The sequence below is a fragment of the Vanacampus margaritifer genome, chromosome 3 (assembly GCF_051991255.1).
Source record: "Vanacampus margaritifer isolate UIUO_Vmar chromosome 3, RoL_Vmar_1.0, whole genome shotgun sequence".
NCBI lineage: Eukaryota > Metazoa > Chordata > Actinopteri > Syngnathiformes > Syngnathidae > Vanacampus > Vanacampus margaritifer.
The window spans coordinates 6,696,430-6,978,590 of record NC_135434.1 but is presented as its reverse complement, the minus strand read 5'-3'; the positions used below and the strand labels follow the sequence as shown (position 1 = coordinate 6,978,590).

Genomic DNA, 282,161 nt, shown 5'->3' with positions numbered 1-282,161 from the left:
GCATGAATGAAAACAATCACCTGTTATCTGTGCTCGCTTTAATAATTTGGTTGAATTAATGTGGTTTTGTTATTATTAATGTTTGGGGATTTATTTAAAGAATATGAATTTTTGGCAATCGGTTTCCATTAATATTTTTATGAAGCTCTATAGTGAAAATGTATCATAGCAGTTTTATATAATGTTCCCAAAATGGCAGGGTTGGAAGTAAATTTGTCATCACATATTTTACTTCTATACTGTAGCGGTAAAAAAATAAAATAAAATATATAAAAAATTAATTTATACATATATATGTATATAATTTTTATTTTATTTTTTTGGGACACTTTCTTTCAAAAAATTTTTGTTGCAAATTTACTTGTGGGATTTGATGAATTTTCTTGATACCAAATTAATGGGAAATTGCCCCAAGGTGCAAACACATCAATTCATAAATCGCCTTGTTGTCTCACTACACATATTCATACACGTATGTAACGCCTTGAATAATCTGAGCTCAGTGTGTTGTCACCTGTATGACCCCATTAGAAACAATCGCACTTAAACATCTTATTTAGCACACACACACACTTAATTTCTGTATGTTTCGCTTTGCCATCCTTGATTATTGCTGCTCTTCAATAACTTTTCGATCATTCACTTTTTAAATTTACCATCCAAAAAAGAAATAGCGATGTATACAGTAGTACGTTTTAGGTAGCCATCTTTGTGGGTTCACGTGTGAAGCTCCCTCAGGGGGGCTCAGGTCACGGGCCATCGTTAAGCCACACCCTGCGCTGCCCTCGCGCACACCCTCTGGATGCTGATTGGTTGACAGAGTGAGGCCAGGCAAAGCCTTGGAAATTGCCTCCCTCCCCCTCTTTTTGTGTCCTTTTTGAAAGTATACAGAAACAAGGCCTCGGCATGATTAAAATGACAACCTCTTTGAATTGTATACATGCTTATAAGTGGCTAATTTAAAGTCAGTTATGAACCAATCCTTGAACTCATTGTTTAAAGGGGGGGGGGGGGATGATTAACTTTGATGAAGTAGTGTTTCGATTTAGTAAGACTTGTAATAATTCAGCATTATTCGAATGATTTTAAGTGTCTCATTTCTGACTTGTTATCACGCACCTACAAATGTAAAATCCCACTTCTTCACCCACAATGCATCAGCTCTCCCCCTATTCCATTTCCGCATGGAGAGCCACGGCGCCCCGTCCCCGTCATCTGGCTGTGACACCCACTCGGCGGGATGTGGCAGCTCCCTTTAGAAAGCCAATCATCGACATGCCATAACCTTATGACCGCCTTTTTGTCCGAGTCTTTGGCCCGGATCCGCCCGTGTTGCTGCAGCAGGTTTGACTGAAGGACAATTTTGTGGGAAATCTCGTATACTGAAAACACCTGATGTGACTTTACCAGCCTGTCATATACAATATGGTACTAAGTTAGTGTTTGTGGGCTGTAATTTGGTAGATAGAAAACACTTCTTTAGAAACAGTCAACCCGAACGTGCTTAATGCTGTTTATCGACGCTCCCTGTTGATTTTTACAAAAAAAATTTTTTTTTACTAAAAATGTACACAATATAGGGAGATTTGACGTTTCACGTTACAATTTTAGCAGGCTTATGTGAAAAACACTTATGTCCATTTTTTCCCCCATTTTTTAATTTTTAGGTTTTGGGGATGAAACTAAATGGAGACATCCACAAAATTTTAAAATAATAACAATAATAAAAAATTTACCAAAAAATCGACATAGCGGCGACGTTATGTTATTTTTACTACGCAATAATAATAATAATTAAAAAGAGATCACTACACCTTTGCCGTGATTAATTTGAGGGAGGCCTTATTTATTATCCTAAGGTGGTTGCAATTTTTTTAAAATAATAATAATAATAATAATAAATTAACCAAAAAAAATCGACATAGTGCCGACGTTATGTTATTTTTACTACTCAATAATAATAATGAAAAAAAAGACATCACTACACCTTTGCCGTGATTAATTTGAGGGAGGCCTTATTTATTATCGTAAGGTGGTTGCACAAGCTGAAGAAAAGTTGTTGTTGTGATCTCTTTGTGCTCTTTCCATAATATACGTGTCTGAGGAGTCATATGATAAGAATACAAAACCTTCAACAACTACTTTCACTTTACTTTTCCAATAGGAGTTACAACCAGACTTATAGGGCAACTACAAATATACAACATTGTAAAAAAAAAAAAAAAAAAAAAGCAAACTTTGCTTGGGCATTAAAGGACAGAAGGAGAGACAGGAAAGTCAAGACAGGCCGAGCGGTCAGAGCACACTTTATTTATTTTTCTTAGTATCAAGTAAGTGTGCTCGCAGCGTGACTTGGCCTTGGGCTTTTTGCCGTACATACCTCCATGCTGCTTTAAAATAACACGAACACCATAAATCAGAATAAAAAGATGCGCTTGTTTCAGGGTCCCTTAGCTCACTAAAAGTGGCTTTTATTATAGAGTTGGGGGTACAATAACCCAACCGGCACGCAAAAAAAAAAACATGTTCAAACAACGTGTCACAAATTATCTCCCATTTGCTCATTAAGTGAAAAGGAAGAGGCAACGCTGCTCGACTGTCAAATCTTGTCACATCTGCTGACCAGCAGGGGGCAGTGTTACTTGCCACGCCAATTGAAAAGTAGCGACTGAACAAATACTGTAGTATGCACATCTAATTAAAGACTAAACACTCTTGTTTTTTGTTGACTTTGTTCACAGACAATTTTTTTTATCCCATTTTATATTATGAGTGTGTTTGGACTTTGCCCAGCAGGTGTTGGCACGAGCACACAAATACACAACAGCCCTCAACTTCAAATAGCTGCTTTGCTCCACTTTCTTTTACAAGGTACTCCACTATATGGGTCATATGTTTTGGAAGGTGGAGAATGAGGGGACGTGGGAATTATTTGGCACAACTTATTTTATTTTTGTGTGTGTGAACATTTTGCCTAGTTTACATTCCTGGACTCACCTCCCAAACCCTCATTAAAACGGAAGAGCCATCAACTCAAATTTACAGCAGTCCCAATGGCCCAATTCTGGATGTCACGTTTCACAACAATGTATTCATTCAAAAGTGTTCTAGTATTTCAGTATGTGAGCGTGCGTGTAGCTGACAGGTCAAGCTACTATGACGCTACATGTACTCTGAGGGGTTTAGTCAATAATCATACGCAAAGTGAAGCGCGGGTCACTGTATTAGCTTCTTGTGTCCTCTACTAACGTACAATACTCCAAAAGTCGTTCTTTATAAAGCACTATAATGTTACTAAGTCATTTAAACTATATGTGCAACATTCATGACTTTTGCTAGTTCCGTCTTACATTGGAAATTTAAGGTTTTTAGCATCTTTAAAGTCTGCAGATGCAAACTGTTTGGAGTCATGCAAATTTATAGAAACCATAACGCAACCTAGCTTGACTTTATTAGCAAACAACAATTTGATGGGGGTAGCTGGTCAAAAGTATCGGGATACAGTTTGAGCCTTGAGGTTTTTTTTTTTAAGAGGTTTCTCTAAAAACGAATAATGAATCCGCTTTCTATATCGCTTTTCTGAACACTCAAACATTCTTTACAATGGATGCATTATTCATGCACTCACACATTCACACTTTGGTGGCGGTAAGAAGAAAGCGTGGCTGCCAGTGTGTGCGCCTACGGCCCCTCCGGCCGCCACCAAACATTCGCACCTTCCGGTTTCTGGACGACCGGCTGGCTCGACTTTTTATTACTAAAAGAACATGCATTGACAACATTTAACATATTTACAAACACAAATTTAAAGCCATTTAAAAGCAAAAAAAATTAAACAATAGTGGTCGCTAACGTTTAGTCAGTAAACAGCTAGTTGCTAATAACAGACAGCTATTGTACACTCCCCCAAGTGGACGTAGCCTACTAGCTAGTTCAAATTCAACAAACAATAGCGACTGTTGGCGCAGAGTGGCTAACGTTTAGCCGGTAAACAGCAAGTTGCTAATAACAGACAGCTATTGTACACTCCCCCAAGTGGACGTAGCCTACTAGCTAGTTGGAATTCAACAAACAATAGCGACCGCTGACGAAAAGTAGTTTTCTAAGATTACTAAAATACAGTGAAATTGATTTGATTTTTTTTTTTTAAAGATCTAAACATTCACTGCCATAAATTCATTAAAAAAAAAAGACTATTAAATATTAGGGGCGCAGGCAATTAACTTTTTTAATTGTAATTAATCGCATGACTTAACTAGATAACTCACGATTAATCACAAATTTGATATCAGTTCTAAATGTACAATGAAAAAAAATTCTAGGTTTTCATACTCTTGTTAACAAAAGTGGGGAAAAAATGTTAAACGAATAGAAATAGTTCAAATAAATTTTTGACGTTTATAGCCGTCAATGGCAGTGAATAAGTTAAAGACCATTACGTGTTTTATGACAACTAAATTCTCGCGAGAACTGGCTCTATTATGAAGGGCGGATATCAGGAGAAATCAAACCCTCCGCAGACTAATCATCCACAGGCACATTTCCTGTTAAATTGTCGTGTGCGTTCGCATGCGGCACCTTTTCACTCCCGGTGTTTGCGACCGTGCACCCGAGTGCCTTTGTATGCACGTGCGCACGTCTGGGGGTGACAAGCCAACGCTGGATGTCAGCCGAGGTGAGCGAGCGCGGAATGCGGAGAGCGGCAGAGTGGTGCTCTGTGTGACACCGGTCCTGGAGACGAGGGGTTAAGCAGGGAATAGGGAATAGTCCTGGGGTAATAGCGCGGGGGCGGAGGGTTGATGAAGGGTGAACTAAGGTGATGCTGTGTTTTACAAACACGACACCCTGATATGCTTTGTTGGCTCATTTGATAGGAGCCATGTGACTGAGGGAGTGCGCCCTCGGGGGAAATTTAATAGCAGTCAACATCAGCCTCCGGGCTTTTGAAAGTAAAAAATAGGGTAAACACATGGCTTTGAGAGGGGGAATAATTCAACGATGTGGTGGCATAAGTCAGGATATGGAAGTGGGGACATGTTTGCCACTAAATCCAATAGGACCTCACTATTCATTGGCAGCCGTTATTGCGGTTATTATTCATGCTGTGCCTCAAAATTCAACCCTCAGTGTATACCGGCACATTGTATGTTTGGCCAATCACTCACGGATCTTAGTTTCATTCATGATCTTTTTTTTTTTTCTCAGAGCAGCTTTCGGATTCATATATATATATATATATATATATTTTTTTTTTATTAATTTTTTTTTAAGTTTTTTAATTTTATTTATTTATTCTTTTTTTTTTTTTATTAAGAGCTCAGTATTGTTCATTCGGTAATTTTACCGATTTGACATGTCATCATCATTGCTCTCTTTTTATTTATTTATTAATATATTATTTTATTTATATATTTTAATTACGTGTGCGTGCGTGTGAGTGTGTGCTCATTAGTTCACCTAAAACCTATTAAAAAATCCCGTACCGTTCCCCTAAACCGGATACTTCAGAATCCAGCTAGAGTCGTGAGGTTGTCAGGAGACCCGAGGAAGGATCAAAGTAAGGAAAGTGAAATCCAGCACATTACCTACTACCCACCGGGTTACCAACCAGAGTCTTTTCAGATTTCGGATTCATATTTGTTATTTAGCCACATTATGGCTCTCCTTTTTTTTTTTTCGAGTCTAGGGGGGGGAAATGTGGATGCCCCTTCTTACTAAAGAGCACTGAGATGACTTTATTCCCAGGCGTGAAGCTCCATTCTCAAAAGCAGACGAGAGCCGACGGGCTCTGAACTTCACATTCAGCGTTTGCGACCTTACGGCGTCCCTAAAAGGGTAGCAGGCGAAACGCTTGACCTTCCATTAATTGTCTCCTATGCATAACCACTTGTTAATTACTGGAAGAGGCAAAATGGCTTCTAAAGCTACTTTATAAAAGGTCACTCGCCACTGGGTAATGAACAGTCTCCAAAGCTCTCAAGTTTGATAGCGTGCTGTTCTAGCGCTACGCCAATGGCTAAAGCTGCACGAGGAAGTTACGTGGAATGGATGCCGCCTTTTGAGCCAGATGAGAAAGAGGAGCTTGCTTTGGCTTTTAAGTTTCTTTGAGCATTGTTAACGCCGGCCGCCAGTTTAAGTCGGAGGCATCGGCCGGAATTGAAAATTCCCTCAGGGCAGCCTATTCAACATTCATGCCAAATAGTGTCACGTCAAATGCAAGCCTATGGAAGTGAGAGGTGCCAATTAATAACCCGGGTTTCAAAACTTAACTACACACATCATTAACCTCTGTACCCGTTCTCTTTATCTTTTCCACCTAGTCTGCACAAGGAGAATATATACATTCTTTGAAGTGACGGAATTATCAGGCGAGGGTCGGCTCTCCTGCCGCCTCACAACGTATGACAATAACCACGCATGCTATTTTAAAGAGCTTGTTAAAAGAGATGAAGCCATTAAACGTAAAGGGTTTTATATGACGCACATTAACTGTTTGTCCCAGTTCAAGTCTCAGAAATGATTACTTTTTAATTAAATAAGTCGCGAACTCTTTTATTGTGTCTTATGAAAACATCTGTATGACAGTGAATGGGAGGGAGACATCTTGTACTTGCTCTTGATTATTTTGACCCTTCGAACATCGGCTAAAATCATCAGCCAAGCAGCCATGTTTGTAAGTGGAGTGTGTTTAGGGTCGATTATGATCATTGTGAATTATTAAAAAAAACAATTTGTGTATGTTAATGCAAGTGCTATTGTTGTCCACTTGGGGGAGTGTACAATAGCTGTCTGTCATTAGCAACTTGCTGTTTACTGGCTAAACGTTAGCCACTCTGCGTCAGCGGTCGCTATTGTTTGTTGAAATCCAACTAGCTAGTAGGCTACGTCCACTTGGGGGAGTGTACAATAGCTGTCTGTTATTAGCAACTTGCTGTTTACTGGCTAAACGTTAGCAGCCGCTATTGTTTGTTGAATTCCAACTAGCTAGTAGGCTACGTACATTAGCTAACATCAGTACGTTGTGTTGGCGATGATAGGAGTGCTGCATTGTATTAGTTCTGCCTTAAAATAGGCACATTGACGTCTTTCTTTGGCCATTCGTTGAGTGAGTCTTCATTAACATCAGTCTGTTATGAAGAATGATCACTGCGAAGCTTTGAGACAGAGATTTTGTGCTTTGACTTTTTATTGTAATCGATTGACGCGACTTTACCATAGAAACATACAGACTGAAAATCGAAATCTGCTTTCCCCGCCGTATGAACGAGGCCTAATAGAGCAGAATAAATAATTTGCTTCAACATTAAACTTCCCACATCAAGTCACTGACCCGTTTTCTCTGCCATTAAGCAAAGACTTGTATGGCTACTATTTGCGGGAATACTTTTACGACCTCATTTGATCAAATTCCTCTCTGTCTTCCAGTTTGTGGGTTCTCACCGATATTAACATTTATATTAGAATTTGAGCCCCAGTCTGGTCGGTGCTGGATTTCACTTTCCTTTCTTTTCTTTGGTCCTTCCTCGGGTCTCCTGACGGCCTCACGACTCTGGCTGGAAGTGTTCGGTTTAGGTGAACGGTATGGGATTTTTTAAATAGGTTTTAGGTGAACTAATGAATACACACTCACACGCACACACTTTGCACATACACATTCTCACCCACAAAAAAAAAACAGGAAAGAAAAAAAAAGAGAGAGAGCAATGATGATGACATGTCAAATCGGTAAAATTACCGAACGAACAATACTGAACTCTCCAGAAAAAAAAAGAAGAAAAAAATAATAATTTGAGCCCCAGAACAATTGCCGATCTCATATTGGGAGTGCGAACCCTGGTTTGACCACTGATCTGATAATCGGTCAGGAAAATATGTTGGTTTCAACTTTCCAAAGTTCTGTAACCTCGCCAAAGGGCCCACATAAGAAGTATGCAAACCTCACTGATATTTTAGTGGTTCACCCTGCACATTCTCCACCTCCACCGCTTTTTTTTTTTTTTTTTTTTTAATAACTCCTGCTATTGTCTTGGTCCTTGCTGACAACAAAGGGGATAAATGAAATGCCTACTGTAAGTCCCTGTGGTTAGGCCTTGGACATGACATGTGTCAGCACATGATAAATTGGCCGTGTGTCTGTTCAATTTCAAATGCAAAGCTCGAGAGAGGATGGCGAGAGAGAGAGCGAGAGAAGGGAATGGAGAACGGCGCGAGGAAGAGAGATGCAAGCATATTTCTGGCACAGGGAGAGGAGGAAGCCTCAGTTGCTGGATGTTTGTGTGTGGGGTAAAGATAAGGTAGTGCGCAAGTTTCAGTGCAGGATGCCCACTTGCCGCCATTGAAGAGGTGAAATATTGGCAGCAGGACAGCTGCTAGATGCTAACAAATTAGCATTATTAACACCGCCGCTCCCCCTTTATCCTTGCGAGGCCAGTCGTCACATATATTGTTTGAGAATTGTGCTCAGTAATTGAAAGTGGGAAGCGGGGTGGGGGGGGAAATGGCTAAAATAAGAAGTATGCCACGTCTGGCTAATAATCTGTCTGAGCTAATCAGTGCAGCTGGGCTGGGAGAGTTGGCGCTCGCTCGCTCGCTCGCTCGCACGGCCCGGCAGCTATAGGGAGTGTTGGGGAAGAGGCAAGGATGGGAGCCAAATCCAACTCCTATCGCCAAAGTGGAGCTTCGCGGGAAGGGTGGGGTAGGGGGGCTTTGCGTGGTTAAATGAGGGGAAAAAGGGTCTCCATTACCATTACCATTAACCCCCCCCCCCCTCCTCCTTTTCAGGCATGTTGCCGCTCTCTGCTTTTTTTTTAAAAAATATATATATTCTGGAGAGCTCAGTATTGTTCATTCGGTAATTTTACCGATTTGACGTCATCATCATTGCTCTCTCTTTTAATTATTTTTTTTTTAACATTTTGTATGTGGGTGACTACGTGTATGTGCGAGTGTGTGTGTATTCATTAGTTCACCTAAAACCTATTAAAAAAATCCCATACCGTTCACCTAAACCGAACACTTCAGAACCCAGTCAGAGCTGTGAGGCCCGTCAGGAGACCCGAGGAAGGACCAAAGAAAAGAAAGGAAAGTGAAATCCAGCACCGACCAGACACCACCCACCAGGCCACCAACCCCAGAAACATCTAAATTCCAACAAATCAGGGAGACCTCAAGACCCTACTTTATCTACGGACAAATCTTTGTGACGTCAGATCTGTTGCGTTCATGGAAAAGATTCACAGAGACTCCTGGAGGGAATCTTTTGACACCTGGCACAAGTGTCCTCTTAGATCATAGGTGTCAAACTCCGGTCCTCGAGGTTTTGGAAGTTTCCCTTCTTCCAACACAAGCTGGTTCCAATCAGCAGGATCGTTATCAGGCTTATGCAGAGCTTGCTGATGAGCTGATCATGTATCAGCTGTGTTGGAGAATGGAAACATCCAAAACCTGCAGGACCGCGGCCCTCGAGGACCGGAGTTTGACACCTATGTCTTAGATCATACTGTAGTTCTCAATCGCCAGTCCTCAAGGTAGGGTGACCAACTATGTCCCGCGTAGCGCGGGACTCGCACAGAGTTTGAATTAATGGCACACATAATTGAGCTAGATGTTTTCCTCTTCCAACACACCTGATTCAAATGATCAGTATCGTTTTCAGGCTGATCATTGGAATAATCAATCAAACTGATCAGGATCATTTTCAGGCTGGTCATTTGAATCCGGTGTGTTGGTAGGTCTCAAACTTCAGTCCTCGAGTGCCAGAGTTGACAAGTTTTAGATGTTTCCCTCTCCTCCTCCAACGCACCTGATTCAAATGATCAGGATTGTTTTCAGGCTTATCATTTGAATCAGGTGTATTGGTAGGCTTCAAACTCTGGACCTCCATTTTTTAAGTGTTTCTCCTCCTCCAACACACCTGATTCAAAGGATCGGATCGTTTTGAGGCTGATCCTTTTCTGATTAAAAAAACAACAACCTCAAAAACGACCCTGATCCTTTGAATGCAGGCGAATTGGAGGAGGGAAACATCAAACACGTTTTAGATCTTTCCCTCCTCCAACACGCTTGAGTCAGAGGATCACTTTCAAAACGATCCTGATTCTTTGAACCAGGTGTGTTGGAGGAGGGGACACATCTAAAACATGAGGACCGGAGTTTGAAATGGTTTAAAGGGCTTCTCATCCCTGAGGTTCTGGAGGTCCTCAGTCTGACATGTTTTGGATGTTTCCCTCTATCAACACACCTGACTCAAATGATCAGAATCATTTCAGGCTGATCATTTGAATCAGGTGAGTTGGGAAGAGGGAACCCTCTCAAATCTGCAGGACTGCAGCCTTTGAGGACTGGAGTTTGAGCACTATGTCTTAGAAAATTACGATTTGGTGGTCAAGGTTAAAGGTCACTTGGACATCAATGCCTTATTCATAACTCAATGTTATGCTAGACGTAGACAACATTGAAACCGAGTTATTTACAACTCCATTCAAGAAGAAATCCTTCAATTTCTCTGAAGCTGCTGAACAACCCAAAAAATATTCTAAAATATCTGCTGACCAGTTGAAAGAAATGTGAAGAAAGCGTTCAAAACAGAAGGCGAAGCCAAAGAAAAGTCCTAATTGTGCTGACCCAGGCCCATTTTTTTTTTCCCCCAACGTGATCTATCCACGCCTGAACTCTTTGACACCTCATCCGGCGCGCTGACGAGACGATGCTGTGCCTTAATTGAAGTGGGTTTGTCTCATCCCTGCTCTCCTATCATCCTCTTCTCTATGGGTCAGTGAGAGGTGTGTGTGTGTGGGGGGGGGGACCCCCTTGAGGACGCCACATCGGCGGGATTGCTATTTGCCTCCAACCGCCCCGCAGAGAGGATGTTAGATTGAAGTTATTTTATGCTCGGCTTACTCCTCTCTTCCACTCTTCTGCATCGTATCTTCTTCGTCTTTCTTTTTTTTTTTTTTCCTTCTCGCCCGACTGCTCCAACCAAAAACCTCTCATCCTGCACCAAGGGGGGGGGGGGCATCTTTAACAGTTTTAAAGTGTGGCGATTTGATGGTGGACTTATAGTTGAATATTACCCATTGCATTGCGGTTCTGTCTGACATCATTCTTAAAAAAAAAAAAAAAAAAAATGCACTGGTGGTTTCAAAACAATGGCGCTTTTGTTGCATTTTTATTTTTTTAAGTAATTTTGAATCCACTATGGCCTTCTTTGCCAGGTTAATCAGTATTTTCCAGAAATGTCTCAAGAACATAAACTTTGTAGATGAAAGTTTGGGAATGAATAAACTGCTCATGATCCAATCCAAGGCCACAGTGTTGGATCATCAATGCTTATTGATGATGTGACTGCTGACACAAGTATTTAAATACATGTAACAGTATGGGTGTGCCAAAAAGTTGATTCTCATTTAATACGATTAAAAATCGATTTTAATATGTCCCCCAAATCGATTTTATTTAAATAATTTTACACTGTCTTGCCTTTGTCTGTGTGTGCCTTTATGTGGAGCGCTGTTCATGTTGTACCCAATTTGGCCACTGAGGGGCAGTGTGGTTCCACGCAGTTTGATACACTGTTAAGTTGTAGCCATATTAGAGAGTAGAAGGAAAAAGTCACGATCAAGTCATTCCAATAAAAGTTGTTTTTTTGCAGCGCGGAGCCGCTCTTTGGAGTGATAAAAGTGCCGCGAGTAGCGCGCTAATTAGCATTAGCGAGTCAGATTCCTTGCACATCTATGGATTGGAGCAAATATAATTGCCAATCAAATGATTTTGAATCAAAAATCGGTCTTAATCGAAAAATTTATTCCGAATCGAATCGCAGACCAAAACAATCGGAATCGAATTGAATCGTGAGACATTCAAAGGTTCCCACCCCTACTGAACAGTATAGGGCTATACTTGACTTGAATATAGCCAAACCATACAAAACTAATCGAATGTCTTTTCAAAGGGCAGAAATGAACGACACCGTCATTGCACAAATACTCGATAATGCGTCTCTCTGTACACACTCTTTTTTTTTTTTAATGATCTTTTTCAAGTGCGTCGCTGCTAGTGTTTTTAACTTGTAGCTGTCGGTAGCGCTAAGTGTTGAGCACATTAAGGGGGATGAGGGTAATGATGTGCGAGGCGTTTGTGTTTTGTGCCAGGGCGACCCCGCGGCTCACACCCCATTCCAAGCCCAATGTGTTTCTGATTCTCTTCATCCTTCATCACCAGTCGGCTTCTGTGAACTGCAGCCACCTACCACTCGACTTAACCGAGAATCCTGTTCGCGCGCTCGCTTTCACACACGTGCACTCACATAAAAGATCTCGGTACATATTTTGTTAAGCAGTTAACTCATTGACGGCTATAGATGTCCAAAATGTATTTGAACTATTTCTGTTAGTTAAATATTTTTTTTTACATTTTTGTTAACAAGAGTATGAAAACCTAGAAATTATTATTTTTTGTACATTTAGAACAGATAGAAAATTTGGGATTAATCGTGAGTTAACTAGTGAAGTCATGCAATTAATTACAATAAAAAAAATAATTGCCTGTCGCTCCTAAATTTTAATAATCTTTTCTAAACTAATTTATGGCAGTGAATGTTAAGATCTTTTAAACATTTTTCAAATCTTTTTTATTATTATTATTTCTTTCCTTTCCTTTTAAATGGCTTTAAATTTGTGTTTAATTAAGATTACAAATTTTAATCACCTGATGCCCCCCTAATTTTTTAAAAATCTTTTATTTTTTTAAATTAAATTTTTTTTTTTTAAATTTGTTATTATTTTTGGGGGAGAAAAGATTATTAAAAAATTAGGGGCATCAGGCGATTACAATTTTTTCGTAATTAATCGCATGACTTCACTAGTTAACTTATGATTAATCACAAATATTATATCTGTTATAATACAATAAAAAAATTTAAAAAAGCTTTTCATACTCTTGTTGACAAAAGTGGGAAAAAATGTTAAACTAACAGAAATAGTTAAAATTAATTTTTGACGTCTATAGCCGTCAATGGCAGTGAATGAGGTACAAATGTGCACATTTGATTTTTTTCCCTTTTTTTTTTTTTTAGCTATACAACAATTATTGACGGCTATAGATGTCCAAAATTAATTTGAACTATTTCTGTTAGTTTAACATTATTTTCCATTTTTGTTAACATGAGTATGAAAACCTAGAAATAATTATTTTTTGTACATTCAGAACAGATAGAAAATTTGTGATTAATCGTGAGTTAACTAGTGAAGTCATGCACTTAATTACAATAAAAAAAATAATTTCCTGTCGCTCCTAAATTTTAATAATATTTTCTAAACTAATTTATGGCAGTGAATGTTAAGATCTTTCAAACATTTTTCAAATCTTTTTTATTATTATTATTTCTTTCCTTTGCTTTTAAATGGCTTTAAATTTGTGTTTAATTAAGATTACAAATTTTAATCACCTGATGCCCCCCTCATTTTTTTTAAAATCTTTTATTTTTTTTTAATTAAATTTTTTTTTTTAATTTGTATTTTTTTTTTTTTTAAAGAAAACATTATTAAAAATTAGGGGCGTCAGGCGATTACAATTTTTAATCGGATGACTTCACTAGGTAACTTACGATTAATCACAAATATTATATCTGTTATAATACAATACAAATTTTAAAAAAGGTTTTCATACTCTTGTTGAGAAAAGTGGGAAAAAATGTTAAACTAATAGAAATAGTTAAAATGAATTTTTGACGTCTATAATCGTCAATGGCAGTGAATGAGGTACAAATGTGCACCTTTGATTTTTTTCCCTTTTTTTTTTTTTTTTTTAGCTACACAACAATCAGTGCAACGGACCACCCCATGCACAGAGCAATATTCCACCTTATCCCCAAGGTGATTTGATAAGGTCATCGTATAAGTAGAAGTCAGCCTTGATTTACCATTTCAAGATGCAAACGTGGGTAGGCTGACTTTCACCCGTATAAATGTTGTCCCAAAAACCTGTCAGAAACATGTGGCTGCATATTGAATACTTTATTGCCATTCTGACAAGAATGATATCTGGGATTCGGAGTATTTTCCCACCTACCATCGTGGGATCTGACTGTGACACACAGGCAAATATCGGTGATTAAAAAAAAAAAAAAAAAAAACTCTTACCAGGTGCTTACTTTTTTATGGTTCACTGCCGTAATTGGCCAAGGTTGAACATAACTGCTCCGCGCCGGCAATAATATATTTGAGGAGATATTGAAAACGCTGACGAGGGAGACGCGAGATGTGTCGTGGAATTCCAAAGTTAATAATGGGTGTGGATTTTGATGAATGGATCTCTAAATATGTTCTGATATCATTCTAAATTGCATTCTGGGATACCACTTTTGTGATTTAATTTATACCTTCCCTCAACGACTACATAAGGTGCCGTAAATGGGGGGGGGGGGGCCCACTTTATGTGGAAGATAATATATGCGGGAAGCAATGAGCATATCTTCTTGCTACGTAAAAAAAATTAAAAAAATAAAAATAATAATAATAAAAAAAATAATAATAATAATTTAAATAATAATAATAATAATTTAAAAAATAATAATAATAAAAAATAAAATAAATAAAAAGTCAGTTTAGGTAAAAATAATATAAAATAAATAATAATAATAATAATAATTTAAAAAATAATAATAAAAAATAAAAAATAAAATAAATAAAAAGTCAGTTTAGGCAAAAATAATATATATAAAAATAATAATAATAATAATTTAAAAAATAATAATAATAAAAAATAAAATAAATTAAAAGTCAATTTAGGTAAAAATAATATATAATAATAATAATAATAATAATAATAATAAATAATAATAATAATAATTTGAAAAATAATAATAATAAAAAATAAAATAAATAAAAAGTCAGTTTAGGTAAAAATAATATATATATAAAAATAAATAATAATAATTTAAAAACTAATAATAAAAAATAAAATAAATAAAAAGTCAGTTTAGGTAAAAATAATATATAAAAAATAATAATAATAATAATAAAAAAAATAAATAATAATAATAATAATTTAAAAAATAATAATAATAAAAAATAAAATAAATAAAAAGTCAGTTTAGGTTGTTCCGATACCACTGTAAAAACACCTTCCCCGTACCGTAACCACAAAAAACACTCCGACAATGAGTGCGCAGGAGTCGCGTACTCAACACACACATCCAACGTGCTTTTGAGTACACACATATCATTTTATCGCCACACATATCACCCTCGCGCTAAGTCATCTAAAGGAGAGCGTGATCTATACCCAAACATTAATCATCATTCATTGTATGTTAATAAATTCAGAATTTCTCCATTTACCATGCGGACGTCCACGCGTGCTTGGAAATGCAACCTTTCCCGAGCTCATAAATCACACACACATGAGTCATCTGACAAAGTACCCTAAACACAGGCTGAGTCGCTGCCATCCCTCGGGCGCAAACACGAGCCGTCTAATGTGACGGAATCGGAGCGGGAACCCAAGCTTTTTTGAGCTTCTCTTGTAAACCAACATGGAGGGGGGAGGGGGGAGGTGATGTATACAGAATAGAGAAGACATTCCAACCAAGGTAAGCTCGAGAAGAAAAATCACTTATCCCGATGTTTTTGAGTTGACCGTTAGAATAAATTGAGAAAATTGGATTTATATATATTTGTTATTTCAAGATAATAAACAATAGCACTTTTGGCAAAGGAGGCAAGTTCGAACTCGTTGAGGTGGCCTTTTTGGCCCGGGTTTGAAATATTTATTGTTTATATTTAAATCGGTTTAAAAATTGAAGGAGTGGATCCTGCATAAATGATCGTTAAAAGAGAACGTATGCTCTCAGTTCCAGATTATTTCATGAGAAAGTCAACGTAGGATTTATAAAGAGAAAGCTGAACATGGATCCAGCATGGCATCACTATTGTCTTGTTGATTGATTTTCTTTTTTTTTCTTCTGGAGAGCTCAGTATTGTTCATTCGGTAATTTTACCGATTTGACATGTCATCATCATTGCTCTCCTTTTCTTTTCTTTTTTTGTATGTGAGTGCGTGCGAGTGTGTGTATTCATTAGTTCACCTAATCATCATTGCTCTCCTTTTTTTTTTTTTTTTGTATGTCTTGTTGATTGATGATTTTACCGATTTTTAACCGATCTTTTCACCATATGCAGTACTTAAATGGTAACCACTCATCCAATTGTTCATTGTTTTCGATTGAATCTGCTGTTCAGTAAAATTGACCCAAATGAGTTGAGAATCTGGGCCATTACTTTCGCTTTTCTTGCCCCAGTACGGCAAATCTCTCCCTAACTTGAGAATCCCGGTAATATCGGGTGCTATTCAGGTGTCCTTCATGACAGATTAGATTATTTTTAGCCTTCGGGGAAGGGATCATCATTGTTGTCTGCCTTCGCGCAGAAATAAGCGTGTCTTTTTTACCTTTTTTTTTACAAAATGGTCACATGATCTCTGGGCTGTTTACACTTGCTTTATTCTTAAGATTAAGAGATTAAAGGCTTTGCGGTGAGGTGGGGGGGGGGGGGGGGCACGGTAGCCATTGCCAACGCTCGGCTGTTGAAAAGGCTGATACTGTCGAAAAAAAGGTTTGAGTCAGTGCAGCGGTTGTGTACATTATAAAGTAGACCCTCTGTAGTGTGATTAGGGAGATAATGTCAGCGCATGTTAATGACCGTTGTGTTTGCGGTGCGGAAATGAAACGGCCTCTGATATGCAAAACACTTCTGCTGAGTTTGTAGAATCGTCTGTGTGGAAAATCCGGTGGAAATAGAGATGCTTTCGAAGAGAAAGCATTATTTATCTCTCCCCTTTTCTCTCATTTTCTCCTTTTTACCCCCCTTTGGGGTCTCTGGATGCTTTCCCATCTCTCCTCTGTTACCGGGCGGGGCCTTTTTGCGGCCTCCCGAGAGACCGCAGGACGAGCGGTTATTTCTGACTCCGGAAGATGGTCGTGATTAATTGATTCGACATCTGACGGAACGTGTGTAATGTCTCTCTTTTCTTTTCTCTTTTTTCTTCTCCAGCCTCGGTAACCATTAATGTGTTGTGCATATATTTGACGGGAGAATTGTGTTTATGCCAGCAATGTCTATGTTCCTTTGTAAGGCCCACATCGAGTTTGCGTCCCTGGCAATCGAAATGATTATTGTTTGCCGTTACCCTTGGAGAAAACAAATTCCGTATGCCAATGTATTCCCATTGGCTTCATAATAACGGTACATGGCTAGCATTCAACATACTCTTATTTATGCATCTGTTAGATCACGTCGTATTGTCTTTACACGATTTTGCGATGTTGCGCCACATAAACAAAATTGATTCCTGAGGCGCTTTGGCGGGTGTGCCTCCGTTTCATCTATTGAAGTTTAGTTTTGTCCCTGTCTTTCCGTATCTACACTTCTGATGTCTTCTCATCGGTTCCATTGGCTAACTTTTTTTTTTAATTTATATATATATATTTTTTTTAAAGAAAAGTTACAAATTAGAGGCGTCAGGCGATTACAATTTTTAATCACATGACTTCACTAGTTAACTTATGAGTAATCACAAATATTATATCTGTTCTAATACAATTAAAAAATATATATAGGTTTTCATACTCTTGTTGGCCAAAGTGGGAAAAAATGTTAAATTAACAGAAATAGTTAAAATGAATTTTTGACGTCTATAGCCGTCAATGGCAGTGAATGAGGTACAAATGTGCACATTTGATTTTTTTCCCTTTTTTTTTAACAAGCGTATGAAAACCTAGAAATTATTATTTTTTGTACATTTAGAACAGATAGAAAATTTGTGATTAATCGTGAGTTAACTAGTGAAGTCATGTAATTAATTACAATAAAAAAATGAATTGCCTGCCGCTCCTAAATTTTAATAATCTTTTCTAAACTAATTTATGGCAGTGAATGTTTTTAAACATTTTTCAAATCTTTTTTATTATTATTATTTATTTCCTTTGCTTTTAAATGGCTTTAAATTTGTGTTTAATTAAGATTACAAATTTGAATCACCTGATGCCCCCCTAATTTTTAAAAATTATTTTATTTTTTTAAATTCAATTTTTTTTAAATTTGTAATTATTTTTTGGGGAGAAAAGATTATTAAAAAATTAGGGGCATCAGACGATTACAATTTTTTCGTAATTAATCGCATGACTTCACTAGTTAACTTACGATTAATCACAAATATTATATCTGTTTTAATACAATAAAAAAAATAAAAAAAGATTTTCATACTCTTGTTGACAAAAGTGGGAAAAAAATGTTAAACTAACAGAAATAGTTAAAATGAATTTTTGACGTCTATAGCCGTCAATGGCAGTGAATGAGGTACAAATGTGCACCTTTGATTTTTTCCCTTTTTTTTTTTTTTTAGCTACACAACAATCAGTGCAACGGACCACCCCATGCACAGAGCAATATTCCACCTTATCCCCAAGGTGATTTGATAAGGTCATCGTATAAGTAGAAGTCAGCCTTGATTTCCCATTTCAAGATGCAAACTTTTTTTTTTTTTTGCATTGGCAAAATCCAGAAACATAAGGCTGGAGGTGCACGGTGTCCAGGAACGAGTACCGACGGGAGTTTAGTAGTTGTGGCTCTCTATTACTGTCAGGTGTCAGCTCAAACCCCGGGGGTTCGGTGAGTCAGTCTCAGGGGTTCGACAGAGGTCAAGACTCAAATCTGACTCAAATGATTCGTGATGATATACCCCGCTTGGTCATCTTTGCCTCCAGGTGATCACGCTACAAAGCTTGGCCTATGCGGCAGAGATTTTGGTGCTCTCAGTACTAAGTAGTCGACTTGTGGCTGTTGTGATGGTACGTCCTGTGATTCCTTTATTATATTTATTCTATGTCGAGCAAAAAAATAAAATTGTCTGACGAATATGTTGCAATTTGAATTCACATGGATAACGGAATGCATGGCGTTCCACAGGGTTCAATTCTGGGGCCTCTATTGTTTTCATTGTCTCTGCTGTTCCTGGGTTCCATCTCAAAAAAACAGTGGTGGTTGTTTTAAAGTGCTCTATAAATATAGAGTTGAGTTGAGTGATTGGACTTGCTAAAATGTTTTGTTGTATTAAAATTAATTTAGTCGGGTTAGTTTCCTAACCTGGCAATAGCCAGATTGATATTGCGATTCACTCAAGGGAGTTCTCCACATTATCAATCTGGGACTTCTCCACGGTGACTTCTCACCAATCACGGACACGGATGAAAATGTCTTTGTTCTCGTCGAACGGTGGAAAAAAAGTTTACCGGCTAAAAATGCGTCCATTCGTACATGTTCGGTTTATTTGTTTGCCCCGGCGTCAACGCTGGCTTCCTGGTTTGGTCACAGCTTTGCGATTGGTCCGAACCAGTGGTTCGGATCGTGGGAAATTAATGGGCTAGGTTCAAGATGAGTTTGTGAACTCACAAATACCGCGAGAATTCATCTGGCAGAGCAAGGCTGTAGTTCTCCTTGCGTATCAAAACTTTTATTTTCTTAATAAACACTAGGTGACTTCTGCTACTCAAATAACAATTTTTTTTACAAATTTAACTTCAAAAGTCCAGAGTGCCACTTCTGACCCCTGCATGGGGCCATCTAGTGGATGAATATTGCACTTACATGAGCCAGAGTGGTGGTGACAAGATGGCTGGCAACATGCTCTTTTGTTGAGCTGGAAATCAATCCAAACAAAACCATCTTCTCAGCAAACCATCAGATGGTAAAATTGTGTTTTTTTTTTTTGTTAATCTATTTCATATCATGTTGCCTAGGAGTATGTTTTATATATATATTTTTGATAAATTAGCAACTCTGAGCTAGTTAAAAAAAAAAAGGTTAAAATTGAAAAACAAACAAACAAACATATATTTTGGTGTTCAGTGAATTTATAGCAGTCATTTAATGTATAATTCTTAATTTTCCAAAGAAGAAAAGGGTTCTTGGGTTCTCCAGGGTTAAGACATTAATATAGCACTTTTGAAGAGACCCAAAGACCCTTGTTTTTGCCAGCCCAATAACGAGCTGCTCGTGTCAGTCGGATTCAGTACCATTAAATTTGCCCTTGATTTTTCATTTGCTCCAAACACGACGTGCAATCATGATTTAATTTTTTTTATTGATATTGAAATCGTGATTAATAAATATGATTATTCAGCGATTTTCAAAAAGTTTAAATAAATATTTATTCAGTTACCAAAACTCAACTACTCAAACATCACAGCCTCGTTTTTTTTTGTTAATCTATATCATATCATGTTGCAGAATGCCTAGGAGTATGTTTTATATATATATATTTTGATAAATTAGCAACTCTGAGCTAGTTCAAAAAAAAAAGGTTAAAATTGAAAAAAAACCCATATATTTTGGTGTTCGGTGAACTTATAGCAGTCATTTAATGTGTAATTCATAATTTTCCAAAGAAGAAAAGGGTTCTTGGATTCTCTAGGGTTAAAATTGTGGGAAAGATGTAAAATAGAAAAAAGGGACCACCATTTGTATCTTTAACAGTTTGCAATGCAGGGTGCAAATCGACTTTATGTTATGAGTAAGACACGCTTGGTATACTGTATAGCCGACATGGAGAAAAAGCCACGAGGGAATGATCAAGTGTGCATCTCATCGACCCACATCCCCTTCCCCATTACCCTGACATTTCATCCCTACATTTAATTTCAGGCCTTTCTAAAGAGCAGGTAATAGTGCAGAGGGGTACAGGGACCCAGAATTAAGCAGTTTTGCACCGAAGGGTAATTTGCTGTGATAAATGTGCCTTCGTCGCTAACTAATAATACATATTTTAAGTAGCAGTGGCACGGCTCCGCGGCCCAGTAAAGGTAGCATCGTTATTAATGTGGGAGCCTCGCCGTGTTTTAGTCAGGGTTACGGCACCAAGGTCAGAGCTACGTTTCGCTGAATTAAAAGCCATATTGAGCTATGGCGCTGCTAATCAACTCGGACCGAAAGGTGCATAGCTCACTTATAATGAGGCACCAATGAATTTAAATAAACAGCGAGATCTAGTGATTTATAAAGGCAAGGTGCTATCCTTATAGCTCGTTAGCCAGTGACGGATACACTTTATTTTTGTGGCCTCTTTACCCACAGGAGCTTGAGCTTTTAACCAAGTAAAGTCTGCCGCCGTTGTCGGCGGATACACAAGAGCAGGACACTTATCGCTGTTATTATAAAAAGTGGGGACACAATACAAGACTAATGGTAATGTATGCTGCTACCCTGCCTCCCGTTTTTCACGGGTGTAAAAAATAAAAAAAATAAAATACTACCCCTGAGTTTTAGGCCCATGAATTCATCATCATATTTTCCACAAAAGGGGTTTTCATATATCCTGAAAGGAAGCCTAATCCTTGATAGTGGAAATGTTTTGCATTTAAAGGACTGCTTTTGGTCGAGGGGGAAATGATGCCGATGTTTGGAACGGGAGCGGGGGCGGCGCAAAAAAAGAGAAAGAAAAGTTCGTTTTAGAGTGATCACTTGTATATATTAGGATATTTTCACGACGCAAAAGTCACTAGCATATTTAAAGTACTTTCTTTTGAAATGCTCCAAACTTTGCAGCCAATATGCCAACATTAATATGCTGATTAGGGACTTTCCACCATAATAATGTTTGAGTCTCAGACTGTCCTATTCCATCATGTTTGGAATGAATTATTGTGGAGTTCCTTGTCTGTTAACCCCCCCCCCCCCCCCTTTCTAGCCTTGATCTGACCAGTTCCACTTATACTGTCTGCATCTGGTATTTCTTAATCTATTTATTTTTTTTTTTTTTTCCTGGAGAGCTCAGTATTGTTCATTCGGTAATTTTACCGATTTGACATGTCATCATCATTGCTCTCCTTTTATATATATATATATATATATATATATATATATATATTTTATATTTTTTTGTATTTTTATTTTTTTTTGTACGTGGGTGAATATGTGTGCGTGCGTGCGTGCAAATGTGTGTGTGTATTCATTAATTCACCTAAAACCTATAAAAAAAAATTAAAAAATCCCATACCGTTTCCCTAAACCGAACACTTCCAGCCAGAGTCGTGAGGCCGTCAGGAAACCCGAGAAAGGACCAAAGAAAAGAAAGGATTTCTTAATCTAACAACGCCAGACGGTTTGTTGAGTCTTTGTGAGGCCAGATGGGACAGTGGTGTCCCCCCTGCTGCTCTTGTTGGGGCATGTCTAGTATTCTACCCACTTTATCACTTACTTTTGTTGCCTGTTTTTGTGTTGCCCTTTTAAGGACATTGCATGCAAATTGTTGATATCTTTGTATACACTCTAAAAAATGAAAGTCTTTGGACATTTTTTTTTTCACATATTGTAAGAATGAAAGCTTTACTTGTACTGGATCTAAAAGTGCAGTGCAAATTTTACATGGAGAAAACTGTCGAATCCAAACGTCGACTACCAACGACGTGTATATCCGTCAAGCAGATTTTTTTAATGGGTAATGTAACGTAAACTCCTGTAATGACTAACAGTCATTAAATCCCTTTTGATTGGAGATTTGCACAGCTTTGGAGTAACATAAGGTTTGTGAGGTGATTCTTCTTGTCACGTTGATTATGAAGAAGAGAGAAAAGAAACATCAGCAAGGCTCAATTCACGGGCCTTAAATGTGTATATAAATAAATAAATTTAAAAAATGTGATCAAAAGCCTTTTCTTTGTTTTGTCTTATAGTTTGAAGTGTCACCAAACCAAAAAAAAAAATGTTAGCACCAAAGTGTCTGTTCTGTTTGACTGAAAGTAATTTTTCTCTGTTTTTGGGTCATAAAGCGATCATTTTGGTGAAAGCAGTCCATGTTCTCCTAAAGAACAGAAAAAAGATCGAAACTGTTTGATTTCCCATCTGTACATAGCGCATTATCGCACCCATCACTTTCACCATTCAGAGGCTCACTCACTTCACTTCTTAGCGTGCTCCTCATTTCAGAGTAATTTTCACTCCTGACACCACGGCTCAGCCTACCTGCCAATTTCCGTCTCGCCTCCTGAATGGGTGATTTGTAAAGCCATGTTCACCTCAACACTCAGAAGATTTACTCAGGAGCGAGCTTGCCAGGTGTTTGAGCTGTCAGTTCGCACCGTGTTCACAAACTTGCCGAAGGGAACGTAACGGCCGGGCTCAGCAAATTGACTCTGAGTTGTTTTTGTGCTTATAGTCAAATAGATGTGGTTGTAAGTATTGATTTTTTTGGCAACAGGCAATCTAGTATTATATCGTGAATAATTTACTCCTAGGTCTTTCCTCTTAACACGCACATACACATACTCACCCACATACAAAAAAAAAAAATAAAATAAAAAAAAATAAAAAAAAAATAAATAAATAAAATAAAAATAAAATAAAAATAAAAATAAAATAAAAAAAGAGAGAGCAATGATGATGACATGTCAAATCGGTAAAGTTACCGAATGAACAATACTGAGCTCTCCAGAGAAAAAAAAAAGAGAGAAAAAAAATTGATATTGTTGTAAGTACAGATTTTTTGGGCAACAGGCAATCCAGTATTATATCGTGAATAATTTACTCGTAGGTCTTTCCTCTTAACACGCACATACGCACATACACATACAAAAAAATAAAAAAATAAAAAATAAAAAATAAAAAATAAAAAATAAAAAATAAAAAATAAAAAAAATAAAAAAAGAGAGAGCAATGATGATGACATGTCAAATCAGTAAATTTACCGAATGAACAATGCTGAGCTCTCCAGAGAAAAAAAAAGAGAAAAAAAATAGATATGGTTGTAAGTATTGATTTTTTTGGCAACAGGCAATCTAGTATTATATCGTGAATAATTTACTCCTAGGTCTTTCCTCTTAACACGCACATACGCACATACACATACTCACCCACATACAAAAAAAATAATAATAAAAAATAAATAAAAATAAAAATAAAAAATAAAAAAAATAAAAAAATAAAATAAAAAATAAAATAAAAAATAAATTAAAAAAAGAGAGAGCAATGATGATGACATGTCAAATCGGTAAAGTTACCAAATGAACAATTCTGAGCTCTCCAGAGAAAAAAAAGAGAGAAAAAAAATTGATATTGTTGTAAGTATAGATTTTTTTGGCAACAGGCAATCAGTATTATGTCGTGAATAATTTACTCGTAGGTCTTTCCTCTTAAAATGAACCACTGCGACAACACGTTACTTATATTTTTTGCTACGTTTATAATAAGTTTGTTTAATATGCTGTTTGGTCACAGGAGGCTATTGGACTTCTAGCTTGTTCTGTGTACACATTCTTGTGCACCTTCCTCGTTGAACTGGCTGTAGATATTTTGAGGCTGGAGGTCATTGAGGTCACAGTGGCCCCCCCACAAGCATCAAGCTTTGAAAATGAGAAGCCCCGCTTGGCTTCCCCGCTTGCAACTGGGAGCGCCCCTTGCCCGCGCCTGCCCTGATGATTAATGCCCCCCCTGTCCAGCCACAAACCTTTTCTGCCTCAGATAATGCCAGGCAGCAAGCGTGGCTGACACTTTTAATGTATAATTAAGTAGAAAAAGTCGGCAGCGGCTATGCAAATTTTTTAAAATGATAAATGATGCCGTACAGCAGCAGGGATTGATTTGGTGTAAATGAAACTAATTAAGGAAATGTCAAACATAATTAATAAAACAGGTTTAAGCTGCAAAACATTGTCAATTGAATGAATGAGGCGGCATTGGCTCCCATTGTTCAGGCTTTATTTAGGTCTTGTGTTTAGCTTGTTCTCTGCTCCAGAATGCTCTCTCCCCTCCTCGCTCCCTCCACCAGCAATTCCCTGAGAGCAGGAAAATAAATTTGCTTGTCTCTCCACTGACTGTAGAAATTAATTGCTGAAATCTTGTCCCATCCAAGTGTTACATTCACATGCAGGACATTAACATAACTAATTTGAAAGAGCTCAAATGACTGCATAATAGCGCTCCGTCACCATGCATGACAGTCACTGGTCATACCAAATTAGCTTGGTTTTATAATTGAAATTGCCCCCCACCCCAACCACCCCCCACCCTATCTAATTTTTACACCATTTTTCTCCCTTTTCTTCATCTTTATTTCCCTTGCCCCTCTTGCATGTACTGCATCACTACTTTGCATTTAGTTTTCCTGATAAGAACAAAGGTTCCGTAATTTACAAAGTCAGAGTGCTTGACCTATAATTAGGGTGATGGAGTTCGGGGAGGGGGGCGCTTGCCAAGTTGTGGTGGCAGCGTCTGATCCTTAGTCCTGGTAATGATGCTGGAGACCTTGTGCCCCCCTAGGGAGGCAGAAGAATAATGGGATGGACTATTTTTATGGGGGTACAAAGCGATAGGCCACCAGCCGCCGGGATGCTTCTGCTTGGGTGTGTGGTGCGGGGCAGCGGGGGCAAGCAGAGAGCTGGTGGGGGTTGGCCAAGTAGGGTGAACACTCAACCTGTCGTACCGCCCTGCCCATCAGTTTTGTGTGTCAGCCTGACGCGCTGCTGGTGGCTTCGGTGCCCCCGTGCCAGCCGCTGCCCTTGCCACAGAAGGAGAGGAGTGAGTGGCTGGGTGAGGGGGGGGGGGGCAACATCTGCCACCAAACAGAAGTGATGCATCTAGATACTTTCATGACAGAAAAAAAGAAGAAGAATTTATTATAATAGTGCATGGACTTAGTCATAGTCCAAAAAATGATGAAACCAATTAGATCATAACTGTAAATCAGTTCACTTATACAGGGCTTTATTCCTATTATATTTATTTTTAGTTTCAAATAACTTACTTTAACCTCCAAGATCCCTCACCGTACACTTGACAACAGCAGAAACCAGGGTGTTTTTTTTTTTGTTTGTTTTTTTTGCTTGTGGTAAAGTTTTAAATCCATCCATTCATGTTGTGTCTGCCGTACTAGCTAGCAAGTGCTAAGCTAACCTAGAATGGTTGGTCTCTTCAGTCCAGCGTCCAAGTTTGTAAAGTTCCTTCGTGCTAGGATGGCATTTATACATTTGTAGATTTAGCTGTGTGTTTTGTGTATTCCTTATAACTAACTAACTAACCAACAAATAACCAGCAATCAAAATAATATATCTTAGCTTCACACTTAAGCAAATGGTGGAGGTAACGACATCTGCCACCAAACAGAAGTGATGCATCTAGATACTTTCATGACAGAAAAAAAGAAGAAGAATTTATTATAATAGTGCATGGACTTAGTCATAGTCCAAAAAATGATGAAACCAATTAGATCTAGATTAGTAAATCAGTTCACTTATACAGGGCTTTATTCCTATTATTTTTCTTTTTAGTTTAAAATAACTTACTTTAACCTCCAAGATCCCTCACGGTACACTTGACAACGGCAGAAACCAGGGTGGTTTTTTTTGTTTGTTTTTTTTGCTTATGATAAAGTTTTAAATCCATCCATTCATGTTGTGTCTGCCGTACTAGCTAGCAAGCGCTAAGCTAACCTAGAATGGTTGGTCTCTTCAGTCCAGCGTCCAAGTTTGTAAAGTTCCTTCGTGCTAGGATGGCATTTATACATTTCTAGATTCAGCTGTGTGTTTTTGTGTATTTCTTATAACTAACTAACTAACCAACAAATAAACAGCAATCAAAATAATATATTGTTAGCTTCACACTTAAACAAATGGTGGAGGTAACGATATGCCACTTTTTTATTTCAACTTGTCTTCACTTATTTGTTTTATCTGTTTTCTTCACTGTGTCCCAAATCTGGTACTAAGCTACAGCGGGCCTATGTTCAAGGTTTGAGTGAAGAACTTTGCAGCAAACTTACAGCATCCGTTATTTTTGTTTTGGTCTGTATACTTTCTAAGCATCGCCATTCATCTTAATCCCGCACCACAATTCTCTTGAGTGGCACAAAAGAATCCCAAAACAAAAGTGCACAATAACAACAGAAAACAAAACAAAAAACAAGAAAACAATACATTGGAACAGTCACTCGTTTTATTCCCTCCGGGTGTTCATCTTCATCTTTCCTTCAAAATTTCAGAAAGGACTCTCGTAAGAATTAATTTAAAGGCAGGACTCCTGCACCTTTTTTTGTGTTTGTTTGTGCCACAATTGCAGCCTCGCTGTCTGCCACCAAGCATCGTTGTCAGTCCTATTGCTGTATTTAATTATTGTTACTTTTTGAATTTTTATCTTGTATATCTAAAACAAAATATCCAAGAGTTTAGAGTAGACACAGTACACTAAATATACAGTATGTACCATTACGGTTAATAATTCACTTTATAAATATATACATGTACTGTAGATTTGTTTGGTTGCAAATTCTTCAAAAACCTGCAATGTTTCTTGACAACATTTCACCTTCGCCGTGTTCCAGCGTGCTCCAACTCTTCCACGCAACCTCTAAAATGCCAAAGGTCACGAGTCAAGCATATGCAGCCTGGATTACAATTTATTACCCCGCATTTGCCTGATAATTTTTCTCCTTTGACAAGCTTAGGTAAATCATAAAGGCTACTCTATAATGTATGAGAACTCTGCCGGCTGATGAGTACCCTCTGTTGCTATTGGCTGTTTCCCACGAGGCTTTTGGGTTCCCTTAAGACCAATAAGGCTCGTCTGTACTCCAACATGACTGCTATTACTGCCGGAACAGGTAGAGGTCCAGGTATTTATAGCAACCTTATGCAAATGGATCAGGGCCATGTTGGACTGTTAGAGCAGAGAGGTGACAGTTAAACACATGGACGTAGAAGTAGAAACATATTTCCCCCCTTCTCTCTGAGACAAGCCTAATCAGTTAGAAAGGTCTCGTCTCATTTCATTTGAATATATTCATCTCGGAGTCTTAAGTGTCTCTCTTCTCCCATGCATAGTATTCCTTCATGCTGAAGGCTCATTATTTTTCAGGCAGCGGCGGTGAGGGTTGGCCTCACTCTCTGGACTCTTGTGTCGAGGTTGTATTAATCAAACTTCACAGCTTCACCCACTACATGACACACCGGAGTTGTTTGCGACGAAACCCTGTAGTGTAGCCGTTGATTTGAAAACACTTTTTTTTTTTGTTGTTGTTGCTGTGACAACCAATAAAAAGCGGAAGTGAGATTAAGTTGGACATGTCTGGAAAGGAAATGGGGACAAAAAAATTGTTTCGGCACTGTTAATTCTTAAATGATGACCTTTTTGGCATGTCCAGTTCAATCTCCTTTAACCAGTTCCTAAGTGTAGTGAGTCTTCATTTTTTATTTTTTTTTTCTGGAGAGCTCAGTATTGTTCATTCGGTAATTTTACCGATTTGACATGTCATCATCATTGCTCTCCTTTTTTTTATTTTTAAATTGTTTTATTTTTATTTTATATTTTTTTATTTTATATATATTTTTTTTATATATATTTTTTTTATTTTTTATTTTGTATGTGGGTGATTATGTGTATGTGCGTGCGTGTGAGTGAATGTGTATTCATTAGTTCACCTAAAACCTATTGGAAAAAAAATCCCATACCGTTCACCTAAACCGAACACTTCCAGCCAGAGTGTAGTGAGTGTAGTGAGTCTTCTGTGTTTTTCGTCAAAGCTGAGGAATACAAAAAAAATAAAAATAAATAATAATAAATAAAAAAAAATAAAATAAAAAAAGCGAGAGCAATGATGATGACATGTCAAATCGGTAAAATTACCGAATGAACAATACTGAGCTCTCCAGAAGAAAAAAAATAAAAAATAAATAAAATAAAAATTAAAAAAATAAAAAAATAATAAAAAGCTGAGGAAGGAAAATCTCACCTCAGCTTCACAATTAGCTTCAATGCATTTAGGGGGATAGCCTTTCTTTCCTCAAATGTTTTATGGTCAAACTCAAATTGCACTAATCACAAATGGTAAAGGCTTTTTTTTTTCTCTCCTAATGACTTTGCAATCATTTTGAATACAATTCTTTTTGTTGGTTAAATATGTACTTAATTCTCATGTTCAAGTATTATTCATTGTTATGTTTTGCCTGACTTGTATTGTGCTTTCCAGTAGCTTTGTTACAGTACATCGTATTGTATAGGTGTAAGTTCTACACAAACTTTTGTTTTCTGTATGATAAACTTCCTTATTCAAACTTTTCTGGTTGTCTGACTATCTGCCTTTCATTAAATTTTCGGGCCTGGGGAGCATTGTTGAGTCGGTGGCCTTGCGAGTGGTCAAACAACAACACAGAAGAGCTCTGAGAAAAAACAAAAACAAACTATGGCACATTGTCACCTCCTCTCGTTATGTTGCGCTGGATCGCTCTCTCGTACCCCCAATCCAATGATGCTTTGACCTCTCTAAGCAGGTTGAGGTTCACCAGTGGGAGCTTATAGTTTGCGGAACCTATAGTTGGAGCTCCACAACACCCACTTAGGGAGCAAAAGGGCGAGCATTGCTGTTGTACAACCGGCACGCACATATCTGAAAAGTCTGGAGCTTTTTTCTGCGAGTCTCACTAGAGGCAATGGATGGGAGGAAGCTGTGTAAATTTAAACTGGCAAACTTTCTGATGGAAATAGCGCTGACCCCTGAGTGGTCTTGTCTCGAGTTGAAGCATTGTTGTAATCAATACGGGCTCTCGCGGGGACGGCAGGCGAGGACCTTTCGTTCCCCCGTTTGTGGAAATAATGGAGAAGACTGTTTGTTATTTTTCCCAGACATGTGGCAAACTAGCAGATCTGGCCGGGGCATTGCAGGTTATGAAGCTGGCTCAGGGAAACAAATACAAAAAGGAACGCTTTATCATGAAACAAACAGCAGCGCTCAGTTTGAAGCTGTAGGGAGCAGGCAGGTCACGGGGGCGCTGGGGCTGTGTTTGACCAGCTCATCTTAAAACGGGCTCTTGGATGTACTTTGTTCACTAACACTGGGGACTTTGAGACCAATAACTGAACTCACGGCTGAGAACCGTGTGAAGTAATTTATACGGTCACAAATGTATTTTAGCTCTGTATTTTATCTTTTTTTACGGGCATGATTGCCCTCACTAAAATATGACTGTTGGATATAGAAATACTGAACTCTTTGTCTTACTCACAACATTGCAAGCACATAAATGAGGGTATTCTCAACTCCATTGCTCAACAATACGGCACATAAACAATGATCTAAACCAGATGCATGTATAAACCAGCACTTCCTAACCAGATGTATGATAAAAAAAATACTATTTTTTAATTTTTTTGCTTGTGGTAAAGTTTTAAATCCATCTATTCATGTTGTGTCTGCCGTACTAGCTAGCAAGCGCTAAGCTAACCTAGAATGGTTGGTCTCTTCAGTCCAGCGTCCAAGTTTTTAAAGTTCCTTCGTGCTAGGATGGCATTTATACATTTGTAGATTCAGCTGTGTGTTTTTGTGTATTCCTTATAACTAACTAACTAACCAACAAATAAACAGCAATCAAAATAATATATTGTTAGCTTCACACTTAAGCAAATGGTGGAGGTAACGACATCTGCCACCAAACAGAAGTGATGCATCTAGATACTTTCATGACAGAAAAAAAGAAGAAGAATTTATTATAATAGTGCATGGACTTAGTCATAGTCCAAAAAATTATGAAACCAATTTAGATCATAACAGTAAATCAGTTCACTTATACAGGGCTTTATTCCTATTATATTTCTTTTTAGTTTAAAATAACTTACTTTAACCTCCAACATCCCTCACTGTACACTGGACAACGGCAGAAACCAGGGTGGGTTTTTTTTGTTTTGTTTTTTTGCTATTATTGTATGTTATTTTCGATATGGACAAAATGCATGCATATGTGCACAATATATGTACTTAATATATTTCATGTATTATTTGTTTAAAAAAAAAAAGTAAACAAAATAACCACATACTGTGATAATTTTTTTTCCAGTGCAAAGGGTTCACAAAACTTCTGAACAGAAAAGCAACATTAAGAACAAGGACTCATTTTGTGCACCCCCCACCCCCCCAAAAAAAATCAACTAGCACAAAATTTGCATGTTATTGAGGTACTTCATATCATTCCATGTCCGGCCTACTCCAATTCAAAATTAGGCGAGCTCACATTGTAGTAAGTATGGGACAGTGCAAGTGCAGCTAAACCATTCCTGCCATCTAGTGGTGAATGGTGATATTACAACTTAAAACTATACAGTTGCCTATCCCCCGGGAGTAGCGAAGATCCGTGTATAAATTACGCCCATTGGAATGCACACCCACAATATTCTAAAAACCCCGATGAACCTGCAATTTACATTTTCCATGAAAAAACTGATTTTGCTAAAAAAAAATAAAATAAATTGAATTAATACTGAAAAACAAAAACGTCTGCAAATCTTGCTGAACCACACATATTCGGGGGTCCACTGAAGTGGAAGAAACGTCGATTCTGTATTATACTGCCCAAGGCAACCACAACAGAAGGAGCAATATCGTGACCATTGAAATGAACTAAAAAGTTTGATAAAAATGGTTTAATTGCTTATATTCTATTTAGTTGTCATTATTTTTTGTTCTGCTTTTCGTATTAAAATACATATTGTAAAAAATAATTTGGGGGAATGCTGGAACGGATAAATGGGATGTCCATTCATTTCAATGGGGAAAGATGATTTGCAGTGTGAATGTTTTGAGTTGCAAACACGGTGACGGATTTAATTAAATTTGTATGTTACGGCAGCACTGCATATTCTTTCACAGTGATAACTTGTTCCGATTTTTTTTGCCCACGCCTGTGCTTTCTTTGTTCAAATGACATTTGCAAGCCAGACGGGTTCGACAGGGCTCCTGCTCAGTGGTTTGATGGCTTTATTTTAATGTCACGCAGAGGGAAGTTCTATGCCTGAGCAGGAATGAAATGCCGTCTATATCGCTACGTTCGTCTCAATCATCCATCGATGGAACCATTTTTGGTCCTGTTCTGTAAAGTATAACTCAAGCTCTTAACGCGTTGACGCCGGCTCGCTGCAAATGTACCGCCTATCGCGTGTGTTTGTAGAAAACCAATCAATGCGAGCTCAGAAATGAACTCCTTAGCGCGACACACGCGCGGCTCGAAGGCTGGAAGCTGGAAGCTTTGGCACGGCGTCCGCGTTCAGCCTGGCTGAGCACAACTTGTTTGAATGTCATATTTATTCCTGTGTTTTGTCAGGAAATTGACTTCCTGTGAGTTTGCAGCAGAGCCGAGCATATGGCCGCGGCTCTCTAGAGATGACAGCCTAGCGGAGCGGGAGCTCGCCGGCGCCGCTGCCCTGCTCTGGCGGCAGATGCTCCGGGCTTCTCCACGATTAAGTGGAGATCATCACTGTTTTCTTTGAGCACCGCTGTGCCTTGTACTCTGAAGTGTTCCGTTAATCACTGGCTGTCTTCTCTGCCTTCGCCGCGCAAGCTGTCAAAGCGTTCATTAAGTTCCAACCTCCCTCGCACCCCTTGCTCGCTCGCCAGGAAAATAAATTGCGGGACTGTTGCTTGGTAGACGGCCCGTTGCGGGAAAACATCACTTTGTTGCAACTACATAGCAACATCGGCAGTGTTACTTCAACGCCCATAGAGTTGAATTTAACACTTCAAAAGTGTCTATATTGGTTCACACTAAATATAGTTAAAACAACACTTGAACGTGTTAAATTTTTTACACTGTAATGGAGTTAAAACATCTCTAATGGTAGTTTAAATTTTACATTAGTCAACTCCGTTCAGTGTTGATATTACACTACACTAAGTTAAGTATGACTTTTTAACACTCAATATGAGTTGTTTTCATTAACACTAGAAATGTTAATATTAAATCAATGTTTAACTCTGGTAGAAAGTCAAAAAAGTACCATTGTCAATTCAAACTCCCAATTCTCTCCCACCCACTACAATATTACTACATTCCATAAAAAAAAAAACACACATTTGTAGTGTTAAGTATGACTTTTTAACACTCAATATGAGTTGTTTTCATTAACACTAGAAATGTTAATATTAAATCAATGTTTAACTCTGGTAGAAAGTCAAAAAAGTACCATTGTCAATTCAAACTCCCAATTCTCTCCCACCCACTACAATATTACTACATTCCATAAAAAAAAAAACATTTGTAGTTAAAGTGGAAAATGTATATATTTCCAAAACTTATAACAATGCAATGACTTCATATTAATTATGCATCATTGGCCAACCAATCCTCAAGCACAAGTTACACAATATGACAACGTGATAGGATATGTTTTTCATTGCCTTCAATGTTTCCTCAACAATAAGCAACCAGGAGGAAAATGGCGGCGACTCGTCTCAAACTTGAGGAGTGCAGGTGGAAAGATGGAGCTTAATTACATCTCTGCAGAGTTCATCTAACACTGTAAAAGAACCATTTAACTCTGGACATGTTAACTTTACACTTCAGGAGTTAAAATCAACTCCCAAAAATGTAACCCTGAAATTTTAACACTGCAATTTTTTGCTGTGTATTTTCTAGAGGGAGCGTGTTTTTTGTTTTTTCGACTATATTTGAGTTCCTCTGCGGGCCTTGTTTCCAGTACAGGCCTCAGAGGAACCAAGAGTTTCTGTCTTCTTTTCAAATGGCGCCCCCCCCCCCCCCTCCTCCTTCTTTTCTTTCTGAATATTATTAGGGAACAGTTGTCAGTACCGCATTAATCCCGTGCGTGTGCTATTTACGTGGAGTTTACCAAAAACCAAATAGTATGAAATATACAGTTGGGTAAGAAAAGGGATTGAGGGATTTTGTTCGCTCCTACATTCAGCCGACGAGCCGCACCTGATCCACCTCCAGTTTTGCCGCACCAACAATATAATCCTTTGTTGTTAAACATCATGACACGCTTGAACCCTGATTGATCTTCATCTCCCGCACAAATAATAATGTGATTACAGGCTTTTTTTTTCTATGCCACTCTGCTCACAGCAGTGAGAAAAATAACATTAGATATTTCCCTTTCACGTTAATCGCCTCGCTTGAAAGTATACCTCGGTTCAGCATAGACCCGCTAATGCCTCCTTTCTTCTAAAAAAAAAAAAACAAAAACAAAAAAAAAAAACATTCCCAAATAACCTATTTGCTGAACACCCCCACGCAGACGTTGCTTAGCCGTTCACGCCTTTATTGTGCCGCCATCAAAGCCCGGCTTGCGTGTCCCGCCCGGTGCAGCAGCTCTCAATCCGCCACAATAGCGGGACGGCTGGCAACGCAATCCATCGGAAGTCTGTCAATTGAAGGATCCTGTTGGATTTCCAGGATAAATCTCATCTTGTTTGGATCAGCGGAGATTGGTTCTCAAGAATTGTATGCCTATTTCTATATTTTGTCAGGCACACACAATATTATGTTTTCGTACCATCCGATTTCTAGATAGGCTGCCTATTCATTGACTAACACTTTTGTTCACAGCCCATAATGGACCAACTGATTTGTCTTCACAAATAACTAAGGCTCTTTAGATTACGGAACGAGAATGAGTTGATGGAGTAAGCACGAGTTGATGGAAAGCTAGTTAGAATCTCATTTTACTCATTAACATTAACAATAAACACACACACTCGCACGCACGCACATACACACACACATACAAAAAAATAAAAAATAAATAAAAAGAGAGCAATGATGATGACATGTCAAATCGGTAAAATTACCGAATGAACAATACTGAGCTTTCCAGGAAAAAAAAAAAAAAGAGCAATGATGATGACATGTCAAATCGGTAAAATTACCGAATGAACAATACTGAGCTCTCCAGGGAATAAAACAAAACAAAAAAACAATAAACAACTGTTTTTAATCATCAACTCTACAGTCTGAGTGCCGCGGTGCGATTGCGTCCCCCAGGCCCCTTCAAATTGCTACGCTAACGCGATAAACGTTGATCTCATCTACTTAGAAATCTATTCATAACCGTACAAATTGCCGCCGCACTCTTGGCTGGCGACGGCAAATTTTCCGACAAGGAAATTCCTTGTCAGGAGCAGCCGAGGGAGAAGGTGTCAGTTTGACGGCGCACGCACACCCAACGGCTGTTGCGGGGAGCATAAGCGTTCGCTGCGCTTCGGTGGCCGGTGCGTTTGATTTCCGCGCTGACCACCGGTGATGCCAACGCTGCAGTCCTCATTCGATCCGCCTCCTGAGACGTTTCCTCCCCCGCATCTCGCCGCGGAATAATGCTGCCGAGACACTCGGAGGGATAGGAGGGGAAGTGTGTGAGATTCTTGGCGAAGTAAGTACAGTGTGCACTTTTTAGAACTTCCCCATTGTTAACGAAGAAGTTCCAGGCGATGCAGGATACGAGTGTGGGAGGATTGCGACCTAAACTTCTATATCCATATCCCTCAGGGGGACTTCAAAAAAGACGCTTGTTCTGCTCCTCCTCTCGGGGCCCCGGAGCTCTGCTTACGAAGTGAGTGAGGAGAGGTGAAATCGGGAGGTAGTCTCAGCTGTGCGGGAATCCGAACTCGCCCCTTCGGAGACCTATTAACACCACCCAGACGAGTGCTGGCTAAATAACGCACCTCATCATGTGACATGTTCGGCATGACGACGTTGAAGTCGTTCCGCGGCGCTCGAGAACTCTCTGCGGACGTGTTTTATTGTTTGCAATTCACTCGCTTGCAAAAGTTTGCGCGTGAAAAATTATTTTTATCCTCAATGTAAATGAGAGAATATGTTTTTTGTGACCTTGTTTCAGTTTGAGCCGCGCGCCTAACTGTTCTCTAATATGTCCCCGGTGGATGTGAGGCTGAAAACGCATTTAAAATACATCAATAATTCTGTACATTTCCTTCTGGAAAACAAATTCTCGTAATAGGATTTTGTCAATGTGATTTGAATAATGATCTCAAAACATCCAATTTTAGGCTACTTAACTAAATAGAATATTACTGATTGCAACACTTATTCATGGTAGGGCTTTTGGTAACCTTCTTTTCAGTTTCTTGCCAACAGCCAATTTTCTCTCAATTAAAGCATGATATTAGCACTCACGAGGGCATAAACAGAAATAACTATGCTATGGAATATCATGCCTTGATTATGAGCTTAAAGTGTGGCTGCGCAGATGGATTCTCTTTCTATACACATATTAGTGTGCTAATGTTTTTTGGGAGTGACAAGATGAGAGGGACTCGCCACCTGCTTGTTCACAAGTGGATGGATGGAGGCTTCATGTAAGTATATAAAAAAAAAAGAAGCAAAATACAGAACTCCTTAGGTTGTAAAATTCACGTTCAACTAAGATTTTCATAAGAAAAAAAAGTCCATCAAAACTGTGATCGTGTTGATGTCAGGCCGGACTTAAGCAGATCTTGTGAAACTTCGGTTAACTGTGTATTTAAAGAATTTCTTCCAAAAGTGTGTTTGTTTCTTGTCTTTTTTATTTGTATTTTTTTACTAGTTTGAGATGCCACAGTTGATGGCAATGTATGAAAGCTGTTATATAAGAAACCATCCATCCATTCGTACAACATCAATCCATCCATCCATCAATCCATTCAACATCCACTCGTCCAACATCCATCCATCCGTCCATCCATCTATCCTCCATCCATCTGTCCATCCAGCCAACATCCATTTCTCCAATATCCATCCGTCCATCTATCCTCCATCCGTCCATCCATCTATCTTCCATCCGTCCATCCTTCCAACATCCATTCGTCCAACATCCATCCAACATCCATCCATCCGTCTATCCTCCATCCGTCCATCCATCCAATATCCATTCATTCAACATCCATTCATCTGTCCGTCCATCTATCCTCCATCCGTCCATCCTTCCAACATCCATTCGTCCAACATCCATCCATCCGTCCATCCGTCTATCCTCCATCCGTCCATCCATCCAATATCCATTCATCCAACATCCATTCATCTGTCCGTCCATCTATCCTCCATCCGTCCATCCTTCCAACATCCATTCGTCCAACATCCATCCAACATCCGTCCATCTGTCTATCCTCCATCCGTCCATCCATCCAATATCCATTCATCCAACATCCATTCATCTGTCCGTCCATCTATCCTCCATCCGTCCATCCTTCCAACATCCATTCGTCCAACATCCATCCAACATCCGTCCATCTGTCTATCCTCCATCCGTCCATCCATCCAATATCCATTCATCCAACATCCATTCATCTGTCCGTCCATCTATCCTCCATCCGTCCATCCTTCCAACATCCATTCGTCCAACATCCATCCAACATCCGTCCATCCGTCTATCCTCCATCCAACATCCATCCAATATCCATTCATCCAACATCCATTCATCTGTCCGTCCATCTATCCTCCATCCGTCCATCCTTCCAACATCCATTCGTCCAACATCCATCCAACATCCGTCCATCTGTCTATCCTCCATCCGTCCATGCATCCAATATCCATTCATCCAACATCCATTCATCTGTCCGTCCATCTATCCTCCATCTGTACATCCTTCCCGCATCCATTTGTCCAACATCCATCCATCCATCCATCCATCCATCCATCTATCCTCCATCTGTCCATCCATCCAACATCCATTCATCCAACATCCATCCATCTGTCCATCCATCTATCATCCATCCATCCATCCGTCCTCTGTAGCCTATCCAAGAGGACTTTGTGCAAGAGGCAGGGTACACCCTGACCTGATTGCCATCCAACTTAACCCTAACACTATGTGCTCACTAAAATTCAGTATGTTGGGAGATTTTTGTAACAGTATTTGAGAAAAATAGGACTTAGAAGAAAGTCTTGGACCTTTGAGTATAAAAATGGGAGCAAAAACAAAATAGTTGTGTTTTAATTTTTTGCAGTGCATGTGGTTAACTTTTCTTTCAACACATATGAGTATGAAAATGTTTTTCTAGTGCAGCAGTTTGAGACTGAAAATATGAAAAGAAAATCTATTGCTTTTACAGGTATTACACATATTAGCAGCTATGTCAAATGGAGCAAGGTCAGATTTCTGAATTTCATTGGGTCTTATTTGTTTGTGTGGGGTTTTTGTGCCATGGAATGCAAGCTGAAGTACATGCGGTATTTTAACCATACAGACCTCTGTACATTCAAAAAATAATAATTCTACAGGAAATGCAATTATGCCATTGCAAATGTTTGCCAATGCAATTAATTTGTCTCACCGTTGAACGGTTACTATAATGAAGACTTTTTGTTCATTTGTACAGTTTTTCAAATAACATTTTAACATTCTTACAGCGAACGTAACAATCTGAACACAATTACAATAATGTAATACGTCAGACAGATGTAATGGAAAAGTTGAAGAACTGTTAAAAACCAGAATAGAATAGAACATGTTATTTAGTCAGTCAAAGGATGACATTCCTTGTAAATATAGTTGTACCTTAAGATACGAGACAGGAGATACTTGCGAGACATGAGTCGTCGTTTGGCCGATTATTTGATTTTGAAAAATAGGAAATTTGAGAGATGAGCACTGTATTATGGTAGCAAACTCAACTCACTGAACAAGAAGCAGAAGTTTGGTGATTACCCTGGAGAACCCAAGAACCCTTTTCTTCTTTGGAAAATTATGAATTGTACATTAAATGACTGCTATAAGTTCACCGAACACCAAAATATATGTTTTTTCAATTTTAACCCTTTTTTTTTAACTAGCTCAGAGTTGCTAATTTATCAAAAATATATATATAAAACATACTCCTAGGCATTCTGCAACATGATATGAAATAGATTAACAACAAAAAAACACAATTTTACCATCTGATGGTTTGCTGAGAAGATGGTTTTGTTTGGATTGATTTCCAGCTCAACAAAACAGCATGTTGCCAGCCATCTTGTCACCACCACTCTGCACTCTGCAATATTCATCCACTAGATGGCCCCATGCAGGGGTCAGAAGTGGCACTCTGGACTTTTGAAGTTAAATTTGTAAAAAAAAAAAAGAAAAGAAAAAGGTCGTTGTTATTTGAGTAGCAGAATTTATAGGGGTCAAATTTGACCCCGTGGGTTCTCCAGGGTTTTAAACAAATCATCTGGAAAAGGACCAAGGAAAATAAACATACATGAAGATGAGAGTGGTACTCGACTGGAAGTCAGCGGCGAGTTGGCTGAAGTTAGCAGGATGCTGTCTTAGTAAATGGCAGCAGCTGCTCGCAGTTCGAGAGAGCATGTCCCAGTCAGAGGAGAAAAGCGATGGCATCTACATTAATACTACCTTAATAGCCCATCTGGTGCTCCATAGGGTCCCTGACTGCGCCACCGACTCAAAGGCGTTTGACAGGCAGTCTCCAACGCACCAGACGCGCATGGCATGCCAAATGGAGGAGCGACGCCTCCGCGGCGCGCAGATCTGTCAAAACTCTCGCCGACGACGTTCGACGCACAGGCGAGCGAAGTTGAGGCAAGTTTTCACACGCGATCGCTTCCTGACACCAACCGAGGAAGAGAGGACGAGGGGGCACGAGAGCCACTTGGCTCGTCTTCCCTACGCGTGCTCGCCTGAAATTCGCACACTCGATCGCGTACACAAGCACACACACGCGCTCTCATGGCGGATGCTAAGCAGCCGTGACCAGATTAAACGTGAGTGAGAAAGCCAGGTTAAGATAAGCCAGTGGTGGATTCTCTGAGCTCTGATGGCAAAGTAAGATAGCAAATATTATTTTCGCTGCGAGTCACAGCCTCGCTATGTAAACAAATACTGGAACAAATTACTTCATTGGAGGAAAAATGTGGACGGTCTTATCAAAACACCACAGGGGGGTTCTTCTTATAATTGGCATAATTGGTTGATGGAGCAGGGTGCGGTCCATGATGTGCCACGGTGATGTACTTTGGGAGAACTGGCTTTAGGTCTATAGATTGCGCTTTTAGATGTTAAAAAAAATACTTGAGATGCATAAAAACTAACTTTTGTGTTGCAAACTCTCTCTCTCATATATATATATATATATATATATATATATATATATATATATATATATATATATATATATTTGAATCGTTCCACTTTGGAATATATCAAGATAGTTATCAAATCATCTTGTATTGTGTGTATATATATATATATATACACACAATTCATATATATATATATATATATATATATATGCACAATACAAGATGATTATATATATATATATATATATATATATACACAATACATATATATATATATATATATATATATATATATATATATACACACACAATACAAGATGATTTGATAACTATCTTGATATATTCCAAAGTGGAACGATTCAAATCGATCCCACTTGAAAAATATAAAAAATATTTTCTGGTTCAAACCGTTTTTTGTTAGACCTCTAATGTGCGGCCAACCATCTTTCACTAAGCAAGGTTTTCTAGCCAGCCACTATTGAATTCTTTACAGTTTTTTTCTCTACCTGCCAGCACACATCAGAGTCCCACAAGTCGGTATCACAGTCCTGGGGCTGAGCCTCTTTTTCAAAATGACTAAACTACACACTAAGGTAAAACACAGGCATGTTTGCCACCACTCTGTACTGCATTTTACACTTTTTTCTTTAGGCCATTTTGGAGTGATAGCAGCAGTTCAAAGATGGAATGGAAGGCTCTTTTAGAAAATGCATTTCAAATGGCTTATCCTGTAAGGTATCCCCAGAGGACACCTCGGGGATAAACCTCAGCAGCAAAGGAAGATAGCTGGAGAAGAAAAATAAAATTGGAACCAAGACACAGCCGTGACTAAAACAGGAAAAAAAGATAGAAAAAATAAGTATCCTCTTAACCTGCTGACGCCTCTTCAGTGGAAGCACCGCTACTCAAGCGTTACTGTTGACTTGATGCATATATTCACTTTCTGTAAATTCAGTTGAAAAAAAAAAAAGACTGATTGTGTGATTTTTCTTCATTTTTTTTCTTCATTTTTCTTCGTCTGCTATTTCGACAGCCAGCCGAGTTGATTTCTCAGTGATTTGGCCTTGGAAAAACGAAATCTTATTTTGGCATAAACCAATATTTTATTTTGAGTAACTTCAAATTAATTTGCTTTTTTTTCCTTCTGATTCTTTAGCAAGTGAACTTTTTATGTTGCAAAGCTTCATGCTGAAATATTTTTATGACTGGTATGAAATTGTCATCAGATATAGACCATGGGATAGTGTTGGGATTAACATTAGTGCTAAGCGGAATGAACATTTGACTAGATTTTCTTTAAGTGACCAATCGGGAAAATAAAAGATCAATTATCGCAATCCGTTTTTACATACAATTGTCAAAATTCTGAACAATCAAATAATGGACTAGTTGATCACGCCTTTCCCAAGTGGCAACATTACTGTATTTAAAAAGCCAAGACAAAATGCGTTAAGGATGAAGAGTGCTAGAGAGGATGTCTGGAAAAAAAATGGGAACCAACTAAATTGATTCGGTTGGATTTGAAAGCAAAAAAAAAAAAAGCAGGAACTTTTCAACTTTTTCTCTCATTCCCAGATGTGTTGCAGGCAATGCGTTGCCTTTTGAAGAGCTCGTGGCAAAGGAAGCAATATGCGAATACAGAGAAACCGCTCTACTACTTCACTCCTTTTTCATATTCTTCCTCTCCATCTCTTCTCTCCCCACATCTTCCTCTCTTCATCGTTCTCTCTCTGGACCTCGCTGTTTCTTAGTGGCTTGGGGGGGGGGGGGGGGGCTGTTTTGCGGCACTGGGAGTGAACCTTCACTATCTCCTCGAGCATACACCGCAGCTGTCCCGTTACAAACAATCACTTGATCAATATATAGGTTCTCCAATAATAACAATAGTTTAAGAGCAAACTAAACTCATTTAAATACATTTACTACAAATTCTTTGTTTTGCTGTAAATAATCTGGATTTGTCTCCTAAATGTAACCAGCACTCATCTTGTAATGTACCTTAGAACCACTAGAGGGCGCTTACATTATTGTTTAGGTTCTGTGCGGTAATCTATATGACTCAAAATAAGGCCTGTGACAGAAAAATGAGTGACCTCAGCTTTATGCTATACTTTAATATATAGATCATATATATAAGTGTTCCTCGTGTGTCTGTGTGTGAAGACTGATGTCCCAGTGTGTGAATTTGGAGGTGATAATTTTGCAGAGGCGCAGAAGCTGGTGCTCGGGTGTTTATGATGACAATAACAGAGAGCGTGTCTGGGCGTGCTTTCAATCGGCTGCCCAAAAGTAATCTGACTAAGGCCGGTCATCCCAACTTCATCAAAAACAGTAGGAAATCTGCAAATGATGTATTACATCCTGTGGCGATTCATCAGTTGCACATGTCAGAATGATGCTGAGCTGAAAATTAAAAGGCATCTTTCATCAAAATTATTTACCTAATATAGATGGAAAGTGGAAGTCAAGACTGAGGGTGAACTTTGAGGATTTTCATGTTCAGTTAGAAACTTATCTATCTGAAGATTATAGTATGAAGTACATTGTTTTGCTCGAGCACAGAATCTGATATTCATTAAAAAGGAAAAAAAATCATAATAAAGGGATTACCATCATGACATCGTGATTATTTATTGTACAGGCAGTGTTTTAAGAAACATTTTAACATTGGATGATTTTTGCAGATTTTTTTTAAATTATTTTTTATTATTTTATTTTTATTATTATTTTTTTTTTTACACATTTATACATTACAGCATAATACAAAGGTAATGACTTTCAAACTCCCCACAATTTTTGGGGCCATTTTTTTCTCTGTTGTAAAGTTAAACAAATACTAAAGTAGAGTAAAATAGTTAAATGTTCTTTCTTCAATTCATGTCATTATTGTAAGTGCTAAGTTATTTTATTCATTGTATCTGTTTTTTCACTTAACCGGCCAATTAATCAGTTATCTGACTACAGATTACTTTTCAGTGTGAATACTGTATATTATTCTTTTATCATTATTATTGACATAGCCCAATGGACATTTGCCCAATATTTTTTTCTTTAATAGCAAAACACTAGATTGAAAATGAAGCCAGCCTTTTTAAGGAAGTGAAGGACGACTATATAGATGAGGAGGAAGGCGGGAGCATTGAAACACTAGCGTGATGGATGTACATTATAACACCTGCATCTGGCAACAGCTGCTGTATCATTTCTGACCGCCAGCTTGACATATAAATATTGCTTCGATCCGTCTTGTAGTAGCAAGTCTAAATAATAGGGGTGTGAATTGCCTGGTACCTGGCGATTCGATTCGTATCACGATTCATAGGTCACGATTTGATTCGATACCGATTAATCCCGATACGAATCTATAAATTGATTATTGCGATTTAAAAAAAAAAAATTTTTTTGAACTCACATTTGGAAAATACTTATCAGTAAACTTGTACATGTACACTGTAAAATTTGTATGAAAATGTATTTATTTATCTGAAAATTCAGGTTGCAGTCTGTTTCATGTTTGAACAGCAATGAAATCAAATATTAAGGCTTAATGTTCCATTAATATAACATTCTTCCATGCTTAATGTGTGAATCCTAACAAGTAAGACGTTTTGTTGAATATTCCCATGTAAAAATTATGTTTAAAAATCGGTTCGGCCGCATATCGAATCGATTCGAGAATTGCGCGCTGTAATATCGCGATATATTGCCGAATCGATTTTTTTCTAACACCCCTACTAAATAACTTTAACAAGTCAATAACCACTTTAAATTATGTTTTGCAACATATTGAGATTGTATTTGTTTAAATGGCATGTATATCATTTTGCCCATTCTGTGCTTTAGTCTTCTTCTCTTTTTTTTTAAAACCCATAAACCGACCCAAAAATGAGCAGTATACAAAAAAGGGCAGACCAAATCCATCCATTTTCTTCTACGTTTTTTTTCCCCCAACATTCCGATATTATATTTGTGTGTGTACATGATATTGTAAATGAAGAACACACGTGCTGGCCCATCAACTATCTCAGCAGCCTCATGTCTGTTTTCATTCATGTGTTCCTCTTGACGAGAACAGATGTTGGGAAAGCCACCAAATTGGAGTTGAAGCTGCACTATAATTACTGTGATTTTAATCAGGGTCTGGCATTTTGACCCATTTATTTTCTTACAGTGCTGATTGCACTGCAGCACAGTTGCGACAAAAGTGTAGCCAGTAATTAACCTTTACATCAGATGTATATCACAACCAACACACAACATGTCTAATTAAAAAAAAAAAAAAAAAACTTTGTTATTTTAATAATAAATAAAATATCTTTTAATTGCGGGGAAATGAAGTAACAGATCCCTATTATTTTTCTTTAGGTTTAAATTCATGAAATGCAAAATAAGTCAACCAGATGCACAAAGCAGTTAAAAGCTTCCACGAGCATGTAGAAACATCCCAATCTTCCCTTTTCCATTTTCACCAGTCGCAGTAATTTTCACATCAGTGATAATAAAGCAGATTGATTATTCATTTCCATGCGTCAACACCATTTAATTGTACCGCGAGAACACTCCAACCTGGGGTCAGAGGGGCTCTCCCTCATTTACAAAGAGACCCATCAACAACACAAAGACACCCCTCGCATCTCACACAATCCTTTCACTCTATCACGAGCACACGCGCATCTGGAACATGCCCAGACTGCATTTGCCTAAAAAAAAAAAAAAAAAAAAAAAGAGGGGGGAAAAAAAGCCTTCTTTTCATCAAGCACATACTGTGCCCGCTCTCGGTCCCATGCCGCCATTTTCTTCCACTTCTCAATTAATATCCTTTCGGTGACATAGCATAGTACTGTAAATTCTAACAATGAAAGCACAGTAGAGAAATTTAATAATTCTGTTTAGAGTTCCTATCACTTTGCTGCCGAAGAAGAAACTTGATTTGTTTTACCTGCATCAAATCCAACAACGTACGTTTATTAAAAATGTTCCCAGGAAATTTTGGAGACAGTACACCTTAAAATAGTCATTTAAAATATATTATCTTTGTAATGTAGGCATGTTCAATACCACTTTTTTTTTTACAGACTGATAACAGTACAAGTACTCCAACTCTTCAATAGACACTGATACCAGATACAGATACCACTTGTATTTTTGATACAAAAAATAATAATAATAAAAACAATGAGAGGTAATTTTAAAGAAAAACGTGCACGAAATTAATGGCAATTTTCCTTTCTTTTAATTTTTAATTTCTAGTTACTGATTGTAAAGCAGCCACAAGAGTTCACAAGTACCGATACCTTATAATAAGTAACTATCGTCTCAATACCGATACCCTAAAGCAGGTATGTTGAAACATTTTCCTCTGAGGGCCACTTACAGCAAAGGCCACTGATTTTCTTTATTTTTTTTTTCTATTTTTTTGTAAAACTAATCAATCAAGCAAGCAACTACACATTGTTTATTTTTGTTGTTTTGAAAAACTGCTACATCAAGGAAAATGGTTTAGGATTTATTTATTTATTTGTTAGGTTTGTCTGTTTCCCACTAGATCAGTCCCTCCACTGATTCGCAGTTGAGAACATTCAGAACCAAAACAGAGCAAACTGTAGTAAGCATACCACACTTGAGGACCAATATTGCGATACGTTCACAAATCGGACCTTATCTTGTTATGAAGAGAAATTCTGTCTCGTATTTTAACTGTAAATTCACGCGTCTCCTCGCATATCTAGAAATGTCGTGACAGTAGTCAACATCGCGCTTCCCGCTAGTTTTTCGACTGCTACACTTGTAACACGATGTAGTCGATAGAATCGTTTTCATGAAACAGAAACTGGCACCGTATTGTGTCTTGAACAGAGATTTGAGTGATGGTATCAACTTCTGCATTGTACACAGCCAAAGATTAGTGTGCCTATGAAATGTGAATCATCCAATGTCCTCCTTTCACCTTTTCTGTTCCTCTCCTTCCTTAGCTAAGGCATGGTTGTGGTTTCCAGGATCTGCTTTGGAAATGTTTTCCCGTGGAGCTCTTGGAAGAAGTGCCCTCATCTGGCCCTTTCGGAGCTGTCATTAGGCCGCTCCAAACTTTTCATCCCCGGGCCTCTGAGACCTCAAACTGCCAAATTGGTTGAATTATGGTCAGTTATGTGGAGTGGACCTTGTGTCACGACGGAGAGGCCTTAGTCAGTGGAACAAAACCACACTTCTCACTATTAAGAGGTGGCCTGATACTTGCGCAGGAAAAACTGTGGCTCTCAGTGGGAGGACGGCAAGTATCCTACCAATGGAAGCATCAATTTTGTCCATATTTGGGCTTCCACATTACTGTAAGTATTGCTGCATTTTGGGCGAGAGGCAGGTACAGACTGGCAGCCAGTTAATGGCACAACCATTATTGAATTCCAGGTCAAGAGCAAACATTTAAAAACTGTTTGAATCCTCTTGAGAAGAGAAGTATAAGCAAACAAAATGGCGGTGTTCACAATTAACCAATCACGTTCACACTCATGTTAAATGTTCAGAATAGGCAAAGACCTGCCAAAATTTAAAGTCATTTCATTTCCTGTTAAAGTGACTTTGTTTTTGCTTAGAAGCTTCAGGTTTACTTACTATCACTGGCTTGCGTCTCTCTCTCTCTCTCTCTCTCTCTCTCTCTCTCTCTCTCTCTCTCTCTCTCTCTCGAACGTTATTAGCCTACCGATTTTACTTTTATTTGGAAGACTTGCAAATAGTAGGAACGTCTTTCCCTTACTTGGTGCATTAGTAAAAATATGAATCTTTACATTTATAATTGAATCCAATGCAGTTGCGTTAATCATTGAGAGCATGACCTGATCAAAACAATAAATAATAATGGAAATCAATTACAACTACAGTGCTATGTAAATAAAGTGGCAAAAACACTAAAATCACGACATGCACATTCCTGTGACGGTTTTTATGCTACGGTTCCAGTAGTTAATAAATGATTAAAAAAATTTTTACATAAGAGACACAGTCATAGTGCATAATTATGCATCCACATTTTGTGTTTTTATGTCCAATTTCTTACCTTACTTCTTTTGGGGGGTATTTGTGTTTTGCTTTTTCTTTGATTTAATGCACAGTTTAATTACTGTTACATGCATGCACTCCGTTTAGGTAGGTGGCGGTAATGTACCAAACGCACCTGCCAACCGCGAAAGAAGAAGTCATGCATTACCGCCAGTGGCCTTCTTCATAGCCACAGGTATCTATGCTAAACAAGGGGGGCGCTAAAGAACCAAAAGTATTTGACAACCATCAAATGGAAGTAGAAGAAGAAATCCGTAATCTCGTGTACGTTATAGTGTGACTTATTTAGAGCAGCAAAACGCGCAGTAAACGATCAGGATTCTACTTTTGGCTCCAATGTGACGCAGGATTTCAGTTAAGGTAAGACATTTAAAACTACTACAAAAAGAAAAGCTTTCTCATAGTGCATCTGTCTAAAGGAAATGTGTTTGCATGTGTGTATTTTTCGAGAGGGAGACCCGCGATGGGATCCGCTTGCATTAAAACGCAGCCCATTTTTAAAGTTATATAGCAATCAGCAGCTCATGCTTGAGCTGTTTCATTTCTTTTGTAAACACTGGGCTCCTTTTGGGGTACTCTGATTAAGAGAAGGGCACATTTAAACAACGCTCACCCAAGGTTTTGTACGAGTACTAGGGCACATTAATTTACCGGGAAAAAAACGTTTTAAAAGTATACCTGGTTTTATGAATCGATATTGGGCTATGAAGAGCAGTTTCGATTCAATGTCGATATATTGATATTTTAAACCCAACCCTACTTACTATTACTGTCTGAACTAGCTCAGCAGAAGGAGGACAGGGGTCTAGCTCTCCAATCAAGCCAGCTGAGGAGAGGGTCAAAGGTAAACTAGTGACCCAGGCAATGAATAGTTGCTGAGCATGTGGGAATTAGAATGAGGTGCTGTGAGAACGACTTGGCTCCATGAATGTAAGTGTTTACCATCTACAAGGCTTTATTTGCAAACTGAAGGTCCCACGTTTCTGCTTTGGCAGCGGTGAATTGGGGTCAGGTTCACGCAATCTCCATTGCAAGAGCTCCTGGCATACATTTAAGCTTGCACATTTTTCACTTAAGTATGAAGTCCAGTCTTGTTGGTATTCAAGGTTGCTGACTTCAAATCAATTCTGGAATTCCCAGCTAGCTGTAGAATTTTAAATAGTAATGAAGACAAGCCTTTTGGAACTGTTTCTATCTATTAAATTTTTTATCCTGGTTTTATTGCATACACAGTAGTATCATTTGGAAAAAATGGAATTCATTTAGGCATTATTTGTATGTCCCACATTTCAGCATTTAGATTTTTATACCAGGTTCTCTGTTAAGTTATACGTATATTATACACAAGTAGTGCTGTCGCTATTTAATATTTTTAGAATCGATTAATTTATTGATTATTTAATCGACTACTTGGATTCATTTTAAGTTTGTATTAAAATGTGTTACAAATACATTTCCTCTCCCCTGATGACTGTGTAACCGGTGATTGCTGTTTATTTCGTACTTTGTCTTCGTATTGTGATTTTAAAAAAAAGAAAGAAGTAAAAACAGGTATCTTATTTTGATTAAACATAGAAGATAATCAGTTTTCTTTCATGAAGGACTACAGAAATTACTGAACAATTACTGTTGAGGATTTGGACAATTTTAAATTAAAAAATGACTCCAAACGATTACTCAAAATAGTTGTCGCTTTATTTGCTCATCGATTACTTAAAATGTAATTTTGACGGCTCTATTTACAAGTTTATCCTTACATGTTATTGCTGGCAGAGGAAGACTCTGGTGTTGTTTCGTCTTCTATGTAAACAGCTGTCAGCCTCCCATGCTTGCACAATTAACAGGCATCTAATTGGTAATAATGATTTTTGCTTTAGTAAATTGAGAAGACGCAGCTGTTGATAGACGCTTCTGGGAACAGAGTGCGACACTTGTCTGCAATCTGCAAGTGGTGGTCCACAAACAAACAGTGGCACAGTCTTATCAAACCAAAGTGGAGTGTTAAGTTCAATTTGTTGGCCCGCTTATTCTGTTATTTACGGCAGTTGTCGATTGTCGTGAAAATTCCGACTAGATGGACCTCAAAAGTGTGTGTTTCTGACTTTAGAGCTTCGAAGTGCTAAAGTCTGACCCCCCCCCACTGTTAGTTGTTGTTTATCAGTGCAAACGTGCTCACTCTCTATACATGAGCCAGACGTTACAAGAGCAAAAATGAGGGGAAAAACAAAACAGCATTGATAGGCTAAAGTTTCAAGTATTTAGTGTGGCCTCATTTTCCACTTGAACATTAGCGGAAACCTTCTTCTTTGAAACACCTGCATCTGTCCTGGTACTTTTGCATTTTGGAGGTTAGAAAACATGCCACAACCTTCTATTCAGATGGAATGGCCCTTGAGAGCAGTGAATTGAGTTTGTTGTTAGAAAGTTGCACACTAGCTGGCCTTCGCTTACCCATGAATGCATCTAAACTTTAGTTAAGGACATAGTCAATACAACTCTACTCGTAACGGTAACTTGTAAAGAATCAGACTTTTTACCGTATTGTTTTAGGGATGCTCGTCAAGTTGCCTTTTGGCTCCTTTTAACGTCACCCCTCCGCCATGTGTAGACTTATGATTTCATCAACTGAAAGCAGACGTGCCAAGGCCGCGATTCAACAATAAAATGCTATGAAATAGTGTAGTGCACACAAGGACGCAGCCTTGTGACCAGCAGAGAATCAGGCAGCAAGCGATGAATTAAATTGTGTCAGATGTCGTCAAACTTTTCCTGCTGGAAATGTTCGGAAAAGTACAATAAACATGTTTCCATCTGTATCATTGAAATGAATGTAAATTGTATAGCCAGCCCCTTTGCTTTCAGGCTTCCCCTTATCAGTCGGAGGAAAGACTTGAGTGCGTGGGTTGTAGAGAAGTAATGTCAAACGGCTTGATTGTGTAAAAGAGAGGATTAAACGCATTCTTTGCAACGAGAGAAGAGGTTCCCAGCTACAGTACTAGCTGACATCTTACAATATCTAGCAGCCCAACTGTGGCCTAATCTGTGGGTTTTACATGACTGCAAATAATTTCCATTCGTCAGACTGACAATAGAAGCGCCACCTTGTTCTGCTTCGTGGATTACTGTACAGAGCATCCTGTCCTGCTCCCACATAGACCCCTGACAAAGGATTTAATTGAATATCCACCCGTAGCTAATTTGTTGTGCACTGTGTGGGAACACGCAGAGACAGAAGGCTACAAGCCTCAACAAAAACACACACGGGCATTTGTTGTTGTGCTGCTTGCGGTTTCAATATTCAAGTCAATCTGGATGTACATACAAATATATGGATGTTCATACAGATACAGTATGTGGATGTGTCAATGAGATATTTGAGGATACAATGATACAATGCAACAATAAACAGACTCTTTTTTTTACTTTTTTATGTACACTCTAAAAAGAGAATTGTTAAACCAACTTAACAATTAGAAATTTAATTGTTGACAACTTAAAAAAAATGTTTCTATTGGGAACACACTATTGAATTGTTAGTCCAAAATAGTCAATGAGATATTTGAGGATACAATGGCAACAATAAACAGACTGTGTTATCTTAATTTTTGTATGTACACTCTAAAAAGAGAATTGTTAAACCAATTTAACAATTAGAAATTTAATTGTTGACAACTTAAAAAAATGTTTCTACTGGTAAGAGACTATTGAATTGTTAGTCCAAAATGAATATATTAAGTTTAATTAATTACGAGTTCATGAAAGGATCTTTGTGCAGATTGTCACTTTTTTTTTTTTTTTTACTCGCGACTGCCACTTCTGGCCCAAAGCGCGATCTTAAAGCGACAGCCACAGTTGAAAAACGAAGACAGGACTTCAAATGAGGTAAGAAAAACTCCGCCCCTCCCCAAAGAAACTGGAGTGTGCAGGTCCCGCACACCCTCCTAATAAAGGAAAGATAAAAGCTGATAGGTGCAGTCAGAGTAAAACAGTCAGGGCTCTTTGTACTCATCTGGGCATTGGTGGAGCATGCATGATGTAGAAAAAGCTTTAATGTTATCTTTTGAAACGGCACAATGCACCTTTAAACTTAATACTTTGGATTGGAGTCCCTTTGGATTAATTTAATTCCGGTGAATATATTAAGTTTAATGAGCTCATAGTTCATTCATCTTAATATATTCACTTTGGACTAACTTAATTCAATTGTGTGTTACTGTTAGAATAAATGTACATAAGTTATCCCATATTTACTCTTAAAGTATTGCAAAGCATGACTCATGCTTTTGCAGCTGCAGAACAGGAACTGTTTCCTCATCACAAGATAAGGACCGAAACATTTTGTTGTTGGAACGCCCTGCTTGGGAAAGTGTGCCTCAGAGCGAGTAAGAGATTGTAACTGTGCACATCTCTGTCCGTTCTCCTCACGAGCGAAAAAATATCTAGGTCTCTTGTCTCCATTCCTTGTCTGTTGTCTATTAAATGTTCTAGGTTGATTGAACCTGACAGTTACCAATTGAAGCATTTATTTTTTATTTTTTACAAGTTAATCAATAACTAAATTTGTAATCTAAAGTTTTTAGAGTGTAGATTTGCTGCAGCCTGCAGTGGTCCGCTTTCTTTCTCTGCCCATCAATAAAATTTGTCTCTTAACTGTGGCAGAAAATTACATTTTAAGAAGTAAATACAGGAGAACTTCATTGATTGAGTTCACTGTGGACTGTTTTTCACAGTTTTCCTCTGTATTAATTGGAAAACTGGATTGCTATAAGCCACAGTGAGTTGCGCTGAGTGGTCATGAGTTAACAGTTGTTCCTTAATTTTTTAGTATGGCCACATAAACAAAATATAGACTCGATTCAATTATTATTAACATAATTTAATTACATGGAAGTGTGGAGTGAGAGATAATAATTTTTTTTATACCCTTGACCATAAATAAACCCTTCTTATGCTGTTTGTTTATCAACTGGCAGATTTGATATACTTATTCTTAAATACATATAATCATCCACTTTAGCTTCACATTACACTTGCGCTTAAGCTAATTAATCCTCAGTGTTTGTCATTCACAAACAATGTGATTGACTTGATTTCCATTCCTGTGTATCTTCTGGGATGACGGTTTTTCCTAAAACATTATTTAGTGCCATTAGTGCTGTTTGTGTCCTTGTCTTTAGGTAAATACTCACTTAAGAGTGACTTTGACTTTGTACAATCTAGATGCTTCTGCTGGTTGGTGGTGATGAATCCTGTATTAGGGCCCCTGTGACATTTGGACTGTGCCTGTGTAGACTTTTGGAAGTGACAGCAGTGCTCCATCCCACATGATTGTGTTAAATAAAACACTGCCCACATGTTTGCCTTAAACTAAGTAGCCCTTAACTGTTTGGACAGACAGCTGGCAGTTGCACTTAATGTATTTGTTTATTTTCGAGATAAGCGGCCTCTTTTACGGATAAGCAGCTGATGCTTCCCTTCTGTCAAGCTGGGACAGGCAGTGGGAAGATAAAATAGTCTGTTAATCTGGTGCTGGTGAGCGGAGAGAGTGATGTTATTGACCTACGCTGGCAGCAATGTGTTTCAATTATACTCCGCTGTCCATTTGTCAGGCAAGCCAAGTGATGGGAGTGGGGGGGGGGGGGCATGGAGTTCAGGCCTGGGTTAGAGTCGTTCTCCATCACTTATGATGTGTTTTATAGGAAAGTGCTTTAATTGAATTACCCAATTTATTCTTCAAGCAACAACGCCCTGGCCCGGATCGGTGATGTGAGACAATTAGATACATGTTTAAAATAAGGGCCGTGCGCAGATGTCATCTCTCTATGGCCTAAATGGAGATAGACAAACACTGACTTTAACAATCCTGAATGTGTTGTTATAAAATGGACCATACCCTAACTAGTCTTATTTGGTAGTACAGTACATTTGCTTGAAAACATTCACAATCCACCAAATGGATCAATTAATTGATTAGGCGATTATGCTGCCTGTTTCTAACTTTTTGGGTTAAGCGTACTTATAGGGCTAAAATGTTACTTTGTAGTAATAGATGGGCCGGATTTAGTAGTTATCGATGAACTGATTACAATTAATTTTACTCAATCCGAATATGGAACAAGCTTTGTCCTTGAAAATGGCACACATGAGCTTGTAACACATTTTTTCTTGCCCAACAAGTGTGCTCTATCCACTTGGGCTGCTGTAGAAACACAAAGTTTCCGTGTCCAGTACCCTGGAATCTGAGGCTTTCATTTTCAGTTTTTCTTATTTTGTTCTACAACAGGCTCCATTTCCTTTGCTGAGATGCTAAGATGCCTTTTTTATTTAAGTTTGAACAAGGCATTTGCTTATTGTTGGATAATAGTGTCATGTTGGAGTAAATGGTCCCAACAGAAAAGTGTTTTTTAGTATTAAGTATTTTTAGTCATTCGACCCTATTGATAAAGTCGTTGTTTGAGAGGCTCTTATTACTTTATAAAGGAATCCTACACTGAAAACGGTGTTTTTAGCATTTAGCTTACATTTTACCAAGACATTTAAAAAAACTTTATCAAGATGTTCGAACGACTTCATCAAGACCAGGGGTGGCCAAGTTTGGTCTCTTTTCTTCAGCGCGGCTGAATCTAATGATCAGCTCGTCAGCAAGCTTTGCAGAACCCTGATAACGATCCTGATCATGAATCAGGTGTGTTAGTGGAGAGACACATGGAAAACAGGCTGGATAGTGGCTCGCGAGGACCAAAATTTGGCCACCCCTGATCAAGACGTTTGAAGGACTTTGCAGTACGTTGGAGTGACATAGCCCAGTCAAAACTGTAAATTCACATTGCCGGTTCCACTCTTCTGTAGTACAGACGCTCCCCTACTTATGAACATTCGAGTTACGAACAACGGTACATACGAACATGTATGCGCGCATGTCAAAAAATGTTCGGAAAGAGATGCTGTAAGTTCGATTTTTTTATTGCGCACCTTTTTCCGAGTACTGTAGTGCTTCTTTCCGCCGCTAATACCGACGCTTGGCGCTGTGAGAGCTCACCCAGCATTGGAGGCTCAGCAACGTGTCGAGGAGGAGGAAGAAGAAGAAACGCCTGTCGCTCATAGATAAAGCCATCGCACTCTTCGAGCAGCAAGACCCAAATATTGAACGTTGCACAAAGGTTGCAAATCAATTGAAGGATGCCATACAGTGCTACCGCATCATTTATGATGAAAAAAGAAGAAAACTGTGCAATCGTCGTTAGATCGCTTCTTTCGGCCAGTTTCTAGTAAATCCTCCAAGGAAGATACTCATCAACCCTCATCTTCTTCCTACATTGAAGTTACGGAGGAGGAAGTAACTTTTGAAGCCCATTCCAGCGACGACGAAGAACCTCTCATGACATAAAATCCTCCTCTTCCTCCTCCATCAAATCCTTAAGCATCGAGTACATCTTCCAAAAGTAAATTAAACTTCATTTTATTCATCTTATTACGTACATGTACATACTGTGTGTGTCTCTCTCTCTCTAACATACGTAGTACAGTACTGTACGTATTCTCTTTAAACATAAATTATAATGCAAAATATAGCACTGAAGCAACTTACGAACAAATTCACCTTACGAACGATCGCTCGGAACGTAACTCGTTCGTAAGTTGGGGAGCGTCTGTATAGGGCAATGATTGATAGGCTATCAATAATCTTTCAGGCCTAACTCCTTGTCCTTACTTCAATGTGCAGTTGTATGCGTAGTCCGTGGGATTAAGAACACTTTTTTGGGGGGGCCTTTCAAATTTGTCCATTTGTCTCATACGAAAACAAAATAATGTAAAACCATATCTAGTGAAAAGTTTCCACTCCGACCTCAGCAGATTCTCTTGCATATTTTTGGGTAGATTTGCAAGTTGCGAATGGTTGCGCGGGATTAATTCCGATCAAGTTGAATGTATTCATCTCGAGCAGCTGGAAGAGGTCAAAGTGTTGCTTGTCTGAGACGGGCCATGCCGTCAATCACCTCAGCCGCAGTTGCAGGTGCGGAATGTTGCGCGAGTTAGCGGCGCGCCGGCCTACTTGCACTCTGGCCCGCACACCTGCTCGTTCACTACCATCTAATTGTCAATTCATTTATTTCCCGCAAGTCTACAACTCCTGCTGCGAGCGCCCACTTTCTGCGTCTAATCAGCGGTGGATCGTCACAGCTCCTCTTGTTAAGAGTGAAGAATAGCGAGTGGAAATGCTCTCCATGAGCATGCGTAATGTACACCAATTATGGTAATGTGGCGTGTTGCAGATGGTCCAGTTGTGATTGCCGCGTTTTTTCGTCGCGAGAGGCCGTCTGAAAATGTCTCGTAGAAAGACACGTGCTGCTCATTACTACGTATCTTCAACCAAGTATTTTTTTTGTCATTTTCTTCTGTGCAGTCTGTCCATGACACAGAATATGATTTGTAAAGTTGCACACCAGGTAACAAAATTGTTTTCAACGTGCAAAAGTCTACAATTAGAGTGATTTACTTAAAAAAAAAAAAAAACTTGCAGCATATTTTGTACTTTTATTGAGTATTTCTGGAAAAAGAAACACTATTTTTACTTGGGCACATTAAGCTACATTGCACTCATTGTTATTTTTATCTACAGGTGTTCATTATTGCTTGGACGTTCTACTATTTTTAAAGTCTGTTGTGTGGTGAGAAAGTACATGCAGTTAACTGTACTTTTCTAATTGTTATTTCGCTAACATAAGTTCTGCGCCCGTCTTACATTGAATATACGTAAGATAATGACAATAAACCAAATACCGAGCCCGTCAGTAAAATCTGGAAGCAGACAATAGCCTTAACTACTGCAACCTTTGTAGCGAGGGCTTCCTGCCAGCCATGATTCTTCTTCTTCTTTAGTGTGGTAATTACTGAGGATGTGCTGCAAATGTCACCGACCGAACCAAACCCCCCCCCCCCCCCCCCAAAAAATATTTTATTCAATCTATGTAGTCTAAAGGAAGCAATTTGGAAGAAAAACAAATAGTAGGTGTGCAACATGCACAGATTTAATTGAGATTCATGCATTTGGTACTGAAATGTAAAATACATTTATTGCATTTGCAAATATCGTAACTGAAAGCTTGCAATCAATGTTTTAAATAAAATGTGAAAAAAGTATTGCAAATTTAGTACCACTAATGAAAAATACTGGTGTGAAATACCATCTGGCTATCATTGTTGGTGAGAACATAAAGCGTCTCAATTCTCATCCTCTGTATTTGTGGACTAATTGACACACATTGATTTCAACTAATGATGGCCTACTAACACTTGCCTGCAAGTTGGCCTCCGTGACGTTATGAGCTCGGGGTAATTCAGGAGATTCAGCCAGGCAGCGTCATTATATTACCTGCGGAAATTGATGCCAGAGTATCTCCGCCTTGATTAGCTTTGTCTCAAATAACAATGATAGCTTTAAGTGTGTCTAATTGAAGCCGTGCTCACCCTCCCTCTCCCTGCAAAGCGCTTACTCATTTTGTCTGTCCTTTTAATAATTACATTATCATTTTAAACCCCCCTGCCTGTTCCTTGGGAAGTGGGAACGGCGCTTGTGTTGAAGTGAAATCTCATTATTGGTACTGAATTATGTGCAGTTTATTGATCCCCGTGGTGGATTATTGCGCGCTAAGTTAGTCTAGACAGAATAGTTAGCCAGATGACCGAGGGGGGTGGGATTGTATGGCCCCCAAGGGGAGAATTCCTGGGCTCACTTGGCAATTAATGCCTGGCAGGTCATGGAATTTAAGTTCACACTAAATTCACCAACACCTTGACATGAGAAGTGCTGTACTCGTAAAAAAAACATTGAGACTACAAATTAACCAAATGAGATGTTAAAGAGAAGCCACCTCGGCCTCATTGTTCCCATTTAGAAACCCGCACCCGGGAAAACGGCGTCGTTGAATTGGGCCACGACAGAGGGCGATAGATAGGCTTCAGTCGGACCCTTTTCTAATATCCGACGTAGGTTAGGCGAGGTTGTTTGTGTGATAAAGGGCTCATTGAATGTGTAAAGGCCAAAGTGCTGAGTAAGAGACCGCGCGGTGCATTCATCTCTATAAAGCCAGGGTTCCGCTTTAAAGCGATCCATCATTATCTTGATGAACGTTTCCTCCTTGCCATCCATGGCTAGCGGCTGTTTGTCCTTCAGCAGACTACATTGTGACTGATTTATTTATTTATTTATGGTCTTCAATACCAGCATTTTTCAGACCAATACCAGTACGAGTACTCAACCCTTGAGTAGTCGCCGATATCAATACCACTATAGTACTTTTGATCCATAAACATTTTCAAACCAATGACAGATACATTTAAAGAAACACCTACATACTGTACTCTTAAAATTGCATTAAATTAATGATAATATTCTATTCTTTTGTTCCTGATCATAAAACATATGGGACACCGTTGCGAATATTAATACCTTGAAATAGGTCCGGTTATTGGCCTGGTATCGGTATTCGCCCATCCCCAGTATTTATTTATTTATTTAGAAAAAATGTTTCATTCAAACTGCCCAAAGGAAATCCTTTAATAAATCACCAACTGTAATATCGAGAACAATATAAAGCATCAGAGGTGGATAGGAATGAGTTGCATTTAATCAATGACTTTTTCTTAAGTGACTTTTGGCATAAGATAACTCCACAAACTGTAATCTGCCTGTTAAGCCTTTTTTTTTTTTAAATAAAGTTTTTAATTTATTATTCTTTCGGTTAATGTGATAATGTTGGACTTGCAGTCTCTGGTGTTTCCATATTCCTATTTGATATTTTTGTCTATTTGTTGTCAATGCTTGATTAAAAATATCGAGAACAATATAAAGCATCAGTGGTGGATGGGAATGAGTGGCATTTAATCAATGGCTTTTACTTAAGTAACTTTTGGGATAAAAAATTTCCCTTACTTTCATAACTAGTGACATTTGACTCCCATTAGAACTCCACAAACTAATCTGCCTGTTAAGCCTTTTTTATTTATTTTTTTAAATAAAGTTTTTAATTTATTATTGTTTCGGTTAATGTGATAATGTTGGACTTGCAGTCTCTGGTGTTCCATATTCCTATTTTTGTCTATTTGTTGTCAATGCTTGATTTTCAAAAAAAAAATCAGAAGCTACTCATCAGTTGTGTATTAAATCACCGACTGTATTATTAATTCTAATATGAAACAAAATATTCTCTGACTTCTGACATCAGGGAACATTTACTTGCCATTGCCAAGTAATACGTACACATATACAGTATAGCCGGTTGAGGTTGCAATGCGCAACTCCTTTCATACGGGTGGCTTTAATCAAAAATCCTGGCTTGTTAGGTGATGCGGGGCCTTGCACGCCCAAGACTGATAGCCAACAATTTGACCTCAAAATGAGACTTTCCGTGTCTTTCCTGCGATTTGCTCTGTCATCTTTAATTTAGGTAAATACAGTACATATGGTACATGGATAAACCTGGCTGCAGTTGGAAGAGAAAAAGGAATTGATTCAGGGTGGAGATGAGAAGGAAGCAGCTTATTATCCTGCTTTTTTACTGCTCCTCTGCTGACTTAGAAAAACACAGCAGCCTTGACCTTGCATAGCAGCGCCCGTATACAGTACCTCTAACGATCTCTGAGTAGCTTAATGATAGGATATGTTGGTCCCCGACTCTTTGACTTCATTTTGACTATTCGTTTATGTGGTTCTGTCGCGCACACACACACACACACACACACACACACACTCAGCCTTGAAAAACTCTGTCAGCAGTTTGAGCTAGGAGTGTAGCAAATGAGCTGTCCTATTGAAACGAAATAAAAAGCAGAGTGCACTGTTTTGCTGAAAGTGCTGCTTTGTCAAAGCTTAGGAGACCAAGAAACATCCGACTTTAACTCGATACACAGTTTTAAGGCACTGACATTGTTATTCACTTTATTTTAGTGGTGGCTTTGTTTTTAGAGGAAGGCATCCATTGCAAATTGCGCTTCAAACATTGGAAATAATTTGCGAGCCTATCCCAACTAACTTTCGGCGTTGTAGTTAAACAATTTGAACAAAGTTCAAAGTTTTAGTATCGTTTGAGGAAGCTGCTGGAGAAAACTCACACAAGCGTGGGGAGAACATGGTAACTCCACACTGGCAAGTTAAAGCCGTTTTCCGCAAATTATTGAAGATACTGAACTGTTTTTCTCTTAGGGGTGTGCTCACTTTGTTGCCGTGGTATTAAGTTACAATGAATTTACACCTTTTTATAAGATGCACGCTGACGACTTTACTTTGTGTCCGTATAATTTCTTCAATGTTGTCCCGTGAAAAAAAAACCTTTTGTGAGTTATATATATATATATATATATATATATATATATATATATATATATATATATATATATATATATATATATATATATATATATATATATATATATATATATATATATATAAATAAAGAAAGAAAGATAAGTTGAATTTATTTTTCTTAATTCTTTTACAATCAATGTTGAATCTTTTGTCCCTTTACTTCTGTACTAGTCACATAATATTACTAGTCGTACAGCTTTGCATCAAAAAAAGGCCAACCAACCATGGTGCCATCCTCCATTTTTAAGGCGGAACTCATTTGCTCCCAATAACTTTTAAAAACATTCTATTTTTAATATTGCCATGGCCCTAAAAACGTTTGAATGTTTTTTTATGCTAGAGTATACAAAAGGCTTTACTGCAGCCTCTGAACAGGAGAGAACGCATAAAGCAATGGTAGTTATTACAAAAACGGCCAGCAAGTGGCAGCAGAGTATAAGAGATTAACCGGGGCCATGTTGTTGTGAATAAGGATGAAACTTTGCTGTATTCTAATGCTTATTGCTGCTAAACGGTTACAAATACATATATTTTTTACTCTTCTAATACGATTAAGTTACTTTGAGAATTAAATTTGCTTCTATACGGAAGTAATACTTTTCAGTACCACCAACTTTAGCACTTAACTCATTTGCTCCCAAAAACGTTTATAAACGTTCTATTTTAAATATTGCCATGGTCCCCAAAAAGTTTTTTTGTTTTTATGCTAGAGCATACAGAAGGCTTTGATGCAGCCTCTGACCCAAAGAGGATGCTTAAAGCAATGTTAGTTATTTCAAAAAAATAATCTGCCAGCAGGTGGGAGGGGAGTATAAGAGATCAACCAGGACCATGTGGCAACAAGCATTTTCCCCCACTGTTTTAAACAGATTTGTGAATAATGATGAAACTTGGCTATATTCTAATGCTAATTGCTGCAAAACGAAAACAGATACAAATATACTTTGTTTCCTGGTGAAATAAGACTCTCATCTTACTTTTGGCGGGTTCCATGTTTTTATAGCCATAGAACACAATATTCTGTGGGCCTTGCAAAATCAGTCAAAATCCAGTAAAACAGCCAGGAGCGAAGGGGTTGCTTCAGTGAAAATGGCTGCCAGTGAATGAGTTAAAGGCGGGATGAATCTTAGATGATTGACTGAGCTCAGGTGTCTCTTACTTTCTAATCTTTCCATCTATTCTTACTTTACGTTACGGGACAACATTAATCACCATTTAGCCTTCATGTTCTTATTGCAAATATGTGAAACAAACAATTTGCACTGACTCAAGTCAACCAGTCTTGCAATTCCTTCTTCTGGTAACCTCCCTTCCTTCAACCCTGCACGCCCCAATTAAGATTTCATTACGCTGTGAATAGGAATGTTAAGATTGAGGGTTATCACCGGGCCCCTCTCGGCTCACCCAAATGAAACACCTATAGTGACCTCTCTGATTCACCCAATATAGGGGGTGGCCTACCCCCTCTACATCTCCCCCTCATCAACCGTCTTGTTGTGTGGTCTCATCTCTTCTGTTCTCTCATCCGTCTCTGCGTGAAGGCCTGTACGGTGGGTGGCAGGGGAGGAGTAGGGTGGCAGGCTGGCGGGGTGGGCCGGGGATCTTCTATCCCCGGGTGAGTGAGTGTGGATAAGAAGTTGTTTGAATTCATAATTGTGCTCTTGTGAAGGAGGAGATTTGTAAAGCAAGGCTGCCTTCATTGTGTGGCTGGGCCCAGTCCGGTGGAGGGTGCGAGCGGCTCAAAGCTAATGTAATCTATGCTATTAGAGAGGGTTAATTAGCTGCTGAACTGGCTCCTGAAGAGCAGGCACAGAAGTGGGGTTGGGGGTGGGGGTGGGTCGGGGTGTAGGAGATGGAGGGTGGGCAGTCGGGATAGAGAGGTCTTCAGGGAGTCATTAGAGGCTCCTTGTTGTAATACAGCCACACAGTCAATAAGGCTACTCCTCGGAGAAGTGGAAGAAAGGCAACGGATGAGTTGAATGGAGAGAGAATTTTACAATGTGGAAAAAAATGAAGATGTTGGAAGCTTAGACATGTTCGGAACTCAACATGATGTATAGTAGGTGCACCTGCACAATTAAATCGGAAATAATGCTGAGTTTACAGAGGGGAAATCAACTTCAAGGTTTTATTACTGAGGATGCAAGTTAGCATTGGTGATTTTTTTATTTTATTTTTTAAACAGGGCCATTTAGAGAAAATTGACATTTTAATTGCTAGCATTCAAACAGAAGGATCTATAAGTGTCTGTCCACTCATTAAGTGTTAATTTACTAGATTTTACATGATCATGATTTTGAAGCCAAACCTCTATTAGCGAGTTTAAAAATACAATAATCGAGCCGATCAGACGAATCCATCAATCTACGTAAACAAACACAAGGGATTGGAACCGCACGGGCCCACAAATCGCCAAAGTTCGCATTAATTTGAGGTCCATTGAAATGCATTGGGGAAAAAACCCAAAAACAATTCAACCTGAAAAATTCTCTCAAAAATGCTGAGAAACTTTAGATGATCGATGGCTGCATAGAACGTCACTAGAGTGAACGAGATTGTGTTTGCTGATTTGATCAATGACGCCATTAATCGATCTCCAAATTATAACCGACCACCGTTTTTTTTTTATCTAAAATGCTAAATATTCCCACTAAGCATACATACAGTAGAACCATATTAGCTTTATTGCGCAATTGCTGTTTACCTGACTAATAATTCCAGTAGCAAATTTTGACCATGTGGACGCCAGGTTAGTGTAGCTGTATTGTGTTGTAAGCTCACCAAGTTTATATGTAACATTTTTAACATGAACGTCATGAAAATCAACTTCCGATTGCGATTGGTTATTTAGGATCCAATCAAGTGTTGACATTATAGCGTACAAATGATGCGTTTTTATTGGTTTAGACACACAAATATGTTATGTCCACTGCAATCATCTATGTGTCCGAAAGGGGTTAAGTGATTGATTATATAATGATAAAATCTGTTTTGTGCAAGTGGAGAAGGAATTATATTTATCTATCAGTGCATCTGCTGTCCTTCTAAGCTCGGGTTGACTTAAAATAGGATATATGTCGCTTTGGACATTTTAATGCTGAATAATTACTTTCCCAGGCCAAAGCAATCTATTTTTGTTTGTATGTGGATATTGTGGCTTTGTCTTGACCTTGAGGTGAAGAAAGATGGAGGGGAAAACAGAGAGAGAGCCTTCCACAGTAGAGTTATAACCTCAATTTAATAGAGGAGTGAGGTGTTTCTCCAGCCTCATCAGATCAATGGAGAGTAAATAGCCCGCACTTCTTGTTTCACAGTGCAGTATTGATCTTATGCTCAGGCTCGGCTTCCTTTTCCCCGGCTTCTTATGTCTTTCAACCCCTGGGACTGTGTTGATTGCCATAGATTGGACAAGCTAACAAGCACATGATGAGGAACCAGCTTTTCTTTTCTTCTCATAGGCTGTTTCATTTTTTTTTTCTTCCTTTGTGGCACTGGCATGAAGACAGACAGACAGACAGACAGACGTACTCTCGGGGACTCGCAAAAAGCATCAGATCTACACAGCTCTGCTTCATGAAGGACTATGCCGGTTCTTTCTTGTTCCCTCTGTTGTCAACGTTGTTCCGTCTTCATCTTGGAGGATCTGCTGAAGATGCGCCTGGGCTGCAAGACTACTGGAGTACACCAACTTTGCTACACAGCATCCCCGACACACTCTACGCGCTTTTACCTCGATGGAAACTTTTGCTCATTTTTCATTTCCAGCTGGCACCGCGTCTGTTTCCGGAGTCTTCCATCATCTTTGAAAATATCTCAAGTGGCCCGTGGGGCGCGACACACACTGCTTGCGCTGCAGGACGGAACAGGGGCGGCTTGTGGGTGAGTTCAGTATCAGTTTGCAGGAGTCTAGATGGGATTGAGGTGGATAAACTCCTCCCCACTCACATAGTTACACCCCTGGTTTTACTGCATAGGCAAATTAAGGTGAGGAAGAAAACCACTTACACATTTTATTATACCCTGGACCTTTAATTGATTGAAGTTAATTGAAACAGTTGGGCACACAAATACTTCCATTTGTCTCCACTTTAGATGAGCACAGTAAATATTGTTGGACGCTTTTCTGCTGAGAGGCAAAGGATCAATGCAAAGTGTGTTTATTGACTCCAAAGGTTGTTTTGTGCAGCGAGCGAACAACGTAAATGAAATATGGGATCTGCTTTTAAGGAACATTTTGATCGCATAGATCAACTTGTAACAGCTTGGATTGCATAGGTTTGCACTTGCAAAAGGAAATGATCTGCAGGCTGCAATGCATTTTAACAAGCTCTAGGTGAGAGGTGTCCAAACTATGGCCTGGGGGCCATTTGCGAACCACCGCATATACTAAAAACGACCTTTGTACGGTTGATGGAGACTACCACGAAGACTAATTAATGCATTTTATATATTATATTATGTAGCGCTTTTCTAGATATAAAAAAGATTTTAATTGACAAATAATTTAACTGTTTACATGTACAACTGTAACATTTTTTTTTCAGAACACTGTTGTGAACAATTGATAATTATTTTTTAGAAACAAAAATGGTTTATTGCGCCTTCTGCTCTATCAATGTTCAAATTGTGACACATTTCACATTTATTCATTAAGGTCATCATCTTTATTTACAAATACAGTATCGCGCTTGCAAAACGGCTGCATCATTAATGAACTGCCTTTTTTGCTCTTGATTTGGTTCTGAAAATAAAGTTGGGATTCTGCTGCGGTTCAGTGCAGGTGTTTTCTATTTTAAAGGAATACTTGACTCATTGAGCCATTTTCTGGAGCAAAATATATAATATATATAATAATAATAATAATAATAATAATAATAATAAATATATACTGTAATAATATTTTGTCCAGAATTAATTTGGTAACTTCATTATTTTTCATTTACAATTAATACCTTAAAATACTCATTTTTTCACTTGCTGTCGACTAAAGATGACATCACCTGTGCGGAGGAAGTGGGTAACAACTAATCATGGCTCAGTTTTCTGACCAAACCCAGAAAACAGGTGAGCCATGATTGTTTGTGCAAGTGGAAAATTTATTTTTTTAAGTTATTGGAAAAATAATGAAGTTATAAAATCTGGACAAAATATTAAGTTTTTACGACTGAAAATGGCTCAATGAGAGTCAAGTATCCCTTAAAAAAAAATCCTTTCACATTTTTACAATGCAATATTTTTTTAAATAACTGTAGTATACACAATTGCTTGCGTGACAGATTTTGGTGCGTTTAATAAATCGACGTGGCCCTTGCATCCTTCGATTTTTCTGTTATGTGGCCCTTGGAGTAAAGTTTGGACGTTTTTTGCTCTTAACATAATGAATTACAGTTGGCTGAGGAAATTCTGTTTAGGAGTCCACAGTAGTGTACTGTGAAGTAGTAAAACAAATCTAAAATAAGATTGTGTATGAAACAGAAAGACCTATATATCAATTTATAGCATATTTCCTTAAAATTGCATTAAATATATGGTGATTTTCTATTCTTCTAATTACTAGTTCCTAGTCGTTAAACGGCCACAAGCATGTCCCCCCGCTGGTATCAGCCCGATACCACTATGATACAGACACTACTCAATAACACTCCAATTTTTTAAGTTAATAATATGAATCCATCCATCTATCTACCTGTTTTACAGCCAACTATCACAATTTTAAGTGGAAAAACAAACTTTCAAAAAGAGGCTAGTTGTCCTTTTTAATATTGAGACAAGCTTGAATCTTCCTTCCTGCAACATGACCAGAAAGTCGTAGTGCAGTATGTAGTATTCTCATTACATCATTGAGTCCCGAAATAACACCTTCCCACTACCTCTCCTTATTTTTGATCTTGTTGCCCGCAGTTCCTCTCACCAAGATGTGGACCACGCTCCAATTCTTCCCCCCTGTCTTGGCTTTGTTTGCATGCAATATTTTAGAAGACGGTGTGAGGGATGACAGTTCTAACAAGGCCTATTAGGCAACCCTCAGGGTGCCCTCAGCACTGATTTGAGCTCCATTAATTTTCTATTATAGAGTGCTAAAGATGTGCCCCTGCACAGTCATTCACCTTGCTTATTGAGTCTCACACACCAATTGTGGACTTTTCCTGGGCAGCTTGCTGCTGTAAGTGTAGTGTGACCCCTCTGGGGAGCTAATTTATTATTTGCAGATATTGATCTGGACGTGTAGGCCAGCCAAGCTGTGTCCAATGTTGACTCTATTCTGGCCTGTGGCGACTTTAACTATTGCCAAACTGGAGCAGACGTGCTATACTTGGCCCATATGATGCTCGTATTTCTATGATTTAAAAAAATTTTTTTTCAAAAGCTTGTTAACAATATATGTGTTAAACAACAGGCTGTATTATGATATGATGGATTATATAGTTATATATATATGTAAACCTTGGTGTATCCTATACACACACATACATACACGAAAACACATTGAGCGGAATTTAGATCTAGTCTCGTCCAAGGGAGGGCTGGGAAAAAAGTCATTGTTCAAAATCAAGAAAACAAATGTAGGTCAGACAAAGCATTTATCAAGCTATGTGCACCGGTCGGGTACATAGCAAAGGAACAGTAAAGGTTATGACTCCAAAACCACCAGATAACAGCAGCCCATCATGACACACCGTCTCGAGATTCCCTTATGACATTGGATATTTCTCTGAGGGCTGCACGTGGAGCATTTGTTCATATTATTTCTCATGTATTGCTGTTTTATTTTGAGTATAATATTGAGTTACTACTTCAGACACCCTTCTGACCAAAGATGTTATGAAGAAAGGGACTCAAACTGGGAACCTGAGTACAATACATCAATGCATACGGCTACAATCTAAATTGTGTTTCCTTCTTTAAATTGAAGAGAAATACATATTGCATATTCAAATGGAACAAAACTAGTACTTATGACACATAAAATATACCCTAAAAAGAAAGACCTATAGCATTTTCCCTTAAAATGACATGAAATTAAATGCAATTTTTTTGTTTTTGTAATTTCTAATTCCTGATCGTAAAACGCCTATGAGAGCCACTGATACTGGTATCGGCTGCTGTCATGAGTACCGATACCTTAAAATAAGGCCGGGTAATGTGTATCGACATGGTTTCGATACACTCCCATCCCTAGTTGTTTGTAAATTAAATGAGCAGGTTCAAGCACAAAAAAATAAGTTGCCAATTCAGCCAACAACAGGAGCTGATTTTGATATGTGAATCAAATAATTTAGAGAGAATTGCTCACACTTTTTTTTGGCCATGTTCTGTGCGCGACCGAGAGCCATTTTTTTTGTTGCTATTACTTTTACAGATCATAGCCCAACTGAGCACATTCCATTTGAAGTATTTTGGTCTTTTTCAAATGGCAGCTGGAAGACCTGTAGTGCCTGGCTGAGTAAATTCCTTTATTCTGCTGCCATCACAACATGACCCGCAATAAACAAAAAGCAAGATCTGTAACTTGAGGTAAGGATTTTAAAGTTTAAAGAAATGTTTGTACATCATAAAATATGATGTAGTAGTCCATTGAGCAAGCAAGAAATGTTAGACACGTCTTTTAGCTAATCAGCAAAGAAAAATATTATGGAATATCTAACAGATTCGTCAGATATCGTTATACTGTAATTGAATACTATTATAGGGGAAAAAAATGGATAAAATAAGCCTGAACGTACAATAATTTTCAAGGGTTGACTAAAGATTCAACTGTATTTAATTTATAATTTTCTTTGCAATTTATTAAAATTTTACTTTTTTATTTTTTTTTACTGTAATTGATCAACTCATCTGCATCGAAAATGCACATCGCAAATTATGACAAAACCAATCAAGCATGCCTTTTGCTATGAGGTAATAGAAAACAAATGTAGACAGGAACTATGCTTTTCAGGGCGATGAGAACAGAGGGCATGCGAACACTGTTTGATAAAATATCCAGATGTGGAGCATCTGTTTGAAGTTGGAATTTGTCCGTGGGGAGATTTGTCTCCGCTATTGATGATCCTCTTACATAAACATACTCTCACATAATGTATGTACCTGATGGCCATTAAATGCACACACATTTGTGCGTTTTTTTCTCTTTTTTTTTTCAAAGCATCCTCCTATAGAAGTACCTATCATAACTTCTAAATCAAATAAATTGTCAACTGAGGTCTTAACTCTCAAAGAGCTCTTCAAACTTGTGGGGTCCAGCAGAGGACGCGGACTATGCAAGTTTTCCGACCACACCACACACACTCGGTTATATTATCCACAGGCCTTCTTGACATCTTGTAACATCTCCAGAGTCAGCTTGGTCGAACCCAATCATAATTGGTATTTAATGTTTTTGTTGGTCCTCAGAGGGCATGAAGCTGCGTGTGTTGTTTTTCCAAGGCGCTAGGCTCAATATATCATTGGAGATATTACCAAGCAAAGGGCAAAAAAGTAAGATTCAGATGTATGTGCAGAGATGCATTATAAAAGATAGACCGCGTTTCCTCTATGTGATTTATTTTGATAGAATCTAACCTGATCTTTATGGCCTTGAACATAAAGAAAAGGTCAGAAATTTTCCCACCGACGAACCGCCTGTAAGAAAGCCAAATTTGTCCACACTATCTCTGCAAAGATGATTTCATGGTTGACAAGTCGTTGTTGAATTTGGCTCGACCTCAGAGGCTGGCACATATTCATCTTTCATACGCGAGTCACTAAACCTGAGGCAGAGGTCACCCAGAAGACATCTCTGATGAGGAAACACGGTGGAGTGGATTTTCCACTGTTGCTGCATTGATGTCTGCTAATGCTGTTATGGAAGAGTGGGCAAGCTGCCGGTGGAGCCCTGATGGGGAAAGAAACAGGGGGGAGGAAGCCACCTCAGGCACCCTTTGTCTCCTTCCATGCAGCTTCCAAAACTCAATTGTCTGGCCTTTGCCAGAGACCACAAGTCTGTGGAGACACTCTTCACAGCTGTCTACACTCTCGGGAAGGGGGAAGTGAGTGGACAGGAAGATGTAGAAAAAGGGAATACTTAAGATGGAACCAATTGTTAATGCAAAAAGTCTTCACTTTGATTTTCTAAAATTAAGACTTGAATTATCCTGTAACTGACATTGTGCCCTTAAATTTGACAGACACTAATTTTGCCTCAAATGAAAATTTGAATTGCGAGTGAATATTGTCTCAGATGTTCAAGTAGCACTAAGGAACTTTTCAAATATTTTCTTAACTTCTGATGAAACATCGACTTAAAATTAGTTGAATGGTACCTTTTGCCTTGGCATGAGGGGGATCTGTATCATTTTTCCTGGCGCTAAGCAACTTTGAGGATGATGCTAGGAACACTGCCTCACAAAAAAATAAAAATGTCACTTCCCCCTTTACCCATTCGTTACAAAGACGGAAGTCAATTTGAATGTCGACGCACGATCACTGCTTAAATGGCAGAAGCTGCAAAACAACTGAAAAGTTTTGTCTGAGGAGAAAAAAAAAAAGGAAGCTACCCGGATAGAAGGACAGTAAAGTATCAACATTGGCCCGGCTTTCAATCGCTGGTGTGAGCTCAAAAACAACGCGATGCGACTGACTTCATGGGAAATGTGGTCTTCCTTCAGGCATAACATTACCGCTTTTGTCCATATGCCACCGCCATAATCAACATAAACTGAAAGTTCCTTAGTGTTGCTTTAACAGCCAATCAAGAATTACTTGAGCTAAATTAAAAAAACCATCAAACTTTTATGGGTACTAAGCGTACCTAAGTGAGACCCAGTGATATATAAACCATATAAACCATATACAAAATATATAATATATGATATATAAACCACCTATAAACCACTGCGGTTCCACCAAACCATACCGATGTACCGAATTCATGGGCACAATTAGTAAATGGGGCATGCAATCTTTGCCAACAGCCCCTAAAACAAATACACACTCTCTCCTCGACTAATAGTGTCTACTTACCATACAGTGGGCTACATATGTAAACTTTCAAGCACAACTGTATATACCATTGTGAGTTTATGTTAGTGGACGACTTTGTCATCTGGTAATAAAACTACCGAAGCATGTACACCTTCATATAATAAATGATGTCGTATAAATACTGCTTTTTTTTTATTACCATCCATTTTAGAACACACGCCAATACAAATTGCGAAATTTACTGTTACTGTATTGAAACAGTTGTCAAAAGCATCATGCAAACGCTGCTGACGTGTCTGCTGTCTCATCAGTAATCTGGGCAATCTGTTTTACCAGAAAATGTCCGTAAGCGGCGTAACATCGACGGGGATGCATCTTCAACTTCATGGTGCCTTGTGAAATCGAAATCAAATGTTCCCAAATTTGACAGCAGAAGCGCGGAAATTGCACAACTATGAGTGCTTGGATCCGGGGGAGCTGCCAGCACTTTGCATTAAGTTACACTAAGCACTAATTGGATGCTACCTGGCTCCACATCACTTGCAGCTCTGAATAGGATCAGAATCTGGCTCTGGCTAACAGCAGGCTCTCTGGTGTTTCTGGCTGATTACCTTTTAGCAATGGAAAAGGGATGATGGGGAGGAGGAGGAGGATCCTCTCTTCTCTCTCACACAGGCCCTTGGCCTTGTTGGCATGGTTCTAGCTTTTTGATTTTTCCTGATGTCCCTGAAATAGATTTTCAGCCACGATTGCCTGATCAAACATTTGGAATAATTGCTGCAGTATGACTGTGCAGCGGGGAATACCGAGACGAGTGGCTAGACTTCCCCTCACTGTCTTATGTGGAATAATTCTTACTGATCTCTTTACAGTATGACTTCATATCATACCTCTCAAATGGTTTCCAGTTATCTGTATTCATTGGACATGTCCTGTAGGATCCTGCCAATACATTTCATTGCATCAAAATTGTACAAATATCTGAAAAAACAAACAAACATGAATGTACTGTATTCATGAGGCAAGTGCACAAGATTGTGTATCTTCTTGTCTCTTCAACTTTCTTCCACTTTTACCTATTTTGTTCACCAGGAACTTCAGAACCAGGATTGTTTGGGATTTTTACAGAGATGGATTTTGAAAGCTTCTCGTCTTTTCAAAATGAAAGCTGCTCTTCCAGAGTGACCATTGAATTCTTGGTCACCTTCATAACTGAGGCCCTTCCCAACTGATCAATTGATGACTGCAAATTTCTGCCATATACGGATGATTGCGGGCCATTGTATTCATTTAGAACTTTGAAGCAACAGGAAGTTTTCAGTATCCTTCCTTGGAGGTGTGCCTTGTAGATCTCACAGGTCTACAGACAATTCCTTTTGAGGTAATGCTTGGTTTGTGATCCGTCACTTTCTATCAAGTGTCGGACATTATTTAAAAGGATACCGTGCCTTCTATCAACTGAATTTACCACCATTTAAGATGTAGAAACTTTTCATGGATGATCAGTGGCAACATGATGCAGCGTAGTTTTCAATTTTAAATTGTATCCATCTCATACTTGTTTTATGGTTAATACATTTGTAAAAACCTCAAACGCACAATTATGGTGTCGATAAATTAATTTTATTCCAGTTTGCAATAAGATTGTAAATAATGAGGAAAAGTGAAGCACTGTAAGTACTAGACAATTTGAATCCTCACCAACTAACCAAATAGGCCAGCATGGTCTTGCTAATGTTTGGACTACAGATAACGAGCACAATTCTTGCATTTTAAAAACACAACACAGCACGCTCGCTTCACTCGTTTTACTGCTCATCATCTCTCCCGTGTCTGCCTCACAGTCTCTCCAGCTCGCACACATTTACAGCCATATCTTTTTTGACACCTGTAAAATATGGAAGTAATGATGTCGACAGTGGATGGATGGCTGAGTGAGCCTGCAATGGGGCTATATAGTGCCATGTTCACCTTGAGGTCACTCATTCGATTCAGGGCCCGCTCGCTACTGATCAGAAATCATTTCCATCTAATGGTGGTGTAGAATGGAAGGAACCAAGCGTCTCAGTGGTCCCTGCATTCACTTCATAATGTGGAATAAACCATTAAACCCTCACCTGCTTTGCTCGGTGGGTTGATCCCTAGAAGTGAATTTTGTAGTATGACGGACTGCGCCTATAAACGCGCCGAGTTTATCATGTCTTTCATCTCAGCGGTAGACCATTCAATTGTGTTTATGGTAGCACTGCACCACTTTCTTTTTGGTATTGTATCATTTTACGGTGGCTGGAGAACAGTTTTATTCTTATTATTATTCTACGAGAAACGTTTCGTGGCTGTGCTTGCCTACAGGGGTTTCTCTCTCACCAAGTACTTGTTTTGGTTGGGGATTTAAATACTTAGTTCACTTATATTGCATTTTATTTATTTTTTGTTATTGGCATTTTTGACTGAAATGCTGTGTAATACATCTGTCTCACAGTCAAAAAATCCTGGTTCGAATCTTCTCTGGAACATCTCTGTGTGGGGTTCGCATATTCTCTCCGTTCTTGCGTTGATTTTCTCTGGCTTCTTCACACACCCTTAAAATATATTTTTTGGATTAATTAATGACTATAAATTTTACAGTTGTGAATGTGAGTTCAATTGATTGAGGCAGCCTCTTGCCAAAAGTCTGCTTTAAGCCCTTTTCGCACTGCACTCGCTCAATGTGAATCAATCAGGCAAAATGACCGGTTGCCGGCATGCCCAAATTTGCAAGTTAGATGAAGTAAAAACTGACATTTTGCCTCTGGCTAGACCACTCTTTGACATGTATATTGCATTGTTGCAAAATAAAGCACTGACTTTTCTCATTTCAAGGAGGAGGAGGACACAAGCAGTGGAGAAAATCGAATGGCTCGGCGGGAACTTGAATAGTGTAATCATGCAGTTGCTTGTAAATAAGTCCGCCAAAATAACACTAAATCACTTTGCCAGCTTCTCCCCGATTGGGGGCGCTTGTCTGATGTCACGCCGCTGCCGCTCTCAAATTCATTTTCCAATGTGAGGCGCCTTACCTCTACTGCAGAAGTCCTTTTGCCGTATCACTCCTTGCTGGCCAGGAACACTCAATTCTGTGGTCCCCGCCCCTCACCACATACACAATGAATGGGTTTGATGACGACGAGGTGCGTCCTACTAAATGCAGTGTGAAAAGGGATTTAGTCTCCAGTTACCCATGACTTAATTCGAACAAACAGTATACAGGGATGTGATTTTTCCGCTAATTCGCGGAATTCTGCTTTTTTTTATCTCCAAAAATAAAAATTTAAAATTTCAGTTTTTTTTTTTTTTTTTTTTTTTTTTTTTTTAGTAGTTCATTGTGTATGCACATGACTCCGACAGATAACATCTTCTGCTATAACAAAGACATTTGTAGTATGTTCTAATATGAGTTACTTTTTTATTTGGTCATGATACAATTATTTGTTCATGAAATTTGAACTCTTCAACATTATTTATGTGTTAACTTAGTAATCACATTAGTTAGATATGATGATATTCTCAGTGATAGTTTTTAAAAGCAAAGGCAGTCCAATGTTTTTGAATGTGACTGATTTTGAGTTAGTTATAGTTTAATATACATTGAAAATTTATGCTGTTTTGTCTATTTCTTTGTCATGTGAGTGCATTGAAAGTACTTAAAAACACGGAAAACCCATGAGCTCCGGGGGGCCGGCGGCCCCCAGGCCCCCGGCTAAATTTTCAGATAATTTCACTTTGGTCAAATCACATCCCTGAGTATAGAAAATATAAATATTGATTGTCTATCTTTATTTGTCACTTTTTATAATCTAGGTTTGTTAAGTTTTAAGTTCTAAATTTATGGTAGAGTTCCGTTCCAAAGACGCAGACATAACCCGATTTTGTATTACTAGCCATGTAGTGAAGTCATGATTACAATACATATTTGTATAGGCTATAAATAAAAAAGCAATCTTATGAAAAACGGTTTAAAAACATAGTCCTGTATGCCATTTTAGGTCGAGACCTTCATGAACTTTTAATGGTATTAGTATTGAGCAGAATAATGCTGCCACACATTTTATGTATTTCTTCGTGATCAATTAATATTCCCTAGTTTAGTTGCCTATTTTGTGATTCCTCTTGGCCTTACAACTATGGATTGTAGCACCACCAGTTTGTTTAGCATTCTTTGGGCATCCTGTGAAAATCTTTTTTTTTTTTGATGTGGTCTAAATGCAAATTTGACAAAGACTATTACATAAGAGTCAACTATTTGCTATTCTGCACTTTTAACAAAGTGAGGCCGACAAAGGGCTTACTTTGTAAGATGAGGTCCTACATCTCCCGGCTGATACTGTCCATGGTTTGTTCCTTATCCAACACATTCTTCATAAGTATCTGCGATACACCACACTCTGCAGGAAAGCCATGAATCCATGTGTCAGAGTGCTGGCCTCCTGAACAAGTCTTGGATGATGCACACAAACACCAACCAAGGATGCATCTTCACACACATTACTCATACAAACAAAACTTTGGGCTTTGGGTGGACAACTGGTTTATGTGTTAAGCAGCCAAAGGATGGAGGGTATAATCCTTGCTACTGCACTGACACTCAGCAGAGTTCAGCAGACTTCACCGCTTCCTGTTGTGCCCAGCACTTTCCTCTCGCAACAATAAGTTCTTCTAAGTCTCCGTAACAAAGAGCCCGCTCGTGCTCTCCACTCTGCCAGAATCAGCAGTACAAGAAGTCATGCCTCTACTTCTTGCCTCAAAACCACTTTCACAGCTCCAAGCTCAGGAGACACAAGTGAAGGTTAGTTCGTTCAATAAGTTATGATCTTGCCGTGTTTCTTTTCTATTATTTACTCTTGAGGTGTTTATATCATCCCAATTAGCTTCATGCACGCATTTTAAAATAATTATATTTTGTTCCACAGTTTGCTACAAATTGGGACACAAACATAAATAAGAATGGCCTGGTTTTGAGTTATTTCAAAGAAATAATAACCACATCCTCGTGCCATGTTTTTTTTTAATACAAGGATTCTTGGATCTTCGTTTTGCTGTGTATTATCTTGTCTGATGCCAGCTGAACAGGGGCAGGGGATGACAATGGAGTGGTGTACTGCGAAAGACTGAAGGCTGTGCCAACAGGATAAGAGAGAGTGGAAAACAGAGGGTGGGGGCTTCATTAGCATAACTAGCAGGATGCCCAGAACCTTTCTGGAGTGGCATGTTTATGGCACCGTGCTTGGCAAGAGCACACTCATTTTATAGGGTTTATTAAGAAGACAAGGGGAGCCATAAGTAGAATGCAGGATTTGGGATATTGTCTTTGCATGTCTTTGTGTGTTTTTGCTTGCATGTGTGCAAGAAAACATCTGCTTTTATTTCTTTGCTCAGGTTGCATGTGTGGGGTCTTAACGGAGGTGTGTTTGGTATTTGTGGCGGCAACTATGGTCCAATACGTTTGCATTTTGTATCAATCGTCCTTTTCGACAGAGCATACGGGGCGCTTTCATAAGCCAATCCTCAGGAATGATCACATTTCAGAACAGCAGAGAATGGGGCTCTTTGTTGTGCGCCGACTCCTTTCATCCCTCCGTGGTCATTTTCGCAGAGCAAACAGGGACACTCATTATCAACCTGCACCTGAGAGGTCAGAACCTGAACTCTCTCCTCCCTCCCAAACCCTCCCCAGCTGTGCCTCTGTTCGCTGCTTCCCTTGCTCTGCACTCTGCTTTATTAGCACAGAACATCTTTTCCAGTGACTGAGCTTACCCTTATTGTCTACAGTGGTCAGGGTCAAGTCAAGGGCACTCAGGCTAGATTGGAATCATTTGTCACTCGGTCCCGGACCGGCGCTGATTTCAGCAGAGACCGGAATGAGGTACGTGGCGGTTCCAACACAACCTCTGACACAGGGAACAAGGGAGAGCAGCCACTGGACTCTGCAGATGGCCCTAACATATTACAGTGCGGCATTTGCCAACAAAAGCCTCCGCCCCCGCCCTTTTCTTTCCTTTTGTGCTTGCAAATTTCAGAAAGCAGAAATGGAAGCATGGACTGAGAACACACAAGAAGGGCATATGCTAGTGCAAGTATTATCAACGTGGTGCCCGATAGCCCGCGGGCCTGTCCCAAAAATAGCTCACCAGTGACAGGGCATTGTGATTTTCTTAGAAATTAAAAAATGTAAACAGAGAAAAAATAATAATAGAAGTAAAAGTGTTGTGTAGTTATTTTGAATATACAGTAGTTTTGTGAGAAATCATTAACATGATCAGTGTCTTCACACCAATGATGAATTCTTAATAGTAACTCAGGCCATCACTAACAAATATTTTTAAACTTGATTACTCTATCGATTACTCCATTGATTACTTTGGTAATTACACAGCAGAAATATTTGTGTTGACCAATTTTTGTGGTCAACTCAGCCGATATATATAATATGTAATTTTAGCTAATTTCTTATTTCAGAAGTGTGCATCAAACTTGTAGCCCTTTGCACAAATCAGTAGCTTTCAATTAACGTGTGTTGAATTTGACTGACACTTTGTTGTGGTAGACCGTGGGCCGCTCCCAAGTCAAGGGGTGCAGAGAAAAAACAAATGTTTTGTGTGTGCGTGTTATTATTGTTATTTTTATTTTTAAAGAAATAAGTAGGTCAACTTTTTATCTACCTCATTTCCTGAACGTTCCTGGCAGCCCAGAATTTTTTTTCGCTCACTAGTAGCGCTCTACGCTCCCAACCCGGAGATGTGGTCACAGTGCGTGTTCGATCCCCTGCCATAAAACAGGAGGTTGGCTACTTGAAAAGGAGACTTAAGACCAAAAAAGCTTGGGCTTCGAAGATGTTGTCATTATTCATTTGTCAAGTAAGACTTCAAAAGAGAGTTCAGTTTTTTTTCGTTGCGTTAATAGTCATATTGAATGTCATCTTTGAGTAATATTTGAGTACCATTAAAGTTTTAAACTTTTTTGGAAATCAAAATACGTTCGCCCCAGCATATGCCTCTAAGCAAATTCTTGTTTCTGGAACCAAGGTCCCCTTCTGAGAGGCCAAAATAGCTGCACAAGTGACTGTGATAATGACTACAGTGGGGAACGAAAACACTCGTCTTTCCTCGGCGGACGGCTCTTTAAATGATGTAAACCACGCAAGTGTTGTAATTTGGATTTGACTACACGAGGGTCATTTTCGCCTCCCACCTCTCTTCATGGTCAGCAGGAGCTTGCATGAACAATGGGTCGTGCTGAGGTAGCATGTGGAAAATGACTTTAATTCACCATATAGAACGGCTTATTGCTCTGGTCAATAGGACTGCCATGAAGACGCCGTCTCCTGCCGCTTGGGAAGGTTAGACCTGTCACAGGGCCACAGTGACTGATATTCAGACTCTGCTTATGAGGTCTGTAATAGGCGCGCATGTGTGTGTATGTGACGACAGGAGGTTCTGACTGACAGGTAGGTTATAAGGGTTACATATGACATACACCTTGCTATTAAGCCTGAGAACAGTCCACATTTTTCCCCCCCTAACTTTTAAATGTGAGGCTATTTAACTCATGCTACTATGATACGATGGCAAGGGTCACGGTAGTGCTGATGTGAAATCACAAATATTAATGGTATAAATGGTAGGGGACCCAAATCAGACATTTTCATTAACCGGTAAGAACACAACAGGAATAGTGGCAGAACAAGGGGAAATGAAAGATTGAACATGGGGCCATTTTAGCTTGTTTTCCCTCAGAGAGGCCAAGTGTGGAGGTGAAGGTCACAGAGCGACTAAGCACACAGCTCATAAACAGCACAGCTGGAGGAATCATTGAAATATAGCCCTTTGTTTTCTCTGCTCCGTAATTGGCCCCGGAGCCTTCTTTCCTTTCCAGCTCTCTCGTTTTCTCTCTGTCCATCTCTCCCGCTCTCTCTCTCTCTCTCTCTCTCTCTCTCTCTCTCTCTCTCTCTCTCTCTCTCTCTCTCTCTCTCTCTCTCTCCCTCCCTCTATTTCTTTGCACATTTTCCAGCAGGCGTGCTGCAGTTTACAGACCACGTCTGGAAAGGCTAATGACTTTGGGGTTGAAGGGCACACCTGCGGTCACAGAAATGATACACAATGCAATAAATACACGACACTGGGAAACAGCAGCCAATGCTCATCTGCCTCCAAACCTACACTTTGTTTAGCTGAAACTGATAGTGATAACATTGCAGGTATGTTTGACAGTGTATTTTAGGACATTAATTATTTTCAAATTTAAAATGAATTGAGGGTCAGCTACTGTTAATTTGGGAATTCTAGATTTTTATAAATCCCCCACTCTTTTTGTACCCATTCCGTTCCTGGTTTGATTTTAACTTTGAATCACGGAACAATGTCTTTATTCCTAGTCTAAAGGCAGCAACTGAACAACCGTATTTTTGAATCATTAATTCAGCACACAGAGAATGATTTTCGACATTCTTCCCAAATGTGCTAATATTGACACAATAGATATCTAAGACCCCTGTCTCATATATTTGCGTAATCGGATGCATGAGTTCGCTGTACGCTCATTTTCATTGCCAGAAGACCTCTTGAGGAATTAGCAATAGAAAATAGCTTCTGCCACAGCTCCTGTCAGGAGGCCTGAGATCTTCCAGTATAGACGAGAACAACAGTATCAGATCCAGACTCAGATAGCAGGGCTTTGCTGTATAAATGCCATGTTAACCTAAAGGATTCTCTGTGATCTGTGCAAACATCAGGGTACAGGCCTCTCCAAGCTGGCTTAGGCATGGATCCGTCACAGTGCACTGTGGGACACCGGATGTATGTGGCTTACCAGCAATATGACTTGGCGTTATCTTCATGTGCTTTAGTTTAACTCCCCAGAGGTTTGTTGCACACAGTAAGTGCAGACCTTCTCTTTTTCTAAAAGGCTATATGAAAAAAAAAGTTGCAAATATTCACACAAAATCTTCATTTCAAAAACTTTCAATATTCCCATTGTTATTGTACAGAATGTGGAATTTAGATTAGATTTACAAGCACGCTTACAATATTCCATGTGATAGCTAATAAACAACAAATGCCCTCAACTATTCTGAATACCATTGAATTGCTTGTGCTTCTATATCATTAAAATATCATTGTACTGTATTATACTAAATTTTTTTGACCAACTATGAGGAAAATTAGCTGCCAGTAAAACAATAGAAAGACAAAACAATGCTGTCCAAAGAATTTGCAATACCTGAGGACCATAGCCGGAATATTTGTTCTAAAAAGCTACTTAACTCATTCACTCCCAGCCATTTTCACTGAAGCAACCCCCTTCGCTCCCGGTTCTTTTACTGGATTTTGACGGATTTTGCAAGGCCCACAGAATATTGTGTTCCATTGCTATAAAAACAAGGAACCTACCAAAAGAAAGATTAGAGTCTCTTTTTTCATCAGGATTTCCGTTTTGCAGCAATTAGCATTAGAAAGTTTCATCATTATTCACAAATCTGTTTAAAAAAAGTGGGGAAAACAGCTTGTTGCAACATGGCCCTGGTTGATCTCTTACACTCTGCTGCTACCTGCTGGCTTTAAGCGACCTCTTCAAGACTTCTGTATGCTTTAGCATATAAAAAAAAAAATAACAAAAGTGTATAAATACGTTTTGGGGAGCAAATTAGTTAATGAATCAACAGCACTTCTGCTGGTTGAATCCCATTACTCCATTTCACCTCAGCTGTTTGGAAATACAATTAATCAACAATCAACTGCACATGATCTACCAAATTCGTAATACATCATTAATATATAAATCAATAGAAAAAAACTATGTTTGACCTTTACAGATTAAAAAAAGTGAGAAGCAAACCTTTCTTCCATTGAGTGTTATCCCCACTGAATGTGAGTGGAGATTCTGGCTTTGGTTGCTTGCTTCCTAAGCCTTATTGATCCGTGGGCGTTTTTCCCCCCTGCCCTTTTCTCCAAAGTCACTAAGCTTGCATCAATTCATCTTAATCTGTTTGCTCCTTAAACCCGGAACAAGGCACGTCTTGTTCCTGTTTGTTGGAATCTCTCGGCTGGCTTCCCTCACATCCTTCCTAGCCTGACTTCTCCTGGGTGGCAACAAGAGGCTTTTCATATCGAATCAAGTGTTATTGAGTTCCCCCCACACACCTCTTACATTCTTCCCTACTTCTTCACTGACTCTTGTCTTTTTCGCCTCTCCTCCATCCTCTTCTAACAAAGCATTCCTTTAATGATTGCGGGATTACGGGCAAACCTTTTACAGCCAGTCTGTAGACTAGCCTGTAATCTGACCTCATTACATCCACTGAGACAAGCTTATGGGTCACCATACAGTCGCTATACTTTATCCTGAAACTTGGACTTCCTCCCCCAAGTTGACAGTCACTCAACCAAGTCAAGTATCCAGGCCATACATCACTGCCTTACCTGCTACGACCTACCAAAGTATAGGATTTCTGTCTTTGTTTTTCTTTCCTCTATAACTTTTCCACCATTACATCAGAGCCAAGAAAACTCTCATCTTGCACTGACCAAGTTTAACTTTTATCAGGTTGTGATAGCCTGGCGAAGAAAGTGATGCATGTGTCTCTGTCATTGGGGCTTAGAAATATACCTAATAAATTGGTATGGAGTTCCTCCCATTCACTTCACCATAGTTCTTTGGCAGTGGAACCAAGATGCAACATAGTGGTTTTGACAAAATTTTCAGGAAATAGCAGAGGATAGATTCACCTTAAAACACATTTGTGAATAGCAAATCGCCAATATGTATCAAGGCTAGGTTTGCTAATACAACGATACTTGTTATACTCAATTCAACCGGTCTTGGTGTATATGATCCCTTGGAATTCCAGTTCTTACAGATCGTTTTTGTCCCAATTTCTGTGTATCCCCTCAATTTTCCTCTTCATGGGGTCCATTGTATCCCTTTAGCAGGTGTTGACAGTCACCTGGCGCTCCGGGTCTACTATGCAGGATTTTGCTGTTCAGCTGTGCTTGGAAGGACAAGAGAGGCCAACGCAGGCCCATTACCTCACCCCCCACTAAGACTGATTGGGCTCAGGATGGATGCTCGTGAGTCATTGGCCAAGCTCGACCCATGTGCCTTTAATAGAGGACCAGATGTTGAGCAAAGACCCTGATCTCCCTCTCTTGGTTTATTAATTCCATCCGACGTCAACACAGAACGAAGCCCGTCAGATTGTAGGACGAGTATGGTTCTCAACCACCTGTGATGGAAACCCGTGGTCAAGTATCTCAAACCACATGCACGGCTTTCATTTCATCGACGTCAAAGCTGTTATTTTGTTGATTGTTACTGTGATTATATTGTCAGCTGCGCCATTAGGCTCAAGCTGGTTTGCATTTTGAAACTGGTTATCAAACATATTCTAGTCACGAAGACCTTGGGTACTAGACAAGAGTATGGGATCTAACGACTTGAGTGAAAGAGGCAAGGACGTATGAAAGGTTAAGTGGATTGACAGGTAAATAGGGCAATGGGTGGTCTGATAGACATAACACCTTAGTGAGATAGGTTAAAAGAGGAGTGATACGATGATAGAGGAGCAATGGAGCGGACCCAGCAGGGGCTGACTCGTATTGCCTCAGCTATATCCTGCCTGAGCTTGCTGTGCCAGCGCAGTACAAATACAGCCAATCAGGTCCTGAGGTCGCTGGCAGCTCTTTCGTGGAGAGGGATTAGCAACCCCTCCTATTGGGCGGTACACGGCCTCCTGGTCTGAATTCATCAGTAACACGGTCGCCGAGATGTAAGAAGCAGGTTAATAGATACTCATCAGACATCTGCCACTAGGTTACGTCCAATAATCTTCTCCCTGAATCTGCTGCCAGCAATTGATGACCACATTTTCCCCCCTAAAACCTTCAAGCGCCCTCCCCTCCCCTCTCCCCTGCTCTGTTACCCCTCTTCTCTCTGCTCCTTCCAACCTCTCTTGTGAGTACATCCTGCTTCATGCGCACAATTACGTTCCGAGACAGGCCTCTGGCTGGGTCATGAGTCAGACCCATACATATGTTGCAGCACACCAGTACATTACACGCCCCTCCAATGATGCCAGCAGAATTTTTCAATTTGGAGGACCCGATCTGATGGGCTGTGGTGGCAGAGTTTTGGTGTCTACTGTGCCACTGTATAACAATCTTCTGCCAACATCATTATTGATGAATGTACTATAAAATCTTGTAACACGCACCCGTGTATAACACCCCCCAACAAAAATCACCCTTTAAAAGCAGATTTTTCTTTGTATTTGTGTATGATACGATAATATGAATGAATAATAGGGGTGGGCGAGTATCGATACTGTTATCTGCTCCCGCTCTTGTGGCTATTTTTCGGTCAGGAACTAAAGGCTGAAATGGTTATTTTACATTTATTGACCACCACAGGGGGCTCCGGTAAGAGAACACATAAGTCTTCAGTTGTACTCAACAATTTAATTAGCTCGGAAGTGCAGACAGATCTTTGTATATCATAAAGTATATCGTCATTGACTACTGCACTGCTATGAGATGAATGACGAACGTGAAACAGGAAACGGAAATACAGAGCAGCCTTCCAAATTAAAAGCATAGATTTCAAAACAAGATATAATTAAACATTACTCAATAAACAGCTTGAGGAATTCTTAACATGATAGATATGACTAAATTACTTGAAACACTATTGTATTAAATTGAATTCTTTGCTTCACTCTATTCCTTAATAAGTTGTTCAACCACATATTTAGATTTTGATTCCCCCCCCCCGGCTACTGAATTATTTGTTTCATTTTATTTATCAATTTTATTTTATTTTATTATGTGCTCTATGCAAAATTACTTTTATTAGCAAATTGAAAAAATATATAATTGCCATTAATTTAAAACAATTTTGAGGAAAATTGTTATAATTGGATATATAGGTCTTTAAATTGTTTTTATCTGTCATTGTTTTTGGGGAAAGTTTTATTTATCATAAGTACTAATGGTATTGGCACTTGGTATCGGTGAGTATTGAAGATTTGAGTATCGCATCGGTTAAAAAATAAAGATTTAAAACAAACCAATAATCGCTAGGTCTAACTGTTGTCTTTATACTATCACTAAGTGGGAACTGCACCAAAGTCAGGGAAATGCACTACTATAATAACCCATGTCGACGGCGTCGTTTTCTTTCAAGAATTTATTGCCGTTCTTGAAGATTGTGTCACTTCCCATCCGGATAACAGCAGTATTGCTTTACCTTGAATGTTGCCTTGAGCCACAAATGATTTGTTTTTCTTCACAATATTGAACATTCACAGTTAGCACAGCACTTGAGGCCATATAATGGCCCTGCTAATGATTACAACCTCACAACTCAAGTGGAAATCATGTGGTTCCTCTCTTATTGACTGTTTTCACTACCAGGTTCAAAGGGCACGGAGAGAGTGACTCTCCCTCTCTGCCCGGTTATTTATGACTTTTCTTCCCCAAAGTTATTTTTCTTTCTGTGATTGCAGAATGGTGTGCTAAAGCCGACGTGTCAGGAGATTACTCAACTGGCCATCAAGTGCACATGGTCAATTTGCCATGATGAGAGGCACTGGATCACACAACCCCTGAAATCCCTCTGTGGAATCTCTAGGGAGGGAACTCACCACACTAACACCACACGCACATGCACAAGTGTATGTTCGTTCTTGGATGATGCCAATGTGGTAGTCATTTTAGCTGCCAAAGTCAAATGGAGGTTCAATTGTTTCCACATTTCTTAAGATAACATTATGAGAGGGAGAGCAATCCGAGGGCCCGGGCAATCAACCATCTTCTGCTTAGTGAGGTTCCTATATGGAAGGAGAAATAATGGGGTCATGGGATGAAAGGTGAGACATGTGAAAGAGCGGTTCCCGGGTTCAGCTCTAGGACAGTACCACTTGTTACCGACTCCAGCACATATGCACACTTCATTGCTGTCAAAAACTGCCTTGTTGTCCTATGGCCACTCTTCACAGCAATTAGCACAATTGGACCTAATAATATAGGGAATTACTAGGAAAAACAGGAAGGGAGTGGTCGTAACAAAAAATGGAGCATACCAAGCACATGTTGGAGCAGTTAGGTAAACATTAGTCTTCTATTTTAATTTATGGGTGAAGGACATGATTGTGGATATGTAAAAATGAAGGGGTTGCCATTTAAAAAAATTGTTTCTGAAGTTGTGCCAAGGGCAAAAAGACTCCATCATAACTACTTGCGCCTTCTGTTTTTTGACAATGAATAGAGGCCGGTGCCCGTTTTGTGGTCTCAGAGGGATTTTGGGGACAAGTAGATTGGACAAATGAGCGTTTCTTCTGTTCACACTTGAGCTCTGCCCATCCATGCTGAACCTCCTGGACTCCATCTTTTCTCAGGGCCGTAGCAACGGAGTAATTGAGTGGGGGCATCAGGACTGCAATTAATACTGGGGTGGGGTAAATGAGTTCAGCTAGAGACGCCCAGCTCCAACCTGATACTATTAATATATAATTAATATGCCAGTTTTTCACTTTTTTCATGTCTATGTGTTTAGTTCAAAATTCTTGCCAGAAATCCAGCAGGCCTTGATCACCGCATAGAGTAACACACTCAGCTTCACTAAATAATGTTTAGTCATGATGGTTTCTCCCTGTAATCCTTGAAGTTGCAATCCCTAGTAAGCGGTACCACTGCACAGTACCACATTGCTGAGGATATTTTAAGGTCCAAATTTGAGGTTGTCGCACATCATTTGGTTACCACGGTTTTACTGTACAGTCCTGAATGTCAAAAGTCACCTCCCTCTTTCTACAGACATCCTCTTTTTTTAAATATTTGCCATTGAAAGAGATTGCATTTCCCATGAAAACACATTTTTCTGCCCCCCCACCCCCTTTTTTTTTTTTCAGTCTGCATTTTTCCTGGTGGGAACTACAGAGCAACTCACAATATGATCTTATCAGGATACAGGAACTGTGAGATAATTTATGTATTCAAAGAAAATAAATCAACACATAATTGAATCTCAAAATACAATTATAGATTTAGATTTTAGGTCACAGTCACAGAATCTGCTCTGTATGAATTGTGGACAGTGGCAATATCAATATTTTATGTTGTATTCAATGCTTATTTATTTAAGATAATATGATACGTACACCACCAATTTTCCATCCCTACCGTAATACACTCATTTAAAAACAAAAAAAAATGGATGAAAATAATGCACGTGTGGAATTTATTGCTAATCGGTGTGAATGCCATTTTTAGTCAAGATTATTTATATTCCAATGCAACGTACAAATAGTTTAACATGAACAAATATGAGTCCATTGACTGGTAGATGGTGTAACTGAAATTTTAAATTAGACCTACATGACAGGATGCGCCCCGTTTTGACTGACTGCGTTCTACATGATGAGGGTGCTTCCTATCGTGTTTTGGAGTGTGTTGGACCGGCCCAGTGTGAATACAGGCTCTATCCCTCCGGGTGTCCCATGAGGTGCTCCAGAATAGGCGATGGGCGTTCCTCCGTTCACACTCCAGCTCTGCCCAACCATGCTGAACCTCTTTGGCCTTCCTCTTTTCTAAAAGCATCATCCCCTCCACTATTCTTGCGGCAGAGTAATGGACTGGATAACATTAGGGTCGCAGCGGCTAATGTCGGGCTAATGGGAATCAAACAGATGACCAGCCCACCTCCAAGTATTATGCCTGCGCGGATATGGAAGACCCTTTTAAGACCAAAGGCGGGCCTGTCCAAGCACCAGTGGTTTTTACTGCCGTCTGAGCTGCTCATAAGAGGTCATAATAATTCTCTGCTCGCTGCTAATCTTTCTATTACTGCAACTTGATGAATTTGATCTTTCGAATATGAAAAACTATGAACTTGCCGTTTTATGCGACACCATTTAGCAGACATACGTGAGATTAAAATAGGATTACTATTTATATGCTGAGTCTTGTTCTTTGTGTTTGATCTCACATTTGATCTATCTTGAGCGGCCTCACAGCTTGTCCATGTCTCCTACCTGGTCAGCTGGTATTGGAAGAGGCCATTATTCAAGATAGAGGTGTTATCCATGCTGGGCCCGACCTGTATTGATCGCTTGTGAGCAGAGGCTGAGTGGGGGAGAAGGACTATTTGCTTTAAAGTTCAATGCTTCTCCACGGCTGTTAGTGTTGCAGCCACAGGAGCAATCAATATCTGGACAGGGACCCGCGTCGTGAGACACGCTTCCCATTTAGAAACATAATAATGCTGCGCTGATGCTGTTAGCCCACAGCCACAGCTTGTGTTTAGATTCCCCCCCCCCGACTCCCTCCCTCGTGTCAAGTTCTCCTCTCGCACCTTACACGCGGCTTTCTTATTTTCAAAATGTAGCCCGGGTTTAGCGGGGCGGACTGGAATCAGTGTGAATTGTAATTATAGATGATACACATGGCTGGAAGGGAGCGATAGAGGGGAAAACACAACAGAATAAAAAGGCAAACAGTCATTTGCTGTAAAGGTACAGCAGGTGTCACAATGCAACCGATTATGTAAAGTGCACAGCGGTGGAGTTCACTATTCTGAGTGTCTTTTTTTTCACCCATAAAACCCAAAAAAATATACTCTATAATGAAATGTGCTCCCTGCATTTCTTGGCAGCGGATCAAGTTCTGAAGGGGGCGAAAGAAAGGCGCCTGTTTCTAGTTCAAGGTGTGTAATATACATAGCCGTACATACTTAATGGGGTATTGTCAGGGGGGTTTGTGCAAGGTTATTAATGCCCTGGTTTGTCCCCGGCTATTTGGTGCAGTGTCGCTTCCAGAAGGGAAGATGAGGCCGCACTAACTACCACGCATTCCTCAATGCAGCCTCTCACCCCGAGGCCCTGACGAGAGGTCACCCTCTTTAGTACAGGAGACATTTTTGCCGTGATGTACTAAATACATGCCCTCTCTTCTATCCGCTCCCCCCTTTCTACTTACTCCTCCCATCCCCTCCGTTGGTAAACATAAACGCCTCATTGTGTTTCAAGCGCTCACCCTCTTTTTAAACCCTCTCAGTGTCTCTGCTCATCCCTCTGTGTAATCCCTCTCGAACCATATGCATATGTATAACTAGTCTATGGCTGCGCATACATTTTCATCAGACCCCCCTTTTGCCCCCTCCCATCTCTGCGCCGTTGAATCTATTTATGCTTGAACGTTTTAACTGGCATTTGAACTCATTGCATTGATTTTTTTTTTTTCTTACACATGGAGAGATGCCAAGGCAGTTCTTTAAACGGGCTGAAATCGAACATCTAAATATTTGACTAAGAGCTTGCTTACGTTGTTCCAGCTGGATGAGAAATACATAAAAAAAATGATCTAGTGGGCATTCTGGACAAGAGGAGAAGATTGGGTAAGTGATGCAGCAGTTAGATGCAAAAACATGCTGAAAAGCTGCAGTCCTGAATGTAGGTTGCATTTCACGTAGGATCCACAAGAGGGTGCTGCTCTACAGTCCATTCTAAACCCTTACTTTACTCTGAAAATGGGAAGAAAACTCCCAAAAGCCACTCTATTAGATATGCACGGTTCAACAACCTTCACTCATAGGCATTCAGAAAAAAAAAAAAAAGTTATGTACTAATGCTTAAGTTGCCACCCTGAAAAGTTAAATTGATTGTCCTTGCACTTTTTTAAGTGCTGCTATTGTGCTGGTGTGACAGTAATTACATGCTAAGCTGTCAGGGACATCAAGCAAAGATGACTTCCCTTGCATTGTCAATCCATCCTTTTTTTTTTTTTCCTGAACAAAAATGTGTCTTCAAGATAAAAAGTTGAATGGAGAGGGGTCTTGACCGATACGAGGAAAAATGTGAAATAATTAATCGTCATGAATGTCTATTAAGATGATAATTTCTGTCCAATTGGGGAAAATGGGTGGCAGAGTCCAGGGTATAAAGGCCACCAAGGTTTCCCAGACAAAACTGTATGTCATGGCGGTTTTAGACCTCTTATGGTGACGTATGAGGTTCACCCTGAAATGTTGCCACGTGATGATGCCCAGCATGGTATTAACCCTAAAAAAAAGCTTAGGGGATCGTGACCATCTCCTCTTAAACCCCCATCTTCAAATAAATCCTGCAATCACAGTAAAATTCTGCTATTTTTTTTAAACTCTAATTATACCTGAACAGTGGTACACTTGTTCCTTGTACATGTCAGTGGGGTCCAAAAATTTTGTGATTTCAATTTGGAAACGAGATGGCACCAGATATTCAAAGTTAAGAAAAACACTACCGTTTTGCTGGAAATCAAAAACGGTATGTAATAAATTCTCACCAGGAACTGTTTAGAACAAATGTAATCGCTCGTCATTCAGGTGGCTAGCGGTTGTGTTATAACTTTAGCTAAGGCTGAATGCTATCTTGGTTGACAGTTGAACAGCGCTTACACCTTTATTCAACCATTTTTTTTGGCTTGGTCCAGTGTTGTGGCAATGAGAAAAATTGTCAAACAAATGCTAAAATATTTCACCGTACCCCCTGCAATGTGTTCACATACTTGCCATTGATGTTTGGTATTTCAATGAATATTTGAGATATCCTACTGTCTGAGTGGTCATTGAACGCACCTCGAGTCAACTGCCGAACATTAGTACAGTTCTTGCTTTGTTTTGCTTCTCGATGCAATCGTTGAATGTAAGCACTTTTTTCCCAAAACATTGTTTATAAAAATGCTTAAACACAAAAAGTATTCTTCGTGTCTTTAAATGAAAACATGCAAGTAATAACGTACCGCTTTCAACATACCTCGTGGTCCCACATTGTAACAGCACCTCGCCCGCATTCTGTCTGACTACATTTCCCATGGTTCTTAGACACAGAAGCAGGAAGTAGTTCAAGTTCTGGTATGATGCAAACGTGACTGTGAAAGTAAATAAGGAGAAATTTAACAATTATTTTCCTTTTTTACTTGGCTTATCGTATGAATCGATAGGGCTGTGCCAAAAAAATCGATTCTCATTTAATACAATTCAGAATCGATTTTAAATGTCCCAAAATTGATTTTCTTTCAATAATTTTTTACCGTTTTGCCTTTGTCTGTGTGTGCCTTTATTTAGAGCGCTGTTCATGGTGTACCCGGTTTGGCCACTGAGGGGCAGTGTGGTTCCACGCGGTCTGATACACTGTTAAGTTGTAGCCACATTAGAGAGTAGAAGGAAAAAGTCACGATCAAGTTATTCCAATAAAAGTTTTTTTTTTCCCAACGTGGAGCAGTTCTTTTGAGTGATAAAAGTGCCGCGAGTAGCGCGCTAATTAGCATTAGCGAGTTAGACTGGAGTAGATCATTACAATTCCTTGCACATTTATAGATTGAAGCAAAAATCATTGTCAATCAAATCATTTTGAATCAAAAATCGTTCTTAATAGAAAATCGATTCTGAATCGAATCGCAGGCCCAAAAATCGGAATCAAATCGAATCATGAGACATTCAAAGATAAAACAATCTGGGACGGGACGCCAGGGAGGTAGGACAAAACAATAGAGCTGTGGAAATACGTCAGGACGCAAGGCTCAAAACCGGAATTGTCCTGACTTTGGGTTACAACGGGACGTCAGGTCACCCTACTTTCCATACTTCACTTTTTATCAGGACTTGTTTAAACGCTTGTAATTACGTGTCTCCGCAATTGCGTTCTCCCCTATTAGCAAGCCGTCTGCCTTCACCTCTGTTGTTGCGCTACAGTTGTAGGCTGCCGTGGGATTTGCAGCCGTGGTGTCTGTTGTCATGGTTTTCAGAGCCCATGCCAGATGTCATAGTTAACTTTGAGGGAGGAAGAGAGAAAGCAAGCGCGAGAGAATCATGCTAGAGGCTATTTTGTTGTCAGTGATTTAGATGAAACACAGAGATGTTAGAATGTTAGACTTGCCCAACAAAGCTTCTCCGTTTTCCTGCCTCTTTTTATTTTGCGAGATAGTAAATTTACCTTGAGGGAAGGCAGCCTTTTGCTCTGAATACAAGAGCCACGCAGAGCACATTTGAAATGAACAATGAATTATCACAGGAGGACAGAAAAATGTATGAATTAGACTTTGATCTAATCCCAAATTAATAGAAGGAAATCAGAGTGAAACCGTTTGTGTTTCATCTTATGGTTTTGTGTATGGAGATGTACAGTAATAGTCCTGATTATTATTTTAATAGCAGGCATGTCCTGCTGTGCAACATACCCAGTTCCAACTGGATCCCCCAAATGTGCCAAATCTATGAATGCATTGTAATCATTGCTGACATATACTGTAAGATCTTCATGTAGCTACCGTATGTGTACAATTCCGCTACTGATACCCATATAATGCAATGCATAAATGATTTCATACATTAAATTGTAAATAATAGAAGCATAGTACTTGCACTGTTTACATTTGACAAATACATGTTCATAATATAAACACCCCGTAAATGACTTAATTCGAACCTTCTGCAATCACATTTTGTAACGCGTTAAAAGGGATTGGATGACTCTCCACATATGATTTATATCATAATTAAATTGGCCTTTAAATTTTTAATAGGTTCTCAACTCTCACCGCATAACACTTTTTGATTTACTGTAAATAATTGAGTGAACATTTAATACAATCTATGATGAGTTGAAAGAGATGATCACATTATTGTACTTATAGTTACCTAAACTAGTTAATTACCTGTGTTCATTTCCCCCCCCCTACATATGTAGATTTTGCATAGTAAGATGAGACTAACACTTTTATTTCGAAAATAATTCGTCACCTACATTTTATTGGTTTAATTTATGGCAAGGCAATTTCCACCAAGCAGCACTGCGGTAAACATCGTTAATCAAAATACATTATTATAATGAAACTCTTTTTTAAAGGAAATTAAAGCAGGTCTATCCTTTCTTTGCACATCTGTGATAAATAAAAGCTACATTTTAATTTTGGAACAATAGATGCGCTTAACCTTAAGGGAGGTCATTTTCACATTGAAGTACTGCTTAATTCTTTATTTTTTATTTATGGAGATGACAATTACCAGCTGGTCCTAAATAGTGTTACATGACACTCCTCTTGTGTCTTTCGAACGCTCTTCCGTCCACAAATTTTAATGTTGGCGTTAAACCCTCCTTCATTCACTTGCATGACAACCTCACCTCTCACTGCCCCGCTTTCCAAATGAGGGATGACCCGGCGCCATTTTCTCGAGAGCCAATTTCTTAATGAAGGCCACGTGTTTGATGACACATTCGCTCGTGAACGTAAGCGATCTCATTTAAGAGCATTACATTTGAATTTATTGGGGGTGCTCAGAGGGGAACATTGAGGCCGTGACCAGGCCGCACATGACTGACTTATAATAGACAGCAACAGACATTGACGGCAACCAAAGATGGCTGAACGCCGAGAAATTGTTTACATGGTGATGTGTACGCGCCAGACACGTTTAGCTCGTTGAAATTTGTAGCAGAGGTTGATTACGCTTGTTCCAATTCCTCCTTTCATTCTTGTGCTGTTGTAACGTTTGAGCGATGATTACATTCTCGTAAATAGACAACACTGCATCGCAGTCGTCTATAACCAGCTTCAGCTTTAATGCCACCTTTTCAATCACATTTTATATATCTGCAATGTTGGATTTAAAAAAAAAAATAAATTTGCATCAAGAAGCAGCATTTATGTAAAGGAAGCAAATTGAGGACTCAAGCTTTCTTTGTATACCGTAATCCTAAAAAGCTTTGCAAAAGTGATCTACTTACTTGTGGTTCGTGCTTAAATTGCGTTTTGAGTGTTCCTGCATCAACTAAAGCCAAATTTGAGGAAACTATTCAGAAGTGTCCTACAATATCTCTAAACATTTGCATAGTAAGACGGAGTAACAGACTCCAAAATGATCCACAAGACGAACAATATATACAATCCATCTCTCTGCCCACATGCACTTGTAAATACAGTACCTGGTTAAGAGGGATGTTGACAGAAAATCAAAAGCAATGTAGCCATCGTGTACTATAATGAGACTTAGCTCCACTTTACAAGCCCTCTTACAAAGATCTACGATTTGAGAACAATCAATCGCTTCATGAGAGCTTGTTATGTTCTCTATCATAAGAAAAATGCCTTTTCTTTTGTTTCTGCACCAAGCTGATTACGCCTCAACCGTATATGTAAGCATTCCTGGTGTGTGTTTACACGGCACAAAGACCTGTAGCAATGTTGTTATTTATGAGACTCCCACCTTTTTTCCTTTTCTTTTTCTTTTGTTCGATGGCATACACACAATCACGGGCGAAGAACGCACAATGTGGCGGAGAAGTGTTTGGCAGCAGGCGTACTTTGCTTGTTAGTAAATTGTCACAAAGGAATTCGAAAAAATATATTCCGTAAGGCCGTAGTGGGGTGTAGTTATTTTATTACTGTTTAGAAGTTGAATTGAAAAACATTTTGTTAGGGATGTTCAATACCACTCTTTTTTTTTTTTTTTTTTAAGACCAATACCAGTACAGTACACAACTCTTGAGTAGTTACCGATACAGATACCAAGTACAGATACCACTATCATTTTTGATGAATAAAATTTCCGCCCCAAAAAACATTGACAGAAAAGAAGTCCATCCATTTAATACCGCTTATCCGGGGTCGGGTCGCGGGGGCAGCCGCTATAGGAGGGAAACCCAGACTTTTTTCTCCCCAGCCACTTCAACCAGACCCTCCAGATAAGACCTTTATATCTAAATATAGCATTTTCCTTAAAATGTCATCAAATGTTCTATTCATCATTTCTAATTTCTAGTTCGTAAATCAGCCTCGAGAGGATGGCCGAAACTGGTATTGGCCGACATCGCCAGTTCAACACTTTTTTTTTTTTGGATTGATTGATTGAAATCTTTATTTCAAACATTTAACTCAACAAAATCAAAACGATGCAAAAAAAAAAAAAATGAATACACCTATCATTACATTAACATGTTCGAAAAGGAGTAGGAAGAAGTAAAATACTCATTTAATCCTACCCCTATATCTTCTCCATTATGAAATAAATGAAAATAATATTTTTTATATATAAATGTATTTATATAATATACATTGTAAATACACACACATCAATATACACTGATATAAATATATAAATTTACATATTACTGTATCAATATCAGCAATATATCAGATATCAATTCATAAAAAGACAAAAAAAATAATTCAGGCGCCGTCTATCTTGTAAAAAATAATTTGCTTATATTTATTTTTAAAGTGACTGATGCTAGGTCGGACATTGTTTCAATTCTACACTCAGTTTTACTCCATTATGTGTTATGCAGAATCTTTCCATTGTAGTTCCGTACCTTTGTAACTTAAAATTAAGCCTTGAAATAAAACCGGGTATCAGCTCGATACGATACCTGTAATCGGTACTTGCCTGTCCTTAATTGTTGCCATAAAGATTTCTCAGGTGACGACCAATCACAGCTCACCTGCTTCCTGAAGCTGAGCTTGTCATTGCTTGTTACCCGAACCCTGAGCAACACTGATATCATTTTCAGTCGACAGCAAGTGGCAAATTGGCCGCCCTCTGAGATAAATAAAAACAGGTGAATTATGCTGCTTAACTCATACTGTACAAACACAATATTAATCAGAATGTCGTGTTTAGACTAATGGGAATACAGACAGCATATTCAAAAATGTTTGTTGACTTCCCCTTTAAAAAAACATCTCTATTCTATCTCAAACTAAAACAGGATTGTCAGAAATCTCCAATTTGAATACGGTTTTCATCTCTCGACGAGGCTTATGCCCATGACGCAGCCTCTATTAGGCCCCATTTTGTTTCTTTTGCGCAAATGACCGTTTAACCGTCTTTTCCGAACCCTGACGCCTCGCTTGTTATTACCGCCATTGTTTCCCCCTTAGTTGTATACATGCGCGAGGCTGGGCCCTTTAATATGCGAAGAGCTTTTCCTCGGCTTTCCTACGGGCACGCCGGTCTATGTTTATTCCTCAGTCAGAATGCCTCCTTTCCACAAGTTTGACATGCCTTTTTGTTGCCATGGTAAGCCCTCCCTTAAAATATATATTTTTGCTTTTGGCCTGGATGTCTTTTTATCTCAGTGGTTTAGAGTCTGTTGCCCCCAGGGACAGATTTAAATGTGTGTGGGTCTTCAAGGATTTTTCTGCAGAAAAGCCGTTTGGATCGCAGCCTCGTCGCCATACAAGTGCGACCGAATTGTGTCATTTCAGGTTTTTGAGCTATCGTTGGAACCAAAGGAAAGTCCAAAAGAGAAGCAAAAAACACAAGACAAAAGCTGATGAAAATGGACTCGATTGGATTATGTCAGACTTGGCACGTGTCTCGGTATGAGGGAAGTCGTCGTGGTGTCTTATCACACTCTGCCTTGCAGCTAAATGAAGAAAGAAGACATAGCGCAGCTAGCCTGCTGGAAACACAACAGCCACATCATTGCTGTAAATACTGGCTCGGCTTGAGTTTTGGTCACACAACAGGAAGTGACACCTATGATGGCGTTTCGATTGAACTTTCAAACACAACAATTTTGTTTTAGGTTGCTATATAACCTAGGTCAAATGTTAGACAAAATCATATGAAATGTTATGTTCAGGATTTTCATTCCATCAAGACGGTGAGCAGTTGTCATACATGTTAAATTGTGATTGTTGTGGTGACAAGAAATTAAGATGATATTGGCGACATTAAAGTTAACTAAACCACTAGACGGCCAATGCCACTTTGTTGCTTGAAATCCAACCATCCATCCAACCATCTATGGATCATCCATTCATCTGTCCGTCCACCCAATCATTCATTTATCCACCCACCCATCCATCATCATCTGTCCATCCATAGATCATCCGTCCATCTGTTCACCCATCCATCCACCCACCCATCTGTTCATCCGTCCAATCATCCATGCATCATCCGTCCGCCGATCCATCCATCATCTGCCCATCCATTCAGCCATCATCCATCCACCCACCCATCCGTCCAATCATCCATGCATCATCCGTCCGCCGATCCATCATCCATCTGTCCATCCACCCACCCATCCATCCATCCATCATCTGCCCATTCATCATCCATCCATCCATCCATCATCTGCCCATCCACCCATCCATTCATCCATCATCCATCCATCCACCCACCCATCCGTCCAATCATCCATGCATCATCCATCCGCCGATCCATCATCCATCTGTCCATCCATCCACCCACCCACCCATCCAACCATCCATCATCTGCCCATCCATTCATCCATCATCCATCCATCCACCCACCCATCCATCCATCCATCATCTGTCCACCCATCCAACCATCCATCATCTGCCCATCCATTCATCCATCATCCATCCATCCACCCACCCATCCATCCATCCATCATCTGCCCATCCACCCATCCATTCATCCATCATCCATCCATCCACCCACCCATCCGTCCAATCATCCATGCATCATCCGTCCGCCGATCCATCATCCATCTGTCCATCCATCCACCCACCCACCCATCCAACCATCCATCATCTGCCCATCCATTCATCCATCATCCATCCATCCACCCACCCATCCATCCATCCATCATCTGCCCATCCACCCATCCATTCATCCATCATCCATCCATCCACCCACCCATCCGTCCAATCATCCATGCATCATCCGTCTGCCGATCCATCATCCATCTGTCCATCCACCCACCCATCCATCCATCCATCCATCATCCATCCATCCATCATCTGCCCATCCACCCATCCATTCATCCATCATCCATCCATCCATCCACCCACCCATCTGTCCATCCATCCATGCATCATCCGTCCGCCGATCCATCATCCATCTGTCCAGCCACCCACCCATCCATCCATCCATCCATCATCTGCCCATCCACCCACCCATCTGTCCATCCATCCATGCATCATCCGTCCGCCGATCCATCCATGCATTGTCCGTCGATCTATCTCTCCATCCATGCATGGTCCCTCCATCCATCCATTCATCGTCCATCCATTGTCCATCCATCCATCCATTTAGAATCACTTGGTTGTCCTTTTAATGACAACTTGTGATTGGGCATTGCTCGGATTTCAGCCCGCGCCATCTAAATTAAAAGCAGCTAGTGGACCACTACACTACCAGTGTCACGTTGTTGTTAAAATTTAAAAACATCATTAGTAAACGCATTAGACTAGACAGAGGATCTGATTAAGCGCTTTTAAATTCAGTTTAAGAACAGCACATTTTGCGTATCATTACTGTTTTGTTTCAAATGCACTTTTAGTTAGTGCTCCTCAATCTAATTGGTCATAACTCGGGAATTGCTTATTTACAGAATTCATCAGGTATTAAGGCTGATTAGGCACTTAACATCACTTAATTGCATCACACCTCCTGAGCATACTGTTACCACATTTCCAGTAAATGCAATCTCCACGAGGTGCTTCTAGTGTCACTGAGAAGCTCTTTGAGTGGACTGCGACATTTCCCAATGTCCTCGTTTAGCATTTCTTTCTTTGTGTGTGCTGCGGGTGTGAACTGATACGCGGTGTCAGTCAGTGTCAGGGTTAGAATGGCACAAGACAGATAGCCGAGGTATACATAAGCAAGGAAGCGTTAAGGATTAGCCTACAGGATGTTAAGAGATACACTGGGAGAGAAAGTAGTAGAAAGGCCAAGAAACTTGGTGTGCGAGCTTGAACAGGTAAAAACAGGACTTTGTGGTTTTTCGCATTTTGCAAAGTTTCTGTGTGCGTGACAATGTTGTTTTAAGTGATGGCTGTTGACAGACCGCAGAAGTTTTTAAACATTTTACTACGTATGCCAAGGCTTGCGTTATCCAAAAGCATGTTTTCAATGCTCTACTCTGTGAGTTTGGCTTTAAAATTTAAATGCCCATCAGACGAGAGAAAACCAGCTAATTAACTCAAGCAATGTGACTGAAATGGACAATTCTTCGCTGTGCACTGACTTAGTCTCACTTGCACTTAAAAATCTGGAGACATGTTTTTATTTTTTGTGAATTCATTCATTTACATTTTGAATGACATTTACATCCGTGACATTGTGACACTGGTCACCAGATTTTGAATTGCAGCAAAGCAAGTAAGTGTCCGATAGTTGGACACTCATGAAAATGTTAAATGCATTTGATGTTCTCACACGAGTCCTCCGTTTAATAAAATGTGCCTTTTTAGTGTATAGGCAGAAATAGTAGCACACTTTTAAAACCATTCGCATATTTTGACTTTCTGTTTGCTCTCAATTTCTAAAGCCATGTCCTTGTCAAATACAGAAGCAAGCAAAACAAAATCATTTTTATATCATTTTTTAAAAAAAATGGTCGCGTAAACAACCTTGAGAGTGGAAAACAGCAATACAGTTTTATTGGGGCTTCTTCAAAATAGCTCAGCACTTTCATACACTATACAAAGCACATTCCCGGACACTTGTGTAGAATCTAATTACAGATCTGGATTTGGGCCTTTGCAACACTGTTGCTGCCCAATGCTCCTCTGAGATACTGTTACTTTTGCAAGAATATCTTTTTTTGTTTAATTATTTTAAAATCAATTATTTTTGCTGCAAAGATTTTCTATTTGTGTTTGAGTTGCTAAATAAATTTCCTATACACAATTCTCCCAAAAATCTAGTGTAACGATATCAGTCATTGCTGCATTGGTTCTTGAGCAGACTGCAAATCAACCTTTGATTATGATTATACATTCAAAGTGAAAAGCGAGAGAGTTCAGCTGTGAAACCCTTTGATTGAACTTGAGAAATGTATTCTCGTCATCTTGGGCATTTGGCTCTTCTGGGATCTTCTTTGCCAGAGGATACAGACCGGTGTATCCATCATATCCAGTCAACCAACTGTAGCACCATTACAAATGCAATCACCCCTGTGATCTGATGCTCACAGCCTTGAACACAAATAAATAGAAATGTCAAAGATATTGCTGAAAAAGAGAGTGTGAATAAGTAATCCAGGAAAGGGTTATCATATGGAGTCTTTCCAGCTGGCTTTTTGATGGCTTGAGGTGATTAAAGTAAGCTCCATGCTGCTAAATTGTTGTGATCTAATATGTATTGTACATTAAGCCATCCATCTGCATGTGCACAGGTCATGGTCATGACATCATTTAATTCACACTGTGCATCTGCACATGAACAGAACAAGGACAGACTGAAGCGGAATGGTCCAATTCCCCCCCCCCCCCCACCCAAAAAAAAAGTTTAATTAATAACCCTGGAAAACCCACGGGGTCAAATTTGGCCCCTATAAATTCTGCTACTCAAATAACAAAGACCTTTTTTTTTTTTTTTTTACAAATTTAACTTCAAAAGTCCAGAGTGCCACTTCTGACCCCTGCATGGGGCCATCTAGTGGATGAATATTGCACTTACATGAGCCAGAGTGGTGGTGACAAGATGGCTGGCAACATGCTTGCTGTTTTGTTGAGCTGGAAATCAATCCAAACAAAACCATCTTCTCAGCAAACCATCAGATGGTAAAATTATTTTTTTTTTGTTAATCTATTTTATATCATGTTGCAGAATGCCTAGGAGTATGTTTTATATATATATATATTGATAAATTAGCAACTCTGAGCTCATTAAAAAAAAAAAAGAGGGTTAAAATTGAAAAAAACATTTTGGTGTTCAGTGAATTTATAGCAGTCATTTAATGTATAATTCATAATTTTCCAAAGAAGAAAAGGGTTCTTGGGTTCTCCAGGGTTAAAAACAGTACAGTGTAAGCTTGTTATTTACTAAGCAATATCCGAGTCAAAGTCTTGGAACATAGAAGGCACCGAGGCGATGGTGTACGTTTTAGTAGGATTCCCCAAACTCATAAACAGTCCAGATCAAGGACGAAACACACCTTTTAAATCTACCAAAATGTTACAGTTCATCAACTTTGATTGGTTAACACGTTGACACTCAAAGGGAAGTCTTCATAATTTAGAAGCTGTTGCCCAGGCTACATCTAAATGTTTAAAAGTCAAGTGAAGGAAGGGCGGCAGTTAGACCTGAAGTTATGTCCTCCAAGGGAACTTTACAAAGATCCTCTAGTAGATTTACGGCTACTTACCTTTGGAGCCGGAGTCGATATTCATAAACACGGCTTCAAACAAAGCCCCCCATATACTCGGCCTGCTTATAAATAAATACAGATATGCCTCTTTTACAGACAGCCACAATCTAAAGTATTACTGCCAGCATAATTTTACCACATGCATTAATATTTTACAGCACGTTGTATTTTACCACATTGGGGCTTAAACGTTCATGGCCGTCCCGAGGATTTTATCCCCTTGGAAGTTATTAGACAAAATGAACGGCTTGCTTTTGCACTCAAGCATTTCATGGATAACATTTTGACAAAATGAATAGTAAACTGCCTTGATTTACTTCTATGCTTCTTGAGACCTTCGAAAGACATTGTAGACAATGACACATTTGATGCCAGCATAACTTTTTTTTTTTTTTTTTTTTTTTTTATAAATACAGTATGACATGCAATCCTTTCTGACCATACGTTCTGTTAATGGATGCGTTCATCTGTTTGGAATGTGATTTTCCTATAAACTCTACAGTAATTTCAAATGTTTACCTTTCTCCATCTCAACAAGTGACACCCAACCTTTACGGTGTATGCCTCATTATGTTGGGAATAAACGGTAACATCTGCATGTGTGTAGTGTTTTGTGCATATGGCTGTGTCGTGATTTAAGTGCTTCAAGTGTCAAAACAAGCCTAATGAGCTTGCACAATAATTATCAGCCATTTTGCTCTCACTTAAAGTAATTGAGGCTTTATATCACCGTTAATACCATTGCCTACATTCCGTGTTTTTACTGTTGCGAAAATGTTTGGCCAGCAGAGATCGTTTTGATCATTTAGAATTTTTCATTTGTACACGTCAATGTTTTAATATCTCGCCATCAACCAAACTTATGAGCTCCAACAAGCCACGGCAGATGGGGGACCATTTGAGAAAAATCTGAATTCATCCTTTCTGAAAGTGTTTATGGCATAAATAAACATTGTATAGGACAATTATTTTAAATTCATACAATAAAAAAATAATGTGACTAATCTCACTCTTAAAATGTTTTTTGGTGCAAATTAACTACCACTACTACTACTACAAAAAAAAATCACACCTTTCCATTTAAGTTCGCTCAGCATTTTGTCTTAAGTTGTCTATCATGTTTCTTTCTCCTCTTTTCTCACTTTGGTATGTGTATTTGGGGGGCTTTGTAAAATTCCCGTCTTATCCAGGTGAGTAGGAAGTTGATCCCCAGGCCCTTTGCTCTTTTCAGGAATCTCTAAGGCTATTGGATTCTCCCGGGGCCTCGTTTCACACACCAAATTGATGTCTCCGAGTGGAAATGACACTTTCAGCAGGATTTGCCATTCTAAACCACCTCAAGCTCATGTGATCTCACCCGTTCATTCTCGGAGGGATTGCCTTAAAATGCTCTGTATCTTCAAAAGCCAATGAACCAAAGATTGCTCCAACGGAAACCCGATACATATCCAACAAGGGAAAGAAAAGAAATATATATTCTAAAATATCGGTAATGTGGAACTACATTTTTTTTTTGCTCCGATCAAAGACCAATCCAGAGTGATTAAGAGTGTCTTTAAATTAAGTAATGAGGAGGGTAATTTATGAAAATGCATGTACACCTTTTACTTTTAGTAGTTTCTAAATGAGACTACAGTGTTGTTTTGTTGAAGAAAAAAAACTATAATTTTAAAAACAAATCATCAGTCCAACTGTTATAACAAAGTTGTTCTTGAGTGTTGTATGCATCTTCTACTAAAGATAAAGTGGCTTATGAACAGTTCAAAGAAAGCAAAAAAATTGCACATTTCGGTTCAAATCAGCAAAGAGATGTCTTAGCCTAAACCCAGACCTACTTAATCCAGTTTTCTAGTCTATTCATAAGTCTTTGACTGCCAAAAACGTTAAATAACGTTTAGTAAAATCCTATGGAGGAGTGCCAAAGACGTTAAAAGGCGTTTGTTTCAAAACAGAGGTGAAACTAACCATTTTCTATTGTTGATTACTGAAAAACAGAATAAGGTAGAAACAAACTTTTTTTTCTGATGAAAGATGAGTCCAATCTTTCATTTGGTAGCCCAGACTTCCTTCTCCCCAGCCACTTCAACCAGACCCTCCAGATAAGACCTTTATATCTAAATATAGCATTTTCCTTAAAATGTCATCAAATGTTCTATTCATCTATTTTCTAATTTCTAGTTCGTAAATCAGCCTCGAGAGGATGGCCGAAACTGGTATTGGCCAACATCGCCAGTTCAACACTTTTTTTGGGATTGATTGATTGAAATCTTTATTTCAAACATTAACTCTTTGACTGCCAAAAACGTTAAATAACATTTAGTAAAAACCTATGGAGGAGTGCCAAAGACGTTAAAAGACGTTTGTTTCAAAACAGAGGTAAAACTAACCATTTTCTATCGTTGATTACTGAAAAACGGAATAAGGTAGAAACAAAAAATTTTTTTCTGATGAAAGATGAGAGTCCAATCTTTCATTTGGTAGTATGTGTGTTTCCATAGTCCATACACATAATTTTCTGTGGACCTTGAAAGATCAGTCAAAATGCTTAAATCGGCTGGTACCCATGGCATCCCTTTTCTGAAAACGTCTGGCAGTCAAAGAGATAATTTCACATGTACTACCAGTGAGTCTCGCCTTTCAATATATAGGCAATTATGTGTAATTGTGCATGTCAAAATCTATATATTTTTTTTAACCAAACATGTTTTAAATTGTGTACTAATAATGTGCATGTTCCTTGTACATAAATGTAAAATTATTTGTGAAACTTTTTGTGATGGTCTGGTCCAAGTTGGGTATTGGTCCTGCTACCATTATCTGTACTAGTATCGGGGACATGGCGAGAGGGCTGAGATGGTCCATAGAAAAAAAAAATATGCGTACCTATCTTAAGTTTGCAAAGCTCTGATTTGTCATTCAGCACTCTTCAGAAAAATAGGAGCGCTGTGACCATGTTGCCGTCTGGAGGACTAGCCATGATATAATCTGACACTGAAGTAGTAGGAGGAGGAGGGAAAAGGTGTGACCGAGAATCCCTCCCGTGACTTATTTTCAACCCCAAGTCTTTTTGGACCTGCACATTTCTCTGAGGGAGCTCTACACACTGGCATAATGGATAAGGGTGAGGGTGTGAAAGGAGCACCTTAAGGCTCCACATTCAACTCCCCCAATCTCTCCTACACACACTCTTGAGCTGTGAAGACCCTCTTTCTTTGCCCCGCTAACATGGGAGCCTTGTAATAGGCTCTAATTTATAGGGAGGTGTTGGGGTCTTTCTGTATGGGCTGAAGGGATGAGAGAGAGAGAGAGAGAGAGAGTGGTAGAGCGGGGGAGGAGGCAGCAGAGCGGTCCAGGGCCCGCTCGTAATGAGTCATTAATTTCTAAGCCGTTTTGTGGCAGTTGGCTCATTACTGGCCTGCAGAGGAGCCGGAACAAAGCTGCGGGTAGGTAGGAGGTGAGCTTAAATAGTTGGGCCTCAACACTTCCCAACAAAAGGAGGACGAGAGCTCTGAATGGCACTTGGAACAGATGCAGTAAAAAGTGGCAGATGCAAATTGCTGGAGACCGAGTCTTCCTTCAAGCACTTTTCTCTCTTTATTTTGTCAGAATGCACCCTGAGAGTCTAATTAGTTAGCGAGGTGTTTCTCCTCTGATAGGGCCTCGTTATTGTCACAAAGAAGATGCGTTGGAACACACATGTGTCCGTATTCCCCGGCGGACCCCGATCACTGCCACACTTTAATTAATTTGACTATTTTCATTACCCTAAAGAAAATGGAGAATGCTCAATATTTGAATGCTCACAAACTGCGTTGTATATATTTTCAAACGTGATGAAACCGTAAGAAGACGACACCCTCAGGTAATTAATTATGTTTTTAATAATGTGTTCTTCCCACAGGAACAAAGATTATGGACAAATTGGCAGCAGTTCTGGTGAGAATGTGATCATCCCTTCCTTTGTGGAGGTTTTGGACCACGTGGCTCAGGTCAGCTGTGGGGCCAATCACAGTCTTGCATTGACAGGTACAGTTATGGAGTGTGCAATGTATGAGAGAGTGATTCAGAAGCTATCCAAAAATTTCAGCAATTTTAACTCCGTTTTTAATAAGAATACACATGTTTATATATAGTGCTTCCAGTTTAAATGCAAAATAAATCGACTGTTTTTTTTCCAATTGAGTAAAATTAGTTGTTTCCTCCCCATTTTTTAAATTGAAAAATCCTTTCAATGAGATTTAATTGCAAAACCAGACTCCAAGGAAATAGTTTGTTTTTAAAAGTCCACAATTTCAACACAATTATAAAATTACGCTGAAATACAAATCAATAAAAGGTGAGTTCACTAGACCTACAATCGCATCAACTGGGCCTAAACCTTAAATTAATTGAACCCTAATCTATCTTATTGTTACTTCAAATAATTTATTAAAACAAAAAACTTCTTAAAAAATATATTTAGGAAAAAATATTTGATTTAAAAATACAACACAATTAATATAATACAATATAAATACATATACTAATAATGATAACTCTAATAATAATCTTATAAAATGTAAATAATAAATACTAGCAATGTTCAATATCAGACTGGTGACAATGCGATCAACTCTTGAAGTCACCGGTACATAAAATCTACCCCAAAAAACCCAAACCAAAAAACAATGACAGATAATTTTAAAGGAAGATCTATATATCCCAATATAGCATTTTCCTTAAAATTGCATGAAATAAACGGCAATTTTCTATTTTTCTAATTTGTCATTCCCAATAACGGAGACCCTGCTATAAGGCCGGGTATTGGCTTGTACAAGCCTATCCCTAATAATTAAAAACGAAATATCCCTTTATCATTAATTTATACAAGGAAAGCTCCCTTCAACATTTGCATTTGGCATAAAGAGATTTCGTAGTAGCTTTTTTTTTTTTTTTTTTTTAAAAGCAATTTTATGTGGTAGTTGATTTTTAAGGTTAAGATATGCACCATCGAGCCATGCTTGTGTGATGTACAATTGAAAATTGTGTAATATTTATGGAACAAGTAATGAATTCCACAAGATCCATGTAAAGAAAATAATTATGTATTATTTGCATGGTTAAAAAAAAAAACTTGCAAATATGCTTCAGGTACAGTCCTGCCATTATTTTCTTACAATCATCTTCGCATCTTTAATATTTTACTCTGCGCCAAAGTTGGCCCATCTCACTCCATTTACTGTGAGTGTCAGAGGCCCCCAGCCCTCAATCGACACATCACATGTGAGAGTCAAGGAAGAAGGGTGAGAAAGTGAGAGAATATGGCCCTGGCTCCTGATCCATAACAGTCATTGCCTGTTACATACATTTCAGAATTCATTCAGGCTATGAAGATAATCGAGGTAGTCGACAGTTTCCCCTGCAGCCCAATGGATTTATGATAGCACTGTCAAGAAAATGAGGCGAAATGACACAGTAGCTGACTTTAGCTGCAAATAATGTGATAGGCTGTACAGTGGTGCAGCAGCAGCTGCTGTCATTGCAGGTAATAGGCTATAAAGAAGCCTGATAGCAATACCTGTCATTTCTTAATGGCTGACTTCACTGAAGAGCTTTTGTGGCCTTTAACATGAAGATAATAGAAGATACAACAAATTTTACAGCTTTTGAGTTGCATCCATAATTTATCACCGCAGGCCTCGTGCAGGAGCAACATAACAAGGACAACATGCTCCTAGAGGTGTGCTGGAGGGAGCGTTCGAGATGAGCTACAGACGGTCACAGCCCGCCCGCCTTCCAGAATATTCATTTTAATATACACTCACCGGGCATTTCATTAGGTACTCCTGCAAATTCTAAAGCGCTCTAACTTGGCTACTGTTTTTGTTACGACACGTAGATGATGGGCAGTTGAGCAGCCCCTTGTATGCCCAAGCACAGGGGCTCTGGAGCCATAGGTGGTCCTTTAGTACCTCTCTTCTGGCACCCTGTGGATCTCTTAAAAAAAAAAATAAATAAAATTGTAGATATAATTTTTTTATTATTATTATCAATATTACATAGTTTTTTTTTTTAGCTAAAATATTATTTAAGGAATTAATGATTTTGATTTTAAATATTTAAAAAAAATGCCAGAGTCCGAATTTTTAAGTTTTGAGAGAGAGGCGAAAGGTAGATGAACATTTTTTTTAACCTTTAAAATGTCCAAAAATGTCCATCAAACATAAAAAAAGAATGTCAAAAAAATTAATAAAAATAGCAGAAACGGAAACATTTGAAAAGTAATGATAACATTTCAAAAAACAAAAGAAGAAATTCTGAAAATTACTATAAAATGTCCGAAAAATTGCCATAATAGTCGAAAAATTGATTTAAGAAAAGACAGGAACGAAAATGTTTAAAGTGAACAAAAAAATTTCAAAAATTACCATAAAATGGCCACAGAATTGGCAAAAATGTCCATAAAATTGTCCAAAATGTCAGAAATTTGACAGAAAAGCAGACAATCTAAAAATGTATAAAACATTTAAACTATATATAAAAAGAAAAAAGAAAGACGATAGGTAGAAGAAAAGGTATCAATACATATTGGTTGCTGCATAAATGTTCTGTTACGGTGCCGCGCTAATTAGTTCTTGAGCCCTCAGTACATTAGGCTAAGTCAGTTTCCTTCATCACAATGTTGAAATGTTTTGCTGCTTCAGACAATTTTTTGGGGGAATTTATTTGTCTAAAAATGGCTCTTTTGACAGGAAAGGTCGCTGACGCCTGTGCAAGCAAAAAAAAAAACACCTTCCCAGTCCACAACAAGTGAGACTACACTTCAGAAATGGCTGCAGGATTCTGCCATAGTCTGCTTCGAACAGGTTAGTGCGTGGTTAAGCTTAGTTCAAGCTAATGGTTTAACTTCCCCCCCCTGTGCAAACTAAAATCAGCAGTACCTTTGCTCCATATGCAGACTTAAACATATATGCTGACATGTTGCATAAAGTATGCATAAATCCTCGGCGCGCTTTGGCCCTCGTACAGATGTGCGCTTTTATCCGCGGCGTCCCATCTATTCGCATCATTCATTAAAAGCGCTCCCAGGGGCGAGAGAGGCTATATAAACACAGAGGCTGAGGGACACCTCTGCTCTTTCACCTCACTACAGAGGACTTCAAAGTCACCTCTCCTTACATAGCAGATGAACGCTCACCATCTGCATGGCTGATATATGGCCCCACCCCACCCCCCCCCCCCCCCCCCGCCGCCGCCGCCGCCGCCGCCTAACCGTGGTGGTGCGAATGAGGAGCCATCACAGAGTCTGAGCTTTGGTCATTTGTTAGTTTCAGCTCTACCGCCGTGACTTGAAGGGGAGGACATGAATCCTTTTTAATACAACGCTTTGTAGAATTGTTTTTCCAGTGTTGTTTATGTCGTCTGTTCTTAACTATACTAAAAGCATAATACAATTTAAGGGTAGAGCTCAAAGTGGATCATTTCAGTGGATAAAAGGGTAAAATAATCTAATGAGCTTTTTGATTATCAATCAAATAATGATCCAGGAGTGTGTCATGAGTCGTAAAAAATTAACTTGGTCAAAACCGGGTAAAAATGATACATGCCTAGTTTTTGCATCAAAATGTGGATTTTGGTGAGCCATATGGACGCATTGAAAAGCAAAAGTATGAGTGTGCACAAAGCACTTGCTTGATGATTAAATACTACAACAGAATTCTGTCAGAAAAAAAAAAGAAAACAGACGTGTGCGGTTGTACAAAGAGAATATTGTTACTTTCACAGTTGCGTGCACGTTTGTTGTTGCACCTTCTCACAATAAAGTTTATTTACAAACTTTGATTTTGGAAGTGCTGCGTGAAGTGGTAAGTGAAAACCTTCATTATGTGTCTTCAAAATGATAAGCCATTCGCCGACACTTCTTTTACACCAAGAATCACTCACACACGTTTCATTAAAATCCCCAAGTTAACAAACACGCACTCCACCATTGATAAAGCAAGTAAAATTTGGCGAAACGTCACTAATGGCCATCATCTGCATGCCTGTACTTAATGCGAGTGGCTAAAAAAGTTAGTGTCTGATATTCGCTTAACATTCAGATTACACCGTATGCTATCAAATGTAACAGCGCTAACAGCTGTATTTGTTTACCGTCTGTGTTACGGACTGTATTTCATTCCTATGTCTGTAGTAATTGCCAATGTGACACCAGTATTTACTGCGGCTCAATATGTGATATCATCGGTCAATATGAAGTAATGGAAGACATTTATGCGACAAAATTAGTCACAAAAATCAATGAAAACACCCTATATCGCCTAGGCATCATTTGAATTTCTTCTTTGTTAAATATTGTTTTAGAATATCGTTGTAGGATGTTTTGAACGATGCACCTTTCAAATCCTACTGATTGATGCATAAGAATACACTGAAGAAATAGTGCATGTAAATAGTGTGGGAAAAAAATATATTTTACTGTACGCATGTTACCAATAAAGCTGGACACCACACTCGACACTTATCTTACTTGGTTGTTTTATTATAAAAATGCTAACATATTTTACAGTGAACGCCTGGTTCAACTTCCTAAAGTCGTTCCAATGTAAGAATAAAGTACACTTGAGTAGTAATTCGCAGGAGGTACCTCATGGACACAGAAGGCCGACGTGTTGTCACATGACAGACAGTGTGGGACCCAAACAGTATTGTTGCATTGCCATTCTGCCAATTTATTGGTAGCAACTGATGAATTTTAAGGGTACGAATGGCTATGTTGGAACTTGGCATGCCATGAAGCGGAAATGATCGCAATTGCTATTTTTCACGCGCAAATCTCAATGAGCTTGTTTATTTTATCTCTGCAGTATGTTTGCAATATTGTAAACAGTGAAATCTGGTGCTTAATCGCAAAAGGGGAAAATATTGACTCTCCAAGTGGGTCGGCATTTGAACATTCCGCTGGATTATACTTTCTGAGAAGCACCTCATGTCCAACAAGTGAGCCGGGTTGTATTACATTTGCTCCTCAAATCCTGTCATACGGCCAGCTTCCATCCAGTCACGAGGGAAGGGAAATATCCATCTCCAATAAGGACTTAATGAATAGCCTGATGAGTGTCGGGCAGAACTGAATTACCGGTTAGATTTGAAGAGCACGGGTGTGCGTCCATGTATGTGCGTGATGGCTAGTTAGAGGGTCATTGGAGCACATGTAGGAATTCATTCCATCTGAGTTTAAAAGACAAAAAAAAAAAAAAAGGAATTATCGAATTCTGTCACAGAGTCTTATGGAATCACTTTTCTTATCATTCTGGTGTCAATTTCATTTATAGAGGTCAAACTGAGCACATGGCACAGAACAAAATAGGTTAGTGATAAAGGGACAGATTTAAAAAATTGGTTAAAAAAAAAAAGAAAAGGAGTGAAGAGAAATGAATAGGAGATGGAGCAAAAAGCGAACATGCGCGTGAGTGCTGTGAGAGACAGCTTGCCTGGGCCGGAGCATATTGAGGGCAGCAGGTGGAAGAGTGGCACAGTTAATTAAAACGCCTGTCTTAATGTCTCAGCCCGTCACTCCAGGGAGGGCGGGAGAGAGGGAGGGAGGGAGGGAGGGAGGGAGACACTTGCCAGGCTGGAGCTGGGATGCTCCCAGCCAGCCATCTAGACTGCAAGCAAACCATCCAGCCAGCCAGCCAGCCTACTAGGCCACATGTCAGACAAGCCCTGACACCGTGCCCTTCACCCTCCCTGCACTCCCCGCAAAACATTCACAGTCTCACACCCCAGCCCGCTTGCTCTTATGCACGCGTTCATTCGCACTCCCACGACCGGCTCTAATCTACTGTGCTAAAAGTCCTAAGACATCATTAAAATAGTTGTTTTAGCAAATGATACGCTACATCTATATTATGGTATCCCACTGGTGAAACCCGGGGGGGGGGGGCGGGGGAATTGGAGATCTCTTTTCTCAAACATGGAACTAAGAACACATTCAAATTTAAACCCGTGGCAAAATGTGTTAGGGCTCAATTAAGGCATAATTCCGAATTGTTTGGTGCAAACACATTACTACAAAATAACAAAGAAACACCATATCTACATTGAAACATGATAGGGTGGCATCATGCTTTGGGGCGACCGGTATTTCTCTTCAGCTGGAACTAAATTGGCCGATAGTCGATGGAATTAATTATGAGCAGTTCCGAATACCAATCAGCATTAGGACAAAAGTTTCCGGCTTCAAAAACAAAACAGAATATAAAAATCTGAAAAAAAAAAGAAGCTAAGCCTATGTTCACCTATTAACACTCTGTTGCACAGGTCGTAGGTCACAATAATGGTTGTAATTGTTTGAAATTATGCATTCTGGTCTGGTATTTTATATCACGATCACCTGTCATTTGAAAACAAATGTTTACACTTTTTAATATCCATTTTAAGTCGCACACGCCACTGTCATTGTATGACATTAAATTCACACACGTAAGACGGAAACACCTGAACTAATGTTGCATATTTCAAAAGGCATAAGCCAAAAAGCTATGTTTAACCCAGACAGAGTTTTGGAAAGTTATCCAGATACAATTTGTATGTACTATGTATAATACATTTTAATAAAAAATAAATAATTCTATATAGTCAAGTGCAGTGTTAGTGTTCGATCATTGCTTTACGCTACACTTTCAACTTGGTGATGCTGACGGGCACAATGTTAAGTTGCAGAAACCTGATTCTCAGTAGAGTCTTAGTGCCTCACTAAAAAAAAAAAGTCCAGTATTAATCAGAAATACAAGATAATGAAGTCACAACATGGATGTGATTTTTCCGCTAATTCGCGGAATTCCGCTTTTTTTATCTCCCCCCGAAAAAAAAAATTCAGATTTTTTTATTTTTATTATTATTTTTTTTTAGTAGTTCATTGTGTATGCACATGACTCCGACAGATAACATCTTCTGCTATAACAAAGACATTTGTGGTATGCTCTAATATGAGTTACTTTTCATTTGGTCATGATACAATTATTTGTTCATGAAATTTGAACTCTTCAACATTATTTATGTGTTAACTTAGTAATCACATTAGTTAGATATGATGATATTCTCAGTGATAGTTTTTAAAAGCAAAGGCAGTCCAATGTTTTTGAATGTGACTGATTTTGAGTTGACTAAAACTGCCATTTTATATGGGATAGTTCAATATACATTGAAAATTTATGCTGTTGTTTTGTCTATTTCTTTGTCATGTGAGTGCATTGAAAGTACTTAAAAACACGGAAAACCTGGACCTAGCTGGGTGCCAGCGGCCCCCAGACCCCCGGCTAAATTTTCAGATAATTTCACTTTGGTCAAATCACATCCCTGTCACAATTTTGTACGGGAAAAGTTGTATTACCGCAAGAATACAGTCCCCCAAAAATATCACAACTTTGTATTGTGACTTCTGTTTAATACGCCTTTGTAAAAATTCCATTCCAACATGTGCTAGTAACGTAGTATTTACCGCTATTAACCTCAAAGCGTTTTGTGGCTTTTTGTACAGCACTGTATCTCAGCCCACCTTAAAGGAAAAAGTACAAAACAGGTTCTGATGTAAGGTTTGGCTCAGCATAGTCTCGATCACGCCTCGAGTCATCCAGCTTTGCACTGTAATCTGTCGCTTTTAATAATTCAAAGCAAGTGCAGCCTTGTGCACCGTGTGCTGAATGGCGAGGGCAACGGAGGTGTTGTGATATTTCTCTTCGGGCCCCGTCTGGACCATTGAGCCAATCAGCAGGAATTTCGGTGTCATAGCACCACTGACTGTCATTGTTGCTTTACGTGGAACTTGATAAATCAATTTGAGTCTGGATGCCAGCTACAAAGTGGTGATACACAGACGGAAATGCACCTCTTTGTTGTCACTTTGAGCTTGCACCAAACAGCTGTTGTGCAAAGCCAAAGATGAATTTGCACGTAGTAGCACACTGTCTGCATTTTTTTTTTTTTAAGTAATATGCACGACTTTATGGAGTGCTAAGTGCATACAGCGCTCCCACGGCTGTTAGAATAGATTCTTGACAGTGCCTCAGTATTAATGTTGTGTTTTCAATGATTTAAAAAGTTCCGTTCCGTTCCGTCTTCAATTCCGCTTATCCGGGGTCGGGTCGCGGGTGCAGCAGCTTTAGCAGGGAATCCCAGACTTCCCTCTCCCCAGCCACTTCAGCCAGCTCATCCGACGGGATCCCAAGGCGTTCCCAGGCCAGCCGAGAGACGTAGTCTCTCCAGCGTGTCCTGGGTCGTCCCCGGGGCCTCCCGCCGGTAGGACATGCCCGGAAGGCGTCCAGGAGGCATCCGAACCAGATGCCCGAGCCACCTCAACTGGTTCCTCTCAACGTGGAGGTGTCAGTCTTCAATTCCGCTTATCCGGGGTCGCGTCGCGGGTGCAGCAGCTTTAGCAGGGAAGCCCAGACTTCCCTCTCCCCAGCCACTTCAGCCAGCGCCTTCGACGGGATCCCAAGGCGTTCCCAGGCCAACCGAGAGACGTAGTCTCTCCAGCGTGTCCTGGGTCGTCCCCGGGGCCTCCCGTCGGCAGGACATGCCCGGAACACCTCCCCAGGGAGGCATCCGAACCAGATTCCCGAGCCACCTCAACTGGTTCCTCTCAACATGGAGGAGTAGCGGCTCGACGCTGAGTCCCTCCCGAATGACCGAGCTTCTCACCCTATCTCTAAGGGAGCGCTACCCTGCGGAGGAAACTCATTTCGGCCGCTTGTATCCGGGATCTTGATGATGGCCGTTATTTTATTTTGAAATGGCTTGGTCAGAACCAACAAAAAGCCAAAAAATGGTCAAATAACGCCCAGGGGTTAAAAAGTGATTGACATAAAATTATCCATCTTTCTCTCTCTCTCTCTCTCTCTCTCCCTCTCTCTCTCTCTCTCTCTATCCATTCTCTCTCTCTCTCTATCCATTCTCTCTCTCTCTCTCTCTCTCTATCCATCTCTATCTATCCATCATCCTTATTTATTCATTCAAAAGTAAAATTTCGATTAGTGTATGTTCATGTGTTCATGACAAAAAAAATAAAAACAAGGAGAAAACAACAACTCTACAACATCTCACGTCTCGTCACGAGTCGCTGTATCATTGCGGCTCGCTTTGTCAATATCCACCCTGGCGCCTCACTGAACCAGAATCGGTGATTGTCAGACCAAGTGACAGGTCCGAGATGGCCGATAACTCAAAGAAATTGGAAGTGTGAAATCTTTAAGGGCCACTTCTTAACACAGCAAATGCCAGGGTATCTTTCCATCAGCGGCCACACTCACAGGCCAGTGCTTTGTTAATGGAGGCCTGTCTGTCCGTCAGGGCAGCTTCAGGAGGGATTTACACTTGTTTTGGCATCTTATCTTTCTGACGGCCTTCCGCTAACACGACCATACTGCGATCAATAATGATTAACCGACAAATGTTTTTTTTTTTTTTTATAAATCATTCAATTATTTTTCAATATTAATTCATCTCATTCATTCTACTTAATAACTGTTCTTCATGTCATTGAATTTGACTAAAATTAAACTGCAAACTCTTATGTGAAACACTCATTTCTTCATCTTAAGCTTTGTAAACTGACATGACATCATCTTTTGAGCATACAAATGGACAGATGGATGCTATGATGTCATTACTTTTCTACTGCACTAAGCCTTTGCATTGTATTGATATGATGAGGCTGTGAGGCATTAACTACCAATATCGTCCTTCGTTACAGTGCACAGTTCCCCACATGCATTTAGGTGATTTCAAGTGTGTTTTTGCAAAATTTTCATCTCAAGGTTTGAACATTTTTGGCCATAGCTCAATTGTTGAACACTACTTTCAGATTGTGCAAACTAATAAGGATAATCATAGTAATGTGATTTTGCTGTTATAATAATCACCTTCATCATCATACATCAAATAATAATGGTAATGCGATTTTGACGACTTAATCATCACCTTCATCGTCATACATCAAAAACTCAAGTACGCTTAAAAAATGTATTTGCAAGTACATGAAAACACAATTTGAACAAGGTTGAAAAGTAGCTTAAAGATATTTGTTTATTTTCCTTTATTTATCAAACCGGCCCTTTACAGATTTCCCGATCAGTATGAGATGAAGCAATATAATCGCTGTTTTCATTCCAAGTTAATATATCAAATTAATTATTATAGATTCATTCTGAGGTTTATAATAAAGAAGTTGATTACACAAAAAATCTTATTTTGGGTGTGCGTAGTAGTGTTATTAAGAAACTTGAGCACTCGTGCCCCGGCCTTGCTTCCTGTGCTCTGTCACAGCCATTCAGTGAGTAAAGGAAATGTTAACAGGTAAAGCTTCAAAATAGAAGAGAAGAGAACATGGAGAATTGAGGTGGAGGAAAAACTGAACCTGCTGCATCTGCTGTTCCAAAAGATTTCTTGGCTCCTTTCCCCTGTTGGCGTGCACAGAGAAATAATGAAAGATACAAATAGAGAGGGAGAGAGAAATGAAAGTGGGGGCTACAGGGAATGAGCAGGGGAGAGGAAAGGAAATAAACAAAGTGGAAAAGAACAATTTCCCCCATTTTCCCTCATAATGGTCTCAATCCCTCGCCGGAGCTCCCTGTCTCGGGGAGGCAGCGGCTTGGTTAAAACGCATCAGGCTCTTCAAACTTCCATGAGGATGTTTCACTCCGTATGCACTACCAATCCAGGAAGACGAGGCAAAAAAAAAAAAAAACGGGCAGCAGCCAGAAAAGCAAAAGCTACACAAGGAGAGATGAAAGAAGGGAGTTGATGGCAACTGCAGAAAGAGAGCGAGGGAGAATTCATCCAGAAACGGGTGTGATATTTAATGATCCTTGTATGTGGAAAAGGGAGCCAGCTTGTTCTCCTCCACCAAATACCGATCCCTTAACTTAATTTCCTGCTCAATTGCTGTTCTATAGTGCATAGTACAGTGATACAGGCTGGTAATATAGAAAACAGATTGCCTGTGCAGCCGAGTGGATAAGACTGCGGCTTGTGCTACAGGAGACCCGCAGTCTCCAGGGGGGTCTTGTCGGTGGGCTTCACAAAACCAACAAAGCCCATCTTTCCTTGCGACTGGCAGCAGCTGGCAGGTAGATCTTCAAGCGCTGGAGGTGGGGAAGTGAGTCTGTGTGTGTGAGCATGTGTGTGTGCGCTGCAAAAGAGTAATGCTATTTTTTTTTGTAGTGAAGACTTCCACATCTCGTTTTCGCTCATGAGTCCAATCTAGTGGAAAAATGTCGGCCTGCGCTCGTAGTTTTTCACAGATACACACTCCCTCTGGAACAAAAAGCAATTTGATACGAATGCCTACAATTGTCTGCAATGAGTGGACAACTTTTCAGATGTTACTCATATCAAAATTTAATACTTTTTTTTTTATTATTATTATATCAGGGTTTAGCCCAAGCCTTAATTCTTAGTTTATATTACTGTGATGTCTTGACTTACAAGCTTAATTACGTACCTCAAAACACTGGCATCTCAGTTCATATTTCCTCATTTAAAATAATTTGAAATGCCATTGATATATAAATTGTGATCCTTCGAGTGTGTGTGCTTTGGCCACCAGGGGGCAGTATATTTGAGAATTACAGTTGTACATGAAGAAGATGCTAACGTAGGCTTCAGTCATATCACACGCAGAGATTAAAAAACATTAGCATGTTATCGTATTGTCTTTCTACACAAACTGGAAGTGGTAATAATAAACATGCAGTTTTTTGGGAGACTTTTTCCACTATTTGCCAAACTGCTTCCTGCTTCCACCAGGAAGAGCAACTTAAAAACTGCATAACTTGCCAGTCAAAACGACCGATGGAAATTTTTACAATGGCACAAAAGTCACAAATTCATAATCTTTTTTTTTTCCACCTTTAATGGTATGAGGGAATCGGACTGGATTATTTCTGTCTCATCACGTCTATCTGAAGAAGTGATCAAATGTGTTTGGTGGATCTTTAGTGTTTTTTCCATTTCTCTCTCCTTTTAAAATGTTCGTAACCCAGATGCTGTTTTGTTTTGGCTAATGTTGGCAGTGTGAACCTCCCCTGACCTCTCCAAGTGACGTTTTTTTGTTGTGTAACAAACTAGTGTAATGAACTTCCTCCCAGGAGATGTCATTAAGAACGGGAATGTTTGTCTTCCGCTTGCACCAAAATGAATATTCAGCTATTATCACTTCACAACTTCCAGATTTCAAGTCTGGTGTTTCATCCTGAACAGAAGAGGGACACAAATCCCTTCCTGATCGGTTTTATTCATTATACTTGTGAAGGTGGTGGATGTTTGTAAATATTATTGTTGAGCAGGTATTTGTTGTGTTCTTCACTCTCCTTAGATTAGTCTTGTTTTTGCAGATGTACATTATTATTATTATTATTATTATTTTCTATTTTGCCATCTGACAAAATAACTTAAAGGTTGAGAAACCACACAGTAAATTCTGTAGAGTAAATTTGACTCGATTTAGAGTGGGACCAAATAGACTCAGTTTTAGAGTAATATTTATACTTGGACGAGATTAACTCTTTGACTGCCAGACGTTTTCATAAAAGGGATGCCGTGGGTGCCAGCCGATTTAAGCATTTTTGACTGATCTTTCAAGGTCCACAGAAAATTATGTGTTTGGACTATGGAAACACACATACTACCAAATGAAAGATTGGACTCTCATCTTTCATCAGAAAAAAAACTTTGTTTCTACCTTATTCCGTTTTTCAGTAATCAACAATAGAAAATGGTTAGTTTCACCTCTGTTTTGAAAAAATGTCTTTTAACGTCTTTGGCACTCCTCCATAGGATTTTACTAAACGTTATATAACGTTTTTGGCAGTCAAAGAGTTAAAATAAAGAATTGAATAAAATAAAAGTCACTCAAGGGTTGAGGTATGAACTAACGACCTTCAAATTGGGAGACAGCCAATCGATCCTCTGAGCCACGCATATCCTGTTGTGTGTTATTATATCACTCGTGTCAGCTGGAAACTTCGTAACTCCAAGAGACCCAAAACAGTTTTGCTCTTCTCTTGGATGTAGCAAGCAGTATGAGGTGCTTAGCACAGAGGTGGTAGTGTGGCAGTCTCCCAAGCTGAAGGTTGTGAGTTTGTTCCTCAACCCTTGAGTGACTTTTATTTATTTATGTTTTTAATTTTTTTTGTTTTACTCTCTTCCAAGTCTATTAATATTACTCTTAAGACTGAGTCTAGATTTTCACATGCCCCTGCATATTTCTATATTTAACTTGTAATTGAGAACTAGCCCATAATAATTGACTTCCCTTATTTATCAAATGTGGCTTTAACTAGGCTTGATATATGGGATAAAGTAGTCTTCCCTTTCTGTCCTTGTGGGGGAAGCAGCCTCTCAATCTCCTGTTGTCGTGATTATCTAGGATTTCCCTTTGAGTATCATCATCATCATCATCATCATACTGCACATATAACTGCAGGAAGTAAAGGCCCCTGCGCCAAATTATGTGAATGTTTACATAAGTTGTCAGCATAATAATATTTTTCTGATCAAAGATAAACTGATACTGAAGAAAAATGCGAGTTGTTAGTGGGAAAGAGGAAACGATGGGTCCCTGTAGGCTGATCCATGTTAAGCAATCCCCACTCATTGCCAAAATGGTGGTTGCAAGAAATTGACCTCCGCACATGTTGCCAGATGTAAATTTCTCAAATTCACACCTCAAAATGAACTGGACCATTTCTTCACACTCTCCTCCAGACCCGCTCATTAATGTCTTGTTAAAAGCAGGATGTTGATTTGCCCCTCATCTTTTGAATTATTTTAAGTTTTTCGGGTAGAAGATGAACGCATCATAGAGGAGTGGCACTTTTAGTGTCAGTCCACAAGGTGTGTCTTTTTGGCAACCTTGGTTGCGTCCCATCTCTGGTTTTTGCCAGAGCTTGTTCTCCCGCTCAAACCCAGTGGCATAAATCCCTGGCAAACACTGCTGACACAGAGCTAGTTAAATGCAACATCAAGTTTAATTGCATAGTTTATAGTCAGTTTTTTTGTAGCGCTAACCTCAAACTGAACTATGCTATGCTGTGTCCTACTGTATATTTAATGGAAGTCTGTGATGAAACGCACAGAAGCTAAGAGAAAAAAAAAAGTATGCAAGATTAATGCTAAGGTCATCAAGAGGATGTGCACATATCTAAAATTGTAAAGTCATGGTGAAATGTTTTATTTAGATGGGGTGTTGATTGTTTGCATAGCTAATGAATGGAATGTTTTTAAGTCAGTCATTTAGATGTTTTATTTTTTTTTTTCACCCGCTAATCACAGGATCGATTTATTTCTAAACAAAGGCAGGATATCTTTGACCTTACAGTTTTATTAAAAATGTATTTTGTTTATAAGGTCTGTTGACTGAAATTTGAGTGTTTCGACAATTGAGTGCAGCTCTACAGCGTGACTGTGTGAATAATTAATGAATCCCACAAAATTGTCGCAAATTACCAGATTTTCATGTAACATCCTATCAAAATGATTTATATTCACCCGTCTTTCCGTGTCTGTACGTGTTTTAGCATTAACAACACGGCCACTTCATAGAAAACAAGCAAATGTGTCGAAATATTTTCCTAAAAATGAGACTAATAGCAATATATGAAAGTCTATCCTCAAATATTATCTTCTTAAAAGGCATCCGCTACCGCTATCGTCTATTTAGCGAATTCATCTGGAAAATCAGAATATACTGTTGCGTCTACTTTCTGTAGACATTGAAATGAGAATAAGTGTTGGTTGATCAACAACGTTTTAATTGTGAAAATTAATAGTTAATGTCAGCCATAACTGTGCCCAAAAGAAACATCTAGCTAGTATTTCACTCTCACTTCCGCCTTTTCTGTGTGAATAGCAACCATCTACATATCCAATCCGTTATCTGTAATACGCTCTGGGACGAGAGTTAGTCGTTGGAGTTCACACATCTGACGTTGCGCAAGAGGTCGCATATACTGGACAAAATCACCAATCTGTCAAATAGCTAATGAAAAGTGACGGACAAGCCTTCAGTCAAATTCACACTTAGGAGCAATTTTCCAATTAGCAAAGCCAGATGTCCCCCCCCACCCCCCTTCCAATTCAATGTAGACTGTTTCAATTGTTATTCATTGGCGGTATGTGGAACCCGTTCATCTTCAAGAATCTTTTGGACCATTGGTCGAGATCATTTGGACCACAACAGTCATGCATGTTTTTAATTTTTGTCCTACCATTGTTATTGTTTTTTTTCCCCCGACATAAAAAAATCTGTTATGATTTTTCAACTTGTCACTTTGTGTGCTCGTTATGTCCTTCTCATGATCATCTCTATATAATAGGATCGCTGCCCTTGACCAACTATTTCATATGTAATGCTCTCTTAAAGATAATTACTTGTATTTGTATCGGAAGTGTTTCATTGGCATTTCAAATGTCAAATCCATAGGATGCAGCTGTAATCATTTCAACGTGGATAATTGCCTTTTCTCAACGACTTTAAGGTTATGACCTACGAAACGACATAGACCAGGAACATTATTGAAAGACGTTTCGCACCCATTGGCGGTGTTGTATTTGTTCAAGATGGACATCAGGACAAATTGAGGTGTAATGTAAAAATATGCTAGAGGCTGTTATATTGCTTGAGGAGAATCAAAGAGAGCGTCTGAAACGAAAGGTTTGCAGTAAAGAAAAGTCCAGCTGGGCCTGAGTTCCCCGAGACCTGTGTGAAGGATTTTTATTTTTTTTTTGCATGCTCACTTACTCAACCCCCACCTGCTCCTCTACATGCGTGCACACAGTAACACACCACCATTACTCATTGTCTAGCTCCAATCGTTCCGTATCCTCATTCCCCACATCGTCTCCACCCACCATTCCATCCTTTACTTTTGCTGTCATTTTTTTTTTTTTTTAAACCCCCTTTCCATTTTTTGATCTAGTGGCTGATAATGATGAATTTCCCTCAGCTCCCCAGGATTTGGCAGAAAAAGTTTGAGCAGCCAAGTTTTGAAAGTGGAAAGATAGTTAGGAAATTAGGACAAGTTCAACATGATTGTCCGGATGACAGCTACTCTTTTCTCATGCCACATCGTATGGCTTGAACCTGTTTTCTAATTTTGCTAGTTTTTATCACTGTGCTTTTTTAAGTTACAGGTCATGTCAACTTTCTTACATTCATTTTGGTTATTTTAATGGAATGACTACCAAACGTCTAAGTAGTAACGCTAAATAAGAAGAGGCTACTCAAAATCATGTTATTGTGAACATACTGTTGCTTTTGAGACCATTTCGCTTTTCAGCATTAACTTCCCAGCATATGTTAGCATTGTCATGGATCATATCCATCCATCCATGTATGTCCCACAGTGTAGACACTATGCAACTCTCTGCAGGATAACGCCGTAAAGTTCCTCAGAGCCCCGGGCCAAAGATTTACCACAGGTGTACAGTATTGTTTTATTACTTTTGAAGTCACTAATAACTTTTTTATGCTGTGTATGATCAGAAACACACTGCAGTAAGATGGAAAGGAAGGAATTTCATTTTTCAAAGGTTGATCTGAGTCTGAGTCTCCTTTCAACCAAAAGCTGTTGGAGTCTTTTGACATGACCGTGAAATATCAGTTCAGATGATGTGTTTTCCATTGAAGAAATTGTACTGTGTGCTTTTGAGTTGTAGTTTCTACTTCAAATTTTGAGCTGCTCCTGCTGATGATGATTGATTTTTATATAGCTCCTCTCTTATTAAATACTACAATTAACTTTTTTTTTCTCATTCGACTCTTTTCCTTCATTCTACATTGCTAATACGACTGACTGTTTTCCAAATTTTTACAACATTGAAAAACAACTCTTTTTAAAAAAAAAATATAGATATATTTTATTTTTAATTATTGAAACAGCCATTAGCTAGTTTGGTCTAATTGGGATTATTATTATTATTATTATTATTATTATTATTATTATTATTAGTGTATGTATTTTTTAATTTATGTATTGACTTATTTATGTGTTTATTTATACATCATTCTCAGCTGTTTTTATTTTTTATGTGTATATCACAATTAGACTGACTGTTTAATTTCCCGCAGCGTAACTAACGGCTCCAAACTGAGACAAGTGGTGCCATGGATAGTCAAACTGAAACTGTACTTACAGCATGTAGGCCATTGTCCAATATTAAAAACTAGGGCTGCACGAGTGCGTTGTCGATACTAGCCTTATTTTAAGGTATCAGTACTCACGGCAATGGCCGATACTAGTTTTTATTGTCCTTGCGGCCGTTTTACTAGAAATTATAGAAGAATAGAGAAGTGCCAATAATTTCATTTCATTTTAAGGGAAAATTTTATATTGGGATATATAGATCTTTTTTCAAAATTATCTTCACTAGTGGTATCAGTAGTTGGTATCGGTATTGTTGACAAATTCAAGAGTTGAGTTCTTGTACTGGTATCGGGTCTGGAAAAAAAATTGTATTAAGAACCTGTTCTGTCACTGATGTTATTTGCTGTCATATTTCCAGTTTCGCAGTAATGCAAAAAACTGTATTTACTCATGCTACAACAGCATAGCTATTCCAAGCACCTGGCTAATTGGCCTAAAGCTCCCACATACACTAATTCAATTCCAAAGCCTCCAATGGTCCTCCTCTTGATTTTTTTTCCTCCTACCTCCTCGTCGCTTAACCTCTCTTTCTGGAGGATTATGTGCAGGTTACGGCACTAGCACAGTGTGGATTAGTTGGGTCGCTCCTCCATGCTTGGTGCCTTTTCTTAATGTGATTATGCATCATCAAGCTTGTTTACGGTTAGGTAGCTCATTGTGGAGACCTGACAAAAAGTTCAGCCCCCTTCAGCCCACTCGATGGTGCCTACGCCCACACGCTCATACTCCGCTTAAGCTGTCAACATCCCTGCTCATCCTTGCACAAACAAAGTACTTTTAATATTCAATAGCAACACACTGTCAAATCTAGGGATCTTTGATACCACTTTTTTTCCCAGACGGATACCAATACAAGTACATAATTCTTGAGTAGTCACAGATACCAATGCCAATTACCAATAGCAAAAAAAGAAAGAAAGAAAGAAAAACCTAGAATATAGCATATTTCCTTAACCCTGGATAACCCACGGGTTCAAATTTGGCCCCTATAAATTCTGCTACTCAAATAACAAAGACCTTTTTATTATTATTGTTTTTTTTTTTTACAAATTTAACTTCAAAAGTCCAGAGTGACACTTCTGACCCCTGCATGGGGCCATCTAGTGGATGAATATTGCACTTACATGAGCCAGAGTGGTGGTGACAAGATGCTGTTTTGTTGAGCTGGAAATCAATCCAAACAAAACCATCTTCTCAGCAAACCATCATATGGTAAAATTGTGTTTTTTTTTGTTAATCCATTTCATATCATGTTGCAGAATGCCTAGGAGGATGTTTTATATATATATTTTGATAAGTTAGCAACTCTGAGCTAGTTCAAAAAACAAGGGTTAAAATTGAAAAAACATATATTTTGGTGTTCAGTGAACTTATAGCAGTCATTTAATGTATAATTCATAATTTTCCAAAGAAGAAAAGGGTTCTTGGGTTCTCCAGGGTTAAAATATAATGGCAATTTTCTTCTGATTTCTAATTTCTAGTTACTGATCGTAAAACGGCCACTAGAGGGTCGCAAGTACCGATATCATGAAAAAGGTTCTCGCCCATCCCTAACAAAATCCCCCTTTTTTTTTTTCAAAGTGTGGTTATGAGAAAAAATGCATTATAAATCCAGGCCACATATCGTAGAGTTACAATAAGAGAGCTCAGGTGCCATCCAGTGTTCCAAACCATCTATAAGCGTCACACACCTCGTCTCATTAGCTTAATGAAGCCATCATGACAGCCTGTTTGTACAGAGAATGGCCGCGCTCTGTCAGACTCCGCAGTTACGCACTCCATCAGTGGCGAACGAGCCTCCGTGTGGCCTGAGGGGGGGCGTGACTTCGACTCGGCGTGTCATTAGCCATCGATGTTATTGGCTCATTATCTCCCAATTAGGCCGCTATCGGAGGTAGCCGGCGTTTTTCATTATGACCCGGACCTCCGCGATCTAACAAAGACCACCGGTGCTGATTAAAGATGGTTTCAGCAATCACGTGTAGTGTGTGGTCTTTGAACTCTCTGTGATATAGTTAGTGGCAACACAATGAAGCTGATTAGAAAGGGCATGTCTCTTATTGTGCCGCGTATTGGGGTTAAGTCAGAGTAATCTTGTTTAATGTGTTCTTGGTACCTCATAATGTAGACTCAATTATGAGTCTGAATAATTCACAGAGGCAACAATTGACTACCTTTTGAAAAAGAAAATTTACTTCCATCTTCAATGGATGTACTCTATACCATACATGCACCCGGTGGTTTTCCATCTATATTCCATTCAAATGTCTATGAATTAATTAGACATGTTTTTTTTTATACTCTTTCTAACTATAAATGACTTATTGGGTAAATATTATACAAATGTTATGATGGCTATGTTTGTCCCTCAACGTGGCCATGGAAACGGCAGCTATGTAAAACATCTCCCTCATGTTGTATTATCTATATAATATTAATTTAGCATAGCCTCTTTAGAGTGTCTATTAAACGCAATCGCTCATCTAGCTTTGTTGCGAGAGAATATGGGCGCTAATTGGCATGCCTGCCTCATGTTGCTAATGACTACAAAATCATTCAAGATTTTAAATGTCGATATATTGTCAAATTCCTGACTCCGCTCGTTTGAGGGCTGGCGCCGCATAACGCGCGCGTGCCGTTCCCATTCTGTTTACCCGAACGAGGGGTTAGCTCCCAGATTCATGAGCACTCTTTAAACGTCTGGTGATTAACTTCACATCACAGCGCTTCTTCTCCTTTGCTGCATAAACGGGCTTTAATTGAGAGAGCCAACTCCTTAGCAGGGAACCTCGATTAAAACGTCATTTTACAGCCCAAAAAGAAACACGTTCCCAATCGCTGCCCTTGAATTATTGTTCTGTAGCTCCAGGCTTGTATTTTAAAGTCACTGAATAATTGCAATCAGATTATTTTAATCAAGTGAGGGCACGGTAATTACAGGTTGCAGTGATTTAAGCTGTACCCTGGAAGTCCCGTACACGGTGCCGGTGTGCATATTAAAAGTTTATGTCTTAGTAGATAAATTTAATGAAGAGGGTTCTAATCATGCAAGCTACTTTTAGATATGTTGCATGAAGAGCAGTGGCAGTTAATGACAGATATTGTCTTATCCTGCGCCATTCTCTCGCTGCCCCCTCAGTCAAGTGCGCATTAGCAGCGAGCAGGTCCTCCCCCCTCCCCCCCCCCCCAATAGGACCCGACACGTGTCCTCCCACTCATCTACCCCCGTTGATAACCTCATCTGTGCCCAGGTCTGCATTTCATGTCGAGGCAAGCGTTAGGTGACTTAGTGCCAAGCTGTCAGAAAGGCATGAGAATTTCAATCTGGAGGTCTGTGTGACGGTGGAACCGTCTCTCTTAATCCTGTTTACGCACATCCACATCACCCCGTACCAAAACCACAATTTGTGTGTGCGCGTGTGTGTATTTTTATTGTATTTTTTATTTTTTTTTTTGCACACTGTGCGTGCATGCGGATGCATACATTTCTGTCTGTTTTCATCATGGTGTTGAGTGCATGTGTGTGTGAGTGACTACTGTATGTCTGCGTGTGAGTCTCCCACCGTGTTGTGTTGATGTGGAAGGTGGCGCACATGCTCCGAATGTATAATTCAATATGACTAATCATGGAGGAGACTGCCAACCCAGAAGCACCGGCTGACAGACTGGGCCCAAAGCTAATTTGATAAGGTTACTGTACTCTTGAGCTGAGATTCACATTCAGCAGTTGGAGCGGCTCAGCAGCGTTAGTCTACCCCACTTGAGCTGCTACCTGAGATACAGTTCCAATTGATTACCATGGGCTCCCATCTACTGTATGCGCCCCTCTTCCACACCCAATTTCTATTCAGATGACTTGGCAGCAAAAAAAACCAACCAAAAAAGTCTCATTGTCTCATTGGAATCTCCAAAGACAAATTCGATATTATAAATATAATTTAAATAAAATCAACCTGAATTACAGACGCTCCCCTACTTACGAACATTCGAGTTACGAACAACGGTACATACGAACATTTCTGCGCGTACAGTATGTCGAAAAATGTTCGGAAAGAAATGCTGTAAGTTAGATTTTGTATTGCGCGTAGTGCTTCTTTCCGCCGCTAATACCGACGATTGGCGCTGTGAGAGCTCATTGGAGGCTGAGCAACGTGGCGAGGAGGAGGAGGAAGAAAACGCCGGTCCCCATGAAGCAGGAAATAACTTTTGAAGCCGATTCCAGCGACGACGAAGAATCTCTCATGATATAAAATCCTCCTCTTCCTCCTCCTCCATCATCTCCTTAAGCATCGAGTACATCTTCCAAAAGTAAGTTAAACTTCATTTTATTTATCTTATTACGTACATGTACATACTGTGTGTGTCTCTCGCTCTCTCTCTCTCTAACATACGTAGTACAGTACAGTACTGTACGTATTCTCTCCATTTTATTAAAAGTTTTTTTCAGTACAAACCAATGCAGGTTACTTGTACAAGCCTTAAACATACTTATATAAACCTTCAATATACTTATATAGGCTTTAAACATAAATTATAATACAAAATATAGCACTGAAGCAACTTACGAACAAATCCACCTTACGAACGATCGTCCGGAACGTAACTCGTTCGTAAGGTGGGGAGCGTCTGTACATTCTTCTCACTATTTCTGGTCATGTGCATTCTATAAAACATTTTGGCAGCCATTTTCACACTGTCATCATAAAAAAAAAAGGAGTGTCAATAATATAATTTGGTCATAATCAACTTTTAGGAAAACACACATGGTCACTAATGGTGTAATGTGTCACTTGCCTAACATACATTAAGTGTTATGTAAAATTGATGGATCGGTTGTACTTTATATTTGCACTGTTTTTACAATCCACAATATCTCATGGCCGTTAATTTGTTTTGTATGTGTGTGCTTGTTGCGTTGTGCCCTACCCTGTTTCCAAAACCATGTCCACTCGTGTAAAATCAAAAATATGTCAGATTTCCACCCTCTTTATAACTCACGTGTTTAATGTCTTACCCACCCGGCTGACATCATTTCGTGGCTCGTTCGGGATTGCAAGGTAGCCATGACGTGTGTGTGAGAGATGGTGTGTGTTTTTTTCTCACATGTTGCTTTCCCAGATTAGATTAGGGGTGTTTTTTATAACCGTTCCATCGGGCAACCGGTTAATATTTTTGTTTGTTATTTTCTTGACGAATCCTGGGCGGAATCCTTCTCGGTAGTCCGAGAAGATAGCATAGGTTTAGTTTTTGTTTTATCTGGCATTGTTTTGTTTAATGTGTGGACATGTTTTGGGTGTTTGTATCTTAGGTGGTGGGGGTGTTACGGTCCACAATATATCGTGGTTATTTTGTGCTGTGTGTCAATCTGTGTGTTTTTTGTGTCCTGTTCTCAAAACCATGTCCACTCGTGTGAAATCAAAACCCCGTCAGAATACCGCCATCTTCACAACTCCCCTGCTCCATTTCTTACCCGCCCGGGCTAACGTCATCCATGCCTCAGCGCGTAGCAATTGCTCATTGCATTCCCACAAGACTATATAGAAGGAAATCTTGTAAGAAAAGTTGTATGTGGTTTTGATTATACAGGGTGTCCATAAAGTCTCTTTACCATTTCAAAAATTTATTAAAAATGCAATTGATTAGATATTTTATTTAGATTTGTTCTATTGTATTCAGCGTTTATTAAAGTTTTTTTTTTATCACACTGCATTTTGTGTGTTTCAGGGATCCTGTTTGTCAAAGGTCAAAGGTCGCCCACTCCTTCCTTTATCTAACACTGCCCCCGTCTCCATAAATTTCTTGCGCCACGCACGAATTGACGGACGTGATGGTGGATTTCTTCCATACTTAGTTCTGCAGTTTCGCTGAGTCTGCCTATCCGATTTTGTTTCAATAAACCATGAGACACATTGCGCCTTCTCTTGAGGGGTCGCCATTTTGTAGGGGTTCATTCAACATCACCTCTTTGACAAACAGGATCTCTGAAACACACAAATGCAGTGTGATAAAAAAAACTTTAATAAACACTGAATGCAATAGAACAAATCTGAATAAAATATCTAATCAATTGCATTTTTAATAATTTTTTTTAAATGGTAAAGAGACTTTATGGACACCCTGTATATTGTATGTTACAGCAAAAACCACAAACAGAGTGGACATCAAACAGCAGATGTTATTTGCCCTAACAAAGCCTACAGTGGCAATGCTTTTTCAAATGCGGAGGAGAGGTTAGAATTAGGCCCTTTTCACACTGCACTTAGCCAAAATCATTCATTGTGTATTTTGTGAGGGACAGGGACCACAAAATGCAGTGTTGCTGTGCAGTGTGGCAAGAGGACTTCTGCCATGTTGGCAAGGCACCTCGAATTGGAAAATAAATGTTCTATTCGAGAGCGGCAACTGTATTAACTGTAGTGATATTCCACTACTTGTTTTCTGTCATCATATTTGAGTTTATATTTTATATACGTTGGCAAAGAAAGCAGATCTACTGTCAGTTGAAGTTACTAGCCCATTAAGTACACGTTTCACAATTATTCTCGCTGAACTTCTAGTTAAGGTTTGACGTCCTTTCGCTCCTAAAAATGTGACTTCAACAAGTGACGCCGAGAGCAAGAGGCGTGCGATGTTAGCCAATGGTTAAGACACAACTGGCAGGTTATTACACTTTTTCTTCCATTTCAAAGTCCAATATAAAATTTCTATTATAAGGACAATTAATTACCACTGCAAAATGGCAAGTGTGCATCCTTGTCAGGTGGAGTGCACTCCGATGGCCTTTCCTCAAACAGAGAATGTGAAGATTTGATCTCTTCTAATGGTTCTGCGGGAAAGGGTAATTATGACATGGTCAAAGCTAATTTGCTTTCTGCCAGATGAACTGTTGTATTTTATAGCCGGCTGACATTTTCAAGTAATTATGGCACTGTTGACCCCAGACAATTTCAGTTGCGTTGCGGTCTTGGGTGATCCTCAATCTCTCCTTTTCTCTCTCTTGCTTTGTCTCTCTCTCTTTTCACTCTCTTTCTCTCTCGGAATAAAAGTCAGAGGCGTAACAAGGTAATGACACGGACGGAGAGAGCCATATGGGGCTCCCCCCATCCAGCTCACAGCTTCAAACCTTCACATCATCATTACCCACCATGCATTTCACATTGACTTTGCATCTAGAAAGAAATATGTGCCCCTACTTTAATTATAGTGCGCGGGCATGTGTTTTCTTGCAAGTGTGTGCGTGTTGGGTCCTACTACTTTATTGTGTATGTGAGTAAGGGGGGGAAATGTGCATTATCCTCTCATCCCTGGGTTGCATTCATAGCCCATCCCATAGATCCATGTATCGATGAGGGTGTAATTATCTGCCTCACTGATCATCTCTCCGTGGCTTTACTGCATAGAAATTATGCAGGCAAAGGTCAGTGCGTGCTCCTTGAAAATTGCCTGCAGAAAATCATAAGGTGATGAGAGCAATAATGTTTTTTTCCGCTCTCCAGACACCCTCTTGCCCCCTTGCGTTTTTCTTTTTTTTTTTTCTCTCTCTCCTTGGTATTGTTTCTTCCTTTTGTCAATAAACATTTGAGCAGATGTCAATCGATCCGTGCCTGGAGCATCACTATTATTTGCACCGCAGCGACCCCCCCACCCCCCACCCCCCCACTCAATTTATCCCTACTGTATTCTCATGTTACTCTGGAATGCGTCCTGCCACAATCGGAGCATTGAAGTGTTAACTGGTGAGAAATCTTACTAATGAAAACAACAGTACAGAGATGCTTCATTACCCTGGAAGATTGTGTGATTCGTTTTGCCAGCAGCAGCATGTGCAAACGCATTTTCACTTATATTTTGATATATTTACAAGCGTTATGCCTGTTCTGCAAAGAGTATAATTTTTTTTTTTTTTCAACAAACAGACTGAAATGAGAAAATGGCACACAGGTTGTTCTTTTTGGATATTATATTCATCTTTGAAGCCGCAGAGTGATACTCCCTCAATGTCACAGCCATCGGTACCATTGCCAAGTTTACAGTATTTTAATGAGTGATGATTTTCAGTCAAATCCACTTAAATCGATGTTCAAATGCGGCGGCAGAACAGGCTGATGCAGCCCGGCCCAGCAGGTGTCTCCCAAATATCCCCGACTGGAGAAACACACCCTCTCATTCAGCCTGTCAGTGAACACAAAGGCACAAAAAGCCCCCCTCGCATGATACGCACACAATGACCACCGTGCACGGATCGACCCTGCAGCTCTGTGGCTGCTGCCTTAGAGAAGATGCATATGTAAATTTAACATTCAGCAAATAGACGGTGTTGTGTAACCAGCTATAATTACAGTAAATGATGAATCATAGCTGAATTGAATTGGAATTTTTAGACCAAAAATAGTCTATATGTTTTGTTTTACAATCTATAACTTACAATATTTTTAAGTTTTAGTCTATTTAACTATTTTTATTTTTTTAATTTTTTTACCCAATATTGATTATCATTTTATCAGTCATAAATAGTATCTCACAAAAGCTAGTACTCCCCTTCTACAGTATTTCTGCAAATGTTTAATAATATCTTTTCAGTAGGTCAAGCTTTTAGGGACCAGTACTCGAGAACTGTAATAAAAATATATATATATATTTTTTTTTACCACACCTGCTCCCTGTTCACACATGTGACTTTGTAACAACTAACAAACAACAGTGCTCAATTTGGGCATTTTCACTCAGGGGTGTACTCGCTTTTGTTGCCAGGGGTTAATCTATTAATTTGCTTGCGTTTTGAATTATTTTGAGGAACAATAAATTGACACTGCTTCACTTACTTATTTTTATTTTGTCAAATTGTTGTTTCTTCAGTGTTGTCCCGATATAATTAAATATTTGCCGATATGTGATCGTTGTGCTCTTGTGAGATACTGTATGTTGCATGGGATATTTTAATAATGGCCTCCCATCCCATGCAAGATCACCACGACTCTGTCCTCTCTTGCATTTTGGCACCACATTTGAAGGTAATCTCGGCATAAAGGGGTTTGGGGACCTCTACAACCTCTATAAACAATGGAGTTGGGTGATCAAAGGCGTCAAGGCTCTTCTCTGATGCCCATAGGGGTAGTAAGTGAATATATAGCCTGCTGTGCATTGTGTGGCTCAGATTTCTTCATAGTCTGTCAACAGCATCCCTAATTACAGAAGCCTTGTCGATTGCTTGATATTATTTTGATAATGGGAGCGTGAATTGCGGTACATTTATGTTTATTTTCAAGAAGCAACGCTAGAGACCTTGCTAGGCTGTTCGTCTTAGCTAAAAAAAAAAATATATATATATTCCACTTATAATGAAGTGTTTGAAGGATAATGGCCAATGTGATTAAAAATGGTATTGCTACTGTAAAATTATAATATAATAGGAGTCTTTTCAATTCTGCTGAGCTTAGCAATGTCCCTTTCAGATTCATAATGTAATATTCTGGATAAGCACAGCCACTTATTCTTATGCATTAATTCAATGCAGTATATTATTCATTTGCTGAGCTAATCGTGTAAAAGCACAAGGCGATGGGTTATTTTTTGGTCAGTCTGTTGGTCACTTAGTTAGCACTAGGATTATGCAAAACCTACAAAAAAAATATCCACACTACTTAAAAGGATGTTGCATAGCATCAATCAAAACATAAAAGATGGTATTGCTCTCTAATTACAGGGATGTGATTTTTCCGCTAATTCGCGGAATTCCGCTTTTTTTATCTCCCCCCCAAAAAAAAATTCCGATTTTTTTATTTTTTTATTTTTTATTTTTTTAGTAGTAGTTCATTGTGTATGCACATGACTCCGACAGATAACATCTTCTGCTATAACAAAGACATTTGTGGTATGCTCTAATATGAGTTACTTTTCATTTGGTCATGATACAATTATTTGTTCATGAAATTTGAACTCTTCAACATTGAAGATATGATGATATTCTCAGTGATAGTTTTTAAAAGCAAAGGCAGTCCAATGTTTTTGAATGTGACTGATTTTGAGTTGACTAAAACTGCCATTTTATATGGGATAGTTCAATATACATTGAAAATTTATGCTGTTGTTTTGTCTATTTCTTTGTCATGTGAGTGCATTGAAAGTACTTAAAAACACGGAAAACCCATGAGCCTGGACCTAGCTGGGTGCCAGCGGCCCCCAGACCCCCGGCTAAATTTTCAGATAATTTCACTTTGGTCAAATCACATCCCTGTAATTAGGATCATCGATGACACAGGTTGAATCAAGTTCGTAGTTGACCGTGGGAGTATGTATACGTATTTATTGAATTACATTGCAGTTAGCTGACAAGCTGCACCTGATAAAACTATACCGGATGTGCCAAGGACTGTCGCAAAGCGTCACTATTTGACCAAGGATGAGAGTTGTTTGCGATGGCACATGTCCGTCGTATGCTTATATTTTATGGCTCGACCGGCACAGATTTGCTTACGTTGCGTTTAGTATCCACCATATCCATAACCCGTTTCTCGTCAAAGCAAAAGCCTAATTGTTTGTTACGGAGCGCCATTGTCTTCATTTTCTTCATTTCCCTCTCCTCCCTGCTTTCTACCTTCTAGCCCTGAAGGCCATCACTGTTAGATGAGGTTGGTAGTAAGGAAAAAAAAAAATGGCTATTAAATTCATCACGCAATCAACCAGCCATATAATTTAAATACCTCTATGGGAATTAGTGTAATGTGCGATAACTGCCTAACAGTTCAGCAGAATAATTGTCCTTCTTATTATGGTTTATAAATTATAACGGTGATTTAAGTGATCATAGTAGGTTTGTTGGCATAACAGAAAAAAACAAAACAGAAACATTTTAGATATATGCCAGAAATTGGAAATACTGCTTCTAGGGTCCCTGTCAGTCATGGGTCCTTAATCAATCATCACTTCCTCTTGTTTACGGCACCCATAGCCCCAATCAGTCACCAAGTGTGTCGCCTACTTGAAAAAAATAAAATAAATAAATAAATAAGCACCACATCTCCTATAGACACCTCATTTTTTAAAGGGGGCTGCGCTGCTAGGTGGCTGTAATTACCTTTACTATGACTGATACTTCTCGCAGAACAAACATGGTATCTGTAAAGCTTAATTTCACGATACTTGAAAGAGAAATTGCAGCTGTAATGGCGTTGAATGGTTGTTTTAGCCTTGCGTTTGGTGAGCAATCAGTCCAGGACGTACCCTGTCTCTGGCCCCAAAGTCAGCTGGGATCGGCTGCAGCTCACCACCTGACCCAAGTTGAATAAGCCAGCGGTATAGAAAATGGATGCATGTGAGTATGAATATTTTTGAGTTGTTTCATCATCGTCACATAAAAAAACAATCATTACACGATTTTTAGAGATTCAGTGTCAAATTTGAGCAAAAATATTTCACTCGTATGCTTTATGTTGTTACATATGTAACATTGTCTTATTTTTGGGCGGACCTGAGCGGCGAGCGCGACCGTGCGGCGCACACAAAACGGAATCTGTGTTCATGCGTGTCGGTGCGACTGTGTGTATATGTGCGTTGTGTGTACGGTGGGGGGCAGGGACATTGCTTTCACAGCCCATCACCTTCACTTCCACACCCAATTTGTCATGAATGTCACACATCAGGATGAAAGCGGAGGAAGTCGGTGCAAGAAAATGGCTACTTCCACAACACAAATGGAAGAACAGAAGGGGGGGGGGGGGGGCAACGGCTGTGGAAGACTTGCCACTGGCGTCACATTATGATCGGGACGAGACTTTTTTCGACTTTCAAATGGCAAATTGCAAACACAATTCATTTAATTTCTTGTTTATTGGGTCGAAGGGTGTCAACAATTACCATCACTACCCAGAAAATCGTCGCTGTGTTGAGCGCTGGCCATGCTAAGTGAGTGGGTGGGTGTGGTGGGTGACATGGCTGCCAAGGCTGTGACTCTGACTGATGAGCTGTGCGGTTGGTACCGGGCATCTATAAACATCTGCCCCACTTTTGAGTGACAGGTCATTAGTCGTTTAATCAGATTTGAGCGCCGGCGCTGGTTGTGATTATTGGTTCATGCTACCCAACGCCACTAACCCCCACCCCCCCCCCCCCCCCCCACAACGATTCTGCATGTAATTACAGCTGTTGATGGCTTGGTCTGCATTTCACTTTCCCATTTGCGTTCATAGTACACATGCTCTGTGAAACATGCATGTATTGTGGCGCTTATAATTATTTTCTCTATGAGAAAGGGTAAAACAAAAGAGCAAAATAATGCCCTCTCAATATGATTAATATCTCCAGACCTGATGTAAAAAAAAGTACCACAAAGAACCAGAAGTAGTGCCGGATCTGTGTGTCCTCCACATGTGCATTTCCATTCCGTTGCTTTTGTGTTGGCCTAAGCCGAGTGGTCCAAAAAGCCATTACAGACGGGTAATACTTGTATCTGGAGGATTATGGATTATTGCCGTCTATGTTAGTGGCAAGCTGGGAACTATCGTTGACATCTTCACCAGGTCAAATCCGGCAGCATTAGCCTCTCAACTGGCTGACCTGCAGTCACAAAAAAAAAAAGGGGCTCAAGACAGAGACGGGGATACCACAATGCAAAAGATTACAACCCGCATCGGTGTAGATTGAGGTTTGAAAGAGTGGTTTGTTCGAGATTACAGACTTTGTCAAGGAGGTTACATTTTCATCACTGAGTTCTTGTTCATTAGTTAGGCTTAAACCAAACAAAATGTGATGAATTGACTCAAATCTTTATTGAACAGTGGGTTCGAGCCAAGAAAGATGTTGTCAATATACATTTACATTTACTCCCATTTTTGGAACATTTTCTTAATTTTCCTGAGATGGCTTAATGAAATTTAAGGACCACATTCGGGTGTTGTAGTTTAAAAGGCGCACAATTTTGTAATTCAAATCAGGACTGTTTGGCCATTAGAGTTCTTAATTTACATTGTGTATTTAGAATTTGATTGTTGTTTTATTTGCTTTTAATCATGTTTTTGATCAAATAATTATATTAATACAATAGCTACAGGTAGTGATGGCAAAATGAAGCTTCATGAAGCACTTGTGATTTTTTTTTTAAGTCCCCTAGATGGTGCTCTTGGTTTAAATATAAAGCCTAGTGCAATGGAAATGTATTAAATTTCCACTGCATTTTCCAACCAAGAGCACCATCTAGGAGGACTTAAAAAAAATCACAAGTGCTTCATGAAGCTTCATTTTGCCATCACTAGCTACAGGTAGTGTTTGATTTCATGTTGGATATTGAGATATTTAAATAATATTTACCTTAGTCAAACTCTCACCATCATAAAATATTTATTATCTTACAGGGAAAATAAGCATTACCAATTAGCATACTGATCTAAATTTTTAGCCACATGTTAATTATCATATCTATATATGTACGTATACATACATACATACGTGCATATGTATAAAACTACTTTTGTTCTACAATCGAAACTGTCGGCACTTCGTGAGCAAGCCATCAAATGTAATGGATCCAAAAATAACATTGTGACTATAAATATCGTCTACAGATTCATGAATTTGCTTCTTTTTTTTTTTAATGTTCAGGTGTGCCTTGAGGTGATGCAGCACCCATTGGATCCAATGTAACTCGAACCGTGGTCCCACTGCATTTAGTGCTCGTCGCCGTATATATAACAGGCCGCTGAATGCCTGGTTGGCTGAGGTGAATATTTAACTCTTGATTGACACGTGATTTGTTTGGGTACAATGTTCTCATTGAGCCCGTTGTGAAGGCGGGTAGGGGGTTGGATGGCAGAGGTTTCAACCTGATTAAATCCACCCTCTCAGTGAGATGGCTTCACAAAAGGCACGCAGGCAAGCACGGAGACAAGCCCTAACAGCCAGAAGCCCGGAGACAAAAAGAATAAGATGTAGGAACACAAACTAACAATCCAGGGCAGAAAAAGAGAGCTATGCGGCCATATTGAATTGTAGAAGATCTATCCATCTCTTTGGAAGCTGGATGGGGAATAAGCATGAAGCGAAGCAGGGCTAAAGAGACATCTAGAAACATCTGAGTAAGCCATGAAGTATGAAGGAATGAAAGCTGCAAGTCTTCTTTTTTTCTTCCTCCCATTGGATGACTTAATTTGCACAGGAAAAGCCGGGCTCCCTCTGAAGGGCTTCCTCGCTCTCTCTTTTGCTTTCTTCTCCTCCTCCTCCTCCTCCGCCGCCTCGCTTTGGACTGCAGCATGACCTTCATTGGCGTTCCACCTGCAGGAAGCCATGTTTGATTCTCTGTCCGCCGAGACGCCTGCTTGACAGCAGAATGGTGTCATAGGACCAAGTGGAGGAATTTCTCTTTCTCTGTCATCATTAAGGGGCTTCCCCCTATGGTGATGGGGATGAAAAGTACGATTTAATGTTCTCCAGAGAGTGGCAGCAGAAGAAAAGCTCAAAGCGCCGCATGCTGGTTTCTGAGTGGGTCACTCCAGCCCTTGCAGCGAATGGGATGTCCCTGTGGAATTTGCCATAGACCGGCCTGAAAGGATGGGGATTAAGACTCTTTTAGGGATGGAAATGTAACAAAAGGAGCACTTTTATGATGTAGCAGCATAAAATGAGGGGGGGGGGGGACATTGTGTTGCTGATTGCAAAAGATCGTTGAAACAGGCAGCCCTGCGCCGCATGTAAGGCAGGCCCAGTGGGCTTAAACGGCTTGTACAAAATGACTTGTCTACATCGGGGACGGAGCGACTCTCGTTTAAGGAGGCAGCGTAGAAGATTATTGGTTTGTTTCTATTTGCGCCCGCCTCTCCTCCCTCCTTTCTCTCCCTCACTCCCTCCTCTCCGTCTGCTATCAACGCCGCGCTGAATGTGGCGACAGGGTCCCAGTGAAAGTTGGGCAGAGTGAGAAGGTAATTAGCATCCCCTCAGGCGTGGCTAGGACAGAATAGGAGGCACTAGTGTATAGCCTGCGTGTGAATGGGAACACCATGCTTGATTTCGGAGGCAATCGTGACCAGATGCTGTCACCGAAGGCGACGCGATGCCCGGGCAACGTCACTATACTGGCAAATATAATTGTAACTTGATGCTAATTATTATGAGTCAATGAGAGAGCGATTCGAGTATATATCATGGCTCTTATTAGATACTAGGGATGGGCGAGTACCGATACCAGGTATCGTATCGGGCCGATACTTGCGGCCATATCTCAAGGTATCCGGATTCGTTATGGTGACCCATACTCGCTGCCCTCTTGTGGCCGCTTTACGTTCAGGAACCAGAAATGAGAAGAAATTAGTCATTAATTTAATGCAATTTTAGAGAAAAATGCTATATTGGGATGTATAGGTATCGTATCGGGCTGATACCTGCAGCCATATCTCAAGGTATCCGGATTGGTTATGGTGACCCATACTATCTGCCCTCTTGTGGCCGCTTTACGTTCAGGAACCAGAAATGAGAAGAAAATAGTCATTAATTTAATGCACTTTTAGAGAAAAATGCTATATTGGGATGTATAGGTATCGTATCGGGCCGATACCTGCGGCCATATCTCAAGGTATCCGGGTTCGTTATGGTGACCCATACTCGCTGCCCTCTTGTGGCCGCTTTACGTTCAGGAACCAGAAATTAGAAGAAATTAGTCATTAATTTAATGCAATTTTAGAGAAAAATGCTATATTGGGATGTATAGGTATCGTATCGGGCCGATACCTGCGGCCATATTTCAAGGTATCCGGATTCGTTATGGTGACCCATACTCGCTGCCCTCTTGTGGCCGCTTTACGTTCAGGAACCAGAAATTAGAAGAAATTAGTCATTAATTTAATGCAATTTTAGAGAAAAATGCTATATTGGGATGTATAGGTATCGTATCGGGCCGATACCTGCGGCCATATCTCAAGGTATCCGGGTTCGTTATGGTGACCCATACTAGCTGCCCTCTTGTGGCTGCTTTACGTTCAGGAACCAGAAATTAGAATAAATTAGTCATTAATTAATGCAATTTTAGAGAAAAATGCTATATTGGGATGTATAGGTATCGTATCGGGCCGATACCTGCGGCAATATCTCAAGGTATCCGGATTCGTTATGGTGACCCATACTAGCTGCCCTCTTGTGGCCGCTTTACGTTCAGGAACCATAAATGAGAAGAAAATGGTCATTAATTTAATGCACTTTTAGAGAAAAATGCTATATTGGGATGTATAGGTATCGTATCGGGCCGATACCTGCGGCCATATGTCAAGGTATCCGGATTCGTTATGGTGACCCATACTAGCTGCCCTCTTGTGGCCGCTTTACGTTCAGGAACCAGAAATGAGAAGAAATTAGTCATTAATTTAATGCAATTTTAGAGAAAAATGCTATATTGGGATGTATAGGTATCGTATCGGGCCGATACCTGCGGCCATATGTCAAGGTATCCGGATTCGTTATGGTGACCCATACTAGCTGCCCTCTTGTGGCCGCTTTACGTTCAGGAACCAGAAATGAGAAGAAATTAGTCATTAATTTAATGCAATTTTAGAGAAAAATGCTATATTGGGATGTATAGGTATCGTATCGGGCCGATACCTGCGGCCATATGTCAAGGTATCCGGATTCGTTATGGTGACCCATACTAGCTGCCCTCTTGTGGCCGCTTTACGTTCAGGAACCAGAAATGAGAAGAAAATGGTCATTAATTTAATGCACTTTTAGAGAAAAATGCTATATTGGGATGTATAGGTATCGTATCGGGCCGATACCTGCGGCCATATCTCAAGGTATCTGGATTCGTTATGGTGACCCATACTAGCTGCCCTCTTGTGGCCGCTTTACGTTCAGGAACCAGAAATGAGAAGAAATTAGTCATTAATTTAATGCACTTTTAGAGAAAAATGCTATATTGGGATGTATAGGTATCGTATCAGGCCGATACCTGCGGCCATATCTCAAGGTATCCGGATTCGTTATGGTGACCCATACTAGCTGCCCTCTTGTGGCCGCTTTACGTTCAGGAACCAGAAATGAGAAGAAATTAGTCATTAATTGAATGCAATTTTAAAAAAAAATGCTACAGTATATTGGGATGTATAGGTATCGTATCGGGCCGATACCTGCAGCCATATCTCAAGGTATCCGGATTTGTTATGGTGACCCATAATAGCTGCCCTCTTGTGGCCGCTTTACGTTCAGGAACCAGAAATTAGAAGAAATAAGTCATTAATTGAATGCAATTTTAAAGAAAAATGCTATATTGGGATGTATAGGTCTATCTTTAAATGTATCTTTTATAGTTTTCTTTGGAGAATTTTATATTGGGAAATATAACATATAGATAATACATACTGGTATTGGTCTGAAAAAAGGTGATATCAAACATCCCTATTAGAACCTAATCATTAATCTTCCCTTCTGAGTGCTCACAAATTTGCCCTGATAGTTCTTTTATTCCTTCTTCATACATCATTTTTTGTAATTGTGCATTACACTTATATCTGCCAAGGGAAGACAAATGATCCGAGTGGCCAGTGAACACTAGAGGGGGAGCTTAGCCGTGATGCAGCCTTGCAGCAGCCCTGATAGAGGGAGCTGTTCTCCAAATCCACCCCTCCACCCACCAACACACCCTCCGTCGCCCCGCCCCTCCCTTCCCCTGAACCTCCATCACAGGCAGTGGGAGACCTCTAGAGATCAGAGGTTAAGGGTCAAGAAGAGACGGGCCTTTTTATTGACATTCTCCCTTGAATGAAAAAGGGGGCATATTTGTGCATGTGTGAGAGTGTGCGTATATCAGAGAGGACAAGAGGGGTTTAAATCAATATATTTGATTGGCTATAGAGAAAAAAATGCAGTTGTTTAATATGAGTTTGGTTGCATGCATGAATGGTGAATTCTGATCTTCATAAATGTTGTCCCCATCAGGCAGGGGTGGGGGTGGGGGGGGGTGCTGGGGTGGCTGCTGAGTTGCTAAGTAGGTAGAGAGAAGTTTGAGGGGGTCGCACACCATGATATGGAGCCCTTAAAAGGCCTCTGGAGGGAGTGTAATATCAAGAGCGGGATTACTACCCAATCCCTTTCACTCGCCCCGCTCTCCAACTCACCCCTCCTTTATTCCCCCCCAGCATCATTTGAATGTCTAAAAAGCAGCTGAATGAATTATCATGAATATTTGACAAATTCATTGACTGCGCGGTGAGTCAGCCAAGCCGCCTTCTTCATATTGTCATATTTGAAACTTTTCCACGTTACTTCCTGATAAAAGGCAAATCAAATGCGTAATGGTTCAAATCTTAGTTATAACACACTCAAGACTTTTAAGGCGAGTGTGTGTGACGATATACCCTGAAAAATGGCACATCCATCGACACTCCTACATATTCAGACCGTGCTAAATTCTTTCTCCCAAACTGAGGCCAGTAACAAAGTGAAAAGGAACCTTTGAGGGGGATGGAATTTAGCGCTGCACACAGACTGTTCTCTCTGACCTCGGTGTTCCCACATCAAAGGGCCTCCCCGGCCCACTTCCCTCGACGCGAGCTGAAAGGAGGTCTTTAGTGCGGAGGCTTGTGCTTGTGTAAATGTGTTGCACTGAAAGCTCCAGGCTGCAAGCTTACATACTGCCAATACAGCAGCACTCAATGGCAACTCCAGGTTATTGGGCTTTGGCACAAGCTGGATGGCCTCAAAAACAGAGAGTAGGCAGGATGGATTTATAGTGCATTGTCTGTGCATCTTTGCTTAATTTGTGTATCCTTTCCTTAAATATGACCTCTTCCACTTTCTGTACCACCACTTAAATATGTTTTTAAATAACCCATTATACGGGACTCATTTTTGTTTAGTGTATTTTTCAAAACATCCACCGAGATAGTTATACTATTTTTTTAATATGTTTATCCTGTTCACGATACCAAGAAACTGAACCCATGATGCCAACATGGAACTCTTGTCTTTTTCAAAATGTTAGAGGAAGGAATTAAACTTTGATGAAAATTCGTAAAGTATAGCCACACTCAAAATAAATAAAATAGGAATAGTGTTTCCTTGCTATATCACTAATTAGTGTTGGATTTAATTATCTGCAAAAATATTTTTTGTAAATAGTTGTTGTACAGAAAAATTAATCTGATACCCTCACATGGTGGGAAAGGAGAGCCTTAGTCGCCGAAGCACATTTCAATAGTTTATTCAACGTTGTGAAAACTGTAAAACCACAAACAAAATGAGCACACTCACTTTTTTCAAGAAAAAAAAGGGATATTCAGGAAAAATAAGTAATGCCATGGAGGAGAAGTCAGATTTTTGGAAATATTATATTTGATCGTAATTTAAATTTCTGGATGTCACATTTGATCGTATAAGGATAAAATCTTATTTATGTCATTCTAAAGTAAGTGTCAAAAGAAAAGTCACATATGAATCTAAACAGTGGATAATTAATTAAGGCATACCGTATATTAATAAACTTTGTAAAGTGTGTTGATTTAGGCATTGGATATGTGTAGATTTATATTAAGGGATCTGCTTTCATTTGTGTTTGGCTTAATAACCGGCACATCTTCATTTATGTGCCAAATATGTTTGGGAATTTGCCTTTCTGGAGAACCAAGGGCGTTCTCTATCACACACCACTGGCACACCTTACAATTTGCTCACAGAAAGTAGACTAGACATTAGACCAGATAATAGCAGGTCTAAGTTGTGGTGCAGATGTCACATCATGGTGTTGTATTTGATCGAGGCACAGTCAGGCAGATTATAATAATAATAATAGTACACTTTTTCTGGACACTCAAAGACACTTTACAATTGATACATTACTGTATTCATGCACTCACACATTCACACTCTGGTGGCGGTAAGCTACTTAAGTAGCCGCAGCTGCCGTGGGGCAGGCTGACAGAAGCATGGCTGGCAGCGTGCGCCTACGGCCCCTCCGACTGCCACCAAACATTAGCACCTTTCACACACCAGTTTGAATTGGCACTGGAGGCAATGTGTGTGAAGTGTCTTGCCCAAGGGCACGACGGCACATGACTTGGGGAGAGCGGGGATCGAAACAACAAAACTTCTGGTTACTGGATGACCGACTCTACCTCCTGAGCCACGGCCGCCGCAAAGATTCTGAGCTCCGTGGTGGGTGTCATCGTATATCATTTGAAAATACGACACGTGTGCATCAATTCTTCGGAATCTTTGTAGAAATCAAACATAAAATAAATTACGATTGTGATTGATATGATTTTATTTATTTTATTTTTTTAAGGACCACCCTGATCCTGGCACTACTAAGGGTAGAGTAGGGTGGTCACAAACAAACAATTGGAGGTGGAAGTCTTCAAGGGGGAGAGAGGGAGGTAGGGAGGGAGAGGGTGAGGGAGGGAGAGGGTGAGGGAGGGAGGGAGGGAGAGAGGGAGGGAGGGCGAGAGGAGGAGGAGGGAGGGAGGGAGGGCGAGGGAGGGAGGGAGAGGGCGAGGGAGGGAGGGAGAGAGAGGGCGAGGGAGGGAGGGAGGTAGAGGGCGAGGGAGGGAGGGTGAGGGAGGGAGGGAGAGAGAGAGGGCGAGAGAGAGGGGAGGGAGGGAAGAGAGAGAGCAAGGTGAGGTGGGAGGGAAGAGAGAGAGGGCGAGAGAGAGAGAGCGAGGTGAGGGGGGAGGGAAGAGAGAGAGAGAGAGAGGGTAGGGGGGAGGGAGGAGAGAGCGAGAGAGGGAAGGAGGGAAGAGAAAGAGACAGAGAGAGAGAGAGGGAGGGAAGAGAGAGAGAGAGGGAAGAGGGAGAGAGGGCGAGAGAGAGAGTGAGGTGAGGGGGGAGGGAAAAGAGAGGGGAGGGGGGAGGGAGGAGACAGAGCGAGAGAGGGAAGAGAATGAGAGAGAGAGGGAAGGGAGGGGGAGGGAGGGAGGATAGAGAGCGAGAGAGGGAAGGAGGGAAGAGAGAGAGAGAGAGAGAGAGAGGGAAGGGAGGGGGGAGGTAGAGGGAGAGGGAGGGAGAGAGAGAGGGCGAGAGAGAGAGGGAGGTGAGAGGGAGGGAAGAGAGAGAGGGGAGGGGGGAGGGAGGAGAGAGACCGAGAGAGGGAAGGAGGGAACAGAAAGAGAGAGAGAGGGAAGGGAGGGAGGGAGGAAGGGAGGGAGGGAGAGAGAGAGAGAGAGAGATTATTATATTATATTATTGCATTATCTTTTAAATGTACTTTGCAATGGCCAATCTCCACTAGATTCTCTTGTGCTAAATGTAAAGGAAATGAGAGGAGTCACTGCCATTGGCCGGAAAAGAAGTTCACTCCCACAATGGCACAAATACTCAACGTTCTCATTTTAACATAGAGTTTATGCTTACCATCGTTATCGTAATATCACAACTTAACATTTGTAACTCTATCACTATTATAGCTCATTTTCATTGTCCCTCTAAACTTTTGTGAGAATGCACTTTGGGAGTATTCGCCTGCCCTCACAAACCTGGAAAACACGCACTGACCTTTGAGCTTCCTATCACAAGGCCGTCCCTGATCTTCAAACTCAACAGAACATCAGTCAGCTCATGGCTGCCTCTTATTGTCGTTTTTTTTCCCCCCCTTGTCTGAACTTTTGGTCGCCAACCATTTTGCTTCTCCTTGAGTATTCTTACAGGCTTGCAGTCTGTTTGGCACAGCCCGCAGAGCAGAGGTCATATTTAGTTTATCTCGTGGCTCGCCTCGCACATCGGCAGTTGCAACATATCCCAAAGAGATAGAAAGGGCTAATGTATGTAAATCCAAATTGTTGTATCGCTGGCACTTATTTATTCCACTTTTTTTTTTTTTTTTTGTGTGTGGAAATCTTTTGATTTCCTTCCCACTCTCATCCCATCCCTCCCCCCGTCCTGGCTCAAAGTTCCTTTGCGTCATAAACTTGAAGGATGCGCAACGGTTTCATCCAAGGACGGAAACCCCGAGAGAACCCTCGCAAGACAGAAAACATTCAAAAGTATCTCATAAATCTCCGACAATCCAGTTTTCATCAATTCAACCATTTTTTTAACTGAATGTTCTCATTAAAGGTGGCCATTAGAGCAATTTCGATATCTCTTCGGATTCTCATCTCGAACCGGTCAAACTGGAATCATCAATGGCGGTTATTCAAAAAGTTCGGAAAATGTTTTGGTGATAAATCCCATCTATTTTTCTCTTGGATGGCCAGTCTTGGGTTATAATTCGCTTTTTTACAACGACATTCATAACGCTCACATTCAGTTGCCCAATTAAGTGCGGCCATGTTTATTTTTAGCTTTATGGAAAATGAATTAAACTTCTCCGTGGAAGGCTATAAGACGTTTCCTGGCAGTGACAGGCGGCAGGCTGCCACGCCGCCAGCTCGCTCGCTGCTTTGGAAACGTCAACCCCGCAGAGCACATAATCGTGTTTATTTGGTCCAGCTCCCAAAATGAGCGTTATCTTAATTAATAAACAAATTACAAAATAATATACACAACAAAAAAAAAATCATCTGCATAGAAGTTCATCAATTACAGGGATTAGTGGACCAAGAAGCATGTAATTTAGACGGAGACATTTATAGGGCAACGATTATGCCACCTTAGCCATAAGCCTTTATTGTGATGAAATTTGGAGCAATAAAGCACCTTCCGTTTCCCCTGACAAATCTTCTACTCCTACTCAAAATCAAAAGGTGAAGCATTTAGCAGTCCGCCTCTAATTGATAAAGCCGCGTGACGAATGAATTGCCCTCCACGCATCGAGTGCGTGCCCGAGAGGGTGGAAAGTCAGGAAATTAGCAGCCATAAAAGCTTGGGATCAGATTTGAAATATCTTCTAATAAAAGAGCCGCATGAAATATTGATGCCGTACACGCGTACCAACAATCTGACAAAGTTTGAGTCTGCAACACCCCCCCCCCGATTATTGGATATCCTAAATGATTATGCTTTCTTTTCTTTGATCCTTCCTCGGGTCTCCTGACGGCCTCACGACTCTGGCTGGAAGTGTTCGGTTTAGGTGAACGGTATGGGATTTTTTAATAGGTTTTAGGTGAACTAATGAATACACACTCACACGCACGCACACATACACGTACTCACCCACATACAAAATAGCCGAGATAAAAAAAAAAATAAAAAATGAGAGTAATGATGATGACATGTCAAATCGGTAAAATTACCGAATGAACAATAAAAATCTCCAGGAAAAAAAAAAATATTATGCTGTGGTGTGTTGAGTGATTATTTTCTCGGCCAGGAACTGTCAGATGCTCAGTGCATTGTAAAGCAGCTACAATTTGCCCTGTCAGAATTCTCCCATTTTCTCATACACGAACAAAGCAAATTCCACAGTATCTCTTTTGTATCCGGCCCACATTGAAAACGAAAACTTTCATATATCTTTTGCGACAGCATTCCCTCAATTTGCATAATGCATGCAAACTCAGAAGCACTACTGTAAACTGTTCCTACACTTTTTTTTTTTGTGTGTGTGTGGTCAAAACAAGCTGTTGAGTATACGAGAGTGAAACCTGTATTGTCTCAGCTGGTGTACCGAGTCCTACTTTACGTCTTTCCCAACACTTTATTTCTCGTAATCTGCTGATAGAACCTATGGATTAGGAACGGCATCACACCCTAAGTAGGTTTCTGGCTCTCTTACCTGGGAATTTGTGCGAGACCCCTCTCAAGGAACGAGGGAGGGAGGGGGGTCTACATTGATATGATGCACAGGCGAAGGAAATCTCCATGTCTCTCCTTTGATATGTATATTTCCAACCACTCTCAAATCGGATATTTTTATCCCTCCCCTCTCCACCACTGCCACCCGCTACAGTCGTCCTTCTTACTGGGGATCAGTTTGCGTTTTTACACCGTTTTGCTATGCCAGAGTTGACGCATGTACCATAGCTTTGATATCCTGTAGACTGGGATTTTCACATACTTGTTTGTATTTTGTTGCCATTTCAGAGGCAGCCCAACTAAACGGTCTGTTTTCAGTCTGCCTTGTTAATACTCTATATTCACTGTATTAGCATAATGGTTATTTCTTCTACACCAACTAGTATTACTAAAGTATATTTCTTATGGTTTTTCAATTACGTTGAGCTAGGGATGGGTATTTGACAAAATTTACGTTATCTGCGATATTAGAAGTTTCCATTGTAAGCATTCAGCTCAATTTTCGACATTTTTTACATTATTTAGTTAAAGATCTTTTTTTCAAATTTTGTTTTAATTATGTTGTTAGTTTTCTTCGACTATAATTACCTTGGTCTATCTTTTGCCTGGTGTCAACTGGGATACACTTAGAGCTGTAAAAATGTATCGATTAATCGGCAAGTATTTGATTATCAAATTAATCGACAACTATTTTATTAATCGAGTCATCTTTTGGAGCCATTTTTTTATTTGAAATTGTCCAAATCCTGATTTCAGCAACTTGTGTAGTCTTTCATGAAAGAAGACTTGACTGTCTTCTGTGTTTTATCAAAATACGTTATTTCCAAACATCTGTCTTTACTTCGGAAAAAACAATGACCGAACCGGTAACATAGTACAACATCAATCTCCTTGGTACGAAATACACACCAATCACTGGTTAATAAACAGTAATCAGGGGGGAAATGGTTTTGTAATACACTTTAATGCAAATTTTAAAAGAAAACGATTTGTCGAATAATCGATAGAATAATCGATAGATTAATCGAGTCTAAAAATATTCATATTTGACACTGCAGCTTCCCACAACACTAAAAAGAATAAGTAGTATAAAAATGGACATACGGATGGATCTTATGATTATTCAAAACAATGCACCTTCTGCACACAAGAGTACTTTTACTATTACGCCAATTACCAGGTAGAAATATTTCCCTCCCTTTTGAGGTTGATTAACAGTTTTGTCTGTCCGCCATCCATCACTGCCTTATGAGCAGCCTGTAGTCGGTGCAGAGTGATGAGCTAATTTTTTCAAAAACTTGTTGTAAATGTCAACAAAACATCCCCCTGGGAGTCTGCGTTTTCTCTTTGTTTCCCCTCTTCATCATGTGATTTACGATTTAGACCTTTACAATGAACTGATGCCGATCCTCGAGGTGCGCTCGTATCGCGGTTGCAGTGTAACATCAGATGTTTGCTCTTGCATGTAAGAAAATGTACAGTATGTTGCGCTCATTGTTACGTCTTCAAAGTTAATATGGAGAGTTGAAGCAGTCTCCTCGCAAGGTGTAATGAGCACCTCCACTCAATTGTTACCGTGGGTATTTCAATCCTACGCCTGCGCCAGACACCACATTCTGATAATTTATGATTCCCATAGTCCCCCTCAGCAGGGATTAATTTTGAATTATTTATGCTCTTATACGCACATAGAGCTGAAACATTTTAGTAGGTGTCAGACGCTCCGTCACAGGCGAAGCTAATGTGCTGACTAGCAGGGGAACTGATGGCACTCTCTTGTTATTTAAAGTCTTAGCTTTTTTTTTTCTTTTTTTTTCTCCTTCATTCCTCTTGGGAGTTGAGGGGCAAAAGATGAAAACAATGTTTCTCCTTAAATAGAAATATACAATTCAAGCAGTGCTGGGGGGGGGGGGGGGGGTGATTCAGACTGCAGCACTGGAGGAGAGAGATTTAGAAGAAAGTTTGGAGTTCGTGGGGGGTCGCGAGCAGCCTTTTTTTGGGTGGTTTGTTTTGTCTTGGTAAACACCTTTGACGTATCCGCGGCGTCACGTCTGACCCTCTTTTTTTTATTTATTTTTTTTATGAAGTGTTTGTATTTGTCATGCCAGGCGTCAAATATTCAATCCTGTTTTTTTCCCACAAAGGAAAATCAATGGATGTTTTGAACCCGGTGAAATGCAGAGGGCTGAAGGTTAATTGTTGCTTATGTTTGGCCCATTTTGTACAGTTAGTCATTTCTAATATCATTAGGGAAATTAGGTGCGAGCGGATTTATTTATTTATTAAGTCATTTAAACTCTCCAGTGCTCCAGTGGAGAATGAATGGCCAACTTCATTGTGCCCTTATAAACGGGGGGGGGGGGCACATAAATCAGGTAATACACTAACAACATGTTTTGCATAGCGCTAATTAGTGGTGTTTTTAATTTGTCCGCTACTATTTCTATGCCGCCACATCTCATGAGTAATGGATGATGTGATTCAGCCTAATTCATGTTATGGATACTCCCCCACGTGTGTGCTAATTAAATAAGAAGGTTTTTTTTTTTGTTTTTTTTGAATGTGCAGAAAATGATTTGGGTATTAATTCTAAGTATGCTTTTTTGGAGATGAAGTCAGCCTGGACAAAAAAAAAAAAAAAAAAAGCACACACACATGGATACACACTGCTGGGTCAGTGCTAAAACCCCTTATAACTCAAGCCAAGCTCTGTAATTGTGTTGGCAGCCGTATTGTCCTTGCCATAGGATCAGTGCGGCTATTTCAGAGAAAGGTCCCCTTTCTCGCTGCTCAACAATGTCTAATAAATCCCGGGGTGGGGGAACATTGATGCCGGGCACTGACTGTGACACAAAAGAGGGGAATTTGGGAAGAGGCTGCAGAGGATAATGAACAGTATTTTAACTCGGCAGTTTAACCTCAGAGCCTGTCACCGCTGACCTTTCGCCAACCCCGGCGAGAGTCCGATTTCACCCGTATCTGTTTTTTTTTTGTTTTTTTTTCTCCTCTCCCTCCTTCTTCACTCTCGTCTCTCCTCATGCCTCTGCCTTGGCGCGTTCCCATCGCTTTTATTCTTCTGCTGACAGAGTACACTAGAGTAAAAGCGAGGGAGTTGTGCGGTGGTGTGTGTGTGAGGGGAGAGGGGGGGGGGGGGGCAGCAGATTTGGGGCTGGGATGTGTAAGAAGTGTCAGTCCAAGACATTTACATGAAAAGCAGTTAGTAGTTGAAAGGCGAGCTGTTTCACAATCTGCCTGTACATTTTCTCCTCTTTTTCCCCTCTCACCCTTTTCTCTCATGTCTAAGTCCTCCCTCCATCTCTTTTATTGCCGTTGGGCCATGCCTGGCGAATTGATGTGAGAGCAAGGGCGACCCCCACATGTCTGCGGCAGACTGGGAGGTGTTATTGTCTGCCACTGAGGCCTGCCTGCACGACCGTCATCCAGCTTTGACCTTTAGACAACCTTTTTTTTTTTTTGCGTCACCTGATGTTGACCTTGAAGGAATGCGGCCCTGCTCTTATTAAATACCCTCTTTAGTCCTTCCTCGGGTCTCCTGACGGCCTCGCGACTCTGGCTGGAAGTGTTCGGTTTAGGTGAACGGTACGGGATTTTTTTTTAATAGTTTTTAGGTGAACTAATGAATACACACGCAAGAAAGAGAAGAAAAAATGAATACCCTCCAACTCATCTTTGTCATTCTTTTTCCTCATGCTTTTTCCAATGCTGTTTTATTCATCCCCTCCACATTTTTTTTATTTTTTTATTTATTTTTTGCTCCCTACTCCGCAGCAGAAGGTAGTAAGTATAAATCAAGCTTGGAGCATTTTCTTTAGCGAGGCCCTGATTAGTGCTGATGATGTTTCCAAAGAGGTGAGGGGGGGGGGCAACTCAGAGGCCACCGCAGCTGCTCTCCCCCTATTCACCACTTCCAGATTTATGTCTCCATCTCCCCCCACTCCAACTCTCTTTCCTTGCACATTTCCAACGTTATCAATATCGATCTGGCCGTGCACTTAGAACCTCTCTTTAACAATTGGCTCCTGCGGTTGATGTAGGCATTAATGGTGAGTGCTTGAGGATTGAGAGCAGGAGGGGGGGGATTTAAAACCGTTAGAAAGATTCATGTAATTCCACATGAATAACCCTCAGATGTCATGAAATGGGAATTCTTTCTGCTTCATCACAGTAATAGTTGCCCACTTTTGTCCACTTTCACATCATCATCATATCGTCTAGGCTAAATGCTGTGAATGGATTTTTCATAGGGCTGTGCGATGAGGTCACAGTTGAGATGCCGGGTCTTGATGCCGCCATGTCCGGACCCTCTCCCCTTTTTGATTCATGATCACAGGAGTCTGCCAACAAGTTGATGGGCTGCAATCCATTCACTTCAATCACTTAATGAACTTGACAGTGTTTTGAAAAAGGATATAGCTTCATCTATAAATACCCAATCAACTTTATTCATCTCTATTAATGGAAAGATTTTGCCTGGACAGCCAAAAATTTTTTTTGCAGCTAATAGAATAAAAACAAAGATTATGGATTGGCACAGTTAATGTTAATTCTTACTTAAAATTAGATTTTTTAAAAATGACATGCAATTTTATGAAATTAGCCTCAGGCCATATATATATATATATATATATAATATAAGAAGAAAGAAAAGAAAAGAAAAAATATATATATATATTTTTTCTTTTTTCTTCTGGAGAGCTCAGTATTGTTCATTCGGTAATTTTACCGATTTGACATGTCATCATCATTGCTCTCTCTCTTTTTTTATTTTTATTTTTTAAATATATTTTTGGCCATATTAATTTTATAAACAAAAGCTATATTGTTGTGAGAAATAGCTTAGTAGTCTGTTTATGGCCACGTGTGAATGTGTAGATACATTTCAATAAGGATGGCGAATATTGATCTCAGTAATAAAGGCTGATACTCGGCCTTAATTCAAGGTTTTGTTTGATACTTGTGACAGCGGCTGATACTCTTGTAGCTGTTTTACGATCAAGAAATTAGTACAGGAAGTAAAGTTGTCATTACTTTCATGCAATTTTCGCAAAATTGGCATATGTATGTAAACTTATGAGCACAACTGTATGTTGAGAAAAAGGCTTAATGCTCATAAATTCAAAATATTTTGGTAATTATTTTGGATATTTTCAGAGGTCAAAGTGGACATGAGTAGAGATGTGCTTTTGAATTTTGGTGACGATACATAGCATTTTTGTGTCATTAAGAGACATTTAGCTTACAGTTGTGCTCATAAGTTTACACACCCTTGGGCAATGCAAACTTATGAGCACAAAATGTAGGTCTTTCTTTAAGTTATCTCCTTTTTTTGGGAGAGCTCAGTATTGTTAATTCGGTAATTTTACCGATTTGACATGTCATCATCATTGCTCTCCTTTTTTTTGTATGTGGGTGAGTATGTGTGTGTGCGTGTGTGCGAGTGTGTGTGTATTCATTAGTTCACCGAAAACCTACTAAAAAATCCCATACCGTTCACCTAAACCGAACACTTCCAGCCAGAGTCGTGAGGCCGTCAGGAGACCCGAGGAAGGACCAAAGAAAGGAAAGTGAAATCCAGCACCGACCAGACACCACCATCTTTAACTTATCTCCTATTGATTTTGGGGGGGAAATTGATCAATAGTACTACTAGCATCACTCACTACATATTTTTGTCTCTAACTAAAAGCAACCCCCAAAATCTTTGCCATGAGAAATCAGTAATGGACCATATTTGCCTCCAACAATGTTTTATCCGGCCACAAAAAAAAGAAAAAGAAAAAAGCAAGGTGTGGAAACAAGAAGCCAATCAGATTGAAAAATAATGGAATTAATTTTTCACACAGCGCAAGTAGAATGAGTTTTTCTACCGCATCCCCTTGCACAACATAAATAATTATGCATGGGTGACTAATTTGAAGACACTGCATGCTAAGTATACAAATCCCCCTTTCTTCTCCTTGCTCCAGGCTCGGAGAGGAATAACACATAACCGCTAAACAAAGGCAACATCAAGCTCATAAAATTAACATAGCAAATGACCTGAAGAGGAGGCTCGATAAATATTCCGATCTTATCGTCTCTAAATACTGCGAGTCGTCTTTAGGGCAGCCAATGAAAACTCCCTCGTTAATCTTCCATACACTCAGATAAACTTTTTACAGGAAACCATCTTTCCAGCAACCCCACAGGGGTCGGGACAAGGGCGCCTTCTCCTCAAGTTGATAGATATTATTTTGGCGAGATCTACGACTTTTTGTTCAGAGAGCTACACGCTGACCTTGGACTGAAACTCAATTTAGCTTCCCCCTCTCGTTTTGCATATCCTTCCTGTTTGTAAAGTAGAAAGTACTGTCTGAAAGAGACTCCGTTTTTAAAGCTGCGTCTCTATTCTCCATTCAAACACAGCTACAAACAGGCGTGTGTGGTTTGTATGCGACTCGTAAGTTTGTGTCACATTTTCTTCCCCCCCGTCTTTCAAAGGCGTTTATGCAAGTGAGGGGGTTTGTACAAGACCGAGCGTCGTCTTCCCGTGGAGCAAAACAGTCATTGTTGAGTGGTGAGCAGAAGGGATCAATCAGCCTTACCTTCCCCTCCTGCCACGTGTGTCGTGTTCTTTTTAGCCTGTCATTTCTACAGTACGTACCGCAGGTAGATATAATGCATAATCCTTTTCGCTTGATTTAGCTCATGCTTTTTCTCTCTCTCTCTCTTTGTATGGGGGAAGTCGTTTTCTTCATCCAAGTGTGAATATCCATCCGCGCGATACCGCTTATCCAGGGTCAGAGTCGAGAGGTGCTGGAGGTGATCCCAACTGACTGTGGGCACACTACGCCTGCACTAGTCAAAAAGTCAAATTACAGGGCACATCTCTCTCATTCTACTAGAATGCTTGATGATCTATTTGCAGCATTATATATGCATTGTGCATCATCTGTAATGAGATCATTATAAGGGTAACAAGCTTATCTATCTTGACTGTCGTGTTTATGAGCCAGTGTCAAAACAATCCTAGGGCGCTTCAAAGGATACATCGATCTATGACCAATGCCGGGATTTAATTGCAATTACACCAGGCTTTGGTATAGGAACGATACAAGGCCTTATTTCAAGGTATCAGCACTCTATACCACTGGCCGTTTTACGAGGAACTAGAAATTAGAAGAATAGAAAATTGCCATTCATTTAATTCAATTTTAAGGAAAAATGCTTCATTAGTATACAGACGCTCCCCTACTTACGAACATTCGAGTTACGAACAACGGTACATACGAACATTTCTGCGCGTACAGTATGTCGAAAAATGTTCGGAAAGAAATGCTGTAAGTTAGATTTTGTATTGCGCGTAGTGCTTCTTTCCGCCGCTAATACCGACGATTGGCGCTGTGAGAGCTCATTGGAGGCTGAGCAACGTGGCCAGGAGGAGGAGGAGGAAGAAAACGCCGGTCCCCATGAAGCAGGAAATAACTTTTGAAGCCGATTCCAGCGACGACGAAGAATCTCTCATGATATAAAATCCTCCTCTTCCTCCTCCTCCATCATCTCCTTAAGCATCGAGTACATCTTCCAAAAGTAAGTTAAACTTCATTTTATTTATCTTATTACGTACATGTACATACTGTGTGTGTCTCTCGCTCTCTCTCTCTAACATACGTAGTACTGTACGTATTCTCTCCATTTTATTAAAAGTTTTTTTCAGTACAAACCAATGCAGGTTACTTGTACAAGCCTTAAACATACTTATATAAACCTTCAATATACTTATATAGGCTTTAAACATAAATTATAATACAAAATATAGCACTGAAGCAACTTACGAACAAATTCACCTTACGAACGATCGTCCGGAACGTAACTCGTTCGTAAGGTGGGGAGCGTCTGTATATAGGTTCCGTTCCGTTCCGTCTTCAATTCCACTTATCCGGGGTCGGTTCACGAAGGGGCAGCAGCTTTAGCAGGGAAGCCCAGACTTCCCTCTCCCCAGCCACTTCACCCAGCTCCTCCGACGGGATCCCAAGGCGTTCCCAGGCCAGCCGAGAGACGTAGGCGTCCCCGGGGCCTCCCGCCGGTAGGACATGCCCGGAGCACCTCCCCAGGGAGGCATCCGAACCAGATGCCCGAGCCACCTCAACTGGTTCCTCTCAACATGGAGGAGTAGCGGCTCGACGCTGAGTCCCTCCCGGATGACCGAACTTCTCACCCTATCTCTAAGGGAGAGCCCGGCTACCCTGTGGAGGAAACTCATTTCGGCCGCTTGTATATATATATAGGTCTTGCTTGAAAAAAAAAAAGTGCTTGTGGTATCAGTACCCTGGTATCCGCATCGGTGACTACTCAAGAGTTGCATACTCGTACTGGTATCGGAAAAAGCCTACTTAAAAGAAAAAAGTGCAACAGCTGGGATTTCTTTCTTTGTGGGGGATTTTGCCTGTCTTCACGTTCACAAAATAATACTGACATAAGATGTGATTTATTAATGTGAATTAATTAAAATATTGCCACTCAAAACTGCTCTCATTGAATGAGAGAGATTAGTTAGCACGATCAACTGTACAGGAGATGTACTCGTGTATTGTATATTGTTTGAAATAGATTTGTGTGATTTTAATGGCTCATTTTACATCCGCCCAAGGGACTGCCAATGAAAATTTGACTTGACTTGGCTTGACTTAGCTAACTTGGGCACATTTATATTGTAAACTGTTGGTTAATATGCATTGTCCATTTCAAATAAATTCAAAATTCAAATTTTTAAATATAAATGATGGAATAGCGCTAAAATAAGTTTTAGACATTTGATAGACAGTATTGTTGATGTCTAGGGAGTGATATGTATCATTTGTAATGCTCACATAGATCTTTTATGCACCTCCTACATCTTAAAAGCTTCGTATTTGTCAACAGTTGAGCTGAAGACGGAAAACCGAATCATGTTTCAATTGTATTGTCACATGTTGCACTGCAGCACCAAATTCTTGTCGATAATGATCTCTTGCCTGCTTTCTTCCGCCCCAATATTGACACCTGCCTCGCACATCAATGGCAAACAATTCAACAGGTAGACAGAATGCACAGCACATCGTACTGCTCGTTCTCTCTGGATAATAAGTTCCCTCGGGTGCCGCCCGAGACTGTAGCACTGCTGCTTTCCTCTCGCTGAGAAACTCTGAGGAAATAATGAAGAGCGCGGATGGCGGACTAGATACAGATCAGTATAAATTTGGGAATCTGGATGAATTCATACAATTACAATATGATTTTTATTCCCGTCTATTGGATTCATTGAAAGCAAGAACATAACTCATTTAACCCTGGAGAACCCACGGGGTCAAATTTGGCTCCTATAAATTCTGCTACTCAAATAACAAAGACCTTTTTTTTTTTTTTACAAATTTAACTTCAAAAGTCCAGAGTGCCACTTCTGACCCCTGCATGTGGCCATCTAGTGGATGAATATTGCACTTACATGAGCCAGAGTGGTGGTGACAAGATGGCTAAAATGCAACAAATAAAACAAAAAAATTATATTGTTCAATGTAGCTGTGTATTTGATTGATTATTTTCTTAAATTCTAAATAGTTTACTGACAGTTTTTGTTATTCAGATTTTTCGAAATGATACACCTAAATCCCAGAAGGGTCAAATTTCGCCCTAATCCTAAATTAGGGAATAAAGGGTTAAAATTGGAAAAACATATATTTTGGTGTTCAGTGAACTTATAGCAGTCATTTAATGTATAATTCATAATTTTCCAAAGAAGAAAAGGGTTATCCAGGGTAACAGTTAAGCCTTTGTTCTGTACGTTTATCAACTGAAACTTCGATTTGAGGGTCATGAACTGCCTGTATGAGACGTACAAGGAAGCTGGGAAAAAAAAAAATACCTTTCATCTCATGCATTCTTCTTCCTGTCTAAAAGACACTTACAATATATTTCCATAGTAATGGGGGTGTCATTGTGTCCAGTACTCTAACAGTTTTGTTCAATATGTGAAACTAAAACAAGGTTATTGAGTGATTTATCATCTGCCAGACCAGTCATGGAAATGAAATTGGTAATTATTGCATTGCTGTAACTGTAGCATTCAGCCACTCATACAGTTGTTGTTAGCACTGCATTGACATGTAAGTGCGGATCCCACTTCATTATGCACAGCCTGACATGTTGTATCTTCCTTTTTTTTTTTTTGGGAGAGCTCAGTATTGTTCATTCGGTAATTTTACCGATTTGACATGTCATCATCATTGCTCTTTTTTTTATTTTTATTTTTTTTATTATTTTTTTTTTTTTTTAATTTATGACATGTTGTATCTTCCATTACGTATACCGGCACTCCAAATGTACATCCGATCAGCGCCATTTTATTAAACTGGGAGAAATTTGACCTCTTCTCTAATATTGCCATTCGTCACCCCCAGAGAGGAGGAGGAGGATGTACTTGAGGAGAGGAGCAATGATATTTGGAGTAATGGGACACACCGCAGGTGTAACCCACCTTCTGCTTCTAATAAATGACGTCCAGCCTTTTAAAGACAATTCTATTACCTCCCCAGTCGTCTGCAATACGTCTCTGTCAGGGAAATGGATATGCACACATGTTAGCAAATCAGTAGCCAAAGCCCTATCAATAGTGGCTGATCTCAAGATTTATGCCACTACTTTGTGTCGCGCATTTCTTTGTTCACATCTTTTGCTGAAAACACAGCCAAGCCTTTACTTGGGGTTCCAAGTGTAGCTCGTTCCTGAGGGTGTATGAAGTTGCTGACCGTTTCAAAACAAGAACACTTCCTCTCTTTTCTCCGCACTATTTTTAGCAGTTGACCTGCGATGGACCGCTGGGATTGGATCACGATTTCTTTTTTCGACTCAGCATATGTTGCGAATGTCTATAATTTCTCACAGGAGTCGACATATTCACCCGCTTTCTTTTCATTTTATTTTTTTATGCTGCTGTTGTCTACTTGCACGAGAAACATATGGTTTGAATTGTTCTGTATTGTTGTTTATTTTCTTTCACACTTTTTCCCCCCTCCCTGCCATTTTCCACTTCCCTGTGAGCCTGAAACTAAAGTCAATCAGAACCAGTAGGGTACGGGTCCCAGCAGGAGTTGAGGGGATCAGACCCTCTCAGTGTCACATGTGGGGCTGGTTAAATCGGGGATAGACCTAATCTTAGGTGGATCACAGTTTTGCATAAAAAAAAGGGGGCCTCTGAGTAATAGCGTCATTTTGTAACGTCATATCAACAAACGCATACTTATGATATTGAAGCATGATGTTTATAATGCGAAATGCACTGGGGAAATAACCCGGCAATGTTCTAATAGTGTCATGATGTTATCAGTCACTTCATTAGGTCCACTTGTACAATCTAATGAGATCCAATACAACAGCCCTACCATAAAATTCCACATTTCAAGTGATGATTATGTTCACTTTTGATGGATAATATGAGGTGTGAGAAATGCAACATAATTATGTTGTAATTTAGCATACTAGAATAAAAAAAAAAAAAAGCAATTATTTCAACCAGAGTACAGTATATCAGTCAACATACGAGTGGTGGTAATTTTAGTTTTTTTTTTTGTAATTTTATGTATGTTATATATATATATATATATATATTATACTTATACTTATATATATACTTTTTCAATTCTCATCATATATATATATATATATATATATATATATATATATATATATATATATATATATATATATATATATATAAAATGAACGAAAATTACCGCCACTATATATATATATATATATATATATATATATATATATATATATATATATATATAAAATGAACGAAAATTACCGCCACTATATATATATATATATATATATATATATATATATATATAAAATGAACGAAAATTACCGCCACTATATATATATATATATATATATATATATATATATATATATATAGTGGCGGTAATTTAAAACCGCCTAACATATAATCTTTTGATTTTATGATATCTTACCTGCCCAGGTATTAGAGTAGGGTTTGTACAGCTAAAAAAAATTTTTTTTAGATGACTGTATTTTGTTTTCATCCCAGTACAGCAGTCCCCTAAAGAGATATTCCAAACGACAAGGATAAAAACAAATAAATGGTCTAATTTTAAAAATCTAATCTTGTAGACTTGTTTCCTTTCGCTCCTCTGATGCCGTTAGCAGTCTGAGAATACGGAAATAAACTGGTGATGAATTGTGCAAAGCGCAACAACTGTGGTGTTGTCGGTCTGTGTCGCAGCAAACGATTTATCTGATGAATTCAGTCCTTTTTTTTTTTTTTTTTTCCTGGAGAACTCAGTATTGTTAATTCGGTAATTTTACCGATTTGACATGTCATCATCATTGCTCTCCTTTTATGTATATATATATATATATATATATATATATATTAATTCAGTCCTTGTTCGCATTATTCGGCCATTATTGGTGACAAAGTTGTACTTCGCACTGCTGCCCTTGTTCCTTGCTTCCAGTCTTGTGGTGCTAGCATTGATTGGAATTGACAAAGCTAGCGATGCTAACTGCTAATTTCAGCCACCCTCGTCTTATTTTCATTCTTTCTGTCCACTGTAGATGAGTAATGATATACAGTATTTTTTTTTTTTCTGGAGAGCTCAGTATCGTTCATTCGGTAATTTTACCGATTTGACATGTCATCATCATTGCTCTCCTTTTTTTAAATTTTTTTTTTATATTTTTTGATTTTTATTTTTTTTGTATGTGGGTGATTGTGTGTATTCATTAGTTCACCTAAAACCTATTAAAAAAAATCCCATACCGTTCACCTCAACCGAACACTTCCAGCCAGAGTCGTGAGGCCGTCAGGAGACCCGAGGAAGGACCAAAGAAAGGAAAGTGAAATCCAGATATACAGTATAATGTATGACTGTGTCACCTTTTCAGCAGGACCATTCGCTTACTCCACAGAGCATTATAGACCGCTGGATCGTAGCAGACCGGCAAGTTGTATCAGTGAATTGGCTAACTGGAAGACAAGATGCCAAAAACCACGCTAACGTTCATACAAAGCAGTCAATTTGACCTTAAAGACAATCACATAACAGTCTACATACGTCATTATGTGGACCTCACTCTGCTTCGTCTGTCCTTCCTTCCTTTCCTCAGTCTCTCCTTTGGTCTCTTGAGGTCTCCCTGATTTGTTGGAATTTAGATGTCTCTCGGGTTGGTGAAGGACTCTGGTTGGTGGCCCGGTGGGTGGCGTCTGGTCGGTGCTGGATTTCACTCTCCTTTCTTTTCTTTGGTCCTTCCTCGGGTCTCCTGACGGCCTCACGACTCTGGCTGGAAGTGTTCGGTTTAGGTGAACGTTATGGGATTTTTTTTTAATAGGTTTTAGGTGAACTAATAAATACACACACACTCGCACGCACGCACTTAGAAAAAAAAAAAAAAAAAAAAGAGAGCAATGATGATGACATGTCTAATCGGTAAAATTACCGAATGAACAATACTGAGCTCTCCAGAGAGAGAAAAAAAAAAATACATGCGTCGTTATGCAGGAACATGTGTTTGGTTAGAAAACAGCCAAACGTATCGCGGTTCAAATCACACCTTGTTCTCTTTAGCTGTGACAAAGTGACTCTTAAAACGGACAGGCTAGAATAACACACTTGTTAGAATAATAGAAGCCTATGTTTCTATTAGATAAGGTGAGAACAGATATGAGTCATCTTAGGTTCGACTGAGGCTGTGATGTGTGTTTAGGCTGCCAGTTAACACGCCACCTCCACAACTAAAGCAGCCTTGTTTTCTTCTACCCTCTTTAGCTAATTTGTTTGTGTACTTTTTCAATTCTCATCATTTCCATCTTCAACCATCCTCTTAAACTTTGACCTGCGCAGATATGGTCCGGCCGTGCGGGCCTGGCCGTGCAGGCTGGGTGGCCAAAGCCGGTGATGTGGAGAAAGGAGGAAAGGCTTTGCAGACTTTGGGATTTGTTTACACATCATGGAAGCTTTTAGGCGGGAGATTAAAGTTGGTAATGGGGCCAAGTGCTTTTCCCATCGTCTGAGGAATCCCCCCCCCTTTACAGCGACCCTTCTCCTGTCACTTTAACAGATGTTTTACTTTGGGAAATGTAAACCATGTCTACATTTAGAATTTCAGTTATCTTCTTTATTATATTATAGAGTGCTACTAGAAACTATCAAGGGCCACTATCTGGTTACATTCTAAACACAGCACATGAAGGGGGGGCGGTCGGTTTGCTTTCTTTGACCGACGCGGTGCACAAAAACGATTTCATGTAAAAATCAAGTCCTCTACCTATGACCCTGTGTTTATCTGTGTAAACTGCTCCACTGTAATCCCTTTAGTGTTGAATTAATCCACTGTTGGTTACACTCTGATTGGTATAACCTCTCACATAAGCTCCCTATATCTGTGTTAGCTCAGCCCATGTTTTTATTTTAACCACCGGCCCACCACCCAAAGAGGTCGGCGGGAAGGGTCGATATCAAATGTAATGAATGGCTTTCCAATCCGAAAGATGTACTGAATGTCCTTGAGTTGAATCAAATCTATTTGTGTCTTTTTGTTTTCTGAGCCATCTAGATTGTTGTGCGACAAAATTGACATTAATAGCACCATGAATCAGGCCAAGCAATGTTGGGATTTTTGGTAGCACTTCAGAGCCGCTGCAGAGATTATCATCATTTGGAAAGGTGAGATCACTTTCACGAACATGTGAGGCCAACTGGTCGTGAAAGTTGTTGTAATTTTGTGATAATCAGTACAGTGGTACCTTAACTTACGAGTCGGGCTGTCAATTTTCAACGACTACTCAAATAATTACGGAGATAAAATATATATTTTGCATTCAAATATACGGCGGAACCGATTATTGTTGTTTATTTGGTATACTTTAATGAGTATAAATAAGAATAAATCAATATCACTCCACGTTTGGTAAACCGAGAGCTACGTCTTGGGTACTGATTATTTCCGAGGGGCTCCACTTCCAGGCTTCAGGTTAAAACTACATGTCAATTACAGGCTGTTCCTATATGCAAGTAACAATGTTTTTTTTTTGTAATAGATTCAACTATTATTTTTCTATAAATTGATTCAGTGTACTGGTTTGGTCTTTAATATGTCAGAAAATTGGGGGAAATTTTTGATCATTGTTTTCCAAAGTAAAAGCAGATGTTTGCAGTTTTTTATTTAATTTTTTCCAACACAAAAAGATAATCTGTAAGTAAAACTGCTTTCATGGAGAACTACAGAAATCAGGGAATATGAATTGATTAGAAGAGAAATTTTGAGGATTTGGGCAGTTTTACCACAATAATCGTCGTTTAAATTGATAATCGATAAATTGTTGATAACTCCACTAACGAGTTCAATTTTTTTCGTGACCAAGCTCGTGACTCAATTTACTCAAAGATATCAAATAGATTTTCCTCATTCCAATGAATAGAAATGCCACTAATCTGTTCCTGCTGGAAAAATAATGCCATTTTAACTCTTTGACTGCCAAAAACGTTAAATAACGTTTAGTAAAATCCTATGGAGGAGTGCCAAAGACGTTAAAAGACGTTTGTTTCAAAACAGAGGTGAAACTAACCATTTTCTATTGTTGATTACTGAAAAACGGAATAAGGTAGAAACAAACTTTTTTTTTCTGATGAAAGATGAGAGTCCAATCTTTCATTTGGTAGTATGTGTGTTTCCATAGTCCAAACACAACATTTTCTGTGGACCTTGAAAGATCAGTCAAAATGCTTAAATCGGCTGGCACTGGCGACATCCCGCATCTGAAAACGTCTGGCAGTCATTAATGTTTGAATAAAGAAAAATAGCACAGCATTGTAAAATAGGCCTATAAGATAAAGCTAGATAGAGATAGAAGCTAGATAAAAGAGATCAACTTGTGGAATTTAGGCTGTGAATCACAAACACACATTTTGTGTGCCTGTAAGAGTGTGTGGCCTAGTGAGTGACATCAGGAGCAGTCGTCATGTTAGTTGACCAATTTTGACTTTCTTAAAAGTATATTTTTTTTCTCATCATGATAGCTCCAATACTCCTCCGTAAATTTGAGCGAAGCCAGGACCAAGAATCAAAAGCTTGGTCCTTTTAGACAGAAGTTACAAGTCCATGTCCCCCCCCCCCCCCCTCCCCAATTGACTCTCTTGTACAATAGTTTGGGAGAATGACAGACCGGCTGTTGAAATGCAATGTTTTGTTTTTTTTTACTAAAACTGATAAGCAGCTCTCTGAGTCTTTGCTGCACATCGCTCACTGCTGTGCGCTCCCACAACGTCTTTTCTAGGCCGCCATATAAACAAATTGGACATGAGTGATTTGACAGAGGCCGGGAGATAACAGTTCATCGCCCTTTACACTACGAATAGAAAGAACTTGGATCCAGGGCCAAGACAACACTGCTTGGCCATCTGTATATTTGGATAAAACGAAAAGGGGGTGACAGATGTGGAGTCTTTCAAAGGGTCAGTTTGTGTAATCCCATCTCAATTAGCTCCAACTTTATATAATGTTCTCTATTTTGCCACCATGTTAAGAAATGTTGCCGATTTGATACTCCTGTGAAACGAAATAATGCTGCGGTAAGTGCGGTACACTGAAATTTATTGTTTGCTTTTATAAAATGATTAATTTGCAAAGAGGGGGGATTTACAATTAGCTCTGCTACTATGCCCCTTTGTTGGTTTACATAATTAATACACTTTTCATAATGCTCGATAAAGCGATTATAGGCCAGACTGATTACAGGGGCCGATCTTCGGCCTTTTGGCGCACACGGACATTTTTTAAAAACCCAACTGCTGATAAGCGATCAATTTTAAAAAAGAATTTCTTCAAATTGATCCAACCCTTTCTGGTCATTGATTTACATTTGTTTATTAAGTTTTTAAAACAAGTTGTAATGTGTGGAAATATGTTACATACTGTACATAAAAAAGGATTCCTCTGTTGTCCTGTTGCTCTAATTGGAAAGTTGTACAGTTTCACTTTCCTTTCTTTTCTTTGGTCCTTCCTCTGGTCTCCTGACGGCCTCACGGCTCTGGCTGGAAGTGTTCGGTTTAGGTGAACGGTATGGGATTTTTTTTAATAGGTTTTAGGTGAACTAATAAATACACACACACTCGCACGCACGCACATACAAAAAAAAAAAAAAAAGCAATGATGATGACATGTCAAATTATCGAATGAACAATACTGAGCTCTCCAGAAAAAGAAAAAAAAAGGAAAGTTGTACAGTTTCACTTTCCTTTCTTTTCTTTGGTCCTTCCTCGGGTCTCCTGACGGCCTCACGACTCTGGTTGGAAGTGTTCGGTTTAGGTGAACGGTATGGGATTTTTTTAATAGGTTTTAGGTGAACTAATGAACGCGCGCACGCACATACACATACTCACCCACATACAAAAAAAAAAAAAAAGAGCAATGATGATGACATGTCAAATTACCGAATGAACAATACTGAGCGCTCCAGAAAAAAAAAAAAGGAAAGTTGTACAGTTTCTTAACCATGATTGGTGCATGTCTTTTGAGCTGTCAAAGTCAATGCAAAGCAAAGCAACAGCGCATAGATCACAATCACAAGAGCTGTTTGCTTGAATCTCGCATTGCCGACCGAAAGCTATCTAGAGAGCGCCTGCCAAAAAAAAAGAGTGTGTATTTCTAATCCCTAGATGGCTCACAGGCGCAACAAATCTTATCTATCTACATGCTGTCAAAAAATGTCACTGCCATATCAAATGGAGGAGATGATACCCATAGAAGAGGTGCTGCGGGGGCGGAGTAAAGGGGGGGGGGGGATCTTCAACAATGTGCATTTTCACCGTTCCCGTATGCAGCAGGGAGACATAGAGCTGTTGTCAGTTGATAAACAAATGACAGACGAATGACACGTTGGAACACCTCCACCGGGGATGATCGCCATGCCAGATTGTTGCTAGTGGCATCTCTTATGGGAAAAGGTGAGAAAGAGCGGTACGAGCGAGAGCGCGGCCCTTTACACAAACCAACTACATCCGATTGTGTTCAACCGTCATTTATGTCCCATCTAATCGTTGTCAATCTGGCTTGCCGGGTCTGCACATGTGGTGAGGATAAAATGATGGAAAGGTGGAATGGATACTTACAGTATATGCGCTTTTTTTTTTTTACACGTACAGAACATGTTTTTCCCAACCTACCTGAGAACAATTTGTATTAAATAATAATATCACCATGTTCTACTTTCTGCTTGCTTTTTTCAAGCAATGATACTCTTTCTTGTCATCTACTTGATGACTGACTTTATGGGAGGAGGCAAAGTACTTTTCATCAGTTATTTGATTACTTATGACGACTGATTAAAACTCCATAATTGTGTGAACATTTGTGCATATTTTTCATGGACATTTGGGGTCCTGTTTTTGTGCCCAGTATAAGTCTAGCACAAAGCGCTAAGAGATGGAATGCAACCAACTTCCAGCCAGTTGAAGCGGGTCCTCTCATTCACATTAAAATTGTATTTTTTTTCCAATTTAAGTGCACACGGTCCTTGACTTTGCGGAAACAGAAATTGACTCATTGGACTCCATGCATGAGATTGATGCGTTTGTTTGGTGTGTTTATACGAGAAAACGGCAAGATCTTCCCTTGTGAGTGGTGTCGTCGGCTGCACATGTAACATGGCCGATTGCAGACCGCATTTCACCCGCGATTGCACATCCATGTGAACACTTAGGGGGTTGCTATTAAAAATACTTTAAAGATGCTAATGACAATAATTAATTCAAATAATTGATTTCTACAATGATTGAGAGGATTATCCCACTTTGTTGTCAATTTTTTTTAATGAAATTTGATGACATCCATCACACAAAATCCCACTACACCACCTGCGCCACCACTTAGACTTGGTTTCAGCGAGTCTAAAATCTTGTGCCACTCTCTATTATTTGCGAAATAACTTTGTCAGTATGGAACATAGAAACATTGTGTTTTTATGTTATGGTTTTAATAATGCTCAACCACTTTTTTTTCCTCTCTCACATTGTAAAATACATATTTGTGCACCTGTTCGTATAGGCTAGTCTGTTTACTGCTTGTGTTATTTGAACGCCATGTACCCAGAGGTGAAGCCTGTAGATAATTGGCATCATGGTCGTGGTGTTTTCAGCTGGCCTGAAAACTATATAAAAAAAAAAAAAAAAACAGTGAGTGGAAATATAGTAACAGGATTGCCATTTATGTATTCCATGAGTGCAAATATGAATATGGTGATGTTTGTTATGTTGTGTAGGTGTCGAAGTGAGCATGCATTTAAATTCATACTCTAGGTGAAAATGCAATCACTTGTGCCATATGTATGGATGCTAGTTTTGTATCATAAGGAAAAACAGAAGTTGTTGCATATTGATTACATGCTTAACGTAGTCCATACACAAACCAGCCACCGCTTGCACAAAATAATCATATGCAACAAAAAAGCAGTCTAAAATATTGTTGTAGTTTGTAAATTTATAGAACTGCACCGCTAGTGTTAGCGAGAGCCACTACATCGTGATAACTTACATTGATGTTTCTGCATTTGGCAATTTATTATTATATTATATTATTAGTATGGTTTTTTTTTAATGGGCTTTAGGTGAACTGATGAATACACGCACGCACGCACGCACACACACACGCACACGCACATACACATACTCACCCACATACAAAAAAAAATATGTATATATATATATATATGTGTGTATATGTATATATATATGTATATATATTTTAAAAAAAAAACATTAAATTTTTTTAATTTATTTGTTTGTTTGTTTTTAAAAAAAGGAGAGCAATGATGATGTCAAATCGAATGATCAATATTGAGCTCTCCTAAAAAAAAAGAATAAAAAAAAAAAGAACTGCACCGCATCATAATAAAAGTTGTCTTTTTTTTAAAAAAAAAAAAAATTGTTTTACTTTTTTCTTTTTATTTAGTATCTCCAATAAAAAAATAAAAAATAAAATGAAGTTGTCTCATGTTTTGGTTACGACAAGAGGTTACATATTTACTCTTTGTATGTGTCAGGCTGTGGACCCTGCTGCTCTTGGACACATTCTAATGTCTATCCATTAATTCAATCAAGCCCCTCCCACTGCCGTAGCCTCTTTATGCCAATTCGATTAGTGGACTAAAGCCATCAAGATTTCCTAGACAAAATGAATGCTTGTATTAATCCCAGCAATTTCCATTTAAAATGTAAGGGCATCGACTTGATTAATAAAGGCTGATGCTGAATAATTACACAGCAAACACAGGAAGGGTTATAGGAAAACCACAGCTGGGCTTGCCCCCAAATGGCCTCTGGGAAACCAGAGGAGGAAGGCGGGGGGGGCGCGTCGGGCGAGTCAAAGTAAAGCAATGGCAATGACTGAGGTGATGAATCTCTTAGCTGGCCCCTCATGCAATTAACGAGCAGTGCTTCTATTAATTTAGTTCCCCCAGAGTGGTGACTGGTCAGATGTCTCAGGGTCAAGGGTCAGGGGTCGAGAGCATGGGTCAAGCCAACAAGAATCAGAGCAGACATAGGAGAGGGTAATGCCGGGAAGAGGCGGGGCGATTCTGCCTCAATTGATTGGCTTTAGATTTTTGACCTTCACGTGATTCATTTGTTTCAAGAAATAAGATGATAATCAATTTAAAAAAAAAATATGAAAATAGAATGCATGTGCCAGGACGTAGTAATGGCAAGTCACCTTTAATTGGGAAGGACCAGTTGTTTCATGCACCGTTTTAGCATTCAATAACACACCAATCAATTGTTTGTGTGTGTTGGAAGGTAGGTGGGGGGGTGTCATGTTGGATTTCACACACCATACTGGCTTTCCCCTCCAATTCTGGGAGGTACAGAATATTCTATTCTTCTCAATTTGTCACACTTCATGTATTTGCTTTGTCGTTTATTTTCTTTTTAAGTAGTTAATGTCAAAAACTTGTACGACCGTAACGCATTTTGACTTTTACCACGGTAGAGTGCCCCAAGGCCTCTCAGCACCCCCCCCCCCCCCTCCTCCTATCTGTCCTAGTTTAAGCCGCAATGAATCAAAAGGTGATTACGTTTTTACAGTTCTACCAACCATAATTCCATCTGTGCTTCCTTTTAAATACTCAAATTCTACATTTATGTTTAGAAACGCTAATAACTCAAAGCCACATTTCATTAATAGCTCTCAATGACAGACAGACAGACTGACCTCACTCTGGATACTCTCATGCGAGGTTGAGACCACTTCAAAAGAGGTCTGGCGGCCTCAAGGTTAATGCTGTTTCAAATAAAGAAGGAAGAAGCTGTTAAAATTAACACTGTGCCAAAGCAGCCCTGTTTCCCTTTAGACTAGTAGTATACTCTTTATCCTTTTATGTATTTGAGAGAAAGCATTACCATATGTTTTCAAACATCCTGGAAACGCTCCAGGGACATACTGTCATCATGGCCTCCTGTACTCCTTCAAAATGCCCCTTTGTTTAAGTGGCAACGCAGGAGGAAATGAAGCCTGACACTATTTTGATTTTAAAAACACCAGCCGGACTCGCCCTGCCTGGACGATTATCATCATTTAATGTGTTGCATGCATGGAAAGTGAAAACTCGCTTCAAGTAGACAACAGTTGATAGTGAAGCTTTTGGTTTAACTTTGCTGCCTTTCCACATGGTGCGTCATTTTATAGTCACTTCCTCTATTTGTGAGCGTCTCTCACTTTTTGGCTCTCACTAAATAGACATATCATAGACCTATTATTATAGCAAGCACACGTAGCCATGGAACCTCAAAAGTCAACCTTTAATTGGGGGGGGGGGGGGACAAAACACTATAATTGATGGCCAGATGGGTGCTTTGAATTTTTTTTTTTACTATAATATGCTGTATGTTCTCTCATTAATCTAAATAGGGAATTCTGATTGAACTCTTTGACTGCCAAAAACGTTAAATGACGTTTAGTAAAAACCTACGGAGGGCCGCCAAGGACGTTAAAAGACGTTCTCCAATTTTTTTATTTTTTTGGGGGGGAAACGGGTGGAGGAAAGCCTTGCCCAGCTGTGGTGAAAGTTTCAAGCAGATCTAGTTAGCCTAATGACTATTTTTGGCCCCTAGATGGCAGCAATGACTCTCTTTTGACAAGATTGGGTAGGCGTCAGTAGAAGACGTGAGGCGGAGCTAGAGGGGACAATGGCTGGTTAAGGGAAGAGAACATGGCGACCGGTTGCAAGCAGCTCACGCTCGACCAGTTTTTTTCAAAGACGAAAAGCATCGACCAACGCTAAAGAGCACATTGATGACGAAAAAAAGGCCGTCAAGAAAGTGTAACGTCTGCACGCAAAACGGACAATCGAAGTGAAACGTATCTGTTGTGCAAATCCTGCTCCGTCTCCTTGCACGCAGGGCAGTGTTACAAAAAGAAAAACTGTATTTGAAACATCCACATAATTGTAAATAGTACCACAGTTGCACACATTTGTAAATAGTTTGCGAAATTGTTTTGTCAAATTGTTACACTGTTGAATGGAAATAAACGGATTTTGCAAAGCTCTTTTTCTCCGCTTTTTGTTTCAAAACAGAGCATTTCGGTGAAACTAACCATTTTCTATTGTTGATTACTGAAGAACGGAATAAGGTAGAAACAAACTTTTTTTTCTGATGAAAGATGAGAGTTCAATCTTTCATTTGGTAGTATGTGTGTTTCCATAGTCCAAACACAACATTTGTGGACCTTGAAAGATCAGTCAAAATGCTTAAATCGGCTGGCACTGGCGACATCCCGTTTCTGAAAACGTCTGGCAGTCAAAGAGTTAATTAATAATCTAAAAATGAATTTCAATGAATTGAGGGGAGCTGTTTCGATTGGCCGGGAGTCGGCTGTGTTCCCTCCCACGATGGTGCACAATGATGCAAATGCCCTCTTCTTATCTGCACCAGTCTAGCAAAATACCAAAAAGAAAGAAAACTCCACTCATGTGGACAGTTAGACTAGACTTTGTTCTAGACTTGTGCTGGACATGAAAATAGCCCCCCCCCCCCCCTCCCTGTTTTTTTATTCTTTTTTTTTTTAATCTTCAAAAATGTTTTAAGCAATTTACTGTTAGGCTAACGATATGCTGTTGCCAAGTACGACATGAAGTTTTGTCTGACTTGCGAGGTGTATTTTTTATAAATATTATATAATATATATTGTATATATATATTTCCTAAATAGTTAAAATCTAAATTAAACAACTTGAAATTGCCACAATTTTTTCAGAACACATGAGAACAGTAATTATAGTTGATTGATAAGATTAGTCTTACCAATTGTGAATCATGTTTCTTTTTCCCCTTCTTAGTAATTTAATTATTTCCATGTAAATGCCTCCAATTTTGTCTCAGATAAGAAATCACATTTGGCCTTAGTTAATTGTACCGTCAGTTCACTGAAAAGCTTCCCCTCAATGAGTAGCAACATAGTGAAGACAAATCCTAATGGGGAAAAACATATGCTCATAGTCCCTCCTACAATTTAAGCAGAGGTCTCTCTTTTAATATGTGGTTCCACAGACGAATGACTTTGTTTTGTTTCAGATGCACATTTCCCATCTGCCAGCAAAACAGACTGAATTCATTACACATGGAACGATATCTTCAATATGTGGTTGTATCACTTTTTGTTTTTCAGTATGCGCTCGCCAGCTACAGTACACTTGTTTAGTCTAATGAGATCCACTACCAAAGCTGAGGCAAAAAGTCTGTGTTTCCAAATAAAACAAGCATTGACCTCCACCAAGAACAAGCCTAAACATGTTTGATTTGAAGAAGAAAAAAAAATCATTGCATGTTCCACGGCAACATTGTAGGTGCATCTCCATTTCAGCGGCCGGCTCCCAATGCAAGTTGACTGTAACTGCACAAAAGTTAACCTTAATTTGTATCATCGCTAAATTGTATACTACATGTCCACAAAGTTGAATGTGGAAGTTGATCAAACACAATGACAGATCAAAATTTAAGGAATACTAATTTTATTGTGTACCAAAATGTTTATTTATTTTACATTCATTATTCCACCGCTTTGATATAAACCAGTATGTTTGGTTTGTGGCAATTCCCCCCAAATGTTGGGACTATTTCTGCAAGAATAAAATTTTGTGATATTATAATATTTAATACAGATATCTTCCTTAGTTTTATATGGTGTTGGTGGCCACGTTTATCATACTTTAATGGTAATACGAGTACCAAATGAGTCTTTTAACAATTAAAAGTCAAGCGGAAAACCTTAGATCATGGACCAAGTGGCACTGCAGGGCCAAGAAACTCACATGAAAAGAGGCTGCAAATGGAATTGGCATTTAGGGCATGCTGGTAGATGGGAGGGAATTAAGGATACTAGCAAGTCTCTATTTGAATCTGTCTTCTTGAAGGCCAACAGAGTCCTAAGCCTGGCTCAAGGGGCTTATGCAGATTCAATGACCTTTTTCCCAGGGACCAGATTTTACACTTAAATCACTGTCATAGCAATGCTCTCCCTTGAGGGGGGCACAGACCAACCTAACCCCCTGCAGGGGTTAAAAGCCAACAGTAGCACTGGGCCTGTTCTGCGTGCTTAACGACGTGTAACACATGTAAACTACAGAGAGGCTTTGCTATCAGCGATGAGTTAGAACCAAAAAAATTAAAAAAAAATAAATCCTACAGGGGACGATGGGGCATGTGCTGGCCTTTGAGTGTAAATATCAGTTGAATTGGGAGATTCACGACTACAATTCAAGATTCTAGACTTGTCATATGTTAGTCTCCCTCCACTTAAACAAAGAATGTGTAGATATAAAAAGAGCTATTTAAAAGAATGAATAATAATTATTCAAGTGATAAATGCAATTACAAAATAAACAAAATATTGTAATGGGTTTTACAGGTTTTTTAGTCTTTATAGAATTTTTTTTTAAATAGATGATTTCCATAGCAACGGGACCATCAGAGCTTTCTCATTCCTGTAGGGTGAAGGCTGGTCTATTTTCCACCACTGATCAGGCCGATAACTGTCGTGTCATCGGCTAACTTGAGGAAATTGGTGTCACCCTTCGAGGAGAGGCAGTCATGGGTGAAAAAGGGTGTACTGAAGAGGGCTGAGCATACAGCCTTGGGGGCCCTCGTGCTCACTGTACTTGTGCCTGATGTGCGGGTGGCAATTCTGAATTTCTGGGGTCTCCAGCCCCCCGGTTCCAGGGGGGTTAGGGTTACAGTCACTGTTTTTCTTTTTTGTTTATTAACTTTACTAGTTTCGGCGTCCACTGCCACCTTCTTTTTTTCTTTTTTTTTTCTTTTTTTTTTTTCCTTTTCCACTGCCACCTTCTAAGTGCCCTTTTTTAAGGTGCATGAGGGATTTTTGGATGACAATAAGCAGTATTAGACTTTTTTTGTGGTTGGACAGTGAGAGTGGTTCGTTACACTCATGACATTTCCGTCCCATTCGGGGATGAGCAGCAAGTCTTTTCTTGAATCACATTAATCGGCTGCCAACATGAACCCTACTGCTAACAAGTTTTGGTGGTGCAAAATGACAGTATTTCTTTAAAGTTGCACAGAACCCTATAGTTCACGCCATTATTGGTCATAATGTCACGGAAGACCTCAGCAAATCTCACGAGACTTCACCATATCTTGTGAGACTTCAGCTAAGTGATATTGCTTTGCTTTGGACTTTGATTGATTTATTTTTGGCCGTTTTTGTGATCAACCGCAAAAGGGCTTTTGTGAAGTCAATGGGGGGGAAAATGTGATGAATGGCATTTCATTGAAATGCAAGTCACACATCTCTGTTCTGTATGGAACATTGGGTTTTTACACTTAACAGTGGTTAACTTCTTTTCACAGTTGTCTAATATTCCTTGTAGAGTTAAAAAAAAATGGATATTTGACCCTGAAACAAATGAATTGAAATTCCATTCTTTTCTATGGGTAAATTGGTTCTATATTTGAACAAAGCATAGACTCACATGGATTAGAAATTCTATTATATGTGCTTCTGCACCGAAGTTATACAATAAATAATACATCCATTTACCTGCAACATTCACATTAGATTTTGATGGAATCCAGAATACCTTTGCCAAATGAGGACCAGGAAGTCAGCATTCCAAGGCTCACAGTGCATCATATTTCGTTCAAGATTGCGCATTGATTTTCCTTGTGGGGCTTTGTTCACATGACCTCTCCATATATTCAGTTGGTGTATGGTTCAATAAAACCTATTGACATGATGTAGAACTTTTGTTCTCGCACTGGGCTCGCACATATTGCCATTTGCCGACACAATGTCTTGTACAAGGCGCAGTATCTTTACCACAGGGTCGGCGCTAGCTTAGATAAGAAGGACATGGGAGGAAATGGGAAAACTGCAGAGTTGTGCCCTTATTATTCCCTTCAAACACAAGAGAATGATGGCCAACCCCCTACTTACACTTTAGCTCCATTGCAATGGCACGAGGACACACACACACACACACAAACACAATTTCACCTCCTCTTCGCCTCAAGTTTGTTTGTCTTTAATTCCCTGCTGTTAGGGTGGGGGGTGGGGGGGGTAATGGGGGCACTGGGACAGCTGTCATTCCGCCGTGACCTCAACCCAGTGCAGATCAGTAGTGGCATGGTGATTGTCAGGATCAGGTGTGTGCGTCACCATGGCGTGCGTGTGATTTGGTAGGAGGGAAGGGGCGGGTGGCATTTGATGTGAAAATAGTGGTTAAATACTGAAAGAGACTTCCTCTACTCCAAGACCGCCCCGGGCCTAACAATATGCCACAGCGAATATGTTTATTCAACGTGAGACGCTTTCTGACAGCAGGCCAAAACAAGACTCACACACTCAAAGTCTGATGTGACACAGGGCATTAAGCAAAGGAGAGGCCAAATGGAAGGCGAGGGGACGGAGTGCGAAGTGTTTCCTACACCCATTACAAGCTTTGATGCATTGGAGTGCTTTATTGGAGGTTTATTACATTTTCGGACATCGAAGAAAGACTTCATGTAGCCTGATTTATATCCATTCATGTGTTTTTCTTTTTCAGTTTTTTATTATTTATTATTATTATTTTATTTTTTTCTTATTTGTCCGATGCAGCCTTCTTTTCTTGATTTTTAAAAAATTACTAGGGGTTAAATCGATTAGTTGACTTATTGACCATTCCAAATCCTCTTTTAAAACTTGAAGTCGCGTGTTTTACACAATCACAATCACGTGCTTTACAGACAAGTTAAAACCCGCATCCCACCGAAAGGTGAATGTTGCCGAACGTAGCGAATGTTGAATTAGCCAACTATGAGGTTGTCGTCTCTGTCATTTTGCAGCGTTTTTGCGACCTCTGAGACAACGCGCAAATCAACCCGAAAATTGGGTCAAATTGACCCAAGCGGGTCTGTCATGGGTTGTTTTTCTCCCAGAGTGTAAACATAACGGATGAAAATGATTATTTTTTTGTTTCCTTTTTATTTATCTATTCTTTTATTTTATCATGTTGCGTGCGTTAACACTCATTTTGTACTTGTTTCCTGGTCTGTGTTGTGCTATAAATATTCAACATGGCATTGTCAAGTATTGCCATCATTCAGATGCTACTCCGAACTATCTCTGGTTTCATATTATTCCTTCAAGTAAAAAAAAAAAACATGTACAGCCATGCTAATCATAGTCTGAAAATACTAGAACATAACTTGCAAAAATAATTTTTTTTTAAATATTTTTGTTCGCGTCCTAACGTCTCTCCTAGATGCTTCATAGACACACAGTATTATGCCACTTTCTGTTTTTTTAGTTCATGTGTATAAAATATATAAAAATATTAGAACAAAACTCAAAGTATTTTGGATTTTATTAACACTTTCACTGCCACTGACGTTTAAAGACGTCAAGTAAAAACCTACGGAGCGCTGCCAATGATGTCTAAAGACGTCATCCAATTTTTTAAAAGAGCACATTGTTGACGACGATGATCATCATCGATGATGAAGATGAGGATGGTGACTCCGTGGTTGGGAAGCATTGACGCGGCAGTAGAAGACGTTAGATGGAGCTAGATGGAGGAGTGAACGGGCAATGGCGAGCGTTTGCAAGCAGCTTTACACTTACAAAACAAAAGGCATCGACCAACGCTAAAAGAGTACATTGATGACGACGATGATCATCATCGATGATGATGAAGGTGAATCCAAGCTTGACGGCGAAATTGGAACCGCTGACGCGGCGGCTATGACGGTGTCGTAACACGGAGCATAACCGAGCATGCACAGGCGGACGTTCGATCGGACGACGGAGAGTGCCCCGAGTCCAATGCATATTCATCGGAGGAAGTGTGTACAGTCTGCTACTTGCTTTTTATTCCCCGGAAAAAAAGGCCGTCAAGAAAGTGTAACGTTTGCACGCGAAACGGACCAATGCGAAAGTGAAAGTAAACTGTTGTGCGAGTCCTGGCGTCTCCTTGCACGCAGGAGAGCGTTACAAAAAGAAAAACTGTATTTGAAACATCCACATAATTGTAAGTAGTACCACAGTTGCACACATTTGTAAATAGTTTGCGAAATTGTTTTGTCAAATTGTTACACTGTTGAATGGAAATAAACGTATTTTGCAATCAAAAAAACACTTTTTCATTGTTGGTGAAAGCGTTTTACAGAAGTAAAGCACTATTTAGGTGTTTGTGGCATCATTCATGGACAAAAAGGAGTGTACAATTCACTAGAGTGCATGAAATAATATCGTTTCACAAAAAGCCGTTTTTCTCCGCTTTTTGTTTCAAAACAGAGAATTTCGGTGAAAGTAACCATTTTCTATTGTTGATTACTGAAGAACGGAATAAGGTAGAAACCAAAAAAAAATTTCTGATGAAAGATGAGAGTCCAATCTTTCATTTGGTAGTATGTGTGTACATAGTACATACACAACATTTTCTGTGGACCTTGAAAGATCACTCAAAATGCTTAAATCGGCTGGCATTGGCGACAACCCGTTTCTGAAAACGTCTGGCAGTGAAAGAGTTAATGTCGGAGGTGTGGCCACATTGATATGAATATTCATATTAACGCTTCAGACATGAATATAATCCAAAATATTGGTCTTGCAAAGAATGCATCCCCTGAATTTGCACACAGCTCCCGACTCTAATCTTTCCTTCCTTATTATAACGCTTGAGGCTGTCTAGTTCAGGCAGGACTGTCTCTCAACGTGAGGTGAAGTTGCACATGTGCGTATGGCCCTGCCATGGTATGGCATGACTCATCCTAATTGGGGAAGGTCCCTGCCCGGCAGCCGAGCCCTCTCCTGCTGTTTCAGCCTGTTTAAAGCGATGAACCTCCGAAGACATCAGCAGTCGGACACCTCAGCGGTTATTGCCACTGTGTTTGACCTCATTCTGTCTTTCTCACCTTTGCGTATCATGTGTGTGTGTGTGTGCGTGCCTGAGCATATGCCGGTGTAAATTTGCCAAAATTAGCTTGGATGTGCGATTATGCATATGAAATATATGATTCACTTACGTGTTGGAACTGCATTCAGTCTTTCTCCACTCTTTCCATATCTGTTCTGTCTTAAACACACGCTCACACTCAGCCCTCTAAAACGATTATATGTCAGCAATCCCTGCAATTTAGTTCCCGCTTTAGCGGCTCTGAACTCATCACACCCATCTGGGGAATTATGCAAGCTGTAATGCAGGTCTCACCTGCCGACGCACTGTTGCGAGGCCTGCCGTGGGGCTGGCCGTGGTGCGATAAGTCTGCCCTGACCAGTTCAAAGCTGATTCGGCTACCGGCTGATTGCTGGCAGCTCATCTTTGCAGTGAGTAAATTCGGGCAATGTGAATGACAGAGTTCTGAAAGGAGAGACGGTTTACAGAACCTAAGGTTGCAATACAAAATTTCCAGGTTCTTTTCACCGCTCTCTTCCACGGTGAACTTTGATCTTTGTGTAGTAAAATTTTCCCCAAAACAACTTTTTAATCATTTGGTTGGTACGTTGGCTTTTATTTGCTGAGGCATGTTTTTTTTTTTTTGTGTAATTGCAACTCCACCACAATAGGTGGCAACAGTGCGTCCAATTTCAACAATTCTAATTACAACAATTTTATAGACAAATTATACTAGGGGGGCAAAATAATTTCTTCTTCCAAGGGGGGCATAGCCCCAAAAATTATTAAAGCACTGAACTAGGCAAAAGAATGGGTTGATCGACAGCCGGTTTTCTCGAAAAACTTCAAAGTCGAGGTACCACAGTTTATATCATTTCAGCATCCTTCTGAATTCAAACTCACGGACGAACAATGCAATCAGGATGTAAAAAGTTTTTGGTGATTTCATTATCAAGAAGAAACCTGGCATGTTATTGTTTCTGTAAGCAGTAGTTCTGGTCAGAAGCCATCCTTCTTTTTACTCCGGAGGAAAGCAGTCAACATGCAAACCCAGGCTGCGGGGCTCACGTGAGCGAGAATGGAAGATAAAAATATCCCTTTCAGTGGGCATAACAGGGTGGTCTGTTTGTGTTTGTCTTGTTGTTGCCTCGGGAATAAAACATGGGATTTTGTCAATTCAGGGTCCCTATTGTGTAATATATAGACTCCAAAAGCCACCTTCTCTTTGTCACGACTTATTTCTGGATCCTATAATATATATATTCTTTTCCGATCCATGTTGATTTTTATTTTTCCTAGTTGACAGAAATACTCAGTATGTCACAGCAGGCTATGCTCTGAACGCCCCCTCAGTGCTTATCTCTACAAAATGCGAATGTGTTATTCTACTGTAATGGAAACCATGTTGGTAACATCTTAACATATTACATTCACTTGAACACACTGTGAAGCTCTATCTTACCGCTGTGTCAAAGCTATTTTATTCTGAGGGAATGTGGAGGGGAAGAAACACAATGTTTTGCCCAAAGCGCCAAATTCTACAGTACCGTGTGTGAATGCACACACACTGCTAGGTTTATTTCTTCTTTCTAAGCGGACAATTAAAAAAAAAAAAAAGTGAAAACTCAGGAGTATTGTGCCTTTTAATGTTTTGAAGCTTGTGTATGTCTCTCTCTCTTTACATTTGCAAACTTGCAGTGGTTTAGATTTCTTGAGGCAATTTGTTTCAGGTAACTGGAGCTTTCAACTGCAGTTGAGTGTATCCTGGGAACTATTAGAGGGGAAAAAGGAGAGTGTTCAAGCTTTTCACAATGTTGATGGATCCAACATAATGAGCATGTAACTGATCGCAAAGATAGACAGATAAGACTCTTTTTTTTGGGAGTGGAGGGGAGGTGTGACTCGGGAGAGTAAAGGAGCCAAACACGATGCTAGCCGGCAGTATAGACATGACGCTAACTTCCCTCTTACAGTTTTATTCACTTCCTGCCTCCATTGGGATGGCTATAGGCTGTTTAGACTTTTTGTAATGCAGAAATCGTCACAGTCAGCATATAGTCAGATACTTTGTGAAGCACACAATTAAAACTGTAGTCAACTTTTTTTAATCTGCATGTTGTCGCTGTTTTTTTTGAAAAGCCTGCATGTCACATTTGGCATTTAATAAAAGTGTTTTACAACAATCCATTTCATTTAAACCCATGCCACAATCAGCGATTATCGACTGATTAAGCAGTAACTGAAATAGTTTTGACCTTCAAGAAGTCAGTGGAAAGGACATATGGCATGTATATATAAAATGTGTCTATGACAAAGCCATGTTTAGAAGTAGTGAATGTTCCTGTTATCTTGTCAAAATGTATAAGGTAAAGTGAGCTCATTTTACATCCGCGTGAGTCATAGTTTAATGGCAGATTTTGCCATCCAATTTTGACCATTAACCCTGGAGAACCCACGGGGTCAAATTTGGCCCCTCAAATAACAAAGACCTTTTTTTTTTTTTTTTTTACAAATTGAACTTCAAAAGTCCAGAGTGCCACTTCTGACCCCTGCATGGGGCCATCTAGTGGATGAATATTGCACTTACATGAGCCCAGAGGGGTGGTGACAAGATGGCTGACAACATGCTGTTTTGTTGAGCTGGAAATCAATCCAAACAAAACCATCTTCTCAGCAAACCATCAGATGGGTAAAATTGTTTTTTTTGTTAATCCGTTTCATATCATGTTGCAGAATGCCTAGGAGTATGTTTTATATATATATTTTGATAAATTAGCAACTCTGAGCTATTTAAAAAAAAAAGGGTTAAAATTGAAAAAACATATATTTTGGTGTTCAGTGAACTTATAGCAGTCATTTAATGTATAATTCATAATTTTCCAAAGAAGAAAAGGGTTCTCGGGTTCTCCAGGGTTAATAACAAAAAAAACGATACCTCAAATGTGTGCCATGTGGAATGATTTTTTTACGCACAAGTAAGCATCCCACTTGGATGCCAGAAAGCATAGCATGAAACCGATCATTATTTGTATGAACGGTTTGTTTATAAATTTATTGATGAACAGAAGTTCCATCAAGAGGTTCAACCTGAAATGCTCAATTTTTGTTTACTTAACTGGTGCGGTGGAGAGTTTGAAGTCATTGCTAGCTTGTTGGTTGTTTGGCTAAAATACTTTTAACAGACAGGTGGGGTATCACATTGAACATATGTGTCACAATGTAAACATAAAGTAGAAGAAGTATAAGAAATGGAAAGTAGAAAAAAAATTGGTATATATATTTTTCTCAACGGGATAGTCTTTACCCTTCACCTAAGTGTTTTATTTTTTATAAGCACATTCGGTTTCCCATTGGGTACAGTGGTAGAACAATGAGAAAGAGGCCCCAGGTAAAACATGACTATTTAGGGCATGGATTCCATGGAGGACAGCAGAGAGACAAGAGGTTGGAACAGGTGTTTCTCAGGCAGACAGCACTCACGTAGCCTCCAGTCTCATAGTCGACCGAGACGCACAGTGATGTCTCTGCTTTAGAGGACGTATGCTAATGAGTTGAGGCTGACTGACATGTGACTGAAACCGCCACCAGTGCGGTGGATTAGTACGGTTGTGGACAGGTTCGCCGCTCGGACACGTTTAAACAGAATATGTCGTATTTAACGGAAGGAAGGAGTCAGGGTTCGAATCCCAAGAGCACATTTAACGCCAGGTCTGGCATTGGGTAATTATGGTTGTCGAATGTGTAGGAAAAGCTGATCTCAGACCTGTGGGTCCACTGGTAGCTTTGTGTAATGTCCTTGACGTACTTTCTCAGTCATTAATATATTTTACAATTTTGTGTTATTTTTCAACGCAGACATTAAATTTGACTACTTGTCCTCTAACCGACAACACATATAAATAGTGTGCATAAATTAGATAATGGAACTAGAAACGTGATTGCTGGATTAAGTTGACCTCCGTCGCAAATGCTAGGCCTGAAATAGATTTAATTAATAATGAATTCTCTATGTAAGAAGACAGCTCAAAGCCACACCAGATGATCATTTATTAAAAGAAAGCATTGCATTTTGAGAGACGCGACTCATGTTTCAGACAAAATATTGTGTACGGAAATCCCACAACATTTTAATTTGACACTGGGAACATAATTGTTATCATAGCTTAAAAGTTCTCTCGTGAAACACCTTTTGTGGTTTTCAGATGTGTCCAGTTGTGTTTGAGTTTTATTGCGGTGGTGATGCTTTGATATGCTTGCAGCAAGTGCAAACAATAATTTTGCACATTATTATTTCACGTATCACATCTGGCCCTGAATTTCAAAAATTCTGTGAGAGGCTGCAGTTGTGGCCCTGCATACGAACGTATGAAATATTAGGGTAAATATGTCCTAAATAAATTTTCTCTTAGTGGAAAAATATTTTTGAAGGGTTTCACCATCATGCAATAAAAAATGTCCTGTATAAACAATAAGATGATTTGATTGGTAGGTGACAAAAATGTGTTATTGCAGTTTATTTTATATATTTTTTTCTAATCAGTTTCTCACTGTACGTTGAATGACTATTATTTACTATCCTTCGCTTTCTTGGCCTCATCCGATTGAATTCAAACCATGGGTTTGTTGAGTATTTTCTATTTACCATTTAACTTGTTCAAATTCTTTCCTCAGTTTTAAGTATTTAACAATCCAAAATGAAAATCACAAACACATCATAAGATAATAATATATTATTTAACTATTTCATATAAATGTATTCAGATTTAGCCAGTTGAAGATGCATTTACTTTCAAAATAATAAATAATAGTAGTCCCACACCACAACCGCAAATGGAAGAGTTCAGCCAATACACTAACATTATGACCCATTATGACCTTTAGTTGCTACACTGACAGCATATATATTGTTTTAAAAAATTTTAGAAAAAACATGGGGGAGATGAGAATGACACAACCATATCCACACAATCTCTCCGCGAGGGCTGAAATTGAAATGGTGTGAGTGAGTGGCACTTTTTAAGCATGGCATCACTCCCGTGTCCTCATTCCTACCACGGGCTGCATCCCAAATCAGCCTACCTGACTTCTCTGTGATTGATTCTCTGCCCTGGGGTTGTAATCCCTGAACCCTTCCTCTCTCTGCTGGACCTCGTGTCGGCGCTTCTTTTTTGTCACTCCCACCAACATACGCCTCCATCAGAATGGCATCATCAGCTATGACAAGAGAATAAAATCCGTGAGCTGCGGCCGTCATTGAGCATCCACGGAAATTCATGGCAGCTTTCAATATACCCCTCGAGATTGTTTTTTTTTTTCCTCTCCTTTTTTAATCCTCATCTTCAGACACTGGAAGCTTGCTGTCAGCATAACAGGAGCACATTAGCAAGGCTAGGCCTACCTGGACCGCCGCTCCCCGACCTGTCCCCTCCCTGTAATTATCCCCTTGCCCCTTTCCCATTAACCTGTTCCCTTTGATCCCCACACATGCTGATGTTATGCAAAAGTGCTGAATGGAGAGACGGGGATTGTGCAAAACAGCAAGCAGTTAGCCTATGGTTCTGATTTTCCTTTTCACACTATCTCTCCCTATTTATCTTCTCCTTTGTCGTGGATTAAATTAATTTCAAACGAGCCTGGGAGAACAGAAATGGGACAGAGAAGAAAAGAATGTATGGGGGAAAGTGAAAAAAAAAAAAGTATTTGACACTTTTACTAGCCATCCAAGATGAATATGCGGACTTAAAAAAAAAGAAGGTGCCACAAAAGAACCATTTCTTTCCGTCTTCCCTTGCATGTATCAAGTAAAACGTCTTCATTAGGTCTGGGGGCCTAAAAGCAAATATCAGGGTCTGTACAATGCCGAAGGTCTGAGACTGACCTTTCTTTGGTTTTAATCATTGCAACTCTTGACAGCTTAATAAGTTGAAGGTGCTGGGTTGCAGCCTAACTTAATAAGACCCACACCAGAGTCTTGGCCACCTATGATTGCTCCCATAAGTCTTCGCACATCTGGCTCTGTGTCCTTGGGTGAAAGTTATTTTCCATAACTTTACTTTTGCTCAAGTCACTATCACTTTTTGCCAAGAACAAAAAACGATACGGTTCTCAAGTCTCCTCTCGCGCAAAGTGTTACGATACATCACTGTGTAACGTACCATATTTTTCCATCCAGTGCCTTTATGCGCAATATCAATGAACGAGTCTGTTAAAATATTTGCAATGCATACAAAGTTCTCTGGGTTATTTTCGTGAAGCATCGCATGTCAAATATTATTATTATTATTATTATTATTATTATTATTGGTTTTTTTTGGTTTATTTGATAGATTTAGTGCTATTATAAGCTTTTAAATCTGAACATCGCTAGTCAATCTGGTGACCGGTGGTTGTGTTATTTATTACCTTGGCTAATGCTAAATCTATCTTAGCTGACAGTTCAACAGCTGTAAACAAGACATTGCACTCACGATTATCCAACCCACTTTGCTCTGTCCTGGCAGCTAGCTGGCTGTATAGTTTACCTTGTGCCGGTCCGGTCCCGCATTGTAACATTGGAAATATGTTGCCAAGAAAAGCACATCTTGCATTTATTCTAACCGGCAACTGCAGCATCCGGCTAGTAGGAGTAAATTTTCCATGATTCTTAGACACGGAAACAGGAAGCAGTTCTAGTTCCGGTATGACACCTGCTAGTGAATATAATGAAAAGGAATTTTAATTAAAGACGACAAACTGAAAAGCCGACATCCACACATACATAAGGCGCTCTGTCGATTATTATTATTATTATTATTATTATTATTATTATTATTGTGAGTGTGTAAAGACTGTTAAGTGCGCCTTATGAGCCGAAAAATACGGTAGATGAAATTAACAAATAATGTTAAGTGATATGAATGAGGAGTATCTGGGTGATATCACCCCGCTTTTGTCCATGTTGCCAGGAAAAGCACATCTTGCATTGATTCTAACCGGCAACTGCAGCATCCGGCTAGTAGGAGTACATTTTCCAAGATTCCTAGACACGGGGAAACAGGAAGCAGTTCTAGTTCCGGTATGACACCTGCTAGTGAATATAATGGAAAGGAATTTGAATTAAAGACGACAAACTGAAAAGCCGACATCTACACATACATAAGGCGCTCTGTCGACTATTATTATTATTATTATTATTATTATTATTATTATTATTATTATTATTGTGAGTGTGTAAAGACTGTTAAGTGCGCCTTATGAGCCGAAAAATACGGTAGGTAAAATTGCCAAATAATGTTAAGTGATATGCATGAGGAGTATCTGGGTGATATCACCCCCGCTTTTGTCTATTGTGATTCATCATTAAAGTGTTTCGAAGTTTTACAATTTATTTTTTATTATTATTATTTTTTTCTTTCTGGAGAGCTCAGCATTGTTCATTCGGTAATTTTACCGATTTGACATGTCATCATCATTACTCTCCTTTTTTTTTTTTGTATGTGGGTGATTATGTGTGTGTGCGTGTGTGAGTTTTACTATTAAATGGGGAGTTTGTCGTGCCAAAACTGATTTAAAGGTAGCCTCGCCTGTGGGTAACTTTATTAGCGTACTTATACCCGTTTGACTTGATAATGTCTTACTTTGACAATGCCCGTGTATTTACTGAAAGTCTTACAACGGCGGTGGCGACATGTAGCCCCTTTCATTATTTATGTGAAAAAAAAATTGCAAATTAAGGTCAACCTGCAACTTTGAATGGATTGTGTTCAATCTTAGCGTATACTTCAATAGGCCAGGACATTTTTCAGACAACTTCATTATTGGCCTGACCCAATAGAGCACTCAGTCCGGGTCTGGGCGCTTCAACAGTCTGCCATTGTTGGAAATAAGGACCACATCTTCCTGCCTTGCATACCGATGGTTTGATCTCTGCTGGGATGGCAGAGGTGCGAGTGCAGGAGTTTGAACCTTTGTGCTTACTGCTGGATACATTTTAATGAATAGCCTTTGTTTGGGCTTCAGGTGGATTTTTGTGCAATCTCCATAGGGCCTATGGAGAACCAATGGCCAACTGCGTACCCTTAAAGGTGAGCATGAAAGGCCTTGTGGGAGATGCAGGGGGTTGAAATGGTGTTGTAGAGAAGGGAAAGATAAGGAGGGGGCATGGAAACAGCATGAAGGCATTAAAAGCAGGCCCTTGCTCTTTTAAATCCACCCGTAACGGAGACAGTGGAAATTTAAATGTAAATTGCCTATTAGATTTTCATGTAAAGCATCTCTATCCTCCTTTGTGGCTTCTGTTGGATGACGACTCGCTCCTCATGAATATCACAACGAGTCAATTATGTGCAATGGAGACACTGTACTAATTCTCAAAAATGAGTTGTTCATTTTCGATATGCTGAACAAGGTGAGACTGATGCACAAAAGCAAATTCTTCTCTATATAGTTCAGTCCAGATGTATTTCGATAATGGCAGCACTTTTTTTTCTTTTTTTTTTTGCACCACAACAATGGATTTGAAATCGAAATATCAAGAGGAGATTGAAGAGTAGACTTTTAGCTGCGATTGAAGACCATTTACAGTACAAGTATACATCTATTTTTCAGGGCACTAAGCATTACAAGAGTGTTTTTAATCCTTTGTAGCATCCAGCTGAATATGAGCAGAGAATCCTAAAATTGAGAATTCATTCATCATATAACTTGAAGACTACAAATGAATCACTTATTTGTTTTATTTTAAATCCATAGCTGTGGTGTATAAAGGCTCACTTGTGTACCAAACTGTATTTATCACATTTATATATATATATATATGTGATAAATACAGTTTGGTCCTTAAATCCTAAAATTTAGATTTTTTTTTGTAATCATTTCTTTGTAGCATCTAGGATATACAGGGTGTCCATAAAGTCTCTTTACCATTACAAAAATTTATTAAAAATGCAATTGATTAGATATTTTATTTAGATTTGTTCTATTGTATTCAGCGTTTATTAAAGTTTTTTTTTTTTTACCTCTTTTAATTCACTTCTACATGGGCACCATTAGTTGCACGAAGCACATCAAGACGGTACTTGATTTCTTGCCATGTTCGCTGTAGCATAGCCTCATCAATTGTGGCAATGGCATCAGTAATCCTTTGCTTAAGGTCAGTAATGATAAACACTGTGTGTTTTTTTTAAACACTGAATACAATAGAACAAATCTGAATAAAATATCTAATCAATTGCATTTTTAATAAATGTTTTACATGGTAAAGAGACTTTATGGACACCCTGTATATATATATATATATATATATATATATATATATATATATATATATATATATATAGGTAAACATTTAATTGAAAGAGTGAAGGGGCTCTCCAATTTAAAGTCTCTACCTCCAGGGCTTTTACAAAAAAAAAAGGAAAAAGTATGTAAACCACTGGGAGATGATTCATCAGTCACAACACATTATGTGAGTGCCACATAAACTTTTCACAAAGTCCGCTATTTACCACACACAAACGTCCGTGGGAGTGTTCAACAGCTCCGAATGTTTCCTTCAATTAAGGAGAATCCCTGGGTCTTTAATATATGGAAATAAATTTTGCTGCTCTGCGGGGTTCACTCAAGAACATGGGTCATTTATGCACCCTGTGGGACTGTTACCCTTCACTGGTGTCCAGAGAACAAATTCACTTTCATATGTACAGTTAGTTCCACAAGTATGAGGAAAAAGACAGAATTGTTTACCATTCATCGTACAATACAGTATATATAAACTTCCGGTAAGTGTCTCAAGGGAAAAAATCTTCACAGGGGGACAGTCAGGGTCCAGGCTTTTCAATATAGATTCATAAAGGGACTGAAAATATAGATGTTAAAGAGAGAAAATGTGTTAAATGGATGTTCATATCATCAAGTTATGTACAGAACTCAAGGTTTTTGGTAGAAAAATATAGTTTTGTTGTGATGCTTCAGCTCGCCAGCGTAATTAGCTGACATTTTGCAGTACGTAGCATAATTGCCATGTGTATATGCAAATATATTTAAATGATTATCATTTTAAAGGTATGTTGTTGTTTTTTTTAATGAACAGACCAAAAATGTAAACATAAACATGCCAGTGATTATATGTCGCTTCATAAAGTAGTGTTTATTGATATTACCGGTATATAGCGGCTGCCAGGCAGCAACAATTCACTCAAGCTAGACAATAAACCGGGCCACCATCTTTAATGAGAGGAGCAACATTTGCTTATTACTATACACAGCAGTTAACCTCTTTAGCAGCACCAAGCGTTAAATCTTTTTTCTATGGCTTTCTCACTCACTTAATGAAATTGATTACCTTTTTAAAAAATGATATCGCTATTTTGCATTTACACTTTTTTTTTTCTCAGTTCATTAAGGACGAGCATTGTCTTACTGTGGAGAAGCTTTCACCTATTTCTAATAGTCACCTTTTATGTGTATGAAAAAAAAATATTCCTTTCCTTATGACAAGGGAGAAAGATTTCATTTGGAGGTGAGGTGACCAAAAACAGTAGTTTGGTTTGCAGTTAGCTAGCATTTTTGTAAATTTATGTTTTGACTCAAATTCAATTCCTCAGTAAAATATACCGGGTGTCCATAAAGTCTCTTTACCATTTCAAAAATGTATTAAAAAGGCAATTGATTAGATATTTTATTTAGATTTGTTCTATTGTATTCAGTGTTTATTAAAGTTTTTTTTATCACACTGCATTTGTGTGTTTCAGGGATCCTGTTTGTCAAAGGTCGCCCACTCCTTCCTTTATCTAACACTGTCCCCGTCTCCATAAATTTCTTGTGCCACGCACGAATTGACGGACGTGATGGTGGATTTCTTCCATACTTAGTTCTGTAGTTTCGCTGAGTCTGCCTATCCGATTTTGTTTCAATAAACCATGAGACACATTGCGCCTTCTCTTGAGGGGTAGCCATTTTGTAGGGGTTCATTCAACATCACCTCTTTGACAAACAGGATCCCTGAAACACACAAATGCAGTGTGATAAAAAAAAAAACTTTAATAAACACTGAATACAATAGAACAAATCTGAATAAAATATTTAATCAATTGCATTTTTAATAATTTTTTTAAATGTTAAAGAGACTTTATGGACACCCTGTATATTATCTTTACATACATTTTCACTAACAATATTCATTACTCGCTACAAAATCAAATCAAAAATTGTCTGTTGATGCAATACCTGAACGGTGAGCACAAACCGGAAGATTACTGTCACCGGTAGTAGCTGGTGAAGAGAACTGGCAGTTGTTTACAAGTTGAGAGTGAGCACTTGCAAAGTTTATTCTAAGCTGTTGCGTGACATTAAAGTCATTACTTATTTGTTATTGGCCATAGAGCGCTGTACTGCTCCGTTTATGCAATGCTTTCTTTGCTCATGTTAGATGACACATTTACATGGATTAATTTTTATTTTTATTTTTTTTTAATGTACCATTACTGCATACTAGTGGTTATCTAGTTGTTTACCTAAGAGGCCTCATGCACATTTGTCGGATGTCTTTGGTCAGGAAGGGGCAACATCGGAACAAAAACAACCCTTAGACTTTAGCGAGATTACATAGAAGGCAAAAACTTGTAGTTTCTAGTTTTCATTTGAACTCTATCTTTTGTGACACCAATCCTTGAACTTTTCTGACACACCTTGTATTTTGGCATGCAGCACAGTCAGTATACATTTGTGTTATTTATCTTAAGAAGGTTCAGCAATGGCTGATCATTCCACAAGTCGCTTTTTTTTTTTGCCAGTAATCTTTAAACGTCTTTTATCCCGCAACTGCAACCGCCGCAATGTATTTTGCAGTTCTTCAGTCTTCAACTTGCTCACCAGCCTTTATGTTCTCTCATCGAAGCATTCCGTTACAGTTGTCTACCGCCACTTATTATCTCAGTGTCATATTATATTTCCCACAGAGGAGATGTGTTCAACAGCTTCCTTAGCCTTTCTTGTGTGATTTGGACTAATTCCAAAGACCCTGAACATATTAAAGTAGTACCACTTTCTGAGACTGTTGTTAAGACGGATTGCTTTCTAATTCATTTCAAACACGAGGAGTCACTCCAAAAAATGTCCGCCCAATCCCTCTTGACTTCTGATAGCCAAGCAATATCTATTTTAAGTACATAGACGGAAGAGCAGCTATCGTTAAGCAAAAAAAAAAATTAAAAAATCAGTGGGCGAAGAGGGCGGGGAAAGGTTTTGAATGGCTCATTTTGATGTGCTTTGACAGTAATGCAGCCACATTGGAGAACGTAGCAGATTTCAGTGACACGCATGTCACGGGGGCTGCGCTTCTGCTTCTGCTCGATCATTAGAGAAGACTTCAGAGAGAGACGAGTGTGAATGACTAATGGTGCTCAAGCTAGCTTGTATAAACATGTCAAAGAGCAGAAAAGTTCTTGTCATCTTGCTTAGGTTATTCTCCCAGAGTGACAAACTCAACTCAAATTACACGGGCTAAAATGTCTGTGCTCCAACACTTGACACAATTGGCTTCTAATACCTTTAAAAATGTGACTGTCCTTCCTTCCTTTCCTCAGTCTCTCCTTTGGTCTCTTGAGGTCTCCCTGATTTGTTGGAATTTAGATGTCTCTGGGGTTGGTGAAGGACTCTGGTTGGTGGCCTGGTGGGTGGCGTCTGGTCGGTGCTGGATTTCACTTTCCTTTCTTTTCTTTGGTCCTTCCTCGGGTCTCCTGACGGTTTAGGTGAACAGTATGGTATTTTTTTTTAAATAGGTTTTAGGTGAACTAATTAATGAATGCACACACACACACACTCGCACGCACACACACATAATCACCCACATACAAAAAAAAAAAAAAGGAGAGCAATGATGATGACATGTCAAATCGGTAAAATTACCGAATGAACAATACTGAGCTCTCCAGGAAAAAAAAAACAAAAAAGTAACGATTGCCTCTGAAGAATGTTTACGTATCCGTTCTCAAACAGTTTCCTTGTTAGCAAACAATGTTTGTTTTCCTTCCTTCCTCCCTTCTTGCTCCACAGCAGGCACGGGTTTGGAAGTGGTGATGAATGAGTGGAAGTTGACTCATTATTAAAGGTGGGAGATGATTTATAAGAACCATGTGTGTTTTCTTCTGTAGTGTAAATAAAATATATCATTCACATAATGCAAGGTAGGGCGGGAAGAGTGATTTATGGTGTGTTAAAATGCCCAGAGAGCAAAAGGCTGAAGCCCTCTCAGACATGCAGGCATGACGGTGCGCTACGCCGACGCGCTAACGTGGCTTTGGAGATCTCACGCCGCCATTCTTGCTATCTCTATCAACATCCTTATCTCCTTTTCTGTCATACCGGATTTATTTGTCTCAGACCTTTTGGAGAGTTCCCAGGATGGTTCTGAGGTCATTCCGAGCACATATTAATGATCATCTAAACAAGAAACACTTGATATCTTACCATTTTGTGAAATGTATGTGTTATTTTGTCAGTGGTGTGGTTTGGGGTTGGCTTGGAGAAAAGCAACACGGGACAAAATGTTTGACTTTTTTTTTTTAGTAATACAGTATGTTATTTACTTTTATGTGCAAAAAGGAAGGACAGGGTCACACCGCCCAGAGTTAGAGGACATTTACAATGAGGAGTCCACTGCTTAAATGAGTCACTACTCATCCTTGATGTCCACACGAAGAAACATTGAATGTGCCAGTTTCTTTGGCAGGTGGCCACCCGTCTGCAGCCAGTGTATTGATTCACTTTGGACCTCACTTTATTTCTCAACTTCAAACCCTGATCCTGATGGAGTGTCTCTATTTAGGTGTGTGAAAGCACACTTAAACCACAATAGTCTGACATTGGTAATATTAACATCAATCTTGGCATCTTTTTTTTTTTTCTTGATGATGCACAATCAGGAAGAACATGTTTTCACCCCTCGTTGCTTTGTAGTATTTTATGTATGTCCTAACATGACATATAGCAGTACAGTGACCATTTCATGTCAATTTAATTTGTATTATTTTCACGTTTTTTTTTTTTATCCTTATCTTGTTCTCCTCCGTTGTTGTTGGTGGTTAGATCGTTTTGCTTTCAGTGCTGTTTTTTTTTTTTTTATGCAGAATTCTTTCATACTATTTATAAGAAGAGTTTTGTGCCAAGCAGTGCAAATATTCATACATTGAAGAGGAAGATGGCTTTATTGATTCCACGGTGGGTAATTAACTTGTTACAGCAGAAAGCAACTATGTTCAATATTATGTCAAGAACAAGTATCAAAATAAACCAATTGAAAAGAGGGGAAATTGAAATAAATCTAAATTGACAGAGAAACAGTACTTGTAATAGCATATTATATTATATTAGCACATTTGTTGTATTGGCTGTTATTAGCTGGACTGTGCCGCTGTTAAACGTAGTTCTCCAAAAAAAATCATTCTAAAGAATAGTCCGTGCTGAGGAGCAAACAAACACATTTAAAAACAAAATTACTTAGCAAGCAAAGGCCTTGAATGGCTGCCAATGAGCATCATGATGCCGAAAAGTAGAATTTAATTGAATTGAATTTAACCCTGGAGAAGCCAAGAACCCTTTTCTTCTTTGGAAAATTATGAATTATACATTAAATGACTGCTATAAGTTCACTGAACACCAAAATATATGTTTTTTCAATTTTAACCCTTTTTTTTAAACTAGCTTAGAGTTGCTAATTTATCAAAATATATATATAAAACATACTCCTTGGCATTCTGCAACATGATATTAAATAGATTAACAAAAAAAAAACACAATTTTACCATCTGATGGTTTGCTGAGAAGATGGTTTTGTTTGGATGGATCTCCAGCTCAACAAAACAGCATGTTGCCAGCCATCTTGTCACCACCACTCTGGCTCATGTAAGTGCAATATTCATCCACTAGATGGCCCCATGCAGGGGTCAGAAGTGGCACTCTGGACTTTTGAAGTTACATTTGTAAAAAAAAAAAAAAGGTTGTTATTTGTGTAGCAGAATTTATAAGGGCCAAATTTGACCCCGTGGGTTCTCCAGGGTTAAATTAAAATAAATAATAATTAATTCAGAGGATCAATCCCCAACCATTGCGCTATGATCAACTGGTGATCAATCCAGGGTGTAAAATGTTAAAAAAATAGAATGGTTTGATAGTGTAGTGGTTCATTCGACTGATTTCTGAGTTCCCACTCGGTGATGTTATGAATGGGTGTCCTTCTCTATATGTGCCATGTGATTGACTGGTGACCATCCCGCGTCCAAAGACAACTTTCATATGACAGTATGAATGAATGTATTAATATATGGATATCTGAATGAATGAGTTAGTTAACACATTGTTGATGCCACATACGCTTATGTTGAATGTTAATTTCGTATCATGCCTGATTCTACAGTTTGTAACCCAAAGGAAGATAGTATGTCTGATGTTCAGTGAGCACTATAAGTACCTCCCAGTCTCACCATGGTTATCATCGCATCATCTTTAACAGAAAAATTAGGCGGCACCAGTGGAGGTTTGTGGCTTACTGCGGCCCTTGATGTCTTACAACTATTGCTGAGAATTTCTTTTTAAGTCAAGCCCTTCCAGGCCCACTAACGGCTGCTAGATGTTCACTGGGGGCATGCCCTCATTTCATGTGTGATGTTGTGGTGGGAGTGATAGAGAGGAAAGGAGAGAGGGAGTGGGTGGGTGGGGGCAAAAAGTGGAGGAGGGGAATAGAAATGCTCCCGTTGTGCCCCAACCTCGGTTGGGGTTGACACACTTAGCAGGCAACGTTCTGCCACCTTGCCCAACATCGCAACCACGACGTACTTTTCCTCTAAATTGAGCGCACGTGTTGAACATGATGGAGGAGACTAAGATTGATTCTAATGGTGTGTCTCAAGGTTTAGAGTTAAACCTGAGTCGGGTTGGGGTTACAAGGTAGTATGTTTGTTATGGGGCCACTAGAGTGAAGTTATTGTACCCAGAGCTACTGATCTCACTCAATCTTTCAATATCTACATAGCCCAGTGAAGGAAATTTGGTCTGGTCAACTGATATTCCCTTGGAAATGACCACTTCTAGCAGCATTTTAGGTACTATTAGATTCAATGAAGAACTAAGATAAGTACCCTGGAGAACCCACGGGGTCAAATTTGGCCCCTATAAATTCTGCTACTCAAATAACAAAGACCTTTTTTTTTTGTTGCAAATTTAACTTCAAAAGTCCAGAGTGCCACTTCTGACCCCTGCATGGGGCCATCTAGTGGATGAATATTGCACTTACATGAGCCAGAGTGGTGGTGACAAGATGCTGTTTTGTTGAGCTGGAAATCAATCCAAACAAAACCATCTTCTCAGCAAACCATCAGATGGTAAAATTGTGTTGTTTTTTTTGTTAATCTATTTCATATCATGTTGCAGAATGCCTAGGAGTATGTTTTATATATACGTTTTTATAAATTAGCAACTCTGAGCTGGTTAAAAAAAAAGGGTTAAAATTGAAAAAACATATATTTTGGTGTTCAGTGAACTTATAGCAGTCATTTAATGTATAATTCATAATTTTCCAAAGAAAAGGGTTATTGGGTTCTCCAGGGTTAAAGTTTAATATATAAAAAAATTTGCGCTGTATATAAGATGGGCAAAACTGGGATCAACTTCATACAGACTTAGTCCAATTGCTATTTTTTCCCCCAACCCGTTACTACTACTACACCACAGTCTAGTGGAATATTTATGTAAATGTTGCACGGTGGGATCTTAGTGACACCAATCCCGGTGGGCAATTACAAGAAATTAATTACCAACCATTCCTGTATTAAGGGTTTATTCCAAAATAAAGCAAGTTAATTTATTCATTTTGACACTGAAAATTGATTCAATGAGGATTAGGGAAAGCTATTTGCTAAACAAAATGCAGCGTAAAAAGGAGAAATTAGGAAGGGGTTAAAAAAAGAATATGTGAGAAATCCTTTAAAATGTGGTAATTAGTGGATGATGTGCTTCTGGTGTGTTTTCCAAATTCTCCATTGCAGTCATTTTTTGTTTGGTCTGCTCAGGTCTCTTTTACATTTGAGGGGGTTTCATACCAAATTCCCGGTGGAGGGAGGCACTTTCCAATAAGAGAGGATGACGAGAATGTGTAAGGAGCCTGTGGCTCAGAGGTCCAATGGGTTGAAGTTTCATACGTTCGGACAAACACAAACAGAAACCAACAGCATATTGGAACAACTTATTATGGTTAAAAATCTATAATTCACTAAAACATTTGTCTGTGCTTTGTAAAAGAAAAAAAAATGTGATGAATCATTCTTTGGCGCTTTCGAAACAGACGCCATGACAAAAGCTAAAGAACACAAGACTCATTAAGTCCAGCTGTCAGACGTCCCATTTGATGGACGCAATGGAGACCCATACAGCCGGGCTTTTCTTCCATTCATTTCACGACTCACTCAATTTCATTCTGCGTTTCTTGCCCTCTTTTTTTTGCATCTTGGGGGATGGGCAAGCCTTTAGGTGGTGCCAAGGCCTGAATAGACTTTTGTCTTGCTCATTTTCCTAGTTCTGTGTCAGCTGCATTGTGCCGCCTGTGAAGGCCCTTGCGGCCTCAGAGGCAAGCGCGCTATCTTCTTTCTCGTTAGCATTCAGCGCAGGCTTGCGAAAACCCAATTCCTCATCGGCTCCCATGTTGGACTGAATTTCCCATACAGGCGAATCTAGCACTGTGCGTCACTATATGATGGCATGTTCAGAATTTATTTGGATAACACATATACATAACTTTCCAGACTCCCCCCCCCAAGTCCCATTGTGCAGGTCGGTGACATTATAGATACCAATATCTCTTTGCTAGCATGGAATGTCCGAGTGGGCGGTCCAGAATTCCTGGCATGTGCTCCTATCAGGAAGCCTCAGTCACTATGCTGAACATTGTGAGCAGTCAACAGGCCTTAACAATCATGCTGTGCATTTTATGAGTATGTCTCAATTACAAGCATGCAGTAACAATGCACTGGAGCTATTTTTTTGTCCTTGTATGACATGTTTAAGGCCCACAAAATTGATGTATCTTATCATGTCGTGGAAATATGTCATTGAAAGAGTGTGTGGGTTGTCGATTTTAAGGTTAAAATTATAAAGGTAGGCAACATTGTTGATTTGCAATGACATCAATTGCATCACAACTGTATCAAGTAAGATGAAGAAAAGAAAAACGTGGTTACCCATTAAAGACAAGGCGCAATTAAATACAGTAATGTGTCTGTTTCTGCAACCAATGATACACTTGTGCATTCTTATTCCCTTCACATATCTTAGCAAATGCACAGATTATAATGCAAGCAGGGCTGCCAGGCTGCCTAATTGCTGTCTACCCTCTACATGCACATGTACCAGAGAAGATATGCACTGCTCTGGTAATTCTTGATGGGAGCATATGTTCATGTAAAGTGTGAGGTGATTGCCGAGCAGTCCATCGTCTCATGCGTCTTGTTGTCCATGAGACACATTTCTCTTGGGCATAGAATGACTGCTACAGTGTTACAAAACTCACTGTCTAAGCATTTCCACTTACTGTATTTCTCTTGGGGGTGGCATCGTTTGATTTGACAAAGTAAGATTGTGAAAAGAACCACCAAGGGATGGGCAGCAAAGCATGCTTTGACACCATTAACTAATAAAGTAAAGTTATATTATAGTCATTATCTTAAAAGTCATCTTGGAGGAGAAAAAAAAACAAAAAAAAACGTGGGAACAGATCATGACTCCAAATTCATAGTTTCTCTAGTTAATTGATTATTGTGGAGAAATACCACAACATTAATATGGGAAAGCAGTCTAGTGACAAAAAATCCAGCCTTACACATTACCATAACCCAACTGACACGGCAGTATTTCCCATGAATTCAAGATGATCAAAATTAGGGATGTTCGATACCACTTTTTTTTCGTACCGATAGATACTCAACTCTTGAAAAGTCACCGATACCAAATACCGATACCACTAGTACATAACATTCCACCCAAAAATGCCAATAAACAATAAAGATAGACCTATATATTCCAATATAGTATGTTTCTTAAAAATAATAATAATTGTAATTAATGACAATGGTTCTATTCCTCTAAATCCTAGTTCCCAAATCAAAATGGCACATTACGAAACGTTCTCTTCCTGTTTACATTCTCATTTCAATGGGACAGCCCCCAGTGAGATCAAGTACTTACACTTAAATAGGGCTGCACGATTGATTGCATTTGCAATAAATCACGGTTTGACAAAAGGTGATTACGTAATCGTGAAAGGCTGCTATTTAAATGCTCATTGAAACGTCATAACTTCCATTGCCTTTTAGTGACCTCTTCATGTCAGAAGCTGTATGAAAGCCTCCTGTATGCTCTAGCATATAAAAACACACACAAAAACGTATAAATATGTTTTTGGGAGTGCAGGACAAAGTATTAAAAAAAACATGTATACGTTTTTGGGTTTGAATGAGTTTATATCGCCTACTCCATGAGAAACGATAATAATAGAAACAATAACTCGCACGCACGCATGCACACACGCACATATTCATATTCACCCACATCAAAAAAAAAAAATACAAAAAAAATATATATATATATATATTAAAAAAAAAAAAAAAAAGAGCGCAATGATGATGACATGTCAAATCGGTAAAATTGCCGAATGAACAATACTGAGCTCTCCAGAAAAAAAAAAAAAAAGAAACAATACATCGCAAATTCAGAAAGAGGACGTATGTGTGTCAACATGATAGCAAAAATGTATACTAAATGTGTGTATGAGTGTGAGGTGACACTATAGTGTGACTGGGATGTGTGAAAGAAAAAGCAATATTGTGGCGAGGGGCTCAGACGCTCCTGAAATAAATCTATTATCTTGCTGTGCAGCTGCCATGTATGATACAAGATGCTTGACAATTCCTCCCCGCCATTATAACTCCATGACATTTTACCCATTCATCCAGCTTGCTGACACCGACAGTATATCCGGCTTTGTCACCAAATTAAGGTAACAAGTGGCGGGAAATGAGAGTCGCTGAGAGCACGGCGAGGTATCCGCTTGTGTTTAGAGACCTGGCCGAAGCGCCGACCCCCCCGGGGGCTTAGCTGAAAATAACACCTAGCGGTGCTATCGGCATAGCAGGTTTAAAATGTGTGACAGGGCTGAGGTGTCCTTGGATACCTCTTGACTCCCCTCCGTCTCACCTCTACTCACTTTATAACAAACTGGATGTTGTGGCGAAATCTTTGTCCAGGCAGGTTCTAAAACGTCCATCTCCTAGTGTCAGTGAAGTGGCCCCCACACGGGGTGTCCAGTGTCACAACACAGGCTGAGCCCTGTGAAGGGCAAAATTCTATTTGTTGGAGGTAAAAAAAATAAGGGTTGGGGAGTAGCGTAGTCTAGATATATTGTTGTGAATGATGAATAACCTTAAGGTGTAGGGACACTCCACACAAACGATGAAGTGTGAAGTGAGGTGATGGGAGGAAGCGGCGGGGGTGTAGTGGAGAGGAGGTTTACAGATTGCTCTTGTCAAACGGACAACTTTGTATTTATTTATTGTGGGTCTACTTTAGAGATGGTGAAGGTCGGGCTGTGTGTCTGCTCCCCAGCTTTGTTATGTGGACTGGATCAATTCTAGAAATATGTCCGTTAACAACGTTGATGTAATCTCTCGACACCCCCCCCCCCCCCCTCCTCCACACATTCTCGTCTCTTCCTCCGGCCAACACCTCTGCAGTGACCATGGTAACCTCACCTTTTGTTGATAGCGCCATCGTAACACCGCTGGAGGACGATCACAGGTCACTATAATTTCTCTTTGAAGAAGTAAACGTGACAAATGTAATTCTCTCGCGGTGAGCCTGTGTCAGCTATGATGGCAGTATCAGTGTTGGAGTGTGTTTGCCTGCGCCGCCGGATTTTATTTATTGTTTAATAGTTCAGGCAGGCAGCAGAGAGATATTTTGTAAATCAATTGCAAGTGGTGTATATTCCAATTGTACATCATTGGCTTATCCATTATATTCCTCCTCCAGTGCTTTACTACAGCATGCATTGTGATTGATCACCACCTTTTAAACTAATTTGTTACTGTATAAACACTACTCAGCATTGTATTTATGCAGTGCGCTTGTTGCATATATGGCATAATTGATGTACAGCCCATTTGTGTCTTTTGCTTTTCATACGGCAGGCCGTTGGTTTGAATTCAATTTTGCATAACACGATCAACCAAATGGCAGCTGACACTTATTAAGACGCCTCTTGACATGATTGATCAGTTAGCCACAGCAGTACAGTGTGCTCCTTTAATGTGTACACCGAAGTAAGCACAGTCATAAGCTCTTACGACCGAGGATTAACTACATGAACATTACTTGTGTGTAGAGTTTCTGTTTAACCCTCGAGAACCCAAGAACCCTTTTCTTCTTTGGAAAATTATGAATTATGCATTAAATGACTGCTATAAGTTCACTGAAAACCAAAATATATGTTTTTTCAATTTTAACCCGTTTTTTTGAACTAGCTCAGAGTTGCTAATTTATCAAAATATATATATGTAAAACATACTCCTAGGCATTCTGCAACATGATATGAAATAGATTAACAAAAAAAACACAATTTTACCATCTGATGGTTTGCTGAGAAGATGGTTTTGTTTGGATTGATTTCCAGCTCAACAAAACAGCATCTTGTCACCACCACTCTGGCTCATGTAAGTGCAATATTCATCCACTAGATGGCCCCATGCAGGGGTCAGAAGTGGCACTCTGGACTTTTAAAGTTAAATTTGTAAAAAAAAAAGAAAAAAAAAAAGGTATTTTTTATTTGAGTAGCAGAATTTATAGGGGCCAAATTTGACCCCGTGGGTTCTCCAGGGTTAATACTCACTTTGAAAGTGCTACCTTGATACATCTGTGTGTCCGAAATGTTTGCCAACCATGTGTGCATTTCACCTTTTATCCATCAAAGAAAAAGCGAGTTATGCTTTTTTTTTTGTCATTTATATCTTGATGTCACTATTAAAACATTTGTTTAGCTTTTATAGGCATGTTTTAGCGTCCTTGCGGAGTCTTTCCTTGGCAGCGACTCAGACAAGGACAAGGGTGACATTTATTTCCTGATCAGTCTCTTCACTTCTGCAGGCAGAAAATGTTTTGTCTCAAATCACTGTGGTTGAACCAGAACAAATTGTGATAGAGTAGATAGTTTTGACGTGCTTGAGAAGGTGTTTTTCATAGTAAAGTAAAGCTAGTATGGGACAGCTTCAGCTTCAGCTTTGTTTACAGTATCTGTATGTGTTTGGGTGGGATTTGTGTATTGCGGGGTTTAAAGAGGGCATAGAAGGGCAATTATGTGACAGGAACCACAAGGGGAAATGAAAGGCCATTGGTTTTGTTTTACTTGGGGGCCGAAATTGAGAGACATAAATACAAACAGCTAGCGGGAACAGCTAGCAAGTCACCACTCACATCCTACCCGGCCCAAACAATAAATGTGAGATTAAGAAGATGAAATGATTCCAACATGACCTTTAACTATCCAAAGAGGCTGGGTTTGATGTAAATATTTACGTATTTATGTAAATATAGTATATAATTTTTTTGGGCGGATGTGGGAAGTGACTGGATTAACCACAGAAGAACAGGGAACCTACAGAGTTGTTTAATGAAGATTTAAAACCAGATCGTGCTATTCATGTACACAATACATACACATCCCAAATCGTCCTTACCGGCTAAAATCTATAGAAATACCATTAACCTTTTAACAGCCTCACAAAAAAACTAAAACGGGTAACATGCTTTAATATAGCACTTTTTGAAAACATACAGTAATGAAATCAGTAAATAGAATGTAAATAATTACATTTTGTCACATTTTAGCTTCAATTCAATGAACTTGTGCTGCTCCTTCTGGTGTGCACGTCTTGGCCACCAGGGCGCCGCATAATACAGACATAGAGACACACACGAAGAGTGTCACACTGGCTGTCTCAGTAAGATGCATGTTGGTGAATGGCATTGTGCATTGTTTGTTAATATTATGATGAATAGACTTTATTTAGTAAGGCAAAACGTCTAATTCACTTTGTTGTATGTTTAGTTTGGCAGTAAACCTCAGCTGGGAGCGACAATAAAAATCCTAAAGCCGCCTTTTTCCACCATTTACCAAACTGCTACTTGTCATGAATTGAGTTGAGTTCCCTGCTCTGGTGCTTATATCTAAACTTTTTTGCAATAATTTTATTGCCACTATATATATATATATATATATATATATATATATATATATATCTCAAGTCACTCGTATCTCATGCTTGCTAAGCGTAATTAAATGCATAGTTAGAAATTAAACATTCAATTTTTTTAACATTATTAATAAGTAGTTTATTGTGTTAAATTCCCCATTAGAGGTCAATAATCACCATTTGTTGACATAAAAAAAAAGTTACCATCTAACAGTCCTTCTTGATTCATGTGCTTTGTGTAATTGAATGACTTTGACAACTTAACTATACCGTCGATGTGTTTGGCCTTTAAAGTAGCTCTTCTGTTCCCGAGCTCTTTTTCTCACACACACTTAAATGACATTATTTTTGGCAAAACCCTAAAGTATTGCACATGTGCTCCCTGGTCCTTTATATCAAGAAACTGAGTTGCATTAAGAATGTATTGGATACAAAAGCCTTAACCCTTATCCAAACTGTGGATTCATGTAGATTCTATGGAATCTCCCGGAACATTTTTCTTTTTTATTTGCCTCTGTCTTTTTATTTATTTTTTTATTTTTTACCCTCAGAGTTCAGAAGCTTGTCGCTCTTTAATTATGTATAATAGTCTTTTGCCCCTGTTTTATGGAAACTCCAGACTGGATTCGCTCAAGTCATCGACTTGAAAGTTTGAAAACCTCCAGTGACAAGAATATTAATGTGCCAGCAGTGTCATATCTGTTTCGGCTCATGCATATTCAATGTCCCCCCAGCTCTCCAAGATTTATGTCAGACTTTGCCGGAGTGTAGTTTTCCAGCATTGGAGATAATGGCATGCTAAATTGATGTTATCGGGGGCAGTTTTTCCTTTCCCCCCCCCACTCCACTCCTCTTTAGGTCGGGGGTGCTGGAGAGGGGCGAGAGGAGAGTCATCCACTCGCCTGGATGCTGCTCTTCAGGCTTTTGGCAGCTTTAATGCTCACCTCCACCCACCGGTCTGTCTCTCCAGTAGCCGTGGACTAAAAATCTGCTTGTGTGTTGCGTGGGGGGGGGGGGGGGGAGCATATTTTGGAAGGAGATTAGGGGGCCATCCTGTGGATTATCTTTTAATTAAGGACGGTTGAGTTGTGCCCACTCTGGTGGAGCAAACGCCCAGCTGCTAATGAAGTTTAAACAGACATACTTTATTTAATTACCGCTAATCGCTGGGGCCCAAAGTCCGGCCCTCTTTGATCTGCCTGTCGCATTGTAATCTTCCTGGCAGATACCATCTCCCGTTCTACCCGGATCCCTTTTAGAAGTTGCTACAGGAGGTCCAAGATTAAGCAAGGGTTAATTGAGACAGCCGGGGTTGGATGTGCCTGGTGTACGCATGTGTGTGTATGTGAGGCAGAGAGAGTAATGGGGGGGGGGAGTCGGGAGGATGGGCCAGGACTTGATTGATGTGTTTGTAGCGCTACAAGTCATCCTGTTTTTGTGGCCTCTGTGCTCTCTCTCCGGCTAGCTCCCTCTCAGGGTCAGCTGTGACATCATCTATTGGTCACACACGCCTGAGTGACACTGGAGTGAGTCATGGGGCATGGAGTGAGACCGGACATGATGCATGTACAAGAATGTGTGCCTCAAAAAAAAAAGTAAATAAAATAATATTAATAAGAAGAAGAAGAAGAAAAGTGAGAAAAAAAAAAGATCTTGTCTTGTTTTTTACTTCAATTTTGTCTCATTTGGACACTAACTAAGCAAACATGGTGCATCAGCATGTATCTGTTGTGCTGCATGCAAATGGAATAAGATGCCAGCAGAACTTATATTAGCCCCAAGTACAAATGCTTTTAAATCCTGTTTAAAATATATGTTTTTTTTTGTTAGTTTTTTTGCCCCATACTGTTTAGGTATTTTAGAGTATTTTCAAAATCATGTTCTTGGGCCAATCTCCCGTCACGTGTGTGACATTCTCACAACAATTCTGGCTTCAAGTTTAGGCAATATTTGAGACGTTATAAATTTTAAAAACCTTTTACTGTGTCTTAGGTTAGCCCTGTCAGCGTGTTTAAGTAATTTAGCTTCTTCACGTCCCTTCTCAGAGATACCTGTGGCAAATATGCTGTGTCACATATGTGACATCACCCACGTGAAGCCCAGAAAAATAACAGAATCGTTGTGAAAATGTCACACACGTGACGAGAGAACGAGCCTCTTGCGCCATACTTGCTTTTAGCCATTTGAAAACGTTATGCAGTATGCACAGTATAGAAGAGGATGAATTTGTTTTTCTTTTAAATGACTGATCACATTATATTAACCCCAATACTTGAAGGAGAACGTCTGCTAAATGCTACTGAGACCATTGTTGTCATTGTTCATATTGATGTAAGTGGATGGTGAGCAGCTGTTATCTTCTTAGGGTTCAGGGAGGTCAGCAGGGGCAGCAGAGAGCACTCTGAGAGTGTGTGCGCCTATGCCTATGTGTGTGTGTGTGTGTGTTGGGCAGCAGCGTCTTTATCTGACCTGGGGGAGCCATTGGTTTCCTGTTAATTGGGTTAGCTCAGCGACCAGGAGCAAGCCGTGTGAGTGGAGGAAAAACACAGTGAGAAGGAGAGAGCGAGGTGGGGTGTGGGAGCCCCGATGAGGCACTTTTGTCTCAGCTGAGACATATGGCAACGGAGCTGTGAGAGCATACTGAGTGTTCATGTGGAGGGAGCAGCATTCTCACACCCACAACTATAATCACAAAGCTTTCAATCACTTGTCTGTCTTTTCACAGTCCTCCAGAGTTGATAATGCTAAGAAATGAATGGTTTATATCATAATTGTGGATGCATATTCGTACTTGATATGAATTAGGAACACAATAAAAAAAATAAAAAATAAAAAAAAAATATATATATATATATATATATATATATATATGTGTGTGTGTGTGTATGTATATATATGTATATATATTTATAATAAAAAAAAGAAAAAGAAAAAAAAACATTTTTTTATTATTTTTTATTATTTTTTATTTATTTATTTTTTTTAAAAAAAGGAGAGCAATGATGTCAAATCGAATGAACAATACTGAGCTCTCCTGGGGGAAAAAAAAGGAACACAATAAAAATAATAATAATAAAGCATATATATATATATATATATATATATATATATATATATATATATATATATATATTATTTTTATTTTTTATTTTTTTTAAATGCAATACTAAGAAATACAAACTGGGAATGCTACACGAGAAAAGTGCAAATATTTTATTTTACAAGTAGACATATTTTCACATAAAAAGGTTGCAATAATCTGACATGGAATCGCAATGTTAGCGAGTGAATGATAAAATTCCCTCATTGACCTGACACAACAGTTTCTTGGGATTATCTCTTGAGACCTAATATATATATTTACTTTGCAAGAATCGAATCAATATAATTAACTATTTATAAAAATAAAAATAAACACTTCAAACAAGTCTATAGATAACAACCTTAACACTATAATATTCAGTATAAATTATTTAGGCCTTCGCTGCTGCCTTAAACTTATAACTGACCTACATTTACAACCTAAATTCTAATATTTGTTCTGTCAAATTGTATTACTTTATTCGAAACACTTTCTTTGCTTTACATGGATGCTAGGTTTTTGTTTTTTTCCCAATCAGATTTCAGCCTCTCCCTAGTATGTCCTGCCATTGCAATCTAATCAGCCAAGTTCCTTAAAAATGAGTGGTGCTAGCCAATGTTACTTAAATTATATTGGCCGTGGGATTGTGTCTGACTCTTAACCAATCAGATTTCACCTCAGAGAGCCAGCAAGATGGTCGTCAGTGACTTCAGCATTTTTATGTCCTCTGATTGACTCTCAGTTCAAGCCAACTTTGACTAGGAAAACACGTCTGTTGCAATCGACACACATTAGCTAATACATCCAATAATCAGCATCTATGGTGGCTATTGATGATAGTGAAGTATTTGTATTCCAATGTTTAATACATTTTTTAAATACAGTACTGGTGCTTCATATCATTTTAAATGTTGCCGCTTAATAAAAAAAAAAAAAAAAAGAAGCTGGCTTCACCATAGTTAACTTTTCTTCGTTATCATTCGAACATGAACAGTTGCGTCAGTGTGGACCATTACATGGCTTACAAAGAGATTTACAGCTTTAATCAGCCAAAGAGAAACAGCAAAAAAAATGAGTCATAGCTCTACTTGAAACGTGATTAATGAAATTATGCATTGGCTTTTGTTAATAATTTAAACTTTACTTCAGATTGTGACAGAATGGTTAATTTATTAATCCACGTATACAAAGTCAAGTCAAAGCCTCGGTCGGTCCTGCGGGTAGAACTGCTTCCAAGAGAATGAACCCTTGTTAAATAAGTTACACAACACAGTCCTACGCAGACATTTGAGTTGCAAACAAACCCAAAAGATTGGAGGGGGTAGAGGGGGCGCACCAGAAATGGAGTGAGAGAAAGAGAGAGAGAGAAAGTTTTGTGAGGTTCTCAGACACCGGGTGTTAAACACAAAGACATCTCTGAGGGTCTGTGTTGGAGAAGATGAAATATTCAATGCGTGAGTGTTTATTAACAGGATGAAACAAAGGGCTGCTTCCCTTTGACTTGTGCACATTGACACTTGGCACAGAACAAACAAAATCAAATGTGGTATTGATCCATAATGGATGAAAAGGGCAACTTTTAAATGAGCAGCATTATTAAAGAATTAGAAAGGGGATATAACTGTGCATGGAGACACACTTTTAGTAAACATAAACATTTGCCAGCTGCCTCATTGAAACGCAAGTTTGCTTAAAGCTTACTAAGTCATACTTTTCTTTAGTAGAAATTAGCTTGTTAAATTAGCGTAGCATCATGACTGTTTGATTAAAAATAATAATAATAATAATTTTAAAAAAAAACATTTTCTACCTGCAACCAGCAGCAATCCAGTCATGTTTCATGCATAACAAAAGTATTGTTGCAAAATAAAAAATATTTTTCACCATCCTCAAGGGATCATATGAAGTGGAACAGAGGTCTTAAATTTGATGGAAGTAATCCTTAAACCAGTAGGGGAGTCTGGATAATGTAGAGTTTTGATTGGGAAGTACAGACGCTCCCCAACTTACGAACGAGTTACGTTCCGAGCGATCGTTCATAAGGTGAATTTGTTCGTAAGTTGCTTCAGTGCTATATTTTGTATTATAATTTATGTTTAAAGAGAATACGTACAGTACTGTACTACGTATGTTAGAGAGAGAGCGAGAGACACACACAGTATGTACATGTACGTAATAAGATAAATAAAATAAAGTTTAACTTACTTTTGGAAGATGTACTCGATGCTTAAGGATTTGATGTAGGAGGAAGAGGAGGATTTTATATCATGAGAGGTTCTTCGTCGTCGCTGGAATGGGCTTCAAAAGTTACTTCCTCCTCCGTAACTTCAATGTAGGAAGAAGTTGAGGGTCGCGGAGAAGAAGATGAGGGTTGATGAGTATCTTCCTTGGAGGATTTACTAGAAACTGGCCGAAAGAAGCGATCTAACGACGATTGCACAGTTTTCTTCTTTTTTCATCATAAATGATGCGGTAGCACTGTATGGCATCATTCAATTGATTTGCAACCTTTGTGCAACGTTCAATATTTGGGTCTTGCTGCTCGAAGAGTGCGATGGCTTTATCTATGAGCGACAGGCGTTTCTTCTTCTTCCTCCTCCTCGACACGTTGCTGAGCCTCCAACGCTGGGTGAGCTCTCACAGCGCCAAGCGTCGGTATTAGCGGCGGAAAGAAGCACTACAGTACTCGGAAAAAGGTGCGCAATAAAAAATCTAACTTCCAGCATCTCTTTCCGAACATTTTTTGACATGCGCGCATGCTCGCAGACATGTTCGTATCTACCGTTGTTCGTAACACGAATGTTCGTAATTAGGGGAGCGTCTGTATTAATCTAACCCTGTATTATACTGATGCGTCTCTACGAATGACGTAACCAAAGGAAAAGCCAACAAGTGTAATGTATCAGCTAACGTGCAACCCAATCTTCTTTACATTTGTCCCCCGAAAAAGTAGGGTCAAGGTGAGATTTCATGTCGTTAGCTAGTGTAACCCTTTGGCCCGTTTTTTGAGGCCCAGCCGTGTCCAAGTGACACCCCAAATAAGCACTTTTGACACGGCAGCTCCAGGCCTTGTGGCCCCTGCCTCCATTGACTGTTGCTGACAAAGAGCCCCCCCCCCCCTTCTTCCATTAGATTGGCCTTTGCTGTTATGGAAATGCAAGTCTCCCTGCGCCTCAAGGGGCCAGAAAGTAAATTCAGCTCCTCTTGGCAGTTTTTCTGTTTTTATTTAGAGTTGAACACAATCTCTTCCAGTGGACCCGTGATCGGTTCTGATTTAGAAGTGGGATGTAAAAGTGAGGTTCCTCACCAGGAACGTAGTCAAGGTGGTTCCTGAAGCTCAATGCACACTCTTGAAACCGTTGACTACAGTATACCCTTTTGCCGATTGCCTCTGGTTGTGGATCATAGCATGTGCCCTAATGTTATCCGCAGCTGTGTGTTTGTACGTCTCTGGGGAGGCTAAGCATAGCTGCTGTGCTGACCCGATCACATCTGGGAGTAAGTGATGGTTTTTTGCCCACATGCTCCAGAGCCTCAGGACCCCGTGGGCGTCCTTGCTAAAGCCTTGTCCGCCTCAGGACCCTTTCAACACCTCTTCGACACCTGCTTAATACAAATTCCACCACTGAAACCGCAGACACTCTGTTGTACTGTTTTTGGAAAGGCAACGTTGTGTCTGTGGAACTTTATTCTATGATGTTTGAAGTGAATTTCTAACAGAGCATTCCTTGTGATTGTATGCATAAAAAGAAATACATATTTCATGCCTAATGTAACCCATTAAAGAATTGAAAGGTTGCACCAGTGACCTGAATGTTTTTTTTTTCTGTGAGAGCAAATAAACAAACATAAAATGAAGTATCATATCTGAACCACTTTTATCATCTAGTAAAACAAATTTAACTAAATTCTTTATTGGGTTGCATAACATCAATGGTTGATTCTTTGCCAGTAAAAACTGTTATAATAATGTCAAATTGAGAGAAAATAGACAGTAGGTACACAAGATTCAACCTCTAAATAACTGAAGGTTATGAAGGCATCAGACCAGACTATCCTGGGATTCCAGAGATCATATAAAACCGAGCAGGGAATGTCATCCGAGGCTCATGATAGTCAAGATACTCTTGCCTCCAATTTGAAAACAACCTCATTGGCAAGAATGCATGCATATTGTTGCATAAATGGCTGAGCGGTATAAGTGGGGACACTTAAAGTTGAAAGTGTGTCTGTTTTATTGCCTGAATCTATAGCTGCCTCGAGGTATGAGTAAATCTCACTAAAGTGTTAACGCTCAAGTAGTATTATTTAACCTTCTGGAACCGTTTCCCTTTACCTGTGTTCATGCCAGTCCTAAGCGATCTCCTTCAAATCTTAGCAAGAACTTCTGTGTGCAAGGATGTTTTCCTTTGTGTCAACATTCAAAGGACAGAGGACACAAAATCATTGAGGAGGGAAAAAAAATAAAAAATCTGTGACCTCCTCTGTAGTTGGAAAAATAAACAGAGCAATGGAGAGGAAGAAAAACGGATGAGGCAGAGGAATAACAAAAACAGAAAAGAAGTATTTCCATACTTCTCCAGCTGTTTTCCCATGGAAAAGCGCTGGTTACCCGACACAGCTTGTTACAATCGAGTGAACGAGCCTGGTGGGATCTGGAATTGACAACTTGTGTCTGCTTAGTTACACTACTTAATGACCCTAATTATCTTCCTCCTTGCTGTGAACAGTCAATAAACAATTAGCGTGGCATATGGACCCCCTAAACTGTATGTTTTCTATCTTGAAGACAATAGGGTGTCCTTCTCTGGCAGTGCCAGACTGTCATTATGGCAGATAAAAGTACACTGTAATCAATGGCTTATCCTCACACTCTTGAACGCTATCTTACCCTTGGAGCCTTTGCTTCTCACTGACAAATCGACGGGGAGTACATCTACCGTATGTTAGTGCTATCTCTCAGTCTCTTAGATGGTCACATTAACAATAAAAGGAGACGAGCAATGTTGTTTAATTCAACGTCACCAAGCCTTTGGTTGTCTTGTCCACTGTGGACCATCTTTATATCGGACCTTAAGCAAGCTATTCTATTCAAAAGGTCTTTCCCATCCTCAGCACCAATATATAGGCAGAAAAAGCTATCCAGTGGGATTCGCGGCTCACCGCCACTCTATTGAATATGGATAGATATCAGGTGAACTACACCTGAACCTTGCCTGTGATGTCTTTATAGAGAGGCATTTCTGACTTTCTTTTGCTTTTCAGCCACCATCAAAAGTTCAGGAGGCGGCAGTGTTTTGTATTCAAGGAGAAGAGAACCTTTGAAACCTTTGGGATGAAAGAGCTGCGTAGTGTCAGCTTGGAAGCTAAAGGCGATGGTGGGAGGAGGGCAAAGAGGTTGAAGCAGAGGGGAAGAAAAGGGCGCACTTTGTAGTGCTATTTCACAAGGCTAATCTGAAATAAGCACTCCCAATGGGGTAGAATATAGAGATGACATTTATAAATATTTTATAGTCATATTTCATTTAAAATAATTCAAATAAGCAAATGGATAAAACGCTACCATTGCCATAATCGATAGTCATGTAAAGTGAAACTGCAAACACAGTATGACTGATTTGTTTCAAAAAACATTATACAGACGCTCCCCTACTTACGAACATTTGAGTTACGAACAACGGTACATACGAACATGTCTGCGCGTACAGTATGTCGAAAAATGTTCAGAAAGAAATGCTGTAAGTTAGATTTTGTATTGCACGTAGTGCTTCTTTCCGCCGCTAATACCGACGCTTGGCGCTGTGAGAGCTCATTGGAGGCTGAGCAACGTGGCGAGGAGGAGGAGGAAGAAAACGCCGGTCCCCATGAAGCAGGAAATAACTTTTGAAGCCGATTCCAGCGACGACGAAGAATCTCTCATGATATAAAATCCTCCTCTTCCTCCTCCTCCATCATCTCCTTAAGCATCGAGTAGTAGTTTACAGAGTTAAACTTCATTTTATTTATCTTATTACGTACATGTACATACTGTGTGTGTCTTTCGCTCTCTCTCTCTAACATACGTAGTACTGTACGTATTCTCTCCATTTTATTAAAAGTTTTTTTCAGTACAAACCAATGCAGGTTACTTGTACAAGCCTTAAACATACTTTTATAAACCTTCAATATACTTATATAGGCTTTAAACATAAATTATAATACAAAATATAGCACTGAAGCAACTTACGAACAAATTCACCTTACGAACGATCGTCCGGAACGTAACTCGTTCGTAAGGTGGGGAGCGTCTGTACATGTTTGAAGATCATTCCTGTAACGACTAACTATGTAGGATTTGTGTTGATCATCTTGTTTTTCCTGATTATTTAGGGGGCTAAAATGGTGCCTTGCGGTGCGCCTGGCATGAGTGAAAACCGGCCCCACTTTATAAAAACTTGAGTTGCCTCATGATGACCGGTTGGCAATCACATTACGGTCCTACCGATGAGTATAAATTGGCTTGTGTGCTTATTTTCTTAGGATTATCATCCAGGGTAACAAATCAATTTTGAAGGTCTACCTCCTGACCCGATTTGACATTGTGCAAGGTACCATCGATTGCATGGTGTATGGTACACTGCTCTCTACCGTAATTGTATTTGATTGGCAATTAAACATTTGAGTGGAGTGCAGTTCCACCACATTCGGTGGACTTGCTCGCAGTATTTGAGAGAAGTCATATGAATTGATTTTTCACCATTTTGTTTTCTTTTTTAATCATTCCAATTTAGAAGGGTTTTTTTTTAATACTCGTCTCTGTGTCAATTTACAAAACCTATTTGTTTTTGCTCAAAATGATTTGTTTCTGTATTTTCTACCTTATCCTTCTACGTTAGGTACATTTGCAACGAGAAGTTACAGAAGAGCAGCAACCCAATTTTGTTGCCTTTTGTATGTAATTAGGCTTACTCCGCACTTCACTTATAAGGGTAAGACTGGCAGCTCAGGGGGATTAGCTTAGTGCTGTTTGAGGGTTAGCAAAGGGGTGTGCTAGTGAGAGAGCCTATTGTCCTGCCAGGTCACTGATCTAGAGGTTTATACCCACTGAAGGCCAACACTATCCTCCTTCTTGCTCCACTTGAGCAGGCTACATAATTGGCTGCATTGTGTGATATGAGGTGGAGAGCCGTCCAATGCCCCACCCACCCACTTAGGTCTTGGAGTGTGTTGTGAGCGGTGCTCATCACAACATTGGGTGTGCACATGCACACACATGTATACCTCCAGCTGTGAGAGCCATTGATGCCTTCTTAACAGCCCTGATTGTTTCCTTTAGGAAAGGGAGGAGTGGGGAGGAGAGAGGAGGCAGGTCACTAACCACCCCTAGGCTTTGAGTGAGGCCTAGCAGGTGTAAACATCCAACACTTCATCAGTGGGCTGGGGAACAAGATGAGGAAGGGGAAATCACAGAATAAGTCACATTAAAGGTGTACAGACGCTCCCCTACTTACGAACATTCGAGTTACGAACAACGGTACATACGAACATGTCTGCGCGCATGTCAAAAAAATGTCCGGAAAGAGATGCTCTAAGTTAGATTTTTTATTGCGCACCTTTTTCCGAGTACTGTAGTGCTTCTTTCCGCCGCTAATACCGACGCTTGGCGCTGTGAGAGCTCACCCAGCATTGGAGGCTCAGCAACGTGTCGAGGAGGAGGAAGAAGAAGAAACGCCTGTCGCTCATAGATAAAGCCATCGCACTCTTCGAGCAGCAAGACCCAAATATTGAACGTTGCACAAAGGTTGCAAATCAATTGAATGATGCCATACAGTGCTACCGCATCATTTATGATGAAAAAAGAAGAAAACTGTGCAATCGTCGTTAGATCGCTTCTTTCGGCCAGTTTCTAGTAAATCCTCCAAGGAAGATACTCATCAACCCTCATCTTCTTCTCCGCGACCCTCAACTTCTTCCTACATTGAAGTTACGGAGGAGGAAGTAACTTTTGAAGCCCATTCCAGCGACGACGAAGAACCTCTCATGATATAAAATCCTCCTCTTCCTCCTCCTCCATCAAATCCTTAAGCATCGAGTACATCTTCCAAAAGTAAGTTAAACTTCATTTTATTTATCTTATTACGTACATGTACATACTGTGTGTGTCTCTCGCTCTCTCTCTCTAACATACGTAGTACAGTACTGTACGTATTCTCTTTAAACATAAATTATAATACAAAATATAGCACTGAAGCATCTTACGAACAAATTCACCTTACGAACGATCGCTCGGAACGTAACTCGTTCGTAAGTTGGGGAGCGTCTGTATTGTGCAGTTTAAAAAGGTCATGTTAAAGCTTTTTCGACATCATGCATGCTCCACCAATTTCCAGATGAGTACGAAGAGCCCTGACCGTTTTACTCTGACTGCACCTATCAGTTTATATCTTCCTTTTATGGGACCCTCAGACTTCACAGTTTATTTGGGGGGGAGGGGGGGGGGGGGGGGGTTTCGTACCACATTTGATGCCATGTCTTCGTTTGTCAACTGTGGCTGTCACTTTAAGATTGTGCACGTACTCGCACGCGAACGGGACCTGACACAGATGTTGCAGTTACGCTTTGGGTCAGAGGTGGCAGTCGCGAGTAGAAAAGTGAGAAACCGCACAAAGATCCTTTAATAGAAGGACAAAAAAAAGTAGGATTGCAATACTGCTATAGACTATTTTTAAAAAATCCACTGATGACACAAATTCCACAAACAGTCCTCGTACATTTACCATACATTATGATTAAATAAATTACTATGAATATCACACATCCGTGTATCATACCCCTCACACACACATCAAAAGAAAAATCAACCTTAAAAAGCCGTTTTGTCATACATAGCTTATAGACTATTACTATGTAAAATAATACAGGAAATAAGATATGAGTAAGAAGGAAGGGACAGTTGTGCATGGATTTTAAAGTGTGGATTTTAAAGTCCAATATCATCTTGCTGTTACTGTGCAACTACTCAACACCAAGTGGCGGATAGGGAATAAATATATGGAATTTTCTTGCCTTGGCATCCCCTTACTGTGATTCTTGGGCCCATTCAAATGATGGAAATGAAGCCCTCAATGATTCATCTCCACTTAGCTATGAGTATCCCTGCCAGTTTGGAAAGCGATAGAGCACAGAAGCTTAGCTCGTCCCTGAATGGAGTTGCATGTGAGAAGTTAGTATACGTTTGAGACGCGTCTGATGCTTATAATGCATACTCTTTTGGTAACGCTGTTGGGATTATAGAGTAGGAGGAGGCAAATATATCGACCAGCATGGTGTTTATCCGCCGGCTCCACACCCTCCAAACAGAACCCCATTACTCAGGCTAGTTTGGAGAGGCTTAACACCTGTGTTTTTTTCCCCCCCTCCAGTTCATATAAACTCATTCTCTCCCTCCTTCTCACTTACTTTTTGTCTTGCAATGCAAAGAGGATGAAGCTGAGGGAATGAGAAGAGCTCCATTATTGCTGTATTTTCTTCCCAGTGAAACGTTATTTACTAGAAAGATATCATCCTAGCTTTTAATCCTCTTAGCGGTGGATTGCGGTTGTACTTACAGCGGCATGCACCTGCTAAACTGCCTTCTCTTAAAGCTGAATAAACACAGCCGCGGGAGCTGTTGCCATCCCCGGCTGAACCCATCAGCTTTTTGTATGAGTAAGGGAGAGGGGAAGAGCTCGCAAGAAGTTTAGAGGACAACATCTTGACGGGCTGAAGTTCGAGGTCCCACTTGCTCAGAGTCAGACCACAACCTAAAGACCCAAGTGCCTCTTGGATGTCTGCTTGAAGAGTGTCCTCAAGACCACCGGGAAGTTAGCTTGTATATGTTTATGCAATGTCTGAGAACATTCCTCTACTACTTTGTATTTCAGGATGTGGCCTACTTCCATTTGTCTGTAACAGAATCATTCGAGAACCATTGTTTTACTCAACTCATCGCATTACCAGTGTTGCCTGTGCCCACAAATATGACAAGTATTGTTTGGTTCTTTGGATTTATAGTTCTGGTTCATTTCCGCCGCTGTAGGCATTACGTTGGTCATTATGGGATTGAGGTACGGACCAATTTAGCCGCTCATGTTCTAGATGTTTCTTTTCAAGTTAAATCAAGTTCAAGGTCTAGGTGACTACAAGAAGAGAACAATGGTTGATTTGAAACATTTTGGCTCTCAAGTTTACAAACATGTACAGTGGTTTGGAACAGAGAACTATAGCAGGGATGTGATTTTTCCGCTAATTCGCGGAATTCCGCTTTTTTTATCTCCCCCCCCCAAAAAAAAAAATCCGATTTTTATTATTTATTTTTTTTAGTAGTTCATTGTGTATGCACATGACTCCGACAGATAACATCTTCTGCTATAACAAAGACATTTGTGGTATGCTCTAATATGAGTTACTTTTCATTTGGTCATGATACAATTATTTGTTCATGAAATTTGAACTCTTGAACATTATTTATGTGTTAACTTAGTAATCACATTAGTTAGATATGATGATATTCTCAGTGATAGTTTTTAAAAGCAAAGGCAGTCCAATGTTTTTGAATGTGACTGATTTTGAGTTGACTAAAACTGCCATTTTATATGGGATAGTTCAATATACATTGAAAATTTATGCTGTTGTTTTGTCTATTTCTTTGTCATGTGAGTGCATTGAAAGTACTTAAAAACACGGAAAACCCATGAGCTCCCCCTTGTCCCCCCACCAGAGCACTGCCCTCGACCTAGCTGGGTGCCCCCAGACCTCCGGCTAAATTTTCAGATAATTTCACTTTGGTCAAATCACATCCCTGCTATAGGAAACGTTACGTGTGTTCAACGGCTCTTTCACCTCGAGGTTTTGCAACATCCCTGCACAAGTAAGCCTTTTATTGTGCTGTCGCGTTTACACAAAATTTCCACACAAAAAGGTCAATACAGTGTCAATTTGCATTGCATTTGGCAATCTGAAACAGAGGGTGCGTCAACACCGCCGGATTTTCGAATAAGCTTTGCACCCATTCTGGCTCTTTATTTTTTAAGTGGCCTGTGATGACTTCTTATGTCTCACTCAATCTTCACGCACACTTTGTGAATTAAGCCACTTTCCATCGTAATTCGAAAGTTGGGCTGACTGAATTCAGGCTGATTTCAAAAGGGCTTGGGCATCGGATTTTGAACAAGGGGAAATGAGGGATTGGTCCGCTGGATGGTGATCTTGAACAGTTGAAACAGAGTTACAATTGGATTTCCCAACCTCTGGGACGATTTTCCCTTACTGTAAATTAGCAGAGGATAATTTTTGGTTACATACAATAGGTGCCTGTGTCTTTTTGTTTTAGTTCTCATCATTCAGTTCAGTCGCTTTTGGACGTGTCACTCCCCCGCCCGCCCGCCTGCCTGTCTTACAAATGTAGTAGCATCTCTCATTTCGTGTTGTAAAAAATGATTATTTTTAAACTTTTTTTTTAAAATAACAAATCAGTTTTTTGTTGCATTAGCCTGGCTTCTCAGAACCTTACAACAATGACCTTGGACCTTTGTACTGAACCAAAAACATATATTTTCAACCTATTTTCTCCAAATATATTAATGTTAATATATTAATTCATCTTCATGTTTTTTCCTGTCATTGCACAAGTTGGCACGAAAAAAGAAAAACTGTACCATTTCCCACTGTCTCTGTTCATTTTTATTCTTTACCATTCTCTCCGGAGTTTTCATTATTTTCCTCTGCCAGGAATTTGTTTGCTTTCTCTCTTTGTCTAAGAATTGCTGGCATTGGAATGAATGTGTTTATAGATGTGACCCTTGCTGCTTGAAGTCTTAAAGCAGTTCTCCTGTCAAGAGCCAAAAACTCTGGCAAGGTCAGCTCATTTCTGTTTACTTTTCAAGCACTATTTACCCTCTGGGGCTTTTAAAAGCACTTCTGCAAAACATCACTTCGACGACGAGAGGGGGGGGGGGGGTGAGCGAGGTGAATGGTTGCTACACACAGAAGCGTTTCAATGATAAAACCCAGGGGACTGTGATCGCATTTTGGATGCAACACTGTCAAAATATAATGCGGGACATGTGTTAGGATGTTGAAATCTCTTTTAAAAATTGCAGCATCTCAGGTCAGTGCTAGGATATAATTAACATGATTAAATTGCACACTGGAGTTGATTTTTTCCCTGCTGAAACACGAGTATGCTAAAAAGTCTTAATACAAAGGCGATAATAACATTTTGCATGATAGACCCTAAGGCCATTGCCTGAATGCAAAGCCATGGTGTTGGGATTAACCCATCAATAATCACTATCTGGCATGCCATGCATTTGCCCCAGCAGAGCTAATGATTTATCTCCCCTATATGGGACTGATCACTATCAGATTGATGAATGCACTAACCAATCATGTTCCAGCAAACCTTCAGCATGTACATACACCAATAAGCCATGATGAACAGCCCTGTGTTGTTGCTTATTTATGCCGGCTGCACGGGAAGACCGCGAGCAGTCCCTGAGGTTTCTTCCAAGGATGTGGTCAGGTGCTTCAAAGTGCCTATGTAAAATATTTGGACTTGTGTCTAAAGGTGTGTGTGTGTGTGGTGTGAAACGATTTAATCTAATTCCCCCGGAGAGCAAAGAGAAGTCATTTCTGGTTAACCTCTCATTATGGTTCAGCTCTCTGGAACATGTTGGATCTGGATACGTCATGGTGTGAAATCCCACTACAAACATCCTCTCTCCGGTCGGCGTTGAGAGAGGCTGAGAAAGTGGAAGTGATTATGTGAGCATGTGCTTCGAAATGTGTGCGGATGAAACCTTCATGGACAAATTGTGTTGCTCCATGGAAGATGTACTGCATATGCGCTTGAATGATTGATGTAGATTTTGTCCTTGTTTCTTGTTGTTGTTGCACAGCCGCGGCCCCCGTGTGTTCGGCGCTGATGTCCTTGTATAGTAAAGCTCGGGTTTATTTTCTCTGGGCTGACAAAGACACCTCCTCTTGAACTTTTATAGCTCCTCTTAGTGATGTGTATCTGAGAGCGTTGACCTCGGTCACCAGGCTTTACAGGCTTCCGCCTGTATCTCATTCTCAATGTTCAGTTTTTCGCTTTGCTCTCTCGTGTTAATGCATTTCATATATTTACGCACAAGGTGAATTATAAATGCCAAACATACAAAAAAAAATACAAATAAAATGGTGGCTGCATTTATGAATACCTCTTCAGAAGCCTTTGTTAATTGAGCATACTTCATCGCGTGCTATCAATTTTTATTGGACTAACCTTGAATGTTCTTTCATCATTTCATTAAATGAGATTAAATTCACAAGTTTGGAGACTCTTGTGGAAAATACATATAATGGTTCTTTTTAAGTTGAAGTTATTTGCAGCACCTTGCAAATGCCATGAATACACAATTTGCACTGTCAAGTATACTTGATGTCTAAAATCTGGCTAACTTAAGTGAGCACACTTTACCCTGCACAATTCCACGAACCCTGCATTGTTAGAAGAAGTGCATTTTGTCAGTATGCTTCTCCATTAACACACACAAAGAACAATTCCCTTAAAAACAATGCAGTGAGTTGTTTTGTAATCTTGCGTAATCATACAACTGAGCAAATTAATATTAGCAGGTGTCTATAAAGAGAAATTAACTGATTGTGTAGTGATTGTGTGTCATTCATTTGGTAAAAAAATGAAACTGAAAATCTTGGAATTATAACTTTTTGTTCAACGTTATTTCTTTTCAGTCTGGGCCATAATACAGTCGAATAAACAAACACAAAGTCCTTATTGTTGTGTCAAGGGAGCTCATTGTGGTGGGGTGGCAGCAAAAAAAATGGGTAGAACTAAATGCAGAGAAACAGGGTAAGGGAAGGCAGGATTACAAAACGAGCACGGAACAACACACCACCAACACAGGCAAGATGACCGGAGACAGAGTGACTGGAAAGCTAAACTAAATACAAACACGAACAGACTGGAGAGTCAGAGACACACCGAGACAAGACACAAGTGGATGGAGAGAGACGATTGGATAATAGAAGTAAAAGAACTGACAAAACCAGGGAGATACTTGACAATCACAAATTGGAGGCACAGGAACACAAAACTCCATATACAGGGTGTCCATAAAGTCTCTTTACCATTTAAGAAATGTATTAAAAATGCAATTGATTAGATATTTTATTCCGATTTGTTCTATTGTATTCAGTGTTTGTTAAAGTTTTTTTTTATCACACTGCATTTGTGTGTTTCAGGGATCCTGTTTGTCAAAGAGGTGATGTTGAATGAACCCCTACAAAATGGCGACCCCTCAAGAGAAGGCGCAACGTGTCTCATGGTTTATTGAAACAAAATCGGATAGGCAGACTCAGCGAAACTACAGAACTAAGTATGGAAGAAATCCACCGTCACGTCCGTCAATTCGTGCATGGCACAAGAAATTTATGGAGACGGGGACAGTGTTAGATAAAGGAAGGAGTGGGCGACCTTTGACCTTTGACAAACAGGATCCCTGAAACACACAAATGCAGTGTGATAAAAAAACTTTAATAAACGCTGAATACAATAGAACAAATCTAAAAAAAAATATCTAATCAATTGCATTTTTAATACATTTTTGAAATGGTAAAGAGACTTTATGGACACCCTGTATATTTATAAAATAAATAAATAAAAAAAAGACCATAAAACAATCCTTAACAAAAGACACATCTATATCTAAACTTTACATTACTTACTTGAAAAAGTACATAAAGAACAAAAAAAAAAAAGCACAATTATGTAAAGTTGCAGGAGTTTTAAGGCAGAATGTTATTAATGTCATTGTAGTCATGCATCGCTTGAATGTGTGCTTTAAAAAAAAGTATCTGTTTAATTCACATGCCTTTGTTATACTGTATTATTTTAATAAAGAACAAGACCGGGATTTGGTATTAGTGAAAGAGCAAGAGGCCAATCTTTAGTTTCCCCACATTGCTATTCAGTCGCGGTCAGTTCATTGTGTAAAGCCCAATAAAGATTAAGTGCACAGCATAAAATCTAATAAATGCCAAAACCAGTAAAAAGGGCTCGAAAGAGCTTAGGCGCATTAGACTCCCACAAACTCAACCTGGAGCAACTTGTATGATGATACCTTATACTCCCAAACGTGCATATCTATCCACTCCATTACACTTGGTCCTATATTAAAAACAATATTTAGTAGAGAGGTCCCCCTTCTACAAATTGTTGACCGGGCGCTGGGGGCTGAAAGCATGTGGGCCTAAACTAAAGTGACAGTTATTTGCCCCTCAAGCCCTGAAGGAAGAAATCTGTAAAACTATTTCCTGTTGTGTCACATTTCTTGGTAGGGGATGTATTCCCATGCATTTACAGCCTTGTCAAAGCATGAACTCATGAGGTCAAGTCCACGACTTTTTTCCATAAGGCAAAAATTTGAAGACTAACCAAAGTTGCATGCCATTATGTCTTCATGGTCATCATTACGGCTCAGAAGCAAAACCTCAATAAGTACATGCGATATTTGCTGTAATACAAACAATAGATAATTATTAGGCTGAAGTGGTTTGGTTTTCTACCATTGGCTTGCAACCTTTCTAGGGTGCAGCCAGAAAAGTACACCTTTTCACCTCATCATCTTAACGATTAGTTGTCTATCCCGTCAATCAATCTGCTGTAACGTCATCATGCGTGCTCGTCCTTAGCTTCTTTTTTTTTTCTTTTTTTTCCTGGAGAGCTCAGTATTGTTCATTCGGTAATTTTACCGATTTGACTTGTCATCATCATTGCTCTCTCTCTTTTTTTTTTGTTTGTTTTTTTTTGTATGTGGGTGAGTATGTGTGTGTGTGTGTGTGTATTCATTAGTTCACCTAAAACCTATTAAAAAATCCCATACCGTTCACCTAAACCGAACACTTCCAGCCAGAGTTGTGAGGCCGCCAGGAGACCCGAGGAAGGACCAAAGAAAAGAAAGGAAAGTGAAATCCAGCACCGGCCAGACACCACCCACCAGGCCACCAACCAGAGCTCGTCCCTAGCTGAGCATCTGCACTTCGAGTATTTGTAGCACGTAGCCGCTGAGCTTCGGATTCAGCCATTTATCGTTGGAGCTTCACCAATTTCACTGCATACTTTGAAAATGGCTGAGAGCTGCTAGAGGACATCCGTCTATAAAGTGAGGCCGGCTGCAGATGATGATGATGAAGATGAAGATGAGCTCGCACGTTCCCGACATTTGATAGTACCCCGGACGAGCAGGAACGCTGGTAAGATGTTTTTTTTTTTCTGGAGAGCTCAGTATTGTTCATTCGGTAATTTTTTTGGACATGTCATCATCATTGCTCTCTCGTTTTTAGGGCCTTTTATTTTATTTTTATTTTTATTTATTTTTTGTATGTGGGTGAGTATGTGTATGTGTGTGCGTGCGTGCGTGCGAGTGTGTGTGTGTATTCATTAGTTCACCTAAAACCTATTAAAAAATCCCATACCGTTCACCTAAACCGAACACTTCCAGCCAGAGTGGTGAGGCTGTCAGGAGACCCGAGGAAGGACCAAAGAAAAGAAAGGAAAGTGAAATCCAGCACCAACCAGACACCACCCACCAGGCCACCAACCAGAGTCTTTCACCAACCCCAGAGACATCTAAATTCCAACAAATCAGGGAGACCTAAAGAGACCAAAGGAGAGACTGAGGATGTTTTTTTTTAAGTGACGGACGTTTGGCTTCTACTTTCCTTGAATACACCTTTAAAACATGTTGTAGTATTACAGGTTTGAACGTGAGTCTACTCCCCTATTAATCAATCTACTCCATAGTCCCTTTCTCACTTTCTTATCTTAACATTGCTTGAGGCTAACCCTTCTCTTGGTCTTAGTGTCTTTTAAAAAAAGCTTTAAAAGTTGTCCATAAAAATATAAGTTGTAATCCGACTTGTCCAACCACAGAGAAATTCTATAGACAATCCACTCTCTATATGCAATTTAGCCCGAGCATTTTACAATAAAAGTGGCAATGTGCCAGCTTCACTGTCATTTTGAAGGAAATTATACAAAAATATCAAGCACTGTATTACGTTCCAACTTGACATTTTTCTTGAGATATAAGGTTGATGGGATAACCAAAAAGTTGGAGAGTTCTTCCGAATAAGGACATATTTACATATAATGCAATCAAAAGTAACCTTGAAGAAAACTCTACACTATCTGTATTTATTGTGTTGCATTTTTTGCATGAACTCTCACCAAATTCAAAGCAAAAACAGGCGGCATTCCCTAACATATCCCCATCTTACAATGCTTTTAGCAAATGTATAAAAAAACACTGTGGTGGCTCGTCCAATTTAAGACAGAACACATACTTCATCAAACTATATTTACCTTGCAGGCAGTTTGTGCTGTTTCGGTTTTAATACTTTGCATCTTCACTGACCACACGATGTGTAAACATTGTTGGTCGAACTAATCTTGCTGCATTTCCAAACAACACAGCTATAATTGGGTTTCGACCAAATTGCATCTGTTTGTTTTTATTATTTGCCGTTTTCTGGATCATAAGTGCTGCTTGTGTAACTCATCTCAGCCAATGGAAGTCTTACATCTACCCCAGTCTCAATTGTCTGCCGTTTTTTAAGAAGTTTGCTCATTATTTGTAATAACTCGATTCCGAAGGGATATTTACTCTGAAGATGCGCGACAAAGTATTGTCGATTTAAACGTAAGCTCCGAGGCGTGACTTACGGAGCCGTACGCAACTTTATACCATGTGTTCCTCAGCTCATTAACGCCTACACCTTGACTCCACATATGGAAAATCTGGCAAAGTATGGTGTAGTCATTTCAGTGGGGAATTATTCATTGGCTAAATGTTATGTGTGATTGCATCGGCACAGGTGTCACCACCACCAGTCTGTTTTTGTGACTCATTATCTCATACAACCGCGCTTTGCATTGTTTCTATAGTGTTACAGTGTCCTCCTCGGACCATTAAAACTCACGTGTTAACGCACATTTGCATGGCGGCAATATGTGCTATAATGCTAACTGTGAGGCCATTATGTGTGAGACCTGTTTTATTCTTCGAGATTAGTCAACTACCGGGGCTCCCCGCTCCTAGCTGCTTAATGTTGTAATTTACATACCCCCATCCATTTTCCTTCTTCTGTCTTTCTGACTATGCTCCTCATCCCCCCCCACCTCCATCTATCACGACCTGGTTCTTGATCCCTACACTGGGAGCATATACTTCTGGTAGGATTAATAATTCTGCTTCTTTGATGTCAGAACTGTGTTTTACAAAGACAGGGTTAGGGCGAGGGGGCTATGGGCACAGAAAGAATAAGGCGAAGGAAGGGGGAAAGTGGAAAAGATGGCAGAGATGTAAAGGATCCTCAGACAGCCAGATGTATAATCCCAAAGTGTGTCTGTCAGTGCCGTTACCTTCTATAATTATATTCTCATCGTTTAGCTTTGTCCGTTGTCACTTTTGTACAAACTTCTATAGATTTTTTTTTCTCCATAGGATGGTTGGGTGCAGTATTTTTTTCACTGAAGCCCATTGATTAAGCTATCAATTGAAATGACAAAATGCAAGTTGAAAGCCATTCATTCATTCATTTACTGTAGCAAGTTGACTCTAACGGGGGGTCCACGAAAGGGCTCAGTCCAGACTGCTGTTCTTCAACGGCTTCTCAACTCCGGCCTTGGCCTCAACCATTTAGCCAATCACTCACTGGCAGATGACCCCTGACAGCCTATCAGCTTACTCGTCCTGCAGGCTGAGAGGTGACGCTTAGAGTTATGCCGTTGGAGGATAGCTTGGCAGGCGACGGAGCGAAAGTGAGTGGAAGAGAATTAGTAAGAATGTTTGGTACGGTTTGAGGTGAGGAGAAGAAGCCAAAGGTGAGAGCAGCCTGGGCGAGAGCCGCATTAATCTGTGGCTGACGAGGGCACCGAGAGCTCCTGTACAGTAATTACATTAGAGTCAAATGGATTCCTATATCTGAAAGCAACACATTTCTACCCTGCAGGAGAATCCCTGTATAATTGTAATCTGGCAAGACGAGGCGAGCGCAATAAGTGCCTACCTTTTTAACGTGAAGAGGTTTAAGGAGACTGCTTTTGTGAGCATTTCAAGCATGCGCGCTTGCGTTGTTTTATGACTTTGTGCGCCTAATGGTTGCAAAAGAAGCATCTCTGAGGAAAATATATGAGGATTGTTTTCATGTGAATGAACGGATCGCGGTGGCGCGTTCTGCCTTATTGAATGTATTTACATGTGTTATGGCACTTGACTGGAGAGAATGTTGGCAGCCTTGCTTGTAGCATTGCTTAAGGGATAGGTGGATGGTAGGATGGAGAGATATGCTATAAGAGAAATGGATGGAAGGAATGAGAAAGGGGTGGGGGGGGGGGTGTTATATATGTGGTGAGCAGAACCAGGCGCAGCCGGAGGGGAGGAGAGGTTGATCTGTTTAGTGTCCATCTCCTGCCAGCTTTCACTGGTCATTAAAAGTAAGCTGTTATCAGACCGTGCAGGGAGGACTACCCAAACAGCCAGCACAGTGCTGCGTCTTCAGGTAACAGCACCTTATCTTTTTGCTGATTGCCTTCACGCTCCCAATCCGTCTGACGTTGGCGTCTCAATCAGTCTTAAAATAATCTGCCTCCTCGCGAAAGCAGCAGCGCAAGAAGGTCTGTCTCCGTACTTCCATCTCTCCCTCTTCTATGGCTCCCCCGCCTCTCCCCCCACCCCCCTCCCCCCTTCCCGCGTTGATGCTGCATATTAATGCGGCAAAGCGTTTGGTCTTGCGCACTTTAGTGGAAATAAACAAACAAGTCTCTAAATCTGTCAGGGAGCGCTTGTACTCTCTCACTGAGAATGTGTATCAGGTCTCGTCCAATTGTGAACTTTTGGCTCCTGGGTTAAAGAGTCATCAGGGAGCGGAACAATATGGGGGGGGGCTCAATCAAACCTCTGCCAAAGCTGAACAAAATCAACATACGTTAAAGATCATATATTTTTCATAGGGGTGTGTGTTAACACTTTTTTCATACCAATACCGGTATTAGTACGTAACTCTTGAGTAGTCACCGATACCAATACTAGTACTAGTACTTTTGATACATAATACATGCCAATAACACGACTTATATATCCCAATATAGCATTTTTCTCTAAAATTGCATGAAATTAATGACATTCATTAATGGCTTTTAATTTCTAGTTCCTGATTGTAAAACGATTAAAAGAGGGCCGTAGTACCGATACGCTGAGATAAGGCCGGGTATTGGCCCAATACTAGTACTTGTTGTTATTATTGTTTGTACTCGCCCATCCCTATTTTTTAAATCCCAAGACTTTGTTGCAATGAACTAGAATATTCATGGAACCACCACTTTAACCTATTTGGACTAAGGATAGACCACTTTATTTATATATATATTTATATAGTTGCTTTATGGCTTTATTGAACATATAAACATAAAGAAAACAAGAATATATCTATATCTATCTATCTCTGAAACACTCTCAATTGTCCCTAGGTGTGATTGTGAGTGGTTGTTCGTCTCTGTGTGTCCTGGATTGGCTGGTAACGAGTTCAGGGTGTACCCCCGCCTACTGCCCGAAGCCAGCTGGGATAGGTTCCAGCAACCCTTGTGAGGACTAAGCGGTTAAGAAAATGGATGGATATATATCTGACTTCCAATATTATGTATTTGTGTTAACTTTAGGGAACTTTCTCCTTTCTTTTCTTTGGTCCTTCCTCGGGTCTCCTGACGGCCTCACGACTCTGGCTGGAAGTGTTCGGTTTAGGTGAACGGTATGGTATTTTTTAAAAGGTTTTAGGTGAACTAATGAATACGCACGCACGCACGCACATACACATACTCACCCACATACAAAAACAAAAAAAAAGAGCAATGATGATGACGTGTCAAATCGGTAAAATTACCGAATGAACAATACTGAGCTCTCCAGAAAGAAAAAAAAAAAACTTTAGGGAACTTTTTATTTACATTTTTAGTTAACTTTATAAGTGAGGCTGCTGACTTTGGAAATGCTCTGCACCTTCTATTTTATTTTATATTTCTCAATTTTTGAATAAATGATTTACTGATCGAGAATTATTTACTTAAGTTTTCATTTAACTTTTCATTTAACTTTTTAACTACCGACCAAATTTTGGGTGATTAGATTTAGGTCAACATGAAGCAGTAATTGTGAACTGATCCCACACCAGCTACCAAACTTCAGCGAACCACTCCACTACCAACTTCACACAAAAAAAAAGAATGTTTTCAAATGATACGTTTTGAATAAATCAATTGACTTAAATACTCTGAATTACGCAAGGAACATAGTAAGCGAAGTGTGACGAAGCAATTACTCAAGGTTTGAAAATCAACATTTCAAAACTCAACAGAGTTGTTAAGTGGATCTAAATGACAGCGTTGAGCGGCATGCCCCGCTGCCGAAAGCACCGCTGACATGCTTACAACCAGCCTCCCACCTCAAATCCAGCCTGGGACTACTAGCGCTGTCATCGCCACACCACATTTTTCTGCCTGAGATGGGGAGGGGTAGCAGAAGTCTCCACCTTAAATAGGTTGGGAACAAAAGGTAAAATGGTTGAAATTGGAATTTCCTCCTTGGGTTTTTTTGCACCACTGTCACAACACAATGGTCAACTAAAACCAAAACAACGTTGTAATGTAGACATGGTCATCTTTTGAAAACCAAGCACTGCATTAAGTCAATAAAAAATGCAAATACTGTTACTGTGCATAAAGTCCTGTGAGGACGAGTTGTACAGGTGCGTGTGTTGTCTACTGTATATAAGGATGCTCAAAAAACGCAATAAAAAAAAATGTTGGTTATTAGTGGGTCATCATGTAGGCATCCTTTTTATTTTGGCAAGCAGATTGGAAAGTATAAAAAACAAACAAAAAAGAAAGCAATGATGATGACATGTCAAATCGGTAAAATTACCGAATGAACAATACTGAGCTCTCCAGAAAAAGAAAAAAAAAGATTGGAAAGTATTTCCTCCTCTATTTCCTTTGCCATCACCTTTTTCATCAGCATTTAACAACATCATGAGATCTGGTCCTTAATTTTACTATCACTCTTCGAGCCCTTTTTTTTTTTTGCCCTCCATAACACGGAATTTCCAAAAGTGGCTGTGATGTTTTGTTACTGCAGTTTAGCTTCTTCCCTGTTTCTTTTCTACTCCCCCATTCGCTCTAATTTGCGGTATTATGTTACCTTTTTGCCAAGTGCTGTTATGTCAAGAAGTGGGAGTGAGATGTGTCAAAGGAGTGTGCTTCGGCGGTTTACTACTACGGCAAGACACTTGATAATCCGTTAATCCTTTTGGTGTGTTTTTTTTAGCAAGCCAAAAGCCAAGAAATCACATTTCCTAAATGTGAATGATTTTGCGTTGGGTGACATGTACATGATTGTTAAGGATGTTTTCCTGACACAACAAGCATTTTAGGACAACAACTCAGCTTGGCTTCATAATCTGTGTCGGTGTTCTGTTACATGTAGTATTTAATGTTTTCTACATGGTTGCATTGCACGATTGGAATAGGCAAGGACGAGACGTCACAAAATAATCAAAGTTAACTTGTGTGATCATTATAGCAACATGTTGCTGTTCGGGGTCATGAGCTGGTGCCTAACCCAGCTAAGGTCATGCGAAAGATCTGAATGCAATCTCAGGGCTGTCAGAAGATGGGGGCTTTAGGACCCAGATGCGGGAAGGCAGAGCAAGGAGGCCGAGGTGTAGTCCAAAGAAGGTTTTAATTTCTGATCAAAAAAGCTATCCTCAAAGTACAAAATAAATGGAACTAACAAAACATGAATCTTTACATGGCAAAACAAACAGCATGACAAGGTTCCTGACAAGGCAAAAAGGTCAGCGTGACGTGGCGAAAGACTTGCAACAATGGCAACAACAATAGCAACAATGAACCGACACAGACAGGGGGGAGACAGCCGACTAAATACACCAACACTAATGACATAACAAGACACACCTGGCTGAGGGCACTGATTGGATGACACATGAGGGTAATGGGGAAACAATCATGAATCAGGGTTGACACACACACCACACGAGGAAGGGCAAGTGACCAGAAACGAGAGGAGTCAATTTTCAAACTAAAACAGGAAATGACAAGACAAGGGGAACACACAAGGAAAACAGAAGCTAAACATGACCGGACTAAACAAGACTGAAAATAAACATGACAAGGGCGCAATAGAGACACACAACCAATCATCACTGAATGTGAAATAATCAGGTCATTTGAGTGACCCACGACACGATTAATGACCTTTTCTAGCAACATTGTAAAGTCAATTGCCAATTTTTTTATATCCTTTTTACCCTGAAAAAGACAATTAATGTGATATTATGAGTGTTTAGCAGATTGGTATAAAAATATCTTTATTTTTTTTATTTTTACACGTTAAAGCTGACTGTTTAACTGACAATCACCATCTATATTTGCTATTTTCTTAGAAATTCTATACAGTTCTATGAATGTCATCTGTATGGATGATGGTCAGTATGCATTAATGAGAAGGTATATGTGGTTGCATCTCCAGTAGATGGTGTAATAGTGACTGCACACCGCATATCGACTGTACTGCTATCGCACAGTGAGTCAGACAAATGAGCGTCACTACTCCACTTCTGATGTCATATGGGATTTTATACTGTAGGTGACAACCGAGTAATAACTCCTATATCTCTCCGGCTCAAGTTATTTTTTTTCTTTTTCTGCCGCTCGCTTGTTTGCTCCCTTCCACCGCTTCCCACAATGCATCCTTCTATCCCGCCGTGATCTGTCTCGCTCAAGTCTGCCTCTCCAGGCCCGCTCCGTCTCCTATTCTTTGTCTCTGCCCTCATCCATGTGATGTGTGATATGTATCATTGCTTAAGACGACTCCAGGCCGGCATGTTGACATTCCCCCGTGCCTCTTCATCTCTCCCTGCAGAGCTGAGTGCTGTTGAGTTGTGTTGATTAATGATATTGATTGCTTCACACACTGGTTGACTTTCAGTGATGGAGGGCCAGAGAGCATGAGATAGAAACAAGAGCACAAGTGTGAGATAAATTGTAACAAAAAAAAACAATAACTCACACTCCTTACAGTATTCCCAGCACATAACATACGCTCACCTCACACACACATACAAGCTCAGTTTCCATGGAAACCATACCATAGCGAAAGTGACTGCATAGTGCATATGCGCAGAAACAGACACGCAGGAGCTTTTCGTCACAGGTAATGGCGAGGCATATGGGGACAGTCATGTATGGATGCCCGGCCGGCTCTTTAGCAGTGAACAATGAGAGACAGTGTGGACATGTCAATGGCATGATAAACAGGATGTCAATATCCTCTCAGGTTGGGTCTCCCTGGCGCCTGATAAGTTGTGTCAATAGCAATGAAGAAGTGTCAATACCTTTTTAAAATGTTGACGAGCTCACGCTAGTTGAATGGCTTCCCGAAGTGATGCCACTTAAACATGGGCTTTAAATCAATGAGAAGTTCACTTGAGTTCATGTTTTTATATGGAGCTGTTTACACAACTCAATTTTATCCAGTAACCCGTGGGCAGTATTTTATTTTGAAATGGCTTGGTCAGAACCAACAAAAAGTAAAAAAAATGGTCACAATAACACCTAGGGGTTACAAAAATAAAGAAAAGTTCATATTGATGATATATGTTTGTGTTGAACTAATAAAAGATAATAGCGTGATGGGGAGACATTTTATCTACATGCAAACCATCTTTTTTTTATCTTTTGGATGGATAGAGGGACCCCAAAAATTGATTAGCTAACTATTTGTATCACATTATTTCTTATCATAGCATATTAAGCTTTTATTAACATACAGATAACACTGAGGTCACAATTTGGAAGAAAAAAAATCTTTTGAGTTAGATTTTGATGCCGGTTAAACCTAAAATCAGTCCGTCCGTCCGTCTTCAATTCCGCTTATCCGAGGTCGGGTCGCGGGGGCAGCAGCTTTAGCAGGGAAGCCCAGACTTCCCTCTCCCCAGCCACTTCACCCAGCTCCTCCGACGGGATCCCAAGGCGTTCCCAGGCCAGCCGAGAGACGTAGTCTCTCCAGCGTGTCCTGGGTCGTCCCCGGGACCTCCCGCCGGTAGGACATGCCCGGAACACCTCCCCAGGGAGGCGTCCAGGAGGCATCCGAACCAGATGCCCGAGCCGCCTCAACTGGTTCCTCTCAACGTGGAGGAGTAAAATTGGCATGCTGATTCTAAAATTGCAGTCAATGCCCCCTTCCAAGCATGCCAAGTTTTTTTCTCCACAGCTTACACTCTAGTTAAGCAAAATTCCACTGATTAGCTGTAAACTGTAGTAAGAAGAGTTGATTATGCGATTGGACTCATCTCCAGCTATGTGGCTACTTGTTTGTGTAGTCACAATTGAGACAGTGTGGTGAGAAGTGTGTGTGCAACTCCCAAAAGGTCGGTATTATCAGCATCTTCAAACAGCATATACCGTTGCAAACTCTATTTCAGTTTTATGCTAGTTTTCAGTTTTGGATTCCGCACCCAAAAATTACTTCAAAACAGCTGTCGGATCTATCTAAATAAAATTTTCTTTGCAAGTATATTGTACATGTGGTAAGGATACTTCTTCCAATGTTCCTAGTAATTATATTAATTTATTTTCCCTAAATTACATTGGGGTTTCTATAAGATTATGTTTTTGAATGTGGCTTGGTCGAGATTCTTTTTTTTCACAATGTAGTAAGGGAAAAATACATTTTTAAAAGACACATAGATCTGTAGAATGACAATATAAATGGGAATGTTATCTTTCTCCCAGCATCAATAGAACGGTCAACAGCCACGGGCCACGTTGTTTATGATCTGTTGATAAGGCATGCTTGAGATGGGAATCCCCCCCCCCCCCCCAAATAACACCCACCCACCCTCTCCCGGTGGAGCTTCCTCTCTCACAGGCTTGACACAACACATGTGGAGAGCCGTACCACAACTATGGAAGGGGCTTGCAGGCTCCCATGAAGCACATTAAGGTCCCGGTTTGCACTCAAAGTTTGTGTGTGGCCAGACATGGAAGGCAGGATGCAGAGTGTGTGAATCGGGCTCTGTCCCACACTTGGTCAGATGTATAGAGGAAGAGACAAGATGCTATAGAATGAGAGAATTCCGGATGTATCAGTGACTGTTTACATGCACAAACTAACTTGGTTCCGGAGCGTTTCTTTTCTCCATGTCACTCCTGGAGTGTCAACTTTTGACAAGACGATACGAGAGAGGGTGTCTTGTAATTAATTGTCAAGACTCATAGTTGAAGATGGTTGTTGACTTTAATTTAATTATTTCCTGTCTGTTTAAATCCCTGAATCCCATCGACACATTCAGAACGAAAAGAGCGATCTGTAGTCAGCTGACCAAACTAGTTGTTCACAAATCAGAACTTGACACTAAGCATGAAGTGGGTCAAACCATTTTTGTTTCTGAAACTGAATTATTTTTGTCCTATACAGCGTTATGTAGAGAAATTGTGTTACTATTACAACTGTGACTTGTCTTTGCAAATCCAAAAACGTTTCATTATTAGCAGCAGTGGTAGTTCCCATTATCCATGTTCCTCCACTTTTTTTGACAGCTTCACTTCTTTTTTCTTTTTTTCTCTTTTTCTTTTTTTTCCTCTTTTTTTCTTTTTCTTTTTTTCCCTCTTTTTTTTTCCCTATTGTTCTTCCTGGAGAGCTCAGTATTGTTCATTCGGTAATTTTACCGATTTGACATGTCATCATCATTGCTTCACTTCTAACTGCCCAAACCCCGCAAACTCACAAAAAAAAGTTACATTTACTTCTGTACAGGCCATGGGCCACTAAAAAATGGACGGTGGGCCGCAAATGGCCCTCGGGCCACAGTTTGGACACACTTGCTTTCGTGCATGTAAACATCGTGACAGCCTAAATGAACTGATGTTCTCACATTCCTACTGGCACTTGTGCAAATAAATACAAGTGTTATCGTACATTTAGTCTGCTGAGTGGAGTGTAATGAAGCAGGGCATAACCTTCCTAAGGTGTGCCACCAGAGCTTTGATGCCTTCAACACCTCTTTTAAATAAGTAACACAAAAAAGGTGGTAGTGGCGCGACGCCATTCATATATAAGCAGTTATACTCCTTAATATTGCATCATTGTACCGATTAATTCTGGGAGCACATGTTGATATTTTTTAGTTTTTTGTTTATTCAACTCGTATGCATGAGCATGTTTAGCATATGCCGCCCCGGCTATGTGCGTTCATGCGCTCTACTGTCTGGCCTTCTCTTGTTCTCCCAGCTGTCCTAACACTAGTCTGTGTTGACAGTAAACACAGCTGCAGGTCACAGAGGCCTCGCTCTGGTCCGACATGGGGATCTGGAGGCCGAAGGGGGAGCGGACCCAGTGCACATACACAGAGAGCGAATGAATGCAGGAAAAGGACGGTAGGACGAAAGGTCAAGACTCTTTGCTCAGAGACTAGAGGACTAAAGTGGAAAAGTTAAAAGTGGATCTTCCTCTTTGGTCCAGCACGTGCCTCCTCCCCTCTTAAGATTGACAGAAGGGCATAAACAGTTAGAAGTTTCCATGGTTGGACACGAATGTGATAAGTTGACTCATTTCACTCACTTCATGTTTAGGAACGACTGGTTTCACCAGAAATAATGTGTTTGTTTTTAGCCGTGGTTTTTAATGTGACAACACTATCCGGTATCCAAGAGACCCAAAATGCAAACAGAGGACCTGGATAACATGTTGAAACAGAGGGCTGAAAATAATTAACGTATCTCCAGATTTCCAGTCAAGTTTCCATTTAATATGAACGGCCATTACACCACTACCTCAAATTCTCTATTCAAATTTATCCTTAGTATTAAATTAGAAATGCATTTGGATAAGCCCATAGTACAAGATAAATAGTACTGTTGGCCTACATTGTACTGGCAATGTATGGAAATGACATTCCTCAGGTGTTTATGTAAATGATTGGTAAATGGTGCTCCATTTATTTAGCTCCTTTCCACCCTCCAAGCCCTCAAAACACTTTACATTCGGCTACTCATTCACCTACTGATGACGCAGCATCTGGAGCAACTGGGGGTTCAGTATCTTGCTCAAGGATGCATCGGCATGGGATCGAACCCACAACCTCTGGGTTAGGAGACGACAAGCCATTCATTGGGACAAACGTCTGTATGTGAAACAATGCGGACAAATTATTACCAGGTCGTTCTAGTGTAAACACATCCTTTGAGTGGAGATGACACGACCGAGGTAGCCTAAGAACATCAGATAATGTAAACCGAGAGCAGTAAGAAACAGGATAGCACATTTAGAGGTCAGGATCACAACACAGTCATTAATAATAACAGCAGACACAAAGTGACCCAAGTGCTCATGCGTCTCATTAAATCTCCATACACATCAGACATTTCAGACTTTTTACTTCATTGTGGATTGGATGTGTCTTAAAGATCGATACTCTGTGATAAATCATCCCTACATAGTTTTATTTAACAGATGACATTAGCATTGCATACAGACACACAAGCATTAGGGGGCCCGTGACCTTTGTATGCTTGATTGATAGCTTGTCTGACCCTGTCTTCATGTTGCAACCCTGGCAGTAAAACATACGTTGTTTTGCTAACCCACCTACTGTATGTACATGTAAAGAGATAGGTAAAGACACGTAGTCAGTCATCACACTCTGTCGTACTAATCAACTCACACAAACACCCACTCACAACTCCCCCCCCCCCCCCAAAAAAAAAAACTCCCCGTTTGACGTGTTCCCCTCCAGCCCCAAAGGACAGATCAGGCACAGCTGTGACTTAGCAGGTCACGAGGCTCAGAGGGGTCAGACTGAGCAGCCTCTGAGAGAGCCCAACGCAAGGTCACAGGTCACTCCCAGCAGCCCTGGCGGTGTGAAAGGTCATGGGTCAGAGTCTCACCGCGAAGCGTCGGCAGGGTAGAGTTTCAAAAGGCGGCTGGGGCCAGTGAGAGGCACAGATTTATAGATACCGAGCCGAGCCCCGGTCCTCGGCCCGAGGTAATTACACAGAATATGAGCATGCCCATTGAGGCTTCGCCGCCATATTTCATTTCCACCCTGAGCCCCTTTAGACTGAAATAATACATGAGATAGCCAGGGAGGGAGACCAGAGGCGAGAGCGAGGGGCAGAGAAAGATCCGGTGAAGAGGAGACCGCCGAACGGAGCGAAGGAGGCCGAGCAAATGAGAAGGAGTGTCGAGAGTGAGAGGGTGCGTGTGTGAGTGACTCACTGACTAGCGGGAAAGTCAAAGGGTCATTCTTGTTACTAAACAAAACTCCATTCTCAGCTACAAGACCTTTGACGTCAAATTCCAGTAAGACAGCAAAAAGGTCACGGGGATCATCCCCAGGGAACACCGGGAGCCGGAATGACACGAAGCATGGACAGCAGGGAGTGACGGCCTCGCGAGACAAGCAGCGCCGGAACAGATGGAGCGAGGGAGGGCAGTGAAAGAAAAGAAGGGCCCAGAAATTAGATTAGTTTGGAAAGTGAAGTTGTGATGCGGCAGGCTTGATATCCTGCGCGCAGCAGTTTCCCGTGAGAACCCGATCGGGCCACCGTGGGCTCAGTGAGACAGTTCAAACATATTTACCCCTCTTTGGAAGGTACAAATTAAATTAGGTTCTTCCACAAAGAGGAGATGTTTTCCCCTTCTGTTTTGATGTCATGGTAGTGGGCCAGAATAGAGTGGGGGTCGGCCCGATCTGGCCTCTGTGCATTTATCTTAGAGGCCATTCATCTTCCATTAACTTCCCATCCCCCACTTTTTAGATCGTTCTTTCCTGTATCAGTCTTTCTCTGCCTAGTTACCAATACACATACACAAGCACGTTAGGGAACAAGTCACATCTCTGTTCTATTTCCGCTTCTTCATCATCTCCATGACTTCTTCCCGTCATTTAGAACAAGGTGCAGAGCCCCGTCCTTTTGTTCCTATCTAAACAAGGTTTTCATTGAAGATTATTGGAGTCATAGGTTCACAATTGCATCATCTTTAGCCTTGGCTGCTGCCAAATAAAGTACTGTACATCCACACTTCTGTCACAGACTCTCAAAAGTGCGTGACCTTAGATTTGACACCAAAAATTCCAGTTAAAAAATAATCAACATAGTTTGTGTTGTAGTGAAAAGTCTTGTTCGTCTGTATGTTTTTATATGATCGTTTACTTCATCCTCAATCCAAATTCTTAAACAAGAAGATGACTTCAGTTCATATTTAAGTCAGTCAACTAATTTCCCGTTTTCTCTCGTCATACCCGCACACACGTCTCCCCCAGTATGCTTTCACTGTATGTATATCCACTTCTACGTTAACCATCCCGCCGAGACAGACTAAAGCCCCTACTGTGACTCTCTGATGGAGAGAAAAAAAAATCCTTGAGAGTCACACAAACACACAATAAATCAATCCATTATTTACAAGTGAAGTCATTCAGAAAGGAAGCATATGTAATCTACTCATCCATGCTGAGAAAAGCGAGAGGAGGAGAAGCAGGGAAGTAGAAGTGTTCAGGGACGAGGCGGGCGGCCAGCTGAGAACAAATTTTGTTTTTTGTTCCTAACTCCCTGAGGAGGAGTGGAAACCAGTAAACAAACAAACCGAGCGAGAACACGTTTTCTTCTTTAATGACAAAGGGAGAGACTGTGAGAGAAACGCAGGGAAGCGCAGCTCGGAACTAGCCCAATGTGTCAGCTGTCAGTGTGTGTGTAGGTGTGTTCGTGTGTGTGTGTGTGTGTGTACGCCCTCTGCCCTGTTCGTATGCAGGACGGCAGCCTACACTAAAGAACACAGGGAGGGGGCATGCACACAGATGGTTAAATAAAGCCGTTGTTTGCCGTTTTGTTTTCTTATTATGTTGGGAAGGATTAATTGTCATTGATTTTTCTCAGTCGGAGACCGGAAAGTAGTAAACACTCCCATTAGGGGCCAGAGCTCCTCCACATTCGGAAACGCACACTGTGTTTCTCCCCTCTGATGTGCCCCGCCACCATTGAGCCTGTCACACCCGTGTCAGCTCCAATAACACTGTGTCTACCTGAAGTATGCAGATGAGGGTTTTGTGATCCCTCGCTGGCCAATGTATGGCCATTCATTTGAGCTCAGGCCTTCAGTACTCACACAAACACACATGCAGCACTCCTGGGGTCATAGCCTTTCACCCTCAGGGGCTCGACTTCTGCCACCACGGCCTGACAAATCATCTAGCAACATACCAAAAAAAAAAAAAAAAAAAAAGTGCCGGGCTCCCAGCGTGATAGGGCCCCATTTCCAAACATCCAATCTCCATGCTGGTACAAGCAACGTCACTAAAGTGCGATTACCATATTCCCACCGGATTTGCACAAAGGCGACAAAAGTAGAGACAAGAAATCGAGATATATAGAGGAGAAAAGATGGAAGCCAAAGCTATTTGGGTTCTTTCATTCGCTCGATTGTGATAAATGACCTGGCCTTTGAGCTCTCCGGTGCACTCTTTCTGGGCCTCCCCTGACAAGAGAGTCTTTGAGGGGAGCGCAGACCCCACAGATATTGCTCTTTGTCCCAGACGTAGCGCAGCCAAGACCCCAATGTTTGACTTTAATCAAAATCATGAAAGCAAGATACCACGTGTCTTGTACGTACGCTGGAAGTAGCATTAAGCATTAAAAGAAATGGTAGAAGTTGAGTAGGACTAAAGAAAAGTCAGTGTACTGCATTTCACTGGCACGTCTCCCCATTACTCCTTTAAAGACATTCAGAGCTTTGCCTTAGGGGTACGTGGGTAGATTTGGGGGAAGGCTGAACTCACATCTACCCCAAAGGCACTTTACAAACTGAGTCAGTGATCAAAACAACTTGTGAAGCTCACCTCCACCAAGGGGAGGTCTTAAGTCAGACACGAGAAAAGAAAATTCACATTTCCATGTTAAACAAATGCATACAAATCTGTGACGCAAAGCGGCATACGCATAAAGTAGTCTTGTTCATAATTGGGAGTGGCAGGGCTCAGATGGATTTGCTGTCGAGCATCTGAATGATTCACTTGGCCTGTAAAGTATCTTTAAACTTAACTAAAAATGTAGCCTTACAAACGCACATAGATTATTAGAATGAATTTTTGCACTTGTGGCTGCGTGAGTATGTTTTGAATGTGTTGTCTTGAGTGAGAATGAGCAGAGCAATTTGCCCCTTCATGTTAATTTAAGAGCTCTTTTCACAAAACGCTCCTTTTTTTTTTCAATATCACATTCCCCAAGGTGCCTTTTATTGCCAGTGGCTAATCTCAGCCAAGATGGATTGGTCTTTAGATTTCACGTTGCTATAATCCATAGTTGCATAAATGTATGGGTGTTTTGTGCACTACAAATTGGCTCAGTGCGAGCATTTCCATACTCCAACACACCAAGGTGTGTTTTTAGTGAAGGCAAAGTACCACACAGTGCCACTGTGCCATAATCCCCGCCCTTGCCCAGTGGCCCAGATTAAATCCAGTCTTTGATCCGCCCCCCTAATCTATGTAAACGGGCTCTGGGTTGAGGGTTGGTGCTCCACTCTGACTGCTAGTAACATTTTTACTAGCTTCTCTCCTTCCTCTCTTTTCTGTCCGTTTCCTCTATGCCCCCCCCCCCCCAATATCATGTCGGTTTTTCACTCAAATTGAACCGTTGTTGTTTTTGTCCACTGGATGGTGCACTGACGACTACTTCAATGACTTTCTGAAATTTGTCTCGGACTCAGGAGTTGATGCAAAAACTGTGCGCTCATTTTAAAGAATTTTAAGATGACTCTGCAATAAGATACTAATATATAAGTATATGGGGATATTTTCTGAATGTACATGCAATTAATTATTTGCACCCAAAAAATTAACTGGAAATGTAACTTTTAGGCCATCGACATTTTGGTCCGACCCACTTGATATCCGGTTTGGGTGAAATTAGTCCCTGAATTCAAATGAGTTGGCAATTGAAATCATCTTTAGGGTGGGATAATACAGAAGCGGGCAGATTTAGGACCCTTTTAATGCCTGTCATGGTCAAAGATGATATCAATAGCTCTTTTTGTCCGAGCTACATTGACGTCAATGGAGAAGCAAGCAAGTCTGCCAGAACGAGACAAAGCATGCATTTTTAGATGCAATCGTAGCCTGTTTTGTGTCTGTCAGGCCGCACTCAACATGCTGACACACACACTGTTTATTGAAACCACACAAATGGAAACAAACGGAACATGTGTTGCTCGTTTGAAACCGTCTTAAACTGTAGCTTTGCCAGGTACCCGTGTAATGGTCGTTCGGTAATTGTAAAATCAACGCTAGTGACAAGCTCTTTTGAAGTGAAGTGTGGCTCGTTCTTTCTTGACTGCGCGCTAATGCTACAGTGAGCGTGATTTACTGCCCATCTGCAAGCACACCGACAGTCTTTGACCAAACCCACACCAAATGAGGAAACTCAGTCTTGTTAACCAATTTAGCAGTTTATATACACAAGGCCATGGTTGATTAGAACAAGGCATTCCTAAAATAAATGCTTTACAACACAACACATTAAATATAATTAGCTACCAACACACTAACGTTAGAAGAAATCCACGACCACAAGACTGGACTGTGTTAGGGTACTGGGCTGAATGTCGGATGTGCTGCTCTTTGTTTGCTCGTGGTTGACCAAGCTCCATGTGCATCCTTTGACATGTTGCTAGCATAGATTAGCACACACAAACAACTGTGCTGTAATGCGGCTAACAAATGAAGAATGATAATGTACAGTACATGGTTCTCTGATGGTTGAATATAATAAAATAAAATAAAAAGTGGACAATACAAAGAGGTAAAGATAGAAAACAATCGTTAGACTCCAGAAATAATAACAAAAGTAATGGTTTTCCTTTCCTTTCTTTTCTTTGGTCCTTTCTCGGGTTTCCTGACGGAAGTGTTCGGTTTAGGGAAACTGTATGGGATTTTTTTATTATTTTTTTTATAGGTTTTAGGTGAACTAATGAATACACACACACTCGCACGCACGCATGCACACACGCACATACACATATTCACCCACATACAAAAATAAATAAATATAAAAAATAAAAATGAGAGCAATGATGATGACATGTCAAATCGGTAAAGTTATCGAATGAACAATACTGAGCTCTCCGAGAAGAAAAAAAACAAACAAAAACAAAACAAAAGTAATGGTTTATTGTATCACGGTGCATTATGTCAAAGTAATGCTCAGATGCTATGCTATAATATGCTGTCCATTTAGAACAAAACTGTATTTCCAGTTAGCCAAACCTTGATTTGAGCGGATATGAAAATGGGGTGTTAAACTAGCCATAAAACTATGGATTAGGATGATTTTAATGTTAATACAATGCTTTGATGTTAAATGCCGTTTCACATTGTACAAGTTGGAAAGGAACAAAAATTCTGAGTATTTCCACTTCAAAGTATAAAAACATGAACACATACATACAAGACACGGGAGAAGGCTGTGAAAACATAGATATATGATCTGGTGCTAACCCTGTCTAATGATTGTCGTTTATGGCGTATTGTGTGTATTTTATTTATTTATTTTGTATTGCTCCTGCAAAAAATACCTACGATGTGATGTATCAGAGTGTAATCGGGCAAAGCCCGTTTCTGGCAATACTCTGACATTGTGACTTTTTTTTTATCTATTTGATGATACTGTAAGTATTTGGCCAGACCGATGTAAGCTTATTGATAGAGTCTCATTCAATCACAATCTCCTTGTCCATGGTGTAGTTTGACTTTTGATTTAAGTCAGATGGCTTAGGCTCCATCTCCTCCTCTGATCCTGATGATGATAACCTGCGTGAGAACTGGTAGATAGATGTAGTTGGCTAAGGCACATATTTTGTTCCTTGATTGAGTTTTTAAATTATATTTGTCCAGTAATGTTAAAATGCTTATTTCCAATCTTTTTGTTGTAGAATTTTATTTGTGAATACTACATTAAGCGTTCATACAAAAATCCCGTTCACATCTGAATGGGCATGCGAGTCCAATGGATGTAAGCGGTGATACGAGAAACGTCATTAATTTCTTAGTAGTTGAACAACACTCCCCAGATGCCAGCTCATGTGGGTTCCAGCTCAAAAGAAGCACACATACACAACCTCTGCAGAAGCCTGGCAGTCATGAGGTTTTTTTTTGTCTTGCTTTTTGGCAGGAGTTGACCAATTATCGCTCCAGTGCTAGGTCCAGATCACTGGCTTGTCATGCATGGTGGTGCAGTGTGAAATGTACCGTAAATCCGTGGCATGGCCCCAAAGCACATACGGGCGACACAAAGACACCCGGCACAAGGTTCGTTCTTAAACTTGAGTGAATTTCCATAGATTCATGCTAGTGTCTTTATATTCACGTTGACAATTACAGATAATGGTGCTTGTGTGATTGCGCTGCATCTCACCAAAGATGACTTTAGATCAATTATGAAATGGTTTTTCTCCTGACTGATTATAATAGTATGCGTCCTCCGACTAGCTCTGCCGTAATGACATTCTGTGCAAGTATCTATTCTTCTTCAAGTGTCCTCAAATAATCACGTATTGGGTATCAGAGGAAGGTCAGGGAGGGTCATGGGCCACTCTTGTTGCCTCCTGATAAGGGAGTCATTAGTTTAGGATTATCTACAGGTAGGTGCAGAATAGAGTTCAAAAGGTTAAATAGGGGTGAAAGGTCACATAATTTGGATTTTGACGACGGTTAAGACTTTGGTGTAGTCTCACTTTCTGGTCCTATTTATTTTCTGCTGGTCATTTTATAAGGCTTGTCTATATTGATAGTATTGGTTAAAAGATATGTCAATGTAAATAAGAAAAGGTCAGCATTGGTGTATACGTATCGGCCCCTCAGCCTGGTCATTCACCAACATGTCAGCTGCCCACCTCTGACCTAGATCACAACACTTCTACGACCTCCAAGTCTGTTTAAGAGCAGACAGATCGTTTTGTAATAAGAGGTTCATGTCCCCAACTTACATCGCCATATAAATAGTGGCGCTAGAACCTCCACACTAACACCGCTAAGCGTCCCATCGTTGACTTGTCGTAATATGACTCTGCAAGCCAATGTGTCAAATTGCCCAAAAGGACTTTGGAGTTGTGTGAAGGTTGTGTATAATGCCACATCATTTCAAGCCCCGCCTCTAAACTTGGTGAAGGTCTTTTAGACTCCCGTGTCTTCCTCCTCCTCCTCCTCCTCCTCCTCCTCCTCCTCCTGTTCACTGGAATGAGAATTGTATCTAAATCACTTGGCATGGAAAGGATGCAAATGAACACTGTGGGTTGTTGTGCTCAAATCCAGCCAAGGTCATGCATCCAGCTGTCAGCTCGTGTTGGGGACTAATCGTTTATGTGCCTGCACCACTCTGCGCCCGTTCCCTCATTCTCCGGGTGTCTGTCACACACCTCTCCCTATCTCTTTAATTCACTGTCTCGCCTTTTATCACTCTACTCGTTCTGTGTCTCTCCTTTGTGTGCCTCACCTATTTCACCCTTCACTTTACATGTTCTTTCACCAATGACAAAGACCACTAAAGTCATCATTACCTCTGGGATAACGTCTAGTGCAGCATTACAGAAGAAAGGCCGAAATGTTGTTTTTGCTCTAACAGATTGTAGTACAAATTTAGAACATTACTTTTTATGTTGTTCACACCTCTCGTACCAACCACGGTCATGGCCGCCGCCGTCCGAGCTGCTCGGAGCTCTAGTCAACCGTGTAGAAACGCGGTCGCTTGCAGGGTTCAAGTCCTTCGAAATGTGAATCGAAACAGCTGCCTCTAATCACCAGCACAAACTGGGCTTAAGGGCCTCTCGGTTTCACCCCTCATCTGCCTGGAATTTTGAATTTCCTGAGCGGAGATCAAATGGCAGCCCGAGTCAGTGAGACCTTTGATATATGGACACCCATCTTGCGAGGGCCTTCTGCATCGGGATTTACGCTTGACAACACACTCGGTGTCACCTCCGCTCCCGCCGGACGATCAGCAAACCTGGAAACATTGGGCCCCTTTGACAGCCCCCTCTCCCAAACCCCCCTTAGAGTGCCCAGCAGTTATTTATTAAATGTGTTGTGCCCACCGTGCTATGGTTTCAGAAGACCACTTAGTTTTGGATTGCACTCTGGATTTTTCAATTATGTGGTTCATTTCACCTGCTTGTGGTCCTTTACCCCCCAGGATCAAGGGCACAAGAGATCACATTTAATTATTTCAAAACAAGAGCACGCAGGCAGACTCCACAGATCCGTGACATCATACTCCCCCCTATCTATTGCTCCATCACCGCTACTAAAAATAAGCAACAATGAACATGTGAAGACAAAAAAAAAAAAGGAACCGATCATCTCCTTCCTCTGCCGACGATCACCACATTTCTCATGTCAATAAGGAAATTTGTCCACCCTACCAGGAGGGTAAATAAAAGGGCAGAATATGGGATTTCCAGAATTCCCCACATGTTGGCTTTCATATGGAGCGAATTAGTGGTCATTTTTGATTGACAGCTGCTCCTGTGTGTAGCCAGCGGCAGAGACAAAAAAGATGGGAAATGATTATATCCAAGGGTAATAAGAGTGGGCTGCGCATGGTACACATGAAGATGCTATCTAGAGTGGCTGTGGCCTTTGGATCAGAGGATGTTAGTGGGTCACGATCCTAAAGCGCGACCTGTATACACAGGCATCTGTGTGCACGTTTAAGTATAATCTCATGAGTCGTTTTGAGTATGCACTTGTGCATTTTAACCCTCATTCTGAAATTGACAATTACGCAATAGAAAACACTATTTTAATCTTCAACATCCACAACATTTGCCACAGGAAATTAGCTAACCAAAACCTATTAGAGGAAGCATGCAATGGTTAAATTTGGAGGAAAACGTCTACTTTCGTGTACCTTTGAACCTTTGTTTTTCTTACTCTGACTTAAACGAGACATGGGGATTTTACTGCACTTACTGAGAGGGAAACCGAGCAATGATACTTGCCGTATAACTGATGTTCGATAATATTTACCTAGCTTGGATTCTGAGCCAGTTTTATATGGATGAATGCAGCAGTGAATCCAATCTTCTTTAAAGATTCGATACTATGTTATGACAGCCACTCCAATATTTGCTCTATCTATAAAAACAGAAAAACATTAAAATGTTCAATAGGAGCACTTTCAATGATAGTCGATGGTGAAGTAAAATTGGATTTAGCTCTTAACTGTACAGTGGAATCAATTAATTTAATTTAAAATATGTCCAAGTATTTTTTTTATTTTATTTTTTACCCCTGTAGAAAAGAATATGAATGGAAATAATCCATTTTGGGCTCACAATGTCACTGAGTAATGACGTGTTTGTAGAGTTGCTAGAGTTTTTCTAAGTAACTTGAATATATTTTCCTAAAACACTTCATACACTGCAGAGGTTGGTCTTACATTTGGTACATGTTTTCCCCAAAAATCCAAAACATAGTGTTAATTATTTGCTGCAGTACACAAATGCTGACGAGGCATATTTACTGTACTTGAAAATGTAGCCTTTTACTTCAGTTATATTTCTTTGCTTTGTTTAAGGACTTTAATGAATGAGACAAGCCCCTAGGAGGACCATCTTTGTAAAACTGTATAAGAGTTTTTGTTTTTCTTTGAATAAGGACATAAAAATAATGAATAGTTCAAGACGTGACACTAGATAGACCCTTAGTTAAAGACTGATTTTTGGGGACTATTTTACACATTTTTATTTTCAGCAGTGGTACGGTTTATTTTCAAGTATTTTCAAGCGGTACGGATAATGGATAGATATTCAAAATAAGTCACGGGGGCTGCATTTTGTGCACTCTGGGCGTGGAAGAATTAAACAAGAATATATTACTAGGAACGCCTAACTGTGTTTTGTCATAAGAGCTCATTTCAAAGCCAAACTTCCCTCTCCCCACAAATTACGCAGATCAAGATCATAAAAATGTTTGCTGTTTAGACAGAAGTGTTCCAAGCGTGCAAAGTGACCATTCCCTGACCCTGGAGTGTGGGAGCTAACCTGACCTTAAGACAAGGGTTCGAATGGTCAACTGCAGGTCACTGGATCAACTAGAGAGGGTTGTGCCTAAGTGTTTGAGAATGTGCAGAAACATTGCCTCTGGCTCCTAATTAATGGCTGACACCACAAATATCATTTAAACCAACCATCAACTACTACTAATTACAGTACTCTCATTTTATCCATAACTATTTTTCATGTTTTTGTTTATGATCTCCTTAACAATTGTTGCTGTTTTACATAGAGCAAAGTAAAGCACATGCACAAAACATCAAGCAAGGGGGTTCGGTTTATACTAGCAAAAGTTTGAACTCCTTAAACTGAGTGAGAAAATGTCAGTTTTCACTTGCGCTAGCTCCTCCCATTAATTTCCTCAACCTCATCCTTCATGAGGCCAACACATGAACATCACTCAGTGTCCGTGTAAGCCAAGCACCCAGTTCATCAGAAACACCTTTTCTGGCCCCAAACATGACCCTTTCTCTCCTGGAGTCAGGTTAACAGGCTCCAGGGCTTTTACACGGTGGATGAGAAATGGACCAGAGACGTCGGCGTATGCACGTGTCTGCTCAGCAGCTTTTTAAAATATATGTTTCCGAGTATATAATGTGAACGGCTAGGCCAACAGAAGGTGGCTGCGGAGGTTAGACAAACACGAGAGGGGGGTTATTTATACGTCTAGGAAACGATGGTGGTTTCTGTCAGATCTGGCCCACTCTAGTCTGATCTGGCTCGGTCTTACCCTTAATTTTCAGCCCACGCAGAGCGAGTGATACACCGAGAAGCACATTGTGCTAATACGCCTGTCAGTGAAAACCCCCGTGGCCAAACTCTTGTCAGTCTAAAAAGCTCCAAGCCCACCTCCACAGATGGTCCAGCGGTACTTAAGAATTCACCCCCAGGGTTTTACTGCACTGTTGTGTGGATGACTGTCACTGAAAGCATGTGCTTTAAGATATGGGAACAGCATCCTTGAAGAGCTCTCATGGCCTGGCACAATGAGATGTCTCCACCCCTAGTAAAAGAAAAGGATAGCGGACATGCCTTTATGTTGCGCTAGACTCATCAACTGACCGTATAGACAGGGATGTGATTTTTCCGCTAATTCGCGGAATTCCGCATTTTTTTATCTCCCCCCCAAAAAAAAAATCCGATTATTTTTTTTTTTTTTTTTTTTTTTTTTTTAGTAGTTCATTGTGTATGCACATGACTCCGACAGATAACATCTTCTGCTATAACAAAGACATTTGTGGTATGCTCTAATATGAGTTACTTTTCATTTGGTCATGATACAATTATTTGTTCATGAAATTTGAACTCTTCAACATTATTTATGTGTTAACTTAGTAATCACATTAGTTAGATATGATGATATTCTCAGTGATAGTTTTTAAAAGCAAAGGCAGTCCAATGTTTTTGAATGTGACTGATTTTGAGTTGACTAAAACTGCCATTTTATATGGGATAGTTCAATATACATTGAAAATTTATGCTGTTGTTTTGTCTATTTCTTTGTCATGTGAGTGCATTGAAAGTACTTAAAAACACGGAAAACCCATGAGCTGGACCTAGCTGGGTGCCAGCGGCCCCCAGACCCCCGGCTAAATTTTCAGATAATTTCACTTTGGTCAAATCACATCCCTGTATAGAAAATAGAGATACAAACAAGTTGCATAACCGAACACTGTATAGTCCTGCTTTTTATTTATTTATTTATTTATTATTTTTTTGTTCAAAAGTGAATTATTTGTGGTCAAATGATTTACCACCCTGCACACAGAAGAAGAAAAGCTGCCTCCGCCTCCATTTTACAAGGTCAACTTTGCATTCTAAATGAGGCAAAAGCACAAATCAACATTTGCTAATTTGTTTATTGCCCTTGTTCTGGCTGCCGCTCATCATCCACCCGTTTTTTTTTTTTTTACCACCCTCCCAGACACTCCCCCCCTCTTGTACTCCCACTGAGCAGAAAAAGTGCAAGTGTTACTGGAGCTGGATTTACACTATATGCTTCTAGTGACACAAATGGGATTTCTTTTCTCCCATGTGGTTCAATTCGGATATGGGTCATGGCACTGTAAAAGGAATAAAAAGGGGGGGGGGGGGGACGCGTGGAATCAGATATCCCCAGAGCAGAATCAGGCATCTTCCATTTGTTGATGAAAATGCCATAGGAATGAGCAACATCTAAATGAATAGCACCCAATCTGTGGTTGATATCAAAATATGCATGTTGATGGATACCTCGACATGTGAATTAAAAAAACATATTGTTATGATCTGAGTTTTTGTTGATTTACTTTCAATTGGATTTCGTTTTGCATGTGTCCCTTTTCGCATCTGTCTTGTTAAGTTGTTTTTTTTTTGTTTAGGTGTGAGAGCCAAAATGAACTTTTTATTGCTTTAAATGCGTTTTCAGCCTGATTGTACACTTCAGGTAAAAATGTCAAAATCTTCAAAATGAGTATAAGCACAATTAAATTAATGCTGGAATCATCTTCAGGATACTAGAATACACTAAATACAGCAAAAAGTTTCAGTCTACAACGTTTAATTTAGGTGTGAGAGCCAAAATGAACTTTTTATTGCTTTTTTTTTCTCTCTGGAGTAAGTTAAGTTTTTCTGTCCACCTGTTCAGTCTGACCAATTGTGTCCCTGCATTTAGATGCTCGTCAATGTCAAACCTTGACTTATATAGTATGTATCATCAAATATCGTGTACATATGGTAGATTAGAACTACATAGACTATTAGATAAATAAAATTATTGCTAAAGTCATCCAGTGGATAAAATCTGAAGTTATATCAATATTTTTTTTAAACCAAGTGGAGTAACCACCAACTAAACCTTATGTCAAATGTAACCATCTGTCTTTGTATTTATTTATTATCGATACTTGTTTAGCTTTTACCTGCAGGTAACTCGAAAATAATGAATACAGAAAATAACGAATACATGCACTAAATTGGAATTGTGTGTCAGATGTGTAATGTAAATCCAGCCTAGATCTTCAGGAAGTATCTGTGTTGTGTGTGAATGCGTGTATACGCAGTTGGTGTTTTGAATCCCTCGGGCATGTTCAACTTGTGAGAAAGTGATCGCATAATTATTGTTTTGTCTTGTTTTATGCCACTGACTGAGAAAAATTCGCAGATGAGTTCTATCATTCCCTGGAGTCAAGCTTGCTGTAAGCACACGTATACTACATACATGTCTGGTTGTATGTGTGCCTCATTACTAAATGTTTTGTATTGTAACAATGTACATTAAGGACGTAAGTGATGAACGACAGCTGACAGAATCTGGATTGGTGCCAGGGTGGGTCATAAACAGCCAGCAAGTTGAGTTTAGGTGCACCCGCTCTGTGTATCTGTCCGTGCAGGTCCCTTGCTCAAATTCCACTGATACGACTTTAATCAGGCCTAATCTACTTATCGGCCTCCTGGGGCAATAATCAGCCCAAAGTACTTAACAGAATAGGGACTCTAAGGATGCTGACACGAGAAAGCATATTGTACATTTTGGGGCGTTAATGACATTTTTTTGTTTTGCTTATTTGCTTGTTTGTTTTGCTTAATTGGATGCTTATGCTTTATTTCTGTGTAATATTCCGGCCATCTTTTTACAGTATGTTGTACATGAACATAGAAGTTTTGATAACAATAAGACAGGTTGTTTTATTGCTAAATTAATGTTTTATAATATAGTTGTCTGTACACATTGTGTTGCTATACGTATACACAGTAGATTCTGTAGAGTAAAATTGACTCTATTTAGAGTGGGACCAACTAGACTCCGTTTTAGAGTAATAGTTACACTTGGAAAAGAGTAAAAATATAGAGGTGAAAAAATAAAAGTCACTCAAGGATTGAGGGACGAACTCGGGGCTCAGGGAGTAGATCAGATGTCTCCTAAGATGAAGGTTGTGAGTTTGTTCCTCAACTCTTGAGTGACTTTTATTTTAATTTTTTTTCCGTTCTTCATTTTACTCTCTTCCAAGTGTAAATATTAGCCTACTCTAAAACTGAGTCTATTTGGTCCCACTCTAAATAGAGTCCAATTTACTCTGCAGAATGTACTGTGTATTCCTCTAAAAACTTTATTTTGACTATTCTTGAGTAGAAAAAAAATATCATTCTTGTTTTAGGGTTGAAAATTGTAATATCCTGCCTTTCACCTGAAGTCAGCGTGTCTACGCTTTAGTACACCTACAACTATAGTGAGGTCAAGTCAAGATAACATTTAAACAGAAATAATTTTAGCGATGAATGTTTTTCGTAATTATCACCTTAAATACCTGCACTGGTACTGAATTTACATATTTTCATGTTACTGGTCATATTCCAGGCAAGGCCATTTTGATATGGAAAAAACTCAACTCAGGATGTTGCAAAGAGTAGATTAAAAAAAAACGTATTTATATTGGAAATTGCACAATTATACTGTATTTTGACTGCAAGAAGACTCATAATCAGACAACCACCCTTGTGTATAATGTCAAAATCCATCCATCCATTTTCTTGGCCGCTTTTCCTCACTAGGGTCGCGGGGGTGCTGGAGCCTATCCCAGCTGGCTTCGGGCAGTAGGCGGGGTACACCCTGAACTGGTTGCCAGCCAATCGCAGGGCACACAGAGACGAACAACCACACTCACATTCACACCTAGGGACAATTTGGAGTGTTCAATTAACCTGCATAATGTCAAAATATAAAATATATAATTTATAAGACTCCTACAGTCAACCTCATTTTTAATTTTAGTTTTACAATCATTTCTTCCACTGCATCTGTCTGCATTATTCCAACAGCTTCACATCCAGTACAAATGGGTGGTAACCTATGGTACCACCCATTATGTAAAAAAAAAAAAAAAAGAACAAAAACTAAAAGACTAAATCATGATGATAAATCATCCATCCTTCTTCATACTGCAGCAACTCATCACTCTTGACTGTGAGTTGTTTGCAGTAATTGTGAAGACTAATAGAATAATTGACTTGATGTTGTAATAGGGGTTAAGAGACATAACCTCGCCTAATGAGAGACAGAGACAAATTTGTGGCCGATAATGAATTTGCTTCAAACAATGCATGTAATGGAGCAAAGCCACCTTTTAAGAAAGAAAGCTGTTCCAATGAAGTGTGTCTGTATCTCTTCCTTAATATACCTGACACTCTTTAATGAGGTGAATGTGATGTGAGATGAGTTCACGGGCCATGTCAGGGCACTTGTCAGCTGTGCTTCATTGTGCTTGGAGATTATCAGGTCAACGTTGATGCTTCACATCATTGCTAGCCTCTATTTGATTTGATTCGCAAGATCACTGAGGTTACCTCTGAGGTTGAAGTGCTCTGACCTTTGCGATGTTGGATTCATTTTTGACACCTCGAAGCTGGATTGGGTGCGGCTGCTGCTGTTTCTTTGTAGCAAAAGTCGTTTTCTTGTCAAATTGGGGTTCGGTATGTTTTATGAGTTTTCTGGTGAAGTCATTACAAGACTAAATTATCTTGAATAAAATACCTGAAATTGATACTAAAGTCAAAATGAAATAGTGGCTTATTAGGACGGCCCTAATAAGCAGAATAGTTAAATTGGTAGAATAATTGTGCTTGTTTGTGTTTTCCTTTTGTAAACTTGACCACTTTTTTTTGTTGTTGACAAATGGGTTACCTGAAAATACAAAAAGACAAATACCTGAAATTGATACTAAAGTCAAAATGAAATAGTGGCTTATTAGGCCAGCCCTAATAAGCAGAATAGTTAAATTGGTAGAATAATTGTGCTTGTTTGTGTTTTCCTTTTGTAAACTTGACCACTTTTTTTTGTTGTTGACAAATGGGTTACCTGAAAATACAAAAAGACAAATACCTGAAATTGATACTAAAGTCAAAATGAAATAGTGGCTTATTAGGCCAGCCCTAATAAGCAGAATAGTTAAATTGGTAGAATAATTGTGCTTGTTTGTGTTTTCCTTTTGTAAACTTGACCACTTTTTTTTGTTGTTGACAAATGGGTTACCTGAAAATACAAAAAGACAAATACCTGAAATTGATACTAAAGTCAAAATGAAATAGTGGCATATTAAGCCGGCCCTAATAAGCAGAATAGTTAAATTGGTAGAATAATTGTGCATGTTTGTGTTTTCCTTTTGTAAACTTGACCACTTTTTTTTGTTGTTGACAAATGGGTTACCTGAAAATACAAAAAGACAAATACCTGAAATTGATACTAAAGTCAAAATGAAATAGTGGCTTATTAGGCCGGCCCTAATAAGCAGAATAGTTAAATTGGTAGAATAATTGTGCTTGTTTGTGTTTTCCTTTTGTAAACTTGACCACTTTTTTTGTTGTTGACAAATGGGTTCAGAGTTCACAACCCCAGCCAAACATCCTATCAGGTCTCATACACACATGCCATCACACACACACACACACGCACGTGTGCATGGTTAACCTAAGAAGAGTGGGGAATTAACAAAGATAGACAGCTGTTTGTCCATTTAGAGTGTTGTTATCTTTTGTGCGTACCCACACGTGTGTTTGTGTGTCGTATATTAATAGAAAGTCGTACGTACCCCAGCTGTCTCTTCAAGATGGATGCTTCATTCCAGGGCCCCTTCCTCTGACCGGCGGTGCAACTTGGGAGCACACATTTCGTACCTCAGATTAACATGAGCAAAAATGAACATAGGAAGTGACAATTACTATGACGACTGAAACTCATAGGATCAATTTGATGTTTACTATCGGCTAATAATGTAGTTTGTTATATTGTTAAAAACGAAAACAAAAAAATGACTTAATATACCTATCAGCGCAGATATTGGGCATTTAGAGGAATATTGGTATCGGCCTTTTTAAAAATAAAAATCTGACGGTCAATGAAAGGTCAATCTAAAACCTTTTTTATCTCAGTGAACTATTTGTTTCAATTTTCAGTTAACTTTAAGAGATGCTGCTCACCCTAGGAACCTTCTGAACCTTTTGTTTTTGTTCAACATTAAAAAAAAAATAAATGTGAAAGTTTAAGGTTTCAGGTATTTTTTAATTTTGAAAAAATATTTACTGTAGAAAACTATAGAGAGTTATGGTTGATATGATTTACTTGTTTAAGTTTCCATTTAACTTCTTAAGACGTACTGATAACCTTGGGAGCGCCATGATTTTTATTTCATTTTTTCAAATTTAAAATGAAGTCTATTGTCTAAGATTTAAAAAAAAAATTCAACATTTTAAAAAGTCTGAAAAATTGTCCAATAAACATGATTTACGACATTACAACATAGTTAAGATTAGCGTTTGTATTTTCTATTTTTGGGGGGACAACAGCCACCACCCCCACCCACTTTTTCTTTTTTTTTCTTTTTTTTTACTGAAAATTAATATCGGCTTCAAATATCGGTTATCGGCCTCGTTGACCACTTTGGCCCTTAAAAAAAAACATATTGGTCTTTCTCTGTTTATGGCCCACTCAGTTTGTCACTATGTGGGGGTCCATCCCTCGCCACTGGACTTATCAAGGGTCAACATACTGCAAGGACACACACACACACAAGCTTGACACCTCTTAGCATGACTGCTTGGTACTACGGCACAAACGTTTTGCTACAGGGGGTCTTGTGTGTCACTGTGTGCATTTCAAAACAGATATACTGAGAAATGTACACACTTGAAAACATTCTTTGCATATCTCTTTGCCACAAACACACAGAGAGACATTTCCCCCTGCCCTTGCCCTCTGTAACCCAACATACACACAGACAACTCCCTCCACTCTTGTCACCTCCCATCTCCCAGACCAAGGTCAGCTGTCCAGGCCTACAGCTCTTGATGTAGTGGCTTTGACCCAACATGGCCACCTCTGTCTCTTCAGAGAGATTAACACAAGGCAGGGACACAGAAACGGAGCGCCGCACGACTCCATGTTATCCCGGCCCGCTTTCTCTGTCCCTGCTCTCACTTTTCATTCTGTCGCAGATAACTCCTGGTGTCTGCAGATGGGGGGGGGTGGGGGGAGCAGGAAGAGCTGCAAATTGAATATGTCTGACGGGCAGATCTGTGAAGACTCTTGGGGCATGTTACACCAAGTTCACGTTGTGTCACTTGGCCAACATTCATAAATGTGCAGCTGAAGATAAGGAGCTTTTATTTTCTATTTGTTTCCCCTTTGCCAAGGAGTTAATGGAGTCAAAGACAATCTGGAACCTTTTTCCCTTAAATATTTCTTGACAATAATATGTTATATGTGACCTCACTAGTCTAAACATGACATTCTGATTATTTTGTGGAATATGAGTTATGAAGCAAAATCCAGCCGTTTTTGTCCAACTTAGGGGACGGCCATTTTGCCACTTGCTGTCGACTGACGATGACATCAATGTTGCTCATGGCTCAGGCAACGACTAATCACAGCGCATCTGTTTTCTGAAGCTGCGCTGTGATAGGTTGGCTAAACCGAACACTTCCAGCCAGAGTCATGAGGCCGTCAGGAGACCCGAGGAAGGACCAAAGGAAAGTGAAATCCAGCACCGACCAGACACCACCCACCAGGCCACCAACCAGAGTCCTTCACCAACTCCAGAAACATCTAAATTCCAACAAATAGTGATTGGTTGTTACCTGAGACCTGAGCAACATTGATGTCATCTTCAGTCGACAGCAAGTGGCAAAATGGCCGCCCCCTGACATGGATCAAAAAACGGCTGGATTTTTCTAGTGGGGCTTTATAGAACATATTATTGTCAAAAAACATAAAATAAAAAATTGGGACTTGCGCTTCAATTTTTTGGGTGAAGATGACATATTGGCCAAGAAGCATCCATTACAGCTTGGTTTAAATATTATTAAAAAATGCAGATCTAGGATTGATTGTACTTTTGGTAACACTGACTACGTTTACATGCATTATTAATGCATCCTAAAAAAAGCACACTGCTGTGGATATACTTACGCATTCTCATGTTGTCTTTGTCTCTCTTTTCCTTATTGCCTCCTCTTAATTCCCTCTCCTCATTATTTGTCCTGCCGGACGGGGCGTCGGGGTGACTGCCCCTGCAGTTGAAAGGGGTTAAACAAAGTGCTGCAACTGTCGGACTGAGTGAACTCTACTAGTGTTTTTTCTATCAGAAGATAATCAAGGCTAATAGGTACATAATGGCTAACAGCGCTCCCCAACAAATGCATCATGTCATGGGTGACACAAAAGCAGACAGTGTGACCTTGCTTTGCACATCCAAGTGCTCCCGCCTTCAAATGTGATCAGGCGGAAAGGGCTAAACAGCAGGAATTTTTTGCTACTCGCCCCCCAACCCCAAAATTACTCACAGTACAGTTATTCGATTCAAGCGCGCTTTTACTTTTGGCAATCGTTCTTTTCCTGTTAATCTTCCTTGATGGTAAATTGATTGTACAGAGTTAACCCATTTGCTACAAAATGAAAATATTATCATCCTTCTCGATTTACACTCATTCTCACAATTTATTTACACTACTCGGAGTGATAGTTTGCTCACTTTTTTTTTTTTTTAACCAGAAGTTTCAAATATTTTCGAATATTCATTTGAGATTGAAGCGATGTTCTCTTGGATGGCAAAGTTATTAGATTTTCTGCAGCCCCACCGCAGAGTAGCTGGAATTTACTTTATTTTGTTTCTGTTGGCTTTTGCATTAGAAGTTGAATTTGTTCACCTCTGAGCTCACTTGCCAAACAGCCTTCTTATTCTCTTTTATTTCCATCTTTTGTTTACATGAGAGATTTCATGTTTAATTAATAGGACGTTTTGAATATCATTTCGTCTTAAAATAAAGATCATAAAGGTCTCCCTGATTTGTTGGAATTTAGATGTCTCTGGGGTTAGTGAAGGACTCTGCTTGGTGGCCTGGTGGGTGGTGTCTGGTCGGTGCTGGATTTCACTTTCCTTTCTTTGGTCCTTCCTCTGGTCTCCTGACGGCCTCACGACTCTGGCTGGAAGTGTTCGGTTTAGGTGAACGTTATGGGATTTTTTTTTAATAGGTTTTAGGTGAACTAATGAATACAAACACACACACATAATCACCCACATACAAAAAAAAAAAGGAGAGCAATGATGATGACATGTCAAATCGGTAAAATTACCGAATGAACAATACTGACCTCTCCAGGGGAAAAAAAAAATTAAAATAAAGATCATGTGAAATGTTTCTGAACTTGCTATTATAATGTATTCTTCACAATGTACAATGGTAATGCTGAGATTGCTGTCGATTAAAAAACATTAGGAAGCCGATTGAGAGCATATTAAAAGTATCTGTACCACAGTATAAAAACGCGGACCTCTGAACCTTGACTTACATGCTCTCCATGAATATTCCGTATTGTATCAAAAAATTCCGTTTCCTCTGACCTGAACAGCGAAGAGTTAAGTGCTCTAAATTGATGCAATTGAGCAGAAAAGGGTCACGGGATCATGTGTTAACGAACGTACACATGCTTGGTTTCTCAGCGCACTGCGAAGCATCCAGCCAGCACTTCCCGTCTGACAGCTCTCTGTTGCCCCGGACTCCTCTCCAAAGACGCTTTATGAAAACAAAGCGTGCTTTTGTTGAGGCCTTAGTACGTCAGAAGCGTCATCTCCAGAGGGCAAGAGGGATGCGGACCAGAGATGGAGGAGTGGGTGTCGAGAGAGAGACGGGGGAGAAAGAATGAGAGAGTGAAAGAAAGAAGGAAAGTGCTGAGGTGGGGGTGAAGGGCAGGCGAACTGAGACAGAGGTCTGGGTAATTGCAGCACAATGAAGATTGTGTTTGATCTCCGAGGTGTCCGAACCCATTTAGCGGGGGTGAATGTGCCAAGCTGAGGAATGTTGTAGCTCTGAAAGGTTGAGTTTATCAGGAGTTCATGGAGGAGGTGGGGGCGTGTGTATGTGGGGCAGCTCGGAGGCGAGATAGAGAGAGAGAGAGAGAGAAAAAAACAGAGTTGAACCAGGCAGCCTTTAAATTATTGGCTAATTACGTCTTTAAAGCCTGTGAGAACTCCTCCGTACGCACAGTTCACACATGTTGTGTGTGCCCTATCATGCTTGCTGTGTATGCAAGCAGAAATGAGAAAGGCCAGTCGGGTATGCGGCGCACGGCGCAGCAGCGGCAGCCTCCTGATAGCAAGCAGGGTTAAACTGCTGGAGAGCAGCGAGTGCCCGCATTGAGCGCAAGACTCTTTGAACTCTGTCTGTACTCTCAGCTGCAGAGCTTGAACTGGGTTAATCGTTATTAATATTTAACATGCTGCCAAAGTTGCAGCCCAGAAACGATATCAAAGCCGAGCCCTCCATACAGCAGAGGCCGCTCACAGCTCTTCTCGAGCAAGATCTTTTGGTATTATGAACACGCAGTTGAAGCTGCAGACAATGTTGTTCCGTTCTTCTTCAATCGGTGATGATAATTATTTACTACATATTTTGACCGATGGGAATTACAGTGACTTGGTACTAATAAAAGTATATACAGTGGTACCTCGGAGTTTGAACATAATTTGTTCCTGTGAAGTGTTCAAAGTCCGACCTGTTCAACTTCAGAAAAAAAATTTCTCATAGAAAATAATGTAAATGCAATTAATCCGTTTCCAAGCTCCAAAAACCAAAAAATCCTATTTTAATTTCTATTTGTTTTTTACATGTACACCCAGTACAGTTTTCAGAAGAAGAAAAAATTCATAGAAAATAATGTAAATGCAATTAATCCGTTCCCAAGCTCCAAAAGCAAAAAAATCCTATTTTAATTTCTATTTGTTTTTTTACATGTACACCCGGTACAGTTTTCAGAAAAAAAAATTCTCATAGAAAATAATGTAAATGCAATTAATCCGTTCCCAAGCTCCAAAAACAAAAAAAATCCTATTTTAATTTATATTTGTTTTTTTTTACATGTACACCCGGTACAGTTTTCAGAAAAAAAAATTCTCATAGAAAATAATGTAAATGCAATTAATCCGTTCCCAAGCTCCAAAAACAAAAAAAATCCTATTTTAATTTATATTTGTTTTTTTTTTACATGTACACCAGGTAAAGTTTTTGCACAATAAAAAATACCTCACCTTTTTTGTTGTGGTGTGTTGGCGTCAGGGGATAAAAAATGATACGTTGCGTTAAGGGTGCATTTTACATTGGGCATATTGTTAGACTACTATGGGGTCCTTGCATCCAAAGTCCTATATTAGCGTCGGAAATAATGGCATCGGCATGTTACTTGTTAATAATCGCTGATGCCGATACCACTGATTTAATGCAGTATTGGGGCCTCTCCCCATACCGGTTTCGGAACAACACTAGCAGATAACCAGGTGTGACGTCTTTTGGGGCCAATGCGGTGCTGTTTAATTTTATTTTCCTCCATTTTACCCCAAATTTGGAGAGACCAGGCCATTAATCAATTTACACTTTAGGCAGAAAATGAATCAGTCAACATCAGTGCCAGACCAATGTGGCACTGGTAACCAGGGGAGGTCAAGGGTCATGCCTGAGTACAAATTTGATAATAATCTTTAGTCTTTAGAATAGTAAGTCTGATTCTTGCTGTCAGTGTCAAATATATCCATCATTATATCCATTTTCACAAGCAAACAACATGGCTGAGAAGTTATCATACTGTCCACTGTCATAGTGTCATGAAATCAAATGCACACATATCCTTGCTCAACACACTCAAAATACAAGCGGGAACAAACCTAAGTAAAAAGTGGGGTTTAGAATTGTGAAAAATAAAGAGATTATTTTGTGTCATTGTGCTTATTAGATATTATTTGAATGAATGTGCCATCAATCGCAGTATGTAAAACAGTGTCGATTCTGATTGACTGTTAGCTACCAAATTCATGAGATAAAAGTATGTTATAATCAAACTAAATGCAATTATTTTTATTTTTTTTCTGGAGAGCTCAGTATTGTTCATTCGGTAATTTTACCGATTTGACATGTCATCATCATTGCTCTCTCTTTTTTTTTTTTTTTTTTATTAAACTAAATGCAAATATAATGCCATTATTTAGTCAATTTAGCTGAGCAAAACGTTGCTTCTATTTAGACTGCATCCTGCTTGTACTATGGGCTAAGAAAGATATAGGATATGTGTGCATTTTTATGCCAGCTATGTAGTGTTAGCAGAACATGAATTGCAACAATACCTTTAGTCTGTGTGATACATTTAATGCAGCAGGGGTTAATTGGGCATTAAAAAGTGCTAAGAGGTTGCTTGAAACAACTTGAGGTCACCCGAGTGTTGCTCTGAATGCAATTCATCTCTCCCTCTGTCCGTCTATCTTTTCTGTCAGTTTCCAAACTGAATTATTTCATCCGAGTTCAAGCCTCTATTGCCTCTGCCACTGCAGTCTTTTTCACTTTCTGTCCTCCCCCTTTACATCTTTCTCACCATCTCTCCCAGCCTCTCTTTCCCCGCATCAGTCTCCCTCTCTTTCCCCTCTCTGTGCTCCCAGCTCCAGGACCTCAAACGGCATGGTTAAATACCCTGGCCAATGTGTCGCTCTTCAAAGAGACTCAGGTAGTAGATATGCTGGCAATGGACCAGGATCAAAATGAGGACTTCTTGTAGAGCATTGTGGCTTGCTCTTCATGCGGACCTCAGTCAAAGCGCATTATGGGGGCCCCACCTCTGCCAAAAACCTTTTCCGCCTGAAGGCACCTCTAATACGGGGCCCCCGAGTAACCCCCTCACTCACAGTGAAAAAGTCAGTAATAGCCTACATACTTTTATTTAACGTCATAAATCAGGCCAGTGGGATGAAGGTCATTTGGTGAAGAGCTTATGTTAGCTTTAGCGTCTGTCGTTAATTTCCCAAGTACGTTTCCGTATGTTGCTTGCTTATGGGGGGAAATAACAAACTGAGAGCACATTTAAAAGGAGCAGAATTAGCTTTGATTACATGCCTTTTAGAAAATGACTGTCGTGCCTGATAAAATATGAACTGCAACTAAAGAAAGTGCCGGGCACAAAAGCTGGAAGCAATTTGTGCAGCTACCAAATTAAAGTTATTCAGCACCAAGGGTATTCAATTATCATTCTTTAAATGTTTGAATGACTTTGACCTTTGGAGTACTCTGAGGTCATGCAGGTGTACTTACTTAAGCTAATTCAGCATCGGTTAAAGAAAAAAAATGAAAAAAAAACATCTCGTGTTATTACTCATTAAGTTTGGGAATTTTACCTGAGTGAAAAATGAATACCTGTACATACACAAAAAAGCCCCAAAAAAAAGTGTTAGAAAAAAGAAGCAATTGGCAAAAAAAAAAAAAAATGACAGCATTTACCCAGGATGCACTCCTCTTTGTATGGCTCATGAATGGAAACAGGTGTGTGCGTGTGTGATATTGTGTGATTGTGCGGTGGGTCTTGGAAGATTCGGCCCGATGTGGCATGTCTACTGCCGAGGTGATTTGGGTCATTGGAGCACATCTGGTACTAGTCACAACAGAGTGCACACGTCCACAGCCCTCAGACACCCCACCAGGCGGGCCGGGAGAGGCAAGGGTGAGGAAACATCTGGGTTCTTTCTTCTCACACACACACACACGCACGCATGCACGTACACACACACACACACACACACAGCTTCTCCTGTGCTTGGATTCCTCCAGGTGCATCTGGACTTGTATAGAAGTGATCCGTGTGTGTGTGTGTGTGTGAATGTTGGGGGTGCACACCTGATTGACAGCCTTGAACCACAATGTTCCGTGCAACGAGTGACTAACTCTCCCATCATGCCCACTCCATCTCTCTCTCTCTCCTCCTTTTGTTCTAGAGTTCTCCCACTTTGCCTCTGAGTCATAATCTGTCCTTATTTTCTGCTTGTTACCGAGGCTTATTTGCCTTCCTGTGGGGAGGAGGTTTATTCTGTTGTGAACTTTTCATTTTGGTATAAATTAAAAGTATGATCTCCCTGTGTTTGTTGTTGCAATTGCTGGAACTAATCAGTAAGCAAGCAATAATAATTATTTAGCAATGGGCCCAAACAAATGCAATAATCATGTATTGTACTAGGAAAATTCTATATTGCTAACTCGTGTGCTTAACATTTTTTTTTTCAAAATGTCCAAATTTAAAAGGTTGTGTTTTTAAGATTTGCTGGAGTTTTTTTAGTTTGTAGAAAACACTACTTTAAAAAACATTACTTTTTATGCAGGATCGTGAGTGATCGGCGTTAACAATGAATACACAGAGACTGATATACTGTGCTAGAATAATTGTGCCTTTTATTCCCCGCAAACAGCAATCGACACACTTCAACGTTAAGCAGAATAATATGATCATCATCGGCGCTTACCTTGACACTAGACCGGAGAGCCGACGGTCCGGGTAGAACCAGCTGCAAAACGGCTGGGCAATCGTACGTATTCCACAGCTGACTCTACCCGTACCGTGTGCCGCTCCGTCTTTTATTCGTTAACAAAAAGTTGTGAGCGTGAGAAACCGGGCTGGCCAAGCCCTCTCCCAGGCACACTCGAAAACATGTTTGCGAAGCAGGGAGGACTGCAAGGCATTCACTCCCAGGCTGATTCCGCCCTTTATTTACAAATTGTTGGGCACCTGGATTCGTACAACAGTTCAGGACAACAACATATCCTTATATAAGAGGTTACATGAGGACATATCAAACCATGGTTATTTTCCCTTCAACCATATATCAAATGAATTGCTTTGTAATCACTGATGCTGGTAATGAGTTAATAAGTAACGCGTTACTCCAAAATATGCCCATTCTCCATTGATGGCAAGAATGTCAACATTTAAAGAAACCGCACATACTTCTCAGCTACGTGTCTCCCTCATAGTAACATAGTAAAGTTAGTCAATAAAAAGATGGACATTATGGAACATGTAAGAAAGTGAAACTCTGTTATTTACATGTTGGACATACCGTATATAAAGTCACTACTTATTAGGAACGATTAAGCTTTGGTGCACATTCTCTGTTTTTGACACAGAGTTCAATAAAGTAATGATTTGGTACACAGTATGTTGATATTGACTTTTAATGTTGAGTGTTTGCGAATAGTTTGCCACTTTTATTTCAGCCACAACAAATGCATTTTATTTTTTATGTTTGATTAAAGCCAATCAAGCTACCCCAAATTGAGCGTGTATAAATGGTGTTCAGTGGCATCCTCACTTGGTGAAAAGAACATTCCGGGACACTTGTCAACCTGAATTGTATTTGAAATTTCAAATTAATATGAACATTAAACTGACAATGATGATTATAATTTTCTTGGGGGAACTTACTTACTTACTTAGTGTACTTATTTTGTTCTTAGCCTCCACTTACTGGCTCTTTAGTCATATTGTAAAGCAGCCAGGAGAGTACCTGACACTTTTATGGTAATGCAAAAACAAACACAAAAAAAAAACATAATTGTGAAGCTAACCCTTCAAACTGAAGTCTCACAAGATTTGCAGATGTCTCGCGATGAGGTTTCTCGTGACTTCATGCATGGATTCAGTCTCACCTCCTGGTTTGAAGTTGCTGGGGCGTTCTACAGTATTTTAAAACCTGATCGGATTCTTAGCACTTGTGGGGGAGTGAGAGGATTGTCACTTTGCAGCATGGATAATTCCTGCTGCCTGCTTGCTTGTCCAGCTTTCCGCTTTAGTGTGTCAGAGTCCAATGTAACTTTTGCAAAGTTCTGATGTAATCTGCTCAGTAAAGTTAAAAAGAACAACCCTGAGTGGCTTCGTGATTGGTCATTCCAATGCAGTCTGAGTGTGCTTTGGGCTTTTTGTGTCACTTGGTGGAGCGAGGCCGTGACTTTTAATGTTGTTCTTTTCAGTCTGTTTAACTACAACTGAATGGGTCAGTGTAATGGCTCTAATCTAATCCAAGCGCAGAAGCCAGGCCAAACTCAAACTACTACACACCAATGTAGCACATTAAAGGGATTGTTAACCTAGGAGCAATATATTTCAATTTAACCCTGGAGAACCCACGAGGTCAAATTTAGCCCCTGTAAATTCTGCTACTCAAATAACAAATACCTTTTTTTTTTTACAAATTTAACTTGTAAAGTCCAGAGTGCCACTTCTGACCCCTGCCTGGGGCCCTCTAGTGGAGGAATATTGCACTTACATGAGCCAGAGTGGTGGTGACAAGATGGCCGGCAACATGCTGTTTTGTTGAGCTGGAAATCAATCCAAACAAAACCATCTTCTCAGCAAACCATCAGGTGGTAAAATTGTGTTTTTTTTGTTAATCTATGTTTTATATATATATATTTTTTTGATAAATTAGAAACTCTGAGCTAGTTCAAAAAACAAGGGTTAAAATTGAAAAAACATATATTTTGGTGTTCAGTGACTTTATAGCAGTCATTTAATGCATAATTCATAATTTTCCAAAGAAGAAAAGGGTTATTGGGTTCTCCAGGGTTAAATCACTGAAAGACGAACACTGTATACCACTTTCAAGTCTTGCTTGTTGTCACACTGTTTGCAGGAAGTAAACAATATGATTCCACAGATAGACCTCTAACAGGATATCATTAAGAAGTTATGTTTATGCAGAAAAGTATTTAACTTTATTTCAAAAAAATGTGTTGGACTCTTAACAACAACAACAAAAAAGTGGTGTTCTTTCCAAACATACCTGTTCAAACAAATAGGTGAATTCTGTTGGGATCAGCCCAGAAAATGTGGAGAAGCATGAGTTTCACTTGCCCCTGCTGTGCCAACTTTGGATGAAAGCTCAGAATAGCAAGTGGAAGCGGCCCAAAAGAGAGAGCGAGCTGCACAAATCCTCCTTTTCCTCACAAATAGTTAGTAGATTATTGGCGCTGTCCAAAAACAACACTTTACATAATCCCAAAGATACTACAGCAGAAGAAAGTTTACATCAGTGCACTGTTAGTAACCTTTTAAACCTTTAGCAACCATAACAAGCAATATTGTTTTTGCACACTTTTGCCTATAGTTTGTTGTCAGCAGTGCATAAATGCAATGTTTTGGGTAACATTATGGTACTGCGTACAAAAGTAGCCACAAAGTCCATTCAACAGTACTAACCAGAGAAGAAAGGTTACTGGACTCATTTGAAATGTTAAAAGACTTTTGTCATTGTACAACATGACTTTGAGACACAAGTACCTAATGAACTTTTGACCTTCCCAATAAAACCCACAGCACTACCATAATTCTGTTCAATGTTACCTTTAAGCTTTCACTAAGTGGGATTTAGAATATAATTCCCTTATACAGGCTGTTTACACAAGATCCCTGCCATAGCAGCCACTTTCTTGCAGCAGCCCCCCCCCCCCCTCCTGCCCCAAATCACATTTAATAGGGCTAACTTTGAGTCCACGCCAGCATATGCATACACTTGCTATGACCTTGGTTGAATTTAATGGGGGTTAAAGAAGTTTCCACATTGGCAGTGTGCACATTAATAGTTTGTCTGGTGGATTTGGTAAATTGGAAGAGACGGAAGTGGGGTCAAAGTATCCAATTAATTGGATGCAAACCCTCCTTGCACACATGGTTATACACATGCTTACACACCAACCCTTGCTTGTATAACCCTTCTGACACCAACTTCTGTTTGTTTTTTTAAGACTGCGTTTAGAAAGAAAAAAAAATTATATATATATATATATATATATATATATATATATATATATATAGTACATGTTTTTTGTGTATCTTTATATACTGTTTGTCTGTATATTGATTAACTATGCACCAGGCAGGGAAAATAATCTTCAAGTGGGAGGTGGAGGAGAGGTGAATGAACCCTAGTGGAATGAGGGGGTGGAAACAGTGTGAACTAACCAAAAGTATACTGAATCGAGTACTGTATTTGCAGTTTGAGAAGTGCAAAATGGTTAAAAAAAATAAAAAAATAAAAAATGTACCATGTTATGAAGAATATCTTTAAATCACATTTCCAACACTCATATCTTGTATGCATTACCACATTTTTATGTAATGCGAATGCATTGTTTCGTTCCAAATGTTACTGGATTTTGTCGGATTAGCATCATTCACAGTCTAATAAACATTTTCCCGCAATGGCACCCCCAGCGTACATAATGTTATTTTTCTCATAAGTGTCTCATCCAGACTGTAATATATGCAATAATGGCATCGGATGTAGCATCATAGCTCGAGCCAAACAAAAAGTCGCGTAATCCACTGTAATTGGTTGGCTTTTTGCTGTGAGTCAAGCGCTCCGTCTGCCTGTCTCTCTCTGCTTTTGATAATCCAATATACATTTCTTTAATCTTTACCCTCTGCATTGAGCAAATTAATTAAATATTGACAGCTAATCCAGCGAAACCACAGAAAAACAGAATGTCACAGCTAAACTGATTACTTTCAAGGAAGGGGTGAGAGACGCAGAGAGGGAGAAATGCCATCCATCTCGTGCACTATAAATGATTAAATGGCACAGACAGCGACAGAATCCTGCAACTTGCTAAACAAGTGTGCGGAATGAATGTTGTCTTTGCCAAAGCTCTCCGTGATTCACCATCAGTCTGTGGCTTCTTCTTGTCTGTCAAACTCACCCAACGTACGATAATTGTTTTCATCCTGGACAGAGTTTCCCTTCAAGCCGATGCCATACGTCACCTGAGGGTAATGTAACCTAAGAAAGACAGACAAAAAGTAACATAACATTATTGACCATTGTGAGCTAATCTGTGAAAGGTGCATTTCGTCCTACTTGGATTACTGTTGTGTCTCTCGTGAAATAAATAAATTCAATTTGATTTTAATCAGATGCTAGCTGGGCTCTCGTGACCTTCCACATTTTGTTTACTAAGACATTGGCCCAAATCTGAACTGTATGAAAATATATACTCCAGTCCTAAAGACTTTCATTTCACTCCCAGTCAATTGGAGGATTGATTTTAAAATTCTGCTCTTGCAAGGGTTTAAAGCAAACACGGTGAAGCGCCATTCTGGTGTTATGCTGCATGACAAATAGAATAACTTGCCATTGGTCAAGTCAGCCTCAAGTACAAATGCTTTTTAAATCCAGGTTTTAAAACTAGGCTTTTTTTTTTTTTACATATTCCTTTGATAAAGCGTTTGTAAAATCAATTTCACATCTACAGTCTTTTAGCAATTTTAGAAAGCTACCTTTTATTGATTTTGTTTACTTTTAAATGTCTTTTGGTCTCAAATGTGCTTAAATGCTGTCAATATACATTATTTTAGTAATTTTAATACTCTACTTTTGTTCTCTTTGCTCTGCGAATGTCTTCAGTTGTTCATTGTTAATGTTTTTAGACATTGTGTTTTTGTTTATGTTAAGCATATTGCGTTTATGAAATGTGCTATATAAATAAAGCTGCCTCGCCTATGGTCTTTGTGAGGTTGCGCTGTCTCGGTGAAATACATTTTCATGGCTGTTATTTCTATTCTCCCAGGCCTGCGCGTTGTATCCGCCTGTGTGTCAGCCAGTGAATGCCTGAGAATTTGTATGATTGTGTACAAGCATGCGTGGGATTGTTGTATCAACGTTTCTGTTTGGGAATCAACAGGCACAGTGACAGAGGAGCTGATTTTATTAGAGATGAGATTAGGGTCGGGTTGCGGTATACTGGCGATGGGCCTGTTATTCCGATGATGGTTGCTTACTGAACAGCTGGCCTACTTATGTCATCTCACCACAACTCACTTATTTACTTGCGCTTATTACCTTTCACCTAAGTCCAAAGTCTAGGCCAGAGCTGATTTAGACCTAGATAAGCCCAACACATTCTCATACATACATCATAGTATATCACCTTTCTCTTTTGAACGTTAACACGCTTATTACTTACGCCAAGGACGTTCTTGTTTTAAAAGTTTGCTTGCATCTCACATTTCTATAACTATTTTAAGCAATTTTGTCAAGGGACAACTGAATAAATACCGCAAATTATATTAGTCAAAGATTGTCATTTTTTTTAATTATTATTATTTCTTGCAACAAAAGTGAGTCCACCCCTAAGTGAAAATGTCCAAACTGGGCCCAATAGCCATTTTCCATCCCTGATGTCATATGACCCGTTAGTGTTGCAAGGTCTCCATTGAGAACGGGGAGCAGGTCTGTTGAATTTGCTTTTATCGCTCTCACATTCTCTCTTACAGGTCACTGGAAGTTCATCGTGGCATTCATGCCAAATAACTCACAGAGAATGAATCACAGCAGTAAACATATTATTATGAAATAATTACTCTCCAACAGTGTTTACATTATTTGTTACAGGATGATTTTAACATGTATTGAATCTCAGTAGATAGTGCAAGTGGTCATAATGAGGTGGCTAATTAGTGTCTAATGGATGTCATTGTGGGTAAAAATGGAGGTCTGCAGAGTTGCCTTCAATCAAGAGTAAGGATTTGTGGATGTGGAGGTGTTAGGGGGTGCAGGTCCTCTGGCATCATGCGGCTGAGCCAAATTCCATTCGTCGTCCTCCCCCCTCCTTCTCCTCCTCGGTGTGAGCAGTGAGTTTAGCCTCGGGCACATGTTCCGATATGGGTTCTCATGATTGGTTTGCTGCCAACAGTTGCAAAGGTCAAGCTGCTCGGTGCTCTTTGTTGTTGTTACCTGAGAGTCGTTCCAGATCCATGTTTCATGATCGCAGTTCCATATGGGATAGATGGTAGGAGCTGTATCCAAACAATGGTGGTTTATTTCCATTTTAAGCTTCTTTGGTTGTTTATTAGACTTATATTGACTCACACAATATTCTACTCGAGTCTCTTCAAAGATTAAAATTTTCACACCTGAAATAATATTTACAGAATGTATTTTTAGCAACGGCATAATTAGTTTGCTGTGTGGGGGGGAAAATAAGCAAAACATTGCTTTGCAATTTAAAAAAAAAAAAAAATGCAGGACTAATTATTCTAAATGGAAGCCCAAATCATTTGCACATAAGTACTTCTGTATTCAGTATTCAACTCAATTCTTCAGCTCTTCTGTATGATGTTATAGCCGACATCATATACTGTATGTTGTCAAATAACCACAACATTCTAGGTATTCACATGACTTAATTATACAAAAAATGTGTGCAAAAACAATAAAACACAGCTGTTTGCTAAACAATGTAGAAAGTTTTATTGTTTCAGTTGGCCGCAATCAAAGCTGCAAACAGAAGTCAATCTTTTCATGAGGTTTTTATTTAAAATGTTCATTAAAAAAAAGCAAACTGGGCAGGCCTGAAGGTGGTTTTCCTCCAACCTTGCTGAAGGTGGCTGTAAGTTAGAAAAGCTGTTTTAGAGTGCATAGTGTGTGCACGTTCCGGGGAATTATACACCACTGAACCCCTGCAGATGCTGGGTTTCACTCTCTGTGAACAAGTTCTCCGAAAACTGATATGTGTCAACAGCGTAGACATTTCCCCGACAGTATTTTTCATTTGTAGGATTTCCTTGTTTCCTCCAACTTCCTTCCTGAAAAATGTGTAAGTGAACACTACACTGCTGAATTGAAGAATGTCGGCAAGTCAGAAATATCCCACTTGGTGCTTACGAGGGCCGACCTCTATATGTTCCAGGAAAATGTGAACCAAAAATTGCGAGAAAGGCAATCGTGATAAGCAAATACTTGCATTATATCATTTGGCTGTCAGCAGTCCTGAGCACAAACCTCATCTTTTTGGCAGACCTGAATCAAAATGAAACAACAGTCGTTTCTCAATATGAAGAAGGCAGAATACGTTGTTGTGAACTCACCAAGTATGGTCTTTTTAAGAACGTACTCGAGATTCTCTTTGTAAATTGGTACGGTTGTGTACGTGTTAAACATGACATAAACATGCACAAAATGCATCTTGGGATATTTTGGTAGCCAAGCATTCACAAGCGACGTATCCTTGGTTTAGACTAGCTGACAAGAACCACATCTGGGTACTCTATGCTTTCTTGCTTTATGCCTACTTTCAACAACTTGGGCTGCGACTGATGGCGTTCCACAAAATGACAAGGACGGACAAGAACGCATATTGAGAAACAGCTACTGTACTGATTTTCACAACCAGCATTATGTTCTTCTTTCTCCCACCAACTAATTGAGAACGAATCAACACTTCCTCTGCTTGTAGCAACCAATTAGTGCACTCCCATTTTTGCCTCGAAGGCACGATTAATCAACAATTAGTTGATGGAATTCATGAGAATCAATTCGCTGTTTATGGCCAAGCCAATTCTTAACAGCAGATTCAATATGTAACCTGAATTGTTAAATGCTGACATCTTACATAATCAATGAATACTAATAAGGCTTCTTAAATTCTATAATGGGCATTGTTGGAGTGCATGGATTTTCAACAAGCTTGTGACTAGGAAATACATTTGTACTGTAGTTCTAATGCACCTCTGCTCACCAAATTCCTATTTCTAGTTCTCTAGAATGTGTCATATGTTTTAGCAACGTAATGACACACAAACCTGCAGTAAGGTGAATAGAATAACCTTGGCAACCGAAAGGAACTTGCAAGATGGAAAGAAAGAAAAGCATATCATTTAACTAATTTTAAACTAAGTTTGACTTTCACTGTGCATGATAGAAAAAAATTGCAGGTACCGTTAAAGCTTTTAGGAGCTTGAAAGAGAAACTTAATAACAAGCAACTCATCTTCATCCCAGAATATTTTGTCTGCTCAGCTAAAATGAAGTTTTCTTAAAATCCCTGTTTTCCTTCTCTCCATCCAATTCGCTACCCTACTACACTTTTGCCTGCACCTCCACTCCTCCCCTCTTTCCATTCCATCCTATTATTGCCTTTCCGCCCTCCCCATTTTCCATATTGGCCCTTTTTTTTGGGTCTCACAGCCCAGACGCTTTTCTTCATAGAGCCCGGAAAGGCGCTTCAGCAGTGAATAATTCTGAACATGATAAATCCTACCTTAAATCCAGCCATGAGACTCCAACAGGGTTCCACATGTAATTCTAAGCCCTATTATAGGGCCACTAATACCGGTTGAGGATGGCGAATCACGGCACAGCCTGCAGCCATGTAAGAATTAGAAATAAATATGCATCGGTACCAGATAAATATAGCAAGCAGCAAATCTGCCGTGAGACCGAATGTGCGAGGGAGAGTGAGTGTGAGGAAAGCCACAATTTGCAAGCCATGTGAAGAATTTGCTTCAGCTCTCTGGGTAATTGATGGATTAAATTCAGTGGTTTGGGGTTTGGAGTTAATGTGCAACCATCATTTGGGGAAGAAAGAAAGGACAATACTGTTTTTGTTTTTGTTTGGAATGCTATTATTTATGTCTTTATTGAATGCTGACTTTACCTTAGAAATAAATTATGATCTACAATAAATTGGTGTTAAAATCTGTTTATGGTTCTTCGTAATTATTATTGATGGTCCTTTTGAAGGGCCTCCGTTTTTAGCAATAGGTGTTCACAGTGTAGTCATTGATACATACTATGTCATTCATGTCAACATGGTGTACACCAGTGGAAATTATTTTTCAAAATTCTAGCCTCATAGTATTTTTTTATAGGATAAATGTTCCATACCTTCAGCATCTATGTAATTTAAGACAACACAATTTTAAATCTCGCCATTCCTGCAGCAACCCAATCCAAAAAAATGCAATGCTGATGAATAACATTATTTAAAAGATGTTAAAGTTGAGTAATTTGAGTTTCATAAAATTCTATGAACAAAATAAAAAATATTTTTTGGGTGGAACACAAGAAAACACAACTTTCCAAATGTTTTAAAAAAAATGTTAAGAATGCTCCTCAGTGCTGTTGCCAGTTATTTTGGCATATAAGTCTTACAGAGAACATATTTTAGTAAAGGATCAGTTGGGAGCTTTTTACTAGGGATTTAACGATATCCCAACATGATTTGATGAATAATTATGACAATATGGGGCTCCAGGTGGCGGAGTGGTACCGTCACTTGCCTACAATGCAGGTTGGCGTGGGTTTGCTTCCCCACCTGGGAGACCATGTTTGTATGTGTTGGCGTTTGTGTGAGTACATATAACGGTAATTATGGTAATTATCCAAATCTTGTGGAAGGTTGGCGATATAAAAAAAAGAGCACATGACAAAAAAAAAAAAAAAAACATAGCCTATTGATATGCATAAACGACCTGCAATCATTGACGTGCATAAATGACCTGCAATCACTTATAACACTTCATATTAAGACACTGACTTGCTGATGCATGCACACACTTTGAATCAAGTTAGTCTGTGGAGGATCTCAAACGTGTTACGTTCCCCTTTATCTGGCCATTAGCGTGGGTCTTAAATGTAGGTGGCCAAAACATACTTAGTTAAAATTAAACTGAACTAATAAACTAACCACCAGAGGCTGTTGGAACTGCACAAATGAAATACAACCGCACATGCTTTTAATATCACGACATGACGACGACGGTATTGTGGCAACACAACGATTTTGCCGCTATCGTTGCATCCCTACTTTTTATCTTTTTCTAGACTCACAGGTTCTCTCTATAGTATAGTGCTTTCTTCTAACATTACCTTCTCAGCAACTCAACAAAACAAATAAAGTTGACGGTGGCATACAGCAGGGACAGATCATTCTTGTTCCTATTGAAAACAGGCACGTGTCGAGAACAAATTTGGCACATTTGCAAAAAGAGCGTAAGAGTCAAGGCGCCTTCATTGGAAGCTTTTCACCGACTTCGGTAAAAGTGGAAAATCTGCTCCTGTGTAGCACACCCTGTGGACCTTGTGCATGAAGAAAACGGTGGTTCATAACCCCCCACACAGTGTTCCGACTACCACAGCGGTTAAATTTTCATTAAAGACCTTGCCTTCCTAGATAGTTGCCCCTCTGCGTTTTGGAGGGTATCTGTTGCATTGGCATGTTTATTCTATCAATTTGTTCAGTGGCACTATGACTTGATAGCTGGAGAGTCCCTGATTTGTTAACTTATTAATTGCCTGTATCGTTCTAACTGAGCGACGTGCTGAGATTCTCTCTTGATGTCGGCGCTGGTGTGGGGGGGCTTCTCCTTCGCTTTCCCTCCCTCAGCTCATCAGTGGATTCTGTTCTTCAGGCTTCTCCGTGGAACACTTAGCCCTGAGGAGAAACCATGGGTGGGGGTCTGGAACTTTTGATGAACCTCTTTTATCTGACTGTTTAATCTGGAGTCTCCCCGTTCTTTCTTTCTCCTCTGCTCGCCGTCTCCTTCTCTGAACCTCCGCTGTCTCTTTCCTTCTGCCCTCTGCTCCTCACTCAAGACACTGCTTGTTGACTTAATTGGATTGTACTGAACTCTGCTTCCCAGTTGTGATGCTTATGATCATCCCCGAGACTCTTTGACTCGCATTTCCTGTGAAGTTCATCTTTGTAGCGTAGTTGGAGCACCCTTTTTCTGGCGCAGCGGAGCGCATTTTCTTTGGGGTTTTCCAGGTATTCCGTGCAGATGAGTTGAACAATTATCTGTAAAGTTTTTGACAAATCCAAAGTGGGTTAGGTGGAAAAGGCAGACCAGACCTTGTAATCAGAGACAAATAGGCTGCCTACCCACACAGGGCTCACATCCTCAGGCTTGCCCCCCAGTGCCTCGCCGCATACCCTTTCTCCGTCTCACCCTCACCTCACCCCGCTCTCCTATCCCCAAAACTCCCTGAGCTCGATCGAGGGAGATGATTAAGACATCAAAAGCCGTGCCTCGCTGTAGATCAAAACTCAGGGCTGACGGGCGAGAGCCTGATCCCGCGCAGACTTCCGCTGCATCCCGCAGCCGGAGATTTGCCATTCCCAGCAGCTCTCCTGCTCCGCTCCATTAGTATCTCCATGCCAATCGGAGCCTCCCCGGGGTTTGACATGTAGCCAAGGATGAGTCAGGACTATGCAATCAACCCCATCCATGGAGAGGCAGGTGCTTTAGTGTTGAGACACTGGTGTGTGTATGTGTGTGTTTATCATAGCTCAAGGCCCTTATTCACCCCCACTGTTTTATCATCCCCAACACTGAACAGCAGCGGCCCATCACACTGTCTCTATCTCCTTTCCCTCTCTTTTCTCTTTCTCCTTCACTCGCTCCCTCCAGGGGCTTTGCTTCATGTGATTCCACGCTCCAGCTTTAGCTCAACTTTGCCACTTGGCAGTCTTGGAAGATTCTTTTTTTCTGCTTGTCTTTCCTTTTGCTCCTGCTGTTAAAGTGGTGATAAAGAGAAAAGAAAATGCATACAGGATCACGAGCAGAGAGTTTTCCTGCTTATAAAGCAAAGTGCTTCATGTTGCATCGAAGTATCGTGGGTGGGGGTTCCAGCCTGTCAGAATGGATGACGATTGATTTCTGAATATAAAAAAAAAGAAAAAGAAAAGTGGTTCCCATGCAGGAATGGAAATAATAATATGCTAAAATTAGCCTCTCTTGCCCAAGGGGTTAGTGATAATCTAAATATGAAAAGGGTTACAAAATTATAATGTGTTTGTTTTAGGAACATGGAGATAAAATGGTGCACAAACACTGTTATTATTCCCCTGTAACCTGCTATTCTCAGAATTGTTTCCACATTTACAGCAATTTAGTGCTGATGTCATGCTTTGCATAGACCGCAGCATTAATGATTACTCGAAAGACATTATAAGTAGTATTTATATTTCAGAAAGGGAAGAGAAGAAGATGAACCGGCCAAAGATAAGTTTGATACACAAGCAGGCATTTTACTAATTAAGTCATAATTAATATCCACTTACTTAGCAGGTTTGTGTGTTTATTTTCCTGTTTTTTTTTTTTCACCAATCATGGTGTTACAGTGATCCTAGTGGCCGGTTTGTCCATGGTTTTTTAGCCAGCCAACCAGTGAGTCTGGGCCTGGGGCTAAGCTCATTAAGGCAGGAGAGTCCCCTACTATCAGTGCCTCCCGCTATGCACCTTGGAGCCAGCCACCCCCCCCCCCCCCCCTTCCTTGTCAGCTTCCTGCCTTTAATTGAGTTCTCACTTGTCTTTATTTTACTGTCAGCGTTATAGCCTTCTCATTGTTATCCCTTTCTGCTCTCCTTTCTTGAGTCCATCTCCTCTCTTTACTTCACTACGGCCACCACCAACACTTTTTTTTCCTCCATATTTTGGAGCGTAAGCACTTTCTCCATATTAAGATGTGAAATTCATTTTGACACTCGGCTGGAAATAGAGTGCAGCCGGCACTCCCTATCTGGCCCTCTCTTCCTCTTCCTCGTCTTCTCTGTCTTTAAGGATCCACACTCACACCTCATTTTTTTTTAAATCACCTTGACAATATCATGTGAGGATAAGGATAAATGAAATTTTCAATATCCTCTGTTTAGAGCTCTAGATTCTATTAAAAATGCAAAGGAACTAACAGATGATAAAGAGAGATTATACTACATCAAATGAAAGCTGTGCCATCAAAATAAACAAAAAAAATGACACTCAGTAGTGTATTTATATGGAATAGAAACAAATGTATTGTCATTGTTTGACATAAGTACAGAACAATAAAATTCATGAAACAGTTACAACCTATCCGAGAGACATAAAAAAAAACAATGACCAATAGAGGGAGACAGAGCAGAAAGACTGACGGGTCACCAACCAGTGCCCTAAATTCTCAGATGAAAAAAAAAACCATAAAGAAGGTGTGTGGGTGAGAGGGGTTGGAAACGGCCCCAGACTATGCTTCTGTACAGTTCATTGCGCTGCACTTTGACAATAAAGTTGAAACAAATTTCTGCAGTAGACTTTATGTCACGTGCAGTCTGATGTTTCGGCAAATCAAAATGTTGCAGATAAAAATGTAACCAACATACTTGCAAGTCAAATAGACTAAAGATTATATGACCACGCCGCATTTTCAGCTGTCACAATTCTGAGCCAGAAACCGCTGCTCTTTGGGTATCAGGGGAAGCAAAGACATGAGGATGATTACACTGACTGCTACATCTGGCCACCAGCCCAAAGCGAATTCACATAGTTGAATAATTGTGTGACTGCATGGCTGGATTGCCCAGACTGCCATATTCTCCCCGGGATGATGTGATGTGACTGGATAAAGAGCAGCCTGTGTTAATATGCGTAAATGCACTTTAGCCAAGCGCTGGCTTTTCTTACTTGATTTTTCATCTTGACTAAATGTTTGTTTTCCCCTCAGGGACCTCGCCGTCAAGGGATTGTGACTACGAGCGTGTTGCAGAGGTGGATGTGGACCTGTAGGGGTGTCTTAGCCTTAAATCACCTCTTCAAGCACTCAAGTATGCACTGAAAGCACAATCATGCATATACACTACAGGCGTGCACGATATAAATGCAACCGTGCGCTGACATCAGACATATACATACCACAACCTATGCCGTGTGCTCTTATTGACCTCGATTAATATACAATAGGGGGTACTTTTTTTGACAGGCACCATCTGCACTCGGCGTAAAAGCATGTGCATATTAATTATTGGGCTGCGGCAAGTCTAATTTAGCATGTTTCTGAATTTGATAGAGCGCACTACACCTTGTTAGATGTCCTGGTGTATTTTGTTGCATTGCCCGGCGCATCTGGCAATTTGGCGACCAAAAGTAGATTCGATTTTACACTAGTTAAAAAGAGGTCTAAGTTGTGGCGCAGTTGGTGTAACAAGATTTTGGTAGATTTGATCTAGGCGCAGATCCTGAGCTCCGCAGACATTTGTGGTTTGATATCATTATATATAATATTTTATTCATCAATATGGCAACCGTGTCGGCCAATCACTCTGAAACATTATAGAAATCAATTAATTGAGTGAATAGTTATTATTATCATCCTGAAAATATTTTTATTAACATCTTCCTGACCACGCGACACAGCTATGGGGGTGAAAGGCAGTGTCCAATTGCTCGTCCACAGCGGGCAACTTTTTTATTATCTGTAAGTGGAGATCTAACCACCAACTATATGCTTGCTATATATGGATCAGCATTGCAGTAATAATAAACACATTTAATGTACCCAATTGACTTAATATCTATACATTGATTAATAGAACAATACTGTTAACACAGCTGACTTTCACAATCCTGAACATGTGCCAAGTTCCCGTTATGTCCTGCAAGCTAACAGGGAGATGGCCGTGGACTGTTTACATTTGCCGCTAATTCTTTTAGAATGTGGAACAATTGATGGAGCAAGAAAAGGAGAGGAAGGAGTGGAGGGTGAAGATAGGAAATGAATTACCTGGATGGTCCTAGAAGTGTAAAACAGATAATTGCAGCTGACAGTCCAGTCTGCCACACACCTAATTTGAATCTGAGCACACTTTCCCTTCCACCACAGGCCACTCCACTTACACTCAGCACTATCTCTCTGCAGACGCGCCATTTCCGACTTTCTCTCCCACTCTTTCTTAGCCGTCTCCCAAGTGGTAGAATTATTTCATCAGCCAGATATGAGCAGTCATGTCTCGTCTAGTTGGTGCACTCGATGTCCTTATTTTCCCTATAGTTTAATTTCCCCCTACGCAATATTGGGTAGAGTGATCGTGTACCTGTCGGTGATAGGGCATCATCTCTGGCTCTCTTTAACTCTCTATGACAGGTGGGATATAATATCAGGGAGAGAAAATAATCCCTTTCTACTTTAAAAATGTCAAATTTCAACCGTTTGCTTGACGACTGCAGAGGAGCAGGGGAGAAAGGCCTCTTAGGTAAATCTGCTTGCATCGGTTAATGAAAGCTGATTGCTCTTTCAAAGTGAATATCTTAAAATAAATAGGTGTTGTGGTAATCCTATTGACTGTAAGTAAAAGCATAGAACTTGCTAAAAGTCAATGCAATAAAATATTATTTGCATGGTATACATTCATTCTTCTCTGCCGGTGGAGTTGATCTCAACTGTCCCCTAAACTACCCTCCTCTGAGTTTATAAGATAGCTAACTAAATTATGTCAGTGCAGTAAAATAGTTTAGCTGAAAAGGGTTTTGTCAGGCCCTTTAAAGTTCATACCTAAACGCATCCAACAGAACATCAAGAGAACTTCCCTTCAAGCTATGAATGTAGCACCAAATTGTGTCGTGTGTTCTTGTTGTTTAGTAAATGAGTCCAGGCACTTGTTGAGGTTCAAACCAATCCGTTTTCACTTTTCTTGTCCTCACTGTTAAGGTTGGGAATGCCCAGTGGCCCCTCAGCCTACTGTACCATGGATGATATCAGTCCCTCTGGTCCCCCATCCCCGCAACCACTTGACATTTCTTTCGACATTTCCCACAGTGCTCTCACATTAAAGGGCGTGACATTTCATTTGCACACAATCTTGATTAAAGTACCCCCCTCCCCCTCCCCATAGTCTCAAAAAGGGGGGTGTAAGTCTCTTTTGTGTCCTCTATTTTGGGAAATTGAGAAAAGAGAACATCAGTGAAAAATTGTTTTTTGAAACCAGTCTTGCCCTTCTGTAAAGAGGTACATTAAAGGGATACATGACTCATTGAGTCATTTTCAGCAGTAAAAAGGTAATATTTTGTCCAGAATTAATTTGATAACTTCACTTGAGGAAGTAAGTAACGACCAATCATGGCTCAGTTTGGTGACCAAACCCAGAAAACAGGTGAGCCGTGATTCGCCGTTACCCATTTCCTCAGCACAGGTGATGTCATCTTTAGTCGACAGCAAGTGGAAAAAAATAGTTTTAAAGGTATTAATTGTACATCAAAAATAATGAAGTTATCAAATTAATTCTGGACAAAATATTAACTTTTTACTGCTTAAAATGGCTCGATGGGTCAAGTATCCCTTTAAATTGACAAACATTTAAAGTTTTCTATCATGGAATGTTTGTAAATAAAATTGGAAGCTTACTGGAACCCTACCAAAGTCAAAAAATGCTAATGTACTGTAGGTTAGCAACAAAGTGCATTCACACTTCATTTAAGCCTATACTTTTGTACCTTTTTTTATTATATGGGACAGTCGTTCCAATAATGTTCTTTACAATAGCCCCACTAGTCTAAACACAATATTCTGATTAATGTTGCTTTTATCAAATATGACTTAAGCAGCAAAATCCACCAGTTTTTATCCAACTCAGGGGGCGGCCATTTTCTCACTTGCGTTCGACTGAAAATTACATCAGAATTGGTCAGCTCAGGGCTCAGGTAACGACCAATCACAACTTAGCTTGCAAATGTCACACAGCCGACTCAGAAAAAGTTGAGCCGTGATTGGTTGTTACCAGAGCCCTGAGAAACCATGATGTCATTTTCAGCCGACAACAAGTGGCAAAATGGCCGCTGTGATGGATAAGAACTGGTGGATTTTGCTGCTTTATTCATATTCCACAAACACAATAATCAGAATGCTGAAGATATTATTATGAAGTAATGTTTGGATTGATTTTCCCTGCATCATTTTTTTGGAGCTATTAAGGAAAATGTCCAAAACTGCTTGATTCCGAAAGACAAAAAACAACTTTTTCCACAAAAATGTGTGTAAATTGAACTGAAGCAGGTTTTTAGGACATCTTTGAACTTCCCACTGTGGCCATAACACAAATACAAGCTGATTTGAATCAAGCTAAATTCAGTCAGAGTCCATCAATGGCAGGTCACATCTATATCCGTGTCAGCACACCTGCACTGTGCCGCTGATTGCTGGGCCCACTGCTTAGCCCCAGCTGGACCACCATGATCTGACTCCAGGCCAGGTCTCACCTGCCACATCCTATCGGCCCGTCCACTTGTCCATTGGCTCGGGGCCTGTCACTGATGGGCAGCTTGCCATCCAGTCTAAACAGTAGGCTTCCAAAAACATTCAGTCGCGTTTGTGCTCTTCTCCCTCAAACAGATTCTGACAAGGCATTGCGATTTTTGTTAACTAGGGAGATTTTTGTGTCTGTTTAGTAAGATAAACTCTAACCCTTTAATGGGAAGTATAATCGGAGTCATGGCACATGGATCCCACTCAAATAATTAAGTATATATAAGTGTAAAATGTAATTCAAATTATTTAAATGTCAAATCTTATATTACAAATATAAAGAAATACAATTCATGTCACTTCTGAAAAAAGGTACTTCAGCCAGAATTTAAAACGTTAAACTCTCCTTATTTTCTCTCTCATAGAGTGAGACTACGCCGATGTGTTCATTTTCATGTCACGACCTCTGTAAATCCATTATATAGAATATAATAGATATAGAATTAGTGCAAAAGGAAATGTATAGCTGTGAAATGGTCATTTACGTTTATCCCCAAGCAGCCAATAGGAGTACATAAAAATGTAACATAGTAACCTAATTAAAAGCATTTGACATCATATTCAATGACCGCCTGCTTGTGAAATTAGAAGCAGTGCATAGGTTAATCATAGCCTGTGAGAAGCTTCATGTAATAGAACCCTTATATGATAATTGATTCACTTTGACTCAAACTTATCTTTGTCTTGGTGTCTGACTTGCCCTTATCCAAAGTATCACACAAGGCAAAAGAAAGAGAAAAAAAAACAAAGAACAAATGAAGGCCTCGCAATGGGCGCCTCTTATTGCTGGGAGGTGTTTGATCACCATCGTGCCTGACACATCAGCTAATTTAACAACCATTATTTCTAAGTCGCCCTTCCACCTTGGAAGTGTTTCTATAATTACTGTGGTGGCGGCAAAGTCACACCTTTATAGCCTAAGAGCGTGATTTAGTTAGCGTACCTTTTGACTGAGCTCAATTGGGTTACCTACAACATGCTTTTTATTCTCTCACTGTTATATTAATGGTGTGACAAATGGGAAAAGAAGTAGGACTTCTAAAATTACCATATATACAGTATCTTTTTATATCTTTGCATACGTCTTCAGAACAGTTGTTTGATCCCAATTTTGTAGTCTTACCATTGTAATGAAGTGCCCCATTTTGCCACACACAAAGCATCATTTAAACGCGAATCAAAGAAATCCAGTCCAGATGCAGCTTTGCCGACAGCCAACTGCTGTTCCTGTGCAGATATCGTACAGTAAACTGCTGTGAAGAGGTGTGGAGATGAAAGTCATATCAACAAGGCCATCAGACCTCCTCACTGAAACAATATACAGTTACTATAGCAGCCCACCCAAACAAACCTGTTATGTGGTCAGGCTCTGTGGGTCTCCTGCCACCAGTGGAGGGAGAGGGAGAGGGGGGGGGGGGGCAGAACCATAAAGAGATAGATAGAGAAAGTGAAAATAGGAATTAAGTAAGGAGGTGATGGAGTGATAAAGCAAAATAGAGGGAGCGAGTAAAGGGGAGGACCCAAATTGGGAATCTATTACTGAGCTATGGGAACAGCAGCCTTTCTCTGTGTGCCGTAAACACTCAGAAATGTGTTCAAGTGCAGGAGGCTTTATAAGTTTCTCCTTCTCCGGAGTAATGTGCTTTGAATGGCTGCTAAAATGGGACTGGGAGAATTTCATTCCTGCCGCCTCCCCAGGCGACTCACCTTTGGCCCGCCGATGATATGAGCCCCTTTCTGTTTTTTCCACTTTTACTCTAACCGACTGATGGAGAGGAGGGGAAATAAATGGAGAGCATTGGCACAGCAGGGAATGGAGGAATGGACATGCACAAGAAGAGGCGCGCGGGTTGGTGGGGGTCGGGTACAGGCCTTATTTATTTACTGGAATGAGGCAGGTGTTCAGATTAGCTCATCTGTTTATGCTAAATGCCTCACGATGGAAAGTGGAGCCATGTCACAGGACGTGGGCGAGGCCATTCTTCTCACTGTAAATGCTCTGCTTGCTTGTCAGACCTCAGGTAGAGTCTAACTCCTGGACTCAGGCACTTAATATTTTAGGTCATTTGTAGCATTTTGTTGGCTATACCAGAACAACACATTTATTGCCTAAAGACTTTTTAACATGGTGCTATTTGAAAGGCAGTTTACAGGCACATTTGAGTATTTTTAAACAACTGTTATGCTACACGTACATATTCAAAAACAATTGAAGGTTGCTATTATTACCAATAAAAATTACATTTGTATCAGGAATAAATTATGTAAAAATTGAACATATTCAACAAGTCGATAAAGATGGCACACAATGACACATTTTATTTAACTCTTTGACTGCCAAAAACATTAAATAACGTTTAGTAAAATCCTATGGAGGAGTGCCAAAGACGTTAAAAGACGTTTGTTTCAAAACAGAGGTGAAACTAACCATTTTCTATTGTTGATTACTGAAAAACGGAATAAGGCAGAAACAAACTTTTTTTTCTGATGAAAGATGAGAGTCCAATCTTTCATTTGGTAGTATGTGTGTTTCCATAGTCCAAACACATAATTTTCTATGGACCTTGAAAGATCAGTCAAAATGCTTAAAATCGGCTGGCACTGGGGACAACCCGTTTCTGAAAACATCTGGCAGTCAAAGAGTTAAAAATATTTTTTTCCTCAGTCTCTCCTTTGGTCTCTTGAGGTCTCCCTGATTTGTTGGAATTTAGATGTCTCTGGGGTTGGTGAAGATCTCTGGTTGGTGGTGTCTGGTCCATGCTGGATTTCACTTTCTTTTCTTTTCTTTGGTCCTTCCTCGGGTCTCCTGACGGCCGCACGACTCTGGCTGGAAGTGTTCGGTTTGGGATTTTTTAATAGGTTTTAGGTGAACTAATGAATACACGCACAAACTTGCACGCACACACGCACATACACATTGTCACCCACATACAAAAAAAAAAAAAAAGAGAGCAATGATGATGACATGTCAAATCGGTAAAATTACCGAATGAACAATGAATGAATGAGCTCTCCAGAAAAAATAAAATAAAATAAAATGTAAATAGTCGTGCTGATCCAGGGGTCATAACAATGATCATGGCACACTGTGTCATTTTGGCTATGTCACAACTAGGAACCCGTTTTATTCAAAATGCCAAAATGTAAGGCCACTGATGTATCTTGCATATGTTTAATTCTTGGAGCCATAAGACTGCTGCTGGTTATTATTTTCATCCATGTGAAAATGTTATGTAAAGCCTGCATGATGGCATCTCTCACTCCCGCTTAGGTAAAAATAAAGAGAGCAGCACAAATAATAAAAAGCTGATGCTGCCTTTCGTTCCTCCTCAGCATCGCCTCACATCACCTCCCAGCTCTGGCTTTTCATTTTGTTTTATTTACATAGCTGCATTTATGACCTTTCATCAGCAGGCCTCCTTATATAGGAAACTAATGGCTTCTCGGAGCTGTAATTTGGGCATGTGTGTGCTTAGTCGTCTATAGGCCTGCAGTCGGTCCATATATTGTATGTTGGCCTGCCTACTCATTCCCGATTGTGTGTGTCTGTGGGTGTATGTTGGTGTGCAGGGAGGCAGACAAAATCAACATTCTGATGAAGGCTTGAGTATTGTTTTTCCAACACAACACTCCACTTCCCTTTCCACTTTCTGACCCCCTGCTCATTTTTTCCGCTGCACTCTGTGTGAATCCATTTGTCATACCTTGCTTGTTCATTGATTATCCATCATCACTGCAGGTCCTACTACAAGATGTTCTGGATAAATAGCAATCATCATCCCTAGCTCCGAGGTTTGCCGTGTCTCTTTTGACACGCTTATGTGGCAACGGTATTTGTGTTTTTATTGAGTGTTGCAGTGCCAAGCTTTTTATAGTTTGTTGGAGTTTTTTTTTAGTAGCAAACTGTTCGATGCAAACTCAGCATGCAAGCCAGAAATAAACAGACACATTTATGTTGTGGGAAAAATAACACTTCCACCACCTTTGCTCCCCTCCTCTCCCGCTTTAACACCCTCTGCGCACCCCGTGGGCTCGAAAGAAATGGGTCCAGCTTAGGGCCATAATTGGTCTTGATCCTTCGGCTTCGGGCGTACTCCAGCGGTGGGTCTGGATGAGGCGCTTGTTATGTGTGAAAAGGTGGCAGGGGAATGCCTGGCCAGTAATTAACAGTGTGCAGGGGACTGTGGAAGAAATTTAAAAGTGAATGGGGGAGGCCAGTTCATTCCGTGGCCCCCGCACAGCCTCTTACTCCGCCTCCTCTGTTTCTCATCTATTCAGTCTTGCCTGTTATTGGAGCTGATTGGTTTATAGAGATTTTCACACTTTTGGAAGTTGGGCCGGTATTGTGAATTAGTTTTTTTTTTGCTCGCGCCCCATTTTGCACCCCTTTGCTCCCAAGCTCGCCACACACAAGCACACTCCCTCCCACACGCCAATCTCTGACAACAGTTTACTCAATCAAGCTCTCAAAACTTTAATTGCTAACCTATTTTTAACAATATTTGTTAATTAATATATTTATATAAAAGTTTGTCATATCCTTCAATCAAGTGCAAGTAATCGCAAATATATAAAAAAAAAAAAAAAGTTTAGCTGAATCTGTAATAGACTCAAAAAAGTGGCAACCTCAATCCAAATCCAGTTGCGATTTCAGTCAGCAGCAAAAAATACTTAATGACATATTTGGCAAATTAAGGAAATGATCAACTTTGTGTATACAGTTAAGAACATTCGTAAAAATGTACATCCGAGTAGCTGCCTTCAAAGGCAACTCTCATTTATTTAATTGATTAATTTCAAAGTTTTGATTTGGTCGAAAAAGAACAATAAATAAAGTCATTAATTTATGTAAAAATTTTAAATGCGTCATAATGTTCAGATAATATAATTTGGATTTAAATGTTTATTGAAAGTGGGAATGTACTTTTTTGGTTCCATCATACGTTGCTGTTAAGGGGCACTGTTAATTGTCGCGCATGTGGACGACAAGCAAGGAGCTTGTACAAAAGATGTGCTTTTAAGATTCATTATTCCTTTTGAGATGAAAGTTTGTCATTTGCTTTCTTAAGCGTTAATTGTCAAGCCTTTTCATTTTGTGTGCTAATTGAGCTTATTTTCTCAGTTTTCTTAGTTCTGACGGAATTGTTGGATGCTGTTTTTAAATTCGTGTGGACAACATTAAACGACGTTGAGCTTGGATTGAACTCAAAATGAGTAACAATCCTTTTGCAGTTGAAGGGTTTATGATGGCCACAGTTTAACCTTGAAACGGCTTCCATTTCTTTTCTTTTTTTTTCTTCTTTTTTTCCTGGAGAGCTCAGTATGGTTCATTCGGTAATTTTTACCGATTTGACATGTCATCATCATTGCTCTCTCTCTTTTTTTCTTCTTCTTTTTTTTTGTATGTGGTTGAGTAAACGGCTTCCATTTCTATATTTTTTTTGCATTTTTTATTTATTTTCCTGAATCTGTGATTTAACAGTCTTTGACCTTAAATGTTCTACTGTATTCTGTTTTCCAAATGACTCGAGCAGCCAGTATAAATCACCTCTGCTCACCTCACTACAGCCACCACTTTAATTGGCGGCCAAATCAGCCAATATTTGTTCATTGACCTGTTTTTTATTTGATTGAAGGTCTCACCAGTCCACTCATGTTTTCACAAAGTCTCCATCTTTTATAGATTTAGTCTATACTGTGTTTCCCATGGCTTTCAGCATTGAATATACACTAACAAAGAAAACATAAATAGTGTGATAGCGTTGTCGAATGATGACTGTAAACAGGTTGCAAAACTCGCATCCATAATGGCGGCCTTTGCTTATTTTCTTTCAAAAAGCTGGCTTGAGAGCACTCCAGTGGCGTGTAGTAGTTGTCGAAGGCCACTTTTTTGGGCGTCAGTATGCCATTTGCATCCTCTCCACTGCTCTCCAGACTAAACATGTTAGCTTGAGAGGCCTGTTTAGGCAGACAGGAAGTAGGCTAAGCGATGAGAACTCCTCTGACAGACTCGGAGATAAATGACAGTGCTGCTAAATGATGGAAGAAGTGGACACAAATGAGCCATCACGGGGAAGCACCTGGTATGGGGTGGATGCATGTACTAAAAAAAAAAAAAAAAAGAGAAAGAAAATTGCTGGCCCGGTCCGTGTCTCCTCATGTGCAAGTAGATGTCTGCCTGTGTGTGGCTTTGGGGGTAACAGGTGGGAGGTATGCCATGTCGCGGTTAACAAGAGTGTTATTGTGTTGTTCTGTCCTGCATGGTTGACCGTCAGCTGTGCAGGGTCATCCTTTTTCCCCCCCTTAACCCCGACACACTAACGCGGCAGCTACGCATGCCTGCACACACACAACGCACACATTTTTTAGACATACTCAAGGACACATGCCCAATCATGCACGTATAAACAGATTGTGTTATGCATCAGTTAGCGGCCTGTAAGTGAATTGGGACATAATCAGTGATATTTTCAATTTGGTAGCCCAGTGAAGAGGCATCTGCTTGTGTTTCTGGCACAGTGTTCAAGACTGGACTCAACATTAGGGGGGACCAGACATCCCGTTTAAGCAGGGACCGTCCAGTTTTTTAGCCTTGTGTATTGGATCCCGTCAGATTTTGCCAGCTTGATTGTTTTTTTCCAGGGTCCTGTTTATTTTTTTTAGTGCAGTCAGCAAGATGTCAATCACACAGTTGTCATAGCGATTTATACAATTAACCAATTAAAAAAAAGAATTTAACTGTTAAATTCCTTTCTATTTAATTTGAAGTTTCTCATTCTAATCGCTAGCAAGCGTTTTTTCGTCATACCGGAACCAACTAGAACTACGTTCTGCTTCCATGTCTAAGAATCATTGTACATTTAGCCCTGCTAGCCTAATGTTGCGTTCGCTGGTCAGTCTCTTTTTAGCGGCACAGCCAGCTTTCAATAGCTGCCATGACCGAGCAAAAAAAGATTTGATAATGGTGAGTGCATTGCTTGTTTAGCGCTGTTGAACTGTCAACCAAGATAGCAAGAAAAGTAAAGTAATAACACTACCACCGGTCATGATTAGCGATTATTTTTGTTGTATAATAGTTCCTGTTGAGAGTTCATTGTATATATGATTTTCAGCAAAATTGTAGCGCCCCAGTTTTTAATTTTGAAAATCAGGTCACCCTATACTCAATGTACATTCACGTTCGGTGTAATGGGGTGAAAGGAGCTCGACCTGGTATGAATATCCACACGAAAAGAAATGTCTACACAACAAAGGTGGGATGTCAAGGGTTGTGCCACTCAAAGACAGAAAGACAAGAGCAAACAAATGGCTTTCCTAAGTCAGGCACTCTCGGTGCCCCCAGGGCGCTCTTGCTGTTCTGTAACACTACCCAATGACAATACTCCCTCAACTGCTCGGCTGTTTACTTTCTCAAAGAGTTAAAGTCTCCCACTTAAAGGATTACCTTACATTGCCCTGAACCCCCTGCCCTATCCCCTCTCTTTAGCACTACACACACACACACACGCACGTCCAATGCCAGGTTGACAGACACACAAAGACAGCGATGAAAAGACATGTAGTCCACTGATGGAAGGGAGTCTTTGTCTCACCTTAACCTCTGTTCTATACCTGTACATGACATTTTGGCATGTAATTAAGCGTCATTGTGCTCATTTCCTTGAGTTCAACTGAAGTTTGATAAATATCAGTATGCGTGATTGTCAACTATTCACCTGAAATGCAGAAGGTACAGTAACACAAAAAAAAAAAAAGTTCCTCGGGGGGGGAGTCTTCCTGCTTCTGTCTCCTGTCTGCACTCTCAAGTGGCGCTCAAGTGCTCTAACAATCCCCACCTTCCCTTACAAAGTACCCCCTCCTGTGATGGGCGGGGCCAACTAAGCACTGAGGCGGGATATGGGATCGTAACTGATGGACTTGTTTACTAACACGCTAATTGTTGCCCTCCCCTGTACTGCTCCTTGTAGGGTTCTCTTTTATGAATCATCATGGGCAAGGCCAAGGGTAAGAAGAAAAGTGGCGTTTCAGAGTACAAGAAGGCTAGAAGTGCATTAGTAACCGCTTGACTTGAGTGGATGTTATTACTGGCAGGTCTGTAATAGGAAGTGTTTGAAATCACACATAACAAATAGAATGAAACTACAGTAACATATCAATAAAGTTTTGGTAGTTTTACATTGGTTACAATCATAGATACAATGCACTTGCAGTGATTGTACATTCTTCCGTGTGTATTTTTACATTTTATTGTCATTTTAGAGGATTATAGAGGTTTTCCATGACATCACGCACCCCCTGGACACGGCTGCATGTCTACACAGTATTTTGCTCCGGTGGTTTTTGAGTGTTTTGATAGATGAATTTGGTAGCCAACAATCAACATATGGTAAATTACTGTACAACAATACAAGTGGGAGAGACACTGTTAACCGGCCCCCAATTTGGAGTTAGGGCGAGAAGACTGAACATTTGTCAAAATAAAGACTGAGGTTGAAGTGTTCACCAATCAGCTGAGATGATCTCATACGACCGTGTTTGTTCGGAACTTCCATGCTAACCGATATCTAGCTTTGAGACGAATGTCATGTAAAAAAAAGATCAATGATGAGTAGACCTATTAACACAACTTTAGGCAAGGCAAGGCAAGTTTATTTGCATAAGCATCAACAAACACAGTTGTTAACAGCATTTAGAAGCAAAAAAAGAGAAAACAAAAGTAGGTTGCAAAATTTACTAAAAGAACATCATTGACAATGTTAAAACATTAAACAGCAAACTTTAAAAACATTTAGCATAAGGAAGTTTAAAAATAATAATAATAATAATAAGGGAAAATACCTTAATCAAAGGTATGTGAAAAAAGCAAAGTTTAACAATCTCTTTATTTTGGTAAAGGCCATCAATTTACTTTGTGCAGTTTTGATGAAAGTAACTCAGAGGTAGTGTGTGTAGTGATTACAACTTTGACAGTAAAACTGTAATAAAAGTAATTACTTTAAAATGACAATATGCATTTACAAGCCTGTGTATTTTTGTCACGATGCATAATATGTTATTTTCCTATGTTAGCCTCTTGTCTCCAAGCCGAGCGAAAGCCTAATAAAGGTCTCAGGGAGTCAGTATGTGAGGCCGCCGAGCACCCGCTTAATTATTGCTCCCATTGGGCAGGAAATACCAAGCTTAGAGAGGTATCAAGACCAGCCCTGTGGCATGAAGCTGTCCATTTTGTTATAATCCACCACCCCCCTAGACAAGCATGCAACAGGGATTGGGCTCTTTGCACGTCTATTTGTAGTCTCTCATTGGGGAGGAGATTGATGCAGATGGATAAAAGAGCACACATTAGCAAAGAGAAACACATGCAAATAAAGTTACGCCTTTCAGCACAATTCATGCAGTTGACTGTATTTTATGATATGGACAGAAAATGATTTTTTTTTTTTTTCTTCCCCCATTGACATACATCATTACCTTTAAAACACACGCGTCACACATTTTCACAAAATCACTACGCACACTTCAGAGTCTCCACCTAAATTAACATAATGTCATGCCTGCCCCTCGGAGAATGCAGTAACCAGCTGACTACTGGAGCTTATGAGAAAGCTCAGTTGTCAAGGGGGAAGAATTTACATGAAGGTGCCGCTTCCAGTTTATGTGCGACGCATGACCTCCACATACCAGCTCGTGCACACACTATGCTCATGTGTGTTTTGAAAGCAGCTGCGTGCCAACGTGTGCCATTTCCCGATGGTGTTTATGGCTTCTGTTTTCCTTGTTCTTGTGTATTTGTTTTGTGAAAGAAGTGTTTAGGAAGCATGCATGCGTGTGACAGAAGAGGACAAAGCACAGCTCAAGAAAGCGTGATCCCGAAGCTTGTTTGATGATGCTCTTCTGACCTTGCAAGGTGTTTGAATGCACCTCGCTTTCAGAAATGAACAGCAGCACCATGTGAAAGTATGGAGGCAAAGCATACTTTTCACGATGGTATTTGTCAAGGTGGCTAGTTTTTCCTTGCCATCTTTAGAGGTCAGAGTGTGGACTATGGAAGAAAGCCTCGCCACTTCCAAGTGACCAGAGTGTAACTTCAAAGTTCTGTCAATAATATTAAAACAAACTTCAATTTAAAATTTTATTTATTTTTATTTTGTATTTTAGATGGCCTTTCCCACTCTAAAAACAGTTGGTTCAAAAATAACCCCAGTTTTGGTGAAAAGGGGACCTGGGCAATTCGACCCAACTTTCTGGCTCTACAAAAAAGACCCAATTTTGTATAAAATTCCACTCTGAAAGTTGGGTCAAATTGACCCCAATAACAAGTCAGTCCCTTTTTACCCAAATTGGGTAATTTTGGATCAACTAATTTTAGAGTTTAGTAATATTAGTAGTAGTATTACACACTCTAAAAACAATTAGACACAAAAAAAAACATTACCCAAATTGTGTCAAAAAGGGACTGACAAACTTCCTTTATCTAATTATTTTGCAAATTAATAATCTACAAATGAAAAAAAACACAAAACACAATTATTATTTTTTTTTACCAAATTTGGGTTATTTTTGACCCAACTGATGGGGTTAAGGGTCTATTATTTTATCTTTTTTAGGCCCCTAATTGAAAATAGAATTCTGGAATGGGAAACCTCAATTTGGACCATCCGATATACTGTACTTCCATATGGGAAGATTTACATGAATACGTGTCAGGAGCAACAAGTTAATCAGTATATCATTCAAAATTACGTCATCTAGTTTTTGGAGGATTTACGAGCATAATGTTTGTTTTTTTTGTTAGTAGCAAAAGCTTCCTATCAAAGCCTCCACTGTTAAACGTGACATGGTTCATTCCAGAGTCGCTCATTTTCCACAAGCCGTGTGAAATATCACTGGTGCTCCAAACCCGTGACATTGGACTCTGGCATGTCACAGGTCAACCACATAACATAGAACACAACCACTTGTACAGACGCTACAACAAGTCCATATAGTGGACAAGAACGACAGACTTTTATTCTCAAGACGTGTTCATGCATGAAATTTAGGTGTTGAAAAAAGAAGAAGCTATATTTGCTGTATTTAGTGTTGCATTTTAACTAGTTGGGATATCAACTTCTGATATAGATACTTAAAACCTTCAGATGGATAGAGAATTTCTTGAGGTGTTTCCAAGGACTGTTTCTGAACTAGCCGTAATTAATTCATTCATTTTAGCAGTGGTGTGTTTGCATAATTCTGCTGAACTACACGAGAGTTCATTCGCACACGGACTGGGAAACACCTTTTTAAGCAGTTTCTGTCTACCATCAACTAGATTAGATGGTTGCTCAAAATTGATTAAAAAAAAAAAAAAAGAAATA

At 39.7% G+C, this 282,161-nt stretch overlaps 1 protein-coding gene across 13 annotated transcripts; it reads left to right on the top strand.

Annotated features, from left to right (window-relative positions):
• Positions 1–47,134: 47,134 nt before the first annotated feature.
• LOC144049133 (protein RCC2-like) lies at positions 47,135–267,335 on the top strand. Of its 13 annotated transcripts, XR_013293489.1 has the most exons (7): positions 47,135–47,242; positions 62,705–62,925; positions 63,012–63,125; positions 82,744–83,106; positions 102,239–102,363; positions 105,069–105,182; positions 105,470–105,563. XR_013293489.1 is itself a non-coding variant. In XM_077561793.1 (6 exons), the coding sequence occupies exons 2-4, from the start codon at positions 62,830–62,832 to the stop codon at positions 104,081–104,083; spliced, it is 492 nt and encodes a 163-aa protein (XP_077417919.1). In that variant the 5' UTR covers positions 47,135–47,242; positions 62,705–62,829; the 3' UTR covers positions 104,084–104,156; positions 105,069–105,182; positions 105,470–105,563. The 13 variants fall into 13 exon arrangements, 4 of the variants coding, with proteins under 4 accessions (XP_077417919.1, XP_077417920.1, XP_077417922.1 ...); XR_013293487.1 differs by having other exon boundaries at positions 62,705–63,125; XM_077561793.1 differs by lacking the exon at positions 82,744–83,106 and adding an exon at positions 104,013–104,156 and having other exon boundaries at positions 62,705–63,125.
• Positions 267,336–282,161: the final 14,826 nt, after the last annotated feature.

Excerpts from the sequence above, each read along its gene's own strand:
- LOC144049133 (XM_077561793.1), top strand. The coding sequence starts at position 62,830 with ATGCCGGTTCTTTCTTGTTCCCTCTGTTGTCAACGTTGTTCCGTCTTC. Across the intron at positions 63,126-102,238 it reads GGAACAGGGGCGGCTTGTGG|GAACAAAGATTATGGACAAA; the intron begins GTGAGTTCAGTA and ends TTCTTCCCACAG. Across the intron at positions 102,364-104,012 it reads TCACAGTCTTGCATTGACAG|GCCTCGTGCAGGAGCAACAT; the intron begins GTACAGTTATGG and ends TTATCACCGCAG.